We start from the raw sequence: 262942 nt of genomic DNA, 5'->3' as shown, positions 1-262942 counted from the left end.
GAGTCCAGGGAGGGCAACAAAAATTATTAGGGGGCAGGGGACTTACAATGAGACGCTGAGGGAACTGGGATTATTTAGTCTGCAGAAGAGAAGAATGAAGGGGGATTTGATAGCTGCTTTCAACTACCTGAAAGGGGGTTCCCAAGAGGATGGATCTAGATTGTTCTTGGTGGTACCAGATGACAGAATAAGGAGTAATGGTCTCAAGTTGCAGTGGGGGAGGTGTAGGTTGGATATTAGGAAACACTATTTCCCTAGGAGGGTGGTGAAGAACTGGAATGGGTTACCTAGGGAGATGGTAGAATCTCCATCCTTAGAGGTTTATAAGGCCCGGCTTGACAAAGCCCTGTCTGGGATGATTTAGTTGGTGTTGGTCCTGCTTTGAGCAGGGGGTTGGACTAGATGACATCCTGAGGTCCCTTCCAACCCTGATTGAGGGTTAGAATAACATTTCCCAACAAACGGTTGGTTGAGCTAAGTGCAAATCCCTGTTATAACCCCCCCGCCCCCGCCTAGTAGCCCTAGGACATGTTCCAAGCGTTGGATTCGAGCCGCTGAGTCAGCTTCCTGCAACGAGTTTCAGCCTTCTGAGAGGTAATTTGTGAGGGCTCGCCATTTTCAGATGTTCTTGAATCCGAAGAAGTGGGCTGTAGTCCACGAAAGCTTATGCTCTAATAAATTTGTTAGTCTCTAAGGTGCCACAAGTACTCCTGTTCTTTTTGCGGATACAGACTAACACGGCTGCTACTCTGAAAGATGTTCTTGTGTAATTCCCATCCATTCAATTCAAATGAGTTTGAAATTACTCATAGCAACATTCTTTCACCTACTTTGGTAAACTGAGAATAGTTAGCAAATGTTGTACTGAGATACCAGTCAGTGGGGAACAGAGTGATAGTCATTTGTAAACCAGTTGCATTAAGAACCACAGGTCTCTGGATGGGGGTAGACCACCATGGGGATGGGTGTGTCACAGACAATTTAGAGGGAGGTGGCAGAGTAGGGGGTGGAAGAGGTTTAATTAGGGTATATTTTCCCTTGGTCCCAAAAGAGGCAGCATGACATGTCCAATGTAAAGGCGGTATCATGCCTGAAGAATTTACAATATCCACCAAAATAACAGTAATAACAAGACAAACAGAGAACACAATTTTTTGTTGCGACAGTGGACCCATGGTGTTCTGGGTTGTTCTTCCACTGGCACCAGCTTGCCCATAAAGTGTCTGAAAACCAAAATAAACATTTCCTAGCCTCTTGCTGAGGACAGATTATTGCTTAAAGATACCTCTTTCTTTTTACAAATTTTTTGCTGACTGCAGGAAAACAGAAGAATTACCTTTATATTTATTTTGTTTGTTTTAAACAAAGAATACTTGCAGCATATCTAGGCAGAGTAGGCATATCTATGTAAACATGGTCTGTTCCTGAAGTTTTTCCCCTAGCTCATCACAAGATGTGAGGGGGGAAGCTCATTCAGACACTCCTTACACTTAGTTTTAAAAACTCCTTATTGGCCCTACCTCTGCTGGCCTTAGATTTCTCCTCCTGTCCATTACTTGACAGCTTAGATGAGGTAACCAAGTGGTTAAGGTAATGGACTGCTAATCCATTGTGCTCTGCACACATGGGTTTAAATTCCCTCCTCATTGGAGGCCTTCAGTCATCTCTCTTCCTTTACAAACAACCGTCTTTGGTACAATGACAGACCAAACCATGCTGCTTTCTACATATAAAAAACATCTCATGAACTCAGACCCCCCCCCCCCGCTTTAAATAAAATGTCTACATACCAGATTTCTAAAATAATTCTCTAGTCCTGTATTCCTTAGTTTTTATCTCAAGAGGTAACATCCTCATAATCTCCCCCAAACACCCCGGGACCTCCCCAAATTATTAAAATGCCCCCATCCTCAGCAAGGCCACAACAGTGACCCACAGCTAGAGTGTCTAGGCCAAGCTGTTCTGAAGGAGAATTTCAAACATTTTCTTTCTGCTTCCCTTGGCAAGGTCTGACTGGGAAAACAAAATCCCCCAAATTGAAATTTTTCTGCTGAGAAACCAATACTAGTCTGTTTGGGGACTTTGATTTGAATATATTATTATTATTCTCTTATGATCTCTGAATTATTTCAGTTCAGTCTTTGTCCTCCAGATGTGTTTCCAGGTATTGAGTTGTGGGGAAAGAGGCCAAGTCATGATGTCTCTTCCCCTCTTTCATAGTTTCTGCCAACTTGCTAGGAAGTTCCTTTGCTATGATATGAGTGAAGAATGTCATAGAATCATAGATTATAGGACTGGAAGGGACCTCGAGAGGTCATCGAGTCCAGTCCCCTGCCCGCATGGCAGGACCAAATACTGTCTAGACCATCCCTGATAGACATTTATCTAACCTACTCTTAAATATCTCCAGAGACGGAGATTCCACAACCTCCCTAGGCAATTTATTCCAGTGTTTAACCACCCTGACAGTTAGGAACTTTTTCCTAATGTCCAACCTAGACCTCCCTTGCTGCAGTTTAAACCCATTGTTTCTGGTTCTATCCTTAGAGGCTAAGATGAACAAGTTCTCTCCCTCCTCCTCATGACACCCTTTTAGATACCTGTAAACTGCTATCATGTCCCCTCTCAGTCTTCTCTTCTCCAGACTAAACAAACCCAGTTCTTTCAGCCTTCCTTCATAGGTCATGTTCTCAAGACCTTTAATCATTCTTGTTGCTCTTCTTTGGACCCTTTCCAATTTCTCCACATCTTTTTTAAAATGCGGCGCCCAGAACTGGACACAATACTCCAGCTGAGGCCTAACCAGAGCAGAGTAGAGCGGAAGAATGACTTCTCGTGTCTTGCTCACAACACACCTGTTAATGCATCCCAGAATCATGTTTGCTTTTTTTACAACAGCATCACACTGTTGACTCATATTTAGCTTGTGGTCCACTATAACCCCTAGATCCCTTTCTGCCGTACTCCTTCCTAGACAGTCTTTTCCCATTCTGTATGTGTGAAATTGATTTTTCCTTCCTAAGTGGAGCACTTTGCATTTGTCTTTGTTAAACTTCATCCTGTTTAACTCAGACCATTTCTCCAATTTGTCCAGATCATTTTGAATTATGACCCTGTCCTCCAAAGTAGTTGCAATCCCTCCCACTTTGGTATCATCCGCAAACTTAATAAGCGTACTTTCTATGCCAATATCTAAGTCGTTGATGAAGATATTGAACAGAGCCGGTCCCAAAACAGACCCCTGCGGAACCCCACTCGTTACGCCTTTCCAGCAGGATTGGGAACCATTAATAACAACTCTCTGAGTACGGTTATCCAGCCAGTTATGCACCCACCTTATAGTAGCCCCATCTAATTTGTATTTGCCTAGTTTATCGATAAGAATATCATGCGAGACCGTATCAAACGCCTTACTAAAGTCTAGGTATACCACATCCACCGCTTCACCCTTATCCACAAGGCTCGTTATTCTATCAAAGAAAGCTATCAGATTGGTTTGACATGATTTGTTCTTCACAAATCCATGCTGGCTGTTCCCTATCACCTTACCACCTTCCAAGTGTTTGCAGATGATTTCCTTAATTACTTGCTCCATTATCTTCCCTGGCACAGAAGTTAAACTAACTGGTCTGTAGTTACCTGGGTTGTTTTTATTTCCCTTTTTATAGATGGGCACTATATTTGCCCTTTTCCAGTCTTCTGGAATCTCTCCCGTCTCCCATGACTTTCCAAAGATAATAGCTAGAGGCTCAGATACCTCCTCTATTAGCTCCTTGAGTATTCTAGGATGCATTTCATCAGGCCCGGGTGACTTGCAGGCATCTAACTTTTCTAAGTGATTTTTAACTTGTTCTTTTTTTATTTTATCCGCTAAACCTACCCCCTTCCCATTAGCATTCACTATGTTAGGCATTGCTTCAGACTTCTCGGTGAAGACTGAAACAAAGAAGTCATTAAGCATCTCTGCCATTTCCAAGTTTCCTGTTACTGTTTCTCCCTCTTCACTAAGCAGTGGGCCTACCCTGTCTTTGGTCTTCCTCTTGCTTCTAATGTATTGATAAAAAGTCTTCTTGTTTCCTTTTATTCCTGTAGCTAGTTTGAGCTCATTTTGGGCCTTTGCCTTTCTAATCTTGCCCCTGCATTCCTGTGTTGTTTGCCTATATTCCTCCTTTGTAATCTGTCCTAGTTTCCATTTTTTATATGACTCCTTTTTATTTTTTAGATCGTGCAAGATCTCATGGTTAAGCCAAGGTGGTCTTTTGCCACATTTTCTATCTTTCCTAACCAGCGGAATAGCTTGCTTTTGGGCCCTTAATAGTGTCCCTTTGAAAAACTGCCAACTCTCCTCAGTTGTTTTTCCCCTCAGTCTTGATTCCCATGGGACCTTACCTATCAGCTCTCTGAGCTTCCCAAAATCTGCCTTCCTGAAATCCATTGTCTCTATTTTGCTGTTCTCCCTTCTACCCTTCCTTAGAATTCCTCATGATCACTTTCACCCAGGCTGCCTTCTACTTTCACATTCTCAACGAGTTCCTCCCTATTTGTTAAAATCAAGTCTAGAACAGCTTCCCCCCTAGTAGCTTTTTCAACCTTCTGAAATAAAAAGTTGTCTCCAATGCAGTCCAAGAATTTGTTGGCTAGTCTGTGCTCCGCTGTGTTATTTTCCCAACATATATCCGGATAGTTGAAGTCCCCCATCACCACCAAATCTTGGGCTTTGGATGATTTTGTTAGTTGCTTGAAAAAAGCCTCATCCACCTCTTCCCCCTGGTTAGGTGGCCTGTAGTAGACTCCTAGCATGACATCTCCCTTGTTTTTTGCCCCTTTAAGCCTAACCCAGAGACTCTCAACACTTCCGTCTCCTATGTCCATCTCTACCTCAGTCCAAGTGTGTACATTTTTAATATATAAGGCAACACCTCCTCCCTTTTTCCCCTGTCTATCCTTCCTGAGCAAGCTGTACCCATCCACACCAACATTCCAATCATGTGTATTATCCCACCAAGTTTCAGTGATGCCAACAATGTCATAGTTGTATTTATTTATTAGCACTTCCAGTTCTTCCTGCTTATTCCCCATACTTCTCGCATTTGTATATAGGCATCTAAGATACTGGTTTGATCTTTCCTCCCAGTTTTGTCCTGACTCTCCTTTCTCTCTGCCAATATAGCCCACACTCCCTCTTGTTTCCGACCCATCTCCCCGGTCTCCATATTCCCCACTTACCTGTGGGCTTTGCTCACCTGTCCCCGTCAAACCTAGTTTAAAGCCCTCCTCACTAGGTTAGCCAGTCTGTGGCCGAATAGGGTCTTTCCTCTCCTCGAAAGGTGAACGCCATCTCTGCCTAGCAGTCCTTCCTCAAATAGCATCCCGTGGTCTAGGAAGCCAAAGCCCTCCTGGCGACACCATCTTCGCAGCCAGGCATTCACCTCCATGATGCATCTGTCTCTGCCCGGGCCCCTACCTTTGACAGGAAGAATTGAAGAGAATACCACCTGCGCTCCAAACTCCTTCACCCATACTCCCAGAGCCCTGTAGTCACTCTTGATCCGCTCAGTGTCACACCGCGCAGTATCATTTGTGCCCACATGGATGAGTAGCATGGGGTAGTAGTCAGAGGGCTGGATAATCCTCGACAATGCCTCCGTAACGTCTCTGATACGGGCCCCCGGCAGGCAGCATACCTCCCGAGATGAAACGTCAGGGCGACAGATGGGCGCCTCCGTCCCCCTCAGCAGAGAGTCTCCGACCACCACTACCCTACGTTTCCTATTCGCAGTGGTGGCAGCAGACTTTCCAGCCTTAGGGGTACGAGGCTTCTCCTCCTTTACTGTAGGGAGTGATTCCTTCTTTCCTGTATCAAGAAGAGCATAACGGTTACCTATAACCACGGCAGGAGGGTTCGGAGCAAGGGTGGAGCGCTGCCTGCTGCCAGAAGTAACCAGCTGCCAGTGTCCACCCTGAGCCATCTCCTCCTCCACCAGTGGTGTATCAGCAGTCCTGTGTACTGGGACAGCTACCTCAGCTGTCTCCACATGGACACTGTCGAGGAATTGCTCGTGGATACGGATGCTCCTCAACCTAGCCACCTCCTCCTGTAGCTCTCCCACCTGCTGCCTGAGAGATTCCACCAGCAGGCACCTCTCACATTGGATGGTCCCCCCAGCCTGGATATCAGTAAGTGGATATTGCAAGTTACAGTCTTTGCAAAACCACACCAGGATCTGGGTAGAGGCATCCATGCTTAGGCGCTCTGTCTGGCTACAGGCACAGGTGGAGGAGACAGTAGCAGTGCTGGCACAGGTGTTGCGGGTCTTCCTAACCATCGTAAGCCTCCCTCTGTCAAACTCCCGTCTGCAGCCCCCTGTCAGCTGAAAGGGTTGTTTAAGCAAAACGTTATGAATGTAGTTGCTTTATAGGTATTAAGGGGAATCAAGAGAAAACAGATGGAACCAGCAAGGGACCCTCGCCCCCTTCCTAACTCCCTTGTGAAACTCCCTGTTAGCAGCCCCTGTTCGCAAAGCTCCCTGGTCGCTTGTGCGCTGCTTTATAAAGCCCTGGCCTGTATGAATGCCCCGCCCACTGATGAAGGCTCAGCCACTTACCAGAGGCTTCTAGCTTTCAAACCTTCCAACTGCCAGCCACAGCACACAGTCCTTCAAACAACCAAAACAAACAAACAGACTGACAAACACAAGCTCAGCACACAGCAAGTAACCCTCAAACACAAACAAACACACACTACAGACAGTCACTTACCCCAAAAGGGTGCTGTATTGCTCCTCCTTCACCTGGAGAACTCCCTTGTGAAACTCCCTGTTAGCAGCCCCTGGTCGCTTGTGCGCTGCTTTATAAAGCCCTGGCCTGTATGAATGCCCCGCCCACTGATGAAGGCTCAGCCACTTACCAGAGGCTTCTAGCTTTCAAACCTTCCAACTGCCAGCCACAGCACACGGTCCTTCAAACAACCAAAACAAACAAACAGACTGACAAACACAAGCTCAGCACACAGCAAGTAACCCTCAAACACAAACAAACACACACTACAGACAGTCACTTACCCCAAAAGGGTGCTGTATTGCTCCTCCTTCACCTGGAGAACTCCCTTGTGAAACTCCCTGTTAGCAGCCCCTGGTCGCAATGTCCATTGTCTCCATGCTATCTCGAAGAAGTCTGCATTGTATACAGTTCCTGGGCTAGTCCTTGGGAGTGTGGATACCTTTAATGGGCTAGCAGTGAGTCTGGCTCCTCCATTGTTGCACCTGAAAGGCTGGTGGTGGGCATTTCCCAACCTCATAACATATTTCAGTAACGCACACAGAGCAAAACTTCATAACTTCCCAGACAATGCTAGCACATAGAATGCAAGAAGACATTAATGTTCAAGAGCTCAAGACTTTTGAAATGATACCTCACAAGGCAGACTTTGTACAAACCATATCATCATTGTATGAGAGTGGTGAATATGGGGCTTCCAGGTGTTGCTTTGAGCATAGCGTGCCACACCTGGGCTTACATTGCAATGGAGACATGCCCTTAGAGTCCATCTCTCCTGGGATCAAGATTGCAGCATGGCTGGCCTGGGTCATCTGACATGGGCTCATGGAGCTAAAGCTATGGAGTTAAAAACTGGTGCAAATATTTGTGTTCACGCTGAAGCCTGGGTTCAGAAACCCTCACCCCTCGTGGGATCTCAGAGGTTGAGCTCAAGTCCATACGTCTGCACTGTAATTTTATAGTCTTGCAGCCCAAGCCCCATAAGCCTGAGTCAGCTGACCTTGGCTTTGAGACAGGTGCCCTGGGTGTTTTAATTGCAGCGTAGACATAATGTTAGGATACATCTACAGTGCAATGAAACACCCACACCTGGCCCGTGTCACATTAATTAGGGCCATGTGGTTTGGGCTGTAAAGTTGCAGTGTACGTGTCTCACCTCAGGCTCAGTACCCTACTCTAGGAGCCCAGAAGGTTGGGAGGGAGTTTAGCAAGTGGAAATGGTAAAACCGCAGTGGAGTATTACCCTGGACTCAATGGCAGTTCTCCATTGATCTGTCTGCTTTGGGGTAGTGACAAAAACATGGCCTGCTGCTTTCGTTATTTCATAGGGTGATTTGGGATTTTCATTCTCAGACATGGTGTACAAAGCCGGACTCAACCCTCGGCATAAACTAAATGAGCCACCCACAGATTCTGACAGCCACAATGAAGCATTTGGTGTGAGAGCTCAGACCTGCCCTTGTCCCAGAGGGAAGGGGTCATCTGCGAGGGGACTGGACCACTGACCTATCAGCTCTTGCCATCTAAAGTTTCAGTAACTCTATTATCAGTGCCTGTGAGTGTTATTTAAACCATAAGAAAAGCCACACTGGGCTAGCCCAAAGGTCCATCTAGCTCTGAATCTTGTTTTCTGACAGTAGCCAATGCCAGGTGCCCCAAAAGCATCTCAACAAGGTACCACTGAGACTTGAACCCAGGATCTCCTGTTTACAAAACAGGGACTTTAGCCAGCTAAGCCATGGTGCCCACAGCTGCTGAAGGGATTGTGTCCGCCCACATCTGACTCTGGGCCTGACAAGCATTGCTTGTGTTTGGATTCTGTAAAGCAGAGGAGCAGGTGAAGTTTTGCTCCCAAGGTGTGTGAGTGATTCTTTGGACAGGTCTACGCTACAAAATTAGGTTGGTGTAACTACATTACTCAGGGGTGTAAAAAATTTACCTCCCTAAGCAATGCAGATATATCAACCTAACCCCGGTGTAGATAGGGCTTTGTCAACAGGAGGGCTTTGCTCACCGACATAGCTTGGGGCGGTGCTGGATTAGTGAAGACGCAAAGAATAGGTGGCGCGTGACTCTTGCATTTGGGAAGGCTGGGCGCAAGCACTGGAAGCTCCCTAGAAGTGTGTGTGGGGGGGGCATTGGTGCCCAGACCATGGCGCTGCCCCCCCACTCCACCCCCTTCGCTCGTTCTCCTCCCTCTGAGGCCCCACCTGTGCTCCCCCCTCGCTCCCGTTTGGCCACTTCCCACCCCCACTCTTCCTCTTTGGCTGAGGCCTGCTGGTCTGCCTTTCACTCGCTCCTCTCCTCCCCCAAGGCCTCCTCACCTGCTGCTCATGCCTCTCCACCCCCTACCCTAAGATCTGCCCCCCACCCACACCTCTTTGCCCCTCCCCTGAGACCTGCCCTGCCCACTGCTCGCATCTCTCTACCCCCTCCCCTGAGAGCCACACTGCCCACTGCCCCATCTCTCTGACCCTACCACAGAGACCCACCCTACCTGCTGTTTGCACCTCTCTGACCCCTCCCCTGACCTGCCCACCATCCACACCTCTCTGACCCCTCCCCTGAGACCCGCCCTACCCACCATTGGGTATCTCCCTGTGCAGGTTCAAATCCTGTCAACTACAGAGGAAGTGGTTGATTATGTAAGCGGGGGAATGGTCCCGCTATTGTGGGGAACTTTCCTGGCTTCTGCACTACCTCGGTGAAGTGGCTAGTGAAAGGATCTGAGTCCTCACTCCCACTTCCTTTACCCAGAGGCCTCCCTGCCCTTGAGGGCTCCCTTTCCACTCTCCTGTCTGGCAGAGTCCTCGTAACCCCAACAAGGCTGGGCCCAGGATTCCTGGGGGGCTCAACCCCCAACCCTGCTGTGGTCACCCAGGACAGGGGCTAGGGTGTCCCCACTCCGGGGTACTCTCTTTGCACTGGGCACCTCCCTGACCCTGATCATTTCATACAATTTAAAGCAAATACAAGTTGTTTAATTAACAATTAATTAAAAAAAAGAATAAGGAAAAATGGGAAAGGTTAAAGGAAACACATCACCCTGCTCTGTGGCAGGGAACATCACAAACAGTGTCTCTGGAACGTCAGGGCAGGTCACAGTCTGTTCCTTGTAGGTCCCAGGCTTCTTCTCAGGCCCCAGCTGTGCTGCAGAGACGCAGTGGGTTGGACACTTGCTCTGGTAGTGGCCACACGCTCTCAGGCTCTAGGTGGCAGGACCCTTCTTCCCAGCGTCGCCCCCGCCCCGTCGGGGTTACGATCCCCCTCCAAGTCTGGCCTGCAGAGTCTCTTGGCTGAGGTGTCTCCCTGTGCTGGGCCCTCTGCCCAGGGTCCCCCTCACTCTCCCCAGCTGCTCACCGCACCCAGCTCCGGACTGCTCCAGCTCCAGCTCCACTCTGCCTCAGCACGGCTGCTGCTGCTGCTCTGCCTTCAGCTCCCTGGGCTGCTTGTCTGGCCTCTCTGGCTCTGGTTGCTGCAGCTCTGCTCCCAGGACAGGTCTGCTCTGCAGGCTGCTTCTGTGACTCTGCTCCCAGCACTGACCTGCTTCCTGGCTGCTTGTCTGGCCCCTCTGGCTCTGGTTGCTGCAGCTCTCCTCCCAGGGCAGGTCTGCTCTCTCTGGCTGTGCTCTGGCTTTGGGGCTGCAGCTCTGCTTCCAGCAGCTTAGCTCAGGCCCCTGCTCTCTCCTTAGCTTGGCCCCACTCTGTCTGACAGGCAATTCCAGCTCACACACGGAGGACCGGACCCGCCTGGCCTCCTGACTTCCTGATTAATGACGCCCTGTCAATCAGGCTGATCTGGAGCATTGGCCTCTCCCCATTGTTCCTGGGGACTGTCAGTCTCAGGCTCCTGATTTCCCATCGACCCCTCCCCTTTTAGTGCTGGGAGCTAGCCAACCAAAACACCCCCACTGAGTGTTAGTAAGGGGGCAACAGTCCCCTTACATGTGCATGTGCCAGTGCTCTTTTCTGTCCAAGCTGGGTGTACAATAATGGGCTTGAGAGGCTCCCTGCCACTCGTGGGGCAGCGAGAGCCACTTCTTCTTTGTGGCTGATCTAGAGGCATGATTGATGGCTTTGGAGGCGGGGGTTGGGCTGGGTGTGAGCAACTGGGATCCAGGAAGCCCACACCTGCCCTTCCGAGGGATGAACACATGGAGGTGCAGTTGGCTTCTGGGAGGTAGAATCCTGTGCCTGCCTCTTGGCATCCCAGGGATGGCTACTGGAAGCTCAGAAGAAGAAGCGGGGTTCTGGGTGGAAGGAAAAGTAGCAATGGTGAGTCCTAGTGGGCTCCTTTCTGGCAAGATGGTTTTCCGTTTTAGGTTTGGGAGGAGCCTGCGAGCTGTGGGTGGACTTGTTCCAGTGAGAACCGCTGCTCTTGTCCTGCAGACCTAGGGGCACCAGTGACAGCTTGCGAGGGGGCAGGTGCTGGCTTGAGTGAATGGGATATAGGAAACCCCAGCCTGCCCCTCCGGGGCCAAGTCAACTGCTTGCCTCCTGTATTGTGACATCCAGATTTAAATCTTCCTAGCATGTGCTGTGGCTCATGTATTAAGCCTTCCTGGTTTGGCCTGGTCATTGCCAAAGTAGCTCAGCTGGGAGTGCATTAGATTAAAGATCTGAAAGTTTCTGGTTTGATGCCAGGCTTTAGCACCCCCTTCACCCTGGGCATGTTGTGCTGGGCTTTCTTTGTGCAGCTCTGCCTTGAACTCACGAGTTTTCCTAATTTCAGAGGCAACACTTGCAGAGGGTGGTGTGTGGGGTCAGGTGCCCCACCTGGGTTAGCTGTCCCTGCTACATCATGTGGTGCTGCCGACTCCCTCCCTGCACAGCTGCTGGAGGGGTAAATGGCGAGGGGCTGCCTTTGCTGCTTCCTCTCCCTGCATTGTTCACACCTGGGGAGGAGCTGTTGATCATAAGGGGGTGGGGCTGAACCTTGAAATTGTGCCCAGCCCGGCCTCTTTCAGGAGACACCAGTCATCAGTGCCTAGTTTCCAGCTCCTCAGCCAGAGGAAAAAGTGGTATTCTGCACCTGAGTGGCCAGCTCGTACTTTCTTTCTCATGAAGGGGAGGAAAAAAGAATCTCTTTTTCAAACCCCAGTCCTACGATTGACCAAGATGTGACTTTCTAAGTTCCTGCTACAGTGGAGGATTTAGAGTTAGTGGGGCCCTGTACTCATAAAGTCGATGCAACAATCCCTTTTCATTCCAGCCCTGGTATGTCTCCAGTAGTCACAGTCCCCAGGTAGCAGGGAAGGAAGTTTCCACCCATCCAGGGGATCCCAGCCTGGACTGAAGTCAGTTTCAGGCTTCTCCTCTCTCCCTTCTTGGAATCAAATTCATGTTTTTACTGTGAGTTAAAGCAGCCCGAACACCCAGAGTCTGGATCAATGTCACAAGTTCCCAGTGTCTCCATGGAAGACAATTTGTTAAATCCCAAATGAGTGGAGTTAAATCAGTTCTCAGCCTGACTCCTTTGCTCTTAATCCTGAGGATATTGTCCCACCATGGGGCCATTTCCCGCCTCTCTTTCATACAGACGCACAATTTTCTTTGCACAGACGCAAGAACAGCAAGATCTTTCTCTGTCCCTTGTGCAAAGCAGGGTGTCAAATTCCATGGAACCTTCCTCTTCTGCAATGGAAGCAGTGGACAAGCAGGGGGCCCTGGGCACATCCAGCCCTGGCCGTGAGATGTTCCCTCCCCTCTTTCTTTATGCTGCTGTTGTTATTTCATGGAATGTCTGGGATGGGTGAAAAGCTGAGATCACTCCAGGTTGAGGGGAAAAAGGACCCTGAAAATCTCAGGGCCACAGGGAAAACCCAACCCCTGCTACCAGGGTCACTGAGGTGCTGGGGATTTGAGCAGGAAAGGGACTGTGTGAATTGTCAAGCTGGGGAATGAATAACAATCTACAACTACATCCACTTCATTAACCATCGACACAGGCTAATCCTGCTGCAGATAGAAGGGAAACAGGGAGCAATTCTTTGCTGTACAGTCTTGGAAACAGTGACCCAATTGCGCCACAGTGAATGTGCTGGGGAAAGCTGGACTTTATAGGCAAGTGGAAATAGTGGATCCTAGAAATACCTGGAGTCCCCCTGCCCCGTCTTCTGCCACCAGGGTCAGGTGTTGAGCTGCTCAGAGTGCCCCACCCCATTACATTCCAGCAGGGGATTGCAGCACCCCCCACCCAATGCAGTATGAGGGCTAATTCTTGTATCTCTGCACCCTGAGTCCAGGGCATGCTAGTCTCTCTCCCCCTCTGCTGTGTAGAATCTGGCCCTGTTGCAAAGTGTCCCCTATGAACCACCAACCTCAAGGACAGCAGGTTTGGCCCTCAGAACAGGGCTTATGCAAGCTGGGGATGTAGCTCAGTGGTAGAATGCATGCTTTGCATGTATGAGGCCCTGAGTTCAATCCGCAGCATCTCCATGTTCTTTTTTTTCCACACTGCAGCTTTGCTCATGCCCAGCTGGGATGTGGCCCAGCAGTCTCCTTGCATGAGTTTCAATCCTGCTGAGTGAGGGTCAAGTGCCAATTGCATGGAAGGTCTGTGGGGATTTCTGCTCCTAAGTCACCTTGGTATGATTAAGATTCCCACCCACTATGCTGCTTGGGACAATGGGAAATGAGAAGGGCGAATCCTCCAGCACTGGAAGGAAAGGTCCCATCTGCACAGACTGAGAGGCAAGGAAACGGAGGGACAGTCAGTGCTCAGAGAGGAGCAGAGGTGAAAGTAGGCCGGTACGGAGGACCGGTAAGAAAAGGTGCAGTCTGACTCCTCCAGCCAGGCTGACGATGCTAGACTTCATGCTTTCCCCCTGCCTGGCACTCAGCACCGGCTGCAGGGGCTTCCCTCTAGCTTGCAGCAGGGAGCAGGAAGACTGGCTGAAAGGGAGAAGCAAACCTACCCCCTGCATAAGAACAGTTTAAACTCAGCTGTTCGCTGCGCCGTTCACCCCGCGGGGTTAGGAGCCGTTTCTGGCATCCTTGTTAATTTCATTCACAGTTGCTGGGGGTCAGGGGTCGGGTGTGCTTGACCATGGCAGGGGCAGTTCTTTTCTGCCCCCAGGATGAGGGGATCTCTCCAATACTAATATACACAACAAATACAAGCATTTGGCTGCACAGCTTAAATCCTCCCCACCCCCTACTCATCAGGGGCTCCCCCCTCTAGCTGCCTGCATAAGAACATAGGGTGCAATCTCAGATCTCTTTTTCTTTTGTCCTTCCTTCAGAGTGCAGATGCTGAAATTGACAAAACTTTCTCTAAGTATTTTGTATATTTCATGAAGGCTATTCCAGTTGTCCTTCATTCACCCCTGCCCTGCCTTCCCCTACTACTAGTCACCCACTGGTGTGCCCCCTTCACTCTTTTATGTGCCTGGAAGGAAGATTAAAAAATCCTTGATATCTGACTTGCTAGGAAATAGGGAGGATCTAGGGAAAGTGGGCACACTGGTGGGCATGGTGCAACGCAGTTCCTTGCACCCCTGGCTCCCACCATGTGGGGGTATGGCACTCAAAAACTAACTTTGGAACATCCACATGAATGTCTTTCTGGGAAAACAAAATCTTCTTATCTTGCTTCACAGATCTAAATCTACTCTGATCCAGGTATGTTCTAAATGTATAGGTACAGTATGGATGGATCTCTCAAAAAAGATAGCTCTTCAGTGTAGGAGTTGGACCAACAGCCCCCTGGGGAAGGATGGACTCCATTAAGCAGCACACATTAAGCAGAAGTTCCTGATGTTTTAGCCCAGAAACACTTGTCTTCCCCCCCCCACACCCCTTAAAAGGGAACTGGCATCTTCCCCACAGGACAGTAATATGTACAGTATGTATGTGTATGAATGTGTGTGTCACAAACAATGCAGCTGCAGCCTGCTGCCGACTGCCCCGACCCCAGCAACCGGCCCCTACTATTGTATTATAGTAGTATTGGAGATCCCCTCATCCAGGGGGCAGAAAAGGACTGCCCTTGCCATGGTTTTTAAGGCCCGGCTTGACAAAGCCCTGGCTGGGATGATTTAGCTGGGAATTGGTCCTGCTTTGAGCAGGGGGTTGGACTAGATGACCTCTTGAGGTCCCTTCCAACTCTGATATTCTATGATTCTATGGTCACACACACCCTCCCACCCCCCACCCCCAACAACAATGAGTGAAATTAACAAGGATGCCAGAAACGGCTCCTAACCCCGGGGGCTGAACGGCGCAGGGAACAGCTGAGTTTAAACTGTTCTTATGCAGAGGGTAGGCTTGCTTCTCCCTCTCAGCCAGCCTCCCTGCTCCCTGCTGCAAGCTAGAGGGGAGCCCCTGCAGCCGGTGCTGAGTGCCAGGCAGGGGGAAAGCACGGCCTAGCATCGGCAGCCTGGTTGGAGGAGGAAGGAAGACACGGAGAAAAATGTGATAGTGAGTTTTCACTTTTTCAGGCTTATTCCAATATTAAAGTTTTATTACAGACAGTATTTTTAGTAGTAGTAGCAGCTTTATTTTCTATATCCATGTCATGCAATGGGAGGGAGCTTGCGATTGGACCATATGGGTAAGAAATGTAAATTACTTTCACCCCTGCACAAACCCCAGGGCTCCCAGCCGCCTCTGCAGGTGGTAGCTCCGGGGGTGATTTAAAGGGACCGGGGCTCCTAGCTTCAGTTGGATCCGCGAGCAGTTTAAATCCTGATTTAAAAGCCCCGGGATTTAAAGGCCGCACATCTTCCGGCAGAGGCCATGCCTCTTCCGGTTGAGGCCCCGCCCCCTCCACAGGACTCTGGACTACCGGTAATTCCTTTAAATTACTTTCACCCCTGGAGAGGAGAGAGGTCAGTGATTTAAACCCAACAGGGGACACTGTCTTTTTGAGGCGAGTGTAGCTTGCTTGGGATGGTGCTGACGATGGATAGAAAAAAGGCTGGAGTCAATGACAGATGAGACCATAGAAGGGGAAGGGGAATGGCAGCCCCACAGAAGGTCCTGGGTGCTCAGATGTCCCAGTTATTGCAGCCTGGCCTGTCATAGAGACAGAAAAGACAAAGTGGGACCCAGCTCCCCATGGACAAGAACCTGGTTGGGAGTGGGGTGAAGGTTCCCTCTGGGCAAAGGGGAGCTGAAATCCCTCAGTGTCCTGCAATTTAAGTAATGCAAGCTTCAAACCCTGCACGGGTGTGGGCTGAGGTACATCAGCAGAAGGTTGGACTGGACGGGGCAGCAGGTTTGTATAATTTTTGGTGGTGCCCAGAATGGGACCAAGTCCTGCCCCCCCCCCACACACACACCTGCCTAAGGCTCTGGGAGGGAGTTTGAGTGTGGGAGGGAGAGGGATTGGACTCTGAGAGAGAGTTTGGGTACAGAGTCTGGGCTCAGTCAGGGGGTTGAGGGCCAGGAGGGAATGCGGGGGGCAGGCTCTTGGAGGGAGTTTGGGTGTGGGTGTGGGGTCTCGGTAGGGGGTTGGGGGTGCAGGAGAGGGTGAGGGGGTACAGCATTTACCTCAGGCATCTCCTGAAAGCAACCCACACCTCCTCTGGCAGCAGCCCCTAAGTGGGAGGGCCAGGGGCATCTCTGCGCATCGCTTCCCGCAGACTCCACCCATGCAGCTCCCATTGTCACAGTTGGCAGAGCTGGCACTCGGGGTGGGGGCAGCACATGGAGACCCCCCTGCCCCAGGGGCTGCAGGGACGTGGCAGCCGCTTCAGGGAGTGGTGTGCTACATGGAGCAAGGGCGGGCAGGAAACCACCTTAGCCCCGTTGTCCTGCTGGTGGTGGTGCGGGGGGTCCCTGGGCCCTTTTAAATTGCTCAGGGGTGAAAGGCGGGACCAGCGGGGACACTCCCAAGTGCCTAACATTGCTTTGCACAATGATAAATCTTGAAACAGGACAGAAATGAAATGGAAGCAGAACCTGAGGAATTAAAAGCCTCTGGATTCTTCTGTGTGCATTGACTCTGAACGGAAACTGTAATTTGACTCGCTTTGTGTCTGTGGCCGGTAAAATATCAGGACAAAGTCATTCCAGTGATTGTGACCCTGGGTTTGAGGAGGCTTTGGTCTTATTAAAATGTAAGTAGCATGTTACACTTGTGTTTTTAAAGGTGGCTTCCCCAAGCAATCCCAAATTGTTCTTCCCACAGCTGGCTGATGGTGGGCAGCAGGGGATCTCCACAATCTGGGGGAATCTCTCTGGGGCCCACTGCTAGTTCTCCATCCTTTCTCCCCCTAACCATGCACACCACTCCCCTCCCCATTAACAATGTTTTAGAGCAACCCCTCCCTTTATGGGATTCAGACTCTCTGTGACAGACTGACTGGGGCTCCTCTCTGCATGGTCCCAATGGGGAAGGAAAGAGACTGGGGGGAGAGAGAAGATGGGCAGAAGGAGTCAAATGGGGCTAAACCAGAAAGGAGGAGATTTTCTTCCTGGTAAAATGTACTGGAGTCTCATCGCTGAAAAGCCGCATCTTGAGATAAGTTTGAACCAGCAGCCTTTCAATTACCAGGCAAAGGTGTGAACCACAGAGAATGATAACTGCCTGCTTCCCAACTTTGCCTAAAAAGCACTTGCAGTGGTGCAACTGGTTAGTTTACAGAGGAATACTGTGGGAGTTATGTGTTCAAGCCTTACTTGGAACACTGGTTTCTATTACCTGTGTTGTTTCCCTAATTTGCATGGAAAGTACCATACCAGGAAAAGGAGAGTAAGTTCTAAAAGGGGGAAGTGGGTGCATAGCTTGGAAACATCCACCCTATGCTGCCATTAGTTTCAGTAGATTGTTCACTGGCAGGGTGAATTGATTTATTTGCTGCTGAGAAAGCTGCCAGGACAGGTCTCTGGGCACCAGAACACCCGTGGCTCCTTCCCTGCCCCAGTCACTGCTGTAGGAGGGTCCTATATGCACTGAGTCTAAAGCTTTTCCAAGCCTTCTTAGCGCAGTTGGCAGCCTCTGAGCCTCAGAGTTCAAGCCTCAGAGAAGACAATTGTTTTTGCTCCCTGCTTCAGATTTTCTAACGGAAATCAGGGAAAAGAAGAGTGGTTTCTAGACACCCTCCCACCCATCTAACACACACACACACACACACACACACACACACACACACACACACACACACACAGACTTTTCTAAGGCATTAACTTTTCCTTCTCTATGGAGTTTGTATTCTCCATACAGCAAAATAAAACAAAAACATGCAAGTCTAAGCCTAATACAGTATGAAACTCAATACAGATAAAATCTCACCCTCAGAGATGTTCCAATAAACTTATTTCACAGACTAGACTTATTTCTAGTCTGGGCCCAATCTTTTTCACGTGGTATAGTCCTTGTTCCAGCTCAGGAGGTAGCTAGACGATCTCTCATGACTGCAGCCAACTTAGTTCTTTTCCATCCCCTTATATAACTTTGGTACAAGGCAGGAATCTTTTGTCTCTCTCCTGGGGAAAAGCCCCAGGTTTAAGATGGATTCCTGTACCAGGTGACATGGTCTACTTCCTCACCTGTCCACTGGCCTCACAGTCTGGAGGAAGAAAGGCCTCTGGGCCTGCAGCAAAGCGCTGTGTGCTGACTTTTTGAGCAAATGCACGGCTGGCCAGAGAGGCATGTTCCCACAGAGTCCTCCCTGCCAGAAGTCAACAGAGATCAAGGGCTCCCCTGCTGGTCCCATGGTGTAGGGCCAGCACTCAGGGCTTTGAATCTTGCAATCAAAGTTTGTCTCAATGGGACCTTGGGGTCCTTCGGTTGCCAGCTAACCATCCTGGTATTTCCAAAGCTTCATCTTGCTCTCTCAAATGACTTGGGAGCCTGTCTTTTCCCACTAGCTGTTGTGACTTGAGCGCAAGAGAGGACGTTTGATCCAGAAGGCTGGCCATTCCTGGAGTCCTTTAGATAGGGATGCGAGCTGCATTTCCTCTCAGTCCTGAAGGTGGGCTGAGCCTGGCCTAGGAGCCAGCCCTATTGGTTGACCTATTGGCTCAAAATCACATGGGTGGTGTTGGTGTTCCCTAGGAATGCTGAAGGGCGGGCCTAAGGGAGGGAGGCTTAATATTCCTCCCTATCAGTCATGGCAGAAGTGAAGGGCTGCAAGAGTGGGCAGGTTGATGATCTGGGCCTTCTAGCATTCGGTTGGAGATGAGGTGGAGAATGCGAACTGGGAAAAACGGTTTCTGGCCTCTGAGGAATGGCTCGGCCAGTGGCGTAACTGGACCTTGCCATTACCTACAAGGTTGTAATGCTCAAGACCTATCTTTTGGCTGCGGGCAATTTCCTCACCAATGTATATTATCCCCCTGCTCCACGAGTGCTGCTAAGACCGAACATGATAGCCTTCCACTTCTTGTGGGGCAATAGGATGTCCCTACCTAGTTAGGAGAAGTGTGGCTTTTCTGCAGTATTAGAAGGGGGGTTGGGTCTGGTGGGCTTTGAAGCCTTTTATGGCTCTACTTTTTCGTTTTTCAATTTTCAGCGGGTGGCTGAGCTGGAGGTCAGGTCAGGCCCAAGGGGAATGGCGGGGCAACTACAAAGAATGCAACTGACTCTTTGGATATGGCTGTATTTTTTACCCCACTGGGTGGTATGGGAAGGCCGATGGTGGTGGAAGGGGGAGAAGATTAGGAAGGCCCCCCAGTGTTCTTCTATTCCCACCTTACATCCTACAGGATTTTCAGTGGGTGGCTAGGTCGAAAGTGCTTGCAGGATGGCTTCATCCGCAACATTGGCCGCCCTCACAGCAGCGGCGGCCACAGCAGAGAGGGCCCCTTTTCGGCTCAGTCTCAACAGAGGTCAATGTACCACTGGGTGAGACAGGCCAATTTTAGGGAGCTTCCTCTGAAGGTGAGCAACTGTCCCCAGAACTTACTGACAGGAACTTTAAAGTATTTGCAAATGTGCACGGCCGGCACGTGCAGAGCAAAGGCTGCCCAGGGGCACTGCGCCAGGCTCTGGCAGCACTTGAGACAATAGACCACCTTCAGCCACCAGGGAACCCAGGATCTAAGGCAGGAATGGGAGAGGAAGCAAGTCAAGCTGAAGAAGGCAGGCAAAAATTCATCTTGCCTTCCTGGACATTCGCAATGATGCCCTTTTTGTGTGCCATGGCTGACAAAAACATCCCGGACAGAGAAGCAGCAGGCCAAAAAAGTGCTTTTTAGGTGCTGAAATAGCTCAGTCAGGAAAGTGTTAGACTGAAGATCTAGAAGTTCTTGGTTCAATCCCAGGCTTTGGCAGGCTCTTTGGTCTCTTTGTGTGCAGGAGTGGGATGTTTTCTGGAATCACAGCAGTGCCTTTACCTGCTGCGAGTCCCTCATTTCAGGCTCCCAAACAAGAAAAAACAGGGTGGACATATGCACCGAGTTGGCCCACCTGAGCTTTCTTTCTTCTCTTGCTGTTTCTCAGCTCTCCTTCAAGCTGGAGTTAGAAGGACAACATAAGGATAACTTCCTGAGTGCCGGCTCCAGTCCTTTGCTCTACCAGCTGACCTATCGAAGGGCTGCCACCACTTTCTCCAAGTTTGCCCATCAGTGTGTTCAGAATGGAGAGCGGTAACTAGTGGTGTTCCCCAATGGTCAGTCCTAGGACCAATCCTATTAAAGTTATTCATAAATGATCTGGAGAAAGGGGTAAACAGTGAGGTGGCAAAGTTTGCAGACGATACTAAATTGCTCAAGATAGTTAAGACCAATGCCGACTGTGAAGAACTTCAAAGAGATCTCACAAAACTAAGAGACTGGGCAACAAAATGGCAAATGAAATTTCATGTGGATAACTCTCAAGTAATGCACATGGGAAAAAATAACCCCAACTATACATACAATATGATGGGGGCTAATTTAGCTACAAATAATCAGGAAAGAGATCTTGGAGTCATCATGGATAGTTCTCTGAAGATGACCACGCAGTGTGCAGCGCAGCCAAAAAAGCAACCAGGATGTTAGGAATCATTAAAAAAAGGATAGAGAATAAGATGGAGAATATATTATTGCCCTTATATAAATCTATGGTACACCCACATCTTGAATACTGCGTACAGGTGTGGTCTCCTCATTTCAAAAAAGATATACTGGCATTAGAAAAGGTTCAGAGAAGGGTAACTAAAATGATTAGGGGTTTGGAACGAGTCCCATATGAGGAGAGATTAAAGAGACTAGGACTTTTCATCTTGGAAAAGAGGAGACTAAGGGGGGATATGATAAAGATATATAAAATAATGAGTGGTGTGAATAAGGAAATGTTATTTACTTGTTCCCATAATATAAGAACTAGGGGCCACCAAATGAAATTAATGGGCAACTTGTTTAAAACAAATAAAAGGAGGTTCTTCTTCACACAGCACACAGTCAACATGTTGAACTTGCCTGAGGAGGTTGTGAAGGCTAGGACTATAACAGGGTTTAAAAGAGAACTAGATAAATTAATAGGTTTCAGAGTGGTAGCCATATTAGTTTATATCAGCAAAAAGAACGAAGAGTACTTGTAGCACCTTAGAGACTAACAAATTTATTTGAGAAACAACTCTGACATCACAATCAAAAAGGGTGACAAAGGAGGTGCTGTCGTCATCATGAATCAGTCGGAATATGAATGAGAGACTGCTAAGCAGCTATCTAACACCACATTGTACAAGCCGTTACCCTCTGATCCCACTGAAGGTTACCAAAAGAAACTGCACCATCTGCTCAGGAAACTCCCTGAAAAGCACAAGAACAAATCTGCACAGACACACCCCTAGAATCCTGACCAGGGGTATTCTATCTGCTACCCAATATCCATAAACCTGGAAATCCTGGACACCCATCATCTCAGGCATTGGCACCCTGACAGCAGGATTGTCTGGCTATGTTGACTCCCTCCTCAGGCCCTACACTACCAGCACTCCTAGCTATCTTTGAGACACCACTGACTTCCTGAGGAAACTACAATCAATCGGTGATCTTCCAGAAAACACCATCCTGGCCACTATGGATGTAGAAACCCTCTACACCAACATTCCACACAAAGATGGACTACAAGCCATCAGGAACAGTATCCCCAATAATGTCACGGCAAACCTGGTGGCTGAACTTTATGACTTTGTCCTCACCCATAAGTATTTCACATTTGGGGACAATGTATACCTTAAAATCAGCAGCACTGCTATGGGTACTCTCATGGCCCCACAGTATATCAACATTTTTATGGCTGACTTAGAACAACGCTTCCTCAGCTCCATCTCTACTTGCGCTACGCTGATGACATCTTCATCATCTGGACCTATGGAAAAGAAGCCCTTGAGCAATTCCACCATGATTTCAACAATTTCCATCCCACCATCAACCTCAGCCTGGACCAGTCCACACAAGAGATCCACTTCCTGGACACTACAGTGCTAATAAGCAATGGTCACATAAACAACACCCTATACCGGAAACATAGTGACCGCTATACTTACCTACATGCCTCCAGCTTTCACCCAGACCACACCACATGATCCATTGTCTACAGCCAAGTTCTAAGATACAAGCGCATTTGCTCCAACCCCTCAGACAGAGACAAACACCTACAAGATTTCTATCAAGCATTCTTACAACTACAATACCCATCTGTTGAAGTGAAGAAACAAATTGACAGAGCCAGAAGAGTACCCAGAAGTCACCTACTACAGGACAGGCCCAAGAAAGAAAGTAACAGAATGCCACTAGCCGTCACCTTCAGCCCCCAACTAAAACCTCCCCAGTGCATCATCAAGGATCTACAACCTATCCTGAAGGTTGATCCCTCACTCTCACAGATCTTGGGAGACAGGCCAGTCCTTGCTTACAGACAGCCCCCCAACCTGAAGCAAATACTTACCAGGAACCACACACCACACAACAAAAATACTAACCCAGGAACCTATCCTTGCAACAAAGCCCGTTGCCAACTCTGTCCACATATCTATTCAGGAGATGCCATCATAGGACCTAATCACATCAGCCACACTATCAGAGGCTCGTTCACCTGCACATCTACCAAGGTGATATATGCCATCATGTGCCAGCAATGCTCCTCTGCCATGTTGTGACGGAGCAGGGAGCGGGGCAGATTTGTCTTGGGAATGTTGCAGGGGGGTTACATTGGGGATGGGGGACTTCCCTTGAAGGAAGCTACCTGAGCTGTAACCTGAGCCAGGAGGAGGGTTGGGGGAAGTAACACCTTCTGGTCAGCAGACTGAACAAAGGAGAGGAGGAGCAGAGGGGAGTGGGGAGAAAGCTGCTGGAGGAGTTTTTAGTTTCAGTTTGGGCTGGGTGTAGGGTGACCAGACATCCCAATTTTATCGGGACTGTCCCGATATTTCCTTGTTTGTTCCGTGTCCCGACCGATGTCTGGTCGGGACACTGGACAAACAAAGAAATGCTCCAGAGCCCGGAAGTGCTTGTGCCCCCCCGCCCCGACTCCGCCCCCTCCTCCTCCAATTGGCTCCCTCCCTGAATCCCCACCTCTTCCCCAGGCTCGCCTTCCTCTTCCCTCCACAAGCGCTGGAGGGAGACCCGGGAGATGCAGGGGAAGCACGGGGCTGGGGTGAGTGAGAGTCCGGCCTGGCCCCGAGCAGGCAGGACTCAGTCGGGCAGTAGGGAGAGTAGGGGGGTGGCCCGTGGGGCCAGGAGGCAGCTGTTCTCCCCCCCCGGGCAGTGGGACTCGGGAGCAGCCGCTGCTGCAGCTCCCACTGCCGCGCGGGGGGGGGGAAGCAGGCTGTGGCTCTGGCGCCCCTGAACCCTCTGGGCCTGCTGCGGGGACGCAGCAGCACGCACGCTGCGCCCAGCCCCTGCCAGTTGCGTCTGGGCTGCTGCCCAGCTGGTGCTATCCCGAGGCGGAGGCATCGGCAGCCCAGACCCATTCGGTCCCCTGCAGGACCCGAGCGGGACGGGGGGGCTGGGGCCTGCTGCCCCCACTCCGGGGCCACCGCGGGATTGCACCAGCTGGGCAGCAGCCGAGACGCGACTGGCCAGAGGCTGGGCGCAGCGTGCGCGCTGCTGGGTCCCCACAACAGGCCCGGGCTCGGGGGGTTTGAGGGCGCCAGAGCCGCAGCTGCCGAGCTTGGCCATCGGCCACTTCCTCCCCCCGTGGCAGTGGGAGCGGCAGCAGCGGTTGCTCCTGAGTCCCGCTGCCCGAGGGGGAGAACAGCCGCCGCCTGGCCCTGCGGGCCGCCCCCTACACTCCCTACCGCCCGACTGAGTCTTGCCTGCGCTCGGGGCCAGGCCAGACTCTCACTCACCCTGGCCCCGCGCTTCCCCTGCGTCTCCCGGGCCTCCCTCCAGCGCTTGTGGAGGAAGGGTGGTTTTTTTTTTTACCCGCCCCCGCCACGCGCAGGGAACCCCAAGCTGGGGTCTAAGCTCCCTAAACCCCCCAGAAGGACTTGATTGAGGGGTTCTGGTTGTACCTACATGCTCTGCTTGGGACTGTGTTCCTGTCATCTAATAAACCTTCTGTTTTACTGGCTGGCTGAGAGTCACGGTGAATCTCAGGAAGAGGGGTGCAGGGTTCTGACTCCCCCACACTCTGTGACAACTGGTGGCAGAGGTAGGATCTACTGCACCCCGTGGACGGCGCTTCCTGCTGTAAGTGACTGGGGAGCAGTAAAATGAAGGGTGATTGATGGGGACCAGGTGTGCTGAAGAGTCAGAGAGAGACGGTTTCAGGGGGCGATTCACCCCTGGGAGTGTGTGACCAGTGAGAAGGACTTTTGCAGTATCAGGGTCCCCCAGGGAATCGCAGCGAGTGGTCCCAGGGGCGGAGGAGTCTGCAGCTCGACCCTGACAGAGAGGTGGTGACCTCGAAAAGGGCTGGCACACTAGGGGTTCTTCCTGGAAACTGTGGGGAGTGGTGAACACCCGGGCCTGTGAGTGGCTAGGAGGAAGATGTATGCCAAGCTCCTTAAGAGTGACCTGGTGGAGCTGTGCAAGCAGAGGGGGCTGCGCAGTGGGAGGCTCACCAAAGAACAGCTCATTGCCCAGCTGGAGGAAGGAGATTGCTCGAATAAACTTATCCCTGGCGCTGAGGGAAGCAGCCTGGCAAATGCAGCGCAGGCACCAGTGTCTGTTCCAGCTGGGAGTGGTCAGCCGGCTGCTGAGGGCTTCCCGAGACCCCTCCTTCCTATGCCTAGGGGAAGGGTGGGGAGGAGCCCAGGGAATACCGAGGGCACTGTGACCCCCCCGGCCAGCAGGGGATCCTCCCAGCGACGCTCGGCATCCATGGAGCGGAAGCGGCTGGAATGGGAGAAAGAGCTAAAACTGAGAGAGCTGGCAGTTCGTGAACAACAGAGACAGCATGAACAGGAGGAAAAAGAGAAACAGAGGCAGCATGAAGAGAGACAGTGTCAGCTTGAACTGGAGCTGGCAAGGCTGAGGGGCAGCGAGCCCCCGGCTGCGGTGAGTGAGGGGGGATCCAGGACCGCACGGAGCTTTGATAAGTGCATCCTGGCCCAACGTAAGGAGCGGGAGGACATGGATGACTTCCTGGAGGCCTTTGAGATGGCCTGCAAGCTGCACCAGGTTGATCCTGTGGACAGACTCTGAATTCTCACCCCCTTACTGGACCCCAAAGCTGTAGCATTGTACCGCCAACTGGAAGGGGCGGAGAAAGGGGACTACAAACTATTCAAAAAGGCCCTGCTACGTGAGTTTGGGCTGACTCCTGAGATGTACCAGGAAAGGTACTGGAGTCACGATAAAACCCCTGAGATCTCATATCTGCAACTAGCCGTCCGCATGGAGGCATATGCCAGCAGGTGGGCAGATGGGGCCCAGATAAAGGAGGACCTGGTTAAACTGCTGGTACTGGAGCAACTGTATGAGCAATCCGACCTGAGGCTGTGGTTGAGGGACAAAAAGCCAGAGAACCCGCGATACACAGGGCGGCTGGCCAATGAGTTTGTGAAGAGCCGGTCAGGGGGTGGCAGGAAGGAGTCCCAAAGGAACAGGCCTGCTGCGATGCAGAGAGTGAGTCACCCTGGGACCTCCCAAAGGGGGAATATGGGGAATCCCTTCCCCAGGGCCAGCTCCAGGTACCAGCTTACCAAGCAGGTGCTTGGGGCGGCCACACCGGAGAGGGGCGGCACGTCTGGCTCTTCCACGGCAATTCGGCAGTAAGTCCCTCAGTCCAGCTTTTTTTTTTGGAGGGGGGGAGAGCTGCTTGGGGCGGCAAAAGCTCTGGAGCCGGCCCTGCCCTTCCCAACGGGAACGCCCAGCGTCAGGGACAACCTAGCAGTTTGAGTGGACCAACGGGACATGAGTTGCTATTACTGCGGCCAAAGAGGCCACATTCAGGCCCAGTGTCCCAAGCTCAAGGACAGACTGAGCAGACCGAACCCACACCGGGTTAACTTGGTAGAGGCCCAGACGGACGAGGGGCAGGCTTCCCAGGCAAGGGGGGCTGGCAGCTTATCAACTGCTCAAGAGAGAGAAGGGCCCCAGGCCAGCTTCTCTGGGGGGCCAGATGCTCCAGACTCAAAGTTCTCCATTTACAGGGTTCTGTTTTACTGGCTGGCTGAGATTCACAGTGAATCTCAGGAAGAGGGGTGCAGGGTCCTGACTCCCACACACTCCGTGACACATGTACATTGGCCAAACCGGACAGTCTCTACATAAAAGAATAAATGGACACAAATCAGACGTCAAGAATTATAACATTCAAAAACCAGTCGGAGAACACTTCACTCTCCCTGGTCACTCGATTACAGACCTAAAAGTCGCAATATTACAACAAAAACTTCAGAAACAGACTCCAATGAGAGACTGCTGAATTGGAATTAATTTGCAAACTGGACACCATTAAATTAGGCCTGAATAAAGACTGGGAGTGGATGGGTCATTACACAAAGTAAAAGTATTTCCCCATGTTTATTTTCCCCCTACTGTTACTCACATCTTCTTGTCAACTGTTGGAAATGGGCCATCCTGATTATCACTACAAAAGGCTTTTTTCTCCTACTGATAATAGCTCACCTTAACTAAGCACTCTCATTATAGTTTGAGAACCTCTGTTATAGTGTGTATGGCTACACCCATTTTTTCATGTTCTCTGTGTATATATATATATATATATCTTCCTACTATATTTTCCACTGCATGCATCTGATAGAATGGATTTTAGCCCATGAAAGCTTATGCTCAAATACATTTGTTAGTCTCTAAGGTGCCACAAGTACTCCTCGTTCTTTTTTCAGATAAATTAATGGAGGTTAAGTCCATTAATGGCTATTAGCCACGATGGGTAAGAAATGGTATCCCTAGCCTCTGTTTGTCAGATGGTGAAGATGGATGGCAGGAGAGAGATCACTTGATCGTTACCTGTTAGGTTCACTTCCTCTGTGGCACCTGGCATTGGTCACTGTTGGCAGATAGGACACTGGGCTGGATGGACCTTTGGTCTGACCCAGTATGGCCATTCTTATGTTCTTATGAAGGTAGAGGCAAAGCACTGCAACAGAGTTTCTGTAGTGTAGTGGTTATTACGTTTGCCTAACATGCAAAAGGTCCCTGGCCCAAAACTGGGCAGAAACATGATGGGTTATCTTTCCCAGCTCCTACTGCTGCCACTGGCCTGTCTCTGCTGTTGTAGAAGCAGCAGAAATCTGTATTTTCTGTATAACTATCTATGTATAACCTGTATGCTCAAAAGATCTGTTATACTTCCCCGCCCCCCCCCGCTTTTGTCTCCTCTCTCTCTCTCTCTGAATACCTGTGAAGTGGCTTTCCCCCTCCCCCTCCCTCCTGGAATGCTTGTGGGATGAATGGGCTGGTTGAACAGCTGGAAGATCAGAAGAGCTTTCAGGTAGACAAGGTGTCTGGGACTCTAATTAGGCAGCATGCACACACCCAATGCATGGACACTGGCTGAGGTGGAGCGTGACCAACTAGGCGCAGCCAAGTCATCTCTAGTCGCAGGCCATGAGGAGCAGGTCCTTAAAAGGGGAAGGGGCCATGTGCTCAGGAGTGCACTCACAAGCTTGTACCTCCTGTGAAGGCCCTTCGCCCGGACCGCCTGGCCAGTTGTTCACTGCATTGCATTCCATCATGCCTTGGGAAGACATACCTTCATCACACCATCCATTGCTGTGCTGTGGGACCCTTACCTTGAAGGATCCTGACATCTCTAGTGCTGTGCCTGTCCTAGGAGTGTGTCGGGGACTTTTTAACCCAGACGGCAAGGTTCGTTGTCTGACCGCAGAGTGAGAGACAGGCAACACCAGCAAGGTCCAATACAAGCTCTTTATTGGAGAGTGCACACAACAATAGAGAGCGGCCCGTCTCCAGAGAGAACCAGCCACGATTACAATAACTAGTGAGATTATATAGACAGTTCCGTCGCGTCATAGTTAAAGCAACCCAATCCCCCCCTTTACTAGTTAAAAGCTTCTAATATTCATGCATATCTATGTTCTTTGACAGTACAAACAGTTCATGATGCCTCAGCAGCTTCTTATCAGCTTTTTCGTCATGCACTAGAAACTAGGAGAAAGTAGGGAGTTAAGAACAGAAACAGGGAGTGGAGACTGCAAGTCTCCATATGTCCAAACAAACTGTTCCTAGTACATTTGGTACAAGAATACAGCCCCCCGCCCTTTATCTTATTCTTTGTAGCCCAAGCAAGCATGTCCTCATGTTTCACAGAGAGACAGGAATGGCCCAGCAACTACAGTTAGCCTAACTTTGGCTAAGCTGGCCAAACAGTGTTCTGTACTCCATATTTTTTTGGCCTAACAAGTGTGAGTATGCGAGTGTGAGTATGACACCCTCCCCACTTCTTTTGAGCTTAGCTATCAATATAATAAATGTGCTACTTTCTGCCAAACTCTGGTAGGTCATTAGTCCTCCCTAAGCTTACTAGATGGGGACATGGGCCCTACATCCCAGCCTGAGGTAGTGCCAACCCCATCTCTGCCCTCAGAGAAGGGAAATTAAAATCAATTACCATAATGACAAATTTTATCCCAGAAGGAAGGAGACAGCTCCTTTTAAAGCACATTTTGTACTGGTTCCTGCTACGTACAGATGGTTTTGCTGCTGCTGATGCGAATCCTTGGGCTCTGCCTGGATAAGGAACGATACAGGCTGTCACTCAAGTGAAGAAGGGAGATGATTTTTTTGACAGGGATGTCTGCCTCATCTTAAGGGTGTTTGTTTGTCACCTTCTAATCTAGTGGGTGCTTGGTACATGCAGGCAGCCCCTGCTCCTGGGTTTCTCCCATTTCTACACAAAGTTTCTACACAAAATCCCAAAGCTATTCACCGAAAGGAGGGAAAGGAAATGGCCACAAGATGGAGCGAGGACATAAGGAAAGTAAGACAACCCCATTCTTGGGGGTAATCCATTATTTTTTGTCAAGGTTTTTTGGTCAAGGTCTTATCAAGGTCCAGACTTCAGCTTAAATAATAATAAAAAATAACAGTAATGATGATAACAATAAGTAAATAAAAAGATTTTGGGGTCCATTGAAAAGCGATGTGCCCCACCGTCTGCCTACCCCACATTGACTCTGAGAGGTGATTTATCTCCACTCTCTTGGATTTGAAGAGCTGGTTAGTTTTACCCTTGGTATTCCACGAGGCTGAACAAGCCATGTTCTCGATGGTGATACTAGGATTGAAGGACTATACCGTATTATAAAAAACTGTAAATAAAGATGTCATCTGAATGTGAGCATTCTGTAATGAAAGGCTGGTTCCCCCAGTTGAGTTCCAAATGCTTTGCTAGGAATGCCCCCTGGGACTTCGGCACTCCCCAGCAGGAGTGAAAGGAGAAGCCCCCAGCTCTGCACTTAGCTCCAGGCTGAATCATCGGGGTGGGGAATTGACTTCTTTGCTGCTGAGAACAGAGCCAGGACAGTTCTCTGGGAATCAAGGTTTGAATAATAGAATCATAGAATATCAGGGTTGGAAGGGACCTCAGGAGGTCATCTAGTCCAACACCCTGCTCAAAGCAGGACCAATTCCCAACTAAATCATCCCAGCCAGGGCTTTGTGAAGCCTGACCTTAAAAACCTCTAAGGAAGGAGCTTCCACCACCTCCCTAGGTAACCCATTCCAGTGCTTCACCACCCTCCTAGTGAAAAAGTTTTTCCTAATATCCAACCTAAATCTCCACCCCTGCAACTTGAGACCATTACTCCTTGTTCTGTCATCAGGTACCACTGAGAACAGTCTAGATCGATCCGCTTTGGAACCCCCTTTCAGGTAGTTGAAAGCAGCTATCAAATCCCCCCTCATTCTTCTCTTCTGCAGACTAAACAATGCCAGTTCCCTCAGCCTCTCCTCATAAGTCATGTGCTCCAGACCCCTAATCATTTTCGTTGCCTTCCAATGGACTCTCTCTAATTTGTCCACATCCTTTCTGTAGTGTGGGGCCCAAAACTCGACACAGTACTCCAGATGTGGCTTCACCAGTGCCGAATAGAGGGGAACGATCACTTCCCTCGATCTGTTGGCAATGCTCCTACTAATGTAGCCCAATATGCCATTAGCCTTCTTGGCAACAAGGGCACACTGCTGACTCATATCCAGCTTCTCATCCACTATAATCCTCAGATCCTTTCCTGCAGAACTGCCACTTAGCCAGTCAGTCTGCAACCTGTAGCAGTGCATGGGATTCTTCCGTCCGAAGTGCAGGACTCTGCACTTTTTCATAGGGGAGAGTTTTAGGCCTATTGTGATTCAGGGAGCTATGCTATATAGTGCCTTCCCTGTGAGAATTTGACAGGAGGATCAACATAGATGCACATTGCGACCCTTCTCGGGGAGCTGAGGGCTGTGAGTCTCCTTGTTGCCATCTGCCACTAAAAAGAGGGACTTTTGCATTTGGCAACTGGATATTAGCGACCAAACTCACCAGCCTGTCAGGCACTCAAGCACCCGCCTCTGAGCTACAGCAGCCCTGCCAGTTGACAATAGAGGCACCCTAATCCCTGGTTCCTTCAATGTGTCCCCATCTGGGGTCCAGCCCCAATCACCAGATACTCATCAGGGAAATCCAAGATCCTCCCTTCCTGAAGCAATGGTATATCTCAGGTTACCAGTTTTACTGTAGACAACTGCTACTGTATCACACACAGCACTTGAGTACAGTTATCGAAGAAACGGAAATTTATTTAACAAGGGATAGAGATTTAAACAGAAACAAATGTGAGTGATGGAAACCAACTGTTACCAACAAAACAAAATCACAAAATGCAACCTACACTTTTAAGTTACCTTTCCTATCTAAGTAGATTCTCACCTCACACTTCAGTCTATTGCAGTGATTACTAGTCCCTAGTAGCCACAGTCCTGCCTTTCGTGAAGCACCACTGGTTGTTAGGGATCTCCTTGGTGAATGGACACAGAGTGTTTTTCCCCACCCTGTTATAAACTGAATCAGTCTTTTGTCTTTATTCACAGAAAGGATGATCTCCTCATTGTCATATTGTCCTTGTCACTTCAACAGGGTTTCGATGTCTATAGGTGACAATTTCCTCCCACTTGAATGGGCCATCCCCACCAAGACCAATGACTGGGGTGATACACTTTCATGACAATACCACATGGGCATAATTTTCCATATACTTACAGCCTTACTCCTTAAATATGACTCGTACACACCTCTCACAGTGATTAGGAGTAACAATAATTTACAAGCATTCAGTAGAGATCTCACTGCTATCCTTCCTGGATAAATATCATAAAAGCAGTGTATTAGGTGTAGCAGGTTTGTCAGGTCTGAGAGAGGAGTTGCTTGTGAATAACAGTGACCCCTTTGCTAATTGGTACCAATGAGCTTTTGTCATACATGCACTGACCTATACTGAGCTATACAGCATTAAAGTGCCAATAGGCCGGCCCCGGCCTCTCCATACAGAGAGAGGCTGTCATGGTTGCAAGATTGTAATCTGAAAACGGGGCTGGCTGGACGTCGGAGGAGTGGGCCTGTGAAAAATGGAAGCGTGACAAGTAAATGCGGTCCAACCGGGAGTGGCACAACTGATGGGCCTCCACCCAGACAAACATGAACATTGAGACATCGTCTGGGTGGTGGTCGTGCCAGACATCCACCAGGGAGTGATGGTCAACAATCTCCCGGAGGACATCCAAGGCGGCCAGGCACTGCTCGGTCCCCGAGCAGTCCCGCTCCTCGAGGGTGGTGTTAAAGTCCCCGCACAGGACCGGCACTTGCAAGGATCCAAGGAGCCGAGGAAGGTGGACGTCTGCCGATAGAAGTGTAGCCACTCTGGGCCCAATGTCAGGACATAAATGTTGACAAGATTGATCACTAGCCCCTCCATGCGTACCTGGAGGTGCAGCAGGCAGCCTGGTACAGCCTCAGTGACCCCCAGCACCTCGCGCCGTAGGTCAGGGGAGAACGGATCACCACTCCAGCTGTATGAACTGTGAGGTGGCTAAACTAGACCCTGTCTCCCCACTCCAGCTGCCAGATAGCTTCGGCGGCCGGATCCATATGGGTCTCCTGCAGGAAAACCACAGAGTACCCCCCCTGCTGAAGGAAGGAGAGCACCTGGCACCTGCGGAGACCCATCCTACAGCCTTGGGTGTTCTATGTTGTGAAGTTTACGGGTGCCATGAGGAGGGCTGGGCGGGGATCCTCGCCGGCAGGGATGCTCATGGCCCCCATTGGGCTGCGCAGCAAACTGTGACCTACCCCGTAGGTGAGCAAGGAGTCACGGAAGCCATGGACCCGCTGGTAGGCTGCAGCGGCCTGGTTCCTGGTCCTTGTACCCTCCCCCATGAGGGGCCTCGTGGCCCAGAGGATTTGATGAAAGTCCCCCCCATCGCTAGAGAGTGAGCTGCACCTTGTTGTGGGAGCCACGGACATGTTCAAGAAACTCCTGCAGCTCCTCTCGCAGCATATGGGGGGGTAGGGTCACTGGCCCCCAGCCGTTCTCCGGTGGGGCCCCTGGCGCAGCCCCATGGCCCACCGAGATGGGCAGGCAAGGGGCAGAACCCCGACATGGCACCCGATGGGCCGCCGCCACATGGCCTGCCTCAGACCCTGGTTCAATGGGGGGCGGCAGAGGGAAGATAGCAGCCCCTGGTGGGTCGGGACAGGGAAACACAAAGGCCGCTCCCTGGGGATCATCCTCCAGAGAAGGGAAGGAGTTGGCCCCAGGGGCAACAATAACATCGCAGGAGGTGGAAGGGATAGGGACGGGGTTGGATTCAGGGACAGGGCAGCAGTCAGAAATAGGGGCAGGGTGGGGGTCAGGAATAGGGGCAGGGAAAGGGGTGATAGTGGGACCAGAGGCCCCAGCTGCCGGGCCACTGAGGGGTGGCACCCCGCAGTTGGGTTCAGGGATCTGTGGGGTGGGAGGGGGGCCCTCAGTGATGCCAGGCTCATGCTCTAAGGCAGGTGGTATGGCCATGGCATCCGTAGGTGGGGAATCAGTGATGGGACCCCCAGCCAGGAAGAAGGTCGGCTGCCCCGCAGCTATGAGGGATTCCCCTGGTGACTCAGTGTAGCGAGGCCCATATTGGTTAACCGGGTGGTCCTATTGGTTAACCGGGAGGTGGGCAGGCTCACCCGCCACCCTGGAAGGGGACGAGCCTCTCTGGACACCAAAGTGGGCGGAGCCAGCAAACCCTGCACCCGCCCCTCAGAGGTCAAGGTGCAGGACAGGAAGTATAAAAGCCTGACTCCAGATCCCACTTGGAACTCAGCCACTGGAGTGACCAGACACCTGTGGTGTAGCTCCCAGTGGGGAGACCATGGAGATTGGTGGCTGACCTGAGGGCTGGCCAGACCAGCCAGTGCCTGATGCGAGCCCAAGCCCAGAGACGCTGCCAAGCCTACTGCTTGCCCATTACCCCAAGGAACAGCCAGGCCTACTGTTTGCCAGTTACCCCGAGGAGCTGCCAAACCAACCACTCACCAGCTACCCCGAGGAGCCTATAGTGTGTGACCCTGTGGAGGATGCTGTCCAGACCCAGGTACCTCTAGAGGGGGAGATAGGAAGTATCCTGGGGGCAGCCAACCCGAGTCTGGCTGCAACACTGCCAGAGCCACTGTCAGTGTGTTGCGGTCAGGATCCCCACTGACACAACAGTGGGTCTTCTGCCACTGCTAGGGCCCTGGGCTGGGACACAGTGGAGTGGGTGGGCCTGCATCCCCGACAGCTCAGAGCCAGGAGCCTGGCGTTTGCTGTTCAACCGTTTGCTCAGCCCCTGCCTGAGGGCCTGAGCTACTGACTGTTTGTTGCCCCACTCTGACCCAGGGCCTTGGCTTGCTACTATTGAACTGTTTGTTCAGTCCCTGCCAGACCCAGGGCCTCGATCTCTTCAAAGATGGATGGAAGATCGCTTTCCCCCACCCCGGGGTTCTCCCCATCAGTGCCCAAAGCGATGCTCACCTTGGGGCTCGCAGGGGCTTCAGATGTTAAGGGGGAAGGAGGGGCTCCATTGGGGGCCTCCGTGGGAAGGGAGTCCAGTGGAGGGGTGGTGCCTCTCTCTGGTTCTGCCACATCTTCCCCAGCTGGCACCGGTGGATGGAAAACACCCGTGGGCAAGGCGGAAGGCTCTGTGTGGGTTGCCCCTTCCTGGTCTTCCGGGGAGCCTCCAAATCTGAAGGATGGAGTAAAGCTTGAGCCTTCTGCTTGCCCCACTTCCCCTGTACTAGGGCCCAGCCCTCCATGGCATCATCTATGGGCTGGCTAGAAGGGGTCAGGTCAGGGGGAAAAGGGCGATGGTTTGGGGACTTGGGAGGTAACAGTGGGGTAGCATGAGGGAGGGAAAATTCCCCCCGGGGCGGGCCCTCTCCCACACCCAGTGGTACCCCCGCCGCACCCTTCTCTACAGGCCCCGCCAGATTGCATGCAGCAGAGGTGGGGCTCTCCCGCTCATCTGGGCAGGCTGGGGGAGGTACCCCTAGGGCCCGAGCGGTAGCAGTGGTGGGCTGAGAAGGAGGAGCAGTTCCAGGCACCGGGCAGCAAGGGGTGCCAGCGATGATGGGGCTGGTGCCCTGCCAGCACTCGGGGGTCCTGGACACTCCTTGCCGGGTCAAGGGGCAGTCCCTCCGGACCTGCCCCATCACCCAGCAGAGGTAGCACCAGGCCTCCCCCATAGAATAATGCACCCAGTAGCTGACTCCCTGGTAGGGGACCAGGAAGGACCCCTTGAGTGCCTCTCCATCACGTGCCGCCGGCAGCAGTTGAAGCTGCACCTACCGGTGGAACAAGAGGATGTGACTGAGGGCGGGGTCTTTGCAGCCCATCGGGAGAGGGCTGATAATGGAGATAGGTTTCCCCAGGGTAGAGAGGGCGGGCAGCATTGCGGCACTGGGGAGGAAGGGAGGAACGGAGGTCAGGACTACATGGATGCCCAGATCCTCCAGTGGCTCCAGGGGGACGAACACGCCCCGCACTGCCAGGCTCTTCTCCACCGTCTCCTGGGCGGTGGCCTCCAATGCTAGGAAGAAGAGAACCTTTCTGTACATTTTGGAGGGTGCCATGATGGCAGTGGGCCCCACCACCCTGATCAACGCCCGCACATAGGTCTCCACGTGGGGCAAGGCAGGCACCAGGAGGCAACGGATGTCATGGTTCCTGGTTAAGGTGGGGAAGGGGCCCCGGTTGCTATAGATAGTAGCAGAGGTGGTGGTCGGGAGAGATGATGTAGCGGCAGGTGGGGGGGGCGCTGCCACCTGGGCATATGCCCTGGGGGCTGGGGGAGGGGCACCCACAGAGCTGGTGGAGGGAACAGCGGGGAGGGGCACTGCAGCCGGTGGTGGGACCGCGGCAGTGGGGGCACCCCTGCCATGGAGGGCCTAGTCTTCTTGGCAGGGATCTTTCCTTTCTTTTTGCCCTGGCCTTTTCTGCCAGCTGGGGGGGGCTCCCCCAGAATTGGAGGGGGTGAGGGACTTGGCAGTAGCGGAGGTCACCCCGTCGTCCGCTGCTGCCAGTGCCCCAGCGGGGGTGGTGGCAGGTGTTTCGGCAGCGGCAGTTGAGGTAGAGGTTAGAGGTGGTGATAAGGGGGCAGATAGAGGAGGGGCAGTGGGGTCTACTTGAGGGGTCTCGCCCGCCATGTTCCCCTCCATAATGAGCAGGGAGGGAGGGGAAAAAGCACCAGAAAAAAGGGGGGAAGGGGAAGCAGGTCAACCACTCCTCCCTGCTAGGCTACAGGCAGGGGAGGAGGGCGTCGAAACGGGGTGAGAGGGATAGGGGGGCTAACAAGGGCTTGGCGGGGTGTGTGTGTGTCAGTGTCAGTCACCAACCTAAGATGGACAGCGGTTCCTCTAGCTGCACTAGGGGAGGGAAGGTCACAAGAACAGCAGGGGGTGCAGTGATTAACCAAAACGGGGTGGGGGGCACAAGTGCATGGGGGGGGGCATGGGCACACGAGGGGAGGGGTCAATCAGGGCAAGGGGGGGCGCAAAGGGAGGGGAGCAACCAGGCTGGGAATGGGGCAGAGGAACCAAGGGGCTAACTGTAGGGCTGGGACAGGACAAACGAACCAAACTGCAGAGGGAAAAGGGCGGGACAGGCAAACTGAAGCTGGGGAGTGGCAAAAGGCCACAGAGGGCAAATGGGGTAGGCAGCAAGGGGCAAAGCTGGTGCAAAGGGGAAGGGGTCAGTCCAGGGTGGGGGGGTAGGTGTGCCCACGAGTGCTTGCACCAAAAGGCAACGTGCAAGCTGCCTGCTACTGCAGGCCCAAACGATGGCAACAGGGCACGGCAGGCTAGGAGAGCAGCAGAGTCCTAGAGGCAGGAGCGGAGGCAGATGGTAAATGGCCCTTGGGGGTGGTGGAGGGGGCAATGGTGGTGGTGGGGGTTTGGGGAGGGGACACAGATGGACCAGGGGCAGGCTCCACGCCACACCCCGTGTCCCCACAAACACAGTCTAGACCCCCACTAGAGCACAGTTCAAAAATTACTCAGTCCTGAATGGCCCCCTCCACAGTGGTCTCCAGAGTCCTGTGCGCTCCCCCAGCAGCCGATGGTCCGCGTAGTCCTCTACCTCCTGCAGGCTCCAGCAGCTCCCCAGGACAAACACAACAGCAGCTCCAGCAACCCTCACAGCCAGGCAGGAAGGATCCCGCACAGGTGATAACAAAGATAGTGAAGGTGGGGTCCTGACTTATTCCTCCAGAGATGGTGGGGAGGGAGGGCTGGCCGGCAAGGCTCCCCAAAACTGTGCTCAGCAGCAGTAGTAGCAGCAGCAGTCCAGGAAGGGAGAAGGAGCACTCCAGCCAGCAGCAGTCCAGGAAAGGAGGGGAGAAGGAGCACTCCAGCCAGCAGCAGTCCAGGAAAGGAAGGGAGAGCTCCAGCCAGCAGCAGTCCAGGAAAGGAAGGGAGAGCTCCAGCCAGCAGGGCAGCAAGAGGACACTAAGCACGCTCTGTACATATTGGGTTCCGGGAAGTGGGCGGGCGTAAGCGTAAGCCCGCCCACTGCTAAAGGATCCCCCCCCAGCCTAAGGGGAGGATCCACAGGGCCTGGAACTCAAATAATTACGGGGGACAACTAATGTAAAAACAGGGACAGGAGTGTGGTCAAAGGGTCAAAAGAAGGGAACCTGACGGGGACACCGAGCAGAGAACCCCGGACAGCGCCCACTGCTCCTCAAAGGCGTCAAAGGAGCCAGTGGACGCCGCCCAGAGGAACTCTGCCCGGATACGTGAATGGACAGAGGATCGGAAACAGGCCCCACAGTCACAGGAACCTCCATCGGCCAACCTCCTCTCCCTGGTTTTATAGATGGCCTGTTTAGCCAGGGCCAAGAGGAAGCTGACCAGGAGGTCCCGCGACTTTGTGGGGCCACGGATAGGGAGTGCATAAATGAGAAGGTGAGGGGAAAAGTGTAACCAAAAACATAACATAATATCGGTGAGGAGCCGGTATAGGGGCTGCAACCTGGCACACTCTAAGTAAACGTGAGCCAGGGTCTCCCTCACGCCGCAGAAAGGACAGGTGTCTGGGACTGCGGTAAACTGCGCCAAGTACACGCCCATGCTCACGGCCCTATGAAGGAGCCGCCAGCTGATATCCCCGGCGGGCCTCGGGACCAGAGTGGAATAGAGGCTGGCCCACCGGGGCTTCTCACCCTCGACAGGTGGCAGGAGGTCCCGCCACTTCGTATCGGGGCGGGACACGAGGGTGAGGAAGTGAAGAGTGTGGAGCACGAGCGTGTATAGATGTTTCCTTGGCGCGGTCAGGAAACGAACCGGCTGCAAGTCGTGCAGCCGGCTCACAGAGAAGGGGCAGGGGGGCCGGTTGGGTCCCCGGGGCAGGGGCCCGATGAAAAGGTCCGGAGGGCCAGGGGTGGAGGGTGGGCGGGGCGTGCCCTCGTGCAGGATCCGGTCGAGGCAAACCCGAGCAGCGGGCGGCAAAGCGGCCCTCACCTCCTGAAGTACGCGCCGGGGAGTACAAGGCCTGGAGAGCCCCATGCGCCGAGCAAGCGTCAGGGGATCCAGCCAGTCTCCCCGGTCGTAGTCCAGGAGGTCTCCAACTCTAGTGGCTTCTGCCAGGACCAACCTCTGGCGCACCGCGGGGGACTCCGCCACCTGCACACGGAGCTGGGGGTTGTGTAGCAGGGGCTCCGCGAGGAGATCTGCCCCTCCGGTGGCCGCCACGGACCTGGTCACTGAGAACAGTTTCCAGGTCCGTAGGAGGTCCTGGTAGAATACCGGCAGTCCGGAGAGGTCTCGCGGAAGACCCCTCGGATCGAGATAAAAGAGCTGCCGGTCGTATCGGAGCCCTCGGAAGCAGCGCAGGAAGGCGTGCGCCAATAAGCTCCACGCCGGATTACCTGCACCATAAAGGAGCCTCTGCAGGGCCTGGAGGCGGAAGACATGGACCTGAGTGTGGAGGCACTTCAGGCCCTGCCCTCCCTCCTCCAGGGGCAGATGGAGGACCCCTGCAGAGACCCAGTGCAGTCCTGGCCAAAAGAACTCCAGAATCACCCTCCGGAGGTCGGCCAGGAAGCCCGGGGCCGGGACCAGGGTGTTGAGATGGTACCAGAGCATGGACAGGACTAGTTGATTGAGTACCAGTGCCCTCCCGCGAAGGGAGAGGCACCGTAGTAGTCCTGTCCATTTCCGGAGCCGCTCCGTCACCCTGCCCTGTAAACCTTGCCAGTTCTCCGGCGGAGACGGATACGTGGCAGAAAGGTAAACGCCGAGATAGAGCAGCGGACCCGTGCTCCACCGGATGGCCTGAAGCACGGGTGGGAGGGAGCTCGCCTGCCACCCGGCCCCTACCATCAGGCCAGAGCTCTTGACCCAGTTGACCCGGGCGGAGGAGGCCGCCGAGTACACTGTCTGGCAAGCCTCCACCCGCGCCAAGTCGCCCGGGTCCTGGACCACGAGGAGCACATCGTCGGCGTACGCCGACAGGACCAGCCGCAGCTCCGGCTCCCGAAGCACCAACCCCGTCAACCTCTTGCGGAGGAGACAGAGGAAGGGCTCGATCGCCAGAGTGTACAGCTGGCCCGAGAGGGGGCACCCCTGCCGCACTCCCCGCCCGAAGCTGGTTGAGCTTGACCAGACACTCTGCAGAGGCGTACAGCACCTGGAGAAAACCCACAAACTGGGGTCCGAAGCCTAACGCTTGCAGAGTGCCCAGGAGATACCCGTGGTCCACCCTGTCGAACGCCTTCTCCTGATCCAGGGACAGGAGGGCGAACGACAGACCATCCCTACACCCAAGTTCCAAAAGGACCAGGTAGAGGTTATCAAAGATGCTACGGCCCGGGACGGTGCTGACCGTTGGGAGTCCGTCCCAGAGCACTCTGCAAGCGGTAGGGTCGGTTGGATCTGGGGAGAAAAGGTGTGCGTAGAAGGCCCTGGCCCTCTGGCACATCTCCACCGGATCCGTAAGGGGGGTGCCATCTTCCGCTAGAAGGCAGGTGACATGCTTCTTGGCCCCCCTCCTTTTCTCCAGGGCATAGAAGAAGCAGGAGCCGCGATCCATTTCCCGAAGGAGGCGGATGCGGGATCGAACAAAAGCACCCCGGGCCCGATGATCGTCGAGGGCCCGGAGCTCCTCCCGCTTCTCCCGGCACGCTCCGCAAAGGGATGGATACTCAGGGCTGGCGGCCAGACGCCTCTCTAGCTCCAAGACCTCCCATTCCAACTGCTCTATCGCCACATCCCTCCGTCGGCTGGCGCCCCGGGTGTAATCGCGGCAGAAGAGCTGGGCGCGCACCTTTCCTAGGTCCCACCATCGCCGCGCCGAGGGAAAGGCACGCCGCTGCCCTCGCCAGACCAGCCAGAACTCCCGGAAGGACGCCACGAAGCCCACATCCTCCAACAAGCTATTGTTAAAGTGCCAATAGGCCGGCCCCGGCCTCTCCGCACATAGAGAGGCCGTCACGGTGACTAAATGGTGATCTGAAAAGGGGGCCGGCCGCACGTCGGAGGAGTGGGCCCGTGAGAGATGGAGACGTGACAAGTAAATGCGGTCCAACCGGGAGTGGCACGACCGATGGGCTTCCACCTGGACATAGGTGAACGTGGAGACGTCGTCCGGGTGGTGGTCGCGCCAGACGTCCACCAGGGAGTGACGTTCCACAATCTCCCGGAGGACGTCCGCAGCGGCCGGGCACTGCTCGGTCCCCGAGCGGTCCCGGTCCTCGAGGGTAGCGTTGAAGTCTCCGCCCAGGACCAGGCACTCACGAGGATCCAAGGAGCCGAGGAAGGCGGATGCCTGCTGATAAAAAGGCAACCGCTCCAGGCCCGATGTCGGGGCATAGACGTTGACAAGATTGACCACAAGCCCCTCCATACGGACCCGGAGGTGCAGCAGGCGGCCCGGCACAACCTCGGCACCCCCAGCACCTCGGGCCGTAGGTCGGGAGAGAACAGGGTAGCCACTCCAGCCGTACGAACTGTGAGATGGCTAAAATAGACCCTGTCCCCCCACTCCAGCCGCCAGCTGTCTTCGGCGGCTGGATCCGTGTAAGTCTCCTGCAGGAAAACCACAGAGTACCCCCCTTCCCGAAGGAAGGAGAGCACCTGGCACCTGCGGAGACCCACCCTACAGCCCCGGGTGTTCAATGTTGCAAAAGTGATAGGTGGCATGAGGAGGGCTGGGGGGGATCCTCGCTGGCAGGGACGCTCACGGCCCCCATTGGGCCACGCAGTAAACCGTGACCCACCCCAAAGGTGAGCAAGGAGTCACAGAAGCTGCGGACCCGCTGGTAAGCCGCAGCACCCTGCTTCCCGGTCCTTTTACCCTCCCCCATGAGGGCCCTCGTGGCCTGGAGGATCTGGTGGAAATCCCCCCATCGCTGGAGAGCAAGCGGCACCTTATTGCGGGAGCCACGCACATCTTCTAAAAACTCCCGCAGCTCTTCTCGCAGCGTATGGGGGGGGTGGGGTCACTGGCTGCAGATCATCCCCCGTTGGGGCCCCTGGCACGGCCCCGTGGCCCACTGAGACGGGCAGGCAAGGGGCGGACCCTCGACGTGGCGCCCGATGGACCGGCGCCACACGGTCCGCCTCAGACCCCGGCTTAATGGGGGGCAGCGGCGGAGGGAGGACAGCAGCCCCTAGTGGGTCGGGACTGGGGAACACAAAGGCCGCTCCCTGGAGGTCACCCTCTGGGAAAGAGAAAGAGACATCCCCAGAGGCGGCAATGGCATCGTGGGAGGTGGAGGGGATAGGGCTGAGGTCAGGAGTAGGGGTAGGGCCGGGGGCAGGAGTAGGGTCGGGAAGAGGGACAGAGGTGGGATCCTGGGCCCCAGGAGCCGGACAGCTGGAAGGTAGCTCCTCTCGGTCAGGCCCAGGGGTCTGAGGGTTAGGGAGGGCTCCCCCAGGGATGCCGGGCTCAGGCTCTACGGCAGATGGAACAGCCACAGCAGCAGGAGGTGAACAATCTACAACGGGGCCCCCACCCGGGAAGGAACTCGGTTGCCCCACGCCAACAAGGGATACCCCTGGTAACTCGGGTCCCGGCCGCGAGGCACCGGCCGTCGCCTGAAGAGGCTCGGCGGCCGTCAGCGATGTGTCACCCGCAGCCGGGCAGGTCAAGGAGTCCAGGGGTTCCTCTAAGGCAGGAGCAGCGGTCAGGGGAACAGGAGACGCAGAAGGGGGGGTTGAGGTGAGGTCGGCCAGATCGAGGCCCGCTGGCAGAGGGTCGTCCTCCCCCTGGGTGACCGGGGTCAGACCCAGGGCCTCGATCTCCTCATAGATAGAGGGCAGCTCACCTCCCACCACCCCGGGATCATCCCCGCTAGCACCCAAGGCGACGCTTGCCTCGAGCATCGCAGAGGGTATAGGTGGTAAGGGGGTAGGAGGGGCTGCAATGAGGGCCTCCGCGAGGAGGGACCGCGGAGAATGGATGGCGGCATCCTCCGGTGCTGCCACAGCTTCCCCAGCCGGCAACGGTAGATGTAATGCACTCGTGGGCAAAGCGGAAGGCTCAGCAGTGGTGCCCCCCTTCCTGGTTTTCCGAGGGGCCTCCGCACCGGATGGCAGGAGCGGAGCTCGAGCCTTCCGCTTGCCCCGCTTTCCCTGTGCCAGGGTCCAGCCCTCCATGGCATTGTCTGCGGGCTGGGTAACAGGGATTGGGTCGGGGGACAAAGATGACGGCTCGAGGACCGGAAGAGGTAACAATGGGGCAGTAGGAGGGGGGGCAGAACCCCCCTAGGGAGGGCCCTCTCCCGCGCCCGGCAATACCCCCACCACACCCTCCTCTACAGGCCCCGCCACAGTGCACGTAGCAGAGACGGGGCTCTCTCACTCGTCTGGGCATGGTGGGGGAGGTACCCCTTGAGCCCGAGCTGGAGCAGTGGTGGTCCGAGAAGGAGGAGGGGCGGCTCCGGGTACCGGGCAACTAGGGGCGCTAGCAATGGTGGAGCTGGCACTCTGCCGGGGCTCGGGGGTCCCGGACGCTCCTCCGTGCCGGGCCAAGGGGCAGTCCCTCCGGACGTGCCCTATCGCCCGGCAGAGGTAGCACCGGGCCTCCCCCGTAGAATAGTGCACCCGGTAATGGGTCCCCTGATAGGGGACCAAGAAAGACCCCTCAAGCGCCTCTCCGGCACGTGCCGCCGGCGGCAGTTGGAGCTGCACGTGCCGGCGGAACGAGAGGACGTGACGGAGGGCGGGGTCCTTGCAGCCTAGCGAGAGAGGGCGAACGATGGAAATAGGTTTCCCCAGGGTGGAAGGGCGGGCAGCAGGGCGACATTGGAAGGAAAGGAGGAACAGAGGTAAGGACCACACGGACACCCAGGTCCTCTAGCGGCTCCAGGGGGACAAATACGCCCCCCACCGCCAGGCCCTTCTCCACCGCCTCTTGGGCGGTGGCCTCCGAGGCAAGGAAAAAGACAACCTTGCCATACATTTTGGAGGCCGCCACGATGGCCGTGGGCCCCACCACCCTCGCCAACGCCCGCACGTAGGTCTCCACGTGCGGTGAGGCGGGCACCTGGAGGCAACGGATGCCATGCCTCCTAGTCAAGGTGGGGAAGGGGCCCAGGCCACTATAGATGGAAGTGGAGGCGGTGGATGGGCGAGATGGCATACCGGTGGCTGCTGCCACCTGGGCATATGCCCTGGGGGCCGGGGGAGGGGCAGCTCCCCCATAATTGGAGGGAGCGAAGGACGTGGCAGCAGCGGAGGTCACCCCGTCGCCCGCCGCTGCCAATGCCGCAGTGGTGGCAGGTGGTTTAGCAGTGGAGGTTGAGGTAGAGGCTAAGGGGACAGGCGGGGGAGGGGTGGCGGGGCCTACTTGGGGGGGCTCGCCCGCCGTGTTCCCCTCCATATTGAGCAGGAAGGGAGGAGAAAACACACTGGAGAAAAAAAGGGGGGGGCGGCTAAAGGAAAGGCAGGTCAACCACTCCTCCTCGCTAAGCTGCAGGCAGGGGAGGAGGGCACCGAAACGCAGGGAGATGCGGGAGTATCAAGGGCTTAGGGGGGACAGTCACCGACACCGGCTTCTCTAGTTACACTAGGGGAGGGAAGGTCACAATAACAGAAGGGGGTGCAGTGATTAACCAAAATGTGATGGGGGGCACAAGCGCACGGGAGGGGGCATGGGCACACGAGGGGAGAGGTCAATCAGGGCAAGGGGGGTGCAAGGGAGCAACGAGGCTGGGAATGGGGCAGAGGAACCAAGGGGCTAACCGCAGGGCTGGGGTGGGACAAGGAAACCAAACTACAGAGGGAAAGGGGCGGGGCAGGCAAACAACCTGAAGCTGGGGAAGGGCAAAAGGCTACAGAGGGCAAAGGGGGTAGGCAGCAAAGGGCAAAGCTGGGGGGCCTGTTGCAAAAGGGGAAGGGGTCAGTCCAAGGGGGGGTAGGTGCGCCCACGAGCGCTTGCGAAAAGTCAATGTGCGGGCCGCCTGCCCGCCGCTGCAGGCCCAAATGCTGTCAGTAGGGCGTGGCAGGCCAGGAGAGCAGCAGAGTCCCAGAGGCAGGAGCAGAGGCAGATGGGAAATGGGCTGTGGGGTTGGTGGTGGGTGGTGGAGGGGGCAACGGTGGTGGTGGGGGTTTGGGGGGGGACACACACAGATGGACCAGGGGGCAGGCTCCACGCCACACCCCCTGTGTCCCCACAAACACTGTCTAGACCCCCACCACTAGAGTACAGTTCGAAAATTACTCAGTCCAAAACAGCCCCCTCCACAGTGGTCTCCAGAGTCATGTGCACTCCCCCAGCAGCTGATGGTCTACGCAGTCCTCTTCCTCCACCTCCAGGCTCCAGCAGCTCCCCAGGACACACGCAGCACCGGCGGCAGCAGCAGCAGTAGCTCCGGCAACCCTGGCAGCCAGGCAGGAAGGACCCTCCACAGATAGTAGTGGTGATGGTGAAGGTGGGGGTCTTAGCTTCTCCCTCCAGAGATGGTGGGGAGGGGGGGGTGGCCGGCAAGGCCCCCCCACCCCTGACTCAGCAGCAGTGGTAGCAACAGCAGCAGTCTAGGGAGGGAGCTCTAGCCAGCAGCAGTCCAGGGAGTAAGGGAGAGCTCCAACTAGCAGGGCAGGTGGAGAGAAGAAGGAGAAGGGAGAGCTCCAGCCAGGAGGGCAGCCACAGAGGACCCTGAGCACGCCCTGTAGCGGGGTGGATACCTGCTCCTGCCTGGAAGGACTTAAAACAGCCCTGGGAGAGGGCTGCTGCTAGGGAGAGCAGCAAGCCTCTGCTGATTGGGGAACTAACCACAGATGCGGCCATGCCCCAATCAAGGCCCAGTTGGCCCTTATAAGAGGGCAGTGGGCCAGGAGCACACAGTCTCTCTCTCTCAGAGAGGGATGGGCCTGGCTCTTAGGAGCTCACAGGGTACCTAGAGTGGAGCAGGGCTGGGGGAAGGATAAAGGAGCTGGGGTGCTCCAGCCTGAAAACCTCCCAGGCTGCAGGCCTTGTTAAAGGCCCCAGAAGGGTACTGGGGTTGCAGAGGGCAGCCCAGGGGTAGGCCAAGGCAGCAGGTCCAAACCCCCCTTGCCAATAATGAGTGGCCTTTACAGACTGCAGTCTGCCCCAGTGAACGGGGGCTAAATGGTGACTGGCAGTAGCCACTGAGGTGAGGTGGGGGGTTCCCCTGAGTGGGGAAACCCAGATTAGGGGTTGCTGCAGTGGGCAGAACCCCTGGGTAAAGGGCACCTGTGTCCGGGAGGGACAGGAGGGCCTGTGGCAAGCGGGACACTGGCCTGTAGTGGGTGCGCCAAGGCTAGAGAGCTAATTCCCATACCGGACCAGCAGGTGGCGCCGCAGCGGTGAGTCTTGCATCGCTACAGTAACCTACACTTTTTAATAGTTACCTTTACCTACCTAAGTAGGTTCTCACCAGGGCCATCCTTAGGCATACACCACTGCGTAGGGCACCATGAAATTTGGGGCACCAAATTGCCCCAAATTTCATGGTGCCCTAAGCAGCTGCATGCTGCCTACAGGGAGGCACCAGCCCTATCCCTCAGCCAGCCCCCCCCCCCCCCGCAGGCTGCACCCACTGCAAGGGGCAGGGCCATCCCTAGGGGTGTGTGGGGCCCCAAACACCTCCCTCCGCCCTGCCTCTTACCCTTCCCCCCCTGCTCCACCCCCAGTCTGCCCCCGTTCCACCTCTTCCCCCAGGGACCCTGCACTCACTGGCAGTGTCAGGAAGCGGAGCAACCTGCTCCGTTTCCCTTGCCCCGGCCCCAGTCATGTTGCACTGGGTGTGTGTGTGTGTGTGGGGGGGGTGTTGGGGAAAGGTTCCCCCCCCCCGCACTTACCTGTGGCTGGAAGTGGAGTGCTGTGGCTGGGAGCTGGGGGAGTACAGCAGGCTGGGAGCAGGGCAGGGGAAGTGGAGCGGGTTGCTGCCGGCCCCCCACTAATCCCCTGGGTCACTCTGGGCCTCCGGGGCCCCCAAAAGTACTTCCCCACAGCTCCTGCCTCCCAGGCCCTGGGGGGGGGAAGGCCTGGGACCCCACAGAGCCTCCCCATGGGGGGGATGCATAGGGCACCCAAATGGCTAGGGATGGCCCTGGTTCTCACCTCACATTTCAGTCTATTGCACTGATTGCTAGTCCCTAGGAACCAGGGCCCTGCCTTTCGTGAAGCACCACTGGTCATTAGGGATCTCCTGGGTGAATGGACCCTGAGTGTTTTTCTCCACCCTGTTATAAACTGAATCAGTCTTTTGTCTTTATTCACAGAAAGGACGATCTCCTCGTTGTCATATTTTCCTTTTCACTTCCACAGGGTTTCGATGTCTATAGTTTGTCTTTGATAGTTTTCCATTGGCTTTTCTGGGTTGGTGCAAAGGTTGACAATAGAGCAATACATCACATAACTAGCTTGCAAGGGAGGGGTGACAATTCCCTCCCACTGGAATGGGCCATCCCCACCAAGACCAATGATTGGAGTGGCTCACTTTCATGACAATACCAGATGGGCATAATTTTCCATGTAGTTACATTACTCTTTTAGTATGACTCATACACACCTTTCTAAGTGATTAGAAGTATCAATAATTTACAAGCTTTCAGTAGAGGTCTCACTGCTATGTTTCCTGGATAAATAACATACAATCAGTGTATTAGGTGTGGCAAGTTGGTCCGGTCTGAGACAGGAGTTGCTTGTGAAGAACAGTGACCCCTTTGCCAATTGGTACAAATGAGATTTTTGTCTCACATGTCCTGAGCTATCCTGTCACACCCTGATATGATAGAAAGGCCAGCACAAAAAATAGAGAAAGGAACAATAAGATACTAAAATGACAATGGTTGGAACTCTCCATTTTTCTCAGTCTTTGGACTGATGGGTACTAAGAGCTGTAGCTACAGTTGAGGAACCAGGCGATCGGACAGCTGGCTCAGCCATTCATACTAGTAGCTTTCTCACATATAGGGAAATGGGTCAAATTTGGAATTGATGTCATGACTCGCTTCCCATAGGGGATCAATCTGTCTAAGGCTATGTCTACACTTCAAACACTGGAAGTATTTTTCTGACAACCTAACACTGTCTACACTGGGGCTCAGGTCACATTAACTACTTCTCTCAGTGGAGTGGATTTTTCACAACCCTGAGAAATGTAGCTATGTCAACATAGCTTTTCAGTGTAGACCAGCCTTTAGATGGCTTTTTGACCTGAAAGGCAATGGACTTCAGCCTTTCCCTGCATACTGATGGTTGACAATTGCAGCTGTCCTACCTGCTGGACACATCCTGTGACAGATGGCATGCCTTTCCTTTGCGAATTAGAGAACTGGGGAAGTCAGTGACCCTTACAGTCTAAGTGGGGAAAAGGTTGGCTTATAGAATATCAGGGTTGGAAGGGACCTCAGGAGGTCATCTAGTCCAACCCCCTGCTCAAAGCTAGACCAATCCCCAGACAGATTTTTGCCCCAGATCCCTAAATGGCCCCCACAAGGATTGAATTCACAATGCTGGATTTAGGAGACCAATGCTCAAACCACTGAGCTATTCCTCCCTCCTGCCTTGCAAAGATTTCCTTTTTATAGAAATTGACTTTGAAACTAAGCAAAAGAAGTTCTATTTGAAATACAAAAAATTAAAATCTATACTGGGCCAATATTCTCTTCTACACTATTTCTCACACACATTTTCCCACCCCAACCTTCCTAGGGAAGTTTTCTATCAGAACTCCTTACACTAAAGGGGGTAAATTAAATAAAAAAATCCTCACAGCTAAGCAACGTAGTTACACAGCCCTAACCCCCTGTGCAGATAGTGCTACATCAGCAGGAGAGCTTCTCCTGCCAACATAGCCACTGCCGATTGCAGGGGCTGGACTAATAAAGTCAGATGGGAGAGATCTCTCCCATTGGTTTCATAGATTCTAGGACTGGAAGGGACCTCGAGAGGTCATCGAGTCCAGTCCCCTGCCCGCATGGCCGGACCAAATACTGTCTAGACCATCCCTGATAGACATTTATCTAACCTACTCTTAAATATCTCCAGAGATGGAGATTCCACAACCTCCCTAGGCAATTTATTCCAGTGTTTAACCACCCTGACAGTTAGGAACTTTTTCCTAATGTCCAACCTAGACCTCCCTTGCTGCAGTTTAAACCCATTGCTTCTGGTTCTATCCTTAGAGGCTAAGGTGAACAAGGTTTCTCCCTCCTCCTTATGACACCCTTTTAAATACCTGAAAACTGCTATCATGTCCCCTCTCAGTCTTCTCTTTTCCAAACTAAACAAACCCAATTCTTTCAGCCTTCCTTCATAGGTCATGTTCTCAAGACCTTTAATCATTCTTGTTGCTCTTCTCTGGACCCTTTCCAATTTCTCCACATCTTTTTAAAAATGCGGTGCCCAGAACTGGACACAATACTCCAGCTGAGGCCTAACCAGAGCAGAGTAGAGCGGAAGGATGACTTCTCGTGTCTTGCTCACAACACACCTGTTAATACATCCCAGAATCATGTTTGCTTTTTTTGCAACAGCATCACACTGTTGACTCATATTTAGCTTGTGGTCCACTATAACCCCTAGATCCCTTTCTGCCGTACTCCTTCCTAGACAGTCTCTTCCCATTCTGTACGTGTGAAACTGATTTTTCCTTCCTAAGTGGAGCACTTTGCATTTGTCTTTGTTAAACTTCATCCTGTTTAACTCAGACCATTTCTCCAATTTGTCCAGATTATTTTGAATTATGACCCTGTCCTCCAAAGCAGTTGCAATCCCTCCCAGTTTGGTATCATCCGCAAACTTAATAAGCGTACTTTCTATGCCAATATCTAAGTCGTTGATGAAGATATTGAACAGCGCCGGTCCCAAAACAGACCCCTGCGGTACCCCACTCGTTATGCCTTTCCAGCAGGATTGGGAACCATTAATAACAACTCTCTGAGTACGGTTATCCAGTCAGTTATGCACCCACCTTATAGTAGCCCCATCTAAATTGTATTTGCCTAGTTTATCTATAAGAATATCATGAGAGACTGTATCAAATGCCTTACTAAAGTCTAGGTATACCACATCCACAGCTTCACCCTTATCCACAAGGCTCGTTATCCTATCAAAGAAAGCTATCAGATTGGTTTGACATGATTTGTTCTTCACAAATCCATGCTGGCTGTTCCCTATCACCTTACCACCTTCCAAGTGTTTGCAGATGATTCCCTTAATTACTTGCTCCATTATCTTCCCTGGCACAGAAGTTAAACTAAGTGGTCTGTAGTTCCTGGATTGTTTTTATTTCCCTTTTTATAGATGGGCACTATATTTGCCCTTTTCCAGTCTTCTGGAATCTCTCCCGTCTCCCATGATTTTCCAAAGATAATAGCTAGAGGCTCAGATACCTCCTCTATTAGCTCCTTGAGTATTCTAGGATGCATTTCATCAGGCCCGGGTGACTTGCAGGCATCTAACTTTTCTAAGTGATTTTTAACTTGTTCTTTTTTTATTTTATCCGCTAAACCTACCCCTTCCCATTAGTATTCACTATGTTAGGCATTCCTTCAGACTTCTCGGTGAAGACCGAAACAAAGAAGTCATTAAGCATCTCCGCCATTTCCAAGTTTCCTGTTACTGTTTCTCCCTCTTCACTAAGCAGTGGGCCTACCCTGTCTTTGGTCTTCCTCTTGCTTCTAATGTATTGATAAAAAGTCTTCTTGTTTCCCTTTATTCCCGTAGCTAGTTTGAGCTCATTTTGTGCCTTTGCCTTTCTAATCTTGCCCCTGCATTCCTGTGTTGTTTGCCTATATTCATCCTTTGTAATCTGTCCCAGTTTCCATTTTTTATATGACTCCTTTTTATTTTTTAGATCATGCAAGATCTCATGGTTAAGCCAAGGTGGTCTTTTGCCACATTTTCTATCTTTCCTAACCAGCGGAATAGCTTGCTTTTGGGCTCTTAATAGTGTCCCTTTGAAAAACTGCCAACTCTCCTCAGTTGTTTTTCCCCTCAGTCTTGATTCCCATGGGACCTTACCTATCAGCTCTCTGAGCTTACCAAAATCTGCCTTCCTGAAATCCATTGTCTCTATTTTGCTGTTCTCCCTTCTACCCTTCCTTAGAATTGCAAACTCTATGATTTCATGATCACTTTCACCCAGGCTGCCTTCTACTTTCAAATAGGAGCCTATATAATAGGCAATAGGAGCCTATATAAGAAAAAGACCCAAAAATTGGGACTGTCCCTATAAAAGTGGGACATCTGCTCACCCTATCCCAACCCCCTGTCCTGATTTTTCACACATGCTATCTGGCTGTCCCCAGCCCAGCCATGCGTGACCATTCCAATCCTGGCTGGCTGCCGAGGAAGTGAGTTACTTTCACTTTCATTCCTCAGCAGGCAGCCAGCTAGCCTCCCCCTCCCCCCCAACACCTCACCCAACCCAGCCCTGCCGGAGGGGAGGAGAGAGAGAGAGAGAGAGAGAGAGAGAAGGGTGCTCCTTGGCGTGGGGGAGAAAAGGGAAGTGCTCCGTGGGGTTTGGGGGGGAGAAGAATGGACGTTATGGGGGACAACCAGAGGCGGCTCCAGGCACCAGCGCAGCAAGCGCCTGCCTGGGGTGCTGTCTGCCGGTCGCCCTGAGGGCGGCAGTCAGGCTGCCTTCGGCAGCATGCCTGCGGGAGGTCCCCCGGTCCCGAGAGGCACCCCTGCTATTACACACCCCAAATACTCTGTCCAGCACCTCCCAAATACCATCTCCCAGTACACACACACACCCCTCCAGCTCCCCAAAATACCCCCTTGAGCTCTCCCCCTCCCCCCGCAGCAGTGTCCTCTATTACGGAACTTGAAATACAGGTGGGGTCACCCTAGATACAGTTGAATTTTAAAGGCAGGTGTTTCTGTTCTACCTCATGGAGTGACCGCAATGGGGCCAGGCTCTGGAAGTCTCAATGAGCTACAATCCCAGCTGGGTCCCCAGAGGTAGTTCCAGAAGGGCGGGGTGATTCCCTGCACAGCCTGGGCAGAGGCAGTGTTGCCCTTTTCTCTCCCCTCATTCCGAAGGCTTGGCCCGGACCCATGACACAAGGTTGGGTGAGCTGGGTACACGCTGGGAAAAGCCCTGAGGCCCCCCACTCAGGCTGGTGCAGAGAGGGGAGCAGAGCCCAGAGGCCTCCAGCCTGGTTTTCTCTCTCCTTCCCCTCTCCATCTAGTACCTTGTGTACCCTGCTGCGGCTGGGCTGAATCTCGCCCCAGGGGGCCCAGCCGAGGGACACCCCGTCTCTCTCTCGCTCTCCCGGGGGTCTCTCTCGGAGTCAGGGTTACCGTCCACTGACGGAAGAGGTGCCTGGCGGTTGCGGGGAGTCTCACTTGCTCAAGTGGAGATGACTCCGTCCAAGGCAGAGTGGTGCCTGCCGACATTCCCCGCTCCGGCGGGGTTTGTCCACCAGCTACCTCGTCCCTGGAGCGCAGGGTCTCGCCTCTGCCCCACATGGAGGGAGCCCTCATTGCTCAGTGTATAACAGGGGGGTCGCTTAGCCTCCTGTACAACACGAGCAAGAGCCTTGTGTCCAGCAAGTATAAATGGGAGTGGTTCCCCCCGGGCTTTAATTAATTAATTTTAATTAATGGAGATATCCCATCTCCTAGAACTGGAAGGGACCTTGACAGGTCATTGAGTCCAGCCCCCTGCCTTCACTAGCAGGACCAAGTACTTATTTTGCCCCAGATCCCCAAGTGGCCCCCTCAAGGATTGAACTCATAACCCTGGGTTTAGCAGGCCAATGCTCAAACCACTGTGCTATCCCTCCCCCTTGTCTGTGGGTCCAGAAGCCCGGGAGGGCGCCGCCCCTCACTCCCAGGCGGGGGTGGCCGCATGGCCGGAGTGAGACTGCTGTCTAGCCCTGTCCACACGGGGGACAGAGAGGGGGACACGGGGGCACACATCAGAGCTCCTCACCTATGATATAGGAGCACAAGCCCCATGGGCTCTCGCCCTCGGTTTTACAATTGTACTTCTATTTTCTTTCTTTTTGTGTGTGTGTTTTTCCTTAATAGTTATATTTTTACCTTTTTAATATATTTTACTTGTATTTTCTTTTTTATTTTATTGTTGTTTATATATATATATATATTAAGTTTCTTTTAATTTTATTTCCCCTTTTATGGTTTTTATGTATTTTACAATTCTTTTATTTTTCAGTTTTTATTATTTTACTTTTTTTAAGTCTGTTAATATTTTTGTATTTTATTCATTATTACTATTTTAAATTTATTTTGCACTTTTTATAAATGTATTATTTTTTCTATTTTTTATTCTATTTTATGTGAATCGTATACTGTTGTCCAATCATTTGGGCTCCTATCTTCTCTCACTCCAGTGAGGATCTTCAGCCTCTCACCCCATCATATGGTAGTCATGCACCGCCCCAGCCAAGTCTCTTTGTCCCCTGACTCCAGCCAGACCCTCCACCACCACCATTCCAGCCCATGGTGCTGAAGTGCGCACCCCCTGGCTTGAAGTGGTTTCCATCCTATGTTTACAGATTGGTTCACTGACTCTCAGCACCCCACTATAAAAATTGTTCCAGCACCTCTGATCCAGCCTGGTCCCTTGTCCCAGGAGTCAGCTGACTGGTGTGGGAGCCATAGGGCTGAGCTGGGTTTTACAGTTCAGTCAACATAACCAAATAAAGCATGTTTGTAAGCCTCTGTGAAAAAGTGGTAGCCTAAGGGAAGTTAGGCACCAACTTCTTTTAGAGCATAAAGTGCTATAGAAAGTTAACAGTACTCCTATGTTTTACCCCACCCATAAAACTTTGGCTGTTTTATCAAAATGTAAATTAATGTGATAATTTAACATAAGTTGCTTAAATCCAAGGAATGAGGTTAGTCCATGTCATAACTATAAATGGAAGGGTAACAGCTGTCCTGTGTACAGTCCTATAAAATCCCTCCTGGCCAGAGACTCCAAAATCCTTTTCCCTGTAAAGGGTTAAGAAGCTCAGGTAACCTGGCTGGCATCTGACCTAAAGGACCAATAAGGGGACAAGATACTTTCAAATCTTGGAGGGGGGGGAAGGCTTTTGTTTGTGTTCTTTGTTTGGGACTGCGTTCGCTCTGGGGACTGAGAGGGACCAGACATCAATCCAGGTTCTTCACATCTTTCTAAACAAGTCTCTCCTATTTCAAACTTGTAAGTAAATAGCCAGGCAAGGCGTGTTAGTTTTCCTTTGTTTTCTCAACTTGTAAATGTACCTTTTACTAGAGTGTTTATCTTTGTTTGCTGTACTTTGAACCTAAGACTAGAGGGGAGTCCTCTGAGCTCTTTAAGTTTGATTACCCTGTAAGGTTAATTTCCATACTGATTTTACAGAGATGATTTTTACCTTTTTCTTTAATTAAAAGCCTTCTTTTTAAGAACCTGATTGATTTTTCCTTGTTTTTAGATCCAGGAGTTGGTGAAAGGAAGGGGAGGGAATGGTTAATCTCTCCTTGTTTTAGATCCAAGGGGGTTGGATCTGTATTCACCAGGAGTTGGTGAAAGGAAGGAGGGGGAAAGGTTAATTTCTCCTTGTTTTAGATCCAAGGGGGTTGGATCTGTGTTCACCAGATACTTGAAGTCCCCCATCACCACCAAATCTTGGGCTTTGGATGATTTTGTTAGTTGCTTAAAAAAAGCCTCATCCACCTCTTCCACCTGGTTAGGTGGCCTGTAGTAGACTCCTAGCATGACATCTCCCTTGTTTTTTACCCCTTTTAGCCTAACCCAGAGACTCTCAGCACTTCCGTCTCCTATGTCCATCTCTACCTCAGTCCAAGTGTGTACATTTTTAATATATAAGGCAACACCTCCTCCCTTTTTCCCCTGTCTATCCTTCCTGAGCAAGCTGTACCCATCCACACCAACATTCCAATCATGTGTATTATCCCACCAAGTTTCAGTGAGAACTGAGAACAGCTGTAATAGCAGTGCTAAAGCCACACAGCTACATGGGTGCATCTGCACTAACATCAGCTTTATTGTGTGGTGCACAGGGGAAACATGCCCACATTTTGCTATTAGCCACCATAGAGAGCTTTGATTTTCACACAGTCTCCAAACACCTTCCCAGCATCCTGAAATCTAAGCAGGAGTCTGAAGGAGCCACATACCTGCTCAAGGTACTTCTGATGTTCTAGAATGAAGACAGAGGAAAAAAGCTCAGTCCACAGTGATGCTAATGAGCATGAATAGCCAATTATCTTTTTGTGTAACTACTTAGTCAATTGTGAACTTTCCTATCATTATCCCTTTGAAATAATTATGGTGATGTACACTTGATTTTATATCCAAGTGAGCCAGGGACTTCTAGAGGTTGCATTCGCCAATTCAACCATTTGGCACTTGCAGATGGGTACCTCTGTATTGTCCCTGATTCTTGTACAGCTATGAAAGGCTGGTAGATGCAGATACTTTCCCCTCTTCTTAACCAGCACTAATTTGAGCCTAGGCTAGGGCTAGGAAGAGAGGAGGAGGGATAGCTCAGTGGTTTGAGCATTGGCCTGCTAAACCCCCGTTTGTGAGTTCATTCCTTGAGGGGGGCCATTTAGGGGTCTGGTGCAAAAATTTGTCTGGGGATTGGTCCTGCTTTGAGCAGGGGGTTGGACTAGATACCTCCTGAGGTCCCTTCTAACCCTGATATTCCATGATTCAATAAGAGAGAAAGAGCTGCTGGTTTCCTGCTTTTTCTTGCCTAGTTTCACCTCTGCACTAACTCACTCCTTCCTCCCTCCCTCCCCTCCTCTCCAAGCCTAAATAGCTCTGTTGGTAAAGCATCATACCTTTAATCTGAGGGTCCAGGGTTCAAGTCCCTGGTCAGGTGATGAACTATTCAGCAAGATCTTAAAAATCTCTCTCTTTGGAGTCCTCTTTGATGTAACTTTTTCTCTTCAGGATTTTGCCTTTCCTAAGAAGGGCCTTTTTGCATGTGGGATTGAAGGGGCAACTTCCTGACATTCCCTCTGTTCTCACAGGCTAGAGAAATAAAGGCCTCTGGGCATATAGCATGTTCCTCCCCTGCGCGCGCACACAAAATATCCCTAAGGAATTAGAATCACCTGCTGCCTTCCCCTGTCCTGCTAGATCCCCAAATGAGGATGCTCTTCAACCTGAACCCATGTCCCCTCTATTCCCAGTGCCCCTCAGACCCAACCCACAGCCCCTCCTATGCACACTGCTCCTCACTCCCAACCGGAGCCTACCCCCCTTCATTCGGAAGTGGAGTTGTACAAACGATTTTCCTTGGGTCATTGGTCACCATAACTTCCTTTACTGGAGTGGAAAGCAAGAACTGGGTGTGGACTCTTTCAACCCCAGTTCTTTCCAAATCTTTGGCCTTGGTTAGGATAAATTTACAGTTCTCTGAAGTAGAATCCTTTATAAAACCACTCCAAATCTCAGCAGTGTTAGTGAGGAATGGCTTCCCAAAACATGTTTTTCTTTAATTTGCTGGCACAGTTCCAGGCAAGGGACTGGATAAAGGGGTGGATCAGAATCTCTGTTAGGTACCAGAGCTGAAGTTTCTATTAAAAAATAGCTATTTTTCTGAAGCTATTAGATTTCCAACACTGATTTCATTTTATACACATTTTTAGCAACTACAAAGGATAAATTCAACAAAACCCACACTTCTATTTCCTCAATATCTGCGTCATGAAGGGCAGCATCTCCCATACCATAGGATTAGCTAGGAGAGATCTTCTGTGGGGCCTGGGTTACAAATGCTTTGGGAACCAAATACATGGGCATTTTGCCTACTTCAAAACCACTTACTGTGGAATTCTCTCCCCAGATCATCTGAGACAATATTGACTTAAACAAATGAACTACACTAGGATCATATGCACTTCCTTCAGTTAGTTGGGGTTCTGCTGTTGTTTACCATTTCCAAGTGGAGATTTTAAATCACTGCTGTTTCTTTGTTAGCAGGTGCAGTACATTGGAGAGTTCTCTCCTGATAACAGAACTGCACTTGAACTTTCTCCATGTTACATGGAGGGATGGGGGAAAAGCAAAGCTGAAGTGAGAAATTATGACTTTAGCAAATGGTCATTTGTTTTAAATTCTCCAATAAATCTGAGCTACATCTCATCAAACTGAACTAATATTCAATTGGGTGACCAAACAGCCTTCAGGAAAGAGAGAAACTCACATCACAGAGAAATAGAATACATGACAATGGAAGGGTAACCGTGTTAGTCTGAATCTGTAAGAAGCAACAGAGGGTCCTGTGGCACCTTTGAGACTAACAGAAGTACTGGGAGCATAAGCTTTCGTGGGTAAGAACCTCACTTCTTCAGATGTCTTGCATCTGAAGAAGTGAGGTTCTTACCCACGAAAGCTTATGCTCCCAGTACTTCTGTTAGTCTCAAAGGTGCCACAGGACCCTCTGTTGCTTATGACAATGGAAGTGTCAAGTGAAATTCCAGAGCAGGTTACATCTGATGACTCAGAATCAGGACAAGAGATTCTCCCATCACATTCTCCTCTGATCCATTCAAACCTGCTTCACTCAGCACTGTCTCAAAAGTCAGTTATGTTATTTACAACGTTTTCAGTAAATTAGTATCTCCATAATGGGGGGAAAAACAGCCACTTTGCCAGAGGTGGCTTTGCCAATAGATGGAACCTGGGATTTAAACTCCAAATGATCACATTGTGTTTGGGATTCATTTGAATTCCCCTCCCAGGTCTTTGATACTTTCATCTCCAGTCATGGTGACTCTGATATAAGATTAAAGAAGTCAAAGCATCATCTCCAAGCACAAACAACAGAGAAAGCTTCATCACATGACACTTTGAGAAGTGGATGGATAGAATGTGATGAAGATAAACTCTTCATGGCTCAGACAAAAGGTAAGAGTTTTGTGGTGATGGGCAAGGAGGGAATCTCAGTTACTCCATCTCCTTACAGTGTCACAGAGGCTGAAATGACACATTTTTTCAGGCCCCTGCTTCTCTTCATTTACATATAATTTGAAAAGTTCCCAATATAACTGCTCTTCAGCAAAACCCAGAGCTATGTGAGAATAACTGACAATAATACAATCTGTATCATTGGTGATTCTAACAATAACTTTGCAATAGGAGGAATGGTATAAATGTGATGCTCCCTGGTTCCTAATACAAAGGGCACACTCAAATTACCCATGGGACAACAGAAAGTACAAATAGGTCCATCTCAAAACAGGGCAAACTGCAAAAGGCAAAAATGGCCCACTCATCTGGAGAAGCCGAGGGATAACGGTGCTGCAAACAGTTCAAGCAGCTTTAAAAGTTATGTAGGAATCAGGAAAAGTATTTTTAAAAAAAGTATTGATAGACCTAGAGGTTTTTATGGTGTTGATCTCGCATGCAGATTCTCTGATGGCTAACATGGGTTGAGTACCAAGAGAAGGTATTCCCACACTCACTGTTTTCATAGGGTCTCTCTACTGCGTGCATTCTCTGATGTTTAGAAAGGGCTGAGTTATTAGTGAAGCATTTTCCACACTCACTGCATTCATAGGGCCTCTCCCCTGTGTGGATTCTCTGATGTTCAGAAAGGCCTGATCTGCGAGTGAAGATTTTCCCACACTCACTGCATTCATAGGGTGTCTCCCCTGTGTGGATTTTCTGATGCCTAATAAGGTGCGAACTGCGATTGAAGGTTTTCCCACACTCACAGCATTCATAGGGCCTCTCCCCTGTGTGGATTCTGTGATGGAGAAAAAGGCCTGTTCTGTGAGTGAAGTTTTTCCCACACTCACTGCATTCATAGGGTCTCTCCCCTGTATGGATTCTCTGATGTTCAGAAAAGGCTGAGCTCTTAGCAAAGCATTTTCCACACTCAGTGCATTCATAGGGCCTCGCCCCTGTCTGGATTCTCTGATGGAGAAAAAGGCCTGATCTGCGAGTGAAGATTTTCCCATACTCACTGTATTCACAGGGTTTCTCACCTGTGTGTATTCTCTGATGTTTTATAAGGGCTGAGTAGTCATGTAAGTTTATCCCACACTCAGTGCATGTATTTTTTCTCTTTCCCATGAGGATTTCCTGCGGGGTTGTGGTTTCCTTGATGTCCTTCTGAGTTCCCCAACAGGAAATAAATTTACCCACTTTCTCCCCTGGCTGGTTTCCTTGCTCTCTTTCTGGTCTGTGCTGAATCTCACAGGAGTTTCCCTGCTCATGACTCCTGGACACATTCCTTTTTGGTCTTTGCGATAATTCTCTGTGTTTATCCACTTGCTCAACATTTTCCTGCTGAGAATTCTGTTCCTCTTTGTCACATACCATTGCATCACCTGCTGTGATAGAGACAGAAACCTCAAACAGGGATGGAAAGGGGAAGGCCAAACCAAAACAAGTGCTGAAGAGAGGTCAAATAAAAACCAGGAACTGAACTTCCCAAAACTTTTCCCCCAAATGTAGTAGTAGGATTTTATGTTTGTATTTTATATAATTTAGAATGAAGGATAATAATGTAGCATGTATTAAATGTATTGATGTATGATCTGATCATATCCTGCCAGCCACCCTTTTTGAATAAGAGAAAGGAATGGCCTAATGGGCCAATGGGTAGAGATACATCAGCCAGAAGCTGTGTCTGGACTGATTTCAAGGCAGTAACAGACCTTTGAGGGTCACCAATTTATTGTAGGTTTAGCATTTTCAAATAAGTAAAAGAATGCCATGATTGTTTTCTTTTGCATTGCAATTTGATGTTCCTGTTCAAAACGTTCTGTGTAAATTAATTCTGTTTTGTGTGTGAATGAGGAATGTATGTGTTAAGAGATAAGTGTGAAGGCCATCGCTGAACCAGATGTATGAGGAAGGAACTGGAGACAGATGCAAGGGCACCAGGAGGCTGCAACACACCCATATTGAAATGTCAGAGGAGGGCAGACTGACGACTCTAAAGATAAGACAGGCACCTACCAGTGGGGACAAGATAGCTGTGATCAAAACCAACATGGAACAACTCCCTGAGGAACTTGATGAAAGTACAAGATAAAGGATGAGAAGGACAATTTAAGAAAACAAACACTCATCAAACAACAATTGATTACAGTATGACGGTGCAAAACTCATTGGTCCCAATGAAGGAAAATCGCTATATAAACAGGGTGCCTTGCCATGAAACTTTGGGTTCATCCTGCCAAGACTTCCCCAGAGCATCGTGTCGCGACCGACTGAACCCGGCTCCTCCCTACCAGTGATGAATCTAAATGGCCACTAAGTTTATCCGGACTCTGGACTGTTAACTATAAAATCGACAGGCGGGACAGTGTGTGTGTGTGTGTGATTGAATGCATATGCTAACTGTTATATCTTCAATAAACGCAGTGTATTTCCTTTTCCCCTGAAAGAGATCTCATGTGCTTCTTATAAGCATAACAGGGTAACGTCCACAAGATAGATAGCTAGCACATCTTGGAGGGACTGTTGAAATTAAGTGGTTCATCAAGACACACTTGGTTGACAATGGACCATTGGAGAAGCCCATCTACACTGAGTGGACTGTCATGTAAATGTGCTGTCTGGAATGTAGGTAATGGCTTCCTGCAATGACTGAGGGAAATTGGGCATGAACATGTGACTTGCCCATGCGACTCCAAACTCCAGCTTGTTGCTGTAATTTTCCACAGTAAGAACAATGGGATGCCCTCCACATGGCAAAAACTATAAAAGGCCCTGGAAACACCTCTATTTTGTCTTCAATCCTGCTTCTTACCTCTGGAGGAACTTTGCTACAGACCAAAGCTCTGAACAAAAGACTGAATGACCCATCCAAGCTGTGGATGAACTCCAGAGACTTGACTTAAACCAGCACTTTATTCCATCACTGCTAAAAGCCTGAACCAAGAACTTTGCCATTACTGTATGTAATTGATTCCCTTAGACAATTTTAACTCTCACCTTTCTTTCTTTTTATGAATAAACCTTTAGATTTTAGATACTAAAGGATTGGCACCAGTGTGATTTTTGGGTAAGATCTAAGTTGTATATTGATCTGGGAGTGGCTGGCCCTTTGGGATCAGAAGAACCTATTATTTAATGACACTGGTTGTAAAGAACCACTCATCTCTGAATCCAGTGTTTTTGCTGGTGTTATAAGAACTGGAATGCCTGAGAAAATTGCCTTTATGTTTTCTTGTTATGCAGTGTGGTGAAACAGGAGTTGACTTTTGTGGCTGGTTTGGTCTATCTTATAAAAGAATAACTACTAGTTTTGGGTTGTGTTTGATGTATTTCTGAGTAGTTCGTCCTGAATTTGGCATCCTCAGTTGTGACCCACTAAGGCACGGTGACAGGGTGCCAAAGGAGGGGGCTGGGTCATGGATTTACAGGGAGTTAGATAGGGTTACCATATTTCAGCAAGCAAAAAAGAGGACGGGAGGAGCCCCGCTCTAGCCCCGCCCCTGTCCTGCCCTAGCCCCGCCCCTGCCCCACCCACTTCCCGCCCCCCTCAGAACCCCCAACCCTCCCCCCCGCTCCTTGTCCTCTGACTGCCCCCCTCCTGGGACCCCTGCCCCTAACTGCCCCCCCAAGACTTCACCCCCTACCTAAGCCTCCCTGCTCCTTGTCCCCTGACTGCCCCCTCCTGAGACCCTCTCCCCAATCCTAACTGGCCACCTAGGACCCTACCCCCTACCTGTGCCCTGATTGCCCCAACCCTTATCCACACCCCCAGACAGAGCCCTGGGACTCCCACACCCCATCCAACCACTCCCCACCCCCTGACAGCCCCCCCCAGAACTCCCGACCCATCTAAACCCCTCTGCTCCCTGTCCCCTGACTGCTCCGATCCCTCTCCCCACCCCTGCCCCCTGACAGCCCCCCCACAAACTCCCAAATACCCACCCCCCACTCCTTGTCCCCTGACTACCCCCTCCTGGGACCCCTGCTCCTAACTGCCCTCCAGAACCCCACCCCCTACCTAAGCCTCCCTGTTCCTTGTCCAATAACTGCCCCCTCCTAAACCCCCCCCCAAACTGCCCCCCAGGACCCTACCCCCTACCTGTACCCTGACTGCCCAAAACCTTATCCACACCTCCCAGAAAGCCCCCCCCCTTGACTGCCCCCTCCAGAACTTCCCTGCCCCTTCTCCTGCCCCCTGGCTCCCTTGTCGTTGGTCTTCGGTTCGCCTAAAGTCTCTCTGGGAGCTTGCTGAGTCTGAGCCGTTCTCCCGGCACGCTGGCCAGCAGCGGGGGAGGAGCTCCAGCCTGCCGGAGATGAATGCAGGGAGGGAGGGAGTGAGTGAGCTATGCTGCAGCGGGGGAGGGGGAAGTGGAGGAGGGACTCTCTCTCGCTGTCGGAGCCCCATGTAAGTGGCACCATCCGGCTGCCCTGTTAGCCGCGAGTGCTCTGCAGGGGGGGGAGGGAGGGAAGTCCGGACATTAACAAATTCCCCCCGGACGCTATTTTTAGTTCAAAAATCCGGACATGTCCGGGGGAATCCAGATGAATGGTAACCCTAAGTTAGATGATTCAGCTTTCATACAGTCTACCTTTGGACCGCCCTCTTTAGGGTATGTCTAAGGTACATCAGGGAGTCGGCCACTTTCCATGCTGGGTCTCCCGCTAGTACATTAAAAATGGCTGTGGAGACACTGCTTTGATGGAGCTCAGACCATCCAGCCCACACCCCCCCTCAACCCCTGGCTTTAGAACCCAAGCTACAGCCCAACCAACAGCGCTTACACCATTATTTGTAGTGAGTCAGCATGGACTCTAGCTGGGAGGCAGCTTACAGACGCAGTGCAGACATACCCTTAATGGGCGACATGCTAGCTTTAGCTTTTCCAAGGGCGAACCCCAATTCCCCATAGAATCATAGAGTTAAAAGGGACCACAAAGGTCATCTAGTCTAACCCCCTGCCAAGGGGCAGGATTTGCTGTGACTGAACCACCCAAGACAGATGGCTCCAACCTCCTTTTGAAAACCTCAAGTGAATAACCTTCCACCACCTCCCTAGGCGTCTGTTCCATTGTCCTACTGTTCTTCCAGTTAGGAAGTTTTTTCCTGAGATTTAATCTAAATCTGCTGTGCTGTAGTTTGAACCCACTCCTTCTTGTCCTGCCCTCTGTGGCAAGAGAAAAAAAACTGTTCTCCATCCTTTGTATGGCAGCCTGTAGTGAGGAACAGCAGCCGGGATCACAACCCGCCTGTTGGGCTACAGAGCCAGGAAAGCCACCTCCAGCCCTCCGGAAGCTGAGGGGCAGGACAGGAAGCGGAACTACAAAAGGAGGGACTTGCAGCTCAGTTGGGTTGGAGCTGCCGAGGGAGACAGATGCTTAACACCCGCTGCCAGAGTGGGACACCGAGGACCTGGTGGGGCGGCCGCCACAGGACTGGCCAGAGCGCCCGGGGTCGCCAGCCAGTCGAGGTGCCAACGAGCTGATGGGGCTGCCACAGACCACTGACCCCGGGGAAATGGAGGCCAGAGATACCAAACCCCGGCGATTGTAGGAAGTAGCCCAGGGAAACTAGACCATCGTCTGGTTGAGTGTTGGCCTGACACTAAGTCAGTGTGTTGTGGGCGGATCCCCGCTGATCCAGTGGCAGACTACACTGCCACTGTTAGGGCCCAGGGCTGGGACCCGGTGGAGTCAGGTGGGCCAGGGTCCCCCTACCTCCTGCCACTCCACTTTTGGCCAGGAGGCCTGTGTTGGTCTACCGTCCGCTGAGCTAGGACGCTAGACTGTTTGGGGCTTGCCCCTGCCTGAGCCCTAGACTGGTGCTCGCCCTGGGCAAAGCCCCTAATTGTTTGATGTCCCGCCCTGCCTGAGGGCCTGGGCTTGGAGACTTTGCAGCTCTGCCTTGATTGCAGGTCAGAGCACTGACTGTTGGTGGCCAGTCCTGCCTGAGGGCCGGGTACCATAGACTAACTATTGCTCAGCCTGGATCAAGTGGCCTGACCTTTGAAGACTGCTAATTCCCCTTAATTGATTGCAGTGCTAAGAGCGTGACAGCGAGGAGGCCTGGCCTCCCTCAGAGATAGACCAGGAGGGATGGCCACACATGCTTACACAGCCTTTCGAGAATTTGAAGACCGCTATCATATCTCTCCCTATTAACTCTTTTTTTCCCCCAAACTAAACACACCCAGTTCCATCAGCCTTTGCTCACTGGTTTGCGTTCCATCCCTTTGATCATCTTTGTCACTTGCCTCTGGATTCTTTCCAGTTTCTCTACATCCTATCTAGTCACAGGTGACCAAAACTGGACCCAGGACTCCCCCTGAGGCCTAAACAATGCTGAGTAGAGCAGCACTATCACCACCTGTGATTTGCATGCTATGCTTCTGTTAATGCATTTGCTTCTTTTTTGCATCATCATCACACTGTTGACCTCATGTTGAGGGTGTGATCCACCACAACTCCCAGATCCTTCTCAGCGGTGCTGCTGCCATCCCAGTTACCCCCCATTCCGTATTTGTGCACTGGGTTTTTCTTCCCGAACTGTAGCACCGTACACTTGTCTTTGTTGAATTTCATTGTTGCCTATAGCCCAGTTCGCCAATTTATCACGATCCCTTTGAAGTTTTGCTCTATCCTCCAAAGTGTTGACAACAACCCCAGCTTTGTGTCATCTGCAAATTTGATCAGTATGCTCTCTGTTCTTACATCCAGGTCATTAATGAAGATGTAGCCTCTGTTTGTCAGAGGATGGAGATGGATGGCAGAAGAGAGATCACTTGATCATTGCCTGTTAGGTCCACTCCCTCTGGGGCACCTGGCATTGGCCACTGTCGGTAGACAGGATACTGGGCTAGATGGACCTTTGGTCTTACCCGATATGGCCGTTCTTATGTTAAATAACATTGGACCCAAAACAGATCCCTGTGAAACCCCATTTGAGAAATCCCTCCAATCTGACATCATTCCGTTAATAGTTACTCTTTGCTTGCGGTTGTGTAACCAATTATATATCCACTTAATGGAAGTTCCATTGAACCCGCATTTCTCCAGCTTACTCATGGGACTGTGTCAAAAGCCTTTCTGAAGTCCAGGTCTATTTTATCCACCAAACCAGTTACCCTATCAAAGAACAATATCAAGCTGGTTTGTCATGTTACGTTCTTAGTAAATCCATGCTGGCTGCTACTGATTACCCCTTCATCCTCCAGGTATTCGCAAATTGAATGTTTTATACATTGCTCTAGTACTCTTCCACCTGTCAGGGTGAGAAGGGTGACAGGAAAGATTCCAGAAGGATGTTTAGTTCCTGTCACATCATGATTTGCCCTGGCCCTTTCCCTGCACAAGATGTTTCTGACTTGCATGCTGGGAAAATATTCCATCACTTGATCACAGCCCAGACTCAACCCCTCCTAGTCTCCACTGGGCTGCAAGATTTTGGTCTCACTCCAGCTGTTGGGTTTAGTGGGTGGGTGCTGGGTGGTGTTTACAGCCAATGCTAGACAGGATATCAGACCAGATGATCCAATGGTACCTTCTGGCCTTAGACTTTATGACTCTATGACTGGATGTGGGCAGGTTTGGGAGCTTGTGACCTTCCCACCCAACACTTATTTCTCCTTCATTTTCTGTCTTCTCTTTCACCCTCTCCCCGGGAAACTTAGTGACCAATGATCCCTGGGTTCCTTTGCTCTGAATGCCAGTTTGGATCCAAACTTTCTGCCTCGTCCCCATCTCTACTAACCACTGAAGGGGTTTCAGTCTCGCTGACTGTGATACAGACAATGAAAGGGTTACTGTGCACAGCTGCAAACTGCCTAATTTCACAGCTGAAATAAGTAAGCAAGTACCACTTATTGGAAGTCAATTTTTTTCTGACCCCCGAATATTTACTAAAAAAGTAAGAATACAACATGTATCCGTGCTGAGTCTATATAGAACTTGTATATTTCAAGAGGCTGACAGAGAAAACTGGACCACAATGAACAGGGGAGTGCAGGAGTGAGATTTTCTTTGCTTTAGATCATAATGAAATGCTCAACATCTCACAGCCTCCTGACTGCCTTTCCTGAGGCCCCGTGGATCACAAACCACCAGCTGAGAAACAACAGCCTAGATCATTATTTTGTATCGTCATTGACTACCCATGGGAAGAGAGTGCTACATTGTACCCGGACAAAGCATGAATGAGCCAAGTGCAATGGCATGTATGGACCAACCCTGGGAACTGTTAATTCCAGTAACACCCACATTTGGAACTCTCTTCTCTACTTCACTGTAAAAAGAAGATGAAAGTTCATAAGATCTTACAATACCCTATAGCAACAAGTTGATGAAAAGTAGGTTAAATTATTTGCAGCCATGAAGGCCATGCACAAGTGCAAGAAGACCAACTACAGAAAATTAAATTAGTCCAAAAAGGGGGCTAATGTCGTTGAGGGCCAGTACTAAGATCTATGCTTGGTGAACAAGAAAACGTGGGAACAAAGTTACCTATGCCAAATTTGGCCTTAGGGACATGGATTTAATTAGTAAACAAAATAAACTATGGCACCCACTTTTAGTCCTTTTGGGACTTTAAAAAAGAGATGGGGGGGGGGGGGGCAGGAGAAAGAAAAACATCTCCCACCTCACCCCTGACGTGGCAAGACTGCTACTAAACTGATATATTTCCTTTCAGAGAGGCTTTTTTTCATTATATTCCCTCCTCTTTCTCCTCATGACGCATGACTATTAATTTGCACTTAATGTTGACCATAGTTCTATCCTGTTTCTCATAAAGGCTGTAAGGGGTTGTCAATTAAAATATGTTCCAAAGAGACCCATTGCTCCCGTGATTAATGACTTCCTTAAAGTCTCTCAGTGCTTGTAAATTAAAAAAAAATTCTAAAAAGACCCTTCTTTTTAAGAGCAGGATTAGTAATGAAACTTACCCTGTTTCTCACAAGCCACTGCCTCTGTACCTTTACTCTCCGATGCAAGACCTTCAAATAATTCTGCTGAAGATGTTTCCCAGAAATTAATCATCATCGGGATGACTAGGAATGTATTGGGGGGGGGGGGGAATTAAGATTCTATCTTAAATGAATAAAATCAGTCCAAGAAATATAAATTAATTTAAGGCATAATTTAAGCATAAAAAAAAGTTTAGAGCAAAAAGTTAATTAAAAGAACCAAACAAACGTTGCATTCTTAAAGAAGTGCAGGTTATGCAAAAAAGAAATATTGAATTGTTGTTTTAACAAAATTAGATGCTAATAGCTGTTTTATTTATTTAAAGTGTAAAAATCAGCTACAACCTGTGTCACAAGAGGTAAATAGTGCACTAAAATAATTATAAGTTAAAAATGTGAGTACATTACAAATTTTAAAAGTCACAACAAAAAAGTCTATATATTTTTTTAAAAAGCCAAAAAACCCTAACTATACTAACAAACTTTCAAATAAATACGTTTTTTAAAAAAAAGCTCAGTCTTTGTATTTTTTTAAAAAAACCATCAAGCAGCCACTCAAAAACAGGAAAAGTTGTCATAGACCTTAGTGGTCTTTAAAAAAAGCTTTAAAATCAGACTACACAAACTTAATTGAAAACACTATTAATATTACTGCAATTAAAACTGCAAGATAAAATTCCTAAAATTAATGTAGTCAGTAAAAAATGCAATAATTAAAGAAAGTAAAAGCAAAAAAATTAATGAGTACTAAAAATACTGCAAAACACTTTAAATGCTTACATAATATTGATGAGCTAAAACATTTAAGAGACAAGTCAGTTGAAAATATAGTGGTGCAAGAACAAAGTAACATCGCTTCACATTGTTACACAGCTTCCAGATGCTGGAAGCTGCGATCCTCTGTCGTTAACATGGTAATTGGTCTGAAATCTCCCCATGGCCAGCCAGAGACAGACACGTACCTGTGTCGCTCCCCAGCCCCCATTGCAGCGTCTCTAGGGGAAGGAGAAGATGGGAGAGGTGAGAATTCAGGCCCTTGCATTCATGGAGAAATCCCCATTTGCTTATTAATGTAACTGCTGTTAACTACGAGATGGTGCCAGAGATCAGAGGCTGATAACGCAGCCGCTGCAGAGAGAGCCAACCCCACAGCACTGCTTCATGGAGAAGGGCAACTCGCTGAGCTGGGCTGTGAGATGGAGCCGAGGATCAGCGACATCACTAGAGACCCCGACTCCTCCCAAGTGTGAGGGTCACTCTAACCAGAGGAGATGCCACACCCAGACTCCAATTCACCTCTGAATCACAGCAGCACCTCCTGCAGCATGGCACTTTTCAGAGAGAAATCGCTGAGTCTCTTCTCCAGCTCCATGAACCCCGGCTCTGGCTTCCGAAACATCCCATCCTCCCTGCTGGGGAAAGGAGGGGTGAGAAATAGGCCTGAACCCCAGACCCTGAGCCCAGGAACCCCCAAACTCCAGGAAACCTGGCTCTGAGCTTTGTAGGCTGAGATGGTCATTGTCATGGTGAGTCACCTCAACCCTGTGCTCCCCAGCGAGATGGGAAGTGGGGAGAAACTAGAGCAAGGAATGGAGACATTGTTCTGGAGCTTTCTCAGGGACGCTCGGTCTCTGTGGGGTGCAGAGCCACCTCCCACACTGGTTTACTGCAGTAACAAGGGGCACCAGCACTGGGATTATGTGGAAAGGGAGGAGACACAGACCAAAGAGTGGGCAGGTCCTACATGCTGACAGAGGCCACAGACAGAGCCCAGGTCTTCAGCAGGGAATGAACGTGGGCCCTTGAATGCCAAATCCCCCAAGCCCTCTAGCTAAAGCAGTAACCCTGGGGCGTCCAGCTCATTTGACAAAGAGGGCCATATTGTACTGTCCATTATGGTCAGTGGGCCAGGGCATCAATTTAGGTCTCTGTGCCCTACTCCGTTCACAGCAGAACACCCACTGCTCTCCATGGGACACCCACATACAAGGAACAAGGGGAGAATCTGTCCTTCATAGAGGAAATAAAATTTTAGTTCTTAATTTGCTAAGTCTTTGTCTGTCACACTCAGTATCACTCAGGAGGAAAACAGCCCCCTCCCAGACACCCCTGTAGGGCCCCTTCTAGTTCTTCCCTGTGTTTCCCTTCCTTTCCCACCCTCCTTTCTCCATTTCTCTCTTGCTTCCTTGTCGTTGTCTCTCCTCTGTTCTTCCCTCCCTACAGCAATCCCCTATTCCCAGCCCACAAAGGTTTCACTCCCACCCCCTCCCCGATCCACCTGCTCAAGTGATCAGCCACAGAATGTTTAATGTTGACATCAAAGTGTCGTCATTTCAGTTGACACTCTGATGACATTAACAGGGGACAGGAGAGTTCACGCTCTCAGAGCTATGGCTTCAGGCTGCTACCAGCCCCAGCAAGGCAACACTGTCTCCGTTTACACTGGGGAGGTGCTCAGGCCCAGGAACTCACTTTAAAAAATGTGAAAGCTGAGATTCTGCGCCCTCTGAATACGTGACGTGGCCACATCAGTCCAGGAGACAGGCCTGGTCTGTCCAGCAGCCCTGCTGTGATCTCATTAGTGATCAGACAGTAAACGACTCTTCTCCTAACCGAGTCAGCCACTAGGGGAGACAGAATCACATGCTCCAAGGACAGGGGGCAGCTTCCTATTCAGTGCAGTTATCAAACCTAACGGCCCATGAGGGGGAGCGAAATGGAGCCCAGGACTTACCTGCCCCCAGTGCTCCCAGCACCCTAAAGAGGGAGAGAAAGAGGAGGCCGTCAGTAGGAGTGTCCCTGGGTGGGGAGGCCTCCTGCTCTGCAGGGGAGTCACCATTGAAGCCTCGGGCAGTAGGGGAATCTCAGGTTTACATTCCCAGAGCAGCTACCACCCCCTACCAGGGACTTTCCCCTATGCAGCCCCAGCAATCCCTACGGGCAGGTCGCCACTGTGGAAAGCTTCTCCCCGGGCACTTTTGCAGGCAGAAGATATTTCTCTTCATTGAGAATCAAATTCCCTCCAGTGCTGAGAGACCCAGAAGGCCCCTGGACCCACTAAACCCATTAACCTGCAGTGAGAGGGGCCTTAGGCCTGGCTCAGGACCTCAGCATGGCAGGGAGGGGATTTCACTCTGCAAATGCAAATGCAGACAGACATTTCCAGGAGAGAAGGGCTTGAGACTGCAGCATCCAGGACTCCCAGGACCCATCCCTGGAGCCGCTGCCAGACTCACTGTTTGACCTTGGGGAAGGCTCTGCCCCTCCCTCTGCCTCACTTTCCCCATTTGTCCCATAGAGATAATGCCCCTTACCCCACTTTGTAAAGTGCTTTGGGATCTAGGGCTCAGAAGCGCCTATAGAAACACTGTGTATGATCATTGCAATAACAGCCTGACCTGCAGGGGTTGTCTCAGCGGCTGCTGCCCCGTCTCTCCTCCCCTCTCGCTGAGCAGAGAAATCTCCCAGGACAGGCTGCAGATGCCCTCATCCCTTCTCTGGACAATGGCTCTCTCTAGCTCTTCCAGCGGGACAGCATCCACTGCTCCTGCCCCTCCAAAAACCCTCGCAGCTCCTGCCACTCCCAGATGATCTTCTGCCTCTCGGCTTCCGTCTGTTTCTGCAACAGGGAGAGGGTGGCTCAGTAACAGGGGAACATAAGAACGGCCATACTGGGCAGACCAATGGTCCATCTACCCCACTATCCTGTCTTCCGTCAGTGGCCAATGCCAGGTGCCCAAGAGGCAATGAATAGAACAGGTAATCATCAAGTGATCCATCCCCTGTTGCCCATTCCCAGCTTCTGGCAAACAGAGGCTAGGGACTTCATCCCTGCCCATCCTGGCTAATAGCCACTAATGGACCTATCCTCCATGAACTGATCTAGTTCTTCTTAGAACCCTGTCAGTGTCTTGGCCTTCACAACATCCTCTGGCAAAGAGTCCCACAGGTTGCTGTCCATTGTGTGAAGAAATACTTCCTTTTGTTTGTTTTAAACCTGCTGCCTATTACTTTCATTGGGTGACCCCTAGTTCTTGTGTTACGAGAAGGAATAAATAACACTTCCTTATTTACTTTTGCCACAGCAGTCATGATTTCATAGACCTCCATCATATCCCCCCCTTAGTCGTCTCTTTTCCAAGGTGAACAGTCTCAGGCTTTGTCTACACTGGCACTTTGTTGGCAAAACTTGTCATTCAGGGGTGTTAACCCCGTCTCCCCCTGAATGACAAATTTTTACCAATGAAAAGCAGCAGGGTGAACAGCGCTTTGTCTTCAGGAGCGCTCTCGTACCGACAAAGCTGCTGCCACTCGTGGGAGGGTGGAAGATTTTTGTCGGCAGAAGACCTCTCTCCTGCCGACAAAGAGCAGCTACACTGCGCGCCTTATAGAAGCACGGCTGTAGCGGCACAGCCATGTCGCTAAAAGCTGCGTAATGTAGTCATAGTCTCAGTCTTATTAATCTCTCCTCATACAGAAGCTGTTCCGTACCCTTCATCATTTTGTTGCTCTATTCTGAACCTTTTACAATTCCAATACATCTTTTTTCAGCTGGGGCAACCCGATCTGCACAGAGTATTCAAGATGTGAGTGTACCATGGATTTATATAGAGGCATTATGATATTTTCTGCCTAATTAACTATACCTTTCCTAATGATTCCCAACATTCTGTTCACTTTTTTGACTGCCGCTGCACATGGAATAACTATCCACAATGACTCCTAGATCTCTCTCTTGAGTGATAACTGCTAATTTAGACTCCATGATTTTATGTGCATAACTGATATTACCTTTTCCAATGTGCATTACTTTGCATTTATCAACATTGAATTTCATCTGCTTGGTAACTGGGGAAAATCATAAATACACCTCGGGGTAGGTGGCAGAGTTATTTACCAGAACACAAGATCTCCTGCTGTGGGGGATGGGAATGTCATTATCTCCAGGAAGAGAGGAGGGCTCAGGGTCGGGGTGAGCTGTACATCAGCAACAGGAGGAACTCTTCTCCCCAAAACCTCATCAACTTGCACTGAGCCAAACGCACCATCTCTCCAGCACACATTTCATCTCCTTCCCCTTCCCCCCCGCCCCCCAGGAGCTAGAAAGGATCCCTAGTCACTGTGACATCCAAATGGCCTGTGGGCAGGGGCTCTGGGCTAACGCTGACGCTCTCCTCCCCAGCAGTCTCCTGCATCCTAAGGGCATCATGTTACCCATGTATCTGACCCTGCAGGCTCCCTGGGCTCCAGTGGGGATTGTTGCCTGGCTGAGGCTGGCAGGGTGGGCTCTGCATTCACCATGTCATTCTTATGCCAGGCAAACCTAAGAGGCAGGGAGCTCTGGGCACCTACCGGCAGATCCTCGCTTTGCCGCTCCTCCTCGGCTTTGGCTGCTTCTCTCTCTTTTCCCAGAGGGGCCAGATGCTTTTTTGGTACCTCCTGGAAGAAGCAGGGGAGAGAGGATTAGAAACTGCTGTGAAGAGCCTCCCAGCTGTCAGATTTCAGGGCCCATCCTGCCTTGCAGACTCCAGTGCAGAGTCGCTGGGACTCAGACTGAGAGGAGATGGTGAAACAGGGAGCAGCTTTTCCAGAGAAAATATAGGACTCCAGGCTGCAGTGACAGAGGTGCAGCCCAACAGCCAGCTCCCCACATCTCCGGGGCCTCACCAACACCCCAAGCAGCCAACTTCAGACAGTCCCCCACTTTCCCCAGCTCCAACCCCCAAAGCTCCCGCAGAGCCAGATCTGTACATGGAGCCCCCCCCAAATGCCCAATCCCCAGCCCTGACCCCCCAGCACACCCCAAACTCCCAACAGCCCCGCAGTTCGCAGCATCAGCCGCTTCTCCCACCCCACAGCCCGGCTCTAACACCCGAGATCAACCCCCCAGCTCCCTCATCCCCTCGCTCCTGTGCCTAGCCTGGGCTCCGAGCTCTGCAGCCGAGCCGCGCTCCGGGCCCCTCCTGCAGCTCCCGGCCCAGCCGCTCCCGGGCTTCGTCGCTTCGGCCCCGCAACAGGGGTGCTCCGCTCCGTCCCGCCAGGGACACTCAGCCCCCGCCGTCCAGGGCAGCCCCTCTCCGGCCGCAGGGACTCACCCGGGCAGGGGGCAAACCAGGCAGCCGGGCCCGGCCCCTCCCGGCAGGAGCGTGTCCGCCCCACCCGTGTCTCCGCCGCCCGCTCCGCGCTGCCCCCGGACCCACCGCGACGCCCCGCGGGCTGCAGGGCTGGAGCAGCCTCCGCGCTGCGCTCCCGGCCCCGGCCATGGCCCCGCTTCCGACACAAAGGGGCGGACTGCCGGGATGGGGGAGCAGGAAGAGGCGGTTGAGTGTATTAAACTGCTCCCCATCTATTGCTATTGTATAAACCCTGATGTAGCAAATGCACCATAGTGTGTGTAGCCATGTGCGACTGTAGCGGTTATTGATATGTACAGATTGTAACTTAATACACTACAGGTGTGGGGTGGGGGGAGGGCGGAAGCCTCCCCGGGGCAGGCTGGGAGATGTAGTTCCTGACTCTCCCGGGAGTGGAAGTGACGTTCGGCGGGGCGGGGCAAGGCCGTTGGATGCTCTGCTGAAGCCGGAGAAGAGTTTTGTATCTTCCGGCTCTGGGCATGCGAAGTTGGGAGAGGGAGGGGAGGTCTCGCATGCGCAGAGGCAGCGCTCACCCGATGCTCCTCCCTTGCGTTGCGGGGCCGGGCGGAGCAGGAGGGTCTGTGCCGGGGAGACCCATTAACCCCCGGTGCCCGGCCCGCGCCCTGCTCCCGCTGGGGCCGCCCCGGGCTCTGCCCGCCCCGCTGCGGAGCTGCAGCCTCCAGGTACCGGAGCGAGCCCCGGGGCCGGGCGGTGACTCTGACCCAGTGTCCGTGGGGGGGACCCGGCATCTCGCAGCGCCGGGATCTGCTCCCTGGGGGCAGCGCCCGCGGGGGGCTCGGAGCTGCTGTCCCCGCAGGAGCCCAACGCCCCCGGGCCCGGCCAGGCTCTGCCCTGGGGCCCCTAAGGGGGTGGGGAACAACCCCCCACTGGGGTCCCTGCGTGGGGCTGGGCGGGGGCTGCCGGGCGGGGGGTTGGGGGGGAGACCTGGGAAAGGGGCGGATGGAAAATGTCTGTGTAGCCCGGACATGGGGGGGGGGGCGAGAAGAGCAGGTGACCCCCCCCCCGAGGAGCGGGGAGAGAAAGGGGGGGGCTGAGATCCCCTCGGATTTACCGCTGCCCCCTCTCGTGGGGACCCCCCATCCTCTCCAGCCCTGCCCCCCTTCTCTCTAGAGAGCAACGAGCAACATCCAGGGTGATCCCCCTTTTCCCTCCAATCCTTGAGATGGTCTCTGTTCCCCTCCCCCAGTTGTGCCCCATTTTCTGTCCACTTTGCCAATGGCCAGTTCAAATCTCAGGTTTGGGGTGTTTCCCCCCATTTTTACTTGCAGTGATTTGTCCTTGTTTAGGTGGGAAATCGTTCCCCTGAATGATTTCTGAAATGGGCCCCATTTTCTCCTCAGTTTTGAAATACTGATATCAAATTCTTGAAAGTCTTCCTGCTTTTCGCTCCAGGTGTCTGACTGAGATCAGGGCTCTTATCGGACTGAGCGTGGCTCAGGCTTTGTCTGAGATGACGACCCACAGTGTGCTGGGCACTGCACAACCCCTGACCGAGTTTGGGGCACTCGTTGTGCCAGGAACTGCACAGATGCCTACAGAGAGCAGGATTGTGCCGGGTGCTACAGTGACCCTGACTGAGCTCTGGGCCCCTGTTGTGCCAGGTCCTGCAAAGAAACCAAGTGAAATCAGGCTCCCATTGTGCCAGGTGCTGCAGAGACAGCAAACAAAATCAGGGACCTTGTTGTTCCTGGAGCTGCAGAGACCCCAACTGAGATCTGGGTCCTGTTCTGCCAGGCACTGCAGAGACCCCAACAGAGGTCAGACCCCACTGTTGTGACAGGTGCTGTGGAGACCCCAACTGAGCTCTGCGTCCCTGCTGTGCCAGGTAAAACAGACCTGGACAGAGATCACGGCCCTCCCTTGTGCCAGGCAGCTCACGACTGCTGCCCAGATTGCTGCCTCCATTGTGCTGGGCACTTCAGAGACCTGGACTGAGATCTGTGTTCCCGTTGGGCCTGGCACTTTGGGGGGAGGGATAGCTCAGTGGTTTGAGCATTGGCTTGCTAAACCCAGGGTTATGAGTTCAATCCTTGAGGTGGCCACTTAGGGATATGGGGCAAAATCAGTACTTGGTCCTACTAGTGAAGGCAGGGGGCTGGACTCGATGACCTGTCAAGGTCCCTTCTAGTTCTAGGAGATAGGATAGGACCCTGACAGAGATCCTGCCCCCACATTTTGCCAGATACTACAGGGACCCCAAACAAAATCAGGGATCCTGTAATGCCAGGAGTTGCAGAGCCCCCGACTAAGATCAGGCCCCCTGTTGTGCAGGAGTCTGCACAGACACTGACCAAGATCAGGGTCCCCATTGTGACTGGTGCTGAACAGACACCAAGGGTATCTCTACCCTGCCATTAAAAACCCACAGCTGGCCCATGCCAGGTGACTCAGGCTCACAAGGCTCAGGCAAAGGGGCTGTTTAATTACAGTGTTGTCTGGGCTCAGGCTGGAGCCAGGCTGTAGGACCCTGCGAGGTGGGAGGGTGCCAGACCTTGGGCTGCAGCCCAAGCTGGAACATCGACACCACAATTAAACAACCCCACAGCCTGAGCTGTGTCAGCCCAAGTCAGTGGGCACGTGCCAGCCGCCAGTGTCTAACTGCAGTGTAGACATGCCCACAGTGACAGAGAGTCTTTGCCACAAAAAGCTCAAAGGCTAAATAGGCCAATGGTGGGAGGTGACTTTCCATTTTACAGATGGGGAAACTGAAGCTCAAAGAGCTGAAGTAATTTGCTCAAGTTTGCATGGAGAATTTGGGGCAAAACTGGGAACTGAACCCAGATTGTTTGAATTTTTGCCTCTTCCCTTAACCACAAGCCCATCTTGTATGTGTACAGCGTTGTTTTGGTCTGTGTTTGCATGGCATTTGCTTCCAAGGGAGGTTGTGGAATTTCCTTCATTGGAGGTTTTTAAGATAAGGTTAGAGGTACACCAGTCTGGGAATGTCTAGGGATACTTGGTCCTACCTCATCACAGGAGGCTTAAGTAGATGACCTCTCAAGATCCCTTCTATGCCTACATTGAAATAATTCTGTTTTGTGCTGTGTCATGTTCTACGCTGAGCTGTTTTGCATGGTGCCATTTGGAACTCTGATGCACCATGTTGTGTTGCAGTTTTATGGTGCATTGTTTTGCCTCAGTGTGTTTAGTGCCTGTGCTGTGTTGGTTTGAGTTGAGCTATTTTCCATTGTGTACTTTTGTCCTAGGATGTGTTAGTTTGCATTGTTTTGCTTTGTTTTTCCTTGTATTATTATTTTATGCTGTGGAGTGTAGGTTGTGTTTTTTTTTTTTTTCTGAATTGCCTGACATTATGTTGTGGTGGGTTTTATTCTGTATGTTGTGTTTTTATATGTATATATTGCATAGCATCATAGAAATGTAGGGCTGGAGAGGACCTCAAGATGTCATCAAGTCCAGCTCTCTCTGCCGAGGCAGGACCAAGTCTATGTAGATTATCTCTGACAGAGATTTGTCCTACCTGTTCTTAAAAACTTCCAGGGAAAAAGACTCCACAGTCAGTCTTGTAAGACTATTCCAGAGCTGAACTACCTTAGCTCTGGTGACACCCACACAGATTTCAGTGGTGAGTGGCTCTGGAGAGAAGGCGTCCCCAGTGAGTGGGCAGCTGGGTAAAGAGACTAAAGTTGGGAGGAGAAACTTTGATGTGTCCAAGGTCACCCAGGCAGTCCGTGACAGAGCTAGAAATAGATCCCAGTTCTAGTGCCACCGTACTGCTGTTTTGGGAACTGAAGGTCTCTGCCACACTGGTGTTTTAGAGTGGTAGCTGTGTTAGTGTGTATCAGCAAAAACAATGAGGAGTACTTATGGCACCTTAGAGACTAACACATTTATTTGGGCATAAGCTTTTGTGGGATAAAACCCACTTCATCAGATGCATGGAATGGAAAATACAGTAGGCAGAATATATATACACAGTACATGAAAAAATGGGAGTTTCCTTACCAAGTGGGGGTTCAGTTCTAACGAGGCAATTCAATTAAAGTGGAAGTGAGCTATTATCAACAGGAGGAAAAAATCACTTTTGTAGTGGTAATCAGGGTGGCCCATTTCAAACAGTTGACAAGAAGGTGTGAGTAACAGTAGGAGGAAATTAGCATGGGGAAATTTAGTTTTTAGTTTCTGTAGTGACCCATCCATTCCCAGTCTTTATACAGGCCTAATTTGATGGTGTCCAGTTTGCAAATTAATTCCAGTTCTGCAATTTCTCATTGGAGTCTGGTTTTCAAGTTTTTTTGTTGAAGAATTGCCAGTTTTAAGTCTATTATTGAGTGTCTAGGGAGATTGAAGTGTTCTCTGACTGGGTTTTGAATGTTATAATTCTTGACGTCTGATTTGTGTCCAATTATTCTTTTGCATAGAGACTGTCTGGTTTGGCCAATGTACATGGCAGAGGGGCATTGCAGTCACATGATGGCATATATCACATTCGTTTTAGGCACTGGTGCAAAACCTTAGTATAAACAGAATTTACACTAGTGCACTCTGATTGGCACTGGTGCACCCTGTCCCTGTTTGAAGGCTTGTGGGCAGGACAGTGACCTCACTGAGTCCTGGGGCTGGCTGAACAGTGCAGCTGGTAATGGAGGGACAGCAGTGAGTGCTGGAGGTATGAGCCAGGAGCACAGCCCCACAGGACTGGACACTGACTTCTCCTGACCAAGGGGACACCACCCCCCAGCTGTGTGCAGGGACTACAGCTGAGCTGCCCTGCCAAGACAGCCTGTGCATCCATGGACAAACCACCTCTTCCTGCAGCCTAATACACTGGGGTCTGGGGACCTTTCCAAACTGCGGGTGATGGGGCTCTGGCGTTACTGGGGTCTGTTCCTGGCTCTGTCACTGACCTGTTTGGTGACTTTGGGGAATTCACAGCCCCTCTGTGTTTTCCTCCTACCATTGTCTACTTGGATTGTGATCTCTTTGGGGGCAAGGACTGTCCCTCTCTGTCTGTGCAGTGCCCAGCACAATGGGGGTGCTGATCTCAGTCAGGTTCTCTGCCATGTACAGCACGATGGGGACCTGATCTCCACCAGTGTCTGTGCAATGCAAGGCATAGTTTATAGACTCACAGACTTTAAGGCCAGAAGGGACCATCATGATCATCTAGTCTGACCTCCTGCACATCGCAGGCCACAGAACCTCACTCACCCACTCCTGTAACAGACCCCTAACCTCTTTCTGGGTTAATGAAGTCCTCAAATCATTATTTAAAGTCTTAAAATTACAAATAAGTCCACCATTTACACTGGTTTAAACCTGCAATGACCATGCCATGCCCCATGCTGCAGAGGAAGGGGGAAAAAATCCCAGGGTCTCCCCAAATATGGCAATCAATTAGACCCTGAGCACATGGGCAAGACCCAACAGCCAGACACCTGGGAAAGAATTCTCTGTAGTAACTCAGAGCCCTCCCCATCTAGTGTCCCATCACCAGCCTTTGGAGATATTTGTTGCTAGCAGTTGCAGATTGACTATATGCCATTGTAGGCAGTCCCATCATACCAATCCCTCCATAAAGGTATCGAGCTCAGTCTTCAAGCCAGTTAGGTTTTTTGCCCCCACTGCTTCCCTTAGGAGGCTGTTCCAAAACTTCACTCTGATGGTTAGAAACCTTCGCCTAATTTCAAGCCAAAACTTGTGGATGGCCAATATCCATTTGTTCTAGGGCCAAAATTGTTGCTTAACCTAAATAACTCCTCTCCTTCACTGGTATTTATCCTTCTGATGTATTTATAGACAGCAATCATATCTCCCCTCAGCCTTCTTTTGGTTAGGCTAAACAAGCCAAGCTTTTTGAGTCTCCCCTCATAAGGCAGATTTTCCATTCGTCGCATCATCCTACTACAGGGGTGGGCAAAGTTTATGGGCCAAGGACCACATCTGGGTGGGGAAATAGTATGCAGGGCCAGGGTTGGGTGTGGGAGGGGGTGCGTTATGCAGGAAGGGGCTCAGGGCAAGGGATTGGGGCAGAGGAGGGGTGCGGAGTGTATGAGGGGGCTCAGGGAAGGGGGTTGGGGTGCAGGAGGAGTGCGAGGTGCAGGCAGGGGGCTTAGGGCAGGGAGTTGGGGGCAGGGTACAGGAGAGGTTCGGGCTCCGGCCTAGCTTACCTCAAGCGGCTCCGTGGGAGCCTACCCTGTCCCCGGTCCCGCACCGCTCCATAGAATCATAGAATATCAGAGTTGGAAGGGACCTCAAGAGGTCATCTAGTCCAACCCCCTGCTCAAAGCAGGACCAATTCCCAGCTAAATCATCCCAGCCAGGGCTTTGTCAAGCCGGGCCTTAAAAACCTCCAAGGAAGGAGACTCCACCACCTCCCTAAGTAACGCATTCCAGTGTTTCACCACCCTCCTAGTGAAATAGTTTTTCCTGATATCCAACCTGGACTTCCCCCACCGCAACTTGAGACCATTGCTCCTTGTTCTGTCATCTGCCACCACTGAGAACAGCCGAGCTCCATCCTCTTTGGAACCCCCCTTCAGGTAGTTGAAGGCTGCTATCAAATCCCCCCTCATTCTTCTCTTCTGGAGACTAAACAATCCCAGTTCTCTCAGCCTCTCCTCATAAGTCATATGCTCCAGACCCCTAATCATTTTTGTTGCCCTCCGCTGGACTCTTTCCAATTTTTCCACATCCTTCTTGTAGTGTGGGGCCCAAAACTGGACACAGTATTCCAGATGAGGCCTCACCAATGTCGAATAAAGGGGAACGATCACGTTCCTCGATCTGCTGGCAATGCCCCTACTTATACAGCCCAAAATGCCGTTAGCCTTCTTGGCAACAAGAGCACACTGTTGACTCATATCCAGCTTCTCGTCCACTGTGACCCCTAGGTCCTTTTCAGCAGAACTGCTACCTAGCCATTCGGTCCCTAGTCTGTAGCAGTGCATGGGATTCTTCCGTCCTAAGTGCAGGACTCTGCACTTGTCCTTGTTGAACCTCATCAGGTTTTTTTCTGCCCAATCCTCTAATTTGTCTAGGTCCCTCTGTATCCGATCCCTACCCTCTAGTGTATCTACCACGCCTCCTAGTTTAGTGTCATCTGCAAACTTGCTGAGAGTGCAGTCCACACCATCCTCCAGATCATTAATAAAGATATTAAACAAAACCGGCCCCAGGACCGACCCTTGGGGCACTCCACTTGAAACCGGCTGCCAACTAGACATGGAGCCATTGATCACTACCCGTTGAGCCCGACGATCTAGCCAGCTTTCTATCCACCTTACAGTCCATTCATCCAGCCCATACTTCTTTAACTTGGTGGCAAGAATACTGTGGGAGACAGTATCAAAAGCTTTGCTAAAGTCAAGAAATAACACATCCACTGCTTTCCCCTCATCCACAGAGCCAGTTATCTCATCATAGAAGGCAATTAGGTTAGTCAGGCACGACTTCCCCTTCATGAATCCATGCTGACTGTTCCTGATCACTTTCCTTTCCTCTAAATGTTTCATAATTGATTCCTTGAGGACCTGCTCCATAATTTTTCCAGGGACTGAGGTGAGGCTGACTGGCCTGTAGTTCCCCGGATCCTCCTTCTTCCCTTTTTTAAAGATGGGCACTACATTAGCCTTTTTCCAGTCATCTGGGACCTCCCCCGATCGCCATGAGTTTTCAAAAATAATGGCTAATGGCTCTGCAATCTCACCCGCCAACTCCTTTAGCACCCTCGGATGCAGCGCATCCGGCCCCATGGACTTGTGCACGTCCAGCTTTTCTAAATAGTCCCGAACCACTTCTTTCTCCACAGAGGGCTGGTCACCTTCTCCCCATGCTGTACTGCCCAGTGCAGCAATCTGGGAGCTGACCTTGTGCGTGAAGACAGAGGCAAAAAAATCATTGAGTACATTAGCTTTTTCCACATCCTCGGTCACTAGGTTGCCTCCCTCATTCAGTAAGGGGCCCACACTTTCCTTGATTTTCTTCTTGTTGCTAACATACCTGAAGAAACCCTTCTTGTTACTCTTAACATCTCTTGCTAACTGCAACTCCAAGTGTGATTTGGCCTTCCTGATTTCACTCCTGCATGCCTGAGCAATATTTTTATACTCCTCCCTGGTCATTTGTCCAATCTTCCACTTCTTATAAGCCTCTTTTTTGCGTTTAAGATCAGCAAGGATTTCACTGTTTAGCCAAGCTGGTCGCCTGCCATATTTACTATTCTTTCTACACATCGGGATGGTTTGTTCCTGCAACCGCAATAAGGATTCTTTAAAATACAGCCAGCTCTCCTGGACCCCTTTGCCCTTCATGTTATTCTCCCAGGGGATCCTGCCCATCTGTTCCCTGAGGGAGTCAAAGTCTGCTTTTCTGAAGTCCAGGGTCCATATTCTGCTGCTCTCCTTTCTTCCTTGTGTCAGGATCCTGAACTCGACCATCTCATGGTCACTGCCTCCCAGGTTCCCATCCACTTTTGCTTCCCCTACTAGTTCTTCCCTGTTTGTGAGCAGCAGGTCAAGAAAAGCTTTGCCCCTAGTTGGTTCCTCCAGCACTTGCACCAGGAAATTGTCCCCTACGCTTTCCAAAAATTTCCTGGATTGCCTGTGCACCGCTGTATTGCTCTCCCAGCAGATATCAGGGTGATTAAAGTCTCCCATGAGAACCAGGGCCTGCGATCTAGCAACTTCTGCTAGTTTCCAGAAGAAAGCCTCGTCCACCTCATCCCCCTGGTCTGGTGGTCTATAGCAGACTCCAACCACGACATCACCCTTGTTGCTCCCACTTCTCAACTTTACCCAGAGACACTCAGGTTTTTCTGCAGTATCATACCGGAGCTCTGAGCAGTCATACTCCTCTCTTACATTCAAGAACATGCTCCAGGAAGCGCTGCCCTTGCCTCGCCTCCAGGTACCTCCTCCGAAGCTTCCATTGGCAGCGGTTCCGTTTCATGGAGCCATCTGTCCCCCTCCCCTCCCCCCCCGCCTGGGGGTCGCAGGGATGTGGCACCGGTGGTGCTGTGGGCCGGATCCAAAGCCCTGAGGGACCGGATCCGGCCCACGGGCCGTAGTTTGCCCACCCCTGTCTTAGTAGCCCTTCTCTGCACGTGTTCCACTTTGAGTTCATCCTTCTTAAACATGGAGACCAGAATTGCCCACAGTATTTCAGACGAGGTCTCATTGGTGCCTTTTATAACAGTACTAATTTTTTATTGCTTATTGCAAAAATTCTTGCACTATTAATTTTCATCCCATTTCTGTTACTCCAGCTTTCAGGGACATGCAGATCTTCTTGTATGATATTCCTGTCCTCCTCCATGTTGGCAATCCCTCCCAGCTTTGTGTCACACTCCCACTTTTTGTGCCAAAGTCACTAATAAAAATGTTGAATAAGATCGGTCCCAAGACTGATCTCGGAGGAACTCCACTAGTAACCTCCCTCCAGCCTGACAACTCACCGTTCAGTATGACCCCCTTGTAGTCTCCCCTTTAACCAATTCCTTATCGACCTTTCAGTTCTCATATTAATCCCCATCTTGTCCAGTTTAACGAATAGTTTCCTATGTGGAACTGTATAAAATGCCTTACTGACATCCAGATAGATTAGAGCTACTGCATTTCCTTTGTCCAAAAAATTAGTTACCTTGTGACAGAAGGAGATATGGTTTCTCTGGCACCATCTACCTTTTGTAACACCATGTTTTATTTATTTATAGTGCTGAAGGCTGGAAGGAACTGTTAGCAATAGGCTGAGAATGGCCATGTGGAGGTGGGGGAGGGGATGGCAGACAGTGTAGAGGTGGGGGAGGGGATGCGATGTTGAAGGTATATCTGGGATTTTGTTTTGTAGGAGTCAATGTCTCTGCTCCCTGTGGCCGTGATGCATTCTGTACTAGAGCAGCACATCAGCAGAGCAGACACACACACTGTAGCTCCGTCTGGACAACGCAGCATTCACTGCCAGATGGGATGGGTGATTTTTCAGGGGCCCAGCTTGATATGCCTGGCTGGGGTGGATTCACTTGGACGAGGGTCTGGGTCTCTGATAGTTTGGGATGTTCCTTTTTGCATAGTCAGTTCTTTCCCTTTATTGTTTTACCCCCACCTATGCCCAATGCCACTCTCTTCTTAACTTGCCTTGGTTATTTCACTTCCAGCTTTTAAATGGGATCTAATAATTGCAAAGCTGAATGAAAGATAAAAGAAACAGAACCATTTGAATTTTGGCACATAGATGGTAGAACTACCTAGTGAAGGTCTGCTGTAATTACCTGGTTATCTATAGCGTTTTCTGATGTCAAAGAGCCAAAAGCGCTTTTTAGGGTGAAAGGGCTCGTCAGGTGTTTGCTCTCTAGGGAGCATGTCACTGGCCAGGGCTTTCAGTCTTTCAGGAGTGGTGTGCTGGATTGTATTTAGTAATCTCAAAATAAAAGGTTAAGACGGCTGGTTCACAATATCCAATGAAATCTTGCAAACGATTATACAAATAGACTCTAATGCTATTAAAACAACATGGCATTAATACTGATTCAAAACTGAAATTAAAATTTGGAGATAAACACATGAGAAATGAACAAACACCTAATTTATATTTCTTAATGCCTGAAATTTTGACATTAATTCACACCATCTTTTTTTTTTCAGAGCAATGCACAGCACACAGTCAAGTTAATTAATGAAAGCACGCCAATTATTGACTGCTTTGTGTTGCATAAGCATCTGATTAAGCACCCGTTTAAAACTGTACCACTGTAAGTGAAAATGCATCAACACAGCTTAGCTCAAATGTGTTTAAATGTGAATGAAAAGATCCTAAATTAAATATATGGCAGGATGGTAAACAGGGGGGAAATGCACCGAAGTGCCTCTACCCAGTCCTGTTGATTTCTTGTCCCAGCCCCCCATGAATTCTGGCCTCTCAGTCAACTCGGCTCCCAGTCCCACATCAGCTGTGCCCTCTCCCAGCCTAACCCAGTTCTACTGCAGTTCTTCATCCCCCTCGTCCAGGCAGGGGGTTAGTGCTGCAGCACCCAAGGCACCTGCGTTAATCACTGTCCCCACATACTGGGGCTATTTAGATTTCAGGAAACGATTTATCAGAGTCACTCACTCTGGCAGGTGGGAGAGAGGAGAGGCTGAGAGGGAGTTTGCTCCCCACACTCTGTAGGGCCATGTTCGACCCTGATAGCTTCCATGTTACCTCATCCTCCACCCTCCCCCATGTGTCTCTGCCCGTATGTCAGTGTGTCACCTTCTGATCATAATGCCACTGGCCTCAGCAGAGCTCCCAGATGGGAGCTACATCACAATGGGGTTACGGTACTGAGAGTAAAATACATCACTGGGAGGGTGTAATTATCTTCAAGACAAGCATTACAGTCTAGAAAGTGAAAGAATTAAAGTACTTTATTACTTAAAAATCCAGTCCTTTCAAGCGTACTTTTATTAATAAATTGCAGTAAAATGTTTTCAGTGTACACACAGATGAAAAAATATGTATGTATGTAAAATACAGAAATGCTTCTGGAGAAAGTAGAGTTTGATTTAAGGATATTTACACTGTATATTTTACATGTGTTATTGACAATTTGTGTTTGAACAGTTATAAAGATTTGGCTTTTTGAATCTCAACATTTACTGTAATTAAATAATTGTTGTCTGATGACCCCCATAACGTCCCACAGCTCTAAAAATCGAAATTGTAAACACCGAAAAAAGGGCTTAAAAATAAATATCGATATCCTCAATTGAAATTAAAAAAAAAAAGAAATAGAATGAATTTTGCCAACCCACTTAACAGCAATCACAATATGCTAGGGAATGGAAATTCACAGCTAAGGCACCCACCCTGAATTCTGCCCTGTAGTGACACCAGGCAATCGCCATAGGGCAATGAATAAGGCATTTTAGTGTATAAAGTCCCAGATTAGATTATACCGATTTGTAAAGACATGAGAACTTTCTCTCAGGGTATCAACTTCACTGGGTTGTTTCTTTTAGTGGTATGTAGTAGTTTTGGGTGAGGTTTGACCCTCAGTGGGGCTGTAGAGTATCCCACCACCTTGCTCTGGTCTGGCGGCAGTCGGGGACCGCAGACCCACAGTTAGGGGCTCAGGCCTGTAAGCAGGGGCTGGGCCAAGAGGTCCGAACGCAGGCCCTTAAGCAAGGGCTGAGGCAAAGTCTATAGCAGCCCAGGCCTTAAGTCAGGGCAGGGCAGTAATCAAATAGTCAATCAGAGGCCCAGGCCCTTAAGCAGGGGCTGGGTCCGTTTGTAGCATCCCAGGCCCTAGGTCAGGGCGGGGCAGTAAGCAAATAGTCAGTAACCCAGGCCTTAAGCAGGGGCTGGGTCAGGGTTTGTAGCAGCCCAGGCCCTAGATCAGGGCGGGGCAGTAAGCAAATAGTTAGCCAGTAACCCAGCCTCTCTAGGCCAGTGAAAAAGGGGGAGTCTGCCACCCAAGGATTGGGTGGCAGGGGGGATGCAGGCCCTCCTACTCCACTGCGTCCCAGCCCGGGGCCCTAGCAGCAGCGGATACTCGCTGCTGTCAGTGGGGATCCTGGCCGCAACACACTGACATCGGCTCTGGCAGTGCAGCAGCCAGACTGGGGTCGGCTGCCCCCGGGCTACTTCCACACTCCCCCTCGTATGGTACCTGGGCCGTCCTAGTGTCCTCGGTGCTCTCGACCAGCATCGGCTCCTCAGGGTATCGGGCAAAGGGCAGGCTCGGCTCCTCCTCGGGGTAGCTGGCACGGGGCAGGCTCGGCTCCTCCTCGGGGTAGCTGGCATGGGGCAGGCTTGGCCAGTCCTCCTCAGGGTAGCGGGCGAGAGGTAGGCTTGGCTCCTCCTTGGGGTAGCTGGCATGGGGCAGGCTTGGCCAGTCCTCCTCAGGGTAGCGGGGGAGAGGTAGGCTTGGCTCCTCCTCGGGGTAGCTGGCATGGGGCAGGCTTGGCCAGTCCTCCTCAGGGTAGCGGGCGAGGGGTAGGCTCAGCAGGCCTGGTAAGTCAGCAGGCCGGTCGCGGCCTGCGGCTGTCTCCCAAGCGGGAGCTCGGCCAGAGACGTCTGCGCTTTCCGCCGGCGTGGGCTCCACTGAGCTCCGCAAGCGGGCTTTTATACTTCCGGGTTGGCACCGTGACCTCTGAGGGGTGGGCACTGGACCCGGTGGCTCTGCCCACGTTGGTATTAGGGGAGGTTCGGCCCTCAGCGGGGCTGTGGGGTATTCCACCGCCTCGCTACATGGTAATTCCTAGAAGTCAATAGATAAATAACATTCTGTCAGTTCTGAAATGGCCTTTTCAGATTTCTGGGAAGTGTCTATAATGTTGCACTAGGGGCCAGGTCCTCGGAGAGATGGAACCTTGGTTTCATTTTAACTTGTCCATGCTCAGCAGCTTCCGGAATTTGGTTCAAAGTATTTCCATGTTTCCCTATCCTGTTCTTAAAAGTGCTGCTAGAGAAAGTGGGGAAGGGCAGGAACTCACTGCAGGATCAATAGCTGAGTCCCTTAGATATTTATAGCTCATTGGAAGAAGGACGGGGATTGGTGGGTGTCTGGGGATTTAATAATAAACACACAAATATCATTGTTCTTAATGAATTTTCATCTTCTAATTCCCATAACCTACTAATTATACCTGGCTGCCCCCCCAGCAGTCTGGGGAGGGAGTACTAGAAATCTCCTTTGGCCAGTGTGGAACCTAAAGCACAAGGATCTTTCAGTGACTGGCTCAAAGTCACCCAGAGTGAAATTCACTTCACTGGATAAATCCCTAGTTGCTGGGCTCTGCAGAGGGGTGGGGGGGTGAATTCCATTCCTGGGCATGGACACCCCTGAATCCTCACCCCGATCTCAGACACTACCCCAACCTTCCCCTGCAGTGATGGACCCACTTGATGTTGCCAGAGCCATCTGCCATGGGACCTAGAGGGGGCAGAGGCCCAGCTCCAGAATTGCTACCCCTGCCCACAGCCCCCATGCTATGCTGGAGTTGCCCTGGCTTTCCACTCTGCAGATGGGTCTAGCTGCCTGGGCACCGACCCCGTATGCCCACCACACACAAAGGTCTTCACAACACCCATCCCAGGATGGGGAAGGACAATCTGGGTCTGGCTGCAGTCTCCCCTTGCTGCTGTGAGAGGAATGGGGTGGTCCCTCATATAGGACACAAACATACCCGGGGCAGAAGGGAAATATAATTTCTTCCAGGGGCTTGAAAATGTTTGATTTAGAGTACTGAGCTCTGTCTTCCTGTTTGTCTCCTTCTGCCACTTTCAGATCTCTTGGAGAGACAAGGTAGGTGAGTTAATTTTTTTTAGAACCAATTAAAAATACCTCTCTTTAATATCTTGGAACCAACATGGCTACAACAACTCTTTTCCCTTTGTACCCCCTCCCACTCTCACCCTCCCTCAGCTGAGACTGTCCCCTGTGATGGGAGAATAAGGGTTCAGTCCTGTCATTGGATTGGGTCTCACCAGCACTGATGGGAGTGAAAGTCTGTGTGCATTAATGACAGCAGCAACTCCGGGACTCGACACTTAGGGAGAAAAGATGGGAGTGAGCAGGTTATGTTTGTGCCGGGTGTGAGTTACTCATGTGGGAATTCTGTGCCACTGCATACGCACAGAATTCATGTCCAGCGCAGAATTGCTTTGTTAGTCGTTTGGTTTTTTTTTGTTTTTTTTTGCATGAAGAAAATAAATTCTGCCCGAGAAGTGCTGCAGTTCTGCCTTTCGCCCACCCTGTTGCACCAGAACAGCCAACAGCCAGCTGGGTTGATCTTGGTTGGAAATTATTGCCCCGAGCTATACCCCAACTAGGAAGAGAGTTAGTGGGTGTAACTTGGAAGAGTCCTCAGACAAGGCTGCCTCTGGGGGTGGGGACAGGTCATTCTCTACTCGCAAGAGGGTGTGGAAAGGGCACAGGAGGAGCAAGTGTCCCCTATGGAGACTGCCCAGCCCCAGGTTATCCAGTCCCAGACGCTTCTTCCCCCACCATACCCCAAACCTCTTCACCCCTCCAACCATCAGTTGCCAGTCTTCTCTCACTGCTACCCCTTCCTGACTGGCAGAGAACCTCTAAGCCAGTAGTGGGTCAGGGCTCATCTCTCTGCCTGAGGCCTCGGGGCACTTTCTTCCTCTCTGAGGGTACCATGCCACAGGGGCCACACAAATCTACATTGCTTAGGCTTTGGCTTCAGCCCTTGGTGGTGGGGCTCAGGGCCCTGGACTTCAGCTTTCTGCCCTGGGCCTCAGCGAGTCTAATGCTGGCCTTGCTTGGGGGCCCCTGAAACCTACAAGTGTCCCCCCAGCCAGCCCCAGACCCCTGGTTGAGAACCACTACCTTACACCATGAATCACAGCAATATTCAGGTTACTGCCAGTCATAGAATCATAGAATATCAGGGTTGGAAGGGACCTCAGAAGGTCATCTAGTCCAACCCTCTGCAACTAGTCAGATATTAACCCAGGCAGCAACTCACAAGCATTCAATAAAGTCTAAACACATTCTTACAATTCTAATATCTGTTTTAACAATACTAACACAGGTGAGTCAGACAGATTCCAGCTGTGTGTTTGTCCATATTCAATTAAGACATGGGGGCTTTTGCAAGAGCTAACACCTCATCTGCCAGTGTCACAGGCAGAGATGGTGTGTCTAGCCTCTTTTTGCCAGAAGCTGGGAATGGGTGACGGGATGGATCATTTGATGATTCCCTGTTCTGTTCTTTCCCTTTGAAGCACTTGGCATTGTCCACTGAGCTAGATGGACCATTGGTCTGACGCAGTGGGCTCTTCTTATGTTCACAGTCTCTGAGGCATATCTACTCATTTGGAATCACTGTGGAGCCACAGAAAAAGCTAGGTATGCTGAGGCAAGAAGGCCCAGTCTCAGCGCCCTTGAGTTCACGCTTGTCAAAAGCTAAAACTAGGCCCAGCCCTTGAAAGGGGGCACTCCCAGGAGAGACTGTATAAAGGCTGGAGCATCAAACAACTTTGTAAACCTGAGAGAGCTGCCTTGGGGACAATGACAGGGAGAATCCCCCAAAGTGACTTCTTTGATTCTGCTCTTCTCTGGCCTTTGGTTCATAGAATCATAGAACTGGAAGGGACCTCAAGAGGTCATCTAGTCCAGTCCCCTTCACTCAAGGCAGGATTAAGTATTATCTGGACCATGCCTGAGAGGTGTTTCTCCAGCCTGCTCTTAAAAATTCCCAATGACGGAGACTCCACAACCTCCCTAGGCAATTTATTCCATTGCTTAACCACTCTGACAATTAGGAAGTTTTTTCCCTAATCTCCATCCTAAACTGCCCTTGCTGCAATTCAAAGCCATTGCTTCTTATCCTATCCTTAGAGGTTAAGAAGAATATTTCTCCCGCATCTTTGTAACAACCTTTTATGTACTTGAAAACTATTACCATGTCCCCTCTCAGTCTTCTCTTCTCCAGACTAAACAAACACAGTTTTTTCAATCTTCCCTCATAGGTCATGTTTTCTAGACCTTGAATCATTTTTGTTGCTGTTCTCTGGACTTTCTCCAATTTGTCCACATCTTTCCTGAAATGTGGCACCCACAACTGGACACAGTACTCCAGTTGTGGCCTAATTAGTGTGAAGTAGAGCAGAAGAATTACTTCTCGTGTCTTGCTTACAGTACTCCTGCTAATATATCCCAGAATTATGTTTTCTTTTTTTTTTGCAACAGTGTTACACTGTTGACTCATATTTAGCTTGTGATCCACTATGACCCCCAGATCCCTTTCCACAATACTCCATCCTGGACAGTCATTTCCCATTTTGTATGTGTGCAACTGATTGTTCCTTCCTAAGCGGTGTACTTTGCATTTATCCTTATTGAATTTCATCCTATTTACTTCAGACCTTTTCTCCAGTTTGACCAGATCATTTTGAATTTTAATCCTATCCTCCAAAGCACTTGCAACCCCTCCCACCTTGGTATAGTCCACAAACTTGATAAGTGTAACAGAGAGACTGTTATTGGGAGGGTGTCACCATGTCTCAGAGGGTTACACCCTGGTGGGAGGGGGCTAGGCCTGTTCTGGAATAAGGTCACTCTGTGCTTTACAGTGTGGCAGAACCTAGAAAGTCCATTAGCATGGAAAAATCCTGGGGGGGAATTGCATGTGGAATGGATGAAAACCCCATCTGAATTCTCTCACATTGCCCTTCTCGTCCTGTCAGGCTACAGAATAACATCCACGTTTGCTCCACATCATCCCATCCTCCCAAGGGGAAGGAAATGGCTGCAATGGAGCTGGCTCAGGTAAGAGATTATCACGGAGCTGGTGGTGGGCTCTGCTTGGAGGGAGAGGAGCAATAAAGGCATAGGAAGGTGGTAGCTGCTACACGTAGTGGTAGGCAGGAAATAACAGGATGTGACAAACCCTCTGAGACTTGTGTAATCTAGGGTGTCATGGGTTGTCACCCCCAGGGTACAGTCTCGGGGGCTTCTGGGAACCGCTGTGCCCTCTAACCCTCAAGCTGGGCTGGCCCTTCTCACACTGCTTTGCTGGAGATTCAGTCAGCCTCTCCAGGCTCTGTTATCACCCAACACGAAAGCAGGTGGTGCCATACACCCAACTAAGCTACCTGAGTGCTTTACCTAAGCCACTCAAGGACAGATAGAAGACAACAGCCAATTTCCCAGCTCCCCAACCTTGCACACTTGCTGTAGTATAAATTCAGAATGATACCATCTTATAGTGCACTGGGCTCTCTATAATGTAATCTCATTAATATAATTCACCTTCCCCTGGATATGGGAAAGATACGCACAATAAGCTTGTGCTAACCAATCTCAGATTTTCTCCAGATATTTCACTCAAAATACTTAACACTGGTTAAGATAAAGCATAAAACAAGTTTATTAACTGCAGAAAGATAGATTTTAAGTGATTATTGTTAGAAGAATAAAGGAGCAGGTTAACCCAGAGGCAGATATGAGTACAGCCTTCTTTATTGCGATACTTGTTCCCCTCGACCCAATTGTCGAGTAAGCACTGCATTAGTTACATCACACTCCTTTTATCTCAGTTAGTATGTACACGCCTACATCCATTACAACACCCTGAAAACTCTTATTAAATAATAGAAACACCCATACTGTTAGTATACTCACACCTATCTATTATTCATAGGATTATGCATGTCATACAGACATTTTTACCTTGAAAATACAGTTCTTTGCATTAATGTGTTGCTACAAATTTTCTTAATCAGCAGTTCTCAGGGGATGGAGGAAGGGGCAATGAGCAGTTCTCAGGGGAGGGAGGAAGGGCCATAAGCCAGGGCTTGTTTATGTAGCTGGGAATGGAAAGGAGGGGGAGATAACATTTCTTTTACTTTCTTTCACACAAAGGACATTCATTCCGACAACTAGATTTCTCATGTAGCTGCATCCTTATCAATTCTTACAAGCAACAGGGAAAGGAAAAATATGGCAACTTACTTAGGCTACATCTACACTACAGGGGGGAGTCGATTTAAGATACGCAAATTCAGCTACGTGAATAGCGTAGCTGAATTCGACGTATCGCAGCCGACTTACCCGCTGTGAGGTCGGCGGCAAAATCAACCTCTGCGGCTTCCTGTCGACGGCGCTTACTCCCACCTCCGCTGGTGGAGTAAGAGCGTCGATTCGGGGATCGATTGTCGCGTCCCGATGGGACGCGATAAATCGATCCCCGAGAGGTCGATTTCTACCCGCCGATTCAGGCGGGTAGTGTAGACCCAGCCTCATTAAACAAAGAATTACTGCCTGCTTATGCCTCTATCCCCTAATGCCATGTCAGCACATTAGCAGTTCCCAGCTCTTTTACTTAACCCTAACATATCCCAACAATTATAAGTGATAGCAAACAGATTAAAGCAGATTACTTAGCAAATAACCAAAAACTCAAACTAAGCCTAACACACTAGATGGATAGAATTTGAATTAGCAATTTCTCACCCTGACTGATGATACAAGCAGTCCACTAAGTTTCCATACACAAGCTAGAAATCCCTTTACCCTGGGACCAGCACATCCCCCAGTTCAGTCTTTGTTCCTCATGTGTTTCCAGGAGTTTGCTTGTGTGGGGAATGAGGCCAAGAGATGATGTCACACCTCACCTTATGTAGCTTTTCCACATGGCGGAACCCTTTGTTCCAAACTCAGTTCCCAGTTCAATTTGTGGAAAAATAGAGGTAACAAAATGGAGTTCAGTGTCATGTGGTCTCGTCACATGCCCTAGCATGCCCTGCTGTGTCATAGTAGCCATGACTCATAGGCTGGCTGAAACATTCACAGGAAGGCTAAGCTCTTCCACGGTCCATTGTCTTTGTTGATGAGCCATCAGCGCTGTCTGGCTTCTTCACTGTTAGTGCAAGGCTAGTTGTGGGTGTTACCCAGAGTAAACACATTTGAAATACAGATACATAAGTCAGTATCCATAACTTCAGATACAAACATGATCTATGCACACAAATAGGATAATCCTATTCAGCAAATCATAACTTTCCCAATGATACCGCACATGACACATCTTGCACATAATGCATCATAATTATGACTTAATCCTATTATGATCATACCACTATACTGAATATGAGGTGTAGTGTCAGAAAGGGCCTAATTTCAAGGCACAGGAGTTGGGAATGGAACTTCCCCTCTTTGTGGAACAGGAAATAGCCCTCCAGCCAGGGCTGGGAAAACTTCCCAGACTCTGAGTGCTGGAGCCCAAATCTATTGACACTTCATTAGTTACCACCACCCCCAATCTTTGTGGCAACTGCAATCTTTATTAATGATGATTTTATATTCTCTTCTAGGTCATTGATAAGAATGTTAAATAGCACAGCGCCAAGATCCAATCCTTGCGGGAACCCGCTAGAAATAAATCCACTCGACCATGGTTCCCCATTTACAATCACAGTTTTTAATCTATTTAATGTATGCTGTGTCTATTTTGTATCGTACTAGTTTTTTAGTCAAAATATTGTGCTGAACTAAGTCATATGCCTTACAGAACTCTAGGTATATTACATCAATAATATTAGCTGCAACCAAACTTTTGATCTCATCCAATAAGGATATCCAGTTAGTTGGATAGGATTTATTTTCTCTAAACCTTTGTTGATGGGTACTAATTATATTACCCTCCTTTAATACTTTATTAATAAATCCAGTATTGGCTACTCCATTATCTTGTCCAGTATCGATGTCAGACTGACACTCTTGTAATTAGCTGGGTCATCTCTTTTACACTTTTTAAATATTGGCACAGCATTAGCTTTATTAGAGTCTTCTGGAATTTCCCCAGTGTTCCAAGTCCTAATTAAAATCAACATTAACAGTCCACCACGCTCCTCCACCAGGCCTTTTAAAACTCTTGGATACAAGTTATCTGGACCTGCTTGTTTAAACACGTCTAATTGTAATACCTGCTGTTTAACGTCCTCGTGAGTTATTGTTAGAATGGAAAGACTGTCGACGTCAACATCTTATGATATGAGTTACATCATCTGTTTTTCTCCAAATCCAGGAGAGAAATATTTATTGAAAACTTTTACCTCTTCTGCATTATTTTTGATAATTCTGCCATTTCCGTCTAGTAATTTACCACTACCATTGTTAAGATTAATTTTGTACTTAATATACTATTAAAAACTTCCTTTTTATTTTCATTGATTGGTCATTGATTTCTTATAGCCAGTCTTCTACAATTCTGACCTTCGCACTTATATTCTTTACTATTGACTTCCCCTTTCTTCCATATATTTTATTTGGAGTGTGTTGGGATTCCTACCAGGGAGCCACCAGCAGGGTCCAGAGACAACCCCATCTCCTATATTAAGCTCTGGCTAGTAGGTATCTGAAGACCCTGCCTCCGTCTGTCAGCTGGGAGACACAACGGTTTTCTCTTTCTACCCTCTGATGCCTCCTGGCTGCTCTAAGCAAGGTGGGGTGGAACTCTGTTAAGATGTGCCTCGTGACATTTCCATTTACCTGGTGCTGCTGTTCCGTGAATAGTGGGATTGTAACTGGGGCAGCAGGTACTGAGTGTTGGACTCTTTCTCTTTCAGGGGTCGGTGACTTTCGAGGAGGTGGCTGTGTATTTCACCAGGGAAGAGGGGGCTCTGCTCGACCCCACTCAGAGAGCTCTCTACAAGGATGTCATGCAGGAGAACTATGAGACCGTGGTCTTTCTGGGTAAGGAGTCCTGTCCCCTCCGTTATTAGAAGCTGTGAGGTCTCTAAAGAACCTGAGTAGTAATAACTTTATACCTTCATTCGTCATACAAGTTTTGACAAGTTTCCTTGCCCATCTATTTTTTCCTTATCTCCCACCTGTTAGAATAATTTTTGGAGATTTGCCTTTTTGGTGCCGTCAGTCATTTAAAAATTGCATTTAATGTATCCTTATTGGATACATTAATAACTACAGTTTTCATGCCTTTTCCTTATTTTAAGAGGAAAATATGCCACCTGTAGAATTCTAAATTGAGTAAATAGGTCGATGACTGATGCATGGCTTGTGTGACAGTCAGATGAGCTCGTCTTTTGATAGGAGAGCGTATAACGTTGCCATTCAGGACCCCACAGGTGAAGGGAGAACAGAGCCGTGCAAGGGGAAGAGAAGAGGGGGAGTAGATAATTCTGGGGTGCCAGGAAATGGTGAGAGTGTGTGCAGGGTGAGAGCTTCGAAGCAGCAGAGATAGAGGAGGTAGTGAGAGACGAGGAGGGAACACAAGAAGCCCCAAGGTGCCAGAAGGTGGTGACGACTGAGAGTAATGGGAAGAAGGGGAGGGGAGTGTGAAGGAAGGGCACCCAGGAAGTGGACTGGGTGGGTCAGTGGAAAGGAGGAGAAGTTTTGGGATCTACAGCTGTGGGTGATCCCAGACATTTAACCCTGAATCCCTACCCAAGTCTTTTTGCTTTAGAGTCTACACTCCAGTTTTATTTCTGTTGTTTCACTTCTTTTTACATTCCCACCCCAAATATTATTATTTTAATTCTTGACCTCCCTCTCTCACTCATTACGCCCCTCCCCATATAACCTCCCCATCTCTGTGCACAGCAACCCTGGCTACCGTTCCTGCATTCCTCCCTCCCATAGCAGGGCCACTACCCAGACACAAATGGGCACTTTTTACACCTCTAAGGCCTGGTCTACACTAGGAGGTTATGTCGAATTTAGCAGCGTTAAATCGAATTAACTCTGCACCCGTCCACACAACAAAGCTATTTAGTTCGACATAGAGGTCTCTTTAAATTGATTTCTGTACTCCTTCCCGACGAGGGGAGTAGCGCTAAATTCGCATGGCCATGTCCAATTAGGGTATGTGTGGATGGAATTCGACGCTAATAGCGACGGGAGCTATCCCACAGTGCACCACTCTGTTGACGCTCTGGACAGCAGTCCGAGCTCGGATGCTCTGACCAGCCACACGGGAAAAGCCCCAGGAAAATTTGAATTCCTTTTCCTGTCTGGCCAGTTTGAATCTCATTTCCTCTTTGGTCATCGTGGCGAGCTCAGCAGCACTGGCAACGATGCAAAGCTCTCCAGCAGAGGTGACCATGCAATCGCAGAATAGAAAGAGGGCCCCAGCATGGATTGATCGGGAAGTCTTGGATCTGATCGCTGTGTGGGGCGAGGAGTCCGTGCTTTCGGAGCTGAGATCGAAAAAACGGAATGCAAAGATCTACGAGAAGATCTCAAAAGCCATGACGGAGAGAGGATACAGCCAGGATGCAACGCAGTGCCGCGTGAAAATCAAGGACCTGAGACAAGGCTACCAGAAGACCAAAGCAGCAAACGGACGCTCCGGATCCCAGCCCCAGACATGCCGTTTCTACGAGGTACTGCATTCCGTTCTAAGTGCGGCCGCCACCACTACCCCGCCACTGACCGTTGACTCTGATGATGGGGTATTGTCGACGGCCGCTTCCTCGGAGATGTTTGAGGATGGGGAAGATGAGGAAGGAGATGAGGAGGACGAGGCAGTCGACAGCGCTTACAACGCTGATTTCCCCGACAGCCAGGATCTCTTCATCACCCTCACAGAGATCCCCTACCAACCCTCCCAAGGCATTAACCCTGACCCTGAATCAGGGGAAGGATCAGTCGGTAAGTGTTTTAAACATGTAAACATTTATTTTGATCAGAACAGGAATGGAATATTAACAATGGGTTTTTCATGATTAGTTTGCCCTAGGTGCTCTACTTTTTAGTCCTGGCCAGTTCAGCTAGTGGAAAATTCTGTCAATATGTCTGGGGATAGAGCAGAAATCCTCCGGGGACATCTCCACGAAGCTCTCCTGGAGGTAATTTGAAAGCCTTTGCATCAGGTTCCTGGGGAGAGTGGCCTTATTGCATCCTCCATGGTAGGAAACTTTTCCGCGCCAGGCTAGCAGCAAGTACTCCGGGATCAGTGCCTCGCACAGCATGGTGGCATACGTCCCTGGTTTTTGCTGACATTCACGCAGCATGTGGTCTTTCTCTGTGTTCGAAATCCTCATCAGAGTGATATCACTCATGGTGACCTGCTTTAAATTAGGGGAATATTAGTATTGGGACTGATTGCCTGTTCCTTTACATAACTGTAATCGGCGGTTTACAGCCACGCGGTGGAGGCGGGACAGAGGCAGCATACAGGGATCTTTCCCAGGGACATCCGCGAGGGGGGTGGGACAGGGGCAGAGTTCATGCTGGCCGGATTGCCAGCAGCAGGAACTGGCCAACGCTAGGGGCATTGCTTTGAATGAAAGGAGGGCACTGCTATAAATTAAGCTTTCAGCAGCCAAAAATCTACGGCTTACCCTGTACGCCTGCTACCTGAATTCCGCTGTCCTGCCCCGATTGTGTGATCTGTACTACAAGACCCCAGGCACTGAATGGGAAGGCTGAAAATTCGACCTTGTCCTGAGTGCGCATGTAATAGGTGCTGTGCATGGTCTTGTTCACAGAGAAAGACTATGTTCATTGTTCACAAAAATGTATCTTTGTGAGGCATTCACTCCCTTTTTCCCATCCTACAGCTGTGAGTGTCTCCCAACCTACCCCGGCATCCCCCTCCCAGAGGCTGGCGCAGATTAGGCGGAGAAAGAGAAGGACACGGGACGAGATGTTCTCAGAACTTATGGGCTGCTCCCGAGCTGAGGCGGCACAGCAGATCCAGTGGAGGGAGAACATGTCGCAATACCAGCGATCACACAGCGAACGGGAGGACAGGTGGTGGCAGGAAGACCAGCAGGCGACTCAAACGCTGCTTGGACTAATGAGGGAGCAAACGGACACGCTCCGGCGCCTTGTAGATGTTCTGCAGGGCTGGAGGCAGGAGGACAGAGCCCTGCTGCAGTCTATCTCTAACCGCCCTCCCCCGCCACAAAGTCCCATCCCCCCCTCACCCAAAGTCTCAAGAAGGAGGGGCAGCAGGGGCCATGAAAACAGTCACTCCACCCCTGCAGACCGCTCAAGTACCAGAAGGCTCTCATTCCCAAAGTTTTGATAAGTCCTTTCCTTCACTCCAAAAGCACCTCACCCAAGCCCCCGTCCCAGTGTCATCCCCTAACTGTGTAGTTGTTAATAAAAAGTACATTTCTGTTAATTACTGTTTCCGTCATGTTCTTTTAGAGGAGAGTGTGTTTGAAGGGGGGAAAGGGGGCCGGTAATTGGAGAGGACAGTCACCTTTACCAGTGTACAGACACGGGAGCAGGTTCAGCAGCAGGTCACACACACATTGCAGTCACTAGGCACCCTGGTCAGTCTGGGAGGTGGTTTTCATGTTCTGGGAGGGGGGGAGGGAAGGGTGGTTACAGATCTTATGCAGCGGTCCTTAGCCTGGATGACAGAGCCACGCAGCAGGGGATCTGTAACCGTCCTCCCCTGCCACAAAGTCACACAGCCCGCACACACAGAGTCCTGAAAAGGAGGGGTGGCAGACTCCGTTGAAACAACCAGTCCACCACTGCGGACCGCTCTAGGAGCAGGAGCCTGTCATTCCTCAAGTTTAGAAGCATCCTTTCCATCCCTACACCCGCTCCCCACCACAGTCTGGATCCCAGTTTCAACCCTTTACCACAAAATCCTTAATAAAGAAAATGGTGTTAATGAACAAAGTTCCATTTATTTTATTTTTAAAGGTGTGTTGGAAGGGGGGCAACGGGGTGAAGAGGGTATGTAACTGGAGAGGCTAGTCAACATTAAGTGGCTAAAGAAATGGGGGCAGGTTCAGCTTCTCTTTAAACAAACTTAATAGTCACAGGTTACCCTGCTCACTGTGGAACCTAGTTTTCAAAGCCTCCCGGATGCACAGCGCGTCCTGCTGGGCTCTTCTAATCGCCTGGCTGTCTGGCTGGGCGTAATCAGCAGCCAGGCGATGTGCCTCAACCTCCCACCCCGCCATAAACGTCTCCCCCTTGCTCTCACAGAGATTGTGGAGCACACAGCAAGCTGCAATAACAATGGGGATATTGGTTTCACAGATCAGAGCGAGTCAGTAAGCTTCTCCATCTCCCCTTGAGACGTCCAAAAGCACACTCCACCACCATTCTGCACTTGCTCAGCCGATAGTTGAAGAGTTCTTTTTCACTGTCCAGGGCGCCTGTATAGGGCTTCATGAGCCAGGGCATTAGTGGGTAGGCTGGGTCCCCGAGGATCACTATAGGCATCTCCACATCCCCAACAGTTATTTTGTGGTCTGGGAAGTAAATACCTTCCTGCGGCCGTCTAAACAGACCAGAGTTCCTGAAAACACGAGCGTCATGAACCTTGCCCGGCCATCCGACGTTGATGTTGGTAAAACGTCCCCTATGGTCCACCAGTGCTTGCAGCATCATTGAAAATTAGCCCTTTTTGTTAATGTACTGGCTGGCCTGGTGGTCCGGTCCCAGGATAGGGGTGTGAGTTCCATCTATAGCCCCACCGCAGTTTGGAAATCCCATCGCAGCGAAGCCATCTATGATGACCTGCACGTTTCCCAGGGTCACTACCTTTGAGAACAGTAGCTCAACGATTGTGTTGGCTACTTGCATCACAGCAACCCCCACGGTAGATTTTCCCACGCCAAGGTGGTTCGGGACTGACCGGTAGCTGTCTGGCGTTGCAAGGTTCCAGAGGGCTATGGCCACTAGCTTCTGGATAGTCAGGGCTGCTCGCATCCGGGTGTCCTTGCGCTTTAGGGCAGGGGACAGCAACTCACAAAATTACAGGAAAGTTCCCTTACGCATGTGAAAGTTTCTCAGCCACTGGGATTCATCCCAGACCTGCAGCACTATGCGGTCCCACCAGTCCGTGCTTGTTTCCCGGGCCCAGAATCGCCGTTCCACAGCATCAACGTGACCCATTGCCACCATGATGTCCACGGCGCGGGGTCCCGTGTTTTGCGAGAGGTCTGTGCCCCTCTCAGACTTAATGTCCTCACCGCGCTGCCGTAGCCTCCTCGCCCGATTTCTCAGCATCTGCCTCTGAAAAAGGTGGATGATAAGGTGCGAGGTGTTGACAATGGCCATAACTACAGCGATGGTCGCAGTGGGCTCCATGCTCGCAGTGCTGTGGTGTCCGCGCTGTCACTCATCAGAAAAGTGCGTGAACTGATTGCCTGCCGGCGCTTTCAGGGAGGGAGGGCGGGAGTGACAGTTGAATGATGGCAGTTACCCAAAACCACCCTCAACACATTTTTTTCCCCAGCAGGCATTGGGGGCTCGACCCAGAATTCCAATGGGCAGAGGGGACTGCGGGAACTGTGGGATAGCTGCCCACAGTGCACCGCTTCCAATGTCGATGCTTGCCCCGTTAGTGTGGACTCACAAAGTCGAGTTACTGTTCTTACTGTGGATACACACACATTCAACTTTGTAATATCGGTTCCACTAATTTGATTTAAGTAAAATTGAACTACTCTCGTAGTGTAGACATACCCTAAGATTACATATTGGGGTACAACTTGCCCTTGTACATGGCCTCTCAGGTATCAGGCCTCTACCCAGCCCCTCTCTATGGGTAGGGACCCACATGCCTCTCCTTTTTGACCAGGGTTTGAGGATTGCAGCTTGTCCTCCACTGTGTTCACTGGACTAACATCCAGTTCCTGTGCTTTGCTTTCTCTCCAAGGGCTGTGAGCAGTGTGTGTGTGACAGAGGTGGGAATTTTGGTGATACTTCTATGATGCCAATACATACCTCAGTTTCCCTCTGTGATTGGTATTGCTATGATTATAAAGAGGAGGAGACATGAGGTGTTTTGTCACATATCTGTCTTGGAGTGATATGAATGGGTCATTAAGGACAAGCTGAGACCAACCTACATCAATAGAATACCTGACAGAGACAAGGGAATAATTCTCACCTGTCCATGGGAAGATCTCAGCTTTGCTGAGTGAAGCATACAGGACTCGTTATGTTTTTGGGAGCAGGAAGAATTGGGTTTACAGATGCAGGGAGCTCTACCGGAGCAAAGACAAATGGACAGGCAAAGTGAAAGGAAACAAAACTGTTTTTAACAGCAGAATGGCTCAAGAGCATTGGCCAGTACGGACTATATTGTCTTCTCTGCATCTCTGTCCTAATCTAAAGACTTTCTAATGCTGTGTTTCAGTTGACTAATAAACCCTGCTGTATTTTAAGTCTGCGCAGTGTCACAACAAAAACTTGCTGAGGTGCATTGAAGCATGAATGAGGAACAGTCTCTGAACAGGAGTGTAGTTCAGCTGGACCTGCTGGGCAGAGCTCACAGGTTGAAATACGAGTGTTGAAGCCAGAGGCTCAGGTGCTAAAGCTACATGGCCTATCCTTGTGGAAGAGTGGAACCCCTTGGGGGTCTAGCATACTCAAGGGGCACCTCCCAAGGACTGTTTAAAAGCCAGGGCATTGCACAGATCCTATGCATCCATGACAGTGTGCCAGAGGTTAAGCCTTATGGGGAAAAGATATAAAACAAGAAAAGGATCTAAATGTGTATTTACCATCACCCCCTCATCAGTCCTCTTGGGAATCCCTCATCAGTTACAAAGTGTATTAAAACCATTCTCTAAGGCTTACCTCTTGGTTATCAGGTCATGTCAGTTTTGTTAGAGGGCTTTCCCTTCACCATCCCACTTCCCTGGTTCTTGTCACACAGATTGCAAGCAGCAAAAGACCAGAAGTCTGAAGTGCAGATAATGCAATGTTTATTGGGGTTAGTTTCCAAGCAAGCATATTCCAAAGACCTTCACACCAGTCGGGTTTATCTCTATATGCCGATAGAGTCTGTTCCACAGTGTTCCATTCCCAGCTCTGATTCCGCAGAGCGTTTACCCCGTGTCCCCCTTCCAAGCTCTGACACCGCAGAGCCTTGCCTGTGTCCCTGTTCCCTATTCCCGTTCTCCCCTTAACAAACATGATTCCAATTTCCCTCCCCCCGCTTGTTTAACACCAGTTTATATAGTAATATTCTCAGCTATACCTTAACCAATCATTGTACTGAAATTTAACTAACCAATCCTAACATATTGTAACATAATTCTCTAACCAATTATATCCCACTACCCTAATTAACTTACAACTAAAAAAATTATTTATACAGCATGACAGAAACAATTAGAGAACAAGACAGATTAGCAATAGAAAAGTGGGGGACATAAAGATAAAGCAATACCGAAATGAGGGTTTCACAACCACAACCATTGATAAGTGATTTCTTGCCAGACAGGATGCTATCAAACTAAGTTTTCTTTAACCATCTTAAGATCTGTTTCTTTATCTGGTGGTGATGGGCACTATCAGGACAGGATTGTCTTCCTAACAACTCAATACCACCTTATTTCAATGTGACTGGTTTGGGATGTGTGCTTATGGCTGCCCCTGCTGCTTAGCCAAAGGCCTTAGCCTACGAACAAGGCCTCAGACTATCCTAGTGAGAGAAGGCCCATACACAGGCAGACTGTGATTTTGATTCTTTGTTTATACCCCTGTCACTAGCTAAGTGATAAAAATACACCTAAGTTCTTAAAGTATAGGCTTTACAGGCAGGTCTGAATATATCTATATTCTAACAGTGGGTTCTACCCCTTCCCCCATTTTGTGTCTGTCTTGTCTATTTAGATTGTAAATTCTTCAGGGCATGGGCCATCTACTATTCTGTGTTTGCACTTTGCCTAGCACAATGGCAACCCAGTGTGAGTTGGTCCTTAGGCACTAAGGTAATGAATATGATTTATAATAATAATAACTCTCCTGCAACTTCAAGCCAAGGAAGCTGGCCTTGGGCTGTTACTGCTTAAAAATGAGCTGGGGTTAAAACCATGGAATATTCTTTGTGAAAAGTATCCCACAGATTCCACAGACCTCCCTTGTTTTCTTTGCCTTGAGCAGGGTTTCCAGTTTCCAAACCTGAGGTGATCTCGCAGCTGGAAGGAGGGGAAGAGCCGTGGGTCCCAGACCTCCAGGGCTCTGAGAAAGAAGTGCTCCCGAGAGCTGCCTACACAGGTGAGGAATTGGTTAAAACAACTAAAAATCTGTCCGCGAATACAGGAAACAATTGGGATGCCCTACAAAGACCTTGTGAGCTCTCCAAGTTCAGGATTGTTCCTTGCAGATATGGAATCATTAGGCAGAGGTCACTCATGGCTTCCCACCTATACTGACTGACAACTAGCAGCAGATCCCTCCCCAATGTAGCTTCCTCCAGAGTCTTCTGGTGAGATGTGGACCAAAACTGAGCCCTTCCTCTCTTCTCTGGGGAAAGGTTTGGGGAAAATCAGCTCCTGATAAGTTTAATCTCTCCCACGCGTATTTTGATTTGTTCATCCCTTTTTCCATTCCTGTCTCTGAGATTTCCTTTCTTTCCGGCACAGGTAGTGACCTATGTCTGGAGTCTCTTTGTCTCCCATCAGGTGTTGGGATGGTGAGTGAGAATGAGGAGGAGAAACCCCAGCAGGAAGATGCTGAGCAAGTGGAACCACATGGAACATTATCAGGAAGATCCAAAGGGAATGTTTCCAGGAGTTGTGCAATCCCAGAAAAAGCAAAAGCCTGTGAGACTCAGCAGAGGCCAGAGGAAAACTTCAGTTGCCACTCAAACCTTATTACACGCGACAGAATCAACTTGGAAGAGACACGCTACACATGCCATGAGTGTGGGAAAAGCTTCAATGGGAGCTCAGACTTTTTCACACATCAGCGAATCCACAGAAGAGAGAGACCCTCCATGTGCTCTGAGTGCGGGAAAAGCTTCAGTCGGAGCTCAGCTCTTATCAGACATTGGAGAACCCACACTGGAGAGAAATCCTACACGTGCTCTGAGTGTGGGAAACACTTCAATCGGAGCTCACACCTTATTACACATCAGACAGTCCACACAGGTGAGAAACCTTATGGATGCTCTGAGTGTGGGAGATGCTTCACTAATAGTTCAGCCCTCATTTCACATCAGCGAATCCACACAGGAGAGAGGCCGTACACATGCTCTGAGTGTGGGAAAAGCTTTAGTCGGCACTCAAACCTTATCACACATCGTAGAATCCACACAGGAGAGACGCCCTACACGTGCTCTGAGTGTGGGAAAAGCTTTAATCAGCACTCACAGCTTATCACACATCGTAGAATCCACACAGGTGAGACGCCCTACACGTGCTCTGAGTGCGGGAAAAGCTTCAATCGGAGCTCACACCTTATCACACATCAGACAATCCACACGGGTGAGAAACCTTATGGATGCTCTGAGTGTGGGAAACGCTTCAATCGGAGCTCACACCTTATCACACATAGGAGAATCCACTCGGGGGAGAAACCTTATGGATGCTCTGAATGTGGGAAACGCTTCACTGATAGTTCAGCCCTCATCTCACATCAGCGAATCCACACAGGAGAGACGCCCTACACATGCTCTGAGTGTGGGAAAAGCTTCAATCGGAGCTCTGCGCTTATCACACATCAGACAATCCACACGGGTGAGAAACCTTATGGATGCTGTCAGTGTGGGAAACGCTTCAGTCAGAGCTCACAGCTTATCATACATCGAAGAATCCACACAGGAGAGAAACCCTACACATGCTCAGAGTGTGGGAAATGCTTCAATCGGAGCTCAAACCTTATTAGACATCAGACAATCCACATGAGAGAGAACTGTAATAAATGTCTTGATTAGGGCTGGCCAAAAAATGTTGTTGTTTTTTTAAAATCACATTTGCTAATTCCCACATAGTGATCTTTGCAACGTCTTCACTGTGGTCTCTCAGCTGCCCCAGATGAGTTGCCTGCTTCTGCCTTTTGCAGCTCACCCTTTTTTGGGGTCAGTCTTGTGATCTTTTCTATCAACTCCTTTCCTTTTGAGTCATAGGAGTGTGTGTCATAGAATATTAGGGTTGGAAGAGACTTCAGGAGGTCATCTAGTCCAATCCCCTGCTCAAAGCAGGACCAACACTAATTAAATCATCCCAGCCAAGGCTTTGTCAAGCTGTGCCTTGAAAACCTCTAAGTATGGAGATTCCTCCTCCTCCCTAGGTAACCCATTCCAGTGCTTCACCACCCTCCTAGCGAAATAGTGTTTCCTAATAGCCAACCTAGACCTCCCCCACTGCAATTTGAGACCATTGCCTCTTGTTCTGTCATCTGCAACCACTGAGAACAGCTGGGCTCCATCCTCTTTGGAATCCCCCTTCAGGTAGTTGAAGGCTGCTATCAAATCCCCCCATCACTCTTGTCTTCTGCAGACTAAATAGCCCCAGTTCCCTCAGCCTCTCCTCGAAAGTCATTTGCCCCAGCCCCATAATTGTTTTCGTTGCCCTCCGCTGGACTCTCTCCAATTTGTCCACATCCCTTCTGAAGTAGGGGGGACCAAAACTGGATGCAGTACTCCAGATGTGGCCTCACCAGTGCCGAATAGACGGGAATAATCATTTCCCTCGATCTGGTGGCAATGCTTCTACTAATACAGCCCGATATGCCATTAGCCTCCCTGGCAACGAAGGCACACTGCTGATTCTCATCCAGCTTCTCATCCACTGTAATTCCCAGGTCCTTTTCTGCAGAACTGCCACTTAGCCAGTCGGTCCCCAGCCTGTAGCGATGCATGGGATTTTTCCATCCTAAGTGCAGAACTCTGCACTTGTCCTTGTTGAGCCTCATCAGATTTCTTTTGGCCCAATCCTCTAATTTGTCTAGGTCACTCGGACCCTATCCCTACCCTCCAGAGTATCTACCTCTTCCCCCCATCTTAGTGTCATCTGCAAACTTGCTGAGGGTGCAATTAATCCCATCACCCAGATCATTAATAAAGATGTTGAACAAAATTGGCACCAGGACCGACCCCTGGGGCACTCCGCGTAATACTGGCTGCCAATTAGACATCAAGCCATTGATCACTACCCGTTGAGCCCGACAATCTAGCGAGCTTTCTATCCTCCTTATAGTCCATTCATCCAAGCCATACTTTTTTTAACTTGCTGGCAAGAATACTGCAGGAGACTGTATTCAAAGCTTTGCTAAAGTCAAGATATATCACCTCCACCACATTCCACATATCCACGGAGCCAGTTTTCTCATCATAGAAGGCCCTCCAACCCGGAATGTTCATCAGGTCCAGGTGGGGGAGAGAGGTTTGATTCCCAACAAGCAGCACTGATGCAAAAACTACCTGTGCCTTACATCCACTAGGACTGTACGTGGCATTGGCTGCTCAAGTTAGCGATCTTGATGTAAAAAGACAATTATTGTTGAGTGCAGATGCAGCCCAGGTGCAGTGGCTGGCATTAGCTTTCCTCTTGACCTGACCTAAACTCCATCATGTTTCCTAGTCTAAACAAACCCTGAGCATCATGGTTATACTGTTCCCCCCATTTCAAAGCAATTGTTAGTCATCAAGTTTCCCCCTTTGGGAAGAAATTGTTTCATTCCCAGTTGCTCTGAGGTTGTTTCAGGTTGTGCTGGAGAGCAGATATTTTTACTATCGTTTTCCTCACTTAAAATATATTGAACTATAACAAAGAGCAGGAACAGGGCAGGGATAGGGATAGGGAAAAATGTCATTTCACCCTCTGTAACAACAGAAGAAGATGGGGTAAGTCAGAGGGATCCCCATCCCAATCCCCCTGTTGTTCAATTGGTTAGGTCAATATTTTTTCTAAGGGGCTGAGAAGAGGATTCCCTAGTAAGTGACTTGTAACTAAGGGTATGTCTACACTACGGAATTAATCCGAATTTATATAATTCGAATTTTGGAAACAGATTGTATAAAGTCGAATGTATGCGGCCACACTAAGCACATTAATTCGGTGGTGTGTGTCCATGTACCGGGGCTAGCGTCTATTTCTGGAGCACTGCACTGTGGGTAGCTATCCCATAGTTCCCGCAATCTCCTCCACCCATTGGAATTCTGGGTTGAGATCCCAACGCCTGATAGGGCCAAAAACATGTCGTGGGTGGTTCTGGGTATATCCTCCCCCCTCTCCAGGGAAGCAACGGCAGACAACCGTTTCACCCAGGAAAAAGGCGCGAATAGTGCAGATGCCATACCACGGCAAGCATGGAGCCCGCTCAGCTCAAGACAGCAGTCATGAACATTGTAAACACCTCGTGCAGTTTTTGCTGAACCAGAACCTGCAAAACCAGGCGGTGAGGAGTAGGCTACGGCAGCACGGCAGTGAGAGTGATGAGGACATGGACATGGAATTCTATCAAACCGTGGGACCCGGTGCTTTGGAGATCATGCTGTTAATGGAGCAGGTTACAGCCGTGGAACGCCGATTCTGGGCCCGGGAAACAAGCACAGACTGGTGGGACTGCATAGTGTTGCCAGGTGTGGGACGATTCCCAGTGGCTGCGAAACTTTCGCATGCGTAAGGGCACTTTCATGGAACTTCGTGACTTGCTGTCCCCTGCCCTGAAGCGCCAGAATACCAAGATGAGAGCAGCCCTCACAGTTGAGAAGCGTGTGGCGATACCCCTATGGAAGCTTGCAACGCCAGACAGCTACCGGTCAGTCAGGAATCAATTTGGAGTGGGCAAATCTACTGTGGGGGCTGCTGTGTTGCAAGTAGTCAAAGCAATCACTCAGGTGCTGCTACGAAAGGTATTGCCTCTGGGAAATGTGCAGGTCATAGTGAATGGCTTTGCTGCAATGGGATTCCCTAACTGTGGTGGGGCGATAGATGGAACCCATATCCCTATCTTGGCACCGGAGCACCAGGGTACCCAGTACATAAACCGCAAGGGGTACTTTTCAACGGTGCTGCAAGCACTTGTGGATCACAAGGGATGTTTCACCAACATCAACGTGGGCTGGCCAGGAAGGGTTCATGATGCTCGCGTCTTCAGTAACACTAATCTGTTTAAACGGCTGCAGCAAGGGACTTACTTCCCGGACCAGAAAATGACCGTTGGGGATGTTGAAATGCCAATAGTTATTCTTGGGGACCCAGCCTACCCCTTAATGCCTTGGCTCATGAAGCCATACACAGGCAGCCTGGACAGGAGTCAGGAGCTGTTCAACTACAGGCTGAGCAAGTGCAGAATGGTGGTAGAATGTGCATTTGGCCGTTTAAAAGGTCGCTGGCGATCGTTATTGACTCGCTCAGACCTCAGCCAAACCAATCTCCCCATTGTTATTTCTGCTTACTGTGTGATCCACAATCTCTGTGAAAGTAAGGGGGAGACCTTTATGGCGGGGTGGGAGGCTGAGGCAAATCGCCTGGCTGCTGATTACGCGCAGCCAGACACCATGGCGATTAGAAGAGCACACCAGGAAGCGCTGTGCATCAGAGAAGCTTTGAAAACCAGTTTCATGACTGGCCAAGCTACAGTGTGAAAGTTCTGTTTGTTTCTCCTTCATGAAAACCCGCCCCCTTTATTGACTCATTCTCTGTAAGGAACCCACCCTCCCCCTTCCCCCAGCTTGCTTTCAAAGGAAATAAAATCACTATCATTTAAAAATCATCTATTCTTCATTAATTAATTATAAAAATAGGGAGAGAACCGACAAGGTAATCTGGGTAAGGTTTGGGAGGAGAATAGAAGCGAAGTAAAAGGCCACTGAAAAAGTTCAATATAATGACAGCCTTTTGGTTGGGCTGTCCACTGGGGTGGAGTGGGAGGGTGCCCGGAGCCTCGCCCCCCCGTGTTCTTACATGTTCTGGGTGAGGAGGATATGGAACATGGTGAGGGGGGAGGGAGGTTATACAGCGGCTGCAGCGGCAGTCTGTTATCCTGCTGCTGTTCCTGAAGCTCCACCAGATGCCAGAGCATGTCCGTTTGATCACGCAGCAGCCCCAGCGTTGCAGCCTCCCACCTCTCATCTCGAGCATCCCTCACGACCTCACATTCACTGGCATCTTTCCTAAATTTAGATACTGTGTCCTTCCACTCATTCAAATGTGCTCTTTCATTGCGGGTGCATTCCATTATTTCTGTGAACATCTCGTCTCGCATCCTCTTTCTTTGCTGCCTTATCTGAGATAGCCTTCGGGACGGAGGAGGGAGGCTTGAAAAATTTGCAGCTGCTGGAGGGAGGGTTGAAAAAAGGAGAGAAGTTTTTTAAATGATACATTTTACAGAACAATGCTTATACTCTTTCATAGTGAACAACACTATTCACATTACATAGAACATGTGATTTCAGTACAAGGTCGCATTTTCCATCTTAATATTGAGTGCCTGTGGCTTTGGTGTTAGAGATCACAGACGCAGGTCCGGGCAACAGAATTCAGCTTGCATGCGGCCATGGTAAGCCATTGTCTTTTGACTTCTGCGCCCTCCTTTCCCACATACCAAGCAAAGCCCGTTGACTGCTACGGTTTTCCTGTTAACCTTCAGCAGCAGAAAACAAACTAACCCCCCCCCCCATCCACTTCTCTGGGATGATCGCTTTATCCCTCCCCCCACCGCGTGGCTGGTATCAGAGAAGATCCCTGCAGAAACAAATTAACCCCCCCGACTCCCCTCCGCCATGAATTATCTGGGATGATCACTGTACCCCTCCCCCCACTGCGTGGTTGGTAACAGGGAAGATCCCTGCTAGACAAATGCAAAAAGCCCAGGACCAATTCCCCCCCATCCCCCGCGCTTGGTTAACTGCAGGGAAGGATTTCTTTTGAGCCACAGGCAAACAGCTCAGTAGGAACGGACACCTCTGTCCCCTTAATTAAATTCCCGTATTTCAACCAGGTTACCATGAGCGATATCACTCTCCTGAGGATTACACAGCGAGATAAAGAACGGATATTGCTTGAATGCCAGCAAACACCGGGACCATACGCTGCCAGGCTTTGTAATACAATGATACCAGATTACTTGCTGCAAGCATGGCGTGGTCAAGTGTCCTACCATGGAGGATGGAATAAGGCTGCACTCCAGGAGAGCTTCATGGAGATGTCCCTGGAGGATTTCGGCTCCATCCCCAGACATGTTAACAGACTTTTCCAGTAGCTGTACTGGCCGCAAATGCATCCCAAGTCCTCAGGGCAAAGTAATCATTAAAAAACGCTTGTTTTAAAAGCAAGTTTTATATTTTAAAAGGTAAACTCACCTGAGGTCCCTTCCATGGGGTCATGGTCTTGGATACTGGCTTGGGAGGGTTGGGAGAGTACTTCAGTCAGGCTGAGAAAAAGATCCTGGCTGTTGGGGAGAACGGAGTGCTGGGTGCTCTCCGCAAGCTCGTCCTCCTCCTCCTCTTCCCCATCCGCAGAATCCTCAGGTGTAGCTGATGAGATTATCCCCACCTCGAAATCCACGGTCAAAGGTGGGGTAGTGGTGGCGTCCCCCCCCCTAGAATTCCATACAGCTTGGCGTAGAAGCGGCATGTCCGCGGCTCTGACCCGGAGCGACCGTTTGCCTCCTTTGTTTTTTGATAGGCTTGTCTGAGCTCCTTGACTTTCACGCGGCACTGATCTGAGTCCCTATTGTGGCCTCTCTCCATCATGCCCTTGGAGATTTTTTTAAAAGTTTTGGCATTTCGTCTTTTCGAACGAAGTTCTGCTAGCACTGAATCCTCTCCCCATATAGCGATCAGATCCAGTACCTCCCCTACGGTCCATGCTGGTGCTCTTTTCGATTATCGGCCTGCATGGTTACTTGTGCTGATGAGCTGAGCTATCTGTGGTCACCTGTGCTCTACACGCTGGGCAAGCAGGAAATGAAATTCATATGTTCAAGAGGCTTTTCCTGTCTACCTGGCCAGTGCATCCGAGTTCAGATTGCTGTCCAGAGCGGTCACAATGGTGCACTGTGGGACAGCTCCCAGAGGCCAATATCATTGAATTGCGGCCACACTAACCCTAATTCGAAATGACAATATCGATTTTGGCACTACTCCGCTCATCAGGGTGGTGTACAGAAATTGATTTAAAGAGCCCTTTATTTTGAAATAAATGGCTTCGTTGTGTGGATGGGTACAGGGTTAATTCGATTTAACGCTGCTAAATCCGAATTAAAGTCATAGTGTAGACCAGGCCTAAGCAAAATACCCATGCATTTGGCTCCCAAAGCAGTTGTGGCCCAGGTCCTGCGGGAGGTCGCTCCTGAAGATCTCTCTTTCCTAATCAGGTACATGATGCCTATTATTTGGGAAATGCAATCCCTATCTAGGTAGAGATGGGAAAAATGGAAGTGACATTTCTGTTCAGCTCACCCCTGCAAGGTGCTGCAAATGTGTAGAAAATGAAATCCATGTTGAATGTGATATAGCTGCAGAAAGATATCTACTTTTAATACACACCTGATATTTGGTGTTTTATAGGGATTCTAAAATGCACCTGAATTTAATCCCTATTTTAAATCTGTGCCATGAGATTAAAGAAATTAAAGGGCATATTTGGGGAGTTATACCTCACTATCACTACTGATATGTTGTGTGTTTGGTGAAGAATTCTATGCCAGAGAAGTGTAAAATTACTCCAAGTAAGGTGAAAGATTTGACAAGAACTCGGGTAGAAATTACCGATATTAGTGATTGATTTTCACCCCAGAGATGGAAGCTATGGTGACCTCTGGCCCAGGTAAACTAGTTTTAGAACTCTGCTCCCTAGTTAAATGGCATTGATCACACTCCTAAAGGATGCCATGATTAAATTGAGAAAACTGTCTTTTACCATTTGGATCCAAAGTCTCATGAAGCACAGAGAGAAACAGCTGATTCCTTCAGAGCCATTTCATGCCTATGGGTCCCAATCTGGCTGCCTTGTTGGACAAGAAGCACTTCCATGCTGGAGAAATGATTGTACCTAATGAGGGAATGTATCCAATTCCAAGTTCAGACTGCAGGATACATGAATGCTGAGTCCAGAGTCTGTGGTTGGGTCTCTTAGGTTTGCTACTTAGTCTTATGCATTGGTATCACTTCACCACCTCCTGCTACTCTGATAGATTAGAAAGTGTGAAAATAGAGCACAGATGGTTTTTCCCATGTAGTTTTAGGCCCCTTCCACCCACACTTATTGGAGAAGACCCAGGGAGAAATTAACGCTCAGAAATGGAAGGCTCTAGGTTATTGTAGAATGTGATTTCGCACAAAGCTCACTGGATGGAAATGAGAATTAAGAGAAAACACTCCATAGGTTTATATTTTGTAATCTTTGAATAAGTTGTTACCAATAACAATGAAATTAAACATGAAGTTAACTAGTGTAACGTAAGAGGCTGATTATGTGATAACTTTCAGTGTTACAATATAATTCAGGTTTTCTTCTAGTTCTCTCCCTGCCCCCTCCTACTATTTAGGAAATGGTGGCTAATCCTGAAATTAAAACCTCACTCCAAAGGAATTAGAGTGGGGGGATATGTGAGAGAAATAGCATGGACCAGAATAGAGACCCAGTATAGACTGTAATTATTTCTCTTAAAATGGAATTTATTGTGATAAATTTTAAAAATAAATCTTCTGTTAAAGAGGAAAATTACTCAAGAGAAGATGTGTAACCGTTTTCCCAGATAGAGGGTAACAGCCACAGAGTTCCCCAGGTCTCTTGTTTGCAAAGCAAAGATGTCGTATAAGGCAGGATTTGTTAAAATCTAAAATGGTGATGGATGTGTGATGGTAGCTTTTCTGGGTTGGTGGGTGTTTTTTTTTTCGTTTGGTTTGGTTTTTTAATTTAATTTTTGTTTTGTTTTTGCAACCAATTATTTGTATAGGAACTGAGGCCCTTTTTCCTGTTGAGCACAGCTATTTAACCCTCAGGCCTGGCTCTGGAAACCTCAGAATTGGCCTTGTGTTTCTTTTATTTTTGATATCTTTGGGGTTAACAGATCCACAATGTATGCGGTTCACAGCAACAGATACTTTGAGAAACCTGCAAGGTTAAGCAGGCTTTTTCCAAACTGACATTGCCCCAATTCAGACCTCAAATCAGCTGGATTGGGGCACATCTCTATCAAAGGAGTGGTTCACACCTGATTTGACCAGAGAGCTCAGGGACGGGGTGGTAAAATAGGATAAGTAGGAATCGATAACAATGAAGTTAAAGGTAAGGGTGAAAGCCCCTCACATTGCACATCAACAAGCGCTCTGAACCATCTGGCACTGGTCACTCTCAGACAGCACACTGGGCTAGATGTACCATTGGTCTGACCCAGTATGATCAGTCTTGCATTCTTATGTTATGTAAGCCACCTACAGCCTTGTCTACACTGGCAAGTTTCTGCACAGGAAAGCAGCTTTCTACAGTGTAACTTCTGAGGTGAACACACAGCCAAGCCACTTAGTGCACAGAAACTGTGGCGATGCAGCGCTGTAAAAAAACCCACCCCGACGAGAGGCATACAGCTTTCTGCGCTGGGGCTACAGTGCTGCGGTGCCAGTGTAGACACCCTAGTGAATTACAGCACTGCGATTGGCCTTCGGGAGGTATCCCACAATCCCTGTTCTCTCCTCTCTGGTCATCGATTTGAACTTTACTGCACTGCCCTCAGGTGACCAACCGTGAACTCCGCCCCTTAAATTCCTTGGGAATTTTGAAAGTCCCCTTCCTGTTTGCTCGCTGACGCCTGCAGTGGTCTCAGCGCATCTTTCCAGGTGACCATGCCTGCTGTGCGCACCAGGCGATACCCCACTTGGAGCAATGCCGAGCTGCTGGACCTCATCAGCATTTGGGGAGAGGAGACTGTCCAGTCCCAGCTATGCTCCAGCTGTAGGAATTCTGACAACAATGGACAGATTTCACTATGCGTGAGAGAAAGAGGCCATGACCGGGACACACTGCAGTGCAGGCTCAAAGTGAAGGAGCTGTGGAACACCTACTACAAAGCACAGGAGGCAAACCGCCGCTTCAGTGCTGCTCCCATAAGCTCCTGGTTCTACAAAGAGCTGAACGTGATACTCAGTGGTGACCCCATCTCCACTGCGAAGGCCACTGTGGATACTTCGATGGCTCGCATGCCAGTTGAGAGTGGACTGAGCCAGGAGGAGGAAATCTTGGAGGTGGAGGGGGACCGAGAGGCAGGGGATGAATCGGAGGTTAGAGATGCACGCAGCTAGGAGTTCTTCTCTACCCCAGAGGAGGCTAGCCAGTCACAGCTTTTGGAGCTTGGTGAAATGCAAACAGGAGAGGAGGCCCCTGGTAAGTATCTTTGATTTTGGGACTCACTGAAGCGAGTTGTTGGGGGCAGGCGGGTTGCAGAAAGGAGGCTTGTGTCTGTATGATGTGCATTCCACCATATGCCTAGTCTGAGTGGCGGAACAGGGTGTTGATTGATTCCCTCACTTCATGGGAATCTGCCCCAGAGATCTCCATGAAACTCTCATGGAGATACCTGGAAATCCGCTGCCACAGGTTCTTTGGCAGAGCTCCTTTGTATCTTGCCCCATTAAGGGTAACTTTCCCACACCACTCTGCTGTCACAGAGTGGGTGGGAGAGACCATTGCTCTACACATTGTTCCACACTGGCCACATAAGGGCCAGTGCGGAAGCCACAGTCTTGGAGAAGACCCTCCCTTGATTCCCTGGTCACCCTCAGCAGCGAGATATCTTCCATAATGAAAACAGCCTGTGGAAAATATGGGCACAGGAATGATTATAAGCCCCCCTCCCCGCCCCCATAGTGCTGGCTGTCCCCCAGAGCTACGTGCCCAGTGTACTGTATGGTCCTGGAACAGTGATTTCCCCTGCCCCTGCTGTTACCATTTCGGGGGGCTTGTGGCTCATTTGTGCTTGCCTGGGGTCAAGCACTTAGTGATAGGTATGTGAATAGTGGCTGTGTTTTAAATCACTGAATCAGTGATCTCTGTGTTGCAAACAGTACTGCTTCTGTAAAATGTTTGATTTGACTTCACAGATATGACCTTGCGATCCCAGCATCCCTCTTTGTTATCCCTGGCTGAATGGCTATGCAGAATTAGAAAGCAGCCATGAAGAACTAAAGAGAACTTTCTGCATGATGTCATGATGCACTTTGTGGCCGAAAAACAAGATTTGAAGGAGTGGCTGGACAGCAAGAAGAGGGACTGGAAGGAGAACGCAGTGTGCCAGAATGAAGCCTCGATGTAGGTCCTAAACGTTATGGAGTGGCAAGTGGACACACTCCAGGCACTACTAGCACTGCAAACCGAGCAGCTCCGCGCCCACCCTCCCTTGCACCTGCTGTCACAAAACTCTTTCCCATGCACCCCCCAGACACTGCCAACACACTATTATCAACCTCCTGGCTTTAGTCTTTACCCACTGCATTCCACTCCTGCCCCATCACAGTCCAGCCCTGCAGACTCCCTGTACCCACTGCACTCGACACCCATCCCTCTGCAGTTTATTCCTGCTGAAGTACAGTACCCGCTGTACCGTACTCCTAAGTATAAGTTTGCATATGATACCTGGACATACACAGATCTTTAACCATTCTGGGACCGCATCTCCTAATGGGATCCTCTCTTCCCCCACAGTGCTCATGTAGTTTTTGTTTGTTTGTCTCTCTCCTCTGGAGGTTATTTTAATAAAATAATAGTTTTGGTTTGAAAGCAATCCTTAATCCATTAACTGAAAGCAAACAGAGCCCTGCAAAGCAACAAGCAATTTTCTTAAACCTTCATAATGCATCATCTGCACCAATCACAATCACCTCCTAGCATTACAAGAACTGCACTCCCATGCAGAGCAACAAATATTAGTGGCTTTCATCTTCAAATTGCTGCCTCAAGGCATCCCTAATCCTTATGGCCCCACGCTTCACCCCTCTAATAGCTCTGATCTCAGACTGTTCAAATTCAGCCCGTTGGTGAATGGTTGACTAGGGAACAAAATCCCTGTGCATGCAGGCATATGATAGGGCTGTCCATTGAGCCCCTTCTCTATGAGCTCTCTTTGGACCCTTTTCTGAGAGCGCTCTACAGAAGCAGAGCAATGTGGGGCATAGCTTGCCCTAACCAGAGCCTGGGACGACTAAGCAGGGGGGCTGCCCATGCAAATGACATGACCATGATAGTGAGCTCCCTGGGTGACTGCCACACTTTGTGACACTATTGGAGGGGTACTCAGCTGCAGCCTGAGCCGTGGTGAACCTAGAAAAGAGCAGGGCCTTGTGGGTGGGATCGGACCCTGGTGAGGGGTTTCTCTTACCCTTCAGGGATTTGCAATTCATAAGCAGCCAGGACAGGAGCACCTCTGGGGTGGTGAACATCTTGGAGGTACTCTTTGGGGTCAGGGAGGAGGTGGGGAACGCAAACTGGGAGAGGCAGTTGCTGGCCTGTGATGAACGGCTTGGCCGGTGGCATAAGTGTACCTTTTCATTAGCCCAGAAGGTTGTCATGGCTGTGGGAAATATTCTTAGCCATGTATTTCCCCCAGCTCCACAAGTGCTGCTAAGACTGAACACGATGGCCTTCCACTTCTTGTGGGGCAATAGGATGTCCCTACCTAGTCAGAAGTTTGGCTTTTCTGATGGTGACAGAGTTGGGGTTGGGCATGGTGGTCTTTGAAGCCTTTTACAGCTCTACTTTCTTGTTTTTCAATTTTCAGCGGGTAGCTGAACTGGATGTCAGGTCAGGCCAAAGGGTAATGGCAGGGCAACCACAGAGAATGCAACTGACTCTTTTGATCTGCCCCCCCCGCTTTTTTTTTGAGCCCACTGAGTGCAGCACCGGGTTTGGGTTGGCCAATGGTCGCAGAAGGGGGAGGAGATTAGGATGACCCCTGACTCTCTCTCTAGTGTTCATCCACTCCCACCTTACGCCCTACTGGCTTTTCATTGGGTGGCTAGGTGGAAGATGCTTGCAGGATGGTTTAAGCCGCAGCAGTGGCTACAGCAGCAAGGCCCACATTATGCTCCGTCCACATGGCAGTCATTGTACCACAGGGTGATGCAGGCCAATTTTAGGAAGGTTCCACTGAAGTTGAGCAACTGTTCCCAGAACTTACTGAATGGAGCCTTAAAGTATCTGCAAATGAAATGGGTGCCTTTTAAGTACAGAGACATGCGATGGCGCATCTTTTATGGGAAACTGTATGTCCATGCAAATGTGCATGGCCGGCATGTGCAGAGCAAAGGTTGTCCATGGGCGCTATGTCAGGCTCTGGCACTGCTTGAGACTATGGTCTTTATTCAGGCCTAATTTGATGGTTTCCAGTTTGCAAATTAATTCCAGTTCTGCAGTCTCTCATTGGAATCTGTTTTTGAAGGTTTTTGGTTGTTGAAGAATTGCCACCTTTAAGTCTGTTATTGAGTGTCCAGGGAGATTGAAGTGTTCTCCTACTGGTTTTTGAACGTTACAATTCTTGATGTCTGATTTGTGTCCATTTATTCTTTTGCATAGAGACTGTCCGGTTTAGCCAATGAGAGGGGCATTGCTGGTGCACGATGGCATATATCACACCAGTAAATGTGCAGGTGAATGAGCCCCTGATAGTGTGGCTGATGTGGTTAGGTGCTATGATGCTGTCCCTTGAATAGATATGCGGACAGAGTCGACAACAGGGTTTGTTGCAGGGATTGGTTCCTGGGATAGTGTTTTTGTTGTGTGGTGTGTGGTTGCTGGTAAGTATTTGCTTCAGGTTGGGGGGCTGTCTGTAAGCAAGGACTGGCCTGTCTCCCAACTGGAATTAATTTGCAAACTGGACACCATCAAATTAGGCCTGAATAAAGACCAGGAGTGGATGCATCACTACAAAAAGTAATTTTACCTCTGCTGATACTTACAACTTCTTGTTATCTGTTGGAAATGGGCATTAGCCTCATTAGCACGACAAAAGTAATTTTCCCTCCCTTGGTATTCACGCCTTCTTGTCAACTGTTGAGAATAGTCTACACTTCCACTTTAATTGAATTGGCTCATTAGCACTGACCCCCACTTGGTAAGGCAACTCCCATCTTTTCATGTGCTATAATATATATTCTGTTTACTGTATTTTCCACTTCATGCATCTGATGAAGTGGGTTTTAGCCCATGAAAGCTTATGCCCAAATAAATTTGGTACTTTCTAAGGTGCCACAAGGGCTCCTTGTTGTTTTTGCTGATACGGCTACCAGACTAACATGGCTACCACTCTGAAATTAGGAGAGTTGAGAAGCACTGGAATGGGTTACCCAGGGAGGATGTGGAATCTCCATCGTTAGCAGTTTTTAAGGCCTGGTTTGACAAAGCTCTGGCTGGGATGATTTATTTGGGGTCGGTCCTGCTTTGAGCAGGGGGTTGGACTAGCTGATCTCCTGATGTCTCTTCCAACCCTAATCTTCTATGATTCTAAGTAGCCGAAAGTGATCCCCAAATGTTTGTGTTCACATCTGTACAGATGCTGGGAATGGGCGACAGGGGATGGATCACTTCATGATTACCTGTTTTGTTCATTCCCTCTGAAGCACCTGGCATTGGCCACTGCTGGAAGACAGGACACTGGGCTAGATGGACCATTGGTCTGGTCCAGACTGGCTGTTCTTATGTTTTATGTACAGGAATGAGGCACTTAGAAAGCAGAAATGGGGGGAAGGGATCTAAATTTAAATCCATTTTAGAGAGAAATGTGTTCAAACACACTGAGACTCGATTTATGAAAGAAATAATGTGATCCCCAGCTCCTTCCCCCAAGCCTTAGGTGAAGATTAGCTGCCAACAGCTGCGGCTGCTGCTCTGAGGGGAGCGGTATAAGCTGTCTGCCTGTGGATGCAGCCCACCAGCTGACTCTCCTGGGGCAGAGGGTGAGTTGCTGGGCAGGGATGCTGCACTGGCTGGGGTCTGAAATATGAACAGGGATCTAAGGACTCTACACCGGCCTCCAGTAGGGGTCGAGGATGCTGAGGCAGTGTAAACTCAGTATCACAGTCATCAAGATTCAAAGCTGCTTGGGGATGGAGAGGAGGAGAATGACTCTGCTGGATTTTTAGTGCATCCCTTTAACTATTCGCCCATGACAACCTGGCAGCCCCCACCTTTCTCACAACACTGTGGTTGTGTTCTCTGGGGAAAGGGGCTTCTAGGGACTGGTATTTCCAGCTGCATTAAAGAATCATAAAAGAAAAGGAAGAGTTAATGTCTTAGAAAAGTCTGTGTTTGTGTTAGATGGGTGGGAGGGTGTCCAGAAGCCAGTTTGCTCCAGTTTCTTTTCTCTGGGATTTCTTTTAGAAAAGTGGAAGCAGGGAACAAAATCACCTTTTCTCATTGAGGCTTGAACTCAGGACCTTCAGATTATGAGACTGACATACTGCCAAGAGCATGCAGGATCCTCTTACAGTGGTGACTGTAGCAGAGAAGCAGCCAGGGGTGTGCTGGAAGAATCAGAGAGACCTGTCTTGGCAGCTTTCTGAGCACCAAACAAATCAACTTGCTCTGCCACTTAACAATCCACTTGGGACTAAGAACAGTACCAGTGGGCTTTCTCCTTGCCACTTCTGCTGGCATAGGAACACATCTTGGAGGTCGTTCTAGAAGAGAATTTGGAACTGAGTTGGGAAAACCAGTTTCAAAACAGGAGGCTCAGATTTAGGTTCATGTATTTATAATATTAAATAATCCTTCCATCCTAGTATCACCATCAATATAAGTGCTTCAGCATTATGGTTTTCCAGAGGGAAAACTTAACTTCTCTCCAAAGGGAGTTGGGAGAAAACCCTTTTCAGAGTCCAAGAGAGACAAGGCAGGTGAGGGTCAGAGCTTGTAGAGGACCAGCTGCTGTTGGTGAAAGAGACAAGCTTTGGAGCTAACCCAGAACTCTTCTTCAGCTCTGTATAGCCCCAAAGTTTGTCTCTTCCACAAACAGAAGTTAGAACATAAGACCAGCCATACTAGGTCACAGCAAGGGTCCACCTAGCCCAGTATCCTGCCTTCTGATACTGGCCAATGCCAGGTGCCCCAGAGGGAATGAACAGAACAGGTAATCATCAAGTGATCCATCCCCTGTCACCCATTCCCAGCTTCTGGCAAAGAGAGGATACGGACACCATCCCTACCCATGCTGGATAATAGCCATTGATGGACCTGTCATCCATGCACTTATCTAGTCCAGTTTTGAACCCTGTTCTAGTCTTGGCCTTTACAACATCCTTTGGCAAAGAGTTCCACAGGTTGACTGTGTGTTGTGTGAAGAAATATTTCCTTTTGTTCTTTTCAAACCTACAGCCAACTCATTTAATTTGGTGACCCCTAGTTCTTGTGTTATGAGAAGGAGTAAATAACACTCCCAACCTTGGTCCTTTAAAGATATTATGTGATCCCCACTCCTTGTCTCTCATGTCCTGGGGCCAACATGGATACATCAACACTGCAAACAACAAGATTCAAAGTCAATGCACATGGAAGAAGCATCTTGCGTTTCATTCCTTATGTCCTGGTCCCATCCTTTGGCCATTTCCTTTTCCTCCCTTCTGTTACAAGTTTTGGTGTTTTGCACAGAAACATTATTTCCACAGGAGAGACCCAGGAGTGAGGGCTGAATTCCTGTATCAAACAGTCACTAGAAAGGGTCCGACAAAGGACTTTAGGACAAGGTGTCCATTACTGTCAAAAAATCATCTCCCTCCTGCAGGTCACTGGCAGCCTGAATTTGTTCCTTATCCTCCCGGAGTCTGGGGGCTGGAATCAGCACTGTCCAGCCCCTCTGCATATAGCAGGAACAAACACAAACCTGGTCTTTAAAACAAGCTGTCCCCTTCCTTCTCAGGGAAGATTTTTCTATGATTGAAGATGAGCTTCATTTTCCCTCTCCTAGGGGCAGGTTGGGTGTAAGGCCAGCTCCCAATGAGATCTGTTTTCACCTTTGCCCCCTTTCAGTCACTCTGGGATGGTAACTCTGCTCCCAGCTGTCAGGCAGCTTCCAGACCATCCACCCTGGTTAGTAGTTCTGTGGGTGTGTGTCCCACGTTTGCTAGCACACATAGCATGCAGAAAAGCTAACTATGCCAGATGCATTGATGGTATAGTGGTGTGTATAGTAGCCTTCCAAGCAGTTGACTTTGGTTCAATTCCCAGCCAATGCAATAATGGCTTTTTTCTTTTTATTGGTTCCTTGTCTGGAAGTAGTTTAATTTCAGTTGTATTGTGTTATTATCACATTATCCATAGAATGAGACAATAAATGTCTCAAAGCCCAGCAGTCACACAGGATGGAGGCATACAAGGGGCTAGAATTTGTCATCTGCAAAAGACAGAACACTTGGAAACCTGCTTCTCCCACCCCCTTGCTTCCCTGTTATGATTCCAGCTGCATGAGATGTTTGTATGATGTTCCTGCATGATGGGGAAATAAAGTTTTGAGTCAGCTTTTGCCTCTGCAGATTTCTTTGCTGTTACAATTATAATGACATAAACAAAAGGGAGGAAAAGAAAAACCCACCCAAATTGCAATACAGTTAGGGAAAGAGAAGATCACAGGTAAGCCAAATATTTCAAAATAAAAATTAATACTAAAAAGGCAGCCAAGAGGCAGAGGGGAAGAGATCAGGTATGTGGAGATCCCTTTGATATTTGAACTCACATTGCTAGAATCAAAGTTCAGACTTGACACTGTGGAAAAACCTACAACAACCCAGCTTGCTGAACACTTGTGATATTGAGTAGGGACACCTGTTTTGCTTCAATCATTTATCATCTCTCTGTGTTCTCTGTCTCTTTCTTCTTCCCCCATTTCTCATCTCCAATATCTCTGCCTTTATCTTCTTGCTCCCTTTCCCCCTGCCCTTTCCCAGGAACTCACACTCTACAGCATTGAGGAAAAGCCAGAGCTTCCATGTTCTGCACATGATCCTATGTCAGAGGACATGTGACCCAGGTCAGAACCAGTCACCAGAACAATATGACCCTTTATGGGAAACTTCTCTGCCAACTCCGCAATTTACACCTCCCTCCCCACGAAAGGGGGTGAGGTAGAGCTCTGACTGAGAGGCCCAACAGGAGAAATTTCAGCCCAAAGACAAATTTATGTGAATTGTTGAGAAGTGAAGAGCCCCCTTTCCCTCCCCCCAATCCCAGAACTCTAGTGTCACCCCCATGGCACCAGCACCGGGAACCCAGTGGGATGGGATTATAGAATACAAGGGGGAGGGAGCAGGGGAAAGAGGTGACAGGGAGTCTCTCTTTTTCCTTCTCTCTTCACTTTCTGTTCTTCTCTTCTCTTCCAGGAACTGCAGTCACAGCAGGGAGGGGTTTGTCTCTTTATTAGGCATCCGTGTCTGTCATGGAGGTCGCAGACGTCACAGCTTCTGTGACTTCCTGCAACCTTCACTGACCTCTGTGACTTCTGCAGTGGCACCAAGGGGGCTGAAATTTTGGACCAGACATTGTAGCTCCACCATTATTTTATTGAATTGCTTCAAAACAGCAAGTCAAGAAAGTCTCCTAAGTTCAAGGCTCTCTGCCATGGAAACAGCAGCCACTGCTCTCCAGGAGTCTGTGCGTTCCACACAGCAAAGTACAAACCTGCTCCAAACTGAAGGGGGGGTCAGACAGTGACAGTAATGCAAATACTTCAGACTATTAACCCAGGTCCCTTTCTTTCTTTAACCCAGGACATGCCAGTCAACTGGTAATCATGGTGTTATCTTCATCTTAAAATACCTCTCAGCACATTTAACAGAGGAAGTGAAACCCCCTCCCACAAATGGCTCCCTGTTAAGGAGTTGTACCATACCTGCCCCTGGAGATTGGTTTTATACTCTTAGAGCTTTTTCTCTTCAAACCCCTCCTTATCCCAATCTATGGGCCAACCTCTGCATTTCAGAGTTTAAAATTGACTCTCATCACCCTAGTATGGCACTTTCCCTGTGAATTGGGCAAAGTAAGCGGGGGAATCTACATGGTTTATGAAAACCATCTCTCCAGGTGAGGCCTGAACTCATAACATCAGCAGTATTTCCCCATTTACTAAAGCCCGTTGCACCACCATAGCTGCATCTTAGGCAAACTTGGGAAATAGGCAATTACCTGTGTCTTCGGTTAACACTTCTGGGTGGTAACTAAAAGGCTGATGGTTCAAATCCAACTGACAATGGAGGTTTTTAGTGATGAGAATCCAGAACATTTTAACAGGAAGAAAATCTCCTCTATTCTCATCTAACCCTATTTGACTCCTTCTGCCCATCTTCTTCCTCCCCTCTCAGTGTCTTTCCTTCCCCATTGGGGACATGCAGAGATGAGCTCTGGTCAATGTATGTCCCATACATGGGGAGGGGTCGCACTAAAACAGTCAACCTGGGGAACTCTTTGCTAGAGGATGTTGTGAAGGCCAAGACTGTAACAGGGTTCAAAAAAGAACATGATAAATGCATGGAGGATAGGGCCATCAATGGCTATTAGCCAGGATGGACAGGGATGATGTCCCTAGCCTCTGTTAGCCAGAAGCTGGGAATGGGAAACAGGGGATGGATCACTTGGTGATTATCTGTTCTGTTCATTCCCTCTGCAGCACCTGGCATTGGTCATTGTTGGAAGACAGGACACTGGGCTAGATGGACCATTGGTCTGACCCAGTATGGCCATTCTTATGTTCCTATGTAAATTGATAATGAGGGTATGGGGGGGGAGGGGGTCTGCATGCTTAAGGTGAGAAAGAATGGAGAACTAACAGTGGGGACCAGAGAGACATCTCCTGCTGCCCACCATCACCCAGCTGTGGGAAGAACAACTTGGAATTGCTTGGAGAAGACACCTTTAAAAATACAAGTGTAACATGCTAATTACATTTTAAAAAGATCAAAACCTCCTGAAACCCAGAGTCACAATCACTGGAATGACTTTGTCCTGATATTTTACTGGCTGCAGCCACAAAGTGAGAAAAATTACACTTCCGGTTCACAGTCAATGCACACACAAGAATCAAAGGGCTTTTTATTCCTTAGGTTCTGACACCATATACTGCTTCCATTTCATTTCAATCCTTTCCCAAGATTTCTCATCGTGCAAAGCAACATTATGCCCTTGGGAGAGACCAGACCAGAGGCTGCATTCACTTACCCTACCAAATAACAAACAAGCAGAAAGGTAGATTAGGACTGATGTACTCTCCAGGTTCCTCCAGTTCAACCTTCTGCTGATGCACCTCAATCCACAGCCATGCAGGGTTTGAAGCTTGCATTACTCAAATTCCATGACACTGAAGGATTTCAGCTCCTCTTTATCCAGCAGAAGCCTTCATCCCACTCCCAACCAGATTCTTATCCATGGGATCACTGTAGGGGGCTGGGTCCCTGTTTGTCTATTCTCTCTATCTAGGACAAGCCAGGGTGCCTCTATATAAATCCATGGTCACCCCATCTGAAAAAAAGGTATATTGTAATTGGAAAAGGTTCAGAAAAGGGCAACAAAAAATTTAGGGATATGGAACTGCTTCCATACAAGGACTGATTAATGAGACTGGGACTTTTCAGCTTGGAAAAGAGAAGATAGTGGTCTATGAAATAATGACTGGGTTGGAGAAAGTAAAGAAGGAAGTGTTGTTTACTCCTCTAGACACAAGAACTAGGGGTCACCAAATGAAATGAAGAGACAGTAAGTTTAAAACAAACAAAAGGAAATATTTCTTCACATAACACACAGTCAACCTGTGGAACCCTGGGAACCTGGGACTGGCCACTGTAAGAAGACAGGATACTAGGCTAGCTGGACCTTTGATCTGACCTAGTGTGGCTGTTCTTATGAACTGGGGTGTATGAGCACCCATGGCCATCTGTGGAGCTGCCCTTCTCCTTCCCCTTCTATGCTCTCATGTTTCATTGACTCCAGCCTTTTTTCTATTCATCATCAGCATCATAGAATATCAGGGTTGGAAGGGACCTCACACGGTCATTTAGTCCAACCTCCCTGCTCAAAGCAGGATCAAGCCCCAGACAAATTTTTGCCCCAGATCCCTAACTGGCCCCCTCAAGGATTGAATTTACAACCCTGGGTTTAGGGGGCCAATATTCAAATCACTGAACTATCCCTCCCATCATTGTAAACAAACTGCCCTCGCCTCCTGTCCCTGCAAAGAGGCAGCGTCCCCTGTCTTGTGTAAATCACTGACCTCTTTCAGCACTGACTGCCCCTCCATGTCCTTGCCCACAGTCTGTGCAGAAGGGATTCTCCCTTCTCCTTTCCTCATCAAGCAGCCCAGTGGATGGGAATCTTAAAAGCACTAAGGTGAATTAGGAGTAGAAACCCCCACAGAGCTTCCATGTGATTTGCACTTTGCCCTCCCTGCTCAGGATTGAAACTTGTGCAGGGAGATTGGTGGGCCACATCCCAGCTGGGCACAAGCAAAGCAGCAGGGTAGAAGGCAAACTTGGAGATGCTGGGGATTGAACCCAGGACCTCATACATGCAAAGCATGTGCTCTACTACTGAGCTACAGCCCCAGACAGATCACTGGACTCAGGGTGCAGAGTTACAATCAGCCCTCTCCCCTGCATTGGGTGGGTGGGTGGTGCTGCCACCTCCTGCTGGAGAGTCATGATGGTGGTGGGGGGCTGTGAATAGCTCAACGCCTGACATTGGTGGCAAAAGTGGTATGGGAAGCTCCAGCTGTTTCTAGGCTCTACTATTTCCACCTGCCTGAAAAGTCCAACTTTCCCCAGCACATTCACTGTGGTGCAGTTGGGTCACTGTTTCCATGGCTCTACAGCAAAGAATCACTCCTGGTTTCCCTTCTATCTGCAGCAGGATTAGCCTGTGTCAGTGGTTAATGAGGTGGATCTAGTTGTAGATTGTTATTCATTCCCCACCTTGACAATTCAGACAGTCCCTTTCCTACTCAAATTGCCAGCACCTCAGTGATCCCAGTAGCAGGGGTTGGGTTTTCCCTGAGGGCCTGAGATTTTCAAGGTCCTTTTTTCCCTCAACCTGGAGTGAACTCAGCTTTTTCCCATCCCAGACAGTCCATGAATTAACAACAGCAGCATAAAGGAAGAGGGGGGGAACATCTCATGGCCAGGGCTGGAGGTGCCCAGGGTCCCCTGCTTGTCCATTGTTTCCATGGAATTTGGCACCCTGCTTTGCACAAGGGACAAAGAAAGATCTTGCTGTTCCTGTGTCTGTGAAAAGAAAATTGTGCTTCTGTATGAAAAAGAGTCGGGAAATGGCCCCATGGTGGGAGGTTTTTAAGAGCAGGTTAGAGAAACACATGGCATAGGCCTCAATGGGAAGTTGCAGAATCTCCTCACTGCCCTACCTTTCTATATGATTCTATTGTGTGGTTTTGTGCTGTCATTGTTCCACACTGAGCTGTTTTGCATAGTGGTCACTTTGCACTTTGATGCATTGTTTCATGTTGTATCATTTTTGCTCTGCCTTGTGTTGTGTTCATTTGAGCTGAGCTCTTTTGCAGTGCATCATTTTGCCGTATGGGGCATTCGTTTGCAAGGTGCTGAATTGTACGGCTTTGCACTCCTACATATTGTCACTTTTTGCTGGGGACTGTCATTTCATGCTGAATTGCTAAATGTTATATTGCGGTGCTTTCACCTTTGTTGTTTTTTATATTATATTGCTATGGCATAGAATTATAGAGATGTACGGTGTAAGGGACCTGGAGAGGTCATCAAGTCCATCCCTCTCTGCTGAGGCAGGGCCAAGCAGAGATGATGCATAAGGGGGCATGTGGGGTCAAGTGTCCCCAACAGTCGGCCCAGAGCAGATTGTCTATAGGACCAAGTATATGTAGACTATCCTTGACAGAGGTTTGGTCAACCTGTTCTTAAAAACCTCCAAGGACAGAGACTCCACAGACACCCTTGGGATCCTATTCCAGAGTTTAACTACCCTTAGAGTTTGGCCTGGTCTACACTATGACTTTAATACGGATTTAGCAGCGTTAAATCGAATTAACGCTGCACCCATCCACACAACGAAGCCATTTATTTCTAAATAAAGGGCTCTTAAAATCGATTTCTGTACTCCACCCCGACGAGTGGAGTAGCGCCAAAATCGATATTGTCATTTCGAATTAGGGTTAGTGTGGCAACATTTTGATGGTATTGGCCTCCAGGAGCTATCCCACAGTGCACCATTGTGACAGCTCTGGACAGCAATCTGAACTCGGATGTACTGGCCAGGTAGACAGGAAATACCTCGCAAACATTTGAATTTTATTTCCTGTTTGCCCAGCGTGGAGAGCACAGGTGATCACAGATAGCTCATCAGCACAGGTAACCATGCAGGCCGATAATCGAAAAAGAGCACCCTCATGGACTGTATGGGAGGTACTGGATCTGATCGCTATATGGGAAGAGGATTCAGTGCTAGGAGAACTTTGTTCGAAAAGACGAAATGCCAAAACTTTTGAAAAATCTCCAAGGGCATGATGGAGAGAGGCCACAATAGGGACTCAGATCAGTGCCGTGTGAAAGTCAAGGAGCTCAGACAAGCCTATCAAAAAACAAAGGAGGCAAACAATCGCTCCGGGTCAGAGCCGCGGACATGCTGCTTCTACGCCAAGCTGCATGCAGTTCTAGGGGGGCCCGTCACCACTACCCCACCTCTGACGGTGGATTCTGAGGCGGGGATAATCTCATCAGCTACATCTGAGGATTCTGCAGATGGGGAAGAGGAGGAGGAGGAGGACGAGCTTGCGGAGAGTACCCAGCACTCCGTTCTCCCCAACAGCCAGGATCTTTTTCTCAGCCTGACTGAAGTACCCTCCCAACCCAATATCCAAAAACATGACCCCATGGAAGGGACCTCAGGTGAGTTTACCTTTTAAAATATAAAACTTGCTTTTAAAACAAGCATTTTTTAATGATTACTTTGCACTGAGGACTTGGGATGCATTCGCGGCCAGTACAGCTACTGGAAAAGTCAGTTAACATGTCTGAGGATGGAGCGGAAATCCTCCGGGAACATCTCCATGAAGCTCTCCTGGAGGTACTCCAAAAGTCTTGCCACAAGGTTTCTGGGCAGTGCAGCTTTATTCCGTCCTCCATGGTAGGACACTTGACCACACCATGCTTGCAGCAAGTAATCTGATATCATTACATGACAAATCCTGGCAGCGTATGGTCCCGGTGTTTGCTGACATTCAAGCAACATCTGTTCTTTATTTCACTGTGTAATCCTCAGGAGAGTGATATCGCTCATGGTAACCTGGTTGAAATACGTGAATTTAATTAAGATGACAGAGGTGGCCATTCCTACTGGGCTGTTTGCCTGTGGCTGAAAAGAAATCCTTCCCTGCAGTTAGCCAAGCACGGGGGGGGGGGGAGGAATTGGCCCAGAGCTTTTCGTGTTTGGCTAGCAGGGATCTTCCCTGATACCATCGATGCGGTGGGGGGAGGGGTAAAGCGATCATCCCAGAGAATTCATGGCGGGGTGGAAGGTGTTAGGTTGGTTCCTGCAGGGATCTTCCCTGATACCAGCCACGCGGTGTGGGGAGGGATAAAGTGATCATCCAGAGAATTGGATGTGGGGGGTTAGTTTGTTTTCTGCTGCTGAAGGTTAACAGGAAAACTGCAGCACTCTACGGGCTTTGCTTGGTATGTGGGAAAGGAGGGCGCAGAAGCCGAAAGACAATGGCTTACCATGGCTGCATGCAAGCCGAATTCTGTTGCCCGGACCTGCGTCTGTGATCTCTAGCAGCAAAGCCACAGGTACTCATATTAAGAGGCAAAATGCGACCTTGCACAGAAATCACATGTGCTATGTAATGTGAATAGTCTTGGTCACCATGAAAGAGTATAAGCATTGTTCTGCAAAATGTATCTTTTAAAAAAATTCTCTCCTTTTTTCCCTCCCTCCAGCAGCTGCAAATTTTTCAAGCCTCCCTCCTCCGTCCCGAAGGCTATCTCAGATAAGGTGTCGGAAAAAGAAGACGCGAGACGAGATATTCGCAGAAAACATGGAATCCACCTGCAGTGAAAGAGCTCATCTGAATAAGTGGAAGGACAGGGTTTCAAAGTATAGGAAAGAAGCCAGTGAACGTGAGGACAGGAGGGACCAACATGAGGACATGAGGGACCAACGTGAGGAGAGGAGAGATGCTCGAGATGAGAGGTGGCAGCAGGAAGATCAGAGCAGGCAGGATGCAAAGCTGGGGCTGCTGCGTGAGCAAACAGACATGCTCCAGCGTCTGGTGGAGCTTCAGGAATGGCAGCAGGATAACAGAGTGCCGGTACAGCCCCTGTATAGCCCCCCTTCCCCCTCACCATGTTCCATAGCCTCCTCACCCAGATGTGTAAGAACGCGGCCGGGGTGGGCGGGGGAGGCTCTGTACACCCTCCCATTCACTGCAGTGGACAGCCCAAGCAAAAGGCTGTCATTTTTTTAACCTTTTTTTTAGTGGCCTTTTCCTTCCCACCAATCCTCCTCCCAAACCCCACCCAGGTTCTCTCCCTCTTTTTATAATCAATTAATAAAGAATAAATGATTTTTAAATGATAGTGACTTTATTTCCTTTGAAAGCAAGCTGGGGGAAAGGGGAGGGTGGGTTCCTTACAGAGAATGAGTCAATAAAGGGGGCGGGTTTTCATGAAGGAGAAACAAACAGAAATTTCACACTGTAGCCTGGCCAGTCATGAAACTGGTTTTCAAAGCTTCTCTGATGCACAGCGCTTCCTGGTGTGCTCTTCTAATCGCCATGGTGTCTGGCTGCGCGTAATCAGCAGCCAGGCGATTTGCCTCAGCCTCCCACCCCGCCATAAAGGTCTCCCCCTTACTCTCACAGAGATTGTGGAGCACACAGCAAGCAGCAATAACAATGGGGATATTGGTTTGGCTGAGGTCTGACCGAGTCAGTAACGATCGCCAGCGACCTTTTAAACGGCCAAATGCACATTCTACCAGCATTCTGCACTTGCTCAGCCTGTAGTTGAACAGGTCCTGTCTCCTGTCCAGACGGCCTGTGTATGGCTTCATGAGCCATGGCATTAAGGGGTAGGCTGGGTCCCCAAGAATAACTATTGGCATTTCAACATCCCCAACGGTTATTTTCTGCTCCGGGAAGTAAGTCCCTTGCTGCAGCTGTTTAAACAGATTAGTGTTCCTGAAGACGCAAGTGTCATGAATCCTTCCCGGCCAGCCCACGTTGATGTTGGCGAAACGTCCCTTGTGATCCACAAGTGCTTGCAGCACCATTGAAAAGTACCCCTTGCGGTTTATGTACTGGGTACTCTGGTGCTCCGGTGCCAAGATAGGGATATGGGTTCCATCTATCGCCCCACCACAGTTAGGGAATCCCATTGCAGCAAAGCCATCCACTATGACCTGCACATTTCCCAGAGTCACTACCTTTCGTAGCAGCACCTGAGTGATTGGTTTGGCTACTTGCATCACAGCAGCCCCCACAGTAGATTTGCCCACTCCAAATTGATTCCTGACTGACCGGTAGCTGTCTGGCGTTGCAAGCTTCCACAGGGCTATCGCCACACGCTTCTCAACTGTGAGGGCTGCTCTCATCTTGGTATTCTGGCGCTTCAGGGCAGGGGACAGCAAGTCACAAAGTTCCATGAAAGTGCCATTACGCATGTGAAAGTTTCGCAGCCACTGGGAATCATCCCACACCTGCAACACGATGCAGTGCCACCAGTCTGTGCTTGTTTCCCGGGCCAAGAATTGGCGTTCCACGGATAGAACCTGCCCCATTAACAACATGATCTCCAAAGCACCGGGGCCCGCGGTTTGAGAGAATTCTGTGTCCATGTCCATGTCCTCATCATGGTTGTCGCTGCGGTGCCGTCGCCGCCTCCTCCTCGCCTCATTTTTCTGGTCCTAGCTCAGCATAAACTGCACAAGAATGTGCAAGGTGTTTACAATGTTCATGACTGCTGTCTTGAGCTGAGCGGGCTCCATGCTTGCTGTGGTATGGAGACTGCAGTGTTCACCCAGGAAAAAAGGCACGAAATGGTTGTCTGCCATTGCTTTCATGCAGGGAGGGGTGAGGCTGTATGCAGAACCACCTGCGACAACGTTTTTTGCCCCATCGGGCACTGGGATCTCAACCCAGAATTCCAATGGGCGGGGGAGACTGTGGGAACTATGGGATAACTACCCACAGTGCAACGCTCTGGAAATTGACACTAGCCCCGGTACATGGACGCACACCGACGAATTAATGTGCTTAGTGTGTCCGCATACATTCGACTTTATACAATCTGTTTCCAAAATTTGAGTTATATAAATTCGGATTAATCCCGTAGTGTATACATACCCTTAGAAAGCTTTCCCCAGTATCTAACAGGAATCTCCCTGGCTTCAAATTAAGTCCATTATTTCTTGTCCTACCTTCAATGGACATGGAGAACAACTGATCATCGTCCTACTTATAATGACCAAACTTTTCTCTCTGCAATCATCCATTAAATGGTTATTATCCCCTCTCTTGCCTGGAGTAGAATGGAAGAGGAGAAAATCCTTTCTTAACTCTTATTGGAGGATGCAACTGTCAGTTTGTTCTCTCTTCATCTTTTACTGAAACTCAGAGAAAAGAAACATGACTTGCCTAAGAGTGTAGAGATGACAGAGCCTTTATTTCATTTTGGGCTGTGACTATTAACAGAAGAGTGACATCTAAGGGATATCAATACTGCCCCTCATGGGGCTTGAACTCATGACCATGGGATTAAAAGCAGCATGTTTTACCAACTGAGCTAGCTAGAGCTGAAGCAAGCCAACTACCCAGTCTCAGTATAGAAGGATCTCTGAGAGTATTTGCTTGGAAGCTGAGTTTCCTTTTTTGACATTTGCTTCTTTCCTGCTTTGTTATGTCTCTAGCTTGCAAATTGGAGCTGTTACAAGGCTGGTTAGATGCTACTTTCTAGACCAGAGAGCTGGGGTTGTTTTAGCATGCTGTTGCCATCAGTTGGTCAGAGAAACCAGGAAAGGAGGGTGGAATTTAGGATTCTTCCACCAGGGGGAGGTGCTTTTGGACTCGTCTAGTGGGGGAGAGTCTGAAAAAGCTTCTCAGCTCCCAGAAACAGGGCAGACAAGCTGGTTCGCTGCATGCCCCACACACACATTTTCACAGGGAATCAGGTCCCGCTGGGGAAAAACTCAAAAGAAGCCCAAGCCCAGGAGTGTCAGAGAAGGGAATCACTGTTTGCCTTAAGAGATGGGTGAGGGAAACCTGCAGGTACTTGGATCCCTCCAACATCTGATATAACTATTTGTGAGGAAGGTCTGGGGAAGCCAAGGAGAGGGGGAAAAGGGCTTGCAGCTGTTGTGCAATCACCATGCTCCCAGCAGAAGGGTGCGGGGAGCTCAACACTGTGGTTGCTTGTTCAGGACATAGAACTCACAAGATGGCAAAGCTCAGAGCCCCATTACATGGAGTCAGAATGCGATCAGCTCACACCAAGGGTGAGCAACACCCCTCCCTTGGTCTCTATGCCAGAGCTCCTATCAGTTCAGTGTCCTTCCTGGAAGAGCCTCCAGGTCGGCTGCAGAGAGGGTTGCGATGGGGTAAATGAAGGCAGAGGAGGATTGTTCCTCATGGGTTTTCTTTGTGTGGCTCTGTGATCCTGCTGGAGGAAGCATCATTTGAGTTTGTTTCAGTACCTTGGGTTGGGCTTTGGTTGTGACCCTGAGCACAGGGGTTCCTGCACTCTCTGCTCTTAGCCCCTGAGGGAATAGACAAAGAAGCAGCTTCAGAAATTGGATAGAAAGTAGCTTAAGAAAGTGTAGCATAAGTTAGAAGAAAAACAACATCAGCTCCCTGGTGGTCTAGTGATTAGGATTTGGCACTTTCACTGTCACAGCCTGGGTTCGATTCCTAGTCAGGGAAAGTGCTGTTACATCAAAAAACCTTAATTATTCTTCACTTCCAATTTAAACAAATTCGTGTTTTTTTCCTGATTCCCCCATCTTCTACATGATGTTGGGAAGAGCTTGGGAGACCATATAAAAATCAAAGTTTCCCACTGACTAGTAGCAGAATGTGGGCATGTTTCCTCTGTGCACCTCAAAGTCCAGGCTGCATACCCCTTTTACACAAATAGACATGCAAATTATTTTCCCCCTTGCAAGCTAGCCTAACCAACCTTATAATAACAATAATAGACATTCAGGTTGACCCAAGATTAATATTTATTTTTTCCAGTTTTCTTGCTGAAACAAAACCAAAAAAGAATTGTGGGTCAACCAAAGTATTTCAGCAAATAAAATATTCATCCAAAAAACTTTCATCCCACTCTATATACAAGTCTTTGGAAGTAAACATCTCGGAGAAACTCAACATTAACCTCTTCTATTCCTGAGGTCTAGGTGCTGAAGCGTTCTATGAATGGATCATGGGACTTTCACCTGTTGCCCACTGGTTATTACCTTGCTCAGGTGGCTACTGATGAAAGGTAATGTGGTTTAGTGGCAGACCTACTTCTATCCCTCTACCCAACTAGAGGTGTTTGTTTCACATTGCATGTAAAAATACAATAAATGCATTTTGTTGGTACCTAAAACTGGGATCAAGATGAAACATTGTGATTGTAAGTCAATGAGAAAATCTCTGCTGAGTTCTACAGAAGGAAGGTTTTTTCATCAGGTTCTAGCACATGATAAAAGTTCTGAAGGTTCTTAGAGCTTTTGGACACATAGGCCAGAACTTTCAGAAGGTCTCACACCCACGCTAGAGCCAGATTTTCAGAAGAACTCAGCTCCCATTTAGGCAACAAAAATTTTGGCCAGGTTTTCAGAAAGGCTCAACACACTGAGGTCTGAGCTATTTTGAAAACAAAAGGTGGTAGAAGTTGTGGGTGCTGGTTGCTTGGCCATCTGGCCCACCATGCAGGAGTTTGAGGTTCAGCATTACTTTCTCAGAATGCTAGCAACTATCTTTTATTTTCTTAAAAAGTGAGGAGGGAGACTACATATAAAAATCAATTCTGCTTCAGAAGGTCTCTAAAAGTTGAAAGAGATGTGCCATCTCTGCCTCCCTGAAGAGTTCATAACAAGTTAAAGAAAATTGAGATTGATAAATGGTTTAGCTAACCATGTCAGGCTTGCTGTGTGGTCTAATGTGTCAGATGCAAGGTTGTGTCTTTCTGTCATTTGTTGTTCTGGGCTCCGTATGAAGGCATGTGTTCCAATCCCCTTCCTGACACAATGATTGTCTTCTACCTGAAGAAATAGCCTAATTTCAACCTCTCCTGTAACATTACAATGCCAACTACTTAGCATTTGTATGAGAGAAGTTGGAGGGAATTCAAACATCTTCAAAAGCAGTGCATTTAGAGCACCTAGTTGGGTAATTCCAAGCTCCTTATCCAGAACAGTCCTGGCATGGCTTGAGGGGAGGCAGGCTTGGCTCTTCAATATACAAGTGGAGGGAGAAGGGTGCGGTACGTTGATAATATAGAATGTGAGACTCATAAGCTGTGGTTATGTGCTCTGAGAGTTATCACCTTGCTTTCCATTTAAGGTCAGGGGGGGATATTATAACCAAGTGTTCTAGCAAAATTTTCCCCCGGCCTGGTCAGTGAACCCTATGGTGAGAAACTTTCCATGTATTTGACTGCATTTCGGTTTCTTGTATATTTGGATAGGGCCTGAGATACTGGAAGGGAAATGTCCATGGAAAACTTGGACATTGCTGTTCTCTGAAAAAAGGCAGGTACTATTTAGACACTATTGCTTCTAGTATTTCTGTGGAATCTGAGTCTAGCTGAAGAATTCCTGTCTATCCTAGAGAGAATCATTCCATTGTAAATACAAATGAAATGAGATCTGCAGGTCAACTCAGCACCTTTTTAAAATATTTACTGAGAAAAAAAGCCATTATTTGCCTTGTTGATAAGGACAAGCAGCCCTCTTTTCCTTTCAATTTCAAATGAGAAATGAATGGAGATTTTCTATTTTTAAGGGGAATTGAACCCAGGCCATGGCTGTTAAAACACCAGAACCTACTGCTTAAAGCACCACATAGGGCTGTTTTTTTCTGACAGCCAGTGTTGTTTTTCTCAGGCGCCTACTTCACCAATGTCAGATGTTGGTCCATTCGCCATTGCCATGAAGGGACAAGAACAGAGAGTGAAGGATCTCCTGTGCTCAGTGTTACAAGCTGAGCCCCCAAAATGGACAACAGGGTATCACAAACTCAAATTATGCTTCCGGTTCCTCCATCAGCATCACAGGAGCAAAATAAAAAATCACCAGAGGAGCAATTCTCCTCTGCTTTCATTTACCCCAGTGCAATCCTCTCCACTTCTTCTGTTTATAATCTGGAGGCTCTGTCAGGGGAAAAAACATTGAGCTGGCAGTATTTCTGGGATAGAAATCCAGAGAGGGGGGTTGGTGCTACCTGATGGGATGCTGATTCATTATAACAGGTCCCTTGGCTTTAGCTGCCCCCAGTGCAGATCTCATTTTGTCAGCTCTGTGCTCTCAGGAAGCCAACAAAGTGCTGAACCCAGCTTCTCTCGGGCCACCGGGAGCATGGGGATTGCACACCAGCTGCAAGTCCTTCTGTTCTCTCCTTGTCCTCCTCGGCTACCCCGGATCCTTTCCCACAAAAGGTTTCATCAGATGCTGGAGGTACCTAAGGACCAGCAGGTTTCCCTCACCCACCTCTTAAAGCAAACAGTGATTCCCTTCTCTGACACTCCTGGGGCCACATTTCCTTTGAGGAGCTTCTCCCCAGGGCATCTGATACCCTGCAAAAATGTGTATGTGGCTTGGGGGGAACCAGATTATCTGTCCCATCTCTAAAAACTGAGAAGCTTTTTTTGACTTTTCCCCACTATGTGAGTCAAATAGCATCTCCCCCTGTTGGGAGAACACTAAATTCCACCCTCCCACGCTAGTTTCCTCTGACGAACTGGTAAATCAACCCCAGCTCTCAGGTCTAGAAATCAGCTTCTAACCAGCCTTGTAATAGCCCCTGTTTGCTAGCTGGAGAGTGAAGGAACAAAGACAGAAGGCAAAAGGCAGAAAAAGAATCTCAACTTGCAAAGAAGCAGCCTTAGGGCTCCTTCTACACTGTGATTGTGCCTTTGAAGAAGCCCTGTAGGCAGCCTGGCTAGCTCAGTTGGTCGAGCATGACACTCTTAATTTCAGGGTCATGGGGGTCAAGCCCCAGGTTGGACACTTCATCTTGCTGCCTTAAGTGTGCTTTTTTTGTATATATGATGAGCCCCAAATGAAATGCACTCTCTTTCCTCTCAACGATCTTTCGCAGAAAAAGTCTCTTCCTGTTAGCTTAGATAGAACAGGAAGAGAGAACAAACTAACATTTCCCTCTATTCAAGAGACACCATCATAAGACCTAACCACATCAGCCACACCATCAGAGGCTCGTTCACCTGCACATCTACCAATGTGATATATGCCATCATGTGCCAGCAATGCCCCTCTGCCACATACATTGGACAAACCAGATAGTCTCTATGCAAAAGAATAAATGGACACAAAACATTCAAAAACGAGTAGGAGAGCACTTCAATCTCCCTAGACACTCAATAACAGACTTAAAAGTGGCTATTCTTCAACAAAAAAACCTTCAGAAACAGACTTCAACAAGAAAAAGCAGAACTGGAATTAATTTGCAAACTGGACCCCATCAAATTAGGCCTGAATAAAGACTGGGAGTGACTGGTTCACTACAAAAAATAATTTCCCCTCTGTTGATACTCACCCCTTCTTGTCTCTCGTTAGCACTCACCCCTTCTTGTGACTCGTTAGCACTACAAAAAGAAATTGCCACTGTTTTGCTATTTACCCTTTCTTGTCAACTGTTGGAAATGGGCCACATCAACCCTAATTGAATTGGCCTCATTAGCACTGTCCCCCCACTCTGTAAGGCAACTTCCATCTTTTCATGTGCTGATTATTTGTACCTGCCTACTGTATTTTCCACTCCATGCATCTGATAAAGTGGGTTTTAGTCCACGAAAGCTTATGCCCAAATAAATTTGTTAATCTCTAAGGTGCCACAAGTACTCCTCATTTTTTTAAGGAAATAATGTTATTTCAAAAGGGAAAAGTGGTGCTGTGTGTTGAAAGGCTGGCTTAGACATTTCTTATTGTTATTTTCTGATTCCTCATTATTGTGATTTTCTGATTCCTCATACCCAGGCCCTGCCTAGACAGGAAAGGAGGGTAAATGTGATCATCAGTCAATACTAGATTTATCTGACATGAAAAGGGGACCAGAAGCTGTTTGTAGTTAGCTCAAAAAAAAAAAAAAAAAAAAAAAAAAGGAAGGGGAATACTGCTGGCTGGGAGCTAAATATGCAGGAACATGGGTTGGGATTCTTCTATGCTCAGATTTGTTAAGTAGCTGGTAATCTCCCAAATGATGGTCTGATCCTTACATCAAAATGCAGCCTATTCCCTTTCTTTAGACTTTAAAGTTTCATGAAAGGAAAAATAATGCGGAAGAAATCATAGAATTTATGGATGTATTTGAGAAAGGAAAGCAGATGGACTGAAAGAAGATAAAAGGATTCAGAAGGGAAAGAAAACTTATTTGTCCTGCCTGGTTTCAAAAACCAGTGTTCTCTTACAGGTGAGGTAAATATGAGAACCACCACACTACAGAAATCTAATACCTTTGGTCCTATTTAATAGAGCTTTCTTAGTAGCCAGTGCATCAGCTCAATCAGTTTTCCTTTGAAGAACAGGAAAACAAAGTGCACCACAAACTTCTTTTTTAACACAATAATCAGAAATGCTGCAAGAGCTCCTCCAATTTGCCCATCTCACAAGGAGACAAAACACAGCCAAATCTCCCAACCAACAAAGCTCACATCTGCTCCCCTTTTCCATGGACATTTCCCTGACAGCTCCCAGGGACCCATTCAACAAGACAGGAAATCCAAATACAGTAAAGTCAAGGGAAAGATTTTCACCACAGGTTTCACTGACTGGGAAGGGTCATTTCAGACAGAAAAGTTTGGTCATTTAATGCCAGAATACTAGGCTATAATATCCTTCCCTCACCGTATGTGGAAAGCAAGGAGATAGGTGTGAGAACAACCACTCCTAACCAAAGAAACAGGGACCCCAACACAGTGTTTTTGAACCCCAAAGCAGGGGGAAAGGCTTTTCAAAGGTAACCTACCCCAGGAGTGTCAGAGAAGGGAATGACTGTTTGCCTTAGGAAGTGTCTGTGGGAGGGAAACCTGCAGGTACTTAGGTCACTCCAGTCCAGCTTCTGACAAAAGCTTTTGTGGGAAAGGGCCTGGGATAGCCCAGGAGGACGAGGAGAGGAAACAAGGTGAAGGGTTAGAAGAGGGGTACAGCAGTTTAGCTGCTTCCTAAGCATGCAGCATTGATGAACCAGGAGCAGCACTAGGGGGCAGGCAAAGCTAAAGGGCCTGTCATTGTAAAATATAGCAGCTCAAATGAGGTGGTGTCAAAACCCCCGGCTTGAGTTCTAGGACAGAATTGCTCTCTGCTTAGTGGGCTCTCCTGTAAGAGAGGCAGAAAAAACGGAGAGGGTTGTGCTGCGGTAAATGAAGACACAGGAGGATTGTTCCTCTTGGGATTTGTGTTGCTCTTGTGATCCTGCTGGAGGAAGCTGAAGTGTCATTTGAATTTGTGTCATTGCATTGGCCTGGGCTCTGGTTGTGACAGTGAGCACAGGGGGTCTTTCAGCCTCTGTTCCCAAGCTGTAATAGTAGGTGATTTCTGTGGTGTAGCAGTTATTATGTTGGTCTAACATGCAGAAGGTATCTGGTTCAAAACCAACCAGGAGTATTGGTGCTTCTGGTTCTTTTTGTCCAAGTCTTTTCTCAAATACATCCATAACTTCTACGCTTTCTTCTTCACTGGTTTTTCCTTCCATGAAACTTTTAAGGTCAAAAGGAGGGGATTAGCCTGCATGTTGAGGGAAGGAATAGATCATTATTTGGGAGATTACCAGCTACTTAAAACATCTGAGCATAGAAACATTAGGATCTTAATTCAATTTAATTTAATAAATCTAAATAAATTTAAATGTAATAAATAAAAATGAATGAATAAATTTATTTAATAAATACATTAATAAATAAACTCATTAATAATGTAATAAATTTGTACTGTACTGCTCCCTTCTTCCTCCACCTGTATGTTTAACACCCAATCCTGCCCACCCTCAAGCAATGCTAACTTTCTCCTGGGGAATAAACTGGAATTTACCCAACTAGGTGCCCTCAGTATGCAGCTTCTGAAGTTATTTGAATTCCTTCCACCTTCTCTTGCCACTACTCTAACAGAAATCCGAAGCAAGTGCTCGTCTCATGTTAAAAGAGAGATTGTAATGAGGACATTTCTCCAGGTAGAATACAAAGCTTGTTTCAGGAGTGGGATATTAACCAAGGGTTTAATGGAGAACAGAACACCCAATTGAGAGAAAAATAGCACCTTGAATCTGGAATTTTAAAGCACTCAACCACCCTTAAAGCAACTGCTCTATTAACTCTAGTTTTCTTAAATGTTTTATGAGCTACTCACGGAGGCCCAGGTGGCACATCTCTTTCAACACCTAGAGGCCTTCTACAGCACAGCTATTTTTTAGGCACAATCACCCTCACCTAAAGTTTCAGGTTTCCTAGAGCCCTGAGACTTCTGAAAAGTGGTAGTCTCCCTGCTTACTTAATAGGGGAATAAAAGATATGCATTAGTACAAACCTCCTCTGCTTTCTCCAGATTTCATGACCTTTTAGGTGGGATCAGCAGCCTGGGTTCAATTCTTGCTCAGAGAAAGTAACTTTACAACAAAAAAACATAGTTCATTCCTCACTTGCAATTCAAACAAATGTGTGATTCTTTTCCTGACTAACCCTTCTAGATGTTACTGGTAAGGGCTTTGGAGACCATATGAAAATCAAAGCTTCCCACTGACTAATAGCAGAATGTGGGCATGTTTCCACTGTGCACCTCAAAGTCCAAGCTGCATGCCCTTTTACACAAATAGACATGTTCAAATTATTTCTCCCTTGCTAGCTAGCCTAACCAACATTATAATAACAATAATAGACATTCAGGTTGACCCAAGATGAAAAACTGGGCAAAAATTTAGGTGCCTAACTGGGGGCTGGCTCTAGTGGTGGGTGTGAGATCTTCTGAAAATTCTGGCTGATTATGTGTCTGGAACCTCTAAGAACCATCTCAACTTTTAGCATTTGAAAGACCTGATGAAAAAGCTTTCCTTCTGTTCAACCCAGTAGAGATTTTGTTCTTGATTTAAAATTGCCATGTTTCACCTTGAACCTAGGTTTAGGTTTCAACACAATTTATTTTATTTTTATATGCAATGCGAAACAAATATTCCTTTGTAGACATTTGAACAGAGGGCTATACGTAGATCTGCCACTAAATCATGTTGCCTTTCACCTTGAGCAAGATGGTAACCAGCGGCATACAGGTGGAAGGCTATGAAATATGGTTCATCCTCAGGACCCTTCAGCAGCTAGACTTCAGGAATGGAAGAGGCTAATGATCCTTCTTTCCAGACGGTTAATTCTGAAGACTAGTCTATAGAGCTGGGTGAATGTTTTTTGGATGAATATTTTATTTACTGAAATATTTTGGTGGGCCAAAAATGATTTTATTTTTTTTAGTTTTGTTTCAACAAGAAAATTGAAAAAAATGCATCTTGGAGCAACCTGAACTATTGTTAATTATTTTTATTATATAGGTTCGGCTAGCTAACAAGCAAGGAAATACATGATTTTCCCAGCTCTACTTGTATGAAATGTCCACAATGGGAACATACCTATGCTCTGTTCTGAGGCTGTTTGATTTTCACATGGTCTCCAAAACCCATCTGAGCATGATGAAATACCAATTGAGGAGACAACAAGTGAAGATATGTATTGAAAAGCATCTTTCCCTGACTGGAAATCAAATCCGGGTCACAATGGTGAAAGCGCTTGAAGCCTAATGCATAGACTAACCACCAGAGAGGCAACAGTGGGTGCTTTTTTATCACCTGTACTAGGCTTTCTCTGTCTCCTCTGTCTAATTTTAGAACCTGGTCCATTCTCCATTGCCCTGAGGAGACAAGAACAGAGGGTGAAATATCCCTTGTACTCAGGGTCCCAAACTGAGCCCAACCAAAGGCTTTGACCACAAGGCTTCCACAAGGCTCACAAGAATAACACAAACAGCAGATGGGGGAGACATAACTCAGTGATTTGAGCATTGACCTGCTAAACCAAGTGTTGTGTGTTCAATCCTTAAGGGGGCCACTTAAGGATCTGGGGCAAAATCAGTAGTTGGTCCTGTCTAGTGAAGCAGGGGGCTGGACTTAATGACTTTTCAGGGTCCCTTCCAGTTCTATGCAATAAGTATATCTCTATTTATTTATTTTACAAACAAACCCCAAGAAGAACAATCCTCTTCTGCTTTCATTTAGGCCCATTGCAACCCTCTCCACTTCTTCTTCCTCCTACTAGAGGCTCTTCTAGGAAAACACATGGAGCCAATACTAACTCTTTCCTAGAAGCCCAGGGAGGGCTTTTGATACCACCTCACACGAGCTGACAGGAGTTAGATTCTGTGTAATGGGGCCCTTAGCTTTGCCTGCTCCCTAGCCTTGCTCTCTTGAGGCTCTTAGGCAGGAAATGTCTCTTCCTGTCTCTGAGATTTAGTAGAAGAGGAAGAGAGGTCAAATTGACATTTCCATCATCTTCTGTGAGTGAGAGAGAATTTTCTCCTCTTCTATTCTAGCCTAGCTAAGAGAGGGGAAAATAACCCTTCAGGAGCTGACTGTCCCCCTTCAGTGATCTTTAGCTTCTCTACTTCTTCCTACATTGGCTCCACCTCTGCATTGGGCATATAATTACTTCCGTGTCATATCCTTCCCAGCCCTCTTTATTGTCATGGAGATTGTTTCAAACTGCAGACGGAGTCAGCTCTCTGCCTATCGACTGGATCACACTGTATTCATTTCTTATATATTTCTCGAACTCCTCGTTACTGCATTTGTGATGATTTATAAAAACCAGCCTGAGAGTAAAACAAGATGGCAATAAAAATCAATATACTGTGCTAAAAATACCAGTGGAACAGTAAGGAAATTTGTAGCTCAGAGCTTGCGTTAACACCATTTGAAGACATGCACGATGTTGAGTGTTCAAAAATATTATGGGAAAAATGTTATTTAAAAAGGGGACTGTGATGTTGTATGTTAAAAGGATGGGTTAGAGAGTTTCAATTATTATGTTCTGATTCTTCACACCCCGAAACCTGCTTAGCCAGGAAAGTAGCAGAAATGTGATCATCAGTCAATAGATTTCTCTGACATGAAAAGGATACATGAGGCTGTTTGTAGTTAGCTCAACATAAAGAAAAGTGAGGGAAAACTGCTGGCTGGGAGCTAAATACGCAGGACAAAGGGTTGGGATTCTTCTACACTCAGATTTGTTATGTAGCTGGCAGTCTCCCAAATGATGGTCTATTCCTTCCCTCAAAATGCAGGCTAACCCTCTCCTTTTGAACTTAAAGTTCCATGAAAGGAAATAAATAACGAGGAAGAAAGCATAGAAGCTATGGATGTGTAGTTGAGAAAGGATTTGGAGTGATAAAAGAGCAAAGGAGAGAAAGCAGCAATGTTTCTGCCTTGTTTCAAACCAGGGACCTTTTGCATGTTAGACATACGTGATGACCCCTATACTACTGAAACCAGCTATGGTCACTTTGGAGTTCTTTTCTAAGGCTCTCTCAGGAGTTGTAAGCGACAACCCCCCAACCTAAAGCAAATACTCACCAGCAACCACACATCACTGAACAAAACCACTAACCCAGGAACCTATCCTTGTAACAAACCCCGATGCCAACTCTGTCCACATATCTATTCAAGTGACATCATCATAGGACCTAATCACATCAGCCATACCATCAGGGGCTCGTTCACCTGCACATCTACCAATGTGATATATGCCATCATGTGCCAGCAATGCCCCTCTGCCATGTACATTGGCCAAACCGGACAGTCTCTACGCAAAAGAATTAATGGACACAAATCTGACATCAGGAATCAAAATACTCAAAAACCAGTGGGAGAACACTTTAACCTGTCTGGTCATTCAGTGACAGACCTGCGGGTGGCTATATTACAACAGAAAAACTTCAAAAACAGACTCCAAAGAGAGACTGCTGAGCTAGAATTGATATGCAAACTAGACACAATCAACTCCGGTTTGAATAAGGAATGGGAATGGCTGAGCCATTACAAACATTGACTCTATCTCCCCTTGTAAGTATTCTCACACTTCTTATCAAACTGTATGTACTGGGCTAGCTTGATTATCACTTCAAAAGTTTTTTTTTTTTCTCTTAATTAATTGGCCTCTCAGAGTTGGTAAGACAACTCCCACCTGTTTATGCTCTCTGTATGTGTGTATATATATCTCCTCAATATATGTTCCATTCTATATGCATCCGAAGAAGTGGGCTGTAGTCCACGAAAGCTTATGCTCTAATAAATTTGTTAGTCTCTAAGGTGCCACAAGTACTCCTGTTCTTCTTTTTGCGGATACAGACTAACACGGCTGTTACTCTGAAACCTGTCATTAATATTTGATGAACTCTTTAGGGAGGTAGAGATGACACATCTCTTTCAACTCCTAGAGACCTTCTACAGCACAGCTGATTTTTAGACACACTCACCCGGACCTAAAGTTACATGTTTCCTGAAGCTCCATGAGTTCTGCATTGTTGTAATCTCCCTGCTCACATTTTAAGTGAACAAAAGATGGTTGCTAGCATTCTGAGAAAGTAATGGTGAACCTCAAAATCCTGCTTTGGACTTAACTCTCCTGAGTAGTTTTGGATCATCTGCAAATGTTGTCACCTCACTTTTTAGCAGATTGTTTATGAATATGTTGAATAGTACTGGTCCCAGTACAGACAGCACTATTTACCTGTTTCCATCCTGAAAACTGACCGTTTATTCCTACCCTTTATTTCCTATCTTTTAACCAGTTATTGATCCATGTGAGGACCTTCCAGAGGTGAAAGTAAGCCAGTACATTCCGGTACATTCCGGTATGGCGTACCGGCTAGAGCTGGTACACTGTGCCAGACCAGACCGGCTTCCCCAAGCTGGTGATTTAAAGGGCCCAGGGCTCCCTGCAGTGACCCGAGCCCCGGGCCTTTTAAATCGCCTCCCGAGCCCCACTGCTGGAGACCCAGGGAGAAAATCACTACCATGGAATGCTGCTCTCTCCCGCTCTACGAACACAGAGCAGGGGCGGCGGAAGCTTCCTTACAGTGTTGGGGGGGCACCGTTGTCTGAACTGTGGTGCTTCTATGACATCCCTTCCCCAAGGACCCATACTCACAACACCTCTTCCTCTGAGGCCACACCCACAGAACGCCTCTTCCCCCCAAGACTCCACCCTTTTCCCCCCTCCATCATTTGTCCTAACAGCCGGTAAAGAGTGGTGTTCCAGCACCCTGACACAGAGCTAAGCAGGCGGCTGTGTGTGTGTGCGTGTGTGTGTATGTGACAGAGACTGCTGTGCTGAACTGAGCCAGTGAGGGAAGCAGGGCCTGATGTCGGGGCTGTCCCCCTCCTCCTGCCTCAGGACTGGTTGCTTCCAGCAGCATTCTGAACTTAGAGACAGTGTGCTGACACACTCACTCTTCCGCAACACACATACTGTCTCTCCCCATACGCAAACAGTCTCTACCCCGCCACGCACATTGCATTTGAAAAGCAGCTGGCAATCTAGTAGGATGCCCATGGAACATGGGATAGAAAAACCTGCGTCATGTGATGTTGTACCGGCCCATGAGGCATTGCAAATCCTTCCCAAAACCCCCTGTAACCAGTTGCACAGTGGGATAGCTACCCACAGTTCACTGCTCTCTGTGGCAATGCAAGAGCTGCTTGCATGGATGCACTCTGGTGACACAAGGGGCATAGTGTGGACATGCAACGGCTGTTTAATTAAAACACTTTAACTAAAGCAGCATAACTCTGCTGTGTAGACATAGCCTGAGAGTGAGAAAAGATGAGACCCAGATCCTGTTGAAACTAAAGAACCACAACTTCCTCCGTAGTTGGCAGGATTTGAAGCCATGCAGGGAGACACCAATGGATTTCTAGTCTATCGCCTTAACCACGCAGCTACAACTACTTGCATTAGCTATGCTTCTCATTACACTCTAGTTCTGTTCTCACTGAGTAATCAATTCCAATTGTTTCCTCAGACCAGCTTCCACAACACACTCACTGCTGTGACATTGATGGTCTCAAGTTGCAGTGGGTGAGGTCCAGGTTGGATATCAGGAAAAACTATTTCACTAGGAGGGTGGTGAAACATTGGAATGCGTTACCTAGGGAGGTGGTGGAGTCTCCTTCCTTGGAGGTTTTTAAGGCCCGGCTTGACAAAGCCCTGGCTGGGATGATTTAGCTGGGAATTGGTCCTGCTTTGAGAAGGGGGTTGGACTAGATGACCTCTTGAGGTCCCTTCCAACTCTGATATTCTATGATTCTATGATTGTGTAGAACAGCAAGAATTCCTGCTCATTTCCCTTCTGGCTGGAGCATGAGAGTATGTTTGTGGTTAATGATGTTGCTGTACATTGTTGTCCATTTCCTGCCCTGATAATTCAGACAGTCCCTTTCCTGTCACATCGCCATGAAGAAAAAGGTGGATAGGGTGGGTCTCAGGGGAGGGGGCAGAGATGTGTTGGTGGTGGGCAGACCTTGGGGTAGGGGGTGGAGAGGCACAAGCAGCAGGTGAGGAGGCCTCAGCGGAGGAGAGGAGCGAGCAAAAGGTGGACCAGCAGGCCTCAGCCAAAGGGGCAGAGTGGGGGAGGGAAGTAGCCAAACGGGAGTGACGGTGGAGCACAGGTGGGGCCTCAGAGGGAGGAGAAAGAGTAGGGTGGAATGGGGGGCAGTGCCACAGTCCATGTACCGATGGCTCCCCCATGCTTTTAAGAGAGCTTTCAGCACTTATGCCCAGCCTCCCCAAATGCAAGAGTCACGGGCCACCTATTCTCTGGGTCTTCACTAACCAAGCATCTCCCCAAGCTATGGGAGAAGATCTCCTGTTGACACAGCGCTATCTACACTGGGGTTAGTTTAATATAACTGCATTGCTCGTGGGGGGTGGTAAATTTTTTACACCCCTAAGTATTGTAGTTATTGGGCTCAACGGGTAGTGATCAATGGCTCCATGTCTAGTTGGCAGCCGGTTTCAAGCGGAGTGCCCCAAGGGTCGGTCCTGGGGCCGGTTTTGTTTAATATCTTTATTAATGATCTGGAGGATGGTGTGGACTGCACTCTCAGCAAGTTTGCAGATCACACTAAACTAGGAGGCATGGTAGATACACTAGAGGATAGGGATCGGATACAGAGGGACCTAGACAAATTAGAGGATTGGGCCAAAAAAAAACTGATGAGGTTCAACAAGGACAAGTGCAGAGTCCTGCACTTAGGACGGAAGAATCCCTTGCACTGCTACAGACTAGGGACCGAATGGCTAGGTAGCAGTTCTGTAGAAAAGGACCTAGGGGTCACAGCGGATGAGAAGCTGGATATGAGTCAACAGTGTGCTCTTGTTGCCAAGAAGGCTAATGGCATTTTGGGCTGTATAAGTAGGGGCATTGCCAGCAGATCGAGGAACGTGATCGTTCCCCTTTATTCGACATTGGTGAGGCCTCATCTGGAGTACTGTGTCCAGTTTTGGGCCCCACACTACAAGAAGGATGTGGAAAAATTGGAAAGAGTCCAGCGGAGGGCAACAAAAATGATTAGGGGTCTGGAGCACATGACTTATGAGGAGAGGCTGAGGGAACTGGGATTGTTTAGTCTCCAGAAGAGAAGAATGAGGGGGGATTTGATAGCAGCCTTCAACTACCTGAATGGGGTTTCCAAAGAGGATGGAGCTCGGCTGTTCTCAGTGGTGGCAGATGACAGAACAAGGAGCAATGGTCTCAAGTTGCAGTGGAGGAGGTCCAGGTTGGATATTAGGAAACACTATTTCACTAGGAGGGTGGTGAAGCACTGGAATGCGTTACCTAGAGAGGTGGTGGAGTCTCCTTCCTTGGAGGTTTTTAAGACCCGGCTTGACAAAGCCCTGGCTGGGATGATTTAGTTGGGAATTGGTCCTGCTTTGAGCAGGGAGTTGGACTAGATGACCTCTTGAGGTCCCTTCCAACTCTGATATTCTATGATTCTTTGATTCTACACTGACCTAATTTTGTAGCGTAGACCTGTCCAAAGAATCACACAAACACCTTGGGAGTAAAACTTCACCCGTTCCTCTGCTTTACAGAATCCAAACATGAGCAATGCTTGTCAGGCCCCTGTGGGGGTTGGCAGGGAGTGAGGTGTGGGCAGACACCATAGTTTAACCTGAGGCAGGTTCCATGGCTTAGCTGGTTGCAGCACCTGCCTTATCAATAGGAGATTCTGGGTTCAACTCCCCATGGTGCCTTGTTGTGTAGCTTTTGGGGCATCTGCTATTGGCTACTGTCAGAAGACAAGATACAGAGCTAGATGGACCTTTGATGTAGCCTAGTATAGTTTCTCTTATGGTTTAAATTACACTCACAGGCACTGATAATAGAGTTACTGAAAGTTTGGGAGTTAGGAGCGGGTAGGTGAGTATTCCAGTCCCCTCACAGATGACCCCCTCCCTCTGGGACAGGGACAGGTCTAAGCTCTCACACCAAATGCTCCTTGTGGCTGCCAGAATCTGTGGGCAGCTCATTTAGTTTACGCCGAGGATTGAGTCCTGCTTTGTGCACTGTGTCTGGGAATGAAAATCCTAAATCACCCTTTGAAATAACAAATGCAGCAGGATGTGTTTTTGTCCCTGCCCCAAAGCAGACAGAGCAATGGAGAAATGCCATTGAGTCCAGGACAATACTTCACTGCGATTTTACCATTTCCACTTAATAAACTCCCTGCAAGCCATCTGGGTTCCTAGGGCAGGGTACAGAGCCTGAGCCAAGAAATGTGCATTGCAGCTTTACACACCAAGCCACATGACCCTGATTAATCTGACATGGGTCAGCTGTGGATGTTTCATTGCACTGTGGACGTATCCTAACATTATGTCTACACAGCAATTAAAACACCCAAGCCTCCTGTCTTAAAGCCCGGGTCAGCTGACTCAGGTTTATGGGGCTTGGGCTGCAAGACTATAAAATTACAGTGCAGACATATGGGCTTGAGCCCAACCTCTGAGGCCCCATGAGGGGTGAGGGTTTCTGAACCCAGGCTTCAGCATGAACAAAAATATCTGCACCACCGTTTTTAGCCCCACAGCTTTACCTCCATGAGCCCAAGTCGGATAACCCAGGCCAGCCATGCTACAATCTTTATCCCAGGAGAGATGTACTCTAAGGGTACGTCTCCATTGAAATATAAGCCCAGGTGTGGCACGCTGTGCTCAAAGCAGCACCCTGGAAGCCCCATATTCACCACTCTCATATAATGATGATATGGTTTGTACAAAGCCTGCCTTGTGAGGATGGACACTGCTTGACTCACATCCTAGCAAAGGAGCTTTCTAGCAAGTTGGAAGAAACTGTGAAAGAGGGGAGGAGACATCATGACGTGGCCTCTCTCTCTGACAACTCAATACCTAGAAACACATCTAGAGGACAAAGACTGAACTGAAATAATTCAGAAATCTGAAGAGAATAATAATAGTACATTCAAATCAAAGTCCCCAAACATACTAGTATTGGTTGTTCAGCAGAAATTTTTTCAGTGTGAGGGATTTTGTTTCAGGAACAGACCGTGTTTGCATAGACACGCCTACTCTGCCTAGGTATGCAGCATGATGGGGCTGCTTTGCCAAAATGACCAGTATTGGCTGGTGTTGGGTTGCAAATCACTTTAGCATTGAGTGGAATGAAATGTTATTATCCTTCCTGTATGAGTGAAGGGCAGCAGAACATACATAGTCCTACCCACAACCGGGGTCCCGCAGCAGTGGCTGTGCTAGGGGAGGCACAGTGACTCACCCAGCATTGTAAAGCAGAAGGGTTTATTAGTGGTCTGGAATACAGCCAGTTTTGGCCAATGTACATGGCAGAGGGGCATTGCTTGCACATGCTGGCATATATCACATTGGTAGATGTGCAGGTGAAACATTGGCCAAACCAGACAGTCTCTATGCAAAAGAATTAATGGACACAAATCTGACATCAGGAATCATAATACTCAAAAACCAGTGGGAGAACACTTTAACCTGTCTGGTTATTCAATGATAGACCTGCGGGTGGCTATTTTATAACAGAAAAACTTCAAAAACAGACTCCAACGAGAGACTGCTGAGCTGGAATTGATATGCAAACTAGATACAATCAATTTAGGATTGAATAAGGATTGGGAATGGCTGAGCCATTACAAACATTGAATCTATCTCCCCTTGTAAGTATTCTCACACTTCTTATCTAACTGTCTGTACTGGGCTATCTTGATTATCACTTCAAAAGTTTTTTTCTCTTACTTAATTGGCCTCTCAGAGTTGGTAAGACAACTCCCACCTGTTCATGCTCTCTGTATGTGTGTATATATATCTCCTCAATATATGTTCCATTCTATATGCATCCAAAGAAGTGGGCTGTAGCCCATGAAAGCTTATGCTCTAATAAATTTGTTAGTCTCTAAGGTGCCACAAGTACTCCTGTTCTTTTTGCGGATACAGACTAACACGGCTGCTATTCTGAAACCTGTCACCTCTTTCTTTGTTCTCCAACTCATCCCAGCTAGCTGGCTTCTTGCAGCAGGTACACCCCGGCCATCAGTTGCTAGGATACAGAATTTGTGGCCATTGTCTGGGCCCAAGCAGCTAGACAGCACCACACCTGCCCTTTAGGGGACTCTGCAAAGATTAAACACCCTTGTCCCACCACCGAGATCAGTTGTCCCAAAATTTGAGGGTCATGCCCCCTTTACCCTTGTCCATGCCCCCCATGAGCTGCGCCTGGGAGTGGGGCCACAGCTACGGGGGAAGGGACATGGAAAGAGGTAAGGGGGCTGAGGCAGGGGCCAGAGCTGGGGGTGAGGGCAGAGACCAGCAGCAGAGCCACAGGAGTAGGGCCAGGAGTGGAGCCCTGGGAGCGATGCCAGCAGCCAGGGCCAGCAGCTTGGGCTGCAGCCAGGAGTGGAGCTGGATGGGTCTCCCTCCTCACCCCTGTGGGGGCTGGCCTGGGCCCCTGTTGCATTCCCCTGAATGTTACTCCATTCCACCTAGCAGGATGCACCCTGCATTTTGGACCTCTGACCTAGATAATCATGCAAGAAATAGGGGAAACTGAGGTATACACAATATGCATAAAAACATTCAGAAAATTCCCACTTCATCACAGTGGGGTCTGAGCTGGGCAGCAGCACAGGGAAAGTGGGGAGGTTTCCCTTTGAAAAAATTAAACTGCCAAACATCTCCCTGTGTTCCATCAAAAGCCTCTCATTTATCCCTTAACCGCCTTCTCATGAACATCTCCACCCCTGCACTGGCACACATAGACCCCCTCACTCTAATGCAGATTTTTAACTTTTCTGACTTTTCCTTGGCATTCTACAAACATTTTTCCCATCAAAATGATCAAGGACTTTTAAAATGAGAATAAGAAAACAAGCTAAATCAAAACCAACTGCTATCAATCTCCCCACCACACACAGTTTGGGTCTGACTTTTTCTACTGAAATGTTGAGGCAATAAAATTCACACTGCTATTGTCTGGAAAAGAAACCTAAAACTCTTACGCAGTACCTAGGACATCTTCATTTTAGCAAAGCAGCCCCATCATGCTGCATACCTAGGCAGAGTAGGTGTGTCTATGTAAACACGGTCTGTTCCTGAAGTCTTTCCCCCAGCTCATCACTAGATATAAGGGGGGAACTCATTCAGCCCCTGCTTACACTTAGTATTTAAAAACTCCTTAGTGTCCCTATCTCTACTGGCCTTAGATTTCTCCTCATGTCCCTCTTTTGACAGCTCTGATGAGGTGACCGAGTGGGTAAGGTGCTGGATTGCTAATCCATTGTGCTCCGCACGCATGGGTTCAAATCCCATCCTCCTGGGACTCATTTGGTCTTCTCTCCTCCTTTGCAATCAACCATGTTCCCTCCTGCAAACAAAACCTTCTAAGGAAATCAGACCCCCTGCTTTAAATGAAATATGTCTAAACACCCTGGGACCTCCCCAAATTATTAAAATGTCCCAGTTCTCAGCAAGGCCACAACAGTGAACCAAAGCTAGAGTGTCTAGGCCAAGCTGTTCTGAAGGAAGTAATTCAAACATTTTCTCTGTGATTCCCTTGGCAAGGTCTGACTGGGAAAACAGAACCCCTGAAATTTAAAATTTTCTGCTGAAAAACCAATACTAGTCTGTTTGGGGACTTTGATTTGAATGTATTATTATTATTCTCTTTTGATTTCTGAATTATTTCAGTTCAGTCTTTGTCCTCCAGGTGTGTTTCCAGGTATTGAGTTGTCGGGGAGAGAGGCCAAGTCATGATGTCTCTTCCCCTCTTTCACAGTTTCTTCCAACTTGCTAGGAAGCTGCTTTGCTACGATGTGAGTCAAGCAGTGTCCATTGTCTCCATGCTAACTTGAAGAAGTCTGCATTGTACACAGCTCCTGGGATAGTCCTTGGGAATGTGGATTCCTTCAATGGGCCAACAGCAAGTCTGGCTCCTCCATTGTCACACCTGAAAGGCTGGTTGTGGGCATTTCCCAACCTCATAACGTATTTCAGTAACACACACAGAGCAAAACTTCATAACTTCCCAGACAATGCTAGCACATAGAATGCAAGAAGAAATTAATGTTCAAGAGCTCAAGACTTTTGAAATGATACCTCATTTCATCTGACATTGCAATGGAGATGTACCCTTAGAGTCCATCTCTCCCAGGATAAAGATTGCAGCACGGCTGGCCTGGGTCATCTGACTTGGGCTCATGGAGCTAAAGCTGTGGGGCTAAAAACCGTGGTGCAGATATTTTTATTCACACTGAAGCCTGGGTTCAGAAACTCTCACCCTTCATGAGGTCTCAGAGGTTGGGCTCAAGCTCATATGTCTGCACTGTAATTTTATAGTCTTGCAGCCCAAACCCCATAACCCTGAGTCAGCTGACCCAGGCTTTGAGACAGGTGCCCTAGGTGTTTTAATCGCAGTGTAGATGTAATGTTAGGATACGTCTACAGTTGAATGAAACACGCACAACTGGCCCATGTCAGATTAATCCAGGACAGCGGCTTGGTGTGTAAAGTTGCAGTGTATGTGTCTCGGCTCGGGCTCAGTACCCTGCTCTAGGAGCCCAGATGGCTGAAAGGGAGTTTAGCAAGTGGAAATGGTAAAACCACAGTGAAGTATTACCCTGGACTCAATGGCATTTCTCCATTGGTCTGTCTGCTTTGGGGCAGTGACAAAAACACGGCCTGCTGCTTTTGTTATTTCATAGGGTGGTTTAGGATTTTCATTCTCAGACATGGTGCACAAAGCAGGACGCAATCCTTGGCACAAACTAAATGAGCCACCCACAGATTCTGGCAGCCACAATGAGGCATTTGCTGTGAGAGCTCAGACCTGCCCCTGTCCCAGAGGGAGGGGGTCATCCATGAGGGGCTTGGAACACTGATCTATCAGCTCTTAACTCCTAAACTTTCAGTAACTCTATTATCAGTGCCTGTGAGTGTAATTTAAACCACAAGAACAGCCATACTGGGCGACCAATAGTCCATCTAGCTCTGTATCTTGTCTTCTGACAATAGCCAATACCAGGTGGCCCAAAAGCTACACAACAAGGCATTGCTGGGTGTTGAACCCAGGATCTCCTGTTTATGAAATAGATTCAGTAGCTAGCTAAGCCATGGTGCCTGATGTTGCCTGGAGCCTGCCCACACCTGGCTCTCTGCCAACCACCATTGAGCCCTGACAAGTGTTGCTTGTGTTTGGATTCTGTAAAGCAGAGGATCAGGTGAAGTTTCACTCCCAAGGTTTGTGTGTGAATGAGGTCGGTGTAACTATGATACTATGGGTGTAAAAAATGAATCCCCCCTTAGCAAAGTGGTTATATCAACCTAACCCCGGTGTGGATAGCACTGTGTCAACAGGAGGACTTATCCCGTCAACATAGCTTGGGGAGATGGTTGGTCACTGAAGACCCAGAGAATAGGTGGCACGTGAGTCTTGTATTTGGGGAAGCTCAGCGTAAGCACTGGAAGCTCCCTAAAAGTGGGTGAGGGGACATTGGTGTCTGGACTGTGGCACTGCTCCACCCTGCCTCGCTTGTTCGCCTCTCTCTGAGGCTCCACCCTCACTCCCATTTGGCCACTTCCCAACCCCACTCTGCCTCTTTTGCTGAGGCCTGCTGGTCCACCTTTCCCTTGGTCCTCTCGTCCTCTGAAGCCTCCTCGCCTGCTGCTCATGCCTCTCCACTCCTACCCCAAGGTCTGCCTGCTGCCCACACCTCTCTGCCCCCTTCCCTGAGACCTGCCCTGCCCACCACTTGCACCTCTCTGACCCCTTCCCTGAGACCCACCCTGCTCACCACTCTCACTTCTGTGCTCCCTCCCCTGAGACCCACCTGGCCCACCCCTCTCACCTCTCTGCCCCCTCCCCTGAGACCCATCCTGCCCACTGCTTGCACCTCTCTGCCCCTCCCCGAGACCCATGCTGCCCACCTTTTTCTTCATGCTGCTCTTGTTATTCCATAAAACATCAAGGATGGAATAAAAAGCTGAGTTTACTCCAGGGTGAGGAAAGAAAGGAGTCACCAACCCCCTGGCAAAGCTCAGTGCCCCAGAGAAAACCTGCCCTCTGCTATTGCAATCACTGACATACTGGTGATATGACAGGAAAGGGACTGTCTGAATTATCAGGGCAGGAAATGGACAACAATCTACAGCAACATCATTAACCGCAAACACACTCTCCTCATGCACCAGACAAAAGGGAAATGAGCAGGAATTCTTGCTGTTCAGCCCTGGACATACTTACACAATGGCACAGCAGTAAGTGTGTTGTGGAAGCTGGTGTGAGGAAACATTTGGAATTGAGCACTCAGTGAGAATAGAACTAGAGTGTCATGAGAGGCATAGCTAGTGCAAGTGGTTGTAGCCATTGGTTAAGGTGCTGGACTAGAAAGCCATGGGTGTTTCCCTACACAGGTTCAAATCCTGCTATCTACAGAGGAAGTTGTGGTTCTTTAGTTTCAACGGGAGCTGGGTCTTGTCTCACTCTCAGGCTATGTCTACACAGTAGAGTTATGCTGCTTTAGTTAAAGTGTTTTAATTAAACAGCCGTTGCATGTCCACACTATGCCCCTAGTGTCACCAGAGCACATCCACGCTAGCAGCTCTTGCACTGCCACAGAGATGTTGGGTTTGAGGAGCACTGTTAAAAGGAGGGGGCTGTGGGTTGGGGTTGAGGGGCACTGGGAATAGGAGGAGGCTGTGGGTTGAGACAGAGGCGAAGGGTGAAGAGGAGTAGGCTCTGGTTGGGACTGAGGAGCAGTGAGCATAGGAGGGCCTGTGGGTTGGGACTGAGGGGCACTGGGAATAAAGGGGACATGGGTTCAGGGTGAAGAGCATCCTCATTTGGGGATCCAGCAGGACAGGGGACAGAAGCAGGGGATTCTAATTCCTTAGGGATATTCTGTGTGTTTGTGTGTGTGTGTGCAGCAGAGGAAGAAGCTATATGCCCAGAGGCCTTTATTCCTCCAGCCTGCAAGGACATAGGGGATGTCTGGAAGTTGCCCCTTCAATCCCACACACACACAAAGGACCTGCCTAGGAAAGGCAAAATCCTGAAAAGAAAAAGTAACATCAAAGAGAACTCCAGAAAGACAGATTTTTAAGATCTTGAGGAATAGTTTATCACCTGACCAGGTCCTTGACCCTGGACCTTCAGATTAAAAGTCTGATGCCCTCCCAACTGAGCTAGCCAGATTCACAAAAACCAATAGGAAGTTGGTGCAGAGGAGAAACTAGTCAAGAAAAAGAGAGCAGGAAACAAGAGGAGAAACCTATTGCTCTCTCTCTCTCTCTTCCCAGCCCTAGCCTAGCTTGGCATTAGTGCTGGTTAAAAAGAGGGGAAAATATCAGCCTCTATCAGCCTTTTATAGCCGTACAAGAATCAGGCACAAGACAGAGGTACCCTTCTGCTAGTGCCAAATGGTTGGATTGGCTAATGTAACCTGTAGAAATCCAGGGCACACTGGGATATAGAGCCAAGTACATCATCATAATTATTTCATAATGATAATGATAGGAAGGTTCACAATTGACTAAGTAGCTACATACAAAGGTGTACATTGGTAAATTCTGGCTCCTTCTCAGGCTCAGGTTGGCCACTCTGGTCTAGATGTAGAAGTTACAAAATTTAAACTTGAAAGAGAGGGCAATTTTCCCATCATTTCACACCTTTACATCCAAACACGATGACTTTTTGAATGAACCCTCCTCGTTCAGCCAGAAGATCATGGGATGGATGTAGGAGTCACTGGGCAAAATTCTCTGGACTCTGTTATGAATCAGGTCAGAGCAGAGGTACATAGTGATCTAGGCTGGCTGTAAAATCTATATATCAACACCAAATATGGTGTTAAATTAATCCTCAGAAACGGCTATTCTCCACCCAGATCCCAGAAAAGGGCTATCCAAGGAAGGGGGCTGTTTAGGAAGGAAAGAAGTAGGGTGACCAGGTGGGATAAAGAAAATATCGGGACACATGGGGGGGAGGGGGTCCTGCCGGGGAAGCAAACAAAAAAAAATGGAGTCCCGCCGGAAGAACAAGGGGAAGAAAAAAAATGTGGAGTCCCGCCAGCAGAGCAAGGGGAAAAAAGAAAAGCGGAGTCTTGCCGGCAGAGCAAGGGGAAAAATAAAAAAAGCGGAGTCCCACTGGTGGAACAAACAAAAACAGGAGTGCAAAATATCGGGACAAATTGCATCCCGACCAAACATTGGTCGGGACGTGGGACAAACGCCTAAAAATTGGGACAGTCCCAATTTTATCAGGACATCTGGTCAGCCTAGAAAAAAGAAAGATGTCCTTCTCTCCCTGGAGGAATTGGGCTCTGTGCTTTGGACAGAAAGGAGGGGAAGGAAATGGCCACACGATGGCAGCAGAACCTAAGCAATACAACAGGCTTCTGTGCACAATGATTCTGAACAGGGAACGAAAATGACTCCTGTATCATGAAAAGCCTAAAAGCCATTTCTTTCTATGGCCGGGAATACTAGGAGAAAAGAGTTCCAATCATTCCTGCCTGTTTACTTTTCAATTATTTTACATTATAAAGAAAATTTTAACAAAATTAGTCTGAATTTGAGCTGCCTGTTATTAAAAGCTGGTTCCCCAATTCAGTTCTAACTGCTCTGCTAGAAACACCCCCAGGTGTCTGCTCACCCCAGGAAGAGAAAAAAAGAGAAACCCCCACTCGGCACTGCCCTTGGCTCCAGGCTGCTGTCCAGGGGTGCGAGTGGGGACTGAGGAGGGAGCCAGTATAGGCCTCTGGTGCTATGCTCCTAACATCTGCCCAGCCCATGCTGTCCTCTGCCTTAGCTGCTGCTCCATGCATGCTCTAGAGTCAAACATGCAGGGACCCCAGGGGAAAAGAGGCTGGGACAGGGCAGCAGCTTGGGTTGGGCTGCGAAGTTGCTGGGAGTTCTCGTTCCCTGAGAACTGGCCTGGCTCCCTTTTCAACAGCGAACAAATCAATTCTACATCCCCTCCCCAGAAAAATCAGCCTGGAGCCAAGGGCAGCTTGGGACAATTCCCTTTAGTTCCCACCGAGGCATGAGAGAACCCAGGGCATTTCTAGCAGAGCTTATGGAACTGACGTGGGGAAACCAGCCTTTAATAACAGGCAGTTCAAGTTTAAGCTAAGTGTTTTTAACAATTTTTACAACATTAAATAACCCTTCAATCGTAGGGTCACCATCCATAAAATTGCTTCAGCCTTAAAGGTTCCAAAGTGCAAAACTAAACATCTCTTCAAATCCAAGGGAGTGGAGATAAGTCAGTGTTCAGAGTCATCCCACATAAAAGAACCATGTTGTGGTACATACTGGCCCCATCATGTGGCCATTGCCTTTCCCTCCTCTCTGTTAAAAGTTTTGGTATTTTGCACAGAAACTTTCTTCCCTCAGGAGAGACCTGGGAACCAGGGCTGCCAGCCAGACAAACACCTTTAAGAGGAGGCATAACCTGTCAAAAATGATCTCCCTTTTTCAGTTCTGTAACAGCCTGAAATGTTACTTATCCCAGCAGAGCCAGAGGATTGAAAGCAGCTACATCAAACCCCTGTGTAGCTAGCAGGAATGAACACAAACACTCCCTTGTATCTGAAGAGATGTTTAGTTTTACCCTTGTTAAACTACAAGACTAAAGGGAAAGATGGTGGTCCCAGATATAAAGAGTGAAACAATCATCATAGTTATGCCCATAGTGACTGCAAAATATTTCTATATTCTTCTTATTACACTGGTCTACAATTTTTGAGAAGTCGTCTGCTTCAGAGATAAAATATGCTATTTATTATGTATTTTGATGTGCTGAATTCAAATATGACAATTAAAACAACTGATTGGCTACTGTTTCTAAGATATTTAAGTTTTTACATTTTATGTCTATGTATATTGTGTAGATAGTAGAGTTTTAATCATAAATTGTAAACCTAGGTCTTTTCATGTATTTATGGTTGCTTTACATGATAATATTTCACCTGTCCTGTTTATGTAACACTTTAAAAATCAGCAAAAGGGTTATATAAATAAAATTTATTATGAAACAAAAGGCAAAAAACTATTATGTACATAATTTAGTCCTATTCAGTGTCTACTCAGCGCTTCTTGGCTTGTCTCTTGTATTTATTAAATGGAGCATCTCTTGTCACTGTCCAGCAATAGTCTGCAAGCATTGATGGGCTCCATTTGCCCTGGTAGCATTTCTCCATTGTTGCAATGTCCTGGTGAAATCGCTCACCGTGCTCGTCTCTCACTGCTCCGCAGTTCGGTGGAAAAAAATCTAGATGAGAGTGCAAAAAATGTATCTTTAGTGACATGTTGCAACCAAGGCTTTTGTATGCCTTGAGGAGGTTTTCCACCAACAACCTGTAGTTGTCTGCCTTGTTGTTTCCGAGAAAATTTATTGCCACTAACTGGAAGGCTTTCCATGCAGTCTTTTCCTTGCCACGCAGTGCATGGTCAAATGCATCATCTCGAAGAAGTTCACGAATTTGAGGACCAACAAAGACACCTTCCTTTATCTTAGCTTCACTTAACCTTGGAAATTTTCCACGGAGGTACTTGAAAGCTGCTTGTGTTTTGTCAATGGCCTTGACAAAGTTCTTCATCAGACCTAGCTTGATGTGTAAGGGTGGTAACAAAATCTTCCTTGATTCAACAAGTGATGGATGCTGAACACTTTTTCTCCCAGGCTCCAATGACTGTCGGAGTGGCCAATCTTTCTTGATGTAGTGGGAATCTCTTGCACGACAATCCCATTCGCAGAGAAAACAGCAGTACTTTGTGTATCCAGTCTGCAGACCAAGCAAGAGAGCAACAACCTTCAAATCGCCACAAAGCTGCCACTGATGTTGGTCATAGTTTATGCACCTCAAAAGTTGTTTCATGTTGTCATAGGTTTCCTTCATATGGACTGCATGACCAACTGGAATTGATGGCAAAACATTGCCATTATGCAGTAAAACAGCTTTAAGACTCGTCTTCCATGAATCAATGAACAGTCTCCACTCATCTGGATCGTGAACGATGTTGAGGGCTGCCATCACACCATCGATGTTGTTGCAGGCTACAAGATCACCTTCCATGAAGAAGAATGGGACAAGATCCTTTTGACGGTCATGGAACATGGAAACCCTAACATCGCCTGCCAGGAGATTCCACTGCTGTAGTCTGGAGCCCAACAGCTCTGCCTTACTCTTGGGTAGTTCCAAATCCCTGACAAGGTCATTCAGTTCACCTTGTGTTATGAGGTGTGGTTCAGAGGAGGAGGATGGGAGAAAATGCGGGTCCTGTGACATTGATGGTTCAGGACCAGAAGTTTCATCCTCTTCCTTTTTTCCTCGTCTGACTCAAGTGAGAATGATTCTGGTGCATCAGGAACCGGCAGTCCTTCTCCGTGGGGTACTGGGCGTATAGCTGATGGAATGTTTGGATAATGCACAGTCCACTTTTTCTTCTTTGACACACCTTTCCCAACTGGAGGCACCATGCAGAAGTAACCATTGCTGGTATGATCTGTTGGCTCTCTCCAAATCATTGGCACTGCAAAAGGCACAGATTTCCTTTTCCTGTTCAACCATTGGTGAAGATTTCTTGCACAAGTGTTGCAGCATATGTGTGGGGCCCACCTCTTGTCCTGATCTCCAATTTTGCAGCCAAAATAAAGGTGATAGGCTTTCTTAACCATAGTGGTTATACTGTGCTTTTGTGATGCAAAAGACACTTCACCACAAACATAGCAGAAGTTATCTGCACTGTTCACACAAGTACAAGGCATCTCTGCTCACTTTGGCTAAACAGAGATGTGTCCCTTTGCAAAATCAAACACTGACAAATAAGAGAGCACGACACTGTATGATTTCTAGAGCTGATATAGGGCAATTTCTTCAGCAGAGTGATGTAAGCTTCGTTATGCTTGCATCATCCATGACTTGTAGGAATAACATGATGCAATTCATATTATGTATGATGCAATACCAGCTTCAGATTGCATCATTCATTGTTTTGCCTAAAAAGCAAGTACTGTCCAAACCCAGTCATAGATTTATTCATAGATCCAGTCAAAGATGTATTTTAGTCATTTCTGGTTTAAATTGAGATCCCTTCCCTTTATAACTCACTTACCCTCCGCCATTCCCAAGTGAAGGGTCATATATACTGACCCAATAGCATATCTTGAAAACTAGAGCCAATCAACAATTTTAAGCATCATTTTCGTTCTCAGTGACCCAGAATTAGTAAAGTTTGACTACATTTATTTCAGAAGCATTTTGGCTGTAGAGCAGTGTTATCATCAGTGTATTATTTTCGCTGGAGTCTAGACATTGACTATACTTTGACCAAGAAATGTGGATCTTGATAAAATAATTGACTAGCCCTGGTTAAGGCAATGGACTTGACACCCACTTGGGTGTCCCCATGCAGGTTCAAGTACTAACAACAGTGGCTGCCTTTTAGCCATAGCTTTTAATCAGGGCAATAAATTGATATGAACTCCTGTAAAATCATTTCCCAGCCCAAGTCCCTCACCCACATTCGTTAGGGCACTGGGCCACCATGTGGACATTTCATTTCCCTCCTCAATTTCACACAGAGACACAATTTCATTTGCAGAGATCCATGAACAGCAAAACCTCCCTGTGTCTCTTGTCTGAGCCAGGGCATTCAATTCTATTGAAACCTTCTCTCCTGCAATGGCAATAGTCAGACAGAGGGGACGTGGCCACCTTCACCTCTGACAGTGAGATATTGGCTCAGCTCTTTCTTTATGCTGCTGTTATAGTCCATGAAACATCAAGGATTGAATGCAAGGCTGAGTTCAGGCACCAACCCCCTGAAAAATTTCAGTGCCCCAGAGAAATGCTGACCCCTGCTATTGGAATTATATGCTAGAGATTTGAATAGGAAAGGGACTGTCTGAATTGTCAAAGTGGGGAGTGAACAACATAGAATCAAAGAATATCAAGGTTGGAAGGGACCTCAAGAGGTCATCTAGTCCAACCCCCTGCTCAAAGCAAGACCAATTCCCAACTAAATCATCCCTGCCAGTGCTTTGTCAAGCCGGGCCTTAAAAACCTCCAAGGAAGGAGATTCCACCACCTCCCTAGGTAACGCATTCCAGTGCTTCACCACCCTCCTAACCTAGACCTCCCGCACTGCAACTTGAGACCATTGCTCCTTGTTCTGTCATCTGCCACTACCGAGAACAGCCAAGCTCCATCCTCTTTGGAACCCCCATTCAGGTAGTTGAAAGCAGCTATCAAATGCCCCCTCATTCTTCTCTTCTGGAAACTAAACAATCCCAGTTCCCTCAGCCTCTCCTCATAAGTCATGTGCTCCAGACCCCTAATCATTTTTGTTGCCCTCCGCTTGACTCTTTCCAATTTTTCCACATCCTTCTTGTAGTGTGGGGCCCAAAACTGGACACAGTACTCCAGATGAGGCCTCACCAATGTCGAATAAAGGGGAATGATCACGTTCCTCGATCTGCTGGCAATGCCCCTACTTATACAGCCCAAAATGCTGTTAGCCTTCTTGGCAACAAGAGCACACTGTTGACTCATATCCGGCTTCTCGTCCACTGTGACCCCCTAGGTCCTTTTCTGCAGAACTGCTACCTAGCCATTCGGTCCCTAGTCTGTAGCAGTGCATGGGATTCTTCCGTCCTAAGTGCAGGACTCTGCACTTGTCCTTGTTGAACCTCATCAGTTTTTTTTTGGCCCAATCCTCTAATTTGTCTAGGTCCCTCTGTATCCGATCCCTACTCTCCAGTGTATCTACCACGCCTCCCAGTTTAGTGTCATCTGCAAACTTGCTGAGAGTGCAGTCCACACCATCCTCCAGATCATTAATAAAGATATTAAACAAAACCGGCCCCAGGACCGACCCTTGGGGCACTCTGCTTGAAACCAGCTGCCAACTAGACATGGAGCCATTGATCACTACCCGTTGAGCCCGACGATCTAGCCAGCTTTCTATCCACCTTAGAGTCCATTCATCCAGCCCATACTTCTTTAACTTGCTGGTAAGAATACTGTGGGAGACCGTATCAAAAGCTTTGCTAAAGTCAAGGAATAACACATCCACTGCTTTCCCCTCATCCACAGACCCAGTTATCTCATCATAGAAGGCAATTAGGTTAGTAAGGCACGACTTTCTACACATCGGGATGGTTTGTTCCTGCAAACGCAATAAGGATTCTTTAAAATACAGCCAGCTGTCCTGGAGCCCTTTGCCCTTCGTGTTATTCTTCCAGGGGATCCTGCCCATCTGTTCCCTGAGGGAGTCAAAATCTGCTTTTCTGAAGTCCAAGGTCCGTATTCTGCTGCTCTCCTTTCTTCCTTGTGTCAGGATCCTGAACTTGACCATGTCATGGTCACTGGCTCCCAGGTTCCCATCCACTTTTGCTTCCCCTACTAATTCTTCCCTGTTTGTGAGCAGGAGGTCAAGAAAAGCTCTGCCCCTAGTTGGTTCCTCCAGCATTTGCACCAGGAAATTGTCCCCTACACTTTCCAAAAACTTCCTGGATTGTCTGTGCACTGCTGTATTGCTCTCCCAGCAGATATCAGGGTGATTAAAGTCTCCCATGAGAACCAGGGCCTGCGATCTAGCAACTTCTGTTAGTCGCCAGAAGAAAGCCTCGTTCACCTCATCCCCCTGGTCTGGTGGTCTACAGCAGACTCCGACCATGACGTCACCCTTGTTGCTCACACTTCTCAACTTTATCCAGAGACTCTCAGGTTTTTCTGCAGTTTCATACCAGAGCTCTGAGCAGTCATACTCCTCTCTTACATACAACTCAACTCCCCCACCTTTTCTATCCTGCCTGTCCTTCCTGAACAGTTTATATCCATCCATGACAGTACTCCAGTCATGTGAGTTATCCCACCAAGTCTCTGTTATTCGAATTGCATCATAGTTCCCTGACTGTGCCAGGACTTCCAGTTCTCCCTGCTTGTTTCCCAGGCTTCTTGCATTTGTGTATAGGCACTTAAGATAACTATAGCAATGTCGTTAACCACAAACACACTCTAATCATGCTCCAACCAGAACGGAAATGGACAGGAATTCTTGCTGTTCAGCTATGGACACACTTGCACTAATGCACAGCCATGAGTGTGCTGGGGGAGCTGGTCTGAGCAAACAATTTGAAGTGACAATTCTGCGAGAACAGAATCATTGTGTAGTGAAGGACTTGGCCATGAAGTGGTTGTGGTGGCGTGATGAAAGCAGTGGATTAGATATCCCTTGGGGTCTACCGATGCAGGTTTGAATCCTGCCAATTATAGAAATGTTAGTGTATGGTCGTTGCTGTTGTCTTAGTGCCTGAGCATCCACAGTGCCAAACTAGAACCACATCTGGTCTCACTCTTAGGCTGGCTACACTTAAAATGCTGCTGTAGGACTTTGGAGTAGACAGTTGCTACAGTAAGTGGAGGAGTTTTCCATCCCTCTAATAGTTACATTGACAGAACAATCTTTCCTTTCATTTAGCACTATCTAACCAGGGCTTAGGTCAGCTTAACTATACTGGTTCGGGGTGTGTGGATTTTTCACACCCTGAAAGACGTACTTGTTAGAGGGTTTATCCCATCACCCTCCCATTCTCTGGTCCTTCTCTCATGAACAGAGAGAGGCAATACCCAAAGTTCAAAGGTGCAAACAATTCAATGTTTATTGCGGTAAACTTCCAGCAAGAAATGATTCCAATTTCCTTCCTCAGTATCCCCCTTCCCAGTTCTGACACCAGAACCTTCCCAGTTCTGACACCAGTTCTGGCCTGTCTCCCTGTTCCCATCCCCCTCCCCTCAGCAAAACATAATTCTAATTTTCCCCCACACTTCCTGATTGACTGCAGGCTATATATTAAAATTTGAGTTCTGCTTAGCTATACCTTAACCAATCATTTTACTGAAATTTAACTAACCAATCCTAACATATTGTAACATGATTATCTAACCAATTATATCCCACCACCTTAATTGGTTTACACCCAACACATTAATTATACAGCAGACAGAAACAATCACAGAACCAGACAGAGATTATACAGACAAACAATAGGGAAGTGGGGACTACAGTGACAGAACAACAAAGAAATGAGGATTTCAGACCCCAGATAAGTGAGTTCTTGCAGACAGGATGCTATCGTGGTAGAGATTGTGGGTGCTGGTTGCTTAACTATCTGGCCCACAGGGCAGGATTTTGAGGTTCACCATTACTTTCTCAGAATGCTAGCAACCATCTTTTGTTCACTTAAAACGTGAGCAGGAAGATTACAACACCTCAGAACTCATGGAGCTCCAGGAAATCTGTAACTTTAGGTCTGGGTGAGTGTGTCTAAAAATCAGCTGTGCTATAGAAGGTCTTTTGGAGATGAAAGAGATGTGCCATTTTGACCTCCCTAAAGAGTTCATCAAATATTAATGAAAACTAGGGTTGATAAGTCACATTCTTTGTAGCATTAGGATGGTGGACTGGTCTAAACCACCAGTTTTATGACTCTTTTTTCCTCTCTCTTGGCTGTTCTGCCCTCTGCATAGAGACATGGCTTCAAATCCCACTCCTGACATGACCATTTTCTTCTATCTGGAGAAAATGGCCTCACTTCAATCTCCTTTGGAACAATAGAACACCATTTGCTTAGCACTTTTATTACTGTAGTTGCGAGAGAAGTTCCAAACCAGGGGGAAACACTGCCTTTTCTCTCTACAGATCAATTTTTGTCTTCCTTCATTCCAAGCCCTTTCCTCAAATACATCCATATTTCCCACCCTTTTTTGTTTACTGTTCTTTGATTTTATGAAACTTTAGGGTCATCATTTACTTGCCACACAACTGTACTTATGAAGTAAAGTGAAAAACAACATTTTTTTTATATGTTTGCAGAAAAGTTTTGCTTTCTAACCTGGAATTGAACAGGGCTACCCGAGGGGGACAATGCTACTCCCTTTTCTTGACTCATCCAAAAACCATAAGTACTTGGTACCCTTTGTTTCCCTATTGTTCAAAGGGAATCAGCTAGTGGAGTGGCTCCTGAGAGAGCCTTAGGAAAGGACCCCAAAGTGACAGTTGCTGGTTTCTGTAGTGTAGTGGTTATCACATTTGCCTAACACACAAAAGGTCCCTGGTTTGAAACCAGGCAGAAACAATACTACTGTCCCTTCTCTGGTCTTCTCTCACTACAAGTCTTTTCTCAACTGCTTCTATGCTTTCATCCTCATTATTTTTTTCCTTTCATGGAGCTTTAAGTTCAAAAGGAGAGGGTTAGCCTGCATTTTGAGGGAAGGAATAGAACATCATTTGGGAGACTGCTAGCTATATAGCAAATCTGAGCGTAGAAGAATCCCAACCCTTTGTCCTGCGTATTTAGCTCCCAGCCAGCAGTTTTCCCTCACTTTTCTTTATGTTGAGCTAACTACAACCAGCCTAGTGTATCATTTTCATGTCGGAGAAATCTATTGACTGATGATCACATTTCCGCTACTTTCCTGGCTAAGCAGAGTAGGGGTGTGAGGAATCAGAACATAATAATTGGAACTCTCTAACCCATCCTTTTAACATACAACATCACATTCCCCTTTTTAAATTACATTTTTCCATAAGATTTTTGAACACTCAACATCTTGCATGTCTTCAAATGGTGTTAACGCAAGTTCTGAGCTACAAATTTCCTTATTGTTCCACTGGTATTTTTAGCACAGTATATTGATTTTTATTGCCATCTTGTTTTACTCTCAGGCTGGTTTTTATAAATCATCACAAATGCAGTAACGAGTTCGAGAAATATACAAGAAATGAATACCATGTGATCTAGTCGATAGGCAGAGAGCTGTCTCTGTCCACAGCCTGAAACAATCTCCATGACAATAAAAAGGGCTGGGATTGATATGACACGGAAGTACACATATGCCCAATGCAGAGCTGGAGCCAATGTAAGAAGAAGTAGAGAAGCTAAAGATCACTGAAGGGGGACAGTCAGCTCCTGAAGGGTTATTTTCCCCTCTCTTAGCTAGGCTAGAATAGAAGAGGAGAAAATTCTCTCTCACTCACAGAGGATGATGGAAATGTCAATTTGTCCTCTCCTCCTCTTCTACTAAATCTCAGAGACAGGAAGAGACATTTCCTACTTAAGAGCCTCAAGAGAGCAAGGCTAGGGGGCAGGCAAAGCTAAGGGCCCCATTACACAGAATCTAACTCCTGTCAGCTCATATGAGGTGGTATCAAAAGCCCTCCCAGGGCTTCTAGGAAAGAGTTAGTATTGGCTCCATGTGTTTTCCTGGAAGAGCCCCTAGGTAGGAGGAAGGAGAAGAAGAGAGGCTTGTGATGGGCCTAAATGAAAGCAGAAGAGTATTGTTCTTCTTGGGGTTTGTTTGTGTTACTCATGTGATCCTTGTGGAGGAAGTTGTCATCATTTGAGTTTGTGTCAAAGCCTTTGGTTGGGCTCAGTTTGTGATGCTGAGCACAGGGGATCCTTCACCCTCCATTCTTATCCCCTCAGGGCAATGGAGAAAGGACCAGGTTCTAAAATTAGATAGAGGAGCCAGAGAAAGCCTAGTACAGGTGATAAAAAAAACACCCACTGTTACCTCTCTGGTGGTCTAGTTTATTCTTTACGTTTTGGCGCTTTCACCACCGTGACCCAGATTTGATTTCCATTCAGGGAAAGAAGCTTTTCAACACGTCTTCACTTGTTGTCTCCTCAAGTGATACTTCATCATGCTCAGATGGGTTTTGGAGACTATGTGAAAATCAAACAGCCTAAGAACAGAACATAGGTATGTTCCCATTGTGGACCTTTCATGCAAGTAGAGCTGGTCAAATCATTTATTTCCTTGCTTGCTAGCTAGCCTAACCTAGCGGCACCGGAGGCAGCGAACAGGGCGGCTAACAGGGGAGTTTGAGAGGGAGTTTGCAGGGGGAGGTAAGGGGGGAGGCAGGAGGGCGCGGTGTGGCGTGCGCTCTGAGTCCACAGGTGCAGTGGGCAGAGATTACAGCAGCCATGAGCCAAGCAGCAGCAGCAGCAGACAGAATGCAGATGGCTGTATGTGGAAGCTGTGGTATGTATATGGTCCTAGCAGGGGAGCCGGAACACAGGTATGTGTGTATGAAGTGTCGCCTGATAGTGTTACTGGAGGAAAAGATTAAGGGGCTGCAGATGCAGGTAGATACCCTGGTGGAGTTTAGGCGGGGGTTTGAGAAGCTGATGGAGGACAGGCAAGGGGGGGCTGAAGGAGAATGCCCTATGGTGGAGGTAGAGGCAGAGGGAGAGGATGGTGAGAGGGGAATGGAAGGGGGAGAACATGGGAGGTGGAAGCATGTGACTGTGAGAAGCAGGCCAAGGAAAAGAAGGGCCAGTGAGGGGGGAATAGAACTCAGGAATAGGTTCGAGTGTTTGGATACCGAGGTGGAGGGGCAGCAGGTGGCGACTGAAGGTGGAAGGGTGAGGAAGAAGAGAAGAGCTGCTAGTCCAAGAGAGAGGGGGGAGGATTTGATGGAGACAGCACCAATTCTGGGCCCCGTGAGGATTCAGGAAGGCATAAGGGAAGATAGGAATAGGCACAGGTCAGGACTAGAGGGATCGGAGACTAGATTACTAGATCGCACTGTTGCCAGGCGACGGCAGGTGTATGTGATTGGAGACTCTTTACTGAGGAGATTGGATAGGCCTGTGACCAGGGCGGACCCGGAGAACAGAAGGGTGTGCTGTCTACCGGGCGCAAAGATACGCGATGTGGACCTGCGATTGAAAAGGATCCTACAAGGAGCAGGTAAGAACCCCCTGATAATCCTTCATGTAGGAACGAATGATACGGCTAGGTTCTCGTTAGAGAGGATCAAGGGAGATTATGCCAGGCTGGGGAAGACGCTCAAGGAGATAGAGGCTCAGATTATCTTTAGTGGGATTCTGCCCGTTCCGAGGGAAGGGCAGCAAAGGGCTGATAGGATTGTGAGAATAAATAGTTGGCTAAGGGAGTGGTGCTATAAGGAGGGCTTTGGGATGTATGGCCACTGGGAGGCTTTCGGGGACAGACACCTGTTCTCGCGGGATGGGCTTCACCTGAGTAGGGAAGGAAATAGACTTTTGGGAGGGAGGCTGGCTCATCTTATCAAAAGAGCTTTAAACTAGCAAGTTTGGGGAGACGGTTGGGAGATGCACAGTTAATCTCCACGCCAGATTCCAGTATGGAGAAGGTGAGTAAAATGAGAGGAGAGATAGCTGTGGAGATGAGATTGGACATAGGAAGGACAGGAGGGACGGACACTAGGAGGCCCGCAACATATAGTGCTGCTAATGGGAGACGGGCTAAACGACATACATTAGGGTGTCTATACACCAATGCCAGAAGCCTAGGTAATAAAATGGAGGAATTGGAGCTCCTGGTCCAAGAGCTGAAACCAGATATCGTAGGAATAACGGAAACGTGGTGGAATGACAGTCACGACTGGAACACAGGTATGGAGGGGTATGTGCTGTTTAGGAAAGACCGGAACAGAGGTAAAGGTGGGGGGGTGGCATTGTATGTCAATAGTGAAATAAACTGTAAAGAAATAATAGTGGATGGATTAGACAACTCAGAGTCCGTCTGGGCAATACTTACAATGGGTAATAGGACTTCTAGAGCCTCTCCGGGGATAGTGCTTGGAGTGTGCTATAGACCGCCGGGATCGACCCAGGATATGGATAAGGAACTATTTAATGTGCTTAGAGAAGTAATTAGCAATAGAAACTGTGTAATTATGGGGGATTTTAATTTCCCAGAAATAGATTGGGGAACAAACGCTAGTAGCAATAATAGGGCTCAGATGTTCCTAGATGTGCTTGATGATCAATTCCTCCATCAAGTGGTAGCTGAACCGACGAGGGGGGAGGCCATTTTAGATTTGATTCTGGTAAGTAGTGAGGACCTCGTTGAGGAAGTGGTAGTAGGGGACAATTTGGGCTCCAGTGATCATGAGCTAATTCGGTTTAAAATACAGGGAAGGAGTAACAGAATTAAGTCAAAGACTAGGGTTTATAATTTTAAAAAGGCCAATTTTAACAAATTAAGGGGACTGGTAAGGGAAGTGGATTGGGCAAACGTATTAATGGATTTAAAGGCAGAAGAAGCCTGGGATTACTTTAAGTTAAAGATGCATGAGCTGTCGGAGGCCTGTATTCCCAAAAAGGGAAAAAGATTACCAAGCAAGAGATTTAGACCGAGCTGGATGAGCGACCGACTCAAAGGGGCGATTAGGAAAAAACAGAAAGCGTACAAAGAGTGGAAGAGGGGAGGGATCAGTAAGGAAATGTACCAAAGTGAAGTCAGAGAATGTAGAGATAGAGTGAGAAAGGCCAAAGGCCGTGTAGAATTGGACCTAGCGAGGGGAATTAAAAGCAATAGTAAGAGGTTTTACAGCCACATAAACAGGAAGAAAGCAAAGAAAGAAGAAGTGGGACCGCTGAAGACTATTGCCGGAGAGGAGATTAAAGACAATCTAGGCATGGCGCAATATCTCAATGAATATTTTGCGTCGGTGTTTAATGAGGCCAATGAAGGGATTAGGGATACTAGCACCATTACAGAGGGGCGTTCGGGATGCGGGATTACCGTATCCGAGGTAGAAACAAAACTTGAACGCCTTAATGGGGCTAAGTCGGGAGGACCGGACGATCTTCATCCGAGAATATTGAAGGAATTGGCGCGGGAAATAGCAGGCCCGTTAGCGATAATATTTAATGAATCTGTAAACTCGGGGGTGGTCCCGTTAGACTGGAGAATAGCTAATGTGGTTCCTATTTTCAAAAAAGGGAAAAAAAGTGATCCAGGTAACTACAGGCCTGTTAGTTTAACATCTGTAGTGTGCAAGGTGTTAGAGAAAATTTTGAAGGAGAAATTAGTTGAGGACCTGGAGGGTAGTGGCAATTGCGATAATTTACAACATGGTTTTACGAAGGGCAGATCGTGCCAAACGAATCTGATCTCCTTCTTTGAGAAGGTAACGGATTTATTAGATAAGGGAAATGCGGTGGACCTAATATACCTGGATTTCAGTAAAGCGTTTGATACTGTACCCCATGAGGAATTATTGGTTAAACTGAAAAACATGGGGATCGATTTGAAAATCCAGAGATGGATAAGGAATTGGTTAATGGGGAGAATGCAGCGGGTCGTATTGAAGGGTGAACTGTCGGGTTGGAGGGAGGTTACCAGTGGAGTTCCCCAAGGTTCGGTTTTGGGACCCATTTTATTTAATCTATTTATAACTGACCTCGGAACCGATTGCAGGAGTAGGCTGGTAAAGTTTGCGGATGATACGAAGGTGGGAGGCGTTGTAAATTCGGAAGAGGATAGGGATATCCTGCAGGGAGACTTGAATGAGCTTGTGAATTGGAGTGTCAGAAATAGGATGAAATTTAATAGTGAAAAGTGTAAGGTGATGCATCTGGGGATGACCAATAACAATTTTAGTTACAAGATGGGGACGCATTGGTTAGAAGTAACGGAAGAGGAGAAGGACCTAGGGGTCCTTGTAGACCGCAGGATGACTATGAGTCGACAGTGTGACGTGGCGGTGAAAAAAGCCAATGCTGTCTTGGGATGCATTAGGCGAGGTATATCTAGTAGGGATAAGGAGGTCCTGCTTCCGTTGTACAAGGCGCTGGTGAGACCTCATTTGGAGTACTGTGTGCAGTTCTGGTCTCCCATGTTTAAAAAAGATGAACTCAAACTGGAACGGGTGCAGAGAAGGGCCACTAGGATGATCAGAGGAATGGAAAACCTGTCGTATGAAAGGAGACTAGAGGAGCTTGGGTTGTTTAGTCTGACCAAGCGAAGGCTGAGGGGGGACATGATTGCTATCTTTAAATATATTAGAGGGATTAATACAAGGGAGGGAGATGAATTATTCCAGCTTAGTACTAACGTGGATACGAGAACGAATGGATATAAACTGGCCGTGGGGAAGTTCAGGCTTGAAATTAGACGAAGGTTTCTGACCGTCAGAGGGGTGAAATATTGGAACGGCCTTCCGAGGGAAACGGTGGGGGCGAGGGACTTGTCTGGCTTTAAGATTAAGTTAGATAAGTTTATGGAGGGAATGGTTTAATGGTAAAACATAGTTGTCAAGGAAAACCAAGCAATGGTAGGTAAATAGCATAATGGCTAAAAGGGGACAGGATGGAGACTCTTGCCTATATGCTCGGGGTCTTACTGATCGCCATATTTGGGGTCGGGAAGGAATTTTCCTCCAGGGCAGATTGGCTGAGCCTCTGGAGGTTTTTCGCCTTCCTCCGCAGCATGGGGCAGGGATCTCTAGCAGGAGGGTCTCTGCCGATTGAGGTCACTAATAACAGGATTGGGGACTTCAGCAGCAGAGTCCAGGGAAGGGGCGGGGATGGTTTTATGGCCTGCAGCGTGCAGGGGGTCAGACCAGATGATCATAATGGTCCCTTCTGACCTTAAAGTCTATGAGTCTATATAATAATAATAGTTCAGGTTGCTCCCAGATTATTTTTTTTTCAATTTTCTTGTTGAAACAAAACTAAAAAAATAAATCATTTTTGGGCCACCAAATTATTTCAGTAAATAAAATATTCATCCAAAAAAACATTCACCCAGCTCTATAGACTAGTCTTCAGAATTAACGATCTGGAGAGAAGTATCATTAGTCTCTTCCATTCCTGAAGTCTAGCTACTGAAGAGGTCTGAGGAGAACCAGATTTCATAGCCTTCCACCTGTATACCACAGGTTGCAGTCTTGCTCAAAGTGAAAGGCAACATGGTTTAATGGCAGATCTACATATAGCCCTCTGTTCAAATGCCTAGAGAGAATTTGTTTTGCATTGCATATAAAAATAAAATAAATTGTGTTGAAACCTAAACTTGGGATCAAGGTGAAACATGGTGATTTTAAATCAAGGACAAAATCTGTACTGAGTTCAACAGAAGGAAGGCTTTTTCATCAGATCCTTTCAAATGCTAAAAGTTGAGATGGTTCTTAGAGGTTCCAGACACATAGTTGGCCAGAATTTTCAGAAGATCTCATACCCGCCACTACAGCCAGATTTTCAGAATAACTCAGCTCCCAGTTTTTCATCTTGGGTCAACTTGAATGTCTATTATTGTTATTATAATGTTGGTTAGGCTATCTAGCAAGGGGGAAAATAATTTGTACATGTCTATTTGTGTAAAAGGGCATGCAGCCTGGACTTTGAGGTGCACAGTGGAAACATGCCCACATTCTGCTATTAGTCAGTGGGAAGCTTTGATTTTCATGTGCTTTGATTGGATTCAGTTTGTGACATTGAGCACAGGGGTTCATTCACACTCTGGTCTTGATCCCAGAGGAGAATAGAAACTGGGCCAGTTTCCCAAGTTGGACAGAAAGTAGCCTGAGACAATCTAGAAGCAATAGCAGCTTGGTGACAATACCTCTTTAACCCAGTTTCAATTCCAGGACATGGAACAGAACTTTTCTCCAAAAATATCAAAAAAATGTGTTTCATTTTAATTCATGAGCACAGTTGTGTGGCAATTAAATTAAATGACATTTATTTAATTGTATTTAATTTAAATATATTAAATTAGTAATCAGTTTATCTATTAGTGTATTCATTAATTAAATTTAATTTTTAATTAAATTTAAATTTATTTCAGATTTTTTAAATTATATTAAGATCCTACCGTTTCTATGCTCAGATTTTTTAAGTAGCTGTAGTCTCCCAAATAATGATCTATTACTTCCCTCAACATGCAGATTTACCCCCTCCTTTTGATGTTAAAAGTTTCATGGAAGGAAAAACTAATGAAGAAGAAAGCATAGAAGTTAAGATGTATTTGACAAAGACTTGGACTAAAAGAGCCAGAAGCACCAATATTCCTGGCTGGTTTTGAACCAGATACCTTCTGCATGTTAGACCAACAGAATAACTACTACACCACAGAAACCACCTATAATTATAACTTGGGAACAGAGGCTGAAGGACCCCCCTGTGCTCACTGTCACAACTGGAGCCCAGACTAATGCACTGACAAATTCAAAAACCACTTCAGGTTTCTCCAGCAGGATCACAAGAGCAAAAGAAATCCCAAGAGGAACAATCCTCCTGTGCCTTCATTTACCGCAGCACAACCCTCTCCGCTTCTTCTGCCTATCTAGTTGCTCTTACAGGAGAGCCCACTGAGCAGAGAGCAATTCTGTCCTAGAACCCAAGCCAGGGGTTTTGACACCACCTCATTTGAGCTGGTATGTTTCACAATGACAGGCCCTTTAGCTTTGCCTGACCCCTAGTGCTGCTCCTGGTTTATCAGCTCTGCGCACTTAGGAAGCAGCTAAACTGCTGTACCCACCTTCTCTCCAGCCACCTTGTTTCCACTCCTTGTCCTCCTCGGCTATCCCAGGCCCTTTCCCACAAAAGCTTTTGTCAGAAGCTGGACTGGAGTGACCTAAGTACCTGCAGGTTTCCCCCCCTCCCCCCCACACAGACACTTCCTAAGGCAAACAGTCATTCCCTTCTCTGACACTCCTGGGGTAGGTTGCCTTTGAAAAGCCTTTCCCCCTGCTCTTGGGTTCAAAAAACTCTGTGTTCGGTTCCCTGTTTCTTTGGTTAGGAGTGGTTGTTCTCACAACTATCTCCTTGCTTTCCACATAAGGTGAGGGAAGGATATTATAGCCTAGTATTCTGGCATTAAATGACTGAACTTTTCTGTCTGAAATGACCCTTCCCCATCAGTGGAACCTGTGGGGAAAAATCTTTCCCTTGACTTTACTGCATTTGGATTTCCTGTCTTGTTGAATGGGTCCCTGGGAGCTGTCAGGGAAATGTCCATGGAAAGGGGAGCAGATGTGAGCTTTGTTGGTTGGGAGATTTGGCTGTGCTTTGTCTCCTTGTGAGATGGGCAAATTGGAGGAGCTCTTGCAGCATTTCTGATTATTTCTGATTAAAAAAGAAGTTTGTGATGCACTTTGTTTTCCTGTTCTTCAAAGGAAAACTGATTGAGCTGATGCACTGGCCACTAAGAAAGCTCTATTAAATAGGACCAACAGTATTAGATTTCTGTAGTGTGGTGATTCTCATGTTTGCCTCACCTCACCTCTAAGAGGACACTGGTTTTTGAAACCAGGCAGGACCAATAAGCATTCACTCCCTTCTGAGTCCTTTTGTCTTCTTTCAATCCATCTGCTTTCCTTTCTCAAATACATCTATAAAGTCAAAGTATCATCTCCAAGCAGAGACAACTAAGAACACTTCATCACATGACACTTTGAGAAGTGGATGGATAGAATGTGATGAAGACAAACTCTGCATGGCTCAGACAGAAGGTAACAGTTCTGCAGTGATGGGGAAGGAGCGAATCTCTAAGTCACCCCATCTCCTTCCGGTGTCACAGAGGCTGAAATGACACTTTTGCCTGCCCCTGCACCTCTTCATTTAAATATAAATTTGAAAAGGTCCCAATATAACTGCTCTTCAGCACAACCTAGAGCAATGTGAGAACTGGTAATGATACAATCTGAATCACTGGTTACTCTAACATTGTAATAGGAGAAATGGTATAAATGTGATGCTCCCTGGCTCCTGATAGGAAGGGCACACTTGAATTACTCATGGGACAATGGAGTTGATAGAAAGGACAAATGGGTCCACCTCAAAACAGGGAGAACTGCAAAAAGCAAAAATGGTCCCCTCATCTGGATAAGCTGAGGGATAAGGGTGCTGAAAATAGTTCAAACAGTTTTAAAAGTTACTATGTGGGCATCACAAAAAGTATTAAAAAGAAAAAAGTACTGATAGCCCTAGAGATTTTTATGGTCTTCATATCTCTTGCAAATTCTCTAATGGCTAACATGGCTGAGTGCTAAGAGAAGGTATTCCCACACTCACTGCTTTCATAGGTTCTCTCACCTGTGTGGCTTTTCTGATGGTGAAAAAAGTGCGATCTTTGAGTGAAGGTTTTCCTGCAGTCACTGCATTCGTAGGGCCTCTCCCCTTTGTGGATTCTCTGATGCCTAATAACGTTTGAGCGGCGATTGAAGGTTTTCCCACACTCACTGCATTCATAGGGCCTCTCCCCTGTGTGGATTCTCTTATGTTCAGAAAGGGCTGAGCTGTTAGTGAAGCTTTTTCCACACTCACTGCATCCATAGGGCCTCTCCCCTGTGTGGATTCTCTGATGGTTAAAAAGGCCTGATCTGTAAGTGAAGTTTTTCCCACACTCACTGCATTCATAGGGCCTCTCCCCTGTGTGGATTCTCTGATGTTTAGTAAGGTCTGATCTGTGAGTGAAGCATTTCCTACACTCACTGCATTTGTAGGGCCTCTCCCCTGTGTGGATTCTCTGATGTTGAAAAATGCCTGATCTTTGAGCGAAGGTTTTCCCGCACTCACTGCATTCATAGGGCCTCTCCCCTGTGTGGATTCTCTGATGTTGAGAAAGGGCTGAGCTGTGAGTGAAGCATTTCCTACACTCACTGCATTTGTAGGGCCTCTCCCCTGTGTGGATTCTCTGATGCCTAATAAAGTGCGAGCTGCGATTGAAGGTTTTCCCACACTCGTGGCATTCATAGGGCCTCTCCCCTGTGTGGATTCTCTGATGTTGAGAAAGGGCTGATCTTTGAGTGAAGTTTTTCCCACACTCAGTGCATGTATTTTTCCTCTTTCCTCTGAGGAATTCCTGCTGTGTTGTGGTTTCCTTGAGGCCCTTCTGAATTCCCCGACAGGAAATAAATGTATCCACTTTCTCCCCTGGCTGGTTTCCCTGATGAATCTCACAGGATTTCCCCTGCTCATGACTGCTGGACACATTCCGTTTCAATCTTTGTGATAATTCTCTGTGTTTCTCCACCTGCTGTACGTTTTTGTGCTGAGAATTCTGCTCCTCTTTCTCACATACCATTGCATCACCTGCTGTGATAGAGACAGAAACCTCAAACAGGGATGGAAAGGGGAAGACCAAACCAAAACAAGTGCTGGAGAGAGGTCAAATAAAAATCAGGAACTGAACTCCCTCAAACTCTTCCCCCAAACAGGAGAGAGGAGGGGATCAATTCAGCCTTCACATCCCATCCAACTTCGCAGGGGGAAGGGAGGAAGCTAGTGATGGTGTCTGCTAAGATTTATAGGAAGCAATGAGCTATATTTACCCTTACCCCTACTAGGGACAATAATGAACTGAGGGCTTTGTAGCATATCCCAGATGTTTCCTTCAGGCACTTACAGATTCTGAGTTGGTTTAATGTTTCCTCACTTGTGCAGGGAGCTCTCAGGATCTCTCTTTCCTCTGAACCCTGGCGGTCTGGGACCCATGACTCTTCCCCTTGTTCCAGCTGGGAGATCACATCTGATTTGGAAACTGGAAACCCTGCTCAGATGAAAGAAAACAAAGGATGTCAGTTGATTTCATAAGACTTGGTCATAAAAAACATTCTATTAATTTATCTTCAGTGCTTAGTGTGAGTTGGTGTGCCTGGGTCAGTCCTCACTGAAAATGCCAAAGTCAAGGCAAGCTGAAAAAGGGAGAGCAGATGCTCCCAAAACTGGTGGTTAACACTGAAGTTAAACTCACGAGAAGTCACAAACTGTGCTTCTGATCCCCCACACTGGTTATCGAGAAGCAGAAAAAAGTAATCACACAGCCCCCTTTATTGCATTCCAGTTCTTTGACTCCCAATCAGCACTTAGGTCCAGTACAGTGAGAGGTTATTTAAAAACTCTGCGTACATAAACAAAATGTTCTTCTGACCCCAAAGAGTCAGCCACAATACCATGTCACGATAGGTTTGGATCTTACCCAAAATACCACACTGTCAGCCAATCCTTTAGCATCTAAACTAAAGGTTTAGAAGAAAGACAGAAAGTTAAATGGGAAGGCAATCAGATACATTCCAAAATCTATATATCGGGTTCTTAGATATATTGGTGAGTTGCTGGCTTGAAAGTCCATCTGGAACACATCCACAGATTGGATGGGTCATTCAGTCCTTTGTTCAAGGCTTCAGTTTGTAGAGAAGTTGCTCCAGAGGTAGGAAGAGGGATTGAAGACAAAATGGAGATGATGCAGCTACCCTTTATATTCCTTTTGCCATGTGGCTTCTACTTCCTGTGTCCCAAACACAAGTTTCACAGAACATGGCATGGAAAAGCCTTGGAGTTCTCAGTACACAGGCATATCCCTGCATGTCTTGCTGACTCAATAGGTGTATCCTCTTGGTCCTTTCCATGGACTCATTGTACAGCTGATGACCCTGAATGGGTCATCCAACAGGCTAAGCAGTGCTGATGCCAATATGTCTGGGTGTGTCACCCAGAAACACTACACAAGTCTGGAAATACAGATATACCCCACATATCTATATCCCACAATACAATGGTGATACAAATAGAAACAAAATGATCATACTTGAAAAATCATAACTTTTCACTGACACCTTACATGGCATATCTAGCACGATTCATTGCAATTTTATATTAGTATTAATAATAAAATAATAATAATATAATAAAGTGTCTCACAATTCCAGACAGTGTCACACTTAGTAAACAAGTGAATTCCCAGGACCAGCTCTCCAGGTCCTTGAAGATGCTGAACTCTCTGTTCATGAGGGATTGAAATACTCACATATCTGCTGGGAACACACACAGACAGACACTGTATCAGTCTGTACTCCATGTTCACTCTTCTAGGAAATTATGATCAATTTTGTACATAGAATGGTTTGTGAGGTATTACTTGAAATTGCATAATCTACTGAATATTATTCTCCTGTTAAAATATGTGTAGCAACACTATGTAAAGTTATGAAATTTTACTTTATGATATTACTGAAAAAGTTACAATTCTGGGGAACACCCACAGACCAGTTCCTCAGAGACAGCAAGACAAACAGCTGGTCACATAGCCATTCTCTGGTAGGGGGAAGGTGTGAAGAAGATGTTTACATTCCATCACAGGGACCTCTTGAAACTCATGTCTACAACAGACAGACTGTCACCATGACTCAGCTGAGAACTGAAGTTGTTTCTAGTACAAAGGACTGAATTATAAAAAGAGGTGAGGAAAATGCTTGTGACGCTCTCTCTCTCTCCCCTTTCCCTCTGCTCATGACAACTCCTGAAGAACTAAACTTGGGTAGCGGGGTGGGTTATGGGGGAGTCCTGGCTGAAAGGAAAGCCAGCCTGTCTCAGCATATGGTGAGAGAAACATTTGCTTTGAATCTGTTTTAGCTTGTTAAGTTAGACATTGGTTTGTGTTTTATCTTGCATTTCTTTTGTAAACAATTCTGACTTTTGTGCCTCATTACCAGTAGTGACTGAAAATCTTTTTTTTCAGTAGTTAACAATCTTGTTTTATTGTTTTATCTAACCAGTGTGTTTGGATTAAAGTGTGTTGGAAACTCCATTCGGGATAACAAGGTTGGTGCATGTCATTTTCCACTGATGAAATGACAGACTTCATATGAGCTTGCATTGTTCAGTAGTGTGTTGGACAGTGCAAGATGCACATTTCTGGGGGAAGTCTGGGACCAGAGAATTTTCTGGGGTTCTCCTGTGGTGTACTGTAATTTGGGAGTCACTGACTAGCAGCACTCAATACTATGTAGCTGGGAGCGAGTTACAAGCTGGAGTCTGTGTGTTAACTGCCCAGGAGTGGCTGCTCTCACAGTAGAGCAGTGTAAAAGGCACCCCAGCTTGGGAAGCTGAGGGGACACAGCTGTTCAAGAGTCCAGATTGTACTGTGGTTAATGTCACAGACACTCAATTTCGAAGAGTCTCCTAAAACACAGAGAAAGTAAATCCATGTCCCAGAAATCGAAGACTCCAGACAGAGGGCAAGTCTCCCTGGCTCTGCTTCTTGCTGACAGAGAGGTCCAGAGACAAGGAGAGTATCTTGGGGAAGCTGGGAACAGTAAGCATGGACTAGTGGGGTTCAGTGGAGAAAGAGAACAGGAAGGGCAGGGATATGACCGAATGCATGATCTCAACAGTACTAGATGTCAGGATAGCACATAGTGCAGCCCATTGGAAAATATAACCCCACTATATATATATAAAATGATGGGGTCTAAATTAGTTGTTTCCACTCTAGAGAGGGATCTTGGAGTCACTGTGGATAGTTCTCTGAAAGTATCCACTCAAGGTGCAGCGGCAGTCAAAAAGTGAACAGAATGTTGGGAATCATTAAGAAAGGGATAGATAATAAAACAGAAAATAGCCTATTGCCTCCATGGTATGTCCATATCTTGAATATTGCATGCAGATGTGGTTGCCCTATCTCAAAAAAGAATTGGAATTGGAAATGGTTCAGAAGAGGACAAAAAAATGACTAGGGATATGGAACAGCTTCTGAATGAGGAGAGATTAAAAAGACTGGGACTTTTCAGCTTGGAAAAGAGACAAAGGGGGGATATGAGAGAGGTCTATAAAATCATGACTGTTGTGGAGAAAGTAAATAAGGGAGTGTTATTTACTCCTTCTCATAACGGATGGACTAGGAATCACCCAATGAAATTAATAGGCAGCAGGTTTAAAAAAAAAAAAGGAAGTATTTCTTCACACAACATACTGTCAACCTGTGGAACTCTTTGCCAAAGGATGTTGTGAAGGCCAAGAGTATAACAGGGTTCAAAAAAAGAACATGATAAATTCATGGAGGATAGGTCAATCAATGGCTATTAGCCAGGATGGGCAGGGATAGTGTCCCTAAACTCTGTTTGCCATAAGCTGGGAATGGGCGACAGGAGATGAATCACTTGTTGATTACCTGTTCTGTTTATTCCCTATGGGACACCTGGCATTGGTCACTGTTGGAAGACAAGATAGTGGGCTAGATGGACCTTTGGTCTGACCCAGTATGGCCGTTCTCATGAACTAGGGAATCTAGTGAGTCCAGTGTAATGGGATGGAGTAGTCAAAATCCCCGAGTGTGGAGAACACTGGGAAATTAGAAGCTGTAATTCAGCAGCAACAGACTCTAATTAGTCTGGAAAAGCAAAATGTGAAAAATAAGAATCAGGTCATGTGACTTTGGGAATGAGGGACTCAAAAATCCAAGGACCCTGCAGAGAAGAGAGATTGTGGCTATTACACATGGTGAAGGAGGAGCAACACTCACCAGGTTTCTGGAAGTTTCACTACCAACCTAAGCCATTTTCACATGCTTGGGTGCAATCCAGATCAGTGAGGAGTTGTGTGATCTGTAATCCTGGGTGAGATTCAATGTTCTGCTGCTGGAGTTCCCATCTGGATACTCCCAGCCAGCATTCAAGGACGCTCTGAGTGTATGTGTGTTAAGAAACCCTGGACCAGCAGCTCTGACTCCAGCAGCCTGCTTGTTACACCCCAAGCACATTCTGGTTTGGGTGGAGAATGCTCAGGGTTTGAGAGAAGACCACAGGTAGGAAGCTTCTGTTGGTTCTGCTGGACCTAACCCCCAATTTTACTTGTGCAAACAGGAGATATTTGACACTGTGCGATACTGCTCCTGTGCTCTGTCCCCAAAGTGTTCTGCAGCAGGGGAGGGTCTCTGGTAGTGTGTGTCACTGGCATATTGGGGTGATGCTGAAACAGGACAGAGTAGAAGTGGCATTGTGGGGCTGAACCTTATCTCTTAATTTCCCCTTCAAAGAACCGAGGGGACAGTAACCCTTACCCAGCAAGGTCACATTCTCATAGTTCTCCTGCATGACGTCTCTGTAGAGAGTTCTCTGAGTAGGGTCCAGCAGAGCCCACTCTTCCCTGGTGAAATACACAGCCACCTCCTCGAAGGTCACCGGCCTCTGAAAGAGTAAGAGTCTAACACTCAGTACCTGTTGCCCCACTCATAGCCCCACTATTCGTGGGGGAGAGGAGCCAATCAAAGGGAAGCTCTGGGTGGATCACAGTCAACAGAGTCCCACACTGCTCAGAGCATCCAGGAAACACCAGGGTGAGGGGATGAAGAGAGAGCCCCTCCTCTCTCCCAGCAGATCCATCACACATCTACTAGCCACAGACTGATACAGGAGATGGAGCCCCTAGCAGGGTCCAGGAAGAGCTCCCTGGTAGGAAGCCCAACATCCTCCTCATTGTGAGGAGCTGGATATGAAGGGAGGGGAATCTCCCCTAAGCCTGACTGGTGAGTGCCCCCTTCATCTCTCACAGCAGCTGCTGGTTAGTCGGATCAGGCTCCAGCACTATGAGTCTGGTCAGTTTTTCTAGCTCCATGTAGGTGGGTTATTTTCTGTTCCACAAATTAAGCATTTCCACCTCCGAACCTCATGGGTCTGTTCCTAGAATCTAGGCTGCTCATTAAACAACTCCCAGCAGGTTTGCCACACCCTATCCTCCTCCCTTTCTCCACCCTGTGCATTTCCTGCCCTGCTCCAACCTCCAAACCAGACTGTGCAAACCTTCCCATCTCCGGTGTATTTGCTGTCCCTCTCCCACCAGCAATCCCCTGATAATACCTACCTGAACTGGCTCCTCTGCAGCCATTTCTCTCCCCTGTCCCACGGGAGGATGGGATGAGCTGGAGCGAAACATGGACATCGTTCAGCAGCCTGTCTGGGTGGGAAGGGCAGTTGTGGAGGTTTCAGAACAGGTTTTAGTTAATTTCACAGCACGATTCCCCCAGGCCCTTTCCCTGCAGACAGACATCCTAGATTCTGCCATGCTGAGAAAATGCTTGATCTCTTTATTACAGTGTAGATCTGGCCCCTCCTGCCAGGCTAAGCCCACAGACACATTTTTAACCTCCCTCCCCACATCCCGTAACTTAGGGTATGTCTGCACTATCTGCTGGATCAGCAGGCAGCGATCAATCCAACGGGGGTCGAGTTATTGCATCAAGTCTAGACGTGGTAAATCGACCCCCGAGTGTTCTCCCATAGACTTCTGTACTCCAGCTCGGCAAGAGGCGCAGGCAGAGTTGACAGGGGAGTGGCAGCAGTTGACTCACTGTGGTGAAGACACCACGGTAAGTCGATCTAAGTACGTCCACTTCAGCTACTGTGAATGGCTAGCCAACTACAAAAGCAGTTTCTCCACCCTCAACTGCTAGAAGAGGGCCTCATCCTCCCTGATTGAACTAACCTCATTACCACCAGAACAACAAGGAGTCTGGTGGCATCTTAAAGACTAATAGATTTATTTGGGCATAAGCTTTCGTGGGTAAAAACCTCACTTCTTCGGATGCATAGAGTTCTTCCCTGCATATTTGTACCTGCCTCTGGAAATTTCCATTACATGCGCCTGACAAAGTGGGTATTCACCCACGAAAGCTTATGCTCCAATACATCGGTTAGTCTATAATGTGCCACAGGACTCTTTGTTGACTTAGATCGATCCCCCCTCATCCCCCCCAGTGTAGACCAGGCCTCAGTCTCTGAACACAAGGCTAGAAAAAAGCAGAAGTGAAGGAGTCACTTTCGATAATTCCCTCTGACACTGACCGCAGGGCAGCCACACCCCAGCAGGAGGGATATGGAGTCAGGAACTGGGTTTTCCTCTGTCTGATCCTCATCTTGTGCACAGCAAAGTAACTCTACCCAGCATGCAGTAATACATCTCTCTCAGTAGATTAGAGATCTGGAAATCTCTCTCAAAACTCTTCTCTAACACAGCCCCTTTCAGTCTCTCTTTCTCCTTCTTTCTCCGTTCCCTGTCCCCTCTCTCTGCCCATCTGGCTGGGAAAGTTCCATTCCTGGGTTCTTTGCTCTCCCATGGCTGGATTTTCTCCTGGCAATTGCTAATGGGAGGAGAAATGAGAAGGGGCTGTTTGTGCAGAGTCACTTTCATGCCAGTCCCAAGCACTTTCCCTGAGGTCTTTCAGTTACCAGGAGTCTCTGGCTCAGAATTTAGCATTAACAGGGCTCAGGGGTTCCCTATGGGGCTAGTACCAGCTGGATAAAGTTATCACCTGGGCCGGGCAGAGAAGAAACTTTAATTAAGGTCACTTCCCCACACTGAACCCCCGTTGGGAGGGCAGCAGCTCCTAAGCCTGGTCTCCCAGATCACAATGGAGGCTGCAGCGTGTGACCCAGGAAGCTGAACCCCAATATCCTGGGCAGAGAAGGACAAAGCATTTGAGCAGCCTTCCCTCCTTTAGCTCTTGGGGGAGAGCAGCTAATGAGAGCACCTCTTGACAGGGAGAATTACTAATCTCATTTGCCCCACTGTCCATCTGGAGTCACTCCTTGTCTTTCCATACAGTGACTCTGGATTAACAGTGATTTCAATGAAACCAGATTTCAGAAAGAATGAATCCAGAATGCTGTGGAAGAGACCATTGTATGGCAGTGCTAACTCACTTCCCACCTCCCTCACCCCCCCCAGAACTAGGACAAGGATGGGGGGCATGAATTTTCCTAATAGAACCGGAAGTTCCTGCAGTTTTCAAGAGAGGAGAAAAGCAAAATCTGTGATTTCACACTCACAGTGTATGATAAGTGGATAGAAAGTTATCACGGTGACTGGGCGTAGCTGGGGAATGCTCCCAGGATTCTGGCACAAGCTGATCAGGGAGAAGAAGCATGGTTAGTAGCAGTCCCCAGAGCCCCCAAACACTCTCCAGTACCCAGAACCCCAGCCAGGGTCCCACCAGATATTCCCTAGGACCCATTTGCCAGAGTCCCTGGACAGGGATCCCAGATACAACCTCAGAGACCCACCGGCCAGAGAACCTCCACCAGACAATCACTTCCAGGCTGGGAATCCCAAAAGTTTTCCCCCACCAAGAGCCCCCAGAAGCCAGGGATCTCCCACTGGGAACGCAGTCCCTCACCGCCTGCCTAGGACCCCCGCCTGCCCTTCAGCAGGATCTGCCATGCCATTTGCCTGGGATCCCCTCCTCCCCCCAGCGGGACCCCCTGATGGTTCACAGCGGGACCCGTTACTCCACTTGCCTAGCATCCCCTGACCTAGTGCTGGGGATCCTCCCCTCCCCCCCCCAGCTCTGTGCACTGGGTATGGCAACAATCCCAGGAGCAAGTGATGGAAGCCCAGACAGAGCCCCTGGCACAGCACCAGGCAGTTTCTAACCCTCTGTCCCGCCTCCCCAAGATACGCCCACCCCCGCTGTTCTGCAGCCAACAGGCCCTCAGCAATACCCACCTCCAGGACCCATAGCCTCAGGGCTGGGTGTGACGAACTGGGACTGTTCTTAATGTGGTATGTGGTCTTTGAATGCTGAGTGGGGAATGTTGGCTGGGAAGGCAGGGGAGTGTGGCTAGGATGGTCTGCATTGGGGGATGGGAGACTGGCCATGAGGGAGAATACCTGAGCATGTAACATGAGAACCCAGGAAGGGGTTAGAGGCCAGGTGACACCTTTGCCCAGGAAACTGAACAAAGGCTGGGGGAGGAGACGCTGGGAGGGAGAGAGTTGGGGAGCTGGCTGGAGGAATGGCTGGGAGGGAGATGGGACTCTGACCTCCCAAGGGGGCTGTGGTGCCCTGGGGCACCAAGATGCACCTAATTGGATGCGCGGTCCTGTTGTCTGTGCCTGCAAGACCTGTCTTGGACTGTATTCCTGTCAACTGAATAAACCTTCTGCTTTACTGGCTGGCTGACTGAGAGTTATGGGGAATCACAGGAAGCCAGGGGTGCAGGGCCTTGTGTCCCCCCACACTCCATGACAACTGGTGCAGCGGTGGGATGTACTGCACCCCATGGACAGCGCTCCCTGCAGTGACTGGGGAGCAGTAAAACGAAGGGGGATTGACGGGGAGCCGGTTGGCTGAAGAGTCAGAGAGAGACGATTTCAGGGGGCGATTCACCCCTGGGAGCGTGTGACCAGCGAGAAGGACTTTTGCAGTAACAGGGTCCCCCGGGGGATCGCAGCAAGTGGTCCCAGGGGCGGAGGAGTCTGCAGCTTGACCCTGGCATAGAGGTGGTGACCTCAAGAAGGACTGGGACACTAGGGGTTCTTCCTGGAAACTGTGGGGAGAGGTGAGCACGCAGGCCTGTGAGTGGCCAGCAGGAAGATGTATGCCAAGCGGCTTAAGAGCGACCTGGTGGAGCTGTGCAAGCAGAGGGGGCTGCGCAGTGGGAGGCTCACCAAAGAACAGCTCATTGCCCAGCTGGAGGAGGGAGATAGCTGAAATGAACTAATCCCTGTCTCTGAGGGAAGCAGCCTGACAAATGCAGCGCAGGAACCAGTGTCTGTCCCAGCTGGGAGTGGTCAGCCATCTGCTGAGGGCTTCCCGATACCCCTCCTTCCTATGCCTAGGGGGAGGGTGGGGAGGAGCCCAGCAAATACCGAGAGCACCGTGACACCCCCCCCGGCCAGCAGGGGATCCTCCTGGCGAAGCTCGCTGGCCAGCAGGGGAACCTCCCAGCGACGCTCAGCATCTGTGGAGTGGAAGCGGCTGGAATGGGAGAAAGAGAGAGCTGAAGGATTGTGAACAACAGAGACAGCATGAACAGGAGGAAAAAGAGAAACAGAGGCAGCATGAAGAGAGACAGCATCAGCATGAACTGGAGCTGGCGAGGCTGAGGGGCAGCAAGCCCCCGGCTGCGGTGAGTGAGGGGGGACCCAGGACCACACGGAGCTTTGATAAGTGCATCCTGGCCCCACGTAAAGAGGGGAAGGACATGGATGACTTCCTGGATGCCTTTGAGACGGCCTGCGAGTTGCACCAGGTTGATCTTGCAGACAGACTCCGGGTTCTAACCCCCTTACTGGACCCCAAAGCTGTGGCACTGTACTGCCAACTGGAAGAGGCGGAGAAAGGGGACTATGAACTATTCAAAAAGGCCCTGCTACTTGAGTTTGGGCTGACTCCTGAGATGTACCGGGAAAAGTTCCGGAGTCAGGATAAAACCCCTGAGATCTCATATCTGCAACTAGCCGTCCGCATGGACGGATACGCCAGCAAGCGGGTAGATGGGGCCCAGATGAAGGAGGACCTGGTTAAACTGCTGGTACTGGAGCAACTGTATGAGCGGTGCGACCTGAGGCTGTAGTTGAGGGACAAAAAGCCAGAGAACCCACGACATGCAGGGCGGCTGGCCAATGAGTTTGTGAAGAGCCGGTCAGGGGATAACAGGGAGGAGTCCCAAAGGAACAGTCCCACCACAACGCAGAGAGAGTCACCAGGGACATCCCAGCAGGGAAATATGGAGAACTCCCACCAAAGGGGAACATCCAGTGTCAGGTCCATCCGACCCGCTCAAGGGGACCCACGGGACATGGGCTGCTATCACCGTGGCCAAAGAGGCCACATACGGGCCCAGTGCCCCAGGCTCAGGGACAGACTGAGCGGACTCAACCCACAGAGGGTTGACTGGGTAGCAACTCAGCCGAACGTGAGGCAGCGTTCCCAGGCAAGGGGGGCTGGCAGCGTACCACCCGCTAAGGAGGGAAGAGAGCTCCAGGCCAGCTCCTCTGGGGGGGCTGGATGCTCCAGACTCAGGGTTTTTGGTTTACAGGGTGGATATGGGGCTGTCCCTCCGGAGAGAGTACCTTGTTCCCCTAGAGGTGGATGGGAGGAAGGTCAATGGATACTGGGATACGGGTGCAGAGGTGATGCTGGCCCAGCCTGAGGTGGTGGCCCCAGATCGGGTGGTGCCCAACACCTACCTGACCCTGACGAGGGTGGGCGAGACCCCAGTCAAAGTGCCCATGGCAAGAGTACACCTGAAGTGGGGGGTCAAGGAGGGCCCCAAGGACGTGGGGGTACACCCGTATTTGCCCACTGAGGTGTTGATGGGGGGGGGCCTGGAGGACTGGCCAAGCAACCTCCAGGGTGCCCTGGTTGTGACCCCTAGCCAGAGCCAGCGAGGGGCACTGCGCCCTGGCCTTGGGGAGGGTGCCTTGCCCAAGGCGCAGGACCCTAACCTGGTGGGGGAGTGCGTGCCCAGGGACACGGCTCACGGAGGCTACGGTTCCAGACCCAGCCGGCGAGAGAGAGCAGGTGGCCATCCCTGTCCCAGCTGCTGAGTTCCAGGCTGAGTTGCAGAAAGATCCCTCCTTGCAGAAGATAAGGGACCTGGCCGACCTCAGTGCGGGTACAGACCATGGGGAGAAGTGGCCAGAAAAGGTTCCTGTGGGAGAAGGGGTTCCTGTACCGAGAATGGGCTCCCCCAGGGAAAATGGAGTCAGGGGGAATCAGGAGGCAGCTGGTGGTACCCCGGAAGTATCGCCGCCAGCTGCTGTACCGGGCCCATGCCATTCCCCTCTCAGGGCACCAGGGAACCTAGAGTACCCAACAAAGGGTGCTACGTAACTTTTACTGGCTTGGGGTCTTTGTTATTGTCCGACAGTACTGCTGAGCCTGTGACCCCTGTCAGAGGGTGAGAAAGACCTGGGACAAGGGGAAAATGGCTTTAGGACCCTTGCCCAGCATAGAGGAGCCTTCCCAGAGGGGGGCCAGGGTAAAAAGGGGGGCTCTGAACCAAGAGAGCCCGAATCACAGACCTCCAGACTGGAATGCTGGGAAAAGACCCCAGCACAGTTGGAACCCCAGGGGTATTGGGGTGGGAAAAGGACATAAACCGTATAAACCTTCCCACATGCGAACTACGAGTGCCATCGAGCACACCCGACCTGAGGGGGGGATTGAAACTGGAAGGGCCTGGTGTAATTCTCACCAAGGAATGGGAGGGATGCTGGTGCATCCACGGGAACGGGGGTAGGTTTGAACTTCCCCAGGTCACTGGCTGAAGTGACCCCACTCAGTTCGGTCTCGAAGGGGGGGAAGAGATGTGATGAACTGGGACTGTTCTTAATGTGGTATGTGGTCTTTGAATGCTGAGTGGGGAGTGTTGGCTGGGAAGGCAGGGGAGTGTGGCTAGGATGGCCTGCATTGGGGGATGGGAGACTGGCCTTGAGGGAGAATACCTGAGCACGTAATATGAGAACCCAGGAAGGGGTTAGAGGTGACACCTTTGCCGGGGAAACTGAACAAAGGCTGGGGGAGGAGATGCTGCAGGGAGAGAGTTGGGGAACTGGCTGGAGGAATGGCTGGGAGGGAGACGGGGCTCTGACCTCCCAAGGGGGATGTGGTGCCCTGGGGCCCCAAGATGCACCTAATTGGGGGGGCTCCAGTTGTCTGTGCCTGCAAGACCTGTCTTGGACTGTATTCCTGTCGTCTGAATAAACCTTCTGCTTTACTGGCTGGCTGAGAGTCATGGTGAATCGCAGGAAGCTGGGGGTGCAGGGTCTTGTGTCCCCCCACACTCCATGACACTGGGCACCTCAGAACCACCCCCCAAAATTCCAAACCTCCAGAACCCAGCAACCTGACTAGGGTACCCCCTGCCCAGCCACCCAGAGACCTCCCCCTACCACAATGCCCCTTCAGCTCCAGCTGTAATCTCCCCACACAGATGTGCCCCCCCCCCCCGACCCCAGCAACAGTGTTACCTCACACTGTCTGGTAAGTGAATAGAAAGTTATCACCACCCCCTGCTGACCAGTCACACAGGCAGAGGGAGTCCTGGGGGATGCTTCTTTAACAGGAGAATGGAAGGCATGGTGGGCCAAAATAGTTAAGAAATTTCCATGCCCTGTCACTAGCAAATAATGGCCACCCCAGAGGTGGCTATATCTTAGCACTGCAGGAAGCAGCCCCGCTCAGAGACCATTTGTCATGGGGTTTGGGATACTTCTGGACCCACGCTGCACTCAGAGTGAACTCCTTATCCCATGCCAGATGGAGAAAAGAAAAGGGTCCAGCCAACTCTCCTGTTATCAGCTGGGAACCACTGATCCCCCCAAACAGGGGGAGGCCTCTGGCTTTGATGTGTATTAAATATGTGGCTGGTCTCTTTCATCAGCAAACATTTTAACAGAGATATAGGAAGGAACAAATGATTCTCAAAGGAGACGGGAAAGATGATCTCTAGGCAATTTAACCCCCTACAACATCCAGGATGGAGAATGATTCAGGGCAACAGGCAAGAAAGGAGAAGTTGCTGGGATTCAGAAACATGGGGAACAGCCCCAAACCCGAGAGGATTTTTAATTGACATTTGATAGTGACATAGAAAGAGGCAAAACTTGAGCTTTGAGATCAATGTTCAGAAATAAAAGAGAAATGGTGGAAATCTGAGAGATTTTGGCTCAATTTTGCAAACATTTGCACTCACCTGATCCGACTAACCAGCAGCTGCTGTGAGATATGAAGGGGGCACCCACCAGTAAGGCTTAGGGGAGATTCCCCTCCCTTCATATCCATATTCAAGAATCTGAGAAAACGTGTAAATCTGAGATTTTCTTAGTATTTTACAATTAGAGAGACAGGGGGAAATCTCAGGGCATATTATTCAATTAGAAATAGACAACTAGAGAGAAGTGGGGCAAATGTTTAGCGTATTTTATACCAATCTTTGAGATTTGCAGAGAATACATGTCACAAACTCCATTTGATAACATGAGAGAAAAACACCAAGATCTGAGGGGATTTTATATTGCTATTAAATAATTAGTGGAAAAGGGGGACTGTTGGACTGGATTTTATACAACTGTCCAATACATAAACACACAGTGATGGTTTCCGCCCCCCCCCCCCCCACAGTCCTATGGGCAGCAAGGAGCCCTTTGAAGAGCTGATTTAAGAAAGCAAAGGAGCGGGGGGGGGGGGGAGAGGGAAGGCTCCCTGGATGAGGGAAGGGGGCAGCCGTGGGGGACGGGCAGGTGACTGACAACTGATTGCTGGGGGCAACTGTGTTGGTAGTTAGCGGGCAGCAAGTGGGATTGGGAAACCGGGTGGAAATCTGGGCAGTCCCTATCGGGGACACTTGCTCCTCCCTTCCCGGCCCTGGCAGAGAACCAGGATCCCATCCCCAATCCAGGGGAAGCCATGTTTTGGGGAATGACTCAGGGCAACAATTTCCCACCTAAACAAGGACAAATTACTGCAGACAAAAAGGGGTGGGAAAATCCCCCTCATTAGAGATTTTAAATTGACATTTCAGACTCATGGAGAGAACAGGGGAAAATCTGGGGAGAGAAGAGAGCTGATCATTTGAGGGGAAAGGGGGGAATCTCCCCAGATTTTATAGCCACGTGTGAGATACTGAGAGAGAAAAGTATCAGAGGGGTAGCCGTGTTAGTCTGAATCTGTAAAAAGCAACAGAGGGTCCTGTGGCACCTTTGAGACTAACAGAAGTATTGGAGCATAAGCTTTCGTGGGTAAGAACCTCACTTCTTCAGATGCGGAGCATAAGCTTTCGTGGGTAAGAACCTCACTTCTTCAGATGCAAGTGCATCTGAAGAAGTGAGGTTCTTACCCACGAAAGCTTATGCTCCAATACTTCTGTTAGTCTCAAAGGTACCACAGGACCCTCAGAGAGAAAAAACCTCTCCCCCGGGGAATTTCCTGGCTGTACAGAGACAGTTCAAACCCCCTCCCCAACATCCCACTGACCTTCCCCCCCCCCCCCCCCCACAACTCTGGCTTCTCCCCTCCCTGTCCGACACCCCCACCCCACAGGGGACCCCCCGCAGGGCCCCACTCTCTGCCTCCCCGCCCAATCCCAGCGGTGCCGGGGGCAGATCCTGCTGCAGCTCAACTGGGGCTGAGGCAGCTCCGAGGCTTCTCCCAGGTTCCCCAGGGCAGAGAGTCACTTTCCTGCCCGGACCCAGCACCCCCCGGGGTCTCTCACTCACCGGGGGGCTCCGGCCTTGGGCTGCCCAGGGGGCGGGTCCGAGCTGGAGAAAGCCGCCCCTCCCCCCCACGGCCGGGCAGGGAGAGATTAATGCCAGGATCCCCCCCAGCACAGACCCCGGGGAGCAGCACCTGCTCAGCCCGGGCCTCGGATCACACGGCGACAGCAGCAGCGTCTGGTCTGTGCCAAAGCCCGGATCACACGAAGACAGCAGCGATAGTGATATTGGGCGGGGGCAGAACGAGCGAGCTTACATGGAGCATGCGCAATAACAGCTGCTGACCCCCCCTCCCATACCTGAGCTGAAGAGGGCGGAAAGGCCGCCAGGGCAGGCAGGGAGATGTAGTTCCTGACTCCCCCAGGAGTGGAAGTGACGTTGTGTCTCCCGGCTCTGGGCATGAGCAGAGTCCCGCATGTGTAGAGGCAGCGCTCACCTGCTGTTACTCCCTGCCGCTGCGGGGCCGGGCTGAGCAGGAGGGTCTGTGCCGGGGAGACCCATTAACCCCCCCGTGCCCGGCCGCGCCCTGCTCCCGATGGAGCCGCCCCGGGCTCTGCCCGCCCCGCTGCGGAGCTGCAGCCTCCAGGTACCGGAGCGAGCCCCGGGGCCGGGCGGTGACTCTGCCCCAGTGTCCGTGGGGGGGACCCGGCATCTCGCAGCGCCGGGATCTGCTCCCTGGGGGCAGCGCCCGCGGGGGACTCAGAGCTGCTGTCCCCGCAGGAGCCCAACGCCCCCGGCCCGGCCCGGCTCTGCCCTGGGGCACCACGTGGGGGGGAGGGGCCCGGCCCCCACTAGGGTCCCTGCGTAGGGCTGGGCGGAGGTTGGGCTCTAGAGAGCAACATCCAGGGTGACCCCCCCCTTCCCTCAAATTCCTGAGAAGGTCTCTGTTCCCCTCCCCCAATTGTGCCCCATTTTCTCTTCTCTTTGCCAATGTCCAGTTCAAATCTCAGGTTTGGGGTGTCGTCCCCCCCCATTTTTACCTGCAGTGACTTGTCCTTGTTTAGGTGGGAAATCGTTCCCCTGAGTGATTTCTGAAATGGGAAGAGAGTTAATGGGCAGAGGCTGGGAGAGCCCTGAGACAGGGATACCTCTGGGCTGGGCTGGGGGGCCATGCTCTGCTGGCAACAGGGCATGGAAAGGCCCAGGAAGGGAAGGGAGGAACAAGCATCCCCCATGGAGACAGCCCAGCCCCAGGTTTCCCAGTGCCAGCTACTCCCCCCCCATGCTGCCCAACCCTGCAGCCCACTCCCCCCATCGCCTACTAGTCACATTCCCAGACCCCATAGCCAGCCCCTCCCCACACCCAGTGACCTTCTGACTCCAGGCCCACTCCTTTCCCCTGTGAAAGCGACATCACCCAGGGCTCCCTGCTGGCCATGTAAATGTGAGGCAAGAAGAATCTGTCCCATTCTGTTGTTGTTGTTTGAATATCTCTGTATATTCCCCTCAAATTTCCCCTCTTTTGTCTTGAACTGTGGAATGGTGACATAAAATCTCCCCAGATGTTGGTGCTTCTCTCTTATATTGGCAAATATTTAGTTTGTGCCCCATTTTCTCCTCAGTTCTGAACTACTGATATCAAATTGTTGAAAATCTTCTGACTGAGATCAGGGCTATTATCATACTGAGCGTGGTACAGGCCTTGCCTGAGATCAGGTCCCCGGCACTGCACAAACCCTGACCAAGTTTGGGGCACTACTTGTGCCAGGAACTGCACAGACCCTACAGAGAGCAGGGACCTTGTTGTGCCGGGTGCTACAGTGACTCTGACTGAGCTGCGGGCCCCTGTTGTGCCAGGCCCTGCATCAACACAAAGTGAAATCAGGCTCCCATTGTGCCAGGTGTTGCAGAGACTGGAAACAAAATCAGGTACCTTGTTGTTCCTAGAGCTGCAGAGACCCCAGCTGAGTTCTGCACCCTTGTGCTGGGCACTGTGGAGAACCCAGCTGAGATCAGGCCCCTTGTTGTGCAGGGCTCTACACAGACACTGACCAAGATCAGGGTCCCCAGTGTGACAGGTACTGAACAGACACCAAAAGTATCTCTACACTGCCATTAAAAAACCCACAGCTGGCCCATGCCAGGTGACTCAGGCCTGGTCTACACTACGGGTTTAGGTTGACTTTAGCAGCGTTAAACCGAATTAAGCCTGGACACGTCCACACAACGAAGCCCTTTCTTTCGACTTAAAGGGTCCTTTAAACCGGTTTCTTTACACCACCTCTGACGAGGGGATTAGCGATAAAACCGGTCTTTGCGGGTCGGAATTGGGGTAGTGTGGACGGAATTCGACGTTATTGGCCTCCGGGAGCTATCCCACAGTGCTTCATTGTGACCGCTCTGGACAGCACTCTCAACTCAGATGCACTGACCAGGTAGACAGGAAAAGACCCGCGAAGGTTTGAATTTCATTTCCTGTTTGCCCAGCGTGGAGAGCACAGGTGACCCCGCAGAGCTCATCAGCACAGGTAACCGTGATGGAGTCCTCCCAGGATCGCAAAAGAGCTCCAGCATGGACCGAACGGGAGGTACGAGATCTGCTCGCCATATGGGGAGATGAAGCAGTGATAGCTGAACTCCGTAGCAGTAAAAGAAATGGAAAAGTATTAGAAAAGATCTCCAAGGCCATGAAGGACCGAGGCCATAACAGGGACACACAGCAGTGCCGCGTGAAAATTAAGGAGCTACAGCAAGCTTACCACAAAGCCAGAGAAGCAAACGGAAGGTCCGGGGCAGAGCCGCAAACTTGCCGCTACTACGCGGAGCTGCATGCGATCCTAGGGGGTGCAGCCACCACTACCCCAACCGTGTGCTATGACTCTCTCACTGGAGAAACACACAGGGAAGACGGTTCGGGGAACGAGGAAGATGACGATGGAGGTACTGTAGGTAGCTCACAGCAGCAAGGAAGCGGAGAAACCGGTTTCCCCAACAGCCAGGATATGTTTGTGACCCTGGACCTGGAACCAGTAACCCCCGAACTCACCCAAGACCCTCAGGGCACACAGGAGACCTCTGGTGAGTGTAACTTTGTAACTATTTGTAAACATTACAAAAAAAAAGCAAGCGTGTTTAATGATTACTTTGCCCTGGCAATCGCGGCCAGTACATCTACTGGAAAAGTCTGTTAACGTGTATGGGGATGGAGCGGAAAGCTCTCCTGGTTGAAATGGGGTGATTTTATTAAGGGGACATTCAGAGGCGCCCGTTCCTGCTCTTCTGACCAGAAATGTTCCCCGCTGTTAACCACGCGGTGGGGGGAGGGGTGAAGTGATCATCCCAGAGAATCGTGTGTGTGTGTGTGTGGGGGGTGGTGGTTTACTTGTGTTTGTGCCGCATGTTAACCGGGAAACCGCAGCCCCCTCCTTTTACATTGAAACCCCATTTTAAATGGACAACCCAATTCATCCTTGATATGGGAAATGCGCTGCTGTTTGCAACCTTTCCCGCATGTTAAGAAGGTTAAAAAAGCCAAAACACTGTGGCCTACGATGGCTGCCTGCAAGCCGAAATATGCGACCTTGTAATGAAAGAGTGTACCCATTGTTCTCTAAAATGTGTCTTTTTTTAACCACCTCTCCCTTCTCCTCCACCAGCTGCAAATGTTTCTCCTTCGCAGAGGCTCGTGAACATTAGAAAGAGAAAACGTAGGACGAGGGACGAGATGTTCATGGAGCTGCAGATGTCCGCCCACGCTGATAGAGCACAGCAGAATGCGTGGAGGCAGTCAATGTCGGAGATGAGAAAAGCCCAATATGAACGAGAGGAGAGGTGGCGGGCTGAATCGCGGGATGAACAGAGCAAGTGGCGGGCTGAAGACGATAGGTGGCGTCAGCTTGCAGACAGACGGCAAGAGGCAATGCTCCGTCTGCTGGAGCATCAAACTGATATGCTCGAGCGTATGGTTGAGTTGCAGGAAAGGCAGCAGGAGCAGAGACCGCCGCTACAGCCCCTGTATAACCAACAGCCCTCCTCCCCAAGTTCCATAGCCTCCTCACCAAGACGCCCAAGAACACGGTGGGGGGGCCTCCGTCCACCCAGTCACTCCACCCCAGATGATCTAAATTAAATTTAAATTTAAATTAATGGAGATATCCTCTCTCCTAGAACTGGAAGGGACCTTGAAAGGTCATAGAGTCCAGCCCCCTGCCTTCACTAGCAGGACCAAGTACTGATTTTGCCCCAGATCCCTAGGTGGCCCCCTCAAGGATTGAACTCACAACCCTGGGTTTAGCAGGCCAATGCTCAAACCACTGAGCTATCCCTCCTCCCCAAAGCTATCCCTCCTCCCCTGAGCTATCCCTCCTCCCCAAGCATCAGAAGGCTGGCCTTCAATAAGAGTTAAAGTTTTAAAATGCAGTGTGTCCTTTTTCATCCCTCCTCCCCCACCCATCCCAGGCTACCTTGGCAATTATCCCCCTACCTCTGTAAGGAACTAATAAAGAATGCATGAATGTTAAAAAAAAAATAACTTTATTGCCTCTGCAAGCGGGAGGGGAGGGTGGGGTGGGGTGGTTGGTTTACAGGGAAGTAGAGTGAACAGGGTCGGGGGGGGGTTTGGAGGGTTCATCAAGGAGAAACAAACAGAAGTTTCACACAGTAGCCTGGCCAGTCACAAAACTCGTTTTCAAAGCTTCTCTGATGCGCACCGCGCCCTGCTGTGCTCCTCTAACCGCCCTGGTGTCTGGCTGCGCGTAATCAGCGGCCAGGCGAGTTGCCTCAACCTCCCACCCCGCCATAAAGGTCTCCCCCTTACTCTCACAGATATTGTGGAGCGCACAGCAAGCAGCAATAACAATGGGGATATTCTTTTCGCTGAGGTCTAAGCGAGTCAGTAAGCTGCGCCAGCGCGCTTTTAAACGTCCAAATGCACATTCCACCACCATTCGGCACTTGCTCAGCCTGTAGTTGAACAGCTCCTGACTCCTGTCCAGGCTGCCTGTGTACGGCTTCATGAGCCATGGCATTAAGGGGTAGGCTGGGTCCCCAAGGATCACGATAGGCATTTCAACATCCCCAATGGTCACTTTCTGGTCCGGGAAGAAAGTCCCTTCCTCCAGCTTTCGAAACAGAGCAGAGTTCCTGAAGACGCGAGCATCATGTACCTTTCCCGGCCATCCCATGTTGATGTTGGTGAAACGTCCCTTGTGATCCACCAGGGCTTGCAGCAGCATTGAAAAGTACCCCTTGCGGTTTACGTAGTCGGTGGCTTGGTGCTCCGGTGACAAGATAGGGATATGGGTTCCGTCTACGGCCCCGCCACAGTTTGGGAATCCCATTTCAGCAAAACCATCCACTATTGACTGCACGTTGCCCAGAGTCACTACCCTTGCTATCACCAGGTATTTCATTGCCCTGGCAAATTGGATCACAGCAGCCCCCACCGTAGATTTGCCCACTCCAAATTGATTCCCGACTGACCGGTAGCTGTCTGGCGTTGCAAGCTTCCACAGGGCTATCGCCACTCGCTTCTCAACTGTGAGGGCTGCTCTCATCTTGGTATCCTGGCGTTTCAGGGCAGGGGAAAGCAAGTCACAAAGTTCCATGAAAGTGCCCTTACGCATGCGAAAGTTTCGCAGCCACTGGGAATCGTCCCATACCTGCAGCACGATGCGGTCCCACCAGTCTGTGCTTGTTTCCCGGGCCCAGAATCGGCGTTCCACGGCATCAACCTGCCCCAGTGACACCATGATTTCCACATTGCTGGGGCCTGTGCCTTGTGAGAGGTCTATGTCCATGTCAATTTCCTCATCACTCTCGTCGCCGCGCTGCAATCGCCTCCTCGCCTGGTCCGGGTTTCGCCTTGGCATGTCCTGGCTCTGCATATACTCCAGGACAATGCGCGTGGTGTTCATAGTGCTCATAATTGCCGCGGTGATCTGAGCGGGCTCCATGATCCCAGTGCTAGCTATGGCGCCTGGTCAGAAAAAAGGCGCGTAAGTAGTATCTGATGGACCAGGAGAAGGAGGGAGGGCGGGAGGGAGGGAGGGCCGAGTGACGACATGGCGTACAGGTACAGGAACAGGGAGAAACACAAACAACTGTCACACAGAATGGTCCCCCCAAAGATTAAACTGAAAACCCTGGACTTAGCAGGCCATTGATTTCACGGAGGAAGGGGAAGCAAATGAATACAGAACAAATCTATTTTTTACATCTTAAGCTGGCAGCCGACGGTGCAGCATGAGTGATAGCCTCTCCAGTACGATGACGATGGGTACCAATCATAATATACCATCGTCTACCAAAAGGCAAGGGGCTGCTGCTGTGTAGCAATGCAGCCCCACGTCCGCCAGCACCCAGCATCGCCCTCGGCCTCTTCTGGGTGCTTAGCAGACAATACTGGGCAATTGGCAGAAAATAGTATATTACGACTGGTAGCCATCATCATCGAAACAGTAACATGTCTGCCCAGGTGGCCATGATTGACAGCCACACCAATACGACGATGATGGGTACCAGTCATAATATACCATCGCCTGGCAAGGGGCTGGTGCAATGCAGCCCTACGGCTGCCAGCCCCATGGCTATCACTCATGCTACACCGTCTACCGCCAAAAGGCAGTTAGCAGCCGCTGCTGTGTAGCAATGCAGTCCCACGTCTGCCGGCACCCAGAGGACATATGGTGACGGTGAGCTCAGCTGAGCTGAGCGGGCTCCATGCTTGCCGTGGTATGTTGTCTGCACAGGTAACCCAGGTAAAAAGGCGCAAATCTATTGTCTGCGTTGCTGTGACGAGGGGGGAGGGGCCTGACGACATGTACCCAGAACCGCCCGCGACACAGTTTTGCATCATCCGGGCATTGGGATCTCAACCCAGAATTCAAAGAAAAGGCGCGAACCGCTTCTCGGCTCTCTGAGCTGTGGCGCAAACGTAGTATCTGACGGACTATTAGGGGAAGGAGGGAGGGCGGGCCGAGTGACGACATGGCGAACAGGCACAGGGAATTAAAATCAAGAATGGTGGCTGTGCATCAGGGAGAAACACAAACAACTGTCACACAGAATGGTCCCCACCAAAGATTAAACTGAAAACCCTGGGCTTAGCAGGCCGTTGATTTGACGGAGGGAGGGGGAAGCAAATGAATACAGAGCAAATCTATTTTTTACATCTTAAGAAGACGGTGCAGCGTGACTGATAGCCCTCGGCATCTTTCTGGGTGCTTGGCAGCAAATACGGGGCGGCGTATGACGATGGTCTTCAGGCCTATTGCACAATCGGCTGCTCGGGGAAGACTCTGCTAACGTGCGATGACCCGACTTGTAATAGGACGGCTAATAGTCGTAATACACCATTTACTGCCAAAAGGCAAGCCCCACGGCTGCCAGCACCCAGATCGTCAATGAAGGCTACCAGTCTACTGCACCGTCTACCGCCAAAAGGCAGTTAGCAGCTGCTGCTGTGTAGCAATGCAGTCCCACGTCTGCCGGCACCCAGAGGACATATGGTGACGGTGAGCTCAGCTGAGCGGGCTCCATGTTGTCTGCACAGGTAACCCAGGTAAAGAGGCGCAAATCTATTGTCTGCCGTTGCTGTGACGGGGGAGGGAGGGGCCTGACGACATGTACCCAGAACCGCCCGCGACACTGTTTTGCATCATCCGGGCATTGGGATCTCAACCCAGAATTCCAAGGGGCGGCGGAGACTGCGGGAACTGTGGGATAGCTGTGGGATAGCTACCCATAGTGCAATGCTCCGGAAGTCGACGCTAGCCTTGTACTGTGGACGCGGTCCGCCGACTAGAGCACCTAGAGCATTTTATTGTGTGGACACACACAATCGGCTGTATACAATCGATTTCAATAAAACCGGCTTCTATAAATTCGAACTAATTTCGTAGTGTAGACATACCCTCAGACTCACGGGGCTCAGGTGAAGGGGCTGTTTTATTGCAGTGTTGATGTCTGGGTTTGGCTGGAACCAGGCGATAGAACCCTGTGAGGTGGGAGGGTGCCAGACCTTGGGCTGCAGCCCAAGCAGGAACATTGACACCACAATTAAACAACCCTGCAGCCTGAGCTGTGTGAACCCAAGTCAATGGGCATGGGCCTGCCACCGGTGTCTAACTGCAGTGTAGACATGCCCACAATGACAGAGAGTCCTCGACACAAAATGCTCACAGGCTAAATAGGCCAATGGGGAGACTACTCTCCATTTTACAGATGGGGAAACAGAAGCTCAGAGAGCTGAAGTAATTTGCGCAAGTTTGCATAGAGAATTTGGGGCAAAACTGGGAACTGAACCCAGATTGTTTGAATTGTTGCCTCTTCCCTTATCCACAAGCCCAGTGTGTGTGTGTGTGTACAGCATTGTTTTGGTCTGAGTGTTTGCCTTGCATTGGCTTCCAAGGGAGGTTGTGGAATTTCCTTCATTGGAGATTTTTAAGACCAAGTTAGAGATACACCAGTCTGGGAATGTCTAGGGATACTTGGTCCTGTCTCATCACAGGAGGCTTGAATAGACTACCTCTCAAGATCCCTTCCATGCCATTGAAATAAGTCTGTTTTGTGCTGCGTCGTACTCTACGCTAAGCTGTTTTGCATGGTGCCATTTGGAAGTGTGATGCACCATGTTGTGTAGCATAGTTTTATGGTGAATTGTTTTGCCTCAGCGTGTTTGGTGCCTGTGTTGTGTTGGTTTCAGTTGAGCTCTTTCCGTTGTGTGCTTTTGTCCTAAGGTGTGTTAGTTTGCATTGTGTTGCTTTCTTTTCCTTTGCATTGTCATTTTATGCTGTGGAGTGTCGGTTGTGTTTTTGTTTTTTTGTTTTCTGAATTGCCTGATATTATGTTGTGGTGGGATTTTTTTCTGCATGTTGTGTTTTTGTATGTACATGTTGCATAGCATCATAGAAAGGTAGGACTGGACAGGACCTTAAGATGTCATCAAGTCCACCTCTCTCTGCCGAGGCAGGATCAAGTCTATGTAGATTATCTCTGACAGAGGCTTGTCCTACCTGTTCTTAAAAACTTCCAGGGAAAAAGATTCCACTGCCACCCTTGTAAGACTATTCCAGAGCTGAACTACCTAAGCTCTAGTGACACCCACACAGGTTTTAGTGGTGAGCAGCTCTGGAGAGAGAGGAGACCCCAGTGAGTGCGTAGCTGGGTAAATAGACTAAAGTTGGGAGGAGAAACATTGACGTGTCCAAGGTCACCCAGGCTGTCCGTGACAGAGCTAGAAAAATCCCATTTCTAGTACCACCGTACTGCTGTTTTGGGTAATGACGATCTCTGCCACACTGGTGTTTTAGGCATTGGTGCAAACCCTTTGTATAGACAGAATTTACACTAGTGCACTCTGGCACTGGTGCACCAGGTCCCAATTTGAAGGTTTGGGGTGTGTGGGGGGACAGTGACGTCACTGAGGCGTGGGGCTGGCTGTACAGTGCAGCTGGTAATGGAGGGGCAGCAGTGAATGCTGGAGGTATGAGCCAGGAGCACATCCCCACAGGACTGGACACTGACTTCTCCTGGGTGCAGGGACTGCAGCTGAGGCCAAGACAGCCTGTACGTCCATGGACAAACCTCCTCTTCCTGCAGCCTACAATGTGGTCTGGGGACCTTTCCAAACTGCAGGTAACGGGGCTCTGGAGTTACCGGGGTTTGTTCCTGGCTCTGTTACTGACCTGCTTGGTGACCTTGGGGAACTCACAGCCCATCTCTGTTTTCCTCCTACCCGTAATCTACTTGGATTGTGATCTCTTTGGGGCAAGGTGAGGTAGCATTGGTGTTTTGTATAACAGTACTAACTTATTGCACTGTTAAATTTCATCCCACGGCTACCACGCTGAAACCCATCCAATTTCTATTACTCCAGTTTTCAAGGTCATGCAGATCTTCTTGCATGATATTCCTGCCCTCCTCCATATTGGCAATCCCTCCCAGCTTTGTGTCAGACTCCCACTTTTTGTGCCGAGGTCACTAAATGTTGAATAAAATTGGTCCCAAGACTGATCTCTGAAGAACTCCACTAATAACCTCCCTCCAGCCTGAGAACTCACCGTTCAGTATAACCCCTTGTAGTCTCCCATGTAACCAATTCCTTATCGACCTTTCAGTTCTCATATTAATCTCCATCTTGTCCAATTTAATGAATAGTTTCCCATGTGGAACTGTATCAAATGCCTTACTGACATCCAGATACATTTGAGCTACTGCATTTCCTTTGTCCAAAAAGCTAATTACCTTCTCACAGAAGGAGATATGGTTTCTCTGGTACCATCTACCTTTTGTGGCACCATGTTTTATTTATTTATAGTGCTGAAGGCTGGAAGGAACTGTTAGCAATAGTCCGAGAATGGCCATGTGGAGGTGGGGGAGGGGCAGGGCCGGCTCCAGGCACCAACTTGGCAAGCTGGTGCTTGGGGCGGCCACTCCGGACAGGGGCGGCAGGTCCAGCTATTTGGCGGCAATTTGGCGGACGGTCCCTCACTCCCGTTAGGAGCGAAGGACCTTCCCCCGAATTGCTGCTGCAGATCGCGATCGCGGCTTTTTTTGTGTGTGTGTGTGTGTGGCTGCTTGGGGTGGCCAAAACCCTGGAGCCAGCCCAGGGGAGGGGATGCGATGTTGGAGGTGTATCTGGGATTTTGTTTTGTTGGAGTCCATGTCTCTGCTCCCTGTGGCCGTGGTGCATTCTGTACCAAAGCAGCATGTCAGCAGAGCAGACGCACACACCATAGCTCCATCTGGAACACGCAGCATTCACTGCCAGATGGGATGGGCGATTTTTCAGGGGCTAAGCTTGATATGCCTGGCTGGGGTGGATTCAGTTGAACTGGGGTCTGGGTCTCTGATAGTTTGGGATGTTCCTTTTTGCATAGTCAGTTCTTTCCCTTTATTGTTTTACCCCCACCTATGCCTGATGTCATTCTCTTCTTAACTTGCTTTGGTTATTTCACTTCCAGTTTTTAAATGGGATCTAATAATTGCAAAGCTGAATGAAAGATAAAAGAAACAGAACCATTTGAATTTTGGCACATAGCTGGTAGAACTATACCTAGTGAAGGTCTGCTGTAATTACCTGGTTACCTATAGCATTTTCTGGTGGGATGGATAAAGCAATGTCAAAGAGCCAAAAGCGATTTTAGGGCGAAAGGGCTTGTCGGGTGTTTGCTCTCTAGGAAGCATGTCACAGCCAGGGCTTGCAGCCTTTCAGGAGGGGTGTGCTGGATTGTATTTAGGAATCTCAAAATAAAAGGTTAAGACGGCTGGTTCACAATATCCAGTGAAATTTTGCAAACAATTATACAAATAGACCTTAACACTATTAAAACAACATGGTATTAATACTGATTCAAAACTGAAATTAAAATTACGAGCTAAACACATGAGAAATGAACTGACACCTAATTTCCATTTATTAATGCCTGAAAGTTTGACACTTGCTCACACCATTTTTTTTTAAAAGCAATGCACAGCACACAGTCAAGTTAATTAATGAAAGCACACCAATTATTGACTGCTTTGTGTCGCACAGTGATTCTCAAACCTTTGTACTGGTGAGCCCTTTCACATAGTAAGCCTCAGTGTGCGACCCCCCCCACCCATAAATTAAAAACACTTCATTATATATCTGACACCATTATAAATGCTGGAGGCTAAGTGGGGTCTGGGGTGGAGGCTGACGGCTCGTAGCCCCCCATATAATAACCTCCTGACCCCCAATTTGAGAACCCCTGGTGTTCATAAGCATCTGATTAAAACTGTACCACTGTAAATGAAAATGCATCAACACAGCTTAGCTCCAGTGTGTTTTTGAATGTTATAATTCTTGACATCTGATTTGTGTCCATTTATTCTTTTACATAGAGATTGCCAGCAGTGCCCCTCTGCCATGTACATAGGCCAAACCGGACAATCTCTACGTAAAAGAATAAATGGACCCAAATCAGACGTCAAGAATTATAATATTCAAAAACCAGTTGAAGAACACTTCAATCTGCCTGGTCACTCGATTACAGACCTAAATGTCGCAATATTACAACAACAAAAAACTTCAAAAACAGACTCCAACGAGAGACTGCTGAATTGAAATTGATTTGCAAATTGAATAAAGACTGGGAATGGATGGGTCATTACACAAAGTAAAACTATTTCCCCATGTTTATTCTTCCCCCCCTACTGTTTGTTCCTCACACCTTCTTGTCAGTTGCTGAAAATGGGCCATTTTGGTTACCACTACAAAATGTTTTATTTTTCTCCCCTACTGGTAATAGCTCACCTTAACTGATCACTCTAGTGTCTATGGTAACACCCATTGTTTCATGTTCTCTCTGTGTGTGTGTGTGCGTGTATATATATATGTCCTCCTACTGTATTTTCCACTGTATGCATCCGATGAAGTGGGTTTTAGCCAACCAAAGTTTATGCTCAAATAAATTTGCTAGTCTCTAAGGTGCCACAAGTACTCCTGTTCTTTGTTTTTGAACAGTTATATGATTTGGCTCTTTGAATCTCAACATGTACTGTAATTAAATAATTGTCTGACCATCCCCATAACTTCCCACAGCTCTGAACATTGAAATTGTAAACATTAAAAAAGGGCTTAAAAATAAATATCACTATAATCTATTGAAATTACCAGCAATCAGAATATGCTAGGGGATGGACATTCACACCTAAAGCCTCCACTTAATTCTGCCCTGTAGTGACACCGGCCAATCGCCAGAGGGCTACAAATAAGGCATTTTACTGTATAAAGTTCCAGCTGAGATTATACCGACATGTGCATGCTGAACAGCTTCTGGAATTTGGTTCAAAGTATTTACATGTTTCCCTGACCTGTTCTTAAAAGTGCTGCTATAGAAAGTGGGGAGGGGCAGAATCTCACTGCAGGATCTGTAGCAGAATCTCTTAGAACAGGGGTGGCCAACCTGAGCCTGAGAAGGAGCCAGAATTTACCAATGTACGTTGCCAAAGAGCCACAGTAATACGTCAGCAGCCCCCCATCAGCTCCCCGACCCTGCTCCCAGAGCCTCCTGCCCACCGGCAGCCCCACTGATCAGCGCCTCCCCCTCCCTCCCTGCACCTCCCGATCAGCCATTTTGTGGCATGCAGGAGGCTCTGGGGAGGAGCGAGGGCACTGCAGGCTCAGGGGAGGGGACGGGAAGGGGTGGAGTGGGGGCAGGGCCTGCAGCAGAGCCAGGGGTTGAGTAGTGAGCACCCCCCAGCACATTGGAAAGTTGGCACCAGCCCTGAAGTCGGTGCCTATACCCGGAGCTGCATATTAACGTCTGAAGAGCCGCATGTGGCTTCAGAGCCACAGGTTGGCCACCCCTGTCTTAGATATTTATAGCTCATTTGAAGAAGGATGGGGATTGGTGGGTGTCTGGGGATCTAATAACACACACACATATCATAGTTCTTAATGAATTCTCATTTTACCATTCCCATAACCTGCTAATTATCCCTGGCTGCCCCCGGCAGTCTGGGGAGGGAGTGTGGAACCTAAGGCACAAGGATCTTTCAGTGTCTGGTTCAAAGTCATCCACTTCATTGGATAAATCCCTAGTTGCTGGACTCTGCAGAGGGGTGAGGAGGTGAATTCTATCCCCCATTCCTGGGCATGGACTCCCACACACAATCCTCACCTCGATCTCAGACACTACTCCAACCTTCCCCTGCAGTGATGGAACCACTTGATGTTGCCAGAGCCATCTGCCATGGGACCTAGAGGGGGCAGAGGCCCAGCTCCAGAACTGCTACCCCTGACCACAGCCCCCACACTGTGCTGGAGTTGCCCTGACTTTCCAGTCTGCAGATGGGTCTAGCTGTTTGAGGACCCATCCCGTGCATCCACCACACACAAACTTCCTTACAATGAACATCCCACAATGGGGAAGGACCATCTGGGGCTGGCTGCAGTCTCTCTTTGCTGCTGTGAGAGGAATGAGGTGGTCTTTCATATAGGACACAAACATACCCAGGGGCAGAAGGGAAATGTAGTTTCTTCCAGGGGCTTGAAAATGTTTGATTTAGAGTCCTGAGCTCTGTCTTCCTGTTTGTCTCCTTCTGCCACTTTCAGATCTCTTGAAGAGACAAGGTGGGTGAGGTCATTTCTTTTAGGACCAATTAAAAATACCTCTCTTTGATATCCTGGGACCAACATGGCTGCAACAACTCTTTTCCCTTTGTATCCCCTCCCCCTCAGCTGAGACTGTCCCATGTGATGGGAAAATAAGGGTTCAGTCCTGTCACTGGATTGGGTCTTGCCGGCACTGACGGGAGTAAAAGCCTGTGTGCATTAATGACAGTAGCAGCTCTGGGACTCAGAGACATAGAGAGAAGAGATGGGAGTGAGCAGGTTATGTTTGTGCAGGGTGTGAGTTATTCATGTGGGAATTCTGCGCCACTGCATACACACAGAATTCACATCCAGCGGAGAATTTTTTTTTTGTATGAAGAATATACATTCTGCCCGAGAAGTGCTGCAGTTCTGCCTATCACCCACCAGAGGCCCCTGTGGCACCAGAACAGCCAGCAGCCAGCTGGGTTCATCTTGGTGGGAAATTGTTGCCCTGAGCTATACCCCAAATGGGAAGAGAGTTAGTGGGTGCAACTTGGGAGAGTCCTGAGATGTGGCTGCCTCTGGGGTTGGGGAGAGGGTGGTCATTCTCTACTCGCAAGAGGGTGTGGAAAGGGCACAGGAGGAGCAAGTGTTCCCAATGGAGACTGCCCAGCCCCAGGTTACCCAGTGCCAGCTGCTTCTGCCCCTCCCATACCCCAAACCTCTTCACCCCTCCAACTATCACCCGTCAGTCTTCCCTCGCTGCTACCCCTTCCTGACTGGCAGAGAAACTCTAAGCTCTATCCCCTTCTCTTTCCCTATGAAACTTGCCTTGCCCAGGACTTTGCTGCCTGTGGGAATGGCAAGTAGGGATGGGGAGCTATCACTTTCTGCTTATTTACTGAACATTCATCTAGTCACTGACACCTTCATTAATGCTGAGGTAAGATTGCCAAGCAGTATGTTGGGCCCTGCCAGAATGTTAAGTTCAGCAAAAGCCAAACCTCCACAAACTTGGAAATACCTAGCTAATGTACAAGCCAATGCAACCTTAACTCTGCCCCCTGGAGCTGGCAACAGCCACTGGGCAGTATCTGCCTGCACTCCAGCTTCACTCACTGTGTAGCTGCACTGAAATGTAGAGGCATTAGATAGAACAGCATGGTGTAGGTTTGATTCTAATATGAGAAGATCTGGGTCTGAGTCCCCCATGTTTGCGATGAAAGGAAAGAGGTGCATGTGTAACTTGAGCTTCCAGTCTGTATCATTTCTGCACTGAGCTGTGCATGTTGTCAGGAGGAAACAAGAGACTGTTTGCCATGGGAATGGTCAGCAGTGAGATGGGATCTGAGAGCAGTCTGTGTGCTTAACCATGGGTAAGTGAATGTTAATGATGTTAGCTGGAATTTCTGTGAGTAAGAATTAAACAGTTGTAAAAAGGGGTGAAGAGGTGTTCAATTGACCAAGTGTGTGGCTGTTTCTGGGAAGCAGGCCGAGTGTCTGAGTGTAGAACAGGTGTCAATAGCTCCTGTACAGCGCAGCTCACTTAAAATCATATTCTGTCTTAGCAAAGGTAAGGTGCTTGATTCTGTGCCATGGTTGTCTTTTTCCCTAGTACTTTAGGCTGGGTGCACATAGGTGTGTTGTAGGGGTAAAGAAAGGGTCATTGCTCACCTGGGTCATAATTAGGATTACATTGGTGTACACTTTATTTCTGCATTTCCTGATTATGACAAGTTTGAGTTTTGTTGATCTCTCTTCTGGAGGGGCACCAGACAGCTCCGGGCAACCTTAAATTGCATTAATCAAGTTTTTTGGAAGTGAATTTCCTAGCTTTTTACACAGAGTGGTGTTGGCTGGAGGAGTTAGCAGCCCTGTAGGCAGTTGTGGGTATCATGCAGGTTTGCATTCGGAGGCACAGAGAAGTACAATGACTTACCCAAGGTCACCCAGCAGGCCCATGGCAGAGCCAGGAATAGCCCCGTCCAGTGTTCTCTCGACATAGGTGCTGGGAGATTCTGAAGTGCAACTCCCCATCCTGTACTTTTTGTTACGGTGGAATGAGAATAATGGTCATGCTTTCAAACGTCTCTCTCCTTCCCCACCTCCTCCTCCTGCCACCACTTGCAGCTCAGCCTCCCCTTCTTTCAAGTGTTTGTCATGGGCAGTTGGTAACAGAGCCAGTGAAAGAAATCTCCAACATGGTCTGTGCCCCAAGATCTTGACAGTTTAATCACATGGTGGTTACAGTAACTAAGTACATGAGAGAAGACTGGTGTTTGTCTCTCTCTCCTTCTCCACCTCCTCCTCCTGCCACTATTTCCTGTTCAGCCTCCCCTTCTTGTCCAGCCCCTCCAACCCTCTCTTAGCACTGTAGAAGCCAGTAGCTGTCTCCTGTCCTAGGCTGCTCCACACACGTATTACAGGCAGCAGCAGCGTATGGTCTGGTGCATGCCACCTTGGTGATGTAGCCTGAGCTGGGCCCCTCACTGCTACTTCCAGCTGGGCCCCCTGCCTCTGGTCCAGCCATGCCCTAGCCCTCTGCCCAGTCTGCCCCTCCTCCAAACAGGCCCCCTCACCTATACACTCTGGCCTGCCCCTCCACCCCATACACGTGTAACATGTGCCTTTAAACTATTCATATTTTGGATTTGGGACGATTAAATTTGTGTTACCTTCAGCTCCCCCCTCCTCCCCCCACTCCAGTTCCCAGTGTTTGGTGGTGCCCTGATGGTTTTCCATTGATAGTTTGGGAGGGAGCAAGGCTGGTCATTTGAGTGTTGCGTTACCTTGCAGCTGACTAGTGAGAAGTGACGACTCCCTCTTGGGTGGATGGGCCAATCCCGGGGCCTGTTACCTCTCGGTGATTGATTTTCCATTCCAAGTCCATAGTGTAGATTTTCTGTATAGATGCTTTGTTCCTTACACGTGACCCATACGTTGATCTCTGTCATTATGACTCTTGACCAGTTATGAGCTTTCTGTAGACACCTCACATGACCATCCTCCAAGAGATGTGTTTGGTGTGATGGGTTTGTCAGGTCTCAGGTGAGAGCTGCTGGCAAAGACCAAGTGACCCTTTGCCAAGGGATCTCTGTGTCACTGTCTAACCCCCGTAGGCCAGGGACATGACAACTTTCTGCCAATGGCCTCCACGATGGGTACTGAGTTCACTGCAGTGCCTTTTCTCCCCTCTCCATTTCCCTTCTTGGTGTCCTGTCTGGGACGCTGCCCCGCTTCCTGCTCCCCAGGCCACTCTGTATCTATTCCATGTGCCAGGCTGCTGGCAGCCCCCAGTGAGAGGCCATTCCAACCTATCAAACCTGTGCCCAACTGCTGGACCCTAGGCTTTCTGGGGTGTGCCTCTGTGAGTCCAATTGCCCCCTGCCCCAGGGATGCTACAGGGGCCTGTCCTTCTAGGGTGTCAGGGCTCAACCCTCTGGCTGAGGCCTTAAGGCACTTTCTTCCTCTCTCAGGATACCAGGTGAAACAACAAAGAGATGATTGTCGGCAAACAAGGGTAAATAAAGGAATGAAAGAAAAGAAACGGGGTGGGGGGAAACTGTGGACAGCTCCCATCAGGCTATGGACCACTCTTACTTCTGGGGGCTCTGGGAGAATCTCAGTCCCCTTCAGAGTTTACTGGGTCTCCAGTGCAAGTTTCAGCTTGCTCCCCCTTTGAGCTGCAGGGAACCCCACCCTCCCTCAGTGAAGGCGAGAGCCCTGAATGCTGCCAGCCCTCTCTTTGGGGCTGGAGATGCTCAACAGACAGTTCCCTTCTCAGGGTTGCTCCCCATTGACTAGAGTAGGTCTCTCCTGTTAAATTCTGCTCCAGTCCTGGCATAGTTTGCAGGTGTGGAGGAGCTGGGCCAGTCCAGACTAAAGCAGGAGTTTAACCCCTTCTGTGCCAGCGTGGGGTTTATATAGCCCTTCACAGGCACCCAGGCCCAGGGAATGGCCCCCTATCAGCCCCATGCCTGATGTGGTGGGGTGCCTTTGAGGGTGCTGCTCCCACTCCCTCCCCTCCCTCTTTATTTTCACCACAGTGCCTGTGACCTTCACTTCCTGAGGGGTGACCCCCAGAAGGTGTGTTTTGTTATCCCTTTCCCTGCCCCTGGATCCATTGTGCACCCTCTGTCACTCACCTCTGTCTCCAGAGACAAGACTGATCATGAGACACGGGTGATGCTATGCTGGAGATCAATCATCACTGAAGGAGTGGCAGCCTTGACCCTCCTTGAAGGTTGCCGGGATGCTGATCTGCACTGGAGGAGAACTGAGGCTTGACTGAGTCCATAGACCATTTGGCCCACACTGTGTCACTGTAAAGCCTGCTCTGCATTGTTGCAAATTGCTGCTGGTGGCATTTTGCCCATAAATCTCTGTAATGATATCTTCAGTGACTCGAGAGCATGAGCACCAGCCTCAAGGCAGACTGGTAAGAAGCAGGGCACAAACCCCAAACTGGTTGTGAGGTCTATATGTAGATTTCACCACCAAGAAGTATCCAGTGTAAACACTTCAGGCACTGTAACAGCATTAACATGGAATCACAGACAGTCACCTTGGGTCATCCCATGTATCTCACCACACAGGTGAGCCTACCTTTGTTACAGATGGTCTCTTACACCGGAGGTTCTCAACCTTTTTCTTTGTGAGCCCCCCCCCAACATGCTATAAAAACTTCACGGCCCATGTGGGCCACAATAACTGGGGCTGGTGTTAGGGGGTAGCAAGCAGGGAAAGTGCCTGGGGCCCCATGCCACAGGGGCCCCACAAAGCTACATTGCTTAGCCTTTGGCTTCAGCCTTGGGTGGTGGGACTCAGGGCCCCAGACTTCATCCCTATGTGCTGGGACTTCAACTTTCTGCCCTGGGCCTTGGCAAGTCTAATGTTGGCCTTGCTTGGCAGCGCCCCTGAAACCTGCTCGTGGCCCCCCAGAGGGCCCCAGATACCTTGTTGAGAACCACTGCCTTACACCACGAATCACAGCAATGTTGAGGTTACTGCCAGTCCCAAAGGTCCAGTCACTTACTTAGGTCAATTGACTCTTAGATCTCCCAACAAAGACAACTCTTGTAGCCAGTCCTGTAATAACCTGTATTAACATTTATTTAAAAGGAAATGAGTTGTGTACAAAGTTAAAGCAGGTAATCATGTAGATGAAGACGAGTTACAGTCTTACATTTCAAAAGGTAATAGAAGCTTCTATAATAAGCAAGCTCTGCATATTCTTTAGGACTAACCCAGGCTAAGCAGCTGGGGATCACTGGCTTAAGCCTAGAAACTTTGCCCCCCAGAGTCCAAGCAGCATACAGATAATCAGTTCCTTCTGTGTGGGTTTTCCCCCCCGTCCTGACGTGCTCTGAGCCGCAAATTCAGCTAATGGGAAATCAGCACAACAGTCGTTTGTCTTCTTTAACATCCCATAATAGTATATCTGGTGTTGATGGAGCTTTCCTGCGAGGCAGGGTGTAATGCATTCTGTTGCCAATCAGCACTTCACATAAGTGAAGTCTCTCTCCTGTCTGGTGATTTACATAGACACAGAGGCTCCCAAAGCAACTAGTCAGATATTAACCCAGGCAGACTCATGAGCATTCAATAAAGTCTAAACACATTCTCATAATTCTAATACCTGTTTTAACAGTACTAACACAGGTGAGCCAGACTGATTCCAACTATGCATTTCTCCATGTTCAATTAAGACATGGGAGCTTTTGCAAGAGCTAACCCCTCATCTGCCAGTGTCACAGGCATGATGGGCAGGGACGACATCTCTAGCCTCTGTTTGCCAGAAGCTAGGAATGGGTGACAGGGGGTGGATCACTTGATGATTCCCTGTTCTGTTCATTCTCTTTGAAGCACCTGGCATTGGCCACTGAGCTACATGAACCATTGGTTTCACTCAGTGGGCTGTTCTCATGTTCACAGTCTCTACCAGGAGTATCTACTCATTTGGATTCACTGGGGAGCCACAGAAAGAAACAAGGTGTGCTGAGGCAAGGAGGCCCAGTCTCAGAGCCCTCAGGGTCACGCTTGCCAAAAGCTAAAACTAGGCCCAGCCCATGAAAAGGGGCACTCGCAGAAGAGACTGTATAAAAGCTGGAGCATCAAACAACTTTGTAAACCTGAGACAGCTGCCTTGGGGACAATAACAGGGAGAATCCTCCAAAGTGACTTCTTTGATTCTGCTCTTCTCTGGCCTTTAGTTCATAGAATGATAGAACTGGAAGGGACCTCAAAAGATCATCTAATCCAGTCCCTTGCACTCAAGGCAGGACTATGTATTATCTAGACCAGGGGTAGGCAACCTATGGCATGCGTGCCGAAGGTGGCACGCAAGCTTATTTTCAGTAGCACTCACACTGCCCAAGTCCTGGCCACCGGTCCGGGGGGCCCTGCGTTTTAATTTAATTTTAAATGAAGCTTCTTAAACATTTTATAAACCTTATTTACTTTACCTACAACAGTAGTTTAGTTATATATTATAGACTTATAGAATGAGACCTTCTAAAAATGTAAAAATGTATTACGGGCACGTGAAACCTTATATTAGGGTATGTCTACACTACGGGATTAATCCGAATGTACAGAATTCGATTTTTGGCAACAGATTGTATAAAGTCGAATGTATGCAGCCACACTAAGCACATTAATTCGACTGTGTGCATCAATGCACTGGGGCTAGCGTCGATTTCCGGAGTGTTGCACTGTGGGTAGTTATCCCATAGCTATCCCATAGTTCCTGCAGTCTCCACCACCCATTGGAATTCTGGGTTGAGATCCCAGTGCCTGATGGGGCAAAAAACATTGTCACAGGTGGTTCTGGGTACAGCCTCATCCCTCCCTCCATGAAAGCAACGGCAGACAACCATTTCGTGCCTTTTTTCCTGGATGAACACTGCAGACTCCATACCACGGCAAGCATGGAGCCCGCTCAGCTCAAGACAACAGTAATGAACATTGTAAACGTCTCGCACATTCTCGTGCGGTTTATGCTGAGCCAGGACCAGAAAAACGAGGCGAGAAGGAGGCGGCGACGGCAGCGCAGTGACAAGACTGATGAGGACATGGACACAGAATTCTCTCAAACCGCGGGCCCCAGTGCTTTGGAGATCATGTTGTTAATGGGGCAGGTTCTATCTGTGGAACGCCGATTCTGGGCCCGGGAAACAAGCACAGACTGGTGGGACCGCATAGTGTTGCAGGTGTGGGACGATTCCCAGTGTCTGCAAAACTTTTGCATGCGTAAGGGCACTTTCATGGAACTTTGTGACTTGCTGCCCCTGCCCTGAAGCACCAGAATACCAAGATGAGAGCAGCCCTCACAGTTGAGAAGCGAGTGGCGATAGCCCTGTGGAAGCTTGCAATGCCAGACAGCTACCGGTCAGTTGGGAATCAATTTGGAGTGGGCAAATCTACTTTGGGGGCTGCTGTGATGCAAGTTGCCAAAGCAAACACTGAGCTGCTGCTACGAAAGGTAGTGACTCTGGGAAATGTGCAGGTCATAGTGGATGGCTTTGCTGCAATGGGATTCCCTAACTGTGGTGGGGTGATAGATGGAACCCATATCCCTATCTTGGCACCGGAGCACCAGGGTACCCAGTACATAAACCGCAAGGAGTACTTTTCAATGGTGCTGCAAGCACTGGTGGATCACAAGGGACGTTTCACCAACGTCAACGTGGGCTGGCCGGGAAGGGTTCATGATGCTCGCGTCTTCAGGAACACTACTCTGTTTAAACGGCTGCAGCAAGGGACTTACTTCCCGGACCAGAAAATAACCGTTGGGCATGATAAAATGCCAATAGTTATTCTTGGGGACCCAGCCTACCCTTTAATGCCATGGCTCATGAAGCCATACACAGGCAGCCTGGACAGGAGTCAGGACCTGTTCAACTACAGGCTGATCAAGTGCAGAATGGTGGTAGAATGTGCATTTGGCCGTTTAAAAGGTCGCTGGCGATCGTTACTGACTCGGTCAGACCTCAGCCAAACCAATCTCCCCATTGTTATTGCTGCTTGCTGTGTGCTCCACAATCTCTGTGAGAGTAAGGGGGAGACCTTTATGGTGGGGTGGGAGGCTGAGGCAAATCGCCTTGCTGCTGATTACGTGCAGCCAGTCACCAGGGCAATTAGAAGAGCACACTAGGAAGCACTTCGCATCAGAGAAGCTTTGAAAACCAGTTTCATGACTGGCCAGGCTACAGTGTGAAATTTGTTTGTTTCTCCTTGATGAAAACCTGCCCCCTTTATTGACTCATTCTCTGTAAGGAACCCACCCTCCTCCTTCGATCACAGCTTGCTTTCAAAGGAAATAAAGTCACTATTGTTTAAAAATCATTTATTCTTTAACTGGTTATAAAAAGAGGGAGAGAACCCGGGTGGGGTTTGGGAGGAGGATCGGCAGGAAGGAAAAGGCCACTAAAAAAAGGTAAAAAAAATGACAGCCTTTTGCTTGGGCTGTCCACAGGGGTGGAATGGGAGGGTGCACGGAGCCTCCCCCCCCCCTGCGTTCTTACATGTCTGGGTGAGGAAGCTATGGAACATCGTGAGGGGGGTTATACAGGGGCTGTAGCGGCACTCTGTTATCCTGCTGCCGTTCCTGAAGCTCCACCAGACGCCGGAGCATGTCTGTTTGCTCACGCAGCAGCCCCAGCGTTGCATCCTGCCTCCTCTGATCTTCCTGCCACCACCTCTCATCTCGAGTGTCTCTCCTCTCCTCACGTTGGTCCCTCATGTCCTCACGTTGGTCCCTCCTGTCCTCATGTTCACTGGCATCTTTCCTATACTTTGAAAACGTGTCCTTCCACTCATTCAGATGAGCTCTGTCACTGTGGGTGGATTCGATGATTTCCGCGAACATCTCGTCTCGCATCCTCTTTTTCCGATGCCTTATCTGAGATAGCCTTCGGGACGGAGGAGGGAGGCTTGAAAAATTAGCAGCTGCTGGAGGGGGGGAAAAAAGGAGAGAATTTTTTAAAAAGATACATTTTACAGAACAATGCTTATACTCTTTCACGGTGACCAACACTATTCACATTACGTAGCACATGTGATTTCTGTGCAAGGTCGCATTTTGCCTCTTAATATTGAGTGTCTGCGACTTTGGTGTCAGAGAGCACAGACGCAGGTCCGGGCAACAGAATTCGGCTTGCATGCGGCCATGGTAAGCCATTGTCTTTCGGCTTCTGCAGCTTTCCTACAAGCAGCGCCCTCCTTTCCCACATACCAAGCAAAGCCCGTAGAGTGCTGCGGTTTTCCTGTTAACGTGCAGCAGCAGAAACCAAACTAACCCCCCCCCCCATCCAATTCTCTGGGATGATCGCGTTATCCCTCCCCCCACCGCGTGGCTGGTATCAGGGAAGATCCCTGCCAGCCAAACACAAAAAGCTCAGCGCCCATGATCTCTCCCCCCCCGCCCCCCGTTTGGCTAACTGCAGAGAAGGATTTCTTTTCAGCCACAGGCCAACAGCCCAGTAGGAATGGCCACCTCTGTCCCCTTAATTAAATTCCCGTATTTCAACCAGGTTACCATGAACGATATCACTCTCCTGAGGATAACACAGTGAGATAAAGAACGGATGTTGCTTGAATGCCAGCAAACACCGGGACCATACGCTGCCAGGCTTTGTCATAGAATGATACCAGATTACTTGCTACTAGCATGGCGTGGTCAAGTGTCATACCGTGGAGGGTTGAATAAGGCTGCACTGCCCAGAAACCTTGTGGAACGGCTTCTGGAGTACCTCCAGGAGAGCTTCATGGAGATGTCCCTGGAGGATTTCCGCTCCATCCCCAGACACGTTAACAGATTTTTCCAGTAGCTGCACTGGTCGCGAATGCATCCCAAGTCCTCAGGGCAAAGTAATCATTAAATAACTTGCTTTTAAACCATGTTTTATATTTACAAAGGTAAACTTACCGGAGGTCCCTTCCATGGCCTCATTGTCTGGAGGTTGGGAGGGTACTTCAGTCAGGCTGAGAAAAAGATCCTGGCTGTTGGGGAGAACGGAGTACGGTGTGCTGTCCGCAAGCTCGTCCTCCTCCTACTACTACTCCTCTTCCCCATCCGCAGAATCCTCAGGTGTGGCTGATGAGATTACTCCCACCTCGGAATCCACGGTCAGAGGTGGGGTAGTGGTGGCAGCCCCCCCTAGAATTGCATTGATCTTGACATAGAAGCAGCATGTCCACGGCTCTGACCCGGAGCGACCGTTTGCCTCCTTTGTTTTTTGATAGGCTTGTCTGAGCTCCTTGACTTTCACGCGGCACTGATCTGAGTCCCTATTGTGACGTCTCTCCATCATGCCCTTGGAGATTTTTTTCAAAAGTTTTGGCATTTCGTCTTTTCGAACGAAGTTCTGCTAGCACTGAATCCTCTCCCCATATAGTGATCAGATCCAGTACCTCCCGTACGGTCCATGCTGGTGCTCTTTTTCGATTATCAGCCTGCATAGTTACCTGTGCTGATGAGCTCTCTGTGGTCACCTGTGCTCTCCACGCTGGGCAAACAGGAAACAAAATTCAAATGTTCGCAGGGCTTTTCCTGTCTACCTTTCCAGTGCATCCGAGTTTAGATTGCTGTCCAGAGCGGTCACAATGGTGCACTGTGGGATAGCTCCCGGAGGCTAACACCATCGAATTGCGGCCACACTAACCCTAATTGGAAATGACATCATCGATTTTGGCGCTACTCCGCTGGTTGGGGAGGAGTACAGAAATTGATTTTAAGAGTCCTTTATTTCGAAATAAATGGCTTCGTTGTGTGGACGGGTGCAGGGTTAATGCGATTTAACGCTGCTAAATTCGAATTAAACTCATAGTGTAGACCAGGCCTTAGAGTGAATAAATGAAGCCTCGGCACACCACTCCTGAAAGGTTGCCGACCCCTGATCTAGACCATTCCTGACAGGTATTTGTCCAGCTTGCTTTTAAAAATCCCCAAGAATGAAGATTCCACAACCTCCCTAGGCAATTTATTCCAGGGGTTAACCACTCTGACAGGAAGTTTTTCCTAATGTCCAACCTAAACCGCCCTTGCTGCAATTTAAGCCCATTGCTTCTTGTACTATCCTCAGAGGTTAAGAAGAACAATTTTCTCTCTCCTCCTTGTAACAACCTTTTATGTACTTGAAAATTGTGATCATGTCCCCTCTCAGTCTTCTCTTCTCAATACTAAACACACCCAATTTTTTCAATCTTGCCTCATAGATCATGTTTTCTAGATTGTTAATCATTTTTGTTGCTCTTCTCTGGACGTTCTCCAATTTGTCCATATCTTTCCTGAAATGTGGCGCCCAGAACTGGACACAATACTTCAGTTCAGGCCTAATCAGCGTGGAGTAGAGTGAAAGAATTACTTCTTCTGTCTACTTACAATACTCCTGTTAATACATCCCAGAATGATGTTTGCTTTTTTTCTAACAGTGTTACACTGTTGACTCATATTTAGCTTGTGATCCACTATGACTCCCAGATCCCTTTCCACAGTACTCCTTCCTAGGCAGTCATTTCCCATTTTGTACGTGTGCAACTGATTGTTCCTTCTTAAGTGGAGTACTTTGCATTTGTCCTTATTGAATTTCATCCTATTTACTTCAGACCATTTCTCCAGTTTGTCCAGATCATTTTGAATTTTAATCCTATCCTCCAAAGCACTTGTAACCCCTCCCAGCTTGGTACTGTCCGCAAACATGATAAGTGTAACAGAGAGATTCTGTTACTGGGAGGGTTTCACCATGTCTCAGAGGGTTACACCCTGGTGGGAGGAGGCTAGGCCTGAACTGGAATAAGGTCACTCTGTTCTTCACAGTGTGGCAGAACCTAGAATGTCCATTAGCAAGAAAAAATCTGGCGGGAATCACCTTGTGGAATGGACAAAAGCCCTTCTGAATTCTCTCACATTGCCCTTCTCGCCCTGGCAGGCTATAGAATAACGTCCACGTTTTGCTCCAGATCATCCCGTCCTCCCAGGGGAAGGAAATGGCTGCACTGGAGCTGTCTCAGGTAAGGGATTATTAGGGAGCTGGTGATGGGTTCTTCTTGGAGGGAGAGGAGCAGTAAATGTATAGGAGGGTGGGAGCTGCTAGAGTTGGTGGGAGGCAGGAATTATCAAGGGTGGAGAAAGGGAGGGGACAGGATGTCACAAATCTGAGATTTTTGTAATCTAGTCTAGTCTAGACTTCTGTAATCTAGGGTGTGATGGGTTCTCACCCCTGGGATGCCATCTGGGGGGCTTCTGGGAACCGCTGTGCCCTCTAACCCTCAAGCGGGGCTGGCCCTTCTCACACTGTTTTGCTGGAGATTCAGCCAGCCTCTCCAGTCCCTGTTATCACCCAACACGACAGCAGGTGGCTACATACACCCAACTAAGCTACCTGAGTGTTTTACCTAAGCCACTCAAGGACAGATAGAAGAGAACAACCATTTTCCCAACTCCCCAACCTTGCACGCCTGCTGTAGTATAAATCCAGAATTATACCAGCTTTTAGTGCATAAGGATCTGTATAATGTAAGCTCATTAATATTGTTCACCTTTCCCTCGATATGGGAAAGATATGCACAACAAGCTTGGGCTAACCAAGCTGAGATTTTCCCCAGATACTTCACTCAAAATACACTGGTTAAGATAAAGCAACAAACAAGTTTATTAACTACAGAAAGATAGATTTTAAGTGATTATATGTGATAGCAAACAGATCAAAACAGATTACTTAGCAAATAACCAAAAACTGAAACTAAGCCTAACATACTAGATGGATAGAATCTGAATTAGGAATTTCTCACCCTGACTGATGATACAAGCCGTCCACCAAGTTTCCATACATAAGCTAGAAATCCCTTTACCCCGGGACCAGCACTTCCCCCAGTTAAGTCTTTCTTCCTCAGGTGTTTCCAGGAGTTCTCTTGTGTGAGGAATGAGGCCAAGAGATGATGTCACACCTCACCTTATGTAGCTTTTCCACATGGCGGGAACCCTTTGTTGCAAACTCAGTTTCCAGTCCAGTTTGCGGAAAAATACAGGTACTAAAATGGAGTTCAGTGTCATGTGGTCTGGTCACATGCCCTAGCATGCCCTGCTGATTCATAGTAGCCGTGACTCATAGGCTGTCTGAAATGTTCACAGGAAGGCTAAGCTCTTCCACAGTCCATTGTCTTTGTTGATGAGCCATCAGCACTGTCTGGCTTCTTCACTGTTGTACCTGAAAGGCTCGTTGTGGGTGTTACCCAGAGTAAGCACATTTGAAATAGATACATATTCAATATCCATAACTTCAGATACAAACATGATCCATGCACACAAATAGTATAATCATATTCAGCAAATGATGAATTTTCCAATGATACCGCACATGATGAATCTTGCACAAAATGCATCATAATAATGTCCTAATCATATTATAATCATACCGCTATGCTGAATATGGGGTGTAGTGTCAGATAGGGCCTAATTTCAAGGCACAGGAGTTGGGAATAGAACTTCTCCTCTTTGTGAAACAGGAAATAACCCTCCAGCCAGGGCTGGGAAAACTTCCCAGACTCCCAGTGCTGGAGCCTGAATCTACTGACTCTTCATTAGTTACCACCACCCCCATCTTTGTGCCAACTGCAAACTTTATCAGTGATGATTTTATATTCTCTTCTAGGTCATTGATAAGAATGTCAAATAGCACAGGGCCAAGAACCAATCCTTGCGGGAACCTCCTAGAAATAAATTCACTTGATCACGGTTCCCCATTTACAATAATAGGTTTTAATCTATTTTAATGTATGCCTTGTTTATTTTGTATCATTCTAGCTTTTTGGTCAAAATATTGTGCTGAACCAAGTCATATGCCTTACAGAAGTCTAGGTATATTACATCCATCAATACTATTAGCTGCAATCAAACTCATTATTTTATCCTCTTTTAATTCTTTATTAATGAAATCCAGTATCAGCTGCTCCATTGTCTTGCCCAGTATCAATGTCAGACTGACTTGTAATTAGCTGGGTCATTTCTTTTATACTTTTTAAATATTGGCACTGCATTAGCTTTATTCCAGTCTTCTGGAATTTCCCCAGTGTTCCAAGTCCTAATTAAAATCAACATTAACAGTCCACCACGCTCCTCCACCAGGCCTTTTAAAACTCTTGGATACAAGTTATCTGGACCTGCTGATTTCATAGAATCATAGCATATCAGGGTTGGAAGGGACCTCAGGAGGTCATCTAGTCCAACCCCCTGCTCAAAGCAGGACCAATCCCCAGACAGATTTTTGCCCCAGATCCCTAAATGGCCCCCTTAAGGATTGAACTCACAAACCTGGGTTTAGCAGGCCAATACTCAAGCCACTGAGCTATCTCCCCCCGCCAACTAAGCCAACCTGTTTCTGCTGGTTTTCGAACCGGGGACCTTTTGTGTGTTAGGCAAAGATGATAACCACTGCTCCTCCTTTCATAAGAACATAAGAATGGCGCTACTGGGTCAGACATTTAAACATGTCTAACTTTAATAGCTGCTGTTTAATGTCCTCATGAATTATTATTGGAATGGAAAGAGTGTCGTCGTCAACATCTTATGAAATTAGTACATCATCTGTTTTTCTCCAAATCCAGGAAATAAATATTTATTGTACACTTTTTTACCTCTTCTGCATTATTTTTGATACTTCTGCCATTTCCATCTAGTAATTTACCACTACCATTGTTAGGATTAACTTTTAAAAACTTCCTTCTTATTTTCACTGATCGGTCATTGATTTCTAATAGCTTCCCTTATCAATTTTCCACAATTCTGGCTAGTAGGTATGTGATAAATGTGAAAACCCTGCCTCCGTCTGTTAGCTGGGAGACACAAAGTTTCTCTCTTTCTCCCCTCTGAGGCCTCCTGGTTGATCTAAGCAAGGTGGGGTTGGACTCTGTTAACATGTGCCTCCTGGAGCTTCCATTTACCTGGTGCTTCTGTTCCGTGAATAGTGGGGTTGTGACAGGGGCAGCAGGTACTGAGTGTTGGACTCTTGCTCTTTCAGGGGCCAGTGACTTTCGAGGAAGTGGCTGTGTATTTCACCAGGGAAGAGGGGGCTCTCCTGGACCCCACTCAGAGAGCCCTCTACAAGGATGTCATGCAGGAGAACCATGGGATGGTGGTATTGCTGGGTAAGGACTCCTGTCCCTTCGGTTATTAGAAGCTGTGAGGTCTCTAAAGAACCTGAGTAGTAATAACTTTATACTTTTATTCATCATAAAAGTTTTGACAAGTTTCCTTGCCCCCCTTTTTTTGCCTTATGTCCCACCCACTAGTATATTTTTTGGACATCTGCCTTTTTGGTGCCATCAGTCATTTTAAAATTGCATTTAATGTATCCTTATTGGATACATTAATAACTACATTAATAACTGTAGCTTTCATGCCTTTTCCTAATTTTAAGAGGACAATATGCTGCCTGTAGAATTCTAAATTGAATAAATAGCTGTATGACATATGCATGGCTTGTGTGACAGTCAGATGAGCTCCTCTTTTGATAGGAGAGTGTATAATGTTGCCATTCAGGACCCCACATGTGAAGGGAGAATAGCCATGGGAGGGGAGGAAAAGGGGGAAGTAGATAATTCTGGGGTGTAAGGACATGGGGAGAGTGTGTACAGGATTAAAGCTAAGAAGCAGCAGGGAGGGATGAGGTAGTGAGAGACGAGGAGGGAACACAAGAAGCTCCCAAGGTGCTGGGAGTGGTAATGTCTGAGAGTAATGGGAAGAAGAGGAGAGGAGTCTGGAGGCAGGGCACCCAGGAAGTGGGCTGGATGGGTCAGTGGGAGGGAGGAGAGGTTTGGGGATCTAGAGCTGTGGGGGATCCCAGACCTTTAACCCTGAATCCCTACCCAAGCCTTGTTGCTTTAGAGCCTACATTCCAGTTTTATTTCTGTTCAGTTTCACTTCATTAGACATTTCCCTCCCAAATATTATTATTTTAACTCTTGACTCATTACCCCCTCCCCATATAACCTCCCCATCTCTATGCACAATGACCCTGGCCACCGATCCTGAGTCCTTGCTGCATTCCTCCTCCCAGGGCGGGGCCGCTACCCAGGCATAAATGGGCACTTTGTTGATGATGTCACTGGGTGGTAGTGTAGCCTGTACAATTTTTACACCTATAAGATTACGTATTGGGGTACAGCTTGCCCTTGTACATGGCTACTCAAAGTTAATGGAGGAGATGAAATTTGGTGAAACACATGGAAATTTGATTTAATACAGACAGTTATAATTGAAGTTGTAGGCAAAAATCAATACACATAACGATTAGACTAAGAGAAGTATAGTAAAGAGGGTTTTGCACTGTGCGTACTTACAAGTTATGGACATCATTGGAAACAAAGATTGAGGGGCAAGGGAGCCCATCAGAAGAGAGGCCCTGCTTCAGTTTACACTGTCTCGGGGACCCAACAAAATGAAAAAATGGTAACTAGGAAAAGTATTTTATCCTCTTTCTTATGGTAATAGGATGGCTATATACCATATCTGCTCCTTTACTCTGATTACAATAATGGCAATAGCTGTCCCAACCCATATGTGGCCTTCGGGAAGTACATAATTAACCATCAAGCATTAATACTCATGATTTACATCACTTATTTAAATTATTCTAATATATGACTGCAGCCCAACTGCTGAGATACTGCATAGCAACCTAATTGCTAAAGCCCGCCCAAACTTTGTTCATTTAGAATCCTGTGGTGTATTGCACCTGTTTGTGGTTTCTTCTTAGACTCTTAAAATGAGGGTGCAAAATATCTGACTTGGGAGTCTCTCCTTAGGCCTCTTCAGGTAAATCCTAGACTTCTGCATAACTACTCCCACAGAGCCTCAACCTAATATAAGGCCCTTAACTGTAGCAAGCTCAGGCTATGTCTACCCTACCATGGTCAGTCGAACTAAGCTACACAACTCCAGATACGTGAATAATGTAGCTGGAGTCATTGTACCTTAGGTCAAATTACCGCAGGGTCTTCTTACCTTACTCTTCTTGTCAGGGGTTGAGTACAGGGGTTGACTGGAGAGCGATCTGCAGTCGATTTTGCGGGTCTATACTAGACCCGTTACATCAACCACTGGATCGATCTCAGAGCTTTGATCCCGGCTGTAGTGTAGTGCCTGCCCTTAATAACCCATTTATTTATGTTCACCTCCTTGCCCCTCCATGCATGTTCCAAGCTAATAAGAAATACTCTGATCATGACATTTTACCTCTAGCGAATATAAAATTGCCCACAAGACATGTGACTAGGTCATAGATCATAAAATCAGGTCGGGGTCAACAGGAGTGAGAGTTTGGAGAGAGTCTTGTCCCCCCTCTCCCCATCCGCAGCAGCCACAAGCTGTCTTACCTCCAGGCTCCTTGGATCTTCGAGCCTGTTCCTCCTGAGGTTGCGTGGCCCAGTTCTTGTTTCTTACTTTCTCCTTTTCTGGAAGAATTAGAGGCTGTTGCTCCTGAATTTTAGTGTTTAATTCCCCAGCCTTCTCCACACACTGGGGGAGTTTCATTTTCCCTCCCATTACACCTGAGTCACTAGATTTCCTAATTCCCCAAAATGTGCTTTTGCGATGTCACAGTCCTGGGGTAGTTAAACCTTTGACCTGCCACCATGGTCTGCTCAAGGAATGGCCTCTCAGGTATCAGGCCTCTAGCCAGCCCCTCTCTACATGCCTCTCCTTTTTGACCAAGGTTTGACGATTGCAGCTTGTCCTCCACTGTGTTCACTGGACTAATGTCCAGTTCCTGTGCTTTGCTTTCTCTCCAAGGGCTGTGAGCAGTGTGTGTGTGTAATAGAGCTAGGAATTTTGGTGATACTTGTATGATGCCAATATGCACCTCAGTTTCCCTCTGTGATTGGTATTTCTATGATTATAAAGATCAGGAGAGATCAGGTGTTTTGTCACCTAGCTGTCATGGGGTGATATGAATGGGTCATTAAGGACTGGCTGGGACCAACGTACATCAATGGAATACCCAACAGAGACAAGGGAATAATTCTCACCTGTCCATGGGAGGATCTCAGCTTTGCTGAGTGAAGTATACTTGAACTCGTTGTGTTTTTGGGAGCAGGAAGAACTGGGCTCGCAGATGCAGGGAGCTCTACCGGAGCAAAGACAAATGGACAGGCACAGTGAAAGAAAACCAAGCCATTTTCTACAGCAGCATGGCTCAAGAGCATTGGCCAGTATGTACTATATTGTCTTCTTTGCTTCCCTGTCCTAATCTAAGGACTTTCCAATGATGTGTTTCAGTTGACTAATAAACCCTGCTATGTTTTAAAAGTCTGCCCAGTGTCACAGCAAAAACTTGCTCTGTGCATTGAATGAGGAACAGTCTATGAACAGGAGTGTCGTTCATCTGGACCTGCTGGCAGAGCTCACAGGTTGAAATAGGAGTGTTGAAGCCAGAGGCTCAATCTCAGGTGTTGAAGCTACTCGGCCTATCCTTGTGGAAGAGTGGGACCCCTTGGGGGTCTAGCACGCTCAAGGGGCACCTCCCAAGGATTAAAAGCCAGGGCATTGCACAGATCCTATGGATCCGTGCCAGTGTGCCTTATGGGGAAAACATATAAAATAAGAAAAGGATCTAAATGTGTATTTACCATCACCCCCTCATCAGTCCTCATGGGAATACCTCATCAGTTACAAAGGCCTGGACTACACTAGGAGTTTATCTCGAATTTAGCAGCGTTAAACCGAATTAACCCTGCACCCGTCCACACAACGAAGCCCTTTACTTCGATATAAAGGGCTCTTAATATCGATAACTGTACTCCTCCCCGACAAGGGGAGTAGCGCTGAAATCAGTATTGCCATTTTGAATTAAGGTTAGTGTGGCCGCAATTCGACGGTATTGGCCTCTGGGAGCTATCCCATAGTGCACCATTGTGACATCTCTGGACAGCAATCTGAACTCGGATGCACTGACCAGGTAGACAGGAAAAGCCCCACAAACTTTTGAATTACAGTTCCTGTTTGCCGAGCGTGCAGAGCATAAGAACATAAGAAAGGCCGTACCGGGTCAGACCAAAGGTCCATCTAGCACAGTATCCTGTCTACCGACAGTGGCCAATGCCAGGTGCCCCAGAGGGAGTGAACCTAACAGGCAATGATCAAGTGATCTCTCTCCTGCCATCCATCTCCATCCTCTGACAGATAGAGGCTAGGGACACCATTCCTTACCCATCCTGGCTAATAGCCATTAATGGACTGAACCACCATGAATTTATCCAGTTCTCTTTTAAACTCTGTTATAGTCCTAGCCTTCACAACCTTCTCAGGTGAGGAGTTCCACAAGTTGACTGTGCACTGCATGAAGAAGAACTTCCTTTTATTTGTTTTAAACCTGCTGCCTATTAATTTCATTTGATGACCCCTAGTTCTTGTATTATGGGAATAAGTAAATAACTTTTCCTTATCCACTTTCTCCACATCACTCATGATTTTATATACCTCTATCATATCCCCCCTTAGTCTCCTCTTTTCCAAGCTGAAGAGTCCTAGCCTCTTTAATCTCTCCTCATATGGGACCCGTTCCAAACCCTTAATCATTTTAGTTGCCCTTTTCTGAACCTTTTCTAGTACCAGTATATCTTTTTTGAGATGAGGAGACCACATCTGTACGCAGTATTCGAGATGAGGGCGTACCATCGATTTATATAAGGGCAGTAATATATTCTCAGTCTTATTCTCTAACCCCTTTTTAATTCATAGATTCATAGATTATAGGACTGGAAGGGACCTCGAGAGGTCATCGAGTCCGGTCCCCTGCCCGCATGGCAGGACCAAATACTGTCTAGACCATCCCTGATAGACATTTATCTAACCTACTCTTAAATATCTCCAGAGACGGAGATTCCACAACCTCCCTAGGCAATTTGTTCCAGTGTTTAACCACCCTGACAGTTAGGAACTTTTTCCTAATGTCCAACCTAGACCTCCTTTGCTGCAGTTTAAACCCATTGTTTCTGGTTCTATCCTTAGAGGCTAAGGTGAACAAGTTCTCTCCCTCCTCCTTATGACACCCTTTTAGATACCTGAAAACTGCTATCATGTCCCCTCTCAGTCTTCTCTTTTCCAAACTAAACAAACCCAGTTCTTTCAGCCTTCCTTCATAGGTCATGTTCTCAAGACCTTTAATCATTCTTGTTGCTCTTCTTTGGACCCTTTCCAATTTCTCCACATCTTTTTTAAAATGCGGCGTCCAGAACTGGACACAATACTCCAGCTGAGGCCTACCCAGAGCAGAGTAGAGCGGAAGAATGACTTCTCGTGTCTTGCTCACAACACACCTGTTAATGCATCCCAGAATCATGTTTGCTTTTTTTGCAACAGCATCACACTGTTGACTCATATTTAGCTTGTGGTCCACTATAACCCCCAGATCCCTTTCTGCCGTACTCCTTCCTAGACAGTCTTTTCCCATTCTGTATGTGTGAAATTGATTTTTCCTTCCTAAGTGGAGCACTTTGCATTCGTCTTTGTTAAACTTCATCCTGTATAACTCAGACCATTTCTCCAATTTGTCCAGATCATTTTGAATTATGACCCTGTCCTCCAAAGTAGTTGCAATCCCTCCCAGTTTGGTATCATCCGCAAACTTAATAAGCGTACTTTCTATGCCAATATCTAAGTCGTTGATGAAGATATTGAACAGAGCCGGTCCCAAAACAGACCCCTGCGGTACCCTACTTGTTACGCCTTTCCAGCAGGATTGGGAACCATTAATAACAACTCTCTGAGTACAGTTATCCAGCCAGTTATGCACCCACCTTATAGTAGCCCCATCTAATTTGTATTTGCCTAGTTTATCGATAAGAATATCATGCGAGACCGTATCAAATGCCTTACTAAAGTCTAGGTATACCACATCCACTGCTTCACCCTTATCCACAAGGCTCGTTATCCTATCAAAGAAAGCTATCAGATTGGTTTGACATGATTTGTTCTTCACAAATCCATGCTGGCTGTTCCCTATCACCTTACCACCTTCCAAGTGTTTGCAGATGATTTCCTTAATTACTTGCTCCATTATCTTCCCTGGCACAGAAGTTAAACTAACTGGTCTGTAGTTACCTGGGTTGTTTTTATTTCCCTTTTTATAGATGGGCACTATATTTGCCCTTTTCCAGTCTTCTGGAATCTCTCCCATCTCCCATGACTTTCCAAAGATAATAGCTAGAGGCTCAGATACCTCCTCTATTAGCTCCTTGAGTATTCTCGGATGCATTTCATCAGGCCCGGGTGACTTGCAGGCATCTAACTTTTCTAAGTGATTTTTAACTTGTTCTTTTTTAATTTTATCCGCTAAACCTACCCCCTTCCCATTAGTATTCACTATGTTAGGCATTCCTTCAGACTTCTCGGTGAAGACCGAAACAAAGAAGTCATTAAGCATCTCTGCCATTTCCAAGTTTCCTGTTACTGTTTCTCCCTCTTCACTAAGCAGTGGGCCTACCCTGTCTTTGGTCTTCCTCTTGCTTCTAATGTATTGATAAAAAGTCTTCTTGTTTCCTTTTATTCCCGTAGCTAGTTTGAGCTCATTTTGTGCCTTTGCCTTTCTAATCTTGCCCCTGCATTCCTGTGTTGTTTGCCTATATTCATCCTTTGTAATCTGTCCTAGTTTCCATTTTCTATATGACTCCTTTTTATTTTTTAGATCGTGCAAGATCTCGTGGTTAAGCCAAGGTGGTCTTTTGCCACATTTTCTATCTTTCCTAACCAGCGGAATAGCTTGCTTTTGGGCCCTTAATAGTGTCCCTTTGAAAAACTGCCAACTCTCCTCAGTTGTTTTTCCCCTCAGTCTTGATTCCCATGGGACCTTACCTATCAGCTCTCTGAGCTTCCCAAAATCTGCCTTCCTGAAATCCATTGTCTCTATTTTGCTGTTCTCCCTTCTACCCTTCCTTAGAATTGCAAACTCTATGATTTCATGATCACTTTCACCCAGGCTGCCTTCTACTTTCACATTCTCAACGAGTTCCTCCCTATTTGTTAAAATCAAGTCTAGAACAGCTTCCCCCCTAGTAGCTTTTTCAACCTTCTGAAATAAAAAGTTGTCTCCAATGCAGTCCAAGAATTTGTTGGATAGTCTGTGCCCCGCTGTGTTATTTTCCCAACATATATCCGGATAGTTGAAGTCCCCCATCACCACCAAATCTTGGGCTTTGGATGATTTTGTTAGTTGCTTGAAATAAGCCTCATCCACCTCTTCCACCTGGTTAGGTGGCCTGTAGTAGACTCCTAGCATGACATCTCCCTTGTTTTTTGCCCCTTTAAGCCTAACCCAGAGACTCTCAACACTTCCGTCTCCTATGTCCATCTCTACCTCAGTCCAAGTGTGTACATTTTTAATATATAAGGCAACACCTCCTCCCTTTTTCCCCTGTCTATCCTTCCTGAGCAAGCTGTACCCATCCACACCAACATTCCAATCATGTGTATTATCCCACCAAGTTTCAGTGATGCCAACAATGTCATAGTTGTATTTATTTATTAGCACTTCCAGTTCTTCCTGCTTATTCCCCATACTTCTCGCATTTGTATATAGGCATCTAAGATACTGGTTTGATCTTTCCTCCCAGTTTTGTCCTGACTCTCCTTTCTCTCTGCCAATATAGCCCACACTCCCTCTTGTTTCCGACCCATCTCCCCGGTCTCCATGTTCCCCACTTACCTGTGGGCTTTGCTCACCTGTCCCCGTCGAACCTAGTTTAAAGCCCTCCTCACTAGGTTAGCCAGTCTGTGTCCGAATAGGGTCTTTCCTCTCCTCGAAAGGTGAACGCCATCCCTGCCTAGCAGTCCTTCCTCGAATAGCATCCCGTGGTCTAGGAAGCCAAAGCCCTCCTGGCGACACCATCTTCGCAGCCAGGCATTCACCTCCATGGTGCATCTGTCTCTGCCCGGGCCCCTACCTTTGACAGGAAGAATCGAAGAGAATACCACCTGCGCTCCAAACTCCTTCACCCGTACTCCCAGAGCCCTGTAGTCACTCTTGATCTGCTCGGTGTCACACCACGCAGTATCATTTGTGCCCACATGGATGAGTAGCATGGGGTAGTAGTCAGAGGGCTGGATAATCCTCGACAATGCCTCTGTAACGTGTCGGATACGGGCCCCCGGCAGGCAGCATACCTCCCGAGATGAAATGTCAGGGCGACAGATGGGCGCCTCCGTCCCCCTCAGCAGAGAGTCTCCGACCACCACTACCCTACGTTTCCTATTCGCAGTGGTGGCAGCAGACTCTCCAGCCTTAGGGGTACGAGGCTTCTCCTCCTTTACTGTAGGGAGTGATTCCTTCTTTCCTGTATCAAGAAGAGCATAACGGTTACCTGTAACCACGGCAGGAGGGTTCGGAGTAAGGGTGGAGCACTGCCTGCTGCCAGAAGTAACCAGCTGCCAGTGTCCACCCTGAGCCATCTCCTCCTCCACCAGTGGTGTATCAGCAGTCCTGTGTACTGGGACAGCTACCTCAGCTGTCTCCACATGGACACTGTCGAGGAATTGCTCATGGATACGGATGCTCCTCAACCTAGCCACCTCCTCCTGTAGCTCTCCCACCTGCTGCCTGAGAGATTCCACCAGCAGGCACCTCTCACATTGGATGGTCCCCCCAGCCTGGATATCAGTAAGTGGAAATTGCAAGTTACAGTCTTTGCAAAACCACACCAGGATCTGGGTAGAGGCATCCATGCTTAGGCACTCTGTCTGGCTACAGGCACAGGTGGAGGAGACAGTAGCAGTGCTGGCACAGGTGTTGCGGGTCTTCCTAACCATCGTAAGCCTCCCTCTGTCGAACTCCCGTCTGCAGCCCCCTGTCAGCTGAAAGGGTTGTTTAAGCAAAAAGTTATGAATGTAGTTGCTTTATAGGTATTAAGGGGAATCAAGAGAAGACGGATGGAACTGGCAAGGGACCCTCGCCCCCTTCCTGCTCCCCTTCCAAACTCCCTTGCGAAACTCCCTGTTAGCAGCCCCTGGTCGCTTGTGCGCTGCTTTATAAAGCCCTGGCCTGTATGAATGCCCCGCCCACTGATGAAGGCTCAGCCACTTACCAGAGGCTTCTAGCTTTCAAACCTTCCAACTGCCAGCCACAGCACACGGTCCTTCAAACAACCAAAACAAACAAACAGACTGACAAACACAAGCTCAGCACACAGCAAGTAACCCTCAAACACAAACAAACACACACTACAGACAGTCACTTACCCCAAAAGGGTGCTGTATTGCTCCTCCTTCACCTGGAGAACTTCCTTGCGAAACTCCCTCTCTGATTCCTAAGATCCTGTTTGCTTTTTTGACCGCCTCTGCACACTGCGTGGACATTTTCAGAGAACTATCCACGATGACTCCAAGATCTTTTTCGTGACTTGTTGTAGCTAAATTAGCCCCCATCATATTGTATGTATAGTTGGGGTTATTTTTTCCAATGTGCATTACTTTACATTTATCCACATGAAATTTCATTTGCCATTTTGTTGCCCAATCACTTAGTTTTGTGAGATCTTTTTGAAGTTCTTCACAGTCTGCTTTGGACTTAACTATCTTTAGCAGTTTAGTATCATCTGCAAACTTTGCCACCTCACTGTTTACGCCTTTCTCCAGATCATTTATGAATAAGTTGGATAGGATCGGTCCGAGGACTGACCCTTGGGGAACACCACTAGGTACCCCTCTCCATTCTGAGAATTTACCATTTATTCCTACCCTTTGTTCCCTCTCTTTTAACCAGTTCTCAATCCATGAAAGGACCTTCCCTTTTATCCCATGTCAGCTGAATTTACATAAGAGCCTTTGGTGAGGGACCTTGTCAAAGGCTTTCTGGAAATCTAAGTATAGTATGTCCACTGGATCTCCCTGGTCCACATGTTTGTTGACCCCTTCAAAGAACTCTTAATAGATTAGTAAGACATGATTTCCCTTTACAGAAACCATGTTGACTATTGCTCAACAGTTTATGTTTTTCTATGTGTCGGACAATTTTATTCTTAACTATTGTTTCGACTAATTTGCCCGGTACAGACGTTAGACATACCAGTCTGTAATTGCTGGGATCACCTCTAGAGCCCTTTTTAAATATTGGCGTTACATTAGCTAACTTCCAGTCATTGGGTACAGAAGCCGATTTAAAGGACAGGTTACAAACCTTAGTTAACAGTTCTGCAACTTCACATTTGAATTCTTTCAGAACTCTTGGGTGAATGCCCTCTGGTCCCGGTGACTTGTTAATGTTAAGTTTATCAATTAATTCCAAAACCTCCTCTCGTGACACTTCAATCCGTGACGGTTCCTCAGATTTGTCACCTACAAAAGCCAGCTCAGGTTTGGGAATCTCCCTAACAGCCTCAGCCGTGAAGACTGAAGCAAAGAATCCATTTAGTTTCTCCACAATGACTTTATCGTCTTTAAGCGCTCCTTTTGTATCTCGATCATCAAGGAGCCCCATTGGTTGTTTAGCAGGCTTCCTGCTTCTGATGTACTTAAAAAACATTTTGTTATTACCTTTGGAGTTTTGGGCTAGCCGTTCTTCAAACTCCTCTTCAGCTTTTCTTATTACATTCTTGCACTTAATTTGGCAGCGTTTATGCTCCTTTCTATTTGTCTCACTAGCATTTGACTTCCACCTTTTAAAGGAAGTCTTTTTATCTCTCACTGCTTCTTTTACATGGTTGTTAAGTCACGGTGGCTCTCTTTTAGTTCTTTTACTGTGTTTCTTAATTTGGGGTATACATTGAAGTTGGGCCTCTATTATGGTGTCTTTAAAAAGTGCCCATGCAGCTTGCAGGGATTTCACTTTAGTCACTGTACCTTTTAACTTCTGTTTAACTAACCCCCTCATTTTTGCATAGTTCCCCCTTTTGAAATTAAATGCCACAATGTTGGGCTGTTGAGATGGTCTTCCCACCACAGGGATGTTGAACGCTATTGTATTATGGTCACTGTTTCCAAGCGGTCCTGCTATAGTTACCTCTTGGACCAGCTCCTGCACTTCACTCAGGACTAAATCTAGAGTTGCCTCTCCCCTTGTGGGTTCCCGTACCAGCTGCTCCATGAAGCAGTCATTTAAAGTATCGAGAAATTTTATCTCTGCATTTCATCCTGAAGTGAAATGTTCCCAGTCAATATGGGGATAATTGAAATCCCCCACTATTATTGAGTTCTTAATTTTGATAGCCTCTCTAATTTCCCTTAGCATTTCATCATCACTATCACCGTCCTGGTCAGGTGGTTGATAATAGATCCCTAATGTTATATTCTTATTAGAGCACGCTTGACCATGCAGAGCTCATCAGCACAGGTAACCATGCAGTCCGGGAATCGAAAAAGAGCAGCAGCATGGACTGTACAGGAGGTACTGGATCTGATCACTATATGGGGAGAGGTTTCCGTGCTAGCAGAACTACGTTCCAAAATACAAAATGCCAAAACATTTGAAAAAATCTCCAAGGGCGTGATGGAGAGAGGCCACAATTGGGACTCACTACGGTGCCGCGTGAAAGTTAAGGACCTCAGACAAGCCTATCAAAAAAACAAAGGAGGCAAACGGTCGCTCGGGTCAGAGCCGCAGACATGCCGCTTCTACGCTGAGCTGAATGCAATTCTAGGGGGGGCCGCCACCACTACCCCACCTCTGACTGTGGATTCTGAGGCGTGGGTAATCTCAGCCATGCCTGAGGATTCTGCAGGCGGGGAAGAGGAGGAGGAGGAGGAGGATGACAACGAGCTAGCGGAGAGCACACAGCACTCGGTTCTCCCCAACAGCTAGGATCTTTTTCTCAGCCTGACTGAAGTACCCTCCCAACCTCCAGACAATGAGGCCATGGAAGGGACCTCCGGTGAGTGTACCTTTGTAAATATAAAACATGGTTTAAAAGCAAGCATTTTTTAATGATTACTTTGCCCTGAGGACTTGGGATGCATTCGCAGCCAGTACAGCTACTGGAAAAGTCTATTAACGTGTCTGGGGATGGAGCGAAAATCCTCCAGGGACATCTCCATGAAGCTCTCCTGGAGGTACTCCAGAAGCCTTTCCACAAGGTTTCTGGGCAGTGCAGCCTTATTCCGTCCTCCATGGTAGGACACTTGACCACGCCATGCTAGTAGCAAGTAATCTGGTATCATTCTATGACAAAGCCTGGCAGCGTATGGTCCCGGTGTTTGCTGGCATTCAAGCAACATCCGTTCTTTATCTCGCTGTGTTATCCTCAGGAGAGTGATATCGTTCATGGTAACCTGGTTGAAATACGGGAATTTAATTAAGGGGACAGAGGTGGCCATTCCTACTGGGCTGTTGGCCTGTGGCTGAAAAGAAATCCTTCCCTGCAGTTAGCCAAACGGGGGGTGGGGGGATCATTGGGACTGAGCTTTTTGCGTTTGGCTAGCAGGGATCTTCCCTGATACCAGCCACGCAGTGTGGGGAGGGATAAAGCGATCATCCGAGAGAATTGGATGCGGGGGGTTAGTTTGGTTTCTGCAGGGATCTTCCCTGATTCCAGCCACGCGGTGGGGGGAGGGATAAAGCGATCATCCCAGAGAATTCGATGGGGGTGGGTTAGTTTGGTTTCTGCTGCTGCACGTTAACAGGAAAACTGCAGCACTCTACGGGCTTTGCTTGGTATGTGGGAAAGGAGAGCGCTGCTTGTAGGAAAGCTGCAGAAACCAAAAGACAATGGCTTAGCATGGCCGCATGCAAGCCGAATTCTGTTGCCCGGACCTGCGTCTGTGCTCTCTAACACCAAAGTCACAGACGCTCAATATTAAGAGGCAAAATGCGACCTTGCACAGAAATCACATGTGCTATGTAATGTGAATAGTGTTGGTCACCGTGAAAGAGTATAAGCATTGTTCTGTAAAATGTATCTTTTTACAAAATTCTCTCCTTTTTTCCCTCCCTCCTGCAGCTGCAAATTTTTCAAGCCTCCCTCCTCCGTCCCGAAGGCTATCTCAGATATGGTGGCGAAAAAAAAGGAGCAAGACTAAATGTTCTTGGAAATCTTGGAATCCACTTGCAATGAAAGAGCTCATCGGAATGAGTAGAAGGACACGGTTTCAAAGTACAGGAAAGATGCCAGTGAATGTGAGACCATGAGGGACACTCGAGATGAGAGGTGGCAGGCTGCAATGCTGGGGCTGCTGAGTGATCAAACGGACATGCTCCGGCGTCTGGTGGAGCTTCAGGAACGGCAGCAAGAGCACAGAGTGCTGCTGCAGCCACTGTATAACCTCCCTCCCCCCTCACCATGTTCCATAGCCTCCTCACCCAGACATGTAAGAACGCGGGGGGTGGGGGGGAGGCTCCGTGCACCCTCCCACTCCACCCCAGTGGACAGCCCAACCAAACGGCTGTCATTATATTGAATTTTTTTAGTGGCCTTTTCCTTCCCGCCTATCCTTCTCCCAAACCCCACCCAGACTACCTTGTCAGTTCTCTCCCTCTTTTTATAATCAATTAATAAAGAATAAATTATTTTTAAATGATAGTGAATTTATTTCCTTTGAAAGCATGCTGGGATCGAAGGGGGAGGGTGGGTTGCTTACAGAGAACGAGTCAATAAAGGGGGCGGGTTTTCATCAAGGAGAAACAAACACAACTTTCACACGGTAGCTTGGCCAGTCATGAAACTGGTTTTCAAAGCTTCTCTGATGCGCAGCACTTCTGGTGTGCTCTTCTAATCGCCCTGCTCTCTGGCTGTGGGTAATCAGCAGCCAGGCGATTTGCCTCAGCCTCCCACCCCGCTATAAAGGTCTCCCCCTTACTCTCACAGAGATTGTGGAGCACACAGCAAGCAGCAATAACAATGGGAATATTGGTTTGGCTGAGGTCTGACCGAGTCAGTGAAGTGCGCCAGCGACCTTTTAAATGTCCAAATGCACATTCTACCACCATTCTGCACTTGCTCAGCCTGTAGTTGAACAGGTCCTGACTGCTGCCCAGGCTGCCTTCATGAGCCATGGCATTAAGGGGTAGGCTGGGTCCCCAAGAATAACTGTTGGCATTTCAACATCCGCAACTGTTATTTTCTGGTCTGAGAAGTAAGTCCCTTGCTGCATCCGTTTAAACAGATTAGTGTTCCTGAAGATGCGAGCATCATGAACCCTTCCCGCCAGCCCACGTTGATGTTGGTGAAACATCCCTTGTGATCCACCAGTGCTTGCAGCACCATTGAAAAGTACCCTTTGCGGTTTATGTACTGGCTGCCCTGGTGCTCTGGTGCCAAGATAGGGATATGGGTTCCATCTATCACCCCACCACAGTTAGGGAATCCCATTGCAGCAAAGCCATCCACTATGACCTGCACGTTTCCCAGAGTCACTACCTTTCGTAGCAGCAGCTCAGTGATTGCTTTCGCTACTTGCATCACAGCAGCCCCCACAGTAGATTTACCCACTCCAAATTGATTCCTGACTGACTGGTAGCTGTCTGGTGTTGCAAACTTCCACAGGGCTATCGCCACTCACTTCTCAACTGTGAGGGCTGCTCTCATGTTGGTATTCTGGCGCTTCGGGGCAGGAGAAAGCAAGTCACAAAGTTCCATGAAAGTGCCATTACGCATGCGAAAGTTTCACAGCCACTGGGAATCGTCCCACATCTGCAACACTATGCGGTCCCACCAGTCTGTGATTTTTTCCCGGGCCCAGAATCGGCATTCCACGGCTATAACCTGCCCCATTAACAGCATCTCCAAAGCGCTGGGGCCTGTGGTTTGATGGAATTCCATGTCCATGTCCTCATCACTCTCATCTCCACGCTGCCATAGCCTACTCCTTGTCTCCTGGTTTTGCAGGTTCTGGTTCAGCATAAACTGCATGATAATGCGTGAGGTGTTTACAATGTTCATGACTGTTGTCTTGAGCTGAGCGGGCTCCATGCTTGCCGTGGTATGGCATCTGCACTGTTCACCCAGGAAAAAGGCGCAAAATGGTTGTCTGCCATTGCTTTCCCAGAGGGAGGGGGAGGATGTACCCAGAACCACTCGCGACAATGTTTTTGGCCCCATCAGGCATTGGGATCTCAACCCAGAATTCCAATGGGCGGAGGAGACTGCGGTAACTATGGGATACACACAGTGCAATGCTCTGGAAATCGATGCTACCCCGGTACATGGACGCACACCGCCGAATTAATGTGCTTAGTGTGGCCGCATACATTCGACTTTATACAATCTGTTGCCAAAAATCTAATTCTTTAAATTCGGATTAAATGCATAGTGTAGACATACCCAAAGTGTATTAAAACCTTCTTTAAAGGCTTACCTCTTGGTTATCAGGTCATGTCAATTTTGGTAGAGGGCTTTCCCTTCACCGTCCCACTTCCCTGGTTCTTGTCACACAGACAGCAAGCAGCAAAACACTAGTAGTCTGAAGCGCAGATAATGCAATGTTTATTGGGGTTAATTTCCAAGCAAGCATATTCTGAAGCCCTTCACACCAGTCAGGCTTATCTCGATACACTGATATAATCTGAATATCTATATTCTAACAGTGGGTTCTACCCCTTCCCCCATTCTGTGTCTGTCTTGTCTATTTAGACTGTAAATTCTTCAGGGCATGGGCCATCTACTATTCTCTGTTGTACTTTGCCTAGCACAATGGGACCCACTGTTAGTAGGTCCTTAGGCACTAAGGTAATAAATATGATTTATAATAATAATAATAACTCTCCTGCCACTTTGAGCCAAGGAAGCTGATCTTGGGATGTTACTGCTGTCACGGAGTATTGGGGGACTCAGGGCCCTGCACCCCCGGCTTCCTGCGATTCACCATGACTCTCAGCCAGCCAGTAAAGCAGAAGGTTTATTTGGATGACAGGAATACAGTCCAAGACAGGTCTTGCAGGCACAGACAACAGGGCCCCCCTCAGTTAGGTCCATCTTGGGGTCCCAGGGCATCCCAGCCCCCCTTTGGAGGTCAGAGCAATCTCTCCCTCCCAGCCATTTCACCAGCCAGCTTCCAAGACTCTGCCTTCAGCGACCCCTCCCACAGCCTTTGTTCAGTTTCCCGGGCCAAGGTGTCACCTGGCCTCCAACCCCTTCCTGGGTTCTCATGTTACACGCTCAGGTATTCTCCTTCGGGCAGTCTACCATCCCCCGATGCAGACTATCCTAGCCACACTCCCCTGTCAGCATTCACAGACCACACTAAGAACAGTCCCAGTTCGTCACAACTGCTTAACAATGAGCTGGGGTTAAAACCATGGAATATTCTTCGTGACAAGAATCCCACAAATTCCACTGACCTCCCTTCTTTTCTTTGCCTGGAATAGGGTTTCCAGTTTCCAAACCTGATGTGATCTCGCAGCTGGAACGAGGGGAAGAGCCATGGGTCCCAGACCTCCAGGGCTCTGAGAAAGAAGTGCTCCCGAGAGCTGTCTGCACAGGTGAGGAATTGGTTAAACCAACTCAACAACTGTTTGGGAATGCAGGAAACATTTGCGATGCCCTACAAAGGCCCTGTGAACTCTCCCAAGTTCAGGATTGTTCCCTGCAGATGTGGAATCATTATGGCAGATGTCACTCATGGCTTCCCTCCTATTCTGACTGATAACTGGCAGCATGTCCCTCCCCAATCTCACTTTCTCCTGAGTTTTCTAGTGAGATGCGGACCCAGAACTGATCCCTTCCTCTCTCCTCTGAGGAAGAGTTTGGGGAAAATCAGCTCCTGATAGGTTTGATCTCTCCGACACATATTTTGGTTTGTTCATCTCTTTTTCCATTCCTCTCTCTGAGATTTCCTTTCTTTCCGGTGCAGGGAGTGACCTATGTCTGGATTCTCTCTGTCTCCCACAATGTGATGGGATGGTGAGTGAGAATGAGGAGAAGAAATCCCATCAGGAAGATGCTGAGCAAGTAGAACCACATGGGACGTTATCAGGAAGATCCAAAGGGAATGTTTCCAGGAGTTCTGCACTCCCAGAAAAAGCAAAAGCCTGTGAGACTCAGCAGAGGCCAGAGGAAAACTTCAGTAGCCACTCAGACCTTATTACACGCGACAGAATCAACTTGGAAGAGATACGTTACACATGCCATGAGTGTGGGAAAAGCTTCAATGGGAGCTCAGACCTTTTCACACATCAGAGAATCCACAGAGGAGAGAGACCCTACATGTGCTCTGAGTGTGGGAAAAGCTTCAGTCGGAGCTCTGCCCTTATCACACATTGGAGAACCCACACTGGAGAGAAACCCTACACGTGCTCTGAGTGTGGGAAAAGCTTCAATCGAAGCTCTGCCCTTATTACACATAGGAGAATCCACACGGGTGAGAAACCTTATGGATGCTCTGAGTGTGGGAAATGCTTCAATCGGAGCTCACACCTTACCACACATCAGACGATCCACACGGGTGAGAAACCTTATGGATGCTCTGAGTGTGGGAAAAACTTCATTGATAGTTCAACCCTCATCTCACATCAGCGAATCCACACAGGAGAGAAGCCCTACACATGCTCTGAGTGTGGGAAAAGCTTTAGTCGGCACTCACACCTTATCACACATCGTAGAATCCACACAGGAGAGACGCCCTACACATGCTCTGAGTGTGGGAAAAGCTTTAATCAGCACTCACACCTTATCACACATCGTAGAATCCACACAGGAGAGAGAGCCTACACGTGCTCTGAGTGCAGGAAAAGCTTCAATCGAAGCTCTGCCCTTATCACACATTGGAGAATCCACACGGGTGAGAAACCTTATGGATGCTCTGAGTGTGGGAAATGCTTCAATCGGAGCTCACACCTTATCACACATCAAACAATCCACACGGGTGAGAAACCTTATGGATGCTCTGAGTGTGGGAAACGTTTCATTGATAGTTCAACCCTCATCTCACATCAGCGAATCCACACAGGAGAGATGCCCTACACATGCTCTGAATGTGGGAAAAGCTTTAATCAGAGCTCTGCCCTTATCACACATAGGAGAATCCACACAGGTGAGAAACCTTATGGATGCTCCGAGTGTGGGAAACGCTTCAATCGGAGCTCACACCTTATCACACATAGAAGAATCCACACGGGGGAGAAACCTTATGGATGCTCTGAGTGTGGGAAACGCTTCACTGGTAGTTCAGCCCTCATCTCACATCAGCGAATCCACACAGGAGAGAAACCCTATACATGCTCTGAGTGTGGGAAAGGTTTTAGTCGGCACTCACACCTTATCAGACATCATAGAATCCACACAAAAGAGAAATCCTACATGTGCTCTGAGTGCGGGAAATGCTTCAATCGGAGCTCACAGCTTATCACACATCAGAGAATCCACACAGGAGAGATGCCCTATACATGCTCTGAATGTGGGAAAAGCTTTAATCAGAGCGGAAATCTTACATCACATCGAAGAATCCACACAGGAGAGACACCGTACACATGCTCTGAGTGTGGGAGACACTTCAATCAGAGCTCAAACCTTATTAGACATCAGAAAATCCACATGAGAGAGAACTGTAATAAATGCCTTGACTAGGGCTGGCCAAAGATTTTTTTTTTTTTAAATCACATTTGCTAATTCCCACGGAGTGATCTTTGCACTATCTTCACTGTGATCTCTCAGCTCCCCCAGATGAGTTGCCTGCTTCTGCCTTTTGCAGCTCACCCTTCTTTGGGGTCAATCCTGTGATCTTTTCTATCAATTCCTTTCCTTTTGAGTCGTAGGTGTTTGTGTCATGGAATCATAGAATATTAGGGTTGGAAGAGACCTCAGTAGGTCATCTTGTCCAATCCCCTGCTCAAAGCAGGACCAACGCTAATTAAATCATTCCAGCCAAGGCTTTGGCAAGCCAGGCCTTAAAAACCGCTAAGGATGGAGATTCCACCACATCCGAAGGTAACCCATTCCAGTGCTTCACCACCCTCCTAGCAAAATAGTGTTTCCTAATATCCAACCTAGATCTCCCCCACTGCAACTTGAGATGATTGCCTCTTGTTCTGTCATCTGCCACCACTGAGAACAGCCAAGCTCCATCCTCTTTGGAACCCCCCTTCAGATAGTTGAAGGCTGCTATCAAATCCCCCCTCACTGTTGTCTTCTACAGACTAAATAACCCCAGTTCCCTCAGCCTCTCCTCATAAGTCATGTGCCCCAGATCTCTAATCATTTTCATTGCCCTCCGCTGGACTCTCTCCAATTTGTCCACATCCCTTCTGTAGTGGGGGGGACTAAAACTGGATGCAATACTCCAGGTGTGGCCTCACCAGCACCAAATAGAGGGGAATAATCACTTCCCTCATTCTGCTGGCAATGCTCCTACTAATACAGCCCGATATGCCATTGGCCTTCTTGGCAACGAGGGCACACTGCTGACTCTCGTCCACTGTAATCCCCAGGTTCTTTTCTGCAGAACTACGGCTTAGCCAATCGGTCCCCAGCCTGTAGCGGTGCATGGGATTCTTCCTTCCTAAGTGCAGGACTCTGCACTTGTCCTTGTTGAACCTCCTTAGATTTCTTTTGGCCCAATCCTCTAATTTATCTAGGTCACTCTGGACCCTATCCCTACCCTCCCGCATATCTACCTCTTCCCCCAGTTTAGTTTCATTCGCAAACTGAGGGTGCAATCCATCCGATCATCCAAATCATTAATGAAGATGTTGAACAAAACCAGCCCCAGGACAGACCACTGAGGCACTTCGCTTGATACTAGCTGCCAACTAGACACCGAACTGTTGATCGCTCCCCGTTGAGCCTGACAATGTAGCCAGATTTCTTTCCACCTTATAGTCCATTCATCCAGCTCATACTTTTTTAACTTGCTGGCAAGAATACTGTAGGAGACCATATCAAAAGCTTTACTAAAGTCAAGGTGTATCACGTCCACCACTTTCCCCATATCCACAGAGCCAGTTATCTCATCATATAAGATTTTGCAATATTTTGGTGTGTCATTGATACCAATGAAAAAGAAATTAAACATGAAGTTATTGGTTAAAGAGTAAGATGCTAATGATGTGATAACCTGAATTATATTGGAAAACTGAAGGATATATTGTTTTTTTTTCTTTTTGTTATTAATATAGGCAATGGTGGTTAATACTGAAAAGCTTATTTGGGGTCATTTATCCCCCTTGGACAGAGGAGCTTGGGGTGGGGAAATATGTGAGAAAAGTAATGGATCTGAGAATACAAGCGCCACAGAGAATTTAATTATTTGTATTTCAAATGGAATTCATTTGAATAAGTGCTAAAGTAAATGTCTGTAAAGAGGAAAACAACTTAAGGACACAATTTGTGTAACCTTTTTCCCTAGTTAGATTTTAAGGATCGTGGAGTTCCCACTCTCTCTTGTTTGCAAAGGAAAGATGTGAGATGTGTCATGAGATACACACACTTATTAATAAGAATTGTGATGGATGCATGATGCAGTGAGTATCTTTGGGGTTCACACATCCACGATTAATGTGGTTTGCAACAAGAGCTATTTTAGGAAAACTGCTGAGTTAAAGGAGACTTTTCCAAACTGATGTTAGCCGAAAGTCTACCTCATTCCAACAGGACTGGTGTTAGTACTTGTTAGTAAAAATAATACCTTTACTTCTTTCTATATATATGATTCATATATATGTTTACTATTCTTTAGAATCTTTATCTTCCACAAAGAGTATGTCTGAATTCTAAGGCCCAGAACACAGGTCTTGACCAATGTGTACCCTATTCAGGAATTTATTCATTATGCTGTATTTAATAACTCTAGGGTGCCTTCATGTCTGTAAAACTCTTTATATTCTTGGAAACCATCTCCTTAACATCAGTGACAGGGTAGGCCTGTATTCTCTGCCTAATAAACCCTGCTGGGGAGAGTGCTGAGCCAGTTACCCCATCACTTGGTTCCTTGACCAGCTCCAACTCCTACCACACAAGTCCAAAAACTGAAAGAGCTGCAGAGTTCCAACCCCTTCTCATTGTAGTACTTTTCCTTTTTCTGTTTTTTCTCTTTCCTTTGCATTAGCGGGGAGATGTCCTGACCTTTCTATAATATTAGAGTGTGGTTCAGTGTATTCCCCTGTGTTGATCACCCACAAAATCCACAAAGGAAGGCATCAGATAGACTAGTTGCCCTAATCTTTGTAGCCCTAAAACTCTCCCCAATGACATCGCTGAGTGTGTGCGTTTCATTCTGTGCAAGCACACCAATAAATTAAGTTGTCAGCTATAGTCAGAACTGTTAGACTTCTGCTCATGAAAGCCTCAGTAAGGGCTGTGTTTGTGGAAAGAGAAGGATTAACCACACAAGAATTCAGTCAAAGGAGGAAGCTTTAATTAGCTTTGAGATTGTAGTTTAAAGACAAACAAACCTTTGGTTTCCGTATTGAAATATATAACGAGCTCAATGTGGATGGCACAGCGTGGGTGAAGTTCTCTGAGGTTTTCAACTAACTGGACAGCCGCCTCCTTGGCTTCCTGTTTTAGGATTTATAAGGGTTGATGATCCGTTGTATTAATTTGATCATTTGATATGGTGATAACATGATTCCTATGCAATAGCATTGTTAATGCATTGATTTACTGATTTTGACCTTAACATGCTAACAGTGCATTCACCCCCATAGTTAGTTTAGTCATGTATACAATAGTTTAGTCTTAGTGATGTGTGTACTTGATTCTGTTTTTTTCATTTTAATAAAATGTATAAAGGGAATCCGGAGCTATTTCTTTCAATAAGCAATAGCTGTTCATTTCCTGGTTTTCAAAAGTTTGAATTTTGCTGACATTGAGGTTCTGAAAGGAATAACATCTCACCAGGCAAACTTCAGTAGGCATTAACCAAGTTTTTTGCCTTTTAATTAATAGAAGCAAGGGAGGTCCTGGCTGCCAACTAGCTATTAACCAGCTATGAAGACCAACTCCAGGGCTAGATAGATGGAAAGAAAACAATGAAAATGCCCATTAGAAAAGACTCCTTTAAAACAAATACATCTCTCCTACCTGCACGGCTAATGGTGGGAAGAAGCAAAAGAAAGTGACTGAATGCCATTCTCTAAGGGAAAGGTTTCACACCTCCATCTTGGGTGTCTTTGTTGTAAAGGTGAAGAGGAAGAAAAGTCAATTGAATTCACAGGAAGAAGATAGCAGATTTCTTCCCCTTTCCAGGCCCCAGAGAGTGAACGTTGTTTTCCTTCTAGCTCTTTGCTTTATTAACTCCTCCCCCTTGGTCTGAATTTCTTCTAGTAATAAACTCTAGTTTTGCTGCCTTCAGTAGCTCAACGTGTGTAGGCTTTGATGAGTAAGGGCCATTTCATTTCCCATTCAACCTGCCTCACATACACATGAGACCTCATTCCCTCACCCTGTGCCCTGCCCATGTGTGTGTCTATTCGCACCCCATTCATTCTTCCACTCTCCATTTGCACAGATTCCCTTCCCAGGGAGGAGGGTTTAGTGCCCAGATCTATGGTTAACACGTTGTCAAGGTGTCACTTAAATTTCAAAAACCCTAGTAGATCCTGGCAGCCCCCAGCTCTTCCTGCTCCCTCTCTCCCTTGGCAGTTCAGCTGGGCTGCAAAACCTCCCCAGTCAGTTTGACATCACAAAGAGACTGTTGGTTTCCCAGGTAACCAGATAACTAGGCAATGAAACCCTCTCTGCAGGGGTCTGGCTGCAGGGGCCTGGTCTGAGCCTGGCATGAGTGGATCTACACTACACACTAAGCGTGGGATCCAACTCAGGTTTGCGCCCAAGCCTCAAGTCTGTGCAGACACAAATCAGTCTGACTTTGGTCAGCAGGCACTCAGGACCCAGGTCCTAGGACACAGCTAGGGAGGATGGTCAGATCCTGAGCCCAGTCCGTCATTGGACAGTGGGGACGCAGATCAAGTGGCAGATCCAAGTCAGAATGGCTGCGTAGTGCAGTGTGGGCATGTAACACAACCCTCCCACCCCCCTCAGTCCTCGATGGTGGATCAGGCAGAAGAGGATCATTGGATCCCAATGGCTGTGAAAGCAGGTGAAGGCTGCAGCGAGTTGGGATCTCCAGTCATCTCAGACTTTCCCTGCCGCTGAGCCCCAGACCTCCTGCTTGTCATGATCGTGTGGTTGCTGCTGGAGCACCAGCTGCCCCACGTTTAAAGAAAACACTTGCAGGCTTCTACTATGCCCTGAAGGCATGTCTCAAGAAAACTGATGTAGACATCCCAAATAGGAGGGTGATCAGATGTCCCGATTTTATGGGGACAGACCTGATATTTGGGCTTTGTCTTATATAGGCACCTATTACCACCCACCCACTGTCCTGATTTGTCACACTTGCTATCTGGTCACCTAATTGCAAGCTGGGAGGAGCAAGCAACCAACTGACCTCAATGGTGCCACATCCTCCATCAGGCAGTGCCTGCTTTGAGGAGAAGCATCTTCCCCTCCAAGCGGAAAAGAGAGAGAGAAAAGGAAGGAAAAAGAAGAACTTTCTCCCAGCAGGCAGCTGACCTGCCAGGAAATCTCTGTACCTACTGCAGGCAGATCTGTGGTCCCAGGCTTGGACTCCTGAGTCATCTCAGGATCCACATGTAAATCCATGCTGGAGATCATCCTCGAATTGAGGGATCGGCGCCGGTGAGTGACATGTCACACAACTGTGACACCTGGGTCAATCACAGGTAAGCCCAGGTTCACAATGCAGTGGGGCTAGTTAAATATGGGCTTGGAAACAACCAAGCACAGGTCACACAGACCTTTGAGAGACATGTCACCTTGAACCCTGCTGATTTTCCTCTTCTTGATAGGTTTCTTAGAACCACTAAGAGCTGTAGGTTTGTCACAGGACAAACAGCCCTTGTTTGTCTCTGAGATAATCTAGTCTGGGGCTGGCTGGATGAGGAAAGAGAAGGGCAGAAAGATTATTGTGGAAGAGAGGATGAGTCAGAAGCTCATTGCACATCCAGCACTGACCAATTGCACTGCTGATTCTTCTCGTGAGACAAAGGCCGCCTTCTCAGACTCAGCAAATTAAATCTAGAAAGGGGATGGACATTTTTATATGGCATTTACTCTAGATTTTAAGAAAGGAAAATTCAACAAATAAAAGTTCCATTCTGATCAGTTGTAGTGACCAGTCAGTGTGTGATCAGCAAAGCGGGGCCTTTAGATCCACCATACAGATGTCTGCCATGTCAATAGAGTAGCAGCCATAGTAGGTTGTTATCCTGTATGTAGACTGGCCATTGGTTTGGGGATGGGGGAATGAGACACACACACACTTCCAGGGAATTTCACAGCTATTTGCTATCAGCTGGGGAATGTAGAAAATGCACTATCCAACCACGGCAGTATCCCTATGCATCTCCAATAATTCCCATCATCCCCCCCACTCCCACACATGCTCCTAACTTCCTTCCACCCTCAGTGGCTCCTGGCTCTGTCTCCTCCCTGCTCCTCACCCTTTGCATTGGGAGCAGGCTGGTTACTCCATCTATTCCACCCTGTTTGTTGCCAGAATTGGGATCCTGGAGAGACACACTCCCTGCTCTCCTTGCTGGTGCTTGGTACCACACCAAACCCTGGTTTCCTCTCCATGGCTGCAGAGTAGAGGGAGCACTGTGGGATGGGATGAGAGTTAAGGAGGGTGGTGGAAGGCAGACAGCTTGCAGAGGAGGAATTCTCTCTTTCTCTACTTTCTGTTCTTTCCTTTCCCTCCCAGGATGGTGGCTTGTATTTCAGATGAGACTGTTACTGAGAATGCAGGAGGGAGAGCAGAAAGAGCCTGTGAGCTCAGGGGAACCTGCTCCCATCCTGAATTCCATCCCAGCTGGGTTCTGCTAGATGGGAGGGACCCAGAGCTCTGTTTGCAGCTGGAGCTTGAGCATTTACACTGCAATTAAATAGCCTGAGCCCTGTGAGCCCGAGTCAGCTGGCACAGGCCAGCAATGTGGTTTTCAATTGCAATGTAGACATGCCCTCAGCCCCTGTGCAGGGCTGTACCTGTAGCTCTAGTCCTGAAGGGATGGTGCCACTGTGTGGCCAATTTATCCATTCCAGGCTGGGGTGCTTTTCCAGGGAAACACATTTTCTCTGTAGGGAGCCAGTAGCAGAAAAACCTGTTTCTGGCTGTCTGAGCTACAGCGTTAGACCTCGTGGATACTCTCTCTTGTTCATCTGCAGCCTCTTCCTGTCCCTTTCCCCCATCTGGCCCTGGTACCTTGTCTTGCCTTGGTTCCTACTTCTGTTCTCTTGGGTCAAATCCGCCAGCTCTGGCAGAGTTCTGGGGGATTTGGGGGAAAGGTGGGTTTTTTTATTGTTGTTTGTTTGTTTGGTGGAGGATCACAGTGATGGTTGTTGAGTCACACCAGGATGTGTTTTGTGAATCTTCTTCCAGCCAAGCAATGCACTGGAAGGGCCCCTGCTTGAAATTCAGCCATTGAGTTCCTGCCCTTTGAGCTGGGGCTGGTGTTATTTTATAACCAGCAACAGAGGGAGTGTGTCCCTGACACTTTCCCCAGGGTCTGCCTCCCAGCACTTTATTCACGGCAGGTTGGAATCTTACTCTAGCACCAGGATGACAATGTCCCTGGTTTAGTCGCACACTGCAATCCGATTGAACAGCAGGAAGGAAAAGCCTGGGCTTTAGTATATTTCTAAAACACTGCATGTGTTTGGACACCTTTAAGTTCTCTGTGTGTCAGGGTAACACCCACCTCTGCATGTGGCTTGAATGAACAAACAATAACGTAGCAGAGCAGGGCACTGGAAGGAAAACTAGATGAAAGGAACTTTTGTGCAGTAGTTCGGTCTCTGTGCCGGGATAATATAGCGAATTCCATAACTGTGCACGGGGGTAATAAACCTTAACCCCTTATTTTGCCTTTAGCCAAGCTCCTGGGCATAAAATCCACTGTTCTTAATGGGGGAAGGAGTCAGCAATTATTAAATTAAAATATCTTCAGGGAAGTAGCTGCAAGTGGTCCCCAAAGGTTTCTTTGTGTTCACATCGGTACAGGAATGAGGCATAAAGCAGAAATGCAGGGGAGGGGCTCTGAATTTATATCAGTTTTAGAGAGAAATGCGTTCAAACACAGTGAGACTCGATGTATGGAAGAAATAACAAGTGATCCCCAGCTCCTTCCCCCAAGCCTCAGGTGGGGATTAGCTGCCAACAGCTGTGGCTGCTGCTCTGAGGGGAGCGGTATAAGCTGTCTGCCTGTGAATGCAGCCCACCAGCTGGCTCTCCTGGGGCAGAGGGTGAGTTGCTGGGCAGGGATGCTGCACCGGCTGGGGTCTGAAATATGAACAGGGGTCTAAGGAACCGGCCTCCAGTGGGGGTCGAGGATGCTGAGGCAGTGGAATCTCAGCATCATAGTCATGAAGAGTCAAAGCTGCTTGGGGGTGAGGATGGGGGGCAATGGCCCAACTGGATTTTTTGCACATCGCTTTAACTACTTGCCCACAACAACCTGGCAGGCCCCAGCTTTCTCTCTGCACTACAAAAACAACAAAGAGTCTGGTGGCACCTTAAAGACTAACAGATTTATTTGGGCATAAGCTTTCGTGAGTAAAAACCTCACTTCTTCGGATGCATCTATGCATCCGAAGAAGTGAGGTTTTTACTCACGAAAGCTTATGCCCAAATAAATCTGTTAGTCTTTAAGGTGCCACCAGACTCTTTGTTGTTTTTGTAGATACAGACTAACACGGCTACCCCCTGATACTTCTCTGCACTACGATCATGTGCTCTGTGGAAAGGGGCTTCTAGGAATCGGTAGTTCCAGAGTCAAAAAGGAGAAGGAAAAGTTAATGCCTTAGAAAACTCTGTGTATGTGTGTGTTAGATGGATGGGAGGGTGTCTAGAAACCACTCTGGTATAGTCTCTTTGTCTCCGTGCATATATGACCCTCCTACAGCAGGGAAACTGCCAGGGGTGTACTAGAAGAGGCAGGGATATCTGCTGCCCAGAGACCTGTCCTGACAGCTTTCTCAGCACCAAACAAATCAACTCCCCCTGCCACTGAACAAATACACCTGGGACTAAGAGCAGCACTGGGGGGGTTTCTTTTTGCCACTTTTGCTGGAGTGGGCAGGCGTCCTGGAGGCCTTTCTGGAAAAGAATTGGGAACTGAGTTGGGAAAACCAGTTTGAAAACAACAATCTCAGGTTTACACTCATTTATTTATAATATTAAATAATCCTTCTATTTGAGTGTCACAATCAATACAATTGCTTCAGCCTGATAGTTTCTCAAAGGGAAAATTTAACTTCTTCCTTGAGTGATTGTTCATGTCTGTTCCACAAAAGGTGTGCGTGCTCGCCATGTGCACCAGTGTTGGAATTTTTTCCCCTAGCAGTACCCGTAGGGGAGCACCCCAGTGACCCCTGGAGTGGCACCTCCATGGCACAGTATAAGGGGCGCTGCACGCTCCCCCCACCCTCAGTTCCTTCTTGCCGCCAGTGAAGGTGCTTTGGAACTGCTCTGCTCCAGCTTTGCTACAGCTCATCCCCAGAATGCTTGTTCGTTCAGTGTATGGTACCTGTAGTTAGTAGTTGATTATTTAAGCTTAGTTTAGTTAGTGCGCCCGGGCCGCGGCATGCCCCACGCCCCAGGTTTTAAGTCGTGCGACACTTGTAGGTGACTGATGCCAGTGAGTGATCCTCACACAGACTGTTTACGCTGTTTGGGGAAAACCCATCTCAGCAATCACTGCAAGATTTGCAAGTTGTCTAAGCCTCGGACAAAGAGAGAGAGAGACATTAGGTTCCGGGCCACCCTGATGGAGTCGGCATTGACCTCAACTCCGGCTGCCGCTCCGAGTCGGCACCGGGTACCACAGTGTCGGTACACAGCAACCCACCAGCTCCATGTACCAGTTGGCACCTCTCCCCATCCACAGGACACACCAAGAAAGCTAAGAAGAGGCCTTCTTTGTCACGGCACCAGAACAAGACTGGGGGAGAGGCTAGACCCATGCTGGGCAGTCCTCGGTCCCCATTGGCCTCTCAGACTCCAACTCAGGTTGAGCGGAGTAGCTCAGCCCATTCAGAGCAGCCTTCCCCAGATGTCCGTATGCCCTCCACGCCAGAGGCCCTGCAAGCGGCTCAAGACTTTATGGCCATGACGGTACCAGTAGGGTTACAATACATCCGGTTTTTCCCGGACATGTCTGGCTTTTCGGCAATCAAACCCCCGTCCGGGGGGAATTGCCAAAAAGCCGAACATGTCCGGGAAAATGCCGGCCGGGCACTTCCCCTCCCGCGGTGGCTCTGCTCCTCCCCTGACTCTTTGGCAAGGTTTAAGAGCCAAGCTGCCTGAGTGCTATGGGCTTCAGGCAGCCCCCTTGCCTCCGGACCCCAGCCGCCGGCCGGGCACTTCCCCTCCCGGGCTCCGGCAGCGCAGGGTCCAGAAGCATGGGGGCTGCCCGAAGCCGGTAGCGCTCGGGCAGCTCGGCTCTTAAACAGAGCTGAAGAGTCAGGGGAGGAGCAGAGCCTCTGGCCGCGGTGGCTCTGCTCCTCCCCTGACTCTTCGGCTCTGTTTAAGAGCCGAGCGCTACCGGCTTCGGGCAGCCCCCATGCCTCTGGATCCTGCGCCCCCGGCTGGGCGCTTCCCCTCCCGGCTCCAGCTGCGCTGGGGAAGCGCCGGCCGGGGGCGCAGGGTCTGGGGGCTGCCCAGCAAACCGTGAAGCTGGTAGCGCTCGGGCAGCCCTTTCTGCATGGCTGGGAGTGGGAGGGAGATGGGGGCGGAGTTAGGGCGGGGTTGGGGCAGGGCAGGGGGTGGGAAATGGGCGGGGCCAGGGCCCCGTGGAGGCTCCTCTTTTTTTATTTGTTAAATATGGTAACCCTAGGTACCAGGAGCACTGCCAATGTTGGCCCCGCAGTCCAGAGGCAAGCTGCCACTGGGATCTCCGCAGTCGCCCCTGACTCAGTACTGGTCTGGTTGAGGGAATGTTCCTGATGCTGTTTGCCGCTTAGCAACCATCCCGTGCATAGTCCACGCAGGTCGGCGTTGACCCCCACCAGGTTGTTTGGCTGGGTTCTGTCTGACAGAGGTTCCAAGCACCACTCCACCTTGAGGAGCAGATACCGACAGGACCGAGGCAGATGATGCCAAAGGTCCTTGTGTCATCAGGGCTACCGTAGCCAGTCGTGACATGAACATTGATGCTGTTCTCATTCATCATCTTGCTCCAGGACCCCACCCCGGCACCACTCCCATAGCCCCGGGCGTTGATTGCCGTCGCTTCGCCATCATGGATCTGCCTGCCAGAGCTGATCACGGAGCAGCTGCTATCGGCGGTACCATTCCTCCATGTTGGGGTTGTGGTCTTGTGGTTGGCACTGGCCCCAGCATCGCCCTCCTCCCAGTCCAGGGACAGTGGCAGGTTGTATGTCAGCCCAGCCTCCCTCCGTAGTCGTCCATCGATGGGTCAGGCCAGCCAAGCCGAACAGCCTGCTCCGCCGGTGCTACAGCAGGTGCAGTGGCACTGGGCCTCCTGGCCGGCACAGTGGTACCAGTGGACACCATGGCCCCTGACGCAGCCCCTGGTGGGGGCTCGCTTGGTGGAAGGAGCTTCTGAATGGCCGTCGGCCTCCCTCTCTTGGCCTCCGAGGAAGGAGTCGGTAGGACGCATGTCTTCGGCACCATGCCCAGAGAGCGACTAGGGGGTGGATCCTCTGGTACTGGTGGACACGCAAAGTACCACGCCTGTCTCCTCACCCTGACCTGATGAGGCGATTACAGCCCCTCTTCCCTCTGTCCCACAGGAGGACTCTAAAGCCCACCAGGAACTATTGAAAAGGGTGGCATCAAACCTCAACCATCAGGCAGAGGAGGTGGAGGAGCCCTCAGACTCCCTCTTTAACGTCCTGTCTGCCTTGGTACCAGGCAGGGTGGCCTTGCCACTCCACAAAGGGGTGGTGAAAATTTCAAATGCCTTATGGCAAGCCCTGGCCTCACTGCCCCCCATCTCTAAGAGAGCAGAACACAAGTATTTTGTGCCACCAAAATATGAAATATGTATCACCCATGGGTGGGGCTGAAATTTTGTATCTGACATTGTAGCTCCACTGTTATTTTATTGAATTGTATTAAAACAGCAAGTCAAGAAAGTCTCCTAAGTGACAGGCTCTCTGCCATGTAAACAGCTGCCGCTGCTCTCCAGAAGTCTGTGCATTCCACACAGCAAAGTACAAACCTGCTCTGAACTGAAGGGTTATCAGACAGTGACAGGGTTGGTAACATAAACAGTTCAGATTATATACCCTGCTAGGTCCCTTTATTTTAATCATTAACCCAGGACATGCCAGGCAACTGTTAACCATGGTGTTATCATCATCTTAAAATACCTCTCAGTACATTTAACAGAGGAAGTGAAACCCCCTCCCATAAATGGCTCCCTCTTATGGAGTTGTACCACACCTGCCTCTGGTCACTGGTTTCATACTGTCAAATCTTTTTCTCTCTAAACTCATCCTTATCCCAATCTATGCACCAACCTCCACATTTCAGAGTTTAGAATTTACTTTCATTACCCTAGTATGGTACTTTCTGTGTGAATTAGGCAAAGCAAGTTGGGGAAGCTACATGGGTAGTGAAAACCAATGCTCCAGGTGAGGCCTGAACTCAACCCCAGCAGTGTCCCCGCTACATTAACCAGTTGCACCACTGCAGGTGCTTCTTAGACAAAGTTAGGAAGCAGGCAGTTATCAGTCTCTGTGGTTCACACCTTTGCCTGGTAATTGAAAGGGTGATGGTTCAAACCTAACTAAAAATGCAGCTTTTCAGCAATGAGACTGCAGTACATTTTAACAGGAAGAAAATCTCCCTATTCTGGTCTAGCCCCATTTGACTACTTCTGGCCATCTTATTTCCTTCCCCATTGGGGCCATGCAGAGAGGAGCCCCAGTCAGTCTCTGTCACAGAAAGTCTGTATCCCATAACATAGAGTGAGGGAGGGGTCACTCTAAAACATTGATAATGGGTGGGGGAGGGGTATGCATGGTTATGGGGATATAGGATGGAGAACTAACAGTGGGGCCCAGAGAGATTCCCCCAGATAGGGGAGATCCCCTGCTGCCCACCGTCAGCCAGCTGTGGGAAGAACAACTTGGGATTGCTTGGGGAAGCCACCTTTAAAAACACAAGTGTAACATGCTAATTGTATTTAAATAATATCAAAGCCTCCTCAAACCCAGTGTCACAGTCACTGGAATGACTTTGTCCTGATGTTTTGTTTGCCAGCCGCAGCCACAAAATAAGTCAAATTACAGTTCCCGTTCGGAGTAATGCACACAGAAGAATCTGGAGGCTTTTAATTCCTTAGGTTCTGCCATCCTATGCTGTGGCCATTTCATTTCATTTCTATTTATCGTTGTGCAAAGCATCGTTAGGCCCTTGGGAGAGACCAGAGCTGAGGCTGCATTCATTTAACCTGCCAAAAAAACAGATTATTGTCCATGGGATCACTGTAGGGGGGCTGGGACCCACTGTGTCTTTTCTGTCTCTATGACAGGCCAGGCTGCAATAACTGGGGCATCTGAGCACCCAGGACCTTCTGTGGGGCTGCCATTCCCCTTCCCCTTCTATGGTCTCATCTGTCATTGATTCCAGCCATTTTCTATCCATCATCAGCACAATCCCAAGCAAGCTGCACTCACCTCAAAAAGACAGTGTCCCCTGTTGAGTAAAAATCACTGACCTCTCTCCTGAGCACTGACTGCCCCTCTGTTTCCTTGCCTCTCAGTCTGTGCAGATGGGACCTTTCCCTCCCGTACCCTTCTCCTTTTTCATCCACCATCGGCCCAAACAGCACAACCGGTGGGAATCTTAAAAGTACAGAGGTGATTTAGGAGCATAAACCCCCACAGACCTTCCATGCAATTGGCACTTGCCCCTCACTGACCAGGATTGAAGCTCATGCACGGAGACTGCTGGCTCTTCTGGGTGTGAGCAAAGCAGCAGGGTGAAAAGAAAATTTGGAGATGCTGGGGATTGAACCCAGGGCCTCATACATGCAAAGCATGTGCTCTACCACTGAGCTACATCCCCAGATGGACTTCAGAGTAGCAGCTGTGTTAGTCTGTATCCATAAAAAGAACAGGTACTGCTGTTCTTTTTCCAGATGAGCTGTGTGTGCTAATGGTTACATTCAGAGCCCTCCTGGTTCCAGCACATCCAGTGGCCTAAAAGTAGCATGGAGGAAACATTCCCTACTCTGAGGGCCAAACCGGCTGTCCTGGAGGTTGGTGGTTCTTAGGGGTCACTTGCAGCAGAGCCAGATTCTATGTGTGGGGCAGAGAGAGTGCATGCCCTGGACTCAGGGTGCAGAGATACACTCAGCCCTCCCCCCTGCATTGGGTGGGGGGGGTGCTGCAATCCCCTGCTGCAAGGTAATTGGTGGGGGGTGCTGTGAACTACTCAACACCTGACCCTGGTGGCAGAAGTGATGTGGGAAGCTCCAGGCAGGGCTGGCTCTAACTTTTTTGCCGCACCAGGCAAAAAAAAGAGCGCTGCCCCGCCGTATCCCCGCACACCCAGCACCACACAACCTGAAGCCCCAGCGCCACGCCGCCCGAAGCCCCGCCCCCTGCAAGTACCGCACCATGCCAGACCCTGCCCCCCAAGACCCTGCCCCCCTGAGCACCGCCCTGCCCCCCCAAGCACCACGCCGCCCGAAGCCTCTGCCCCCCCTCCGAGCACCACGCTGCCTGAAGCCCCGCCCCCCCCTCCGAGCACCGCCCCGCCGAATAAAAAAAATAAAAATAAAAAATTGAGCGCCACCCTGCCCCAAGGTGCCGCCCCAAGCACGTGCTTGGTTGGCTGGTGCCTGGAGCCGGCCCTGGCTCCAGGTGTTTCTAGGATCTGCTATTTCCACCTGCCTGTAAAGTCCAGCTTTCCCCAGCACAATCACTGCAGTACAATTGGGTCACTGTTTCCATGGCTGTACAGTAAAGAATCACTCCCAGTTTCCCTTCTATCTGCAGCATGATTAGCCTGTGTCAGTAGTTAATGAAGTGGATCTAGTTGTAGATTGTTATTCATTCCCCAATTTAACAATTCAGACAGTCCCTTTCCTACTCAAATCCCCAGCACCTCAGTGATCCCGGTAGCAGGGGATGGGTTTTTCCTGAGGCCCTGAGATTTTCAGGGTCTTTTTTTCCCACAACCTGGAGTGAGCTCAGCTTTTCCCCCATCCCACACATTCCATGAAATAACAGAAGCAGCATAAAGAAAGAGGGGAGGGAACATCTCACTGCCAGGGCTGGATGTGCGCAAGGCCCTCTCCTTGTCCATTGTTTCCATGGAATTTGGCACCCTGCTTTGCACAAGGGACAGAGAAAGATCTTGCTGTTCCTGTGTCTGTGCAAAGAAAATTGTGTTTATGTATGAAAGAGAGACAGGAAATGGCCCCAGGGTGGGACAATATCCTCAGGATTAAGAGCAAAGGACTCAGGCTGAGAACTGATTTAACTCCATTCATCTCGGATTTAACAAATTGTCTTCCATGGAGACACTGGGAACTTATGACATTGATCCAGATTCTGGGGGTTCGGGCTGCTTTAACTCTTGGTAAGAATGTGAACTTGATTCCAAGAAGGGAGAGAGGAGAAGCCTGAAGCTGACTTTCATCCCAGGCTGGGGTCTCCTGGACGGTGGGAAACATCCTTTGCTGCTACCAGGGAACAGCAGGCTACTGGTGACATACCAGGGCTGGGATGAAAGGGGAATGTTGCATGGACTTTACCATACAGGCCCCATCCTGCTTCTCAGAGCCCACAGGAGAGAATCTAGAGATGGGCAAGTCATTTCTCAGAACAGCTGCTAGGACTCCTTCCTGCCAACTATTCACACCTCCTGCTTCCCCCCCCCCCCAAATGTTTCTGCTCTGAAGGCTCCTCAATGCTGAGAATGGGGAGGGGGTCACTCCACCATCTGAAATGAAAGGGGTGATCCTGGATGGAAAGGAAAGGACAGAAAGTGGTGAGAGAGAAAGAAACAGAAAAAAAACAACCTCTTCTCTCTCCCTTCCCCTCCCATCAAGAACTGTGATGAATGGGGAAACTCCCCTCCCCAGGAACAATGAAGAAAACAGAAAGAGATTCACCACAAACTGGACAGTGACAGACTTGGTTGCATCATGTTGCAGTGAGATAAAGAAGCTGGAATTGTGGGACACCGGAGTTCTGCTCCCAGGGATTTGAAACACTTGCAGCATTGAAAGCGAGCTCCAGGCTGATCACCAGGTGAGTCTAAATTAGCATGAAACTTCCAAGTGTGTCAGAAAGTCAGCCTTGGGTGGGAGAATCAAACTCTGGTCTCCTGTAGCACTAGCAGGGATACTCACCCCTATCTTACCAAGCAGGTAAGTAGTATAAGGGCCCTACCGTTAATCAAAGCATAACCCTGCCCCTTGACCCCTTAAGCCCCGCCTCTTGACCCCTTGGTCCTTCCCGCCTATCACCGGAAGTCCCACCCCATGGGGGTATTCCTTCCGGGGTTAAGGTGCCACCTGACCGGAAGCAAGGTGTGTCATGTGACCCCCTCTAAGAACTCCCCCCACCACCCTCTACCAATCAGGAGAGGTTTCGTGCCTATAGGACCGCCCCGAGAGGAGATTTTGACCAATTAGGGTGACTTCCGGGGGTGGGGTGACCCATCCGGAAGTGGGTCGTGTGACCCCCTCTAAGAACTCCCCCCACCACCCTCTACCAATCAGGAGGGCTTTCGTGCCGATAGGACCGCCCCGAGAGGAGATTTTGACCAATTAGGGTGACTTCCGGGGGTGGGGTGACCCATCCGGAAGTGGGTCGTGTGACCCCCTCTAAGAATTCCCCCCACCACCCTCTACCAATCAGGAGGGGTTTCGTGCCGACAGGACCGCCCCGAGAGGAGATGTTGACCAACCAGGGTGACTTCTGGGTTGGGGTGACCCCTCCGGAAGGGAGTCGTGTGTCCCCACTAAGAACGCCTCCCAAGGCCCTCCGCCAATCAGAGTGTAGCACCATTACCCCCATAAAGCCCAGCTCCAGACAGAGGAGGCGGCCATCTCTTACCAAGGACACGTGTTTTCGAAAGCGCGGAAAGGCTGCTGAGAGGAAACATGGACTCCTTCACCACCCCCGTGAGAACTTTGGACTTTGTTTTAGCCCCGAGGGTCTTTGACCAGCCGCGGAGAAAGCGATCGAGGGGAGCCCTTTGGCCCAGCCGTTGCTGGATACGCCACAACCCGACCCCAAAACCCTCGTGAGACAGCCCGATCAACGTGACGGCCTCTCTTTGTCCACCCCCTCAGAGGTGGAAGGCGATCGCGGCTCAGGGGAGGCACCGGCAGACAAAGCGAACGGAAAAGACGGCGCTCAGGTAAAATGAATGATTAAGAAGCGGTGGTCGAGGAGGGTGGGTAATGGGGTAGGAACCGGGGGTTGCGTAAAAAAAAAAAAAAAAAAAAAAAACAAGCAGTGGGTGTGCTTACACGGTTTCTTTTCTGAAAATCTCTCAAGAGGTCGACGATGCCTTTTTAGAGGTCTTTAAAAACTTACACATTGGAAGCCCTGTGGGAGTAAACATATCATGCGTCAGCTGCTTTTGCTCATGTCTGAGACACAGATCTCAAACCGAAGAGGACAAAATGGAAGAATGAACCATCTGAGACTCCCTTATGGTGGGGTCATGGCATCCATTTTTTACAGGTGGCTGTAAAAATGGCCGTGTTAAACCAGGCGATTAATAAAACTTATTTAAATGTGTCAATATGAATGTGTTCCCTTTCATACTTGTGGTAGTAAAAGACGGTACCTGTAACAGCCATGTCTACACAGACGGCTCTGTTAAAGAAAATATATTATGCCCCCGGGGAAGTTGGGAGCTTCGGCGGGGTCAACCCTCTTTTTCAAGCGGCCAAAAAGCATAGTAAAACTTTAAACAGAAGACAGGTAACAGCATGGCTTTCAGACCAGGATGCTTACACTTTACACAAACCGGCTCGAATACGTTTGAAAAGAAACAAGACCATTGTTTCAGAGGTGGATGCGCAGTGGCAGGCATTTTTGGTGGATATGCACCGGTTCTCCAACCACAACAGCGGTTTTAAGTACATCTTAACAGTGATAGACATTCTATCCAAATATGCCTGGGCCTTAGGCCTAAAAGACAAGACGAGTGGTGAGGTATCCAAGGCCTTTAAAGCTATTTTCAGTGAAGGTCGCGTGCCTCAAAAATTACAAACCGATCGGGGGAAAGAATTTTTAAACAAACCTTTAAGTGGATTGTTAAAGCGGCATGGAGTTTACCATTTTGTTACCAATAATGAAGTCAAAGCAGGGGTTGTGGAGCGATTTAACAGAACTTTAAAAACTAGGATGTGGAGATATTTTACAGCCCATAACACCTTTCACTACATTGACGTCTTACCTGACTTTATAAAGAGTTACAACCAGAGCTTTCATAGAACTATATGTACCAGACCCGTTGATGTTAACCCTTCAAATTCTTTGAAGGTATGGAAAACGGTTTACGGAGATGGTTTTAAAATAAAACCAGTTGTTGCCCCTTTTAGAAAAGGTGACCATGTGAGACTATCTAAAACCAAAGGCGCTTTTGAAAAAGGTTATGAACAGACGTTTACCGATGAGATATTCATAGTGGATGAAGCCTTAACCAGGGGCCAGAGACCTGTATACCGCTTAAAAGATTACGAGGGTGACGCAGTTACTGGATCTTTTTACCCTGAAGAATTACAAAAAGTAAACCCCAAACGAGACAGGATTTACAGGATTGAAAAAGTTCTAGCAGAGAAAGGAAAAGGGAGAAAAAAGCAGCTACTGGTGAAATGGTTGGGGTGGCCTGATAAGTTTAACAGCTGGGTGGAAGCTTCTCAACTCTGTGACATCTAGACACGAACAAACAAACGAACAAAAAAAAGATTCCTTCTGCAAGGACAGAGAAAGAGAGAGAAAAATGAGTGATGGCGGGTTTTACATTACTTTGCCCAGCATTGCCAGCTCTGCAGTTTTTCCCCAAAACACCATCTCAAACTTTACAATACGGCTAATTAAGCCCTTGGATCTCCCTGGTGCCTGGGAGGTGGGGTTAGTGGAAATACAATACCCGCACAGCTGGAATACTATCAACGAAGACACCCCTTTCGAAATCACCTTTGGAGCTACAACGTGGAATTTCATCCTACGACAAGGTTATTACTCAACCATACCCGAATTACTGGAGCATATGAACAGCAACGTGGCTCGTCATCCCGGACCGCCTGAGGTGGTCATGAACTACGACCCTGTGGGTAGAAAAGTGAGACTTAAATCTACCAATTTTATGTTCGTGTTTTCTATTGACGGGGAGCTAGCTAACATTCTGGGTTTGGGCCACAAACGCAACGTCCAAAAATTCCCCTTCTCGGCAGACATCACAGGAGGTTTTAACTCCTTGTATGTATACATGGATATCGTAGAACACCAGTTTGTGGGGGACTTTTCTGTTCCCCTGTTACGTTGCATCCCTGTCCGAGGAAGGAACAATGAGTTTGTTACCATTACCTACGACAAACCTCATTCATCCCTGTCAGTAAACACCACATCGACACCATCACCATTGAAATAAAGACAGATCAGAACAGACATGTCTCATTTCGCTTCGGCAAGGTGATCGTCAAGCTGCATCTGCGGCCGCGGAGAGAGCGAGGTTTCTTAAAAAAAAAAAAAAAAAAAGCAAAACCCTATTATGGCGATCCCAAAAAATTATGGCGACCCCACCATCTACAGGAACTATTACAAAGCCCAGGCTGGATACGCCCTTCCTGGATATCATGGGGCCCCCGTGATGTACGGAGCGGGTGTGGGTGGTATATTTCGTAGCCTCTTTCAAAAAGCCGTACCGCTTTTGAGGAGGGGGCTAGAGATTATTAAACTCCGTGTAAAAACTGCCGCTCAAAACATAGCTAAAGATGTGGTAGATCACGTCTCCCGGGCTGTTCTGGAGAAGGTAGGGAATACAGCTTCACAGGAAGGATCGGGGCGGATGTACATTAAAAGGAGGAAGAGAAAGAGAAATACGTCATACCCGCGACGCACAGGTCCCCCGAAACCCTTTAAAAGAAGGGCTTTGACACGCAGGGCCGGCCATAAGGGAAAGTCCAAGAGGAAGCCTGGGCGAAAGAGGAGACGCGTTCAGTTCCGCCATGGCATTCATAAACACATCCCATCCTTTAGGTACATGTCTGCTAGGAACAGAGCGAGTCTGGGTGACGGCCCTGACTAAGTCGAGCATGTTAGAACCATTAACCACAGAGCCTTTGTACACAAAAGACCCTTTATCGTTCCATGAAGAGAGATTTTTATCCTGGCCCAGCTTATTTAGCAATACTATTGCATTTTTCTTATAACGCTTATTTACGTTATCCAACACCTCCTGAGCAACAGAGTCTGAGTTCTTTGGTGTTTCTGGGGGTTTGGCAGTCACACTTTGTTCCTGTTCCAGTAGAAACAGACTTATTTTTCCTTTATCCACATCGCTCTGCTTCACGTACATTAGGTACCTTTAAAGCACAGCACTGTAAAGTTTAGCCTTTTTGTATTCGGCCAAGTCAGTTCTTTGAAGAACAGACTTCATTTCAGCATCCAGTAAGCGAGTTGCGGTTGTTCTGATATTTTCCTCTGCCGGAGGGGGAGCCCTTAATTGCTCCAACTGGTGGCTGGGCACCAGGAACATTTTTTCTCCATACTCCATTATCGATTAGTTAAAAGCCCCGTTATCAGAGGGATAGCAAAACTTAACAGAGGTCCGATAAACCCCCCCAGACTGCTTCACCAGATCCTTTTTTTCTTTTAAGTGAAACCCTTTTATTACACAAAGTTTTTATAAGCGTGCATTTCTGTTTCAGCACACGCACTTGATTCTGTGTTAAAGGAATGTTTCCTTTTAAGGTATTGAGTGCTATTTCTGAGATGGCCACTACTAGATCGTCAGAGGCCGAACACAGTATAGCCCTCCTTTGCTGTGGGGATGATTTGCTAAGTAATTTTAAAAGGCCCAGGTTTCTCTTCACACAGCTAGACATGTTTTCGGTCAGCAGCCCCGGCTGTTAAAAAGGGGCCTGCCGATAAGTCATCTCTTTTTATACCCGGCTGTTGTTCTTTTCAAAGTATAAACCGCCGGCCAGTCTGGAGGGAAAAGACCAGTTCTTAGTCTATAAGCTTCTGGTGTGGAAGCATTTAAATCCACCACCAGGTAGCCATAAGGTCTTTTGGTAGCATCCTCAAAAGCTTCTAGAAAGAATTGAGCTTTGCCAGGGTACATTTGCCGAGCGAGCGTAGCAATTTGTAATTTATCCCTGGGGTTTTTGAACAGAACCATGTACTTTGTGTTTAGGTTATTGTGCGACTCTTTTTTCCCTGACAAAATACGTTTTGAACTATATACATAATGCTCAGGTTTCTGTGATGCACATACTTGGTAAAGGCTTTCTCGATTTCATTGCTTTCACAAGCAGAGTTCATCAGATCGTCTATGATAATCATATTTACTTTATTAGTAGGAAACAAACTGTCATCGTCAAAAGCATCAGGCAAACCCTCCAGAAATTTGATAAAGGGATATTTACAAAGCAGTTCTTTATACAGAGGTTGCCAACAACTGTAACACCACACGATATTCTCAGGCATAACAGACAGTGTGTGTTTGGCATTATCCAACACATTTTTTATAAAGTAACTTTTCCCGCAGTTGCTAGGCCCCGCGAGAATTGCAGAAAAGGGATGTTTCCACCTCGTATCCATTTTTCAAAAACCGTAGGGCAGGGTTTTAAAACCTTCTCCTAGGACCCTCTTGTTGTAAACCACTTTTTGTGTCTTTTTAAGGGTTTTTGTCTCTATTTGCCACTGGTTTTTGTTTCTTACGATAGAGGGCTGCTGCACCTCTATCTTTTTTGAGGTGATTTCTTGCAGACCCGTGCAATAGTCCAAGACTAGATCTTTCAAACTGTCGAAGTTGATCTTTTCGCAGTTTGCTACATTTAGGGTAATACCTTTGACTTTCAAACAGGCCTTTCCACCCGACAGCTTATACCCATAGGTTTTCGGGCCTGCCGACACAAACTCGGTGATGTGTTGATCTGGCGGGATCTCGCTCGTGAGGTCCCCTAAATAATCCCCCAGAGGGGGATTCCAGTCACCCTCCCTTTTCACAAATATCACCGAGTCAGTGTCGTGGTACAGGCACCGCTCTTGCAAACCGTCTAGGAGGCTGTATAATTCTAAGCGGGCATAAGCGGTGGTGAAACAGGCTATGAAAACATTGGTATTGCCAGAGACAGAGTACCGTTCTTTTGCGTGCTTCCACGACATGCACGCTGTTTCATCATCGATAAACTCGCAGGATGAAACCTCATAATTGGGGGAGAACAGGTACTGCAAGAGTTTGTCAGGGTCTCTCACGATGCTGGTGTTGGGTAGGTTGGATCTTTGGACGAATTTACCCCACAGAGAATTTAAAAACAGTTTAGAGATTTGGCGTTTAGCAGGGTTTGATCTGATCTCGTGTTGGTGTAAATGCACACCGCCTTTCTGGTAGAAATCGCTAACGTACTTATTTTGTTTTTCCTCCTCTGTGCACCAACTGGGATACCCTGAAGCTTCTTGTTTCTGATGGAGGTGTAATTTTATGTACTCTGAAAAGAGTTTATCAGATTTTTCATTAAAATGCCAGATTTCATAGATCTTAGCCACCGCGTACCCCTTTGCTATGGCTGCGTTCAATTCCACCGTGCACCAAGTCCCCAGGATGGCCCGCTCCTCGTCAGTATGGGTGCATGTCTCCCGCTGCTCGGTTTCCACACAGGTTCGGCATAGCGGGAACATAAGCTTGCCACCCACTCTGACAGGTAACAATGGGAAAAAGAGGCCTCGTGGGGGGTACACTTTAACTTTTGCAATTCCAAAATAATTTGCAAGGGGCCCAAATTTGTCAGACTATATCGGGGTGTCCGATAGGGTATTCTTTGGTTTGGTTTACGAAAGGGCACAGGCTGGTAAAATCATAATAGTGGATTTCTTCCCCGGGGTTAGGCTTGTAATATAGGCGGATAGCGTTTGTCCTCCCCTCAAAAAGAGCATCCCTAGGCATGAGAGGCTGGGGTAACTGGGCTCGGTTTAAAAAGTCTGCAAGCTCCCTGTCTGTTTCTTTCATCACCTCCCACTCGTGCTCCCAAAGAGTCCTCACTACAAAACCAAGTCGTTTTAGATAGTCAGTCTTGAGCTGAGTCTTGTAATAAAGAAACCCAAAAGATGTCCCCGTCATAGGATTTTGTGCTTTTTCACAATAACAGGTGACACAGCCGTGGAAAAAACACCCGTTAAACTCAAAGGCTGTGCGTACCCCATCAACATCGGCATAACCGTCTAAAAAGTAGGGGCCTACCTGTAGTTCCCCACCCTGTAAAGCGTGCCATATTTGTATATTTTCTTTGTGAGAGATATACAACAGCCACTGAATAGATGGGGTCGAATATCTCTTTGTCTGCCTGTGATAGTTGTCTGGAGGGAGAAGAGCTACCGTGTTAGGCTCCAAAAACAAACCTGTACATAGCCATGCAGACACATGCCAGTATTATGTACTGGAATGGATCTATACACAGTTTTATCTCAGTGAATTTACCAGGTTCTCTCTCTACTACATCTCCCTTCTCCGTCATTTTCATAATCTCTTTTCTGTATAGGATACAGGCCTGTTTCAAAATTTTTACATCCTGCTGACAGTAATACGCGAGCTCTTTCTGCAAGTCAAATGCCTCAGAGCTGTGGTCCCGATACCAGTCAAGAAACTCTGCTTTTTCTCTGGGCATCATGCTTTCTACACCATAGTGCTCCATACCGGGCATAGGCCCCACGTAATTTTGATTTTCTAACGTGTTAAAAAAGTGTGGAAAATACCCTTTGCACCCTTCAAACCCCATCGCCTGCGGTAGCTTGCTAAGCTTCATGGGCAAGAAGTTTAAAGAGTCTATAAAACGAATGCCCAGGGCCTTAACTTCCACGCACATTAGTTTACTACCCTGAGTGATCAGTTCTAGGCCCATCTTTTCTAGGCTCATCTTTTTGAGTAACTGTCTAATAATAAAGTATGCATCATAACCTTTAGAATTATGTGCTAGGAACGTGTAGTCCCGAAACTCTTTGCCAATAAAGGTCTTCACAAACACAGAAAGACACTCATCGCCCTTAAATTCCCAGGATTTTTCTGGCTTTAGGGACATAGCAAAAATGTAATTGGGAGTGTGCACCCCGGTCTCCTGAATGCATTCGAAATCATAAAAAATATACTTTTCTGAAGATTCGGGCTTTCTAAGGCTGTCCATAAAACAGAGGTGACCGTCTACATCACCAACGATCAAACCCTGACACTGCTTACACCGTCTCCCTTTACACCTATGCCGCTTGTTCACGTAAGACTGATACTTCTCACACAAAGTTTTAGACAGGCATTCAACTTGGTTTTTTGATGCCCAGTCAATATGCCTGTCTAAATACTCTTTGGACCGACAATACAGTCTACAGCTAGGACACCGCTGCTGCACGCCCACGCTGTCTGAGCACGTTACACTCAGGCAGAGGTGGCAACGATACCTGCAAGAGTGGTCGTGGCTGTACACCATGTGGCAAAACTCTCAATAATTTTTCGCACCGAACAACTTTTTTACATCCAAAACCCCATAGTAATGCTCATCGTGCAACAGGATAAAATAAGTCTTGGGGTACACTGTACCCCCCATTTTAAAAAAGCCCCAGCCGCCTTTCACCGTATACAGCACCACCTGTATGTTAACTCCTAAATGCTGTTCAAACTTTGCTACGTCGCTGAGCATAACCTTTTTTGATCTGACAACCCCAGTTTCTCATGTAACTTTCTCGCCTCCGCTAACAATTCCGCGTCCGTAGGTTTACGATCGGACATAACGGTCAAGAGCCCACCCGCAAAACACAAATTGGTACCGGTGTAAGTCAGTTCTACTAAACACTGTCTCTTTTTATGAATAATTTGACTATTAAAGATAGTATTTAAAACTCTACGAGCGCCCCCACCCCTATTTTTTACAACCATCACAACAAGGCGCAACGTCCCATCGAGATGCAACTCTCTATTGCTCTGTAGCAGTTTTGAGGTCTGATTTAAGAAATCCTCAGTAGACAGCTCATCCCTAGTTCTTTTGACCGAAAACAAAGAGTTAGTTAAATTACGGCTCTCTAAACGTAACTGAACATAATCATCAGGGCCTACCCTACCATTAATGTCATTGAGCACTAACTGTATTCCACGGTGTATGGCTTCAACAACCTGCTGAGCTGAATTTATTTGCTCAAGATTAACAAAACGAAATTCCTCACAATACACCGACCCCCCAAATCTGGATACTTCATGTTGCCAACTTCTCACTCTCTCCATATACACCTCGGCATTTTCGGGGTTACTTGGGGGTTCTTCTACAGGATCATTAGCGGCATCTTCTACATCAGATGCAATTTGAGAGTCAGACTCTGAGATGCCTCCATGAGGGTCATTGGAAGTAGAACGGGACCTGTCTAGAGAGCCCTCTGGGGAATTTGCTAAACCAGAGTCTGACTCCGCCTTCCCATTTTCAGACAAGCCAGTTTGAGAGCCTCCAGTAGGGGGCATCTTTTTGTTTTTGTTTTTTTTCCTCATTACCTCTTTAGCCCTTTTTAAAATTTTTACAACAACCCGGGCCTGGAACTTTTTGGCAGCCATCTGTTTATCCCCCAAGCGCTGTCCCCCCTTTTGTTTATACATGAGCTGATGTGTACCCTGGAGGGTGCCCCTTTTACCCAGGCCCCTTTTCACAACTAGTCCTGCCTGCTCAGAGCCACCCTTTCCAACCCTTATGTTTTTCATCATGGCTCTGAACCAAGCATCATATTTTTCCCATTTCTTTCTAGAATTCTTTTCTTTTAGACTACCCGAGGATACATCCTCCACCACTTTTCTGAGGGAAGCCTCAACCCCTTCCCAACTACTAGAATATGGGGGAGCTGGGACAAGCTTATGGTTTTGGGAGAATGGTTTGTCAGTTCTTGGTTTTTTATTCACAACCCCTAGAGCGCATGCTCCGGGTTTGTGAATGTGGGTGTTTTCGCTCACAGTTTCCTCAGGGCTTGGTGTGGTAGTGGCCGCTGAGGAACTAGAGTGCTGGTTGTGTGATTGCAATACCTCAGCATCGCAGAAGCTTTTAAGCCTTGGTTTTTTAAACGCAACCCCTAAAGCACATGCTCCGGGTTTGCGCACATTCAGAACCCCTAGAGTGCGTGCTCTGGGTCTGTGAATGTGGGTGTTTTTGCTCACAGTTTCCTCAGGGCTTGGAGTGGTGGTGGCCACTGAGGAACTGGAGTTGTAGTGGCATGGTTGTTTTTTACCAGAGTCTTTTGTTTTGTCCTTGGGTTTGACGTGTGTGAGGTTTGGACCGCCTGGATGTTTCAGCTGCACTCTTGTGTTGTTTTGCATAGTTAAAGGTCTCAAAGCAGATTCCTGGTTCGTTGGCAGTTCTGGAGGAGATGTCCTTGTATCTTTGACTACCGCATTGTCAGAAGAGTTGCCCAGGCCTATGACAGGGGAAAAAACAACATTTTACAAAAACTGAACTTTACCACCCTCTCTCACCCACACCTATGTATTTACTTAAAATACAAAACCTCATAGAACAACCAAACCAATAAGCAAAATATATTTACAGGGCTTCATCCATCCATCAGTCACTGATGCTGGTGTATTTTCCTTTTCAGTGGTTTCTTTCCTTTTTCTTTTCAGCTTGTTTTCCCTCTGGTCTAAGGATCTCTCATGTTTTGACTGTACTGTGGAGCAAACAACAACATTATTATAAAACACATGAAACCGTTTTGTAAACATACATCTCACACACTTCATTAGAGTGTTTTTCTATTTAAAAAGTCATAGCTTTACAACAAAATAATCCATTTCAGGCTGTACAACAAACAGGTTTTTAAATTATACTGCAAAAATGAGATGTAAAACCAGAAACTGCTTTTAAAATCCATTTTGCAGAGAAGCCCTTGTTAGTTTAAAATACACATACCACCAGTTTAAAACCCACAGTTTGCTGCCATATACTTTTCAAAAACCCCACATGCATTTTAAAAGCCACATGCTTGTTTAAACCCACAGCCATGTGCCTTTGGGTTTAGTTAGTAACATCCACCCCATTTTAAAAACCCATCACATTATGCAAGTAAAAAAACCCCCTGTGCCAAGTACTTAAAAAAAAAATAAAGTTACCTTTCACTATGGGATAAAGTGTTGCAGGCACATGCTTGTTCTGTTCCCCCTCATGTGTGCTTGGGACTTCAGGTTCAAGAACAAGCAAAAATGTTAGTTAGTATTACCACCAAATCCCTATACAGCCTGTGTAATACTTTTTTTTTTAATTCAACAGTATTAAGCACAACTATAGTTAA

At 48.6% G+C, this 262942-nt stretch overlaps 3 protein-coding genes and 3 non-coding genes across 43 annotated transcripts; 3 read left to right on the top strand and 3 right to left on the bottom strand.

Moving 5' to 3' along the window:
• The first annotated feature begins 72490 nt into the window (after positions 1-72490).
• Positions 72491-127705, top strand: LOC101938901 (zinc finger protein OZF-like). Of its 21 annotated transcripts, XR_010593144.1 has the most exons (9): positions 72504-72755; positions 82692-82798; positions 86318-86335; positions 89248-89329; positions 93130-93256; positions 101396-101509; positions 101878-102384; positions 108182-108532; positions 113283-116798. XR_010593144.1 is itself a non-coding variant. In XM_065569712.1 (8 exons), the coding sequence occupies exons 1-8, from the start codon at positions 72552-72554 to the stop codon at positions 127652-127654; spliced, it is 1686 nt and encodes a 561-aa protein (XP_065425784.1). In that variant the 5' UTR covers positions 72498-72551; the 3' UTR covers positions 127655-127705. The 21 variants fall into 21 exon arrangements, 19 of the variants coding, with proteins under 19 accessions (XP_065425796.1, XP_065425784.1, XP_065425798.1 ...); XM_065569712.1 differs by lacking the exons at positions 108182-108532; positions 113283-116798 and adding an exon at positions 127128-127705 and having other exon boundaries at positions 72498-72755; XM_065569726.1 differs by lacking the exon at positions 108182-108532 and having other exon boundaries at positions 72503-72755; positions 113283-116795.
• On the bottom strand, positions 122222-188961 carry LOC101938097 (zinc finger protein 501-like). Of its 14 annotated transcripts, XM_005313643.5 has the most exons (8): positions 188542-188791; positions 181365-181441; positions 179401-179489; positions 178601-178727; positions 174170-174313; positions 172858-173859; positions 137929-138007; positions 135519-137133 (listed from the first exon to the last, which is right to left on the bottom strand). In XM_005313643.5, the coding sequence occupies exons 3-7, from the start codon at positions 179476-179478 to the stop codon at positions 137970-137972; spliced, it is 1389 nt and encodes a 462-aa protein (XP_005313700.3). In that variant the 5' UTR covers positions 179479-179489; positions 181365-181441; positions 188542-188791; the 3' UTR covers positions 135519-137133; positions 137929-137969. The 14 variants fall into 14 exon arrangements, with proteins under 14 accessions (XP_065426058.1, XP_065426056.1, XP_065426057.1 ...); XM_065569986.1 differs by lacking the exons at positions 135519-137133; positions 137929-138007; positions 188542-188791 and adding exons at positions 122222-122673; positions 188838-188961 and having other exon boundaries at positions 179401-179493; XM_065569984.1 differs by lacking the exons at positions 135519-137133; positions 137929-138007; positions 188542-188791 and adding exons at positions 122222-122673; positions 188838-188961.
• TRNAA-UGC (transfer RNA alanine (anticodon UGC)) lies at positions 123681-123752 on the bottom strand. The gene has a single exon. It is a non-coding gene; the product is annotated as a tRNA-Ala (tRNA).
• TRNAV-AAC (transfer RNA valine (anticodon AAC)) lies at positions 163047-163119 on the top strand. Its single transcript has one exon. It is a non-coding gene; the product is annotated as a tRNA-Val (tRNA).
• A 24-nt stretch (positions 188962-188985) lies between the features above and the next one.
• On the top strand, positions 188986-239186 carry LOC122172870 (zinc finger protein OZF-like). 5 transcript variants are annotated; one of them, XM_065569663.1, is made up of 6 exons: positions 188986-189124; positions 214474-214555; positions 215438-215572; positions 217561-217687; positions 233824-233937; positions 234309-239186. In XM_065569663.1, exons 3-6 carry the CDS (start codon positions 215480-215482, stop codon positions 236018-236020), a joined length of 2046 nt encoding a protein of 681 aa, XP_065425735.1. In that variant the 5' UTR covers positions 188986-189124; positions 214474-214555; positions 215438-215479; the 3' UTR covers positions 236021-239186. The 5 variants fall into 5 exon arrangements, with proteins under 5 accessions (XP_065425735.1, XP_065425738.1, XP_065425739.1 ...); XM_065569666.1 differs by lacking the exon at positions 215438-215572; XM_065569667.1 differs by lacking the exon at positions 217561-217687 and having other exon boundaries at positions 189068-189124.
• A 10251-nt stretch (positions 239187-249437) lies between these two features.
• Positions 249438-249509, bottom strand: TRNAA-UGC (transfer RNA alanine (anticodon UGC)). Its single transcript has one exon. It is a non-coding gene; the product is annotated as a tRNA-Ala (tRNA).
• Between the last annotated feature and the right edge of the window lie 13433 nt (positions 249510-262942).

This window comes from Chrysemys picta, chromosome 16 (genome assembly GCF_011386835.1).
Source record: "Chrysemys picta bellii isolate R12L10 chromosome 16, ASM1138683v2, whole genome shotgun sequence".
Lineage (NCBI taxonomy): Eukaryota > Metazoa > Chordata > Testudines > Emydidae > Chrysemys > Chrysemys picta.
Note: the sequence above shows the minus strand (reverse complement) of the source record. Positions and strands in the feature narration are given on the sequence as shown.

Coding starts and splice junctions, on each gene's coding strand:
- LOC101938097 (XM_065569986.1), bottom strand. CDS start 179,478: ATGTCCATGTTTCGCTCCAGCTCATCCCATCCTCCCGTGGGACAGGGG. Junction 178,728..179,400: donor CTGCAGAGGAGCCAGTTCAG/GTAGGTATTATC, acceptor TTACTCTTTCAG/AGGCCGGTGACCTTCGAGGA. Junction 174,314..178,600: donor TGAGAATGTGACCTTGCTGG/GTAAGGGTTACT, acceptor TCATCTGAGCAG/GGTTTCCAGTTTCCAAATCA.
- LOC122172870 (XM_065569663.1), top strand. CDS start 215,480: ATGATGTCACACCTCACCTTATGTAGCTTTTCCACATGGCGGGAACCC. Junction 217,688..233,823: donor TGGGATGGTGGTATTGCTGG/GTAAGGACTCCT, acceptor TGCCTGGAATAG/GGTTTCCAGTTTCCAAACCT. Junction 233,938..234,308: donor CCCGAGAGCTGTCTGCACAG/GTGAGGAATTGG, acceptor TTTCCGGTGCAG/GGAGTGACCTATGTCTGGAT.
- LOC101938901 (XM_065569709.1), top strand. CDS start 72,552: ATGCGAAGTTGGGAGAGGGAGGGGAGGTCTCGCATGCGCAGAGGCAGC. Junction 72,756..82,691: donor TGCGGAGCTGCAGCCTCCAG/GTACCGGAGCGA, acceptor TTTTTTTTTCAG/AGCAATGCACAGCACACAGT. Junction 101,510..101,877: donor CCCGAGAGCTGCCTACACAG/GTGAGGAATTGG, acceptor TTTCCGGCACAG/GTAGTGACCTATGTCTGGAG.